This window comes from Oncorhynchus clarkii, chromosome 1, assembly GCF_045791955.1.
Source record: "Oncorhynchus clarkii lewisi isolate Uvic-CL-2024 chromosome 1, UVic_Ocla_1.0, whole genome shotgun sequence".
Lineage (NCBI taxonomy): Eukaryota > Metazoa > Chordata > Actinopteri > Salmoniformes > Salmonidae > Oncorhynchus > Oncorhynchus clarkii.
This window is the reverse complement of record NC_092147.1, coordinates 78404096-78692453: the sequence shown is the minus strand read 5'-3', so window position 1 is coordinate 78692453 and position 288358 is coordinate 78404096. Positions and strand designations below refer to the sequence as shown.

General features: G+C 43.6%; 8 protein-coding genes across 20 annotated transcripts in view; 5 read left to right on the top strand and 3 right to left on the bottom strand.

The window, feature by feature from the left end:
- Positions 1-3088, top strand: part of LOC139412959 (sodium/calcium exchanger 1-like) — a 223289-nt gene extending 220201 nt beyond the window's left edge. The window contains exon 6 of the mRNA XM_071159876.1: positions 2387-3088. Coding sequence (XP_071015977.1) covers positions 2387-2763 — 377 coding nt within the window. The 3' untranslated portion in view covers positions 2764-3088. The remainder of the gene's footprint in view (positions 1-2386) is intronic.
- Positions 3089-34285: 31197 nt separating this feature from the next.
- LOC139417837 (uncharacterized) lies at positions 34286-36428 on the bottom strand. The gene is made up of 2 exons (XM_071166862.1): positions 36373-36428; positions 34286-35858 (listed from the first exon to the last, which is right to left on the bottom strand). The coding sequence occupies exon 2, from the start codon at positions 35784-35786 to the stop codon at positions 34749-34751; it is 1038 nt and encodes a 345-aa protein (XP_071022963.1). The 5' UTR covers positions 35787-35858; positions 36373-36428; the 3' UTR covers positions 34286-34748.
- Positions 36429-51914: 15486 nt separating this feature from the next.
- Positions 51915-57378, top strand: LOC139412945 (THUMP domain containing 2). The gene is made up of 10 exons (XM_071159852.1): positions 51915-52140; positions 52461-52578; positions 52701-53116; positions 53300-53377; positions 55483-55535; positions 55663-55750; positions 55944-56015; positions 56235-56349; positions 56606-56726; positions 56861-57378. The coding sequence occupies exons 1-10, from the start codon at positions 52030-52032 to the stop codon at positions 57177-57179; spliced, it is 1491 nt and encodes a 496-aa protein (XP_071015953.1). The 5' UTR covers positions 51915-52029; the 3' UTR covers positions 57180-57378.
- LOC139412951 (transmembrane protein 178A-like) lies at positions 57362-61597 on the bottom strand. The gene is made up of 4 exons (XM_071159864.1): positions 60791-61597; positions 58591-58704; positions 58322-58459; positions 57362-58209 (listed from the first exon to the last, which is right to left on the bottom strand). The coding sequence occupies exons 1-4, from the start codon at positions 61293-61295 to the stop codon at positions 57962-57964; spliced, it is 1005 nt and encodes a 334-aa protein (XP_071015965.1). The 5' UTR covers positions 61296-61597; the 3' UTR covers positions 57362-57961.
- A 10609-nt stretch (positions 61598-72206) lies between these two features.
- LOC139412890 (mitogen-activated protein kinase kinase kinase kinase 3-like) lies at positions 72207-149796 on the top strand. Of its 11 annotated transcripts, XM_071159728.1 has the most exons (34): positions 72224-72433; positions 104975-105032; positions 117325-117415; positions 117655-117719; positions 118091-118146; positions 118234-118281; positions 118394-118436; positions 118712-118784; positions 119036-119167; positions 119279-119341; positions 121745-121826; positions 121976-122092; positions 122261-122335; positions 126728-126806; positions 127442-127500; positions 134718-134770; positions 135741-135779; positions 137565-137616; positions 137918-138230; positions 140324-140430; positions 140622-140663; positions 140839-140923; positions 141383-141462; positions 141587-141647; positions 141981-142098; positions 142197-142255; positions 142493-142596; positions 142807-142978; positions 143070-143138; positions 143255-143347; positions 143759-143829; positions 143999-144054; positions 144378-144428; positions 144797-144975. In XM_071159728.1, the coding sequence occupies exons 1-34, from the start codon at positions 72338-72340 to the stop codon at positions 144882-144884; spliced, it is 2850 nt and encodes a 949-aa protein (XP_071015829.1). In that variant the 5' UTR covers positions 72224-72337; the 3' UTR covers positions 144885-144975. The 11 variants fall into 11 exon arrangements, with proteins under 11 accessions (XP_071015885.1, XP_071015829.1, XP_071015847.1 ...); XM_071159784.1 differs by lacking the exon at positions 144378-144428 and having other exon boundaries at positions 72207-72433; positions 137918-138089; positions 144797-149796; XM_071159746.1 differs by lacking the exon at positions 144378-144428 and having other exon boundaries at positions 144797-149796.
- Positions 149797-150139: 343 nt separating this feature from the next.
- LOC139412931 (Rho guanine nucleotide exchange factor (GEF) 33) lies at positions 150140-163253 on the bottom strand. 3 transcript variants are annotated; one of them, XM_071159832.1, is made up of 15 exons: positions 163080-163253; positions 162172-162215; positions 157718-157882; positions 157284-157405; positions 157049-157182; positions 156698-156820; positions 156372-156498; positions 154412-154544; positions 153746-153853; positions 153321-153413; positions 152629-152813; positions 152383-152478; positions 151476-152268; positions 151081-151217; positions 150140-150640 (listed from the first exon to the last, which is right to left on the bottom strand). In XM_071159832.1, the coding sequence occupies exons 1-15, from the start codon at positions 163099-163101 to the stop codon at positions 150523-150525; spliced, it is 2400 nt and encodes a 799-aa protein (XP_071015933.1). In that variant the 5' UTR covers positions 163102-163253; the 3' UTR covers positions 150140-150522. The 3 variants fall into 3 exon arrangements, with proteins under 3 accessions (XP_071015933.1, XP_071015941.1, XP_071015924.1); XM_071159840.1 differs by having other exon boundaries at positions 152665-152813; XM_071159823.1 differs by having other exon boundaries at positions 150294-150640; positions 151476-152289.
- Positions 163254-177893: 14640 nt separating this feature from the next.
- On the top strand, positions 177894-189136 carry LOC139412883 (putative ATP-dependent RNA helicase DHX57). Its single transcript, XM_071159705.1, has 21 exons — positions 177894-178122; positions 179058-179249; positions 179437-180526; positions 180776-180897; positions 181126-181321; positions 181852-181976; positions 182084-182217; positions 183641-183695; positions 183801-184012; positions 184700-184816; positions 184998-185094; positions 185241-185414; positions 185660-185860; positions 186141-186417; positions 186693-186788; positions 187057-187140; positions 187243-187380; positions 187503-187577; positions 187665-187799; positions 187917-188117; positions 188306-189136. Exons 1-21 carry the CDS (start codon positions 178010-178012, stop codon positions 188447-188449), a joined length of 3978 nt encoding a protein of 1325 aa, XP_071015806.1. The 5' UTR covers positions 177894-178009; the 3' UTR covers positions 188450-189136.
- Positions 189137-281332: 92196 nt separating this feature from the next.
- LOC139412882 (heterogeneous nuclear ribonucleoprotein L-like) overlaps positions 281333-288358 on the top strand; it is a 61887-nt gene continuing 54861 nt past the window's right edge. The window contains exon 1 of the mRNA XM_071159690.1: positions 281333-281659. Within this exon, the coding sequence (XP_071015791.1) occupies positions 281456-281659 (204 nt within the window). The 5' untranslated portion in view covers positions 281333-281455. The remainder of the gene's footprint in view (positions 281660-288358) is intronic.

Here is a 288358-nt window from a genome sequence, read left to right as displayed (position 1 = left end):
AAGTCACCAGAGCTAGATTCCCATTGAATAGTGCCACCCGGTGCCAATGACCATGTTATCATGTCCAGCTGGCAGAGCCTGGTGCCAGTTTAGTGAATGGAGTCACCCTGAGGAACAGTATGTCTCAACCTTGTAATCCACTCTTCTACTCTTCTCTCTCTGTCTCTCTCTCTCTCCCTTTCTCTCTCTCTCTCACTCTCTCTCTCTCTCTCTCTCTCTCTCTCTCCCTCCCTCTCTCTCCCTCTGTCTCTCTCTCTGTCCCTCTGTCTCTCTCTCTCTACCTCTCTCTCCCTCTGTCTCTCTCTCTGTCCCTCTGTCTCTCTCTCTCTACCTCTCTCTCTCGCTCCCCCTCTCTCCCTCTGTCTCTCTCTCTGTCCCTCTGTCTCTCTCTCTCTGTCTCTCTCTCTCTACCTCTCTCTCTCCCTCTGTCTCTCTCTCTGTCCCTCTGTCTCTCTCTCTCTACCCCTACCTCTCTCTCTCCCTCTGTCTCTCTCTCTCTCTCTCTCTCTCTCTCTCCCTCTGTCTCTCTCTCTCTCTCTCTCTCTCTCTCTCTCTCCCTATGTGTCTCTCTCTCTCCCCCTCTCTCTCCCTCTGTCTCTCTCTCTCTCTCTCTTTCTCCCCTGTCTCTCTCGCTCTTGGTCTCTCTCTCTCTCCCTCTGTCTCTCTCTCTCTTTCTGTCTCTGTCTCTCTCTCTTGCTCTCCCTCTCTTTTGCTCTCCCTCTCTCTCTCTCTCTCTCCCTCTGTCTCTCTCTCCCTCTGTCTCTCTCTCTCTCTCGCTCTCGGTCTCTCTCTCATCTATGTGCTGCCTCTTCTCTTCTCTCCTCCCCTTACCTCCCTCCCCATCTCCTTCCCCCACTTCTCTTATTTTCACCCTGTTTCCCCTGCCCATTTGGCCAGAACTGAAAGAAAGACCAAGTCCTTTCTCTGCTGAAGGTGCCAGGAAAAGGAGAGGGGGGGTGCACAAAGGAAGTGAGGAACGATTGAGGGACAGAAAGGGGAATAAAACAGAGTGCTTTGTCACTTGCCAATGAAAGACATCTTCAAAATTAGGCTAGTTGCCCTGATTCTCTATGGAAGCATTTGCTCCTGGCAAGGTAACAACTTAGCATACACATCTCCACTCCAGAGAGTGGATGGTCTCTTCCTGCTGGGTTGCTGTTATTCCTAGAGCAGACTAGTTAAATCCAGTCACAGAGACGGCCATGTATAAATAGGATTGTGCTTGCATCAGGTATTGAACTGTGTCTGGGAGAAAGACACAGACAGAATAGTTCTGCTGAGATGGAGGTCCTGTCACAGCAATGGTGCCAACTTTGCTCCCTGATTATAGTCTCCAGACAATTCATTAAACAATGTTTTATGAAACAATGCTGTTCAGGGTTCTCTAGTCTGTGAATTAACATTTAGGTTTTTTGTTTTGTCTGTCACCCTTCACCCACATCCCCTTCCCCTTCCCCATACCTCATCAACATTCATTCCTCCCCTCCTCCCCATCTCCCCTTCCCCATACCTCCTCAACATTCATTCCTCCCCTCCTCCCCATCTCCCCTTCCCCATACCTCATCAACATTCATTCCTCCCCTCCTCCCCATCTCCCCTTCCACATACCTCATCAACATTCATTCCTCCCCTCCTCCCCATCTCCCCTTCCCCATACCTCATCAACATTCATTCCTCCCCTCCTCCCCATCTCCCCTTCCCCATACCTCATCAACATTCATTCCTCCCCTCCTCCCCATCTCCCCTTCCACATACCTCATCAACATTCATTCCTCCCCTCCTCCCCATCTCCCCTTCCCCATACCTCATCAACATTCATTCCTCCCCTCCTCCCCATCTCCCCTTCCCCATACCTCATCAACATTCATTCCTCCCCTCCTCCCCATCTCCCCTTCCCCATACCTCATCAACATTCATTCCTCCCCTCCTCCCCATCTCCCCTTCCCCATACCTCATCAACATTCATTCCTCCCCTCCTCCCCATCTCCCCTTCCCCATACCTCATCAACATTCATTCCTCCCCTCCTCCCCATCTCCCCTTCCCCATACCTCATCAACATTCATTCCTCCCCTCCTCCCCATCTCCCCTTCCCCATACCTCATCAACATTCATTCCTCCCCTCCTCCCCATCTCCCCTTCCCCATACCTCATCAACATTCATTCCTCCCCTCCTCCCCATCTCCCCTTCCCCATACCTCATCAACATTCATTCCTCCCATCCAATAACCTTTTCCCAATCCCTATTGAATCACACGCAACATACAACACTAACCTCTTTCCTCCATTCTCCTCCCCTTCTCCCCATCTCCCCTCCTCCCCTTCTCTCCTCCTCCCCTTCTCCCCTCCTCCCCTTCTTCCCTCCTCCCCTTCTCCCCATTCCCCCAGACACCTTTGCCAGTAAGGTGGCAGCCATCCAGGACCAGTATGCTGACGCATCCATCGGCAACGTGACAGGCAGCAACGCGGTCAATGTGTTCCTGGGCATCGGCGTGGCCTGGTCCATCGCTGCCATCTACCACAACTCCAAGGGCAACGACTTCAAGGTAGACCCGGGGAGCCTGGCCTTCTCCGTCACTCTCTTCACCATCTTCGCCTTCATCTGCGTGGGGGTGCTGATGTACCGGAGGCGACCTTCGATCGGCGGCGAGCTGGGAGGTCCGCGGACTCCCAAGATACTGACCACCATGCTGTTTGTCAGCCTGTGGCTGCTGTACATTCTGTTCTCCTCGCTGGAGGTCTACTGCCACTTCAAGGCCTTCTAAACAGCATCAGACTTAAGAAGGCCCAAGAAGAGCTAACCAGAGACAAGGAGGAGGCAACAGCAGTGGTGAAAAACATTTTCCTCTTGTCATTAATAAACCCCCCTTTCCCCCTATCCCCCTTTTAAGAAGTGAAAGATATGCCCCCCCCCCTCCTCTGTCCCCATGGTCTAGTGCTTAATGGATGAAACTGGTTGTTAAGGCGAGGAGAGGCCTGTCAAGGCTAGGACAGACACCCCTCTGAAGTCTGTAAAATGGCAGTTGAGTGTGTGTGTGTGTGTGTGTGTATGTGTGTGTGTGTGTGTGTGTGTGTGTGTGTGTGTGTGTGTGTGTGTGTGTGTGTGTGTGTGTGTGTGTGTGTGTGTGCGTGCGCTTGTGGGTGCATGTGCGTGTGTGTGTTTGTGGGAGCGTGTGCACGTGAGTGTTTGTGGGTGCATGCGCGTGTGTGTTTGTGGGTGTGTGGGTGCGTGTGTGTGTGTTTGTGGGTGTGTGTGGGTAGGTGTGTGTGTGTTTGTGGGTGTGTGTGTGTGTGTGTGTTTGTGGGTGCGTGTGTTTGTGGGTGTGGGTGTGTGTTTGTGGGTGCGTGTGTGTTTGTAGGTGTGTGGGTGCGTGTGTGTATGTTTGTGGGTGCGTGTGTGTTTGTGGGTGTGTGTGTGTTTGTGGGTGTGTGTGTGTTTGTGGGGGTGTGTGGGTGCGTGTGTGTTTGTGGGTGCGTGTGTGTGTGTTTGTGGGTGTGTGTGGGTAGGTGTGTGTGTGTTTGTGGGTGTGTGTGTGTTTGTGTGTGTGTGTGGGTGTGTGCATCCTGAAGGGGGAGCTGTTTAGTATATCTCTTACTACTCAGCAACCTTCCAGAAACAGCATCGTCCACGTCTGATGCTCGTTTCAAACTAAACACTAGACATCTGAGTGAAATCCTTTAATTCCCCTGACCATCATTATTGATATGTATATGCATGAACATCCCCCAAAAATGATTTAGCTGTTAACAAACGTAGTGGTTGGGAGTAACAGCTACTTTTAAAGAAGGTCTCTCCTCTGTATGTGAGTCTTAATAAATCTCAGTTAGGGCCTGGCTGCAAGAGCTGCCCACCACCTTCTGATCCTCGGTTTGATCCCCAGTAGAATATCTGATTAGGGTTCCTCTGTTATTTATCTGGCCGCAGATGTAGTTATGTAAAAGGTGAAAAATCATGGAGTTTAGTATAATTTGACCTTTAAGGCCGTATTGTTTTTGATTGGCCTGCGTTACCATTTTAACTTTCAGATAACTCGTTGTCAACTTAAATGATACTTTTTATAACTAGCCCAAGATGGCTTTTCCAGTTTAGTCAATGGGATTGTCATCACTACCATACTTGATTCAAATTGCAATAGAATGCAGAGAAGCCATACTGTATAAGCTCTATCCATTGGCCACACGCCTTTCAGCAGCTTCCCCAATTGGCTCTTCCTATCCATATGTGTGTCTAAGTTCCTCCCTGACTGGTCTTTCTATCAGTCCCAATCCTCTGTGGGCTCTACAGCCAATTCTTAACCACTAACCCTAACCAGAAACTTTAACCCTATCCTAAACAGAAACCCGCCCCTATCCTAAACCCGCCCCTATCCTAAACCCGCCCCTATCCTAAACCCGCCCCTATCCTAAACCCACCCCTATCCTAAACCCACCCCTATCCTAAACCCACCCCTATCCTAAACCCACCCCTATCCTAAACCCACCCCTATCCTAAACCCACCCCTATCCTTAACCCACCCCTATCCTAAACCCACCCCTATCCTTAACCCACTCCTATCCTAACCCCACCCCTATCCTAAACCCACCCCTATCCTAAACCCATCCCTATCCTAAACCTGCCCTCAACACTAAACCCACCCCTATCCTAAACCCACCCCTATCCTAAACCTGCCCTCAACACTTAACCCACCCCTATCCTAAACCTGCCCTCAACACTTAACCCACCCCTATCCTAAACCTGCCCTCAACACTTAACTCACCCCTATCCTAAACCTGCCCTCAACACTTAACCCTCCCTTATCCTAAACCTGCCCTCAACACTTAACCCACATGCTCTTCTCTCTCCACTGAGCTGCACATCTTCATTTATATTCCATCAAACAATATCTTGAACATAAAAACATCAATTGTAATGGTGGACAGAAGTGTAGATTAAACTGTTTCTATAATGCAGTAGCCCTATCGAGACATTTTACAGAAGTTCAAAGTGAAGCTGGTGAGAAATACATTGGCTGGGTATTTTCTCTTTTCAGAGGTAAAAAGCTTTTGTCTTAATGATGCAATCATTTAAATCCACCTTACTGGCAGTCTCGAGATATAAGGGTTCAGATAAACAGATCAATTCATATGTGGAAGATGAAGGCAGTCCACAATATTTACACCTTCAATCAATTTTTTATGTTAAAGGTATGATGAATACCCTGAGTTTCCTACTGAGTTTGTTTTATACTTGATGTGTAGCGTGATAATGAAGTAGAAGTAATCATAGAGTTGTAGTTTGGTTTAGAAAATTATAAACATAGCAAGATTTTGTATTTTTTTGTCATTTCTCACCCCAGAATTTGCAGCCCCGAGAAGGTTCTAGATTAAAGTACTTACAGTGCGTTTAGAAAGTATTCAGACCCCTTGACTTTTTCCACATTTTGATACGTTACAGGCTTATTCTAAAATGGATTAAATAGTTTTTTTCCTCATCAATCTACACACAATACCCCATATTGACAAAGAAAACAATGTTGTTTATAATTACATTTTTGCAAATGCAATTACAAAAATATATGAAATATCACATTTACATAAGTATGCAAACCCAGTCTGAGGTCCTGAACACTCTTAAGCAGATTTTCATCAAGGATATCTCTGTAATTTGTTCCATTTGTTCCAGTCCCACAATACTTCACTGTAGGGATGGTGCCAGGTTTTCCCCAGACGTTTCGCTTGGCATTTAGGCCAAAGAGTTAAATCTTGGCTTCATCAGACCAGATAATCTGGTTTCTCATGGTTTGAGAGTCCTTTAGGTGCCTTTTGGCAAACTCCAAGTAGGCTGTCGTGCCTTTTATTGAGGAGTGGCTTCCGTCTAGCCAATCTACCATAAAGTCCTGATTGTTGGAGTGCTGCAGAGATGGTTGTCCTTCTGGAAGGTTCTCCCATCTCCACAGAGGATCTCTGGAGTTCTGTCAGAGTGACCATTGGGTTTTTGGTCACCTCCCTGACCCAGGCCCCTCTCCCCCGACTGCTCAGTTTTGCCGGGTGACCAGCTCTAGGAAGAGCCTTGGTGGATCCAAACTTCTTCTATTTAAGAATGGGGAGAATGGAGGCCTGCAGACATGTTTTGGTACCCTTCCCCAGATCTGTGGCTCGACACAATCCTGTCTCGGAGGTCTATGGACAATTCCTTCGACCTCTTGGCTTGGTTTTTGCTCTGCCATACCCTGTCAACTCTGGGAGAATATAGACCTTTCCAAATCATGTCCAATCAATTGAATTTACTACAGGTGGACTCCAATCAAGTTGTAGAAACATCAAGGATGATCAATGGAGACAGGATGCACCAGTTCCATTTCAAGTCTCATAGCAAAGGGTCTGAATAAGGTATTTCCATTTTTTATTTTCAATAAAGTTGCAAAAAATTCCCAAAACCTGTTTTTGCTTTGTCATTATAGGGTATTGTGTGTAGATTGATGAGGATTTAAAAAAACATTATTTTAGAGTAAGGCTGTAACATAACAAAATGTGGAAAAGGTCAAGGGGTCTGAATACTTTCCGGAGGCACTGAATATGGAAGTCAAGTGCAGTTTACTCCTCTTTTGCCAAAGGGAACTATTTCTAATGGAAACTCCAGTAACAGCTTAGCCAGAATAGTAGTGTGTTTTCTAACACACTGACATTTCTTAACAACACCAAAAAGATCCCTCTGCGGTACTAAAAGTCTTGCTGTTGTTTAACCAAAACAGAACATTTCTAATGACAAATTTGTATAAAAGCATTGACATTTCATGGGGATGGGTTAATGCCTGCGTGTCCCCTTGCTTACCTGGTCTAAAGTGAACTTGTTCACGAATGACCAACTGTGGTAAGAGTTTTTAAGGTTCATTCTACTATGGTGGGGTGTGGGGGTTTCTATTACAGTAGCTGTTGGTTAATTATGAAGGTGGTGGCATCAAGCTCTAGAGTAGCTCTATATGTTTTTTGTATGGAGTGGGGTGGGATGTTTCGATGTGAAGGAAAAACATTGCACTGGTTCCCGAGTTTGTAATGAAAAGGATGACAGTGCTTATATGCTGATGGTGACCCTGCTGTTGCGGGATTATATTACATTTCGCTGACCTGAAAACATTACTATGACAATTAAATACTTAAAAAGACCTCAAACCCTAATATCAAGTTATCCAACTACAAATGAAAAGAGGAGGAAGAGGAGAAAGAAGAAGAAGAAATAACATGTGAAGTACAGCCATACCATACATTGTGTACTGGTGCAGTGAAGCACAAGGACTTCTCCTGCCCAGCATGTGTCGCTATGGTGTGTGTCTACACCGTGACTGTGCAGCGCAGCTTCTCTCTGTATCCTCTCTCCCCCCCCCCCATGTCCATATTTTGGAATGTTAATGTGCTACTTGTTCACAATGTGCATGAATGATAACATGTCTGTATATAATAAGCAGTATCCCATTCGTTGATGTTGATGGAGGTTTGAATGTTGTATAGATTTGGACTTGTTGTGTCCCCACTCTTACCCGAGCTTGGTTCCCAACTTTACCAATTGCCTGGGCTGTTCCCGACTGGCTGCCCCATCTGTCTCCAGTATGTGTGGCTTCACCTCCGTGTGGAAGGGGATTGGGGCAGTTGGTTAAACGGGTCTCCCATCCACTATATCCCAGTGGGGACTTGGACGTGATAGGGCTTCGGGTCTCTCACCCGAGCTCGGTTCCCTGCATCTCCATGTCACATGGGTTGTGAGCTGACCGGCTCCCCCCCCACACACACTCATGTAGTAGAATGTTTTATTTGAAGTTAAATATTGCACATTCGGTTAAAAAAGGCAATATCTGCTGTTGTTGAAGGAGGGTGAGAACTTAAAGAGGTATGTATCTTAAGGGAGTTGCATGGGAATTTGTACAAAAGACACTGCTTGCTAATAATGACATGGCTGGTTGTGTTATTTGACAGTGTAAGAGAACTATGTACACCAAAAGCTATTTTGTCATGAAGAGATCATATGTATATACTGTATAGTGTTAACAGAGAGAGGTCTGATACCTCCACATATCTTAGAGAATTCTACATATTTATTTTAAAACCCTGACTAAACTCAAGAATGACAAATATTGCCTTTTTGGAGAAGTAGTTTGCTTAAGTGCTTGTTTTGCTCACTCTCTCTGTTCCTGCTGTGCTGAGCAGTGTTTCGTCTTTGATACCTGAGAAGTGTAATTTCTTCGGGATGGTTTCATTCTTTGTCTCAAGATGGATGTCTGTCTGTCTGTCTGTCTGTCTGTCTGTCTGTCTGTCTGTCTGTCTGTCTGTCTGTCTGTCTTGTCTACCTGGTATGTTCCTGCCTCTCTGTCTCGCTGGCAGGCTGGTACTGTACATGCCTATCTGTCTCTGTCCCTATTGAGTGTCTGTCTGTACTTGATGTGTGTCATCTGATTAGCACCACCCACCCGCCGCCCAGATGGACCTGTAGTTTTCAGGGTTCTAATATCTCTCTCTCTAATTTTCCCTTCTTGCATTCCCTGCCTCTCCCTCTTTAACTTTCTCTCAAGCTCACCCTGTCGATCTGTCATGTTCTTGCTGTCTCTCTTACAGGGTTAAGTTTGCTGTTTGTTTTGTCTTATTGATTATAATTGATAGAATATCATGATTTTGTCTTATTTTTGTTCATGTCTGTGTTTTTTTTCTTTGTGTTGCACACCAACTAATAGGAAGAAGTACACTAACTGTGATTACTCTACATGGTACACTTCTGACACAGAAAATAAAGTTTGGGATACCCTGTTTCAAAGACCACCGACTGGACTTGTTTTGTGGGTCTGCATGTGGAGCGGAGTGTTTTTTAAAAGGTTGAGAGGGTTTACTACTGGGAAGTCTGGGAAAGAGCCACTCAACGACAGAGAGCCACTCAACTGTTAGGCAACCAGAGTGTGAAATTGGGCGTAATACTCTGCCTCGAACTGTGCATGAATGAATGTCTGTATATAATAAGCAGTATCCTATTCGAGGTTTGAATGTTGTATATATTTGGACTTGTTGCCCTCGCCCGAGCTTGATTCCCTAATTTACCAATTTTTTTGTGCACTTCATTCGGTTGAAATGCATCAGAAAAAGGAGTCGCATTAATGCTGCCTAATTGTAGCTAATGGAATCACAACATGTACGACTCATCCATGACATTCTTCGCTCTTGCATTAAAACACAAAAGCACCTGGAATGAAGTGTCACGTTGCAGGTTGTGCAATGTTCAAAAGTGTGTGTGTGTGTGTGTGTGTGTGTGTGTGTGTGTGTGTGTGTGTGTGTGTGTGTGTGTGTGTGTGTGTGTGTGTGTGTGTGTGTGTGTGTGTGTGTGTGTATTTTGTATTTTATTAGGATCCCCATTAGCTGTTGCAAAAGCAGCAGTTACTCTTCCTGGGGTCCACATAAAACATGAAACCTTATACAGAATGACATAATACAGAACATCAATAGACAAGGACAGAACTACATACATTTTTTTTAAAGGCACACGAAGCCTACATATCATGCATACAAACAAACTATCTAGGTCAAATAGGGGAGAGGCGTTGTGCCGTGAGGTGTTGCTTTATCTGTTTTTTTAAACCAGGTTTGCTGTGAAAAGACCCCTGGTGGCATGGCTGGTGGGATAAGTGTTTGTGTGTCTGAGCTGTGTGTAAGTTGACTATGCAAACAATTTGGGATTTTCAACACATTAATCTTTCTTTTAAAAATAAGAAGTGATGCAGTCAGTCTCTCCTCAACTCTTAGCCAAGAGAGACTGGCATGCATAGTATTTATATCAGCCTTCTGATTACAATTAAGAGCAAAAAGTGCCGCTCTGTGCTGGGTCCGCTGCAGCTTAACTAGGTCTTTCCTTGCAGCATTGGACCACACGACTGGACAATAATCAAGATTAGACAAAACTAGAGCCTACAGAACTTGCTTTTTGGAGTGTGGTGTCAAAAAAGCAGAACATCTCTTTATTACGACTAGACCTCTCTCCATCTTTACAACCATTGAATCTATATGTTTTGACCATGACAGTTTAAAATCTAAGGTAACACCAAGTAATTTAGCTTCCTCAACTTGTTCAACAGCCACACCATTCATTGCCAGATTCAGCTGAGGTCTAGAACTTAAGGAAGGATTTGTACCAAATACAATGCTGTTAGTCTTAGAGATGTTCAGGACCAGTTTATTACTGGCCACCCATTCCAAAACAGACTGCAACTCTTTGTTAGGGGTTTCAGTGACTTCACCAGCTGTGGTTGCTGATGCGTATATGGTTGAATCATCAGCATACATGGACACACATGCTTTGTTTAACCTGTTGCGACGACCAAACCCGGATCCGGGATTCTATTTATAGACCTAAGCTCATTACCATAACGCAACGTTAACTATTCATGAAAATCGCAAATGAAATGAAATAAATATGCTATCTCTCAAGCTTAGCCTTTTGTTAACAACACTGTCATCTCAGATTTTCAAAATATGCTTTTCAACCATAGGAAAACAATCATTTGTGTAACAGTAGCTAGCTAGCGTAGCATTTAGCGTTAGCATTAGCGTTAGCATTTAGCAGGCAACTATCACAAAAACAAGTAAAGCCTTCAAATAAAATAACTTACCTTTGAAGAACTTCTGATGTTTTCAATGAGGAGACTCTCAGTTAGATAGCAGATGCTCAGTTTTTCCAAAAAGATTATTTGTGTATTAGAAATAGCTCCGTTTTGTACATCACATTTGGCTACCAAAAAAAAAAAAAAAAAAAAAAAAAAAAAAAGAAAATTCAGCCCTCAAAACGCGAACTTTTTTCCAAATTAACTCCATAATATCGACTGAAACATGGCAAACGTGGTTTAGAATCAATCCTCAAGGTGTTTTTCCACATATCTCTTCAATGATATATCCTTCGTGGAAGCCTGGTTTCTCCTTGCTCTCAAATGGAAAAATAATTGCACCTGGCTTTACGCTCCAATTTCGAGGCAGGGACACCAGGCGGACACTTGGAAAATGTAGTCTCTTATGGTCAATCTTCCAATGATATGCCTACAAATACGTCACAATGCTGCTAACACGTTGGGGGAACGACAGAAAGTGTAGGCTCATTCCTTGCGCAATCACAGCCATATAAGGAGACAATGGAAAACAGAGCTTCAGAAATTCTGCTCATTTCCTGGTTGACGCATCATCTTGGTTTCGCCTGTAGAATGAGTTCTGGGGCACTTACAGACAATATCTTTGCAGATTCTGAAACTTCAGAGTGTTTTCTTTCAAAAACTGTCAAGAATATGCATAGTCGAGCATCTTTTCGTGACAAAATATTGCGCTTAAAACGGGAACGTTTTTTATCCAAAAATGAAATAGCGCCCCTAGAGATCAAAGAGGTTAATGCCAGTGGCCGGTCATTGGGAAAAATAGAAAAGAGTAGAGGGCCTAGAGAGCTGCCCTGTGGTACACCACACTTTACATGTTTGACATTAGAGAAGCTTCCATTGAAGAAACCCCTTTGAGTTCTATTAGAGAGATAGCGCTGAATGCACATTATGGCAGAGGTTAAAAAGCCATAACACATACGTTTTCTCAAAAACAGTTTATGGTCAATAATATCAAAGGCTGCACTGAAATCTAACAGTACAGCTCCCACAATCTTCTTATTATCTCTTTCAACCAATCATCATCATCGTCATTTGTGTCAGTCAGTACATGTTGAGTGCCCTTCTCTATAAGCATGCTGAATGTCTCTTGTTAATTTGTTTACAGAGAAATAGCATTGTATTTGGTCAAACACATTTTTTTCCAAAAGTTTGCTCAGAGCTGGCAACAAGTATATGCTGTTAGAACCAGTAAAGGCCTCTTGACCACTCTTGGGTAGCGGAATTACTTTGGCTTCACTCCAGGCCTGAGGACAAAGACTTTCCTCTAGGCTCAGATTAAAAATATGACAGATAGGAGTGGCTATAGAGTCACCTACCATCCTCAGTAGCTTTCCATCTCAGTTGTCAATGCCAGGAGGTTTGTCATTATTGATCAATAACAATCATTTTTCCACCTCTCCCACACTAACTTTATAAAATTATTTCAGTTTTTTTATGCATGAATACAATTGCTCACTGTTCGTTGTTGGCATTTCCTAACTAAGTCTGCCCACTTTGCCAAAGAAATAAGCATTAAAATAATTGGCAACATCAAATGGTTTTGTAATGAATAAGCCATCTGATTCAATGGAAGATGTAGTTGAATTTGTGTGTGTGTGTGTGTGTGTGTGTGTGTGTGTGTGTGTGTGTGTGTGTGTGTGTGTGTGTGTGTGTGTGTGTGTGTGTCTATGTGTGTGTGTCTATGTGTGTGTGTGTGTGTTTAGGAAACCTTTTCCTCAGCTGAATGAAGGGATTTTTTTTAAGTGGAGAGGGTTTACTGCAGGGAAGTCTGGGACAGAGCCACTCAACGACAGAACTGTTAAGCAACCGGAGTGTGAAATTGGGCGTCACACTCTGCCTCTCCCAGAATACTGTTAATTACTGCAGTAGAGAGAGGGACCTTATCGCCCTCCCTCCCTCATTCTATCTTCTCTCTCCCTCTCTCCATCTCCCTCTTTCTCCCTCTCTCCCTCTCAATGTTGTTTTCTTTAATATACTATTTTGTTTTATGTCTAAGATGGGAAGAGCATTCATTATTTGGAATTATTTACGTCTCATTAACGGACAGTTCCATTTTAATGTTGTTATGTTGGAAAAGGAAAAAAGAATATAACTAATGTGATCCTTTCAACAATGTCTACATTATCTATATACACGAGTCTTGCAGGATACTGTAATACACCATTTGCAGGTTACAGTAATATTTCATTTGTGTAGAAGCTATATTTTCCCTTTCTGCGGATCTTTTCTATCACACTTCAAACTGCATGCTTCTTGTGAGTGTCAGAACGACTGAAGGTGAGTGACACATTGATTGTTTGTATTTTTTTAATAAATACTTTATTTGTATAGCTAGGTGGCTATGAGAAAGAAGATATTCTGTCATATAATCTTATTTGAGTGTTAAGAGTTACACCTTATTGGTACTGCAGCCTTTAACTCACCTTTCTGAGACATGTTCGAGGAAAGAAGCCCTTTCAGAAAACCGGTGTGAATGCACATTACACAGAACGAGCTCAAAAATCTCAGCAAAACGAAAAGTGTTCTATTCAGTTTGTCACACAAGAGAACTTGATGCTGTCAACTTGATGAATACTGTCATTTTTCATTGTCCCCATTTCAAACATGTTTCTGAAGTATTTACTGTTGTATTCATTAGGTGTTCCTTCCCCTGTTCATTTGTGTAAGGGGTGCTCGGCTGTCTGATCTCGCTCGGCTGTCACTTTTCATTTCCAGACAGGCGCTTCAAAGGACGCCCAGGCTTTTATCTACAGGAAGCAGAGACGTCTGTTTGACATGTCAAAATAAATGTAATCTCTGGGAAATAAAAACATGCCCCGTCAGAAATCAGAAATACAAAAGAACCAGTTAGTCAGTGGAAAAATAATCGATCCAGGGGTTATACAGGAAATGTGACAAATTAAGTTCTGCTCCAACTTCTGTTTCAAGTTGTGTTTCAACTTCCATGAGTGACAGTTTCTTTCACTTCTAGTATTGTATCAGTTTGTTCTTATGTGTGGAAAATGTAGTTAGTAAATAGTTCAATCCCAGAAAAGGATGACAGGCCCCCCCCTAAGACAGATTGTCGTGTCACTGGCCAGCCACTATAGCCGAGTGGTGACTGTTTACTAGTCCCTCATATCTCAAGACCCTCGGACCAAATGGCATGTGTGTGATGGAAATTCCAAACATTGCTGAGAAAGCCAGGCCGGGTTTGAGTAAGCGGGTCACGTCTCTCTCTGCTGGTGCTGTTAGACTCTTTAAATGGGTCTTTCTCCCCCACTGCCAGTTTGCTGACCACAACTCTAAGACTGAGACACCCTGAAATACTGCTTCTGGGAAAGGCCAAGGACGGCTCAATGCCTCAGCAGGTGGACACACATTAAAACAGAGAATACTGATGGTTTATCAGGAGAGGTTGGATCCTTTCATCCTGCGGTGCAGAGGCTAGTGCTGTACTCTCTGAGCCACAAAAGCCACAAAGCCCCAGCCCGTGAATGTCAGGTAGTAGTAGAATCAGACACGGTGTGTCACCATAGGCATCTAAACAGTAATGATAATAGATCATGTCAGATCTACAATGTTGCAGTCAAAGTTTGTTAAGAGCTTCGTTTTTATATATGGTGTGTTAATACTTGTTTGTAATGCTGTTATTGGCTCCATTATCTTCTGTAAAGGCTGGAATAATGTTGAACATTGGGGACGGACCTAGTCTGTAGTGCAGCCAGAGAGAGCAATATGTTGCTGGGGAAAGAGTGCTGTAGAGTACATGATCATTCCCCTCTGTATGGCCAGTGTGTGACTGACTGACTGTCTCTCTTACTACCAATGCAATACCAATCTCCTATTCAGTGCCAGGATGCTCCAATCTTTTCCAGGTCACTGGCCTTGACTTTTTGGGATGGCAGATTGCTCTCTGGATGTGAAATGATGATGATGTAGGATGATTTAGCGTCCTCGTCCCATAGCTGTATCCGTGGGATTCTATCATAAAGCAGCGTATAAGCTACAGTTGACTGGATATAGACCAGCGACTCTACACAGCTAGGTTATCAGGCAGAACATCAGGACAGAGAGCTATACATCATACAGCTTCTACAGTTCAGTAACGGGCAGTTATGATACTATAAACATACCGCTGCAATACAGTTACAAAAAAACTGCGATTCAACCGCAAAAGTTATTTTTATGTGCACTACATATTTACGCATAGGCTTTTATCAGCTCAACTTGATGGAAACTCAACTTTGGTGAGGAAATGTGCACATTGTTTTTATGCAGATTTTAGAATACTTGCATGAAAATCTGTAGCCAATTGGATGGAAACCTAGCTATAGACACCCTAAACACTCTGGCACAGGGGCACAACCTTCACTGGGGATAGGGGGGACTTTTGGCATCTACTTTGTGCATCTACTTTGTGCATGACACAAGTCATTTTTACAACAAATGTTTACAGACAGATTATTTCACTTATTATTCACTGTATCACAATTCCAGTGGGTCAGAAGTTTACAAACACTAAGTTGACTGTGCCTTTAAACAGCTTGGAAAATTCCCCAAAAATTATGTCATGGCTTTAGAAGCTTCTGATAGGCTAATTGACATCATTTGAGTCAATTGGAGGTGTACCTGTGGATGTATTTCAAGGTCTACCTTCAAACTCAGTGCTTCTTTGCTTGACATCATGGGGGGAAAAAATAGAAAAATAATTGTAGACCTCCACAAGTCTGTTTCATCCATGGGAGCAATTTCCAAACGCCTGAAGGTACCACGTTCATCTGTACAAACAGTAGTACGCAAGTATAAACACCAGGGGACCACGCAGCCGTCATACCGCTCAGGAAGGAGATGTGTTTCTGTCTCCTAGAGATGAACGTACTTTGGTGCGAAAAGTGCAAATCAATCCCAGAACAACAGCAAAGGACCTTGTGAAGATGCTGGAGGAAACAGGTACAAAAGTATCTATATCCACAGTAAAACAAGTCCTATATCGACATAACCTGAAAGGCCGCTCAGCAAGGAAGAAGCCACTGCTCCAAAACTGCCATAAAAAAGCCAGACTACGGTTTGCAACTGCACATGGTAACAAAGATCATACTTTTTGGAGAAACGTCCTCTGGTCTGACGAAACAAAATATAACTGTTTGGCCATAATGGCCATAGTTATGTTTAGAGGAAAATGGGGAGGCTTGCAAGCGGAAGAACACCATCCCAACCACGAAGCACGAGGGTGGCAGCATCATGTTGTGGGGGTGCTTTGCTGCAGGAGGGACTGGTGCACTTCACAAAATAGATGGCATCATGAGGCAGGAGAATTATGTAGATATATTGAAGCAACATCTCAAGACATCAGTCAGGAAGTTAAAGCTTGGTCGCAAATGGGTCTTCCAAATGGACAATGACCCCAAGCATACTTCCAAAGTTGTGGCAAAACGGCTTAAGGACAACAAAGTCAAGGTACTGGAGTGGCCATCACAAAGCCCTGAACTCAATCCTATAAAAAATTGTGGGCAGAACAGAAAAAGTGTGTGTGAGCAAGGAGGCCTTCAAACCTGACTCAGTTACACCAGCTCTGTCAGGAGGAATGGGCCAAAATTCACCCAACTTATTGTGGGAAGCTTGTGGAAGGCTACCCAAAACGTTTGACCCAAGTTAAACAATTTAAAGGCAATGCTACCAAGTACTAATTGAGTGTATGTAAACTTCTGACCCACTGGGAATGTGATGAAATAGATAAAGCTTAAATAAATCATTCTCTCTACTATTATTCTGACATTTCACATTCTTAAAATAAAGTGGTGATCCTAACTGACCTAAGACAGGGAATTTTTACTAGGATTAAATGTCAGTGTCACACCCTGGTCTTAGTATTTTGTGTTTTCTTTATTATTTTGATCAGGCCAGGGTGTGACATGGGTTATTTTATGTGGTGTGTTTAGTCTAGGGGTTTGTTGTAGGCAATGGGATAGTGGTTAGTGGGGTTGTCTAGAATAGTCTATGGCTGCCTGGAGTGGTTCTCAATCAGAGGCAGGTGTTTATCGTTGTCCATATTTAGGCAGCCATATTCTTTGAGTGTTTCGTGGGTGATTGTTCCTGTCTCTGTTTGCACCAGGTTTTCCACGTTTACTGTTTTGTTGTATTCAGTTGTTCATGTGTACTATTTCGTATTAAAAGAACCATAGACACTTACCACGCCACATATTGGTCCTCCGATCCTTTACTCCTCTCCTCTTCGGAAGAAGAGGAGGAAATCCCTAACAGTCAGGAATTGGGAAAAACTGAGTTTAAATGTATTTGGCCAAGGTGTGTATAAACTGTAGACTTCAACTGTGTAGCTGGCAAGGTAAATGCTGTTTGACAGGGGGGAGGGGAGTATTTTTTTCCCATTGCTGATCTAGTAGTGTAACTGACCCAATATAATGTTTCATCCCCTCTCGACTGAAGTGAATAGACTACTAGCAGCTAGTTAGCTAGCTAGTAGCTACCACAGACAGTTCAGCACTAGCTAGCCTCTAAGCTATCTGTCAAGTAGCAAACATCTGTTTATGGAAATGTTTTGTAGCCTTTTTTTTGTCCTGTTTCAACAAAAGTCAATTTAATGTACCATTAGCTAGAGCTAGCCAAAAGTTAGCTAATGATAGTTAGCAGGTTAACTAACTTTAGCTATTAATTTTGCCTCAATCACACCAGACCTTAATCAAATGATGAAACCAGTGGCCGAACAATTCAAGACCGATATTCAGACATTTTTTTCAGCGCAATGTGAAATTTTACTCATCAGTATGGCACTGTAATGTTATTGTTCTGTCAGTTTCACTAGCTAATTCCATACTTTTCACACTGACACGGTATAAACTGCTCTGTAGGCTTCACTGCCATGATGCACAGTCAGTAGACAACACTATGCTCATCATGTCTGAGCAGGATCAGATGGTGACAGGTGTCCCTGCAAGGTCAGACAGCAACGGAAGACCAGTCTATGGAGCTCAGGGGAATTTTGTAGTTTATTGTAAGAATCAGTGAATAGATACAAAGTTCCATCTTGAGTTGATGGGTACAGTCTGGTATCTCAAATCAAATCAAATGTTATTGGTCACAGACACATGGTTAGCAGATGTTAATGCGAGTGTAGCGAAATGCTTCTAGTTCCGACAGTGCATTAATATCTAACAAGTGATAAAACAATTCCCCAACAACTACCTAATACACACAAATCTAAAGGGGTGAATGAGAATATGTACATTTAAGTATATGGATGAGCAATGGCCAAGTGGCATAGGCAAGGTGCGATAGATGGTATAAAATACAGTATATACGTGATAAAAGTAATGTAAGATATGTAAACATTATTAAAGTGGCATTATTTAAAGTAGTGACTAGTGATCCATTTATTAAAGTGTCCAGTGATTGGGTCTCAATGTAGGCAGCAGCCTCTCTGAGTTACTGGTTGCTGTCTAGCTGTCTGATGGCCTTGAGATAGAAGCTGTTTTTCAATCTCTCGGTCCCAGGTTTGATGCACCTGTACTGACCTCGCCTTCTAGATGATAGCGGTATGAACAGGCAGTGGCCTGAGTGGTTGATGTCCTTGATGATCTTTTTTGACTTTCCTGTGACATTGGGTGCTGTAAGTGTCACAGAGGGCAGGTAGTTTGCCCCCGGTGATGCGTTGTGCAGACCGCACCACCTTCTGGAGAGCCTTGTGGTTGAGGGTGGTGCAGTTGTCGTACCAGGCTGTGATACAGCCCGACAGGATGCTCTCGATTGTGCATATGAAAACGTTTGTCAGGCGCTATTGCACCTTCTTCACCACACTGTCTGTGTGGGTGGACCATTTCAGTTTGTCTGTGATGTGTAAGGCCCAGGAACTTCAAACTTTCCACTTTCTCCACTGCTGTCCCTTTAATGTGGATAGGGGGGTGCTCCCTCTGCTGTTTCCTGAAGTCCACGATCATCTCCTTTGTTTTGGATGTTGAGTGAGAGGTTGTTTTCCTGACACCACACTCCGAGTGCCCTCACCTCCTTCCTGTAGGCTGTCTCGTCGTTGTTGGTGATCAAGCCCACTACTGTTATGTTGTCTGTAAACTTGATGATTGAGGCGTGCATGGCCACACTGTCGTGGGTGAACAGGGAGTACAGGAGAGGGCTGAGCACACACACTTGTGGGGCTCCAGTGTTGAGGGTCAGCAAAGTGGAGATGTTGTTTCCTACTTTCACCACATGGGGGCAACCCGTCAGAAAGTCCAGGACCCGGTTGCACAGGGCAGGGTTGAGACCCAGGTCTTCCAGCTTGATGATGAGCTTGGAGGGTACTATGGTGTTGAGCTGTAGTCAATGAACAGCATTCTTACAAAGGTAATATTTTTGTCCAGGTGGGATAGGGCAGTGTGCAGTGTGATGGCGATTGCGTCATCTGTGGACCTGTTGGGGCGGTATGCAAACTGAAGTGGGTCTAGGGTGGCCGGTAAGGTGGTAGTGATATGATCCTTGACTAGCCTCTCAAAGCACTTCATGATGACAGAAGTGATTGCTACATGGCGGTTGCCATTTAGTTCAGTTAACTGCCTTCAGGAACAGGAACAATGGTAGCCATCTTGAAGCATGTGGGGACAACAGACTGGGATAGGGAGTGATTGAATATGTATGTAAACACACCAGCCAGCTGGTCTACGCATGCTCTGAGGACGCGTCTAGGGATGCCGTCTGGGCCAGCAGCCTAGCGAGGGTTAACATGTTTAAATGTTTTACTCACGTCAGCCATGGAGAAGGGGGGGCAGTCTTTGTTAGTGAGCCGGGACAGTGGCACTGTGTTATCCTCAAGGCGAGCAAAGAAGGTGTTTAGTTTGTCTGGAAGCGTGACGTCGGTGTTCGTGACATGGTTGTTTATGTTTCTGTAGTATGTGATTTCCTGTAAAGCCCTGCCACATACGTCTCGTGTCTGAGCCGTTGAATTGCGACTCCACCTTGTCCCTGTACCAGCATTTCACTTGTTTGATTGCCTTGAGGAGGTAATAACTACACTGTTTATATTCAGCCATATTTCCAGACCTCTTTCCATGGTTAAATGCAGTGGATCGTGCTTTCAGTTTTGCACGAATGCCGCCATCCATCCACAGTTTCTAGTCAGGGTAGGTTTTAATAGTCACAGTGGGTACAATTTCTCCAATTCACTTCTTTATAAATGCACTCACCAAGTCAACATATAGGTCAATGTTGTTCTCTGAGGTTGACCGGAACATATTCTAGTCCGCGTGACCAAAACAATCTTGAAGAGTGGCTTCTGATTGGTCAGACCAGCGTTGAATGGTTCTTGTCTCTGGTACATCCTGTTTGAGTTTCTGCCTATGAAACGGTACGAGCAAGATGGCGTCGTGATCGGATTTGCCGAAGGGAGGGCGGGGGAGGGCTTTGTATGCATCGCGGAAGTTAGAGTAGCAGTGGTCAAGAGTATTAGCCCTGCGTGTCGTGCAATCAATATGCTGATAGAATTTAGGTAGCCTTGTTCTCAAATTTGCTTTGTTAAAATTCCCAGCTACAATAAATGCAGCCTCCGGATATATAGTTTCAAGTTTACATAGAGTCCAGTGAAGTTAATTGAGGGCCATCTTGGTGTTTGAGGGGGAATGTACACAGCTGTGACTATAACTGATGAGAATTATCTTTGTAGGTAAAATGGCTGGCATTTGATTGTAAAGAATTCTAGGTCGGGTGAGCAGATGGACTTGAGTTCCTGTATGTTGTTATGATTACACAATGAGTTGTTAATCATAAAGCATACACCCCCGCCATTCCTCTTCCCAGAGAGGTGTTTATCTCTGTCGACACGATGCATGGATAAGCCCGGTGGCTGAACCGATTCTGACAGCATATCCCGAGAGAGCCATGTTTCTGTGAAACAGAGAATGTTACACCTCTGATGTCTCTCTGGAAGGCAACCCTTGCTCGAATTTTGTCCACCTTGTTGTCAAGAGACTGGACATTGGTACATGAGTAGTATACCCGAGAGCGGTGAGTGATGTGCACATCTACGGAGCCTGACCAGCAGGCCGATCCATCTGCCCCTTCTGCGGAGTCGTTGTTTTGGGTCGGCTACTGGGATTAGATCCATTGTCCTGGGTGGTGGTCCAAACAGAGGATTCGCTTTAGGAAAGTCGTATATCTGGTCATAATGTTGGTAAGTTGACGTTGCTCTTATATCCAATAGTTCTTCCCTGCTGTATGTAATAAGACTTAAGATTTTCTGGGGTAACAATGTAAAAAATAATACATAAACTAAATACTGCATAGTTTCCTAAGAACTCAAAGTGAGGCTACCATCTCTGTCGGCTCCATTTTCAGTATCTGGGAATAATGGTCATTTCAATCATTGAACCATTGATTCTATTCTTGGATAATATAATGTATAAATGTACACCATGATAGTTCTTTGTCATGCCTCATCTGAACAGGATCAGATGGTGAAAGGGGTCTCATCAGGGTCAGTCAGCCAGGGAAGACCAGTCGGTGACAGCGCAGAGGTGAACTTTTGCATACACAACACTTTTTTCTCTCTGTGCAGCAAACACTGGACAAGCAAGCAAAACATGTCAAACAAAAGTGTGAGGAAGACCTGGGAGACACTATCGATGATGATGAATGGATACAGATGTGTTAGAATGCCCAGTCATGTTCATATCATCTCAGACATAAATTACTGCAGTTTAAGACCATCCATAGAACGTACTATATGCCAGGAAAACTGAATATCATGCACTCAGAAATGTATTATTCTGCTGGAGGTGTAAAACACAAAAGGGGGCATATTTGCATATGTTATGGTCTTGTGAAGGCTGGCTGAATTCTGGCAAAGAGTATTTTCTTTTATCTCAGCATGTCTACAGATTCTCCCTTCTCCCTGTTTTTGTTTGCTTGGAAATATTGATACTGGAGACCTATCAGAAGAAACTGTGTAACCTAGCATTTAAAGCAGCTAGTAAATGCATTGCCATTAATTAGAAGGTTGGTTATCCTCCCACAATGGATGGAAGAAATGCCAAGTTATGTATCACTAGATTTTATTTATTAGAGGATTAAGGGTGTACTGTGCAAATTTCATAAGGTCTGGATGAAGACATGCCCACGTCAGGGGTGATACCTATTTAGGCAATACATGGGTCCTGGCCTGCTCAGTCCTGGCCCTGGGGGTCTGCCATACTGTTGGTTGTCACTCTGGCCTTGGCCTAACACACCTGAAACCAATAATGAATGTTTCACTAATATCCTAAAGCTGAGTGGGGTGTTTTGGGTTGGGGCGCTGCAGGGTCGTGGACCCCTAGGGGCAGGACGAGGTGACCCAGCTATATTATGTGCAAGTCAAAGGAGCTCTAAAGTAATATTAAGCCTATGATATGAATTATGTGGAGGATGTACTGTTTCTGTGTGTTAATGTGTAGATTTAAGTGTGTTTTTTATTAAACTCTTGTTTTCAAACCTTTCCCTTGAGACATAAAAAAAATAATAATTGAGTTATTTACTAGACTGGTGGGGGTCGGGCGTGCAGGCGGATCGGGCTGGCTGGGCGGGCTGGCTGGGCAGGCTGGCTGGGTGTGCAGGCGGCTCGGGCTGGCTGGGCGGGCTAGCTGGGCGGGCTGGCTGGGCGGGCTGGCTGGGCGGGCTGGCTGGCTGGGCGGGCTGGCTGGGCGGGCTGGCTGGGCTGGCTGGCTGGGCTGGCTGGCTGGCTGGCTGGCTGGCTGGCTGGCTGGCTGGGCGGGCTGGCTGGGCGGGCTGGGCTGGCTGGCTGGGCTGGCTGGGCTGGCTGGGCGGGCTGGCTGGCTGGCTGGGCTGGCTGGCTGGGCTGGCTGGCTGGGCTGGCTGGGCTGGCTGGCTGGCTGGCTGGGCTGGCTGGGCTGGCTGGCTGGGCTGGCTGGGTGGCTGGCTGGCTGGGCTGGCTGGCTGGCTGGGCTGGCTGGCTGGCTGGCTGGGTGGCTGGGCTGGCTGGGCTGGCTGGGCTGGCTGGGCTGGCTGGCTGGCTGGCTGGCTGAGCAGTCTAGCTGAAATTTGATTTAGAGCATGTCTTAATAAAGACAATCAAAAGTTATGTCTTTGTACTTTATTTGTAAGAGTTGTTCATTTGTTAAGCTATTGGTTAAAGGTGCAACACAACAATTATTATTGAATTATCATGGATCTAGTTCAGTCTTATCAATAACTTCAACATATTTAATCATCTCTTACCTAGCTTGATGACTGTGGGCATTTTTGCTGACTTTTTGTTGTTCTAAATAGAGACGGCTAGAAGGGCCATGGGTCATATTAGATTGTGTAGAAATGCAGGAAAGGAGCTTTAGATGACCCCAAAAATGGGAGGACCCCTCGTCAAGTTATGTCCCCCCCAATTCTAAAACCAAAGTTGCACTCATGCTGTGGAGTGTATTTTCTGTTGGTCAAGATTGACATAGTCTACAGTGCCTTCAGAAAGTTTTCACACCCCTTGACTTTTTCCACATTTTGCAAGTTCAAATCTCATCACGGACAACTTTAGCATTTTAGATCATTAGAAACTTTTCAACTACTTTTGAGATATCTTGCAACTACTTAGCATGTTAGCTAACCCTTCCCTTAACCCTCTTAGCTATCCCTTCCCCTAATCCGAACACTATAAAGTGGAGAAAAAAATATATATATTATATATATACAGTGCCTTGCGAAAGTATTCGGCCCCCTTGAACTTTGCGACCTTTTGCCACATTTCAGGCTTCAAACATAAAGATATAAAACTGTATTTTTTTGTGAAGAATCAACAACAAGTGGGACACAATCATGAAGTGGAACAACATTTATTGGATATTTCAAACCTTTTTAACAAATCAAAAACTGAAAAATTGGGCGTGCAAAATTATTCAGCCCCCTTAAGTTAATACTTTGTAGCGCCACCTTTTGCTGCGATTACAGCTGTAAGTCGCTTGGGGTATGTCTCTATCAGTTTTGCACATCGAGAGACTGAAATTTTTTCCCATTCCTCCTTGCAAAACAGCTCGAGCTCAGTGAGGTTGGATGGAGAGCATTTGTGAACAGCAGTTTTCAGTTCTTTCCACAGATTCTCGATTGGATTCAGGTCTGGACTTTGACTTGGCCATTCTAACACCTGGATATGTTCATTTTTGAACCATTCCATTGTAGATTTTGCTTTATGTTTTGGATCATTGTCTTGTTGGAAGACAAATCTCCGTCCCAGTCTCAGGTCTTTTGCAGACTCCATCAGGTTTTCTTCCAGAATGGTCCTGTATTTGGCTCCATCCATCTTCCCATCAATTTGAACCATCTTCCCTGTCCCTGCTGAAGAAAAGCAGGCCCAAACCATGATGCTGCCACCACCATGTTTGACAGTGGGGATGGTGTGTTCAGCTGTGTTGCTTTTACGCCAAACATAACGTTTTGCATTGTTGCCAAAAAGTTCAATTTTGGTTTCATCTGATCAGAGCACCTTCTTCCACATGTTTGGTGTATCTCCCAGGTGGGTTGTGGCAAACTTTAAACGACACTTTTTATGGATATCTTTAAGAAATGGCTTTCTTCTTGCCACTCTTCCATAAAGGCCAGATTTGTGCAATATACGACTGATTGTTGTCCTATGGTCAGAGTCTCCCACCTCAGCTGTAGATCTCTGCAGTTCATCCAGAGTGATCATGGGTCTCTTGGCTGCATCTCTGATCAGTCTTCTCCTTGTATGAGCTGAAAGTTTAGAGGGACGGCCAGGTTTTGGTAGATTTGCAGTGGTCTGATACTCCTTCCATTTCAATATTATCGCTTGCACAGTGCTCCTTGGGATGTTTAAAGCTTGGGAAATCTTTTTGTATCCAAATCCGGCTTTAAACTTCTTCACAACAGTATCTCGGACCTGCCTGGTGTGTTCCTTGTTCTTCATGATGCTCTCTGCGCTTTTAACGAACCTCTGAGACTATCACAGTGCAGGTGCATTTATACGGAGACTTGATTACACACAGGTGGATTGTATTTATCATCATTAGTCATTTAGGTCAACATTGGATCATTCAGAGATCCTCACTGAACTTCTGGAGAGAGTTTGCTGCACTGAAAGTAAAGGGGCTGAATAATTTTACACGCCCAATTTTTCAGTTTTTGATTTGTTAAAAAAAAATTAAATATCCAATAAATGTCGTTCCACTTCATGATTGTGTCCCACTTGTTGTTGATTCTTCACAAAAAAATACAGTTTTATATCTTTATGTTTGAAGCCTGAAATGTGGCAAAAGTTCGCAAAGTTCAAGGGGGCCGAATACTTTCGCAAGGCACTGTATATATATATATATATATATATATATATATATATATATATATATATATATATATATATATATATATATATATATGTATATATACACACTACCGTTCAAAAGTTTGGGGTCACTTAGAAATGTCCTTGTTTTTGAAAGAAAAGCCATTTTTTTGTCCATTAAAATAACATCAAATTGATCCGAAACACAGTGTAGACATGGTTAATATTGTAAATGACTATTGTAGCTGGAAACGGCAGATTTTTTATGGAATACAGTGGGGCAAAAAAGTATTTAGTCAGCTACCAATTGTGCAAGTTCTCCCACTTAAAAAGATGAGAGAGGCCTGTAATGTTCATCATAGGTACACTTCAACTATGACAGACAAAATGAGGAAAAAAAATCCAGAAAATCACATTGTAGGATTTTTAATGAATTTATTTGCAAATTATGGTGGAAATAAGTATTTGGTCACCTACAAACAAGCAAGATTTCTGGCTCTCACAGACCTGTAACTTCTTCTTTAAGAGGCGCCTCTGTCCCCCACTCGTTACCTGTATTAATGGCACCTGTTTGAACTTGTTATCAGTATAAAAGACACCTGTCCATAACCTCAAACAGTCACACTCCAAACTCCACTATGGCCAAGACCAAAGAGCTGTCAAAGGACATCAGAAACAAAATTGTAGACCTGCACCAGGCTGGGAAGACTGAATCTGCAATAGGTAAGCAGCTTGGTTTGAAGAAATCAACTGTGGGAGCAATTATTAGGAAATGGAAGACATACAAGACCACTGATAATCTCCCTCGATCTGGGGCTCCATGCAAGATCTCACCCCGTGGGGTCAAAATGATCACAAGAACGGTGAGCAAAAATCCCAGAACCACACGGGGGGACCTAGTGAATGACCTGCAGAGAGCTGGGACCAAAGTAACAAAGCCTACCATCAGTAACACACTACGCCGCCAGGGACTCAAATCCTGCAGTGCCAGACGTGTCCCCCTGCTTAAGCCAGTACATGTTCAGGCCCGTCTGAAGTTTGCTAGAGAGCATTTGGATGATCCAGAAGAAGATTGGGAGAATGTCATATGGTCAGAAGAAACCAAAAATATAACTTTTTTGTAAAAACTCAACTCGTCGTGTTTGGAGGACAGAGAATGCGAGTTGCATCCAAAGAACACCATACCTACTGCGAAGCATGGGGGTGGAAACATCATGCTTTGGTGCTGTTTTTCTGCAAAGGGACCAGGACGACTGATCCGTGTAAAGGAAAGCCAGAAATCTTGCTTGTTTGTAGGTGACCAAATAATTATTTTCCACCATAATTTGCAAATAAATTCATTAAAAATCCTACAATGGGATTTTCTGAATTTTTTTTTTCTCATTTTGTCTGTCATAGTTGAAGTGTACCTATGGTGATACAGGCCTCTCTCATTACAGGCCTCTCTCATCATTTTAAGTGGGAGAACTTGCACAATTGGTGGCTGACTAAATACTTTTTTGCCCCACTGTATGTGCATAGGCGTACAGAGGCCCATTATCAGCAGCCATCACTCCTGTGTTCCAATGGCACGTTGTGTTAGCTAATCCAAGTTAATCATTTTAAAAGGCTAATTGCTCATTAGAAAACCCTTTTGCAATTATGTTAGCACAGCTGAAAACTGTTGTTCTGATTAAAGAAGCAATAAAACTGGCCTTATTTACACAATTTGAATATCTAGAGCATCAGCATTTGTGGGTTTGATTACAGGCTCAAAATGGCCAGAAACAAAGAACTTTCTTCTGAAACTCGTCAGTCTATTCTTGTTCTGAGAAATGAAGGCTATTCCATGCGAGAAATTGCCAAGAAACTGAAGATCTCGTACAACACTGTGTACAACTCCCTTCACAGAGCAGCGCAAACTGTCTCTAACCAGAATAGAAAGAGGAGTGGGAGGCCCCGGTGCACAACTGAGCAAGAGGACAAGTGCATTAGAGTGTCTAGTTTGAGAAACAGATGCCTCACAAGTCCTCAACTGGAAGCTTCATTTAATAGTACATCAACAGTGAAGAGGCAACTCCGGGATACTGGCCTTCTTCTTCTTGCAAAGAAAAAGCAATATCTCAGACTGGCCAATAAAAATAAAAGATTAAGATGGGCAAAAGAACACAGACACTGGACAGAGGACCTCTGCCTAGAAGGCCAGCATCCCGGAGTCTCCTCTTCACTGTTGACGCCTCCAACCGGCCTCACAACCGCAGACTACGTGTATAGCTTCATGTGGGCAAGTGGTTTGCTGATGTCAACGTTGTGAACAGAGTGCCCATGGTGGTACTGGGGTTATGGTATGGACAGGCACAGAAATACCGTGACGAGATCCTGAGGCCCATTGTGAGGCCCATTTTTTAAAAGGTATCTGTGACCAACAGATGCATATCTGTATTCTCAGTCATGTGAAATCCATAGATTAGGGCCTAATGAATTCATTTCAACTGACTGATTTCCTCATATGAACTGTAACTCAGTAAAATCTTAGAAATTGTTGCATGTTGCATTTACATTTTTGTTCAGTATAGTTACATTCCATTAGATTGTGTATTTATTCAAATTCAGCAAAAAAAAAACAAATTTGACAAAATCTGGAAACCAGATGTATATATATATATATATATAATATATAATATATATATATATTGTATATAAAAAATAAATGTATACGTCTTAATAACAAAATAAAAAAGACTCTTAGCTTTTATTTGACACCCAATTTACATGGAAATGAATGTAGACAGAGAAAGGGAGAAAGAGAGGGGGAGAGAGAGAGAGAGAGAGAGAGAGAGAGAGAAAAAAAAATGATAGAAAGAGAGAGAGAAATGATAGAAAGAGAGAGAGAAAGAGAGGGAGAGAAATTAGAGTCATACAGTAAAATATACTACCATATGTACCACCACAGTTACCCATAACGTCACTGGAGGGTAAATTATCTCTATGAGAGAGAGAGAGAGAGAGAGAGAGAGAGAGAGAGAGAGATTAAAGGAATGTAATGAGTGACAGTGAACACAGAGCCGGAGGGGAGACTGAGAGGAGGGGAGACAGGGAGGTACATTAGTATGAACCTGGTACAGTTCTAGTAGCAGGTGTGCACTGCAGAGAAAATACCCAATGCTGGTGCAGATAAAATGGCAATGCTGTAGTCGCTATTAATTATTTTCCTTAAATGTTACTCTGGGTATCAGTGGAGGCTCCCCAGGAGAGGAAGGGTGAATTTCAGAAAAATTAAAATAGCTAAACATTTAAAAAGTTATCCTTTTTAAATAACTGACATGTTGTCCACCCAATCAAAGGATCAGAAAAGGAATCTAGTACTGAAAGCATAAGCTACAGCTAGCAAGCACTGCAGTGCATAAAATGTGGTGAGTAACTGACTCAAAGAGAAAGACAATAGTTGAACAGTTTTGAACAAATACATGTTTTAAAAATGAAGGAGAAGTGAGAGAGCGAGAGAGAGAGAGAGAGAGAGCTATATTTTGTATTTTTTCCCCCACTTTTACTTAGTTAGCTAGTGAATGCAGTTAACTAGTTTAGCCTACTCAAACACCAGGCTCAAACAGAGAGGGATGCAATGTTAGCTAGTTGGCTATGGCTATCCAAGACTGGAACACTTCCAAGTCAAGGTTAGCTTTTGGTTTTATTAATTTATTGCCACTGGGGACAGCCGGTGTAACTGCTAAACTAATTGCTGGCTGTACACTGTACTGCATGATTGTAGCGGGTTTACTTACACGTCAGTTCTAGTAGCTATGTTGACTATGACGTTATAATATGGTGGCAACGTTGTAGGCTGTGTGTAGCAGTTATGATATGAAGGTTTGGCTTGGAAATGTTTTTACGCCTGGTCACAGACAGCTGATGTGTTGTGCACTGAAGTACACAAACGAAGGAAAAAGGTAAAAGGAGGAGAGCGTGTAGATGCGAGAAGAAATTATACAACGATCAAAGGGATCATGCTGTTTGTATGTGGATGCTATGAAAGTGTACTGTGTTTGCGTGTGATCAGGGGTGTATTAATTCTGCCAATTCTGTTGAAAAATGTTTCTTCATACAGAAGCTAATGGAACGAAACGTGGATAAACATACCAACTGTTGGATTAATGATTACACCAGCTAGATGCAGGCAAGATTGTGCAAGGTGGTATTGAATGTGTCAATGTCTGTCACCTCGATTACTCAAACTTCATCTTAAACTTTCATTCATAGACTGGGATGTAGCAACCTCATGTTGGGTAATGGGGAAGTTTGAGTATCACGTAGTAGCCTAAACCTAGAAATGTTACAATGAGCTGGGTGAATAGAATATAATGAGAGTCATTCAATATGATGTCATAAAAACAAGGCCACGCTCCAAAATAAATAATCGTTCTCCCCCATCTTAAACGGCACCGACCGCCAATTCTGGGTATACATGATTAGAAATGCAGAGTGAAGGTTGTTCTTGTATGATAAAGGCTCTCAATGTTTGAGTATATGTTTGATGAGGGCTCTCAACATTCAAGTATTTGTGGTTTGCATTGTGGAAAAATAATAGCGTGCTGTCGATCTCATTAAAGGCCCAGTGCAGTCAAAAATGTGATATATCTGTGTTTTACATATATATATTTCCACACTGAGGTTGGAATAATACAGACACTTTATTACTTGATTTCCCCACCGTCGGTTACGTTTTCAATACTAAACCGCAACGGCGCTAGTCCAATGAATTTGTTAATTTCCGAGCGTTTCGCATGGAATTATTACGTTGTCTTAACCTTTGTTATTTTCAACCTCTATGGATCGCAGACATGTTACCACAACAACAGAGCATCATGGCCCTCATGTTAGGGCGCTGGTAAGACTTGCAAAGCTAGTGTCACCCGCTCTGTGTGTGCGTGTGTGTGTGTGTGTGTGTGTGTGTGTGTGTGTGTGTGTGTGTGTGTGTGTGTGTGTGTGTGTGTGTGTGTGTGTGTGTGTGTGTGTGTGTGTGTGTGTGTGTGTGTGTGTGTGAGGCCTTGGTCATTAACCACAACAACACCACAGAGAAAAGAGGAAGGCATGAGGTTAATGAAGAGAAGAAGAGATGAATGGTGTTAATAAAAGAAGAGCACTGCTCTGGAGAAGCTTCAAGACCAAGGACTAACCCAGACACTGCATTAGTAAACATCACAGTCATTACTTTAGCCTCTACAGAGCTGACTGGCCATGAGACCTTAGAGGGCGAAAGAGATAAAAAGACTGAACATCTGTAGAACTTTTAAAAACATAAACATGTATCGTTTTGGGAGGTTATTTCTGCTTGCCTTTCCATTTATTTCTAGTCGTTATCTGTCACTACCTGCAAATCTCTCATCATATACCATCTTCATGGATTATATGATCTGTTAATTGATTATCCGCACTGATCTCATTAGATTTGCAGCACATGACACATCTTCACAGATTGGCAAATCTGTTATGGGGGATTAGATATAAATTCATCCCATTTATCCTGATTAAGATAGTGTGATACATGTGGTGTGGTGCTCTGGCCTGCCTGGTTTCAGGCTTAGAAGCTCCCTTCTTGATGAATAATGACCCTGTTAAAGAAAATGTATGGAATGAAGAGCACTACTGAATGACACAAACACACCTAGAATACACAGGTGCGTATTCCCACACAGTCCTCTCTCTCAGCCTTATTCTAAAATGGATGAAATACATGTTTTTCCTCATCAATCTACACACAATACCCCATAATGACAGGTTTTTAGAAATGTTTGCTAATTTATAAGATATATGAAACAGCAATAACTTACATAAGTATTAGGATTCTTTGCTATGAGACTCGAGACTCAGCATCCTGTTTCCATTGGTCGTCCTTGAGATGTTTCTACAACTTGATCGGAGTCCACCGAGGTAAATTCCATTTATTGGACATGATTTGGAAAGGCACACAGCTGTCTATATAAGGTCCCACAGTTGACAATGCATGTCAGAGCAAAAACCAAGCCATGAGGTTGAAGGAGTTGTCCGTAGAGCTCCGGGACAGAATTGTGTCGAGGCACAGATCTGGGGAAGGGTACCAAAAAATTTCTGCAGCATTGAAGGTCCCCAAAAACACAGTGGCCTCCATCATTCTTAAATGGAAGAAGTTTGGAACCACCAAGAGTCTTCCTAGAGCTGGCTGCCTGGCCAAACTGAGCAATTGGGGAAGAAGGGCCTTGTTCAGGGAGGTGACAAAGGACCCAATGGTCACTCTGACAGAGCTCCAGAGTAACTCTGTTGTGATGGGAGAACCTTCCAGAAGGACAACCATCTCTACAGCACTCCACCAATCAGGCCTTTATGGTAGACTGGCCAGACGGAAGCCACTCCTCAGTAGAAATGCACATGACAGCCCGCTTGGAGTTTGCCAAAAGGCACCTAAAGGACTCTCAGACCATGAGACACAAGATTCTCTGGTCTGATGAAACCAAGATTGAACTCTTTGACCTGAATGCCAAGCATCACGTCTGGAGGAAACCAGGCACCGCTCATCACCTGGCCAATACCATCCCTACGGTGAAGCATGGTGGTGGCAGCATCATGCTGTGTGGATGTTTTTCAGCGGCAGGAACTAGGAGAGTCAAGATCGAGGGAAAGATGAATGGAGCAAAGTGAGAGATCCTTGATGAAAACCTGCTCCAGAGCACTCAGGACCTCAGACTGGGGTGAAGGTTCCCCTTCCAACAGGACAACAACCCTAAGCACACAGCCAAGACAACGTAGGAGTGTCTTCAGGACAAGTCTCTGAATGTCCTTGAGTGGCGCAGCTAAAGCCTGGACCCAATCAAACATCTCTGGAGAGACCTGAAAATAGCTGTGCAGTGATGCTCCCCATTCAACCTGACAGAGCTTGAGAGGATCTGCAGAGAAGAATGGGAGAAACTCCCCAAATACAGGTGTGCCAAACTTGTAGCGTCAAACTCAAGACTCGAGGCTGTAATCACTTCTAAAAAGCTGTTTTTGCTTTGTTATTATGGGATATTGTGTGCAGATTGATGAGTGGGAAAAATATATATATTATCAATTTTAGAATAAGGCTGTAACATAATAAAATGTGGAAAAAGTCAAGGGGTCTGAATACTTTCCGAATGCACTGTACATACCTCCATTCCCATTCTAGATGAATAAATATCATGCATCATGATCTCTGAAGATATCTCATCCTTTCATTGTTTAATCTGCAACATGAACTATCCCCCCAGCAGGGAAAAATAATACTTTAATATCACTTTCATTCCAGAGACAAAAGATCAAACATCAAACAGTCCTCCGACAGGCTACATTGTCAGCCCTGAAAATAACAGCCATAGCCGGCACTAAAATGATTAAGACAGCACATCTAGGACAGAGATCTATGTATCCTGTGTCATAAAGTGAAGGACCAGACCAAGTCAGGAAGGAAGGTGTACTCAACAACACATGTTAATAAACGGTTTTTAAATGCATCTGTTTGAGAAGCTATCTGTCTGGGGTGCTAGAGTGAGGGATGTGATCTTGTGAACCTTTGGCAAAGCCACTTACAACCTTTCTAAAACATCTACAGAGCCATCAGAATGTATTCTCACCCCTTGAATTTTTCCACATTTTGTTGTTTTACAGACAGAATTGTTTGTCTCTGGCCTACACACAATATCTCATAATGTCAAAGTGGAATTATGCTTTAGATTCTTTATTTTTTTACAAATGATTTAAAAATGGAAAAGCTTAAATGTCTTGAGTCAATAAGTATTCAACCCCTTTGTTATGACAAGCCTAAATAAGTTCAGGAGTAAACATTTGCTTAACAAGTCACATAAGTTGCATGGACTTACTCTGTGTGGAATAATAGTGTTTAACATGATTTTTGAATGAATACCTCATCTCTGTATCCCGCACATGCAATGTTCTGTAAGGTCCCTCATTCAAGCAGTGAATTTCAAACATAGATTCAACCACAAGACCAGGGAGGTTTTCCAATGCCTCGCAAAGAAGGCAGCTATTGGCAGATGGCTAAAAAAATATCCCTTTGAGCATGGTGATGTTATTTATTACACTTTGGATGCTGTATCTATACAGCCAATAACTACAAAGATACAGGTGTCCTTCCTAACTCATTTGCCGGAGAGGAAGAATAATGGGCAAATATTGTGCAATCCAGGTGTGGAAAGCTCTTAGAGACTTACACTGAAATAGTCACAAGTGTAATCGCTGCCAAAGGTGCTTCTACAAAGTATTGACTGAGGTGTGAATACTTATGTAAATGAGATATTTCTGTACTTCATTATCAATAGATTTGCAAACATTTCTAAAAACATGTTTCACTGGGGTATTGTGTGTAGATGGGTGAGAATATTTAATCAATTTTGAATTCAGGCTGTAACACAACAAAATGTTGAATAAGTCATGGTTGTATGCCAAAGGTTGTGTGGCTGTGCCTGGAATGAGTCACTCTGTCCACACTGTTGTACACTGTCTGTACAACAGTGTACAACTGTACAACTGTACAAACGGAAACGGCTCTGGATGGTTTTCCTGCACATCAATTTCCAACTAAACCAACCGATTCTTGTATCCGTGTACATGTGTATGTCGGAACATTGTTAATGTAGGAGGCAACCAGTCTGCCTAGGGAGACCAGCAAGGTGCGGCAGAAGGCCCAGTGCCATCTTCTAGTCCACCATCATTACCATGGGGGGGTCAGAATGCTAAGCTAAGGGATAAGCATCCAGCAGGGGTGTGTGGGTGTGAATACCCCGAGGATAGATGGATAACACTACACACACCCCTCTCTGCTAACACTAAGAGAAGACATAGCTACTGCAGTGGAGCGTGACTATCTATAATGACAAAAACACACCCTTTGGCCTTTCAGAAACATTATACATTACATGTGACACCACAGGGTATCTCTGCTGGGTGCTAAGTTTAAAAGTCCGGTAGCTTCCCTCCCCCCTCTAAGTAACTAACTCTGAAAAGGAGGATTTGAGTTACAGTAAGAGTGGCTGAGATGTCAGAGTAGGGTGTTAAAGGTGGCAGGTCTGCGCAGAGTGACATCACAGAGCCCAACTCTGTTCCTCTGGCAGTGTTGGCTCACAGGCCCACCTCACATGGATAGCTAATGCTACGTGACAGAGAGAGGCAGGGAGGAGAGAAAAGAGAGAGAAAGGGATGGAGATCGAGAATAAAAGAGAGAGCTTTAGAAAGTGTAGAAGTGCAGAGTACTAATCACGTAGCATTAGGAGAGCAGCTCCGTCGCTCACTTTGACTTGTAATTGTAGCAATGAAGTGTGACTCAAATGGCATTCAATTTGACAGGCCTCGATAAAGTTTGACACATTCCTACATTACATTCAGCCATGGGAGCAGCAAAACCATTAAGAGTTTATTTTCAAAGAATCAGCTGTTGCTTCCGAGCACTCTACAAAGCTGTAGAAAAGGTTATTGAACTGAATGTGAGGACAAAGTAAGAAAGAACCACTTCCACAAAGCACGAAGAAATCAATTCAAACCTGCAAACTGCACTCAAGCATCCTTTTCAATACCATAGACAATTAAGTACTGTGAACTGTGCTACTTTTGCCATTTGTGTCTGTACAATTAGTTTCTCGCATTATAACAATTGATTTGCGTGGGAAGGAATTATTCATGTGCTTTTATAATATATTTTCTCAGAAATTCATAGGAGAACATTAGCATTGAATAAACCAGATTATTATTCAACATTTGATCATACATACAATACAATAAATGCACATTTAGTCAAGAGTGTTGATTCAGTTCTGTGGATTTTGCATCTTGCCTTTGCCTGTATGAAAGTCAACATGAACATGTGCTATCTTCTGTCTAGGGGTTCTGTTTCCACTATGCTCAGCCTCTCGTTGGGGTCCGTTGGTTCTTGTACCATCAACTTCATGCGTAGACTCTCTCTGCTGTTGAGAAAGTACCTCTCCAGCTCTGCTATGGGGCCTTGTGGAGAGAACAGTCGCTCTAAATAGGCTTGAGCACACATATCTGAAGTGATCAGGACAATGCCAGGGGGAGCGTCCTCAGGTAGGGGTACACTCACACTCTTCCCTAACTCTTTATCCACCACAGTGAACCCAGTCACACTCCCCTCAGTCAGAGGATCCTCCCCGGTCTGCAGCCCTCCCCTACACTTTATCACAGTCACCGTACTGGCTTTGTAGCATCTGTACGCAGGTAGAATCTCTCTGAAGTCCTCTTGGTACTGCTCCATTGCAGCCTGGACGACCAGCGGGTCTCCTCTCTGCTCTAGCCTGGTCAGGTGCAGCAGCATCTGCGTGTGAAAGGCGGCGCCGCTGGCCCAGTGCTTCAGGGCCTTGGAGCTGGGGCCTTCCCTGAGCATGGTGTTCTTCAGCTGGGTCAGCAAGTAGCTCAGCTGGCCCTCCAGACGCTGGGTGTCTTCTCTCAGCTTCTGCTCATCCTTCAAGTGCATCCGGCAGCGCTTGAGGTACTCCTCCATAACGTCCTGGAGCTCCGCTCGCCGTTCCTCGACTTGGCAACCCCTTGACCTCACTGACCCCCTGGACGAGGCGTATGCCGTCTCCATCACCATGGAGACCACCAAGCCCACCAGGCCTGCAACCTTGGGCTCGTCAGAGAAAGCGACCAGGCGGCTGATCAGCTCCTTCAGGTAGGTGGGCGCCCGGTTACCTACGTGCCCCTGCAGCTGGCGGAGGTGGTCCTGTAGGTGGGCCCTGGAGTCTAGGCTCTCTGGATTAGCTAGCAGATAGTGGTCGACGGCAACATCAGGCAGAGCACCGGCCTCCAACATGGCGGAGTAGAGCAGAGAGCCAACAGCAACCTGAGCCTCCGATTGCTCCTGTTCTGAGGCCAACAACTGCCCCATGATGAACGTCAGGATATCTGGGGGTGGGCAGGCGAGTGTGTTGTTGATGTAAATGCACGATGATAAAAAATCCTGTTGAAGACATAGAGAAGAAAGCTTAAACACAGTTGAGTGTTTATCATACAGTGTTTATTACACAGTTCATAAAGTATACATTTGAGACACACTTTCAGTTTCAGTCTAGAATTATACATTAACCTCAGGTTAACCTTTGGTTAGTTATGCCTCTGTACATGCCATATAAACAACTGTCCTCCTTATAGAGTAGCCTAAATTCATTCTAATCCTTAGCCTAGTGTAAGTGGTGAGATGATTTGTATGTGTCTCTTTATAAAGCAATTGGTTACGTGCTAAAACATTGTAAAAGCTTTAAAAACGTTTTTAAAAAGCATTCAATAAAAATAATTATGAACAGGATCACGTACAGTGCACAGAAAGGAAGTTGTCGCCATTCTCTCAGTATGAATAACCATGCCATAAAAAAACGTTACAAATAATCGAACAACACTTCACATATCAACTGCGTTCGTTTAGCTTTGGGCTCTTCCCTTACTGTAAGGCATTTACCGGGGAGTGTGTTCCTTACCGTTGTATACAGCAGCCAGCTAATATGGCAGACAGTGGCCTGATTTTCTACACTGCAGCACTAAATCCAAGACAACAGGGAGAGAAACTAGGGCAGGGGAAAAACTAGAGCTCCCCCTACTGAATACTGCAAGGTCGAGCAACCATTGAGCCTTTTATTCTATAAAATGGGCCAAGGGCTGCCAACACATTTCCCTTCTTTAACTTTATAAAAATGGGACAAGGGCTGCCAACACATTGACCGCCTTTAACTTTCTAAAATGGTCCAAGGGCTTCCAACACATTTCCCTTCTTTAACTTTATAAAAATGGGACAAGGGCTGCCAACACATTGACCGTCTTTAACTTTCTAAAATGGTCCAAGGGCTTCCAACACATTTCCCTTCTTTAACTTTCTAAAATGGTCCAAGGGCTTCCAACACATTTCCCTTCTTTAACTTTATAAACTGGGACAAGGACTTTGAGTCATGTACTCGTGTAATGTGTTTTATTTTACCATGACTTTAGTTTTCATAGTGAATGCAGTCAAACAATCCATTACAGTGTTAGTGTATGCTAAACCAATACTCAACCATTGTTCAGCAGTTTTATGTGGAGATGACCAGGGATGTTATCTTGATAAATGTGTGAATTGGACCATTTTCCTGTCAAAATGTAACGAGCCTTTTAAGCGTGTAAACTATTCAACTAGCTATGCGAGCAACTTTTCATCTACCATATTACCCTCTTGAATAATGCAACAATTCACAAGCATGTACAGACATCTAAATTGTTTATTTAATTGCCCATACACTAATTTAGTTTGAAGACAATAACACAGCCAATGTGGTACAACAGCTAGCAAGCTATAGCTAACGTTAGCTAGCTAATAACATTTGATTCCTCAAGTAACATCAGCATTGTAAAAATGTACCCCTCATACGAATGTAAAAATACAGTACAGTTATCATACAGTGTCATTCATATTATACAGAGCTTGGTAAACAACATGTCTGCATCCTCCTCACATACTAACGTACTAGCTAAGTTAGCTAGCTAGTTAGTTAGCTGAACAATTTACCTTAGAACAAACCAAGCTTAATTTCATCAATATCATGCAAATCATTACATGGGGAAAAGTGTGACTTAAAAAGTTGTAAATTCACTGGCGAGTTGCTACTTGCATTCCTGCCTGTTTTCTTTTAAATAAAATGATGGTGTGTTGAGATTCCCTTAAAGCTACAGCGTCAATTTAACTGGCTCTTACTTTCAGTTAAAAACTCAATAAAAACAAGTTTCTAATATTAGGAAAATGCACATATATTTCAGCGGTTTCAAAAACATTGCTCTGCTATTACAGTGTATTATTGTCCCCCACAATGAAATCGGAGAGGGGACAGTGGATGGTTCTCAGTTTGTCCGTCCACTGACCCGATTTTGACTTAATTTGAGTGAATTATGCGTCTTGCCATAGAGATCCGGTACTTACAAAATTACTCTGATTGTCCCAAGGCGGGAGCTATAGTAAGGAACGTACATTTGTGAGTCACACAAGAGAGGAAGTGGCGAAGCGAGAGGGCTAACTGGGCCAAAAATCTATCTTCTCCAGCAGGTGGCTGGAGAACATCTAAAGAACAATAAATCACCAGGTGTTGATGGAATTACATCAGAATTTTACAAATTATTTTCTGAACAAGTAGCTCCCTTCCTATTTGAAGTCTTTTTAGAGAGTATTAAAAACAATGTTCTCCCTCCTACAACGAGTCAGGGGTTAATAACACTGATACCTAAACCTAAAAAAGAAGTGCTGCTCATCGATAACTGGCGTCCAATTTGTCTTCTTAATAATGACTATAAGATATTAGCCTCACTACTTGCAAAAATAATTAAAGAAGTCCTGGATGCAATCATTGATGAAACACAGTCTGGCTTCATGAGGAACAGACATATTTCTAACAATGTCAGACTAGTATTAGACGTACTTGACTACTCAGACCTAATAACTGAGGATAGCTTCATATTATTTTTAGATTTTTATAAAGCATTTGACACAGTAGAGCATCAATTTCTCTTCCACTCCCTTGAAAGACTTGGCTTTGGGGATTTTTTCTGTGAGGCTATCAAGACTCTCTATGCAAATGGTAACAGCTCTATCAAATTGAAATATGGCACCTCACCTAGATTTGAGTTAAAGAGAGGAATTAGGCAAGGTTGTCCTATCTCTCCGTACCTGTTTTTATTAATCACCCAACTTCTTGCAAATTCTTTAAATAATAGTCCTGTACAAGGTATTTCCATAGCTGGTAAAGAAATTATTATAAGCCAGCTGGCTGACGATACTACACTTTTTCTGAAAGACGCTAACCAAATTCCCATATCGATCAATGTGATATAATCCTTTTCCAAAGCGTCTGGTCTATATCTTAACATTAATAAATGTGAACTCATAGCTGTCAAAGATTGTGTGACACCTTCATATTATGGCATTCCAGTAAAATAAGAACTTACATATTTAGGCATAACCATTACAAAGGATCAGAAGTCTAGGGGCTTTCTAAATTTTAACCCTCTTATTAAAAAAACCCAGAAGAAACTAAATCAATGGCTACAGAGGGACTTATCTTTAAAAGGTAGAGTCCTAATAACCAAGGCTGAAGGTATCTCTAGACTAACATATGGTGCTCTATCTTAATATCTTGACCGTAAAATAAGCAAGGAGATAGACCAGATGCTTTTCAACTTTCTTTGGAGAAACTGTACCCATTACATTAGGAAAACTGTTGTAATGAACACTTATGAGAATGGTGGACTGAATTTTCTGGACTTTACTACTTTAAATAATACTTTTAAGATCAATTGGATAAAACAATTCCTAAGAAGACCCACTTCTATCTGGAATTTTATTCTTCATCATGTCTTCTCTACTTTTGGTGGCCTTAACTTCATGTTGTTTTGTAATTATAATATTGACAAAGTTCCAGTGAAACTTTCTGCTTTTCATCGGCAGGTTTTCTTGTCATGGTCCTTAATTTATAAACACAATTTTTCTCCACACTGTAATGCTCCGGGTGTCGTGGGTGTGGAGTCAAATGCAGGAGACAGAGAGTTCAATGCTGCGCGTCTTTTAATCGCACCAATGCACCACAGGGTGCTCACAAAAACGTTACGTTCCCAAAACACAGGGAATCAAAATGTACAAATGGGAAACAACGTGCCTATACCACAGAGCCGAAGGTTTACATAGAAATAATCCCGCACAACAACCAGGCGGGCCGGCTGTCTAATAAAGACAAACTAATTAAACATTCACAGGTGCTACCACTCAACATACAAGGAGGGGAAGGAAAAACAATCAGTGGCAGCTAATAGGCCGGTGACGACGACCGCCGAGCGCCACCTGCCCGGGAAAGGGAAACACCCTCGGTCGGACTCGTGACAGTACCCCCCCCCCTGACGCGTGGCTCCCGCAGCGCGCCGACACCGGCCTCGAGGTCGCCCCGGAGGACGAGGCGCAGGGCGATCCGGGTGGAGGCGATGGAAATCCCTCAACATGGAGGGATCCAAGATGTCCCCCACCGGTACCCAGCACCTCTCCTCCGGACCGTACCCCTCCCAGTCCACGAGGTACTGCAGGCCCCTCACCCGGCGTCTTGAGTCCAGAATGGCCCGGATCGTGTACGCCGGGGACCCCTCGATGTCCAGCGGGGGGGGAGGGACCTCCGGTACCTCACTGTCCTGCAGGGGACCAGCTACCACCGGCCTGAGGAGAGACACATGAAACGAGGGGTTAATACGATAATAGGAAGGGAGTTGTAATCGATAACACACCTCGTTTATCCTCCTCAGGACTTTAAAGGGACCTACACACTGCGGACCCAGCTTCCGGCAGGGCAAGCGGAGAGGTAGGTTTCGGGTCGAGAGCCAGACCCTGTCCCCCGGTACAAACACGGGGGCCTCACTGCGGTGGCGGTCAGCACTCCTCTTCTGCCGTCCACTCGCTTGTCGTAGAGATTCCTGGACGGCCCTCCAGGTCTCCTTGGAGCGCTGTACCCATTCCTCCACCGCAGGAGCCTCGGTCTGGCTCGGATGCCATGGTGCCAGAACCGGCTGGTACCCCAACACACACTGAAAAGGGGACACGTTAGTAGAGGAGTGGCGTAGTGAGTTCTGAGCCATTTCAGCCCAGGGAATGTATCGTGCCCACTCCCCTGGCCGATCCTGGCAATACGACCGCAGAAACCTACCCACCTCCTGGTTCACTCTCTCCACCTGCCCATTACTCTCGGGGTGATAACCGGAGGTCAGGCTGACAGAGACCCCCAAACGTTCCATGAACGCTCTCCATACCCGGGACGTGAATTGGGGGCCCCGATCAGAAACGATGTCCTCCGGCACCCCGTAGTGCCGGAAGACATGGGTGAATAACGCCTCCGCAGTCTGTAGGGCTGTAGGGATACCGGGCAACGGGAGGAGACGGCAGGACTTAGAGAACCGATCCACAATCACCAGAACCGTGGTGTTCCCCTGAGACGGCGGGAGATCGGTTAGGAAATCTATGGACAGATGTGACCATGGCCGCTGTGGAACAGGGAGGCTCCCCACTGTCCTCGTCACCCCAGGGTGACCCGAGGAGGGTAGGACGTGAGCCCACCGAATCAGTTTGTCCCGAACACCAAGCGGCACGTACCTTCGCCCCGCTGGACACTGAGAAGGCGCGGGTTCAGCCCGTAACGCCCGCTCGATGTCCGAGTCCACCTCCCATACCACTGGGGCTACCAGCTTCGAGGCGGGAAGGATGGGAGTAGGTTCGGTGGACCCATCCTCCGTGTCATAAAGGCGGGACAATGCGTCAGCCTTCACGTTCTGGGAGCCCGGTCTATAAGACAAAGTAAATCGGAACCGGGTGAAGAACATGGCCCACCTTGCCTGACGTGGGTTAAGTCTCCTAGCTGCCCGAATATACTCCAGATTCTGGTGGTCGGTCCAGATGAGAAAGGGGTGTTTAGCCCCCTCAAGCCAGTGTCTCCACACCTTCAGAGCTCTAACCACCGCTAGCAACTCCCGCGCGTCTTTTAATCGCACCAATGCACCACAGGGTGCTCACAAAAACGTTACGTTCCCAAAACACAGGGAATCAAAATGTACAAATGGGAAACAACGTGCCTATACCACAGAGCCGAAGGTTTACATAGAAATAATCCCGCACAACAACCAGGCGGGCCGGCTGTCTAATAAAGACAAACTAATTAAACATTCACAGGTGCTACCACTCAACATACAAGGAGGGGAAGGAAAAACAATCAGTGGCAGCTAATAGGCCGGTGACGACGACCGCCGAGCGCCACCTGCCCGGGAAAGGGAAACACCCTCGGTCGGACTCGTGACACACACAGATATTACATATGGAATAATCGGGATATATTGTATAAAAATACTTCTCTGTTTTTAGAATATTGGTTCTGAAATAATATCCTATTGGTGAGCCAACTGGTAAATGCAGAGGGTCTTTTACTCAGTTATAAGGAATTCTTATCACTTTACAAGGTCCCTGTAACACCTAAAGATTTTGCAATTGTTTTAGATGCCATTCCCTCAGGTGTTGCTATGTTATTCAGGAACATGTCAAGACCTGACCCTCAGAGCCTACCTTCTGTTGACCCTGTTGACTCATCAGTAGGAAAGATTTGTTTCTCTTTTGGTCCATTCAACAACAGAGCGATACAATCCTTGTTTCAGCAGGATGTTGTATCTATACCTTATAATATCTGTTGGAAAAAAGTTTGGATGTTGCCACACACATACCTACTTGTTAACAAAATTAAGGAAGTTTCCTTTAAAATTATTCATAAATATTATCCTGCAAACCACTATATGAAGAAGTTTAAGGAAAACATCAACTCAAATTGCTCCTTTTGTAATGACCACCCAGAAACAGTTGTGCATCTTTTTTGGCATTGTATGCATGTAAAAAAACTGTGGCAAGACATCAGTAGGTTTATAATTGAACACATTTATGAAGATTTTACACTATTGTGGAGAGATGTACTGTTTGGATTCTTTACATACAATAGAAATAAGCGGAATCATTTTTATGTAATTAATTTCATTATTCTTTTGGCCAAATTTCATATACACAAATGTAAATTTACAAACAGAAAACCACATTTTCGTACCCTACAAAAAGAAATTGAACTGTATTTTAAGACGGTTAAATGCTCTACTAACAAAAAAGCTGTTAGAATTGTAAGTATATGCATGTCCCTTAAGGTCCTTGTGTAATTGTAATGTGATATTGTACCCCCTAGCTCGATTGTCTATTATTTGTAATCTATGTATGCTTGTGTTCCCTCATGTGCTTTGTGTATTGATTTGATATTAATAAAAAATAAAAAATACATTAAAAAATTAAAAACATTCAAAAACATTTTGTTTTTGGCACATGACATGGAATACAGGGAATGGATTAGCTAGAGACTGCAGGACTCGACATTAAGGGCTGCCTGCTGGCCCGGCAACATCTGCTGAGCTCACCGGGCCTGGTGGGCCACTTAATCAAGTTTTCATATGACCCACCATATGCAGTGCATTTTCAAACTCCATAACAGAAGGAGAAAAAAATGTAGTCCAATATTTGTATTTAATCCTTCACAATCTTCCTGCTGTCTGACGCGTTATCAACCAGATTTGCCCTCAATCTCGAATGAGCTCCGCCTCAGTAAGGGACGTCCCCCCCCCCCTCCTTTATTGAAAATTTGTGTTATTTTGTTAAATTTCGATTTTTCATGGGGGGGGGGGGGGGGTAATCTAACTGCACTGTCCAATTTACAGTAGCTATTACAGGGAAAGAATACCATGCTATTGTTTGAGGAGAGTGCGCAGTTATGATCTATGTATTAATATTATGTATTAATCTATGTATTAATGTATTAATAAATCAAGTATTAATAAATCAGCCTGGGCTGGCATAATACATTATGTCCTTTCTCTTGCATTTCAAAGATGATGGTACAAAAACATGCAAAAAAATGCATGTTTTTTTCTTTGAATTATCTTTTAGCAGATCTAATGTGTTATATTCTCCTACAACAATTTAACATTTCCACAAACTTCAAAGTGTTTCCTTTCAAATGGTATCAAGAATATGCATATCCTTGCTTCAGGTCCTGAGCTACAGGCAGTTAGATTTGGGTATGTCATTTCAGGTGAAAATTGGAAAAAAGGGGCGGATCTTTAAGAGGTAAAAAAACAGATTAATTTCCGAAGCTGTTCATGAGCTACGTCCTTTATTTATAAACTGAATATCAACTGTTGTTGGCAAGAGAGCCGCAACTCCTCACACAGCTGATTGCTGCACAGAAATAAATGTGTTCTAATCTGTCTATGGTTCTAATAAACCCAGTCACTATGCAACGTTCCTAAATATAATCTCGGGAAAATACAACAGTTTTGATTGCAATTATTGAAAAGAGTGGGATCCCAGCTTGTCAGTGATGTATAATGTATTCCTTAACTCCAATTTTTTTTGTTTACAATCTTGAGTGTCTGACATGAATATCAAATAAGTAACTGTGGGAATCTTGTCGGCCATTGGAATGTATAAACAGCAGGCCTCTATTATAAACACACACAAAAAAATCACATGATTTTTTTAGTGTCAGTGGGAGTTTAAGGACATTAAACAAGCAACATTATCATATTTAGAGTATGTGATCTAGCGAATGATTAGCCCATTGTGGTAAACAATGCAGAAAAGCAACCCTGTGCTTCAGCCATGTAGCAGCAATTCTGCAACAGACAGGTGATCATGCTTCAGCCATGTAGCTACCATGCTGCAACAGACAGGTGATCATGCTTCAACCATGTAGCTACCATGCTGCATCAGACACGTGATCATGCTTCAGCCATGTAGCTACCATGCTGCATCAGACAGGTGATCATGTTTACTGCTGAAATAGCACAACTGCCTGATCATATGGACCATGTACAGGCCCTAAAGATATAGCTTTTTTTATCAATATGTTATTGGGTTCATTTCTGGAGGGAATTTTACGTTGTAAACGGTTTAATATAGGCTATATGTCATCATTGGTGCACTCTGCATCATTCGTGGGGAACAACATGTTTACTGTTGCCTTTTGTTTTTATTGTGGGAGTGTTGTGCTCAATGAGACAATTCTGTTTACACTGCCCTGCTTGGAGGGGGGCAACTGTCGAGTGAGTGTCGTGCTCGACCTCCGGAGGTAGTGGTCGAGAATCAAGACGTGACAAGGTCACATTACAGTAAAAGGTCTAGCCGAGGGTATATTCTAGGAAACTATATATATTCTAGCAATCTCTCATAGTGAGAAGAGCAGCAACAGTAGGAATGGCGTTTTTATCATTGCTATGACATTTCAGAAACAATGGTGGTTAAATACACACCAAACAGCTCTCTCTCTCTCAAATGTTATTGTCTTTTGATGGTTTGGGTCATTTTGGCTCAGTGTTTTTCTTGCTGAAGGGTAAGTACACAAAGAGACATTAGAAGGTTATTATTTTGGAGCCATCTGAAGACATTGGACATTTGTGCGAAAGGCAGACGACTTTGTGGGCTTTAAACAGTATAAAAACACGACAGTAAATCTATTTTTCATACAGGCAAAAAGAGACAGAACATTCTCGTTGAAGAAAGAATATTTCGGTATTTTGTTGATTTTGCCTTGCTTTGAAGTTGGAGCACATTTTCCTTCCATCATTACTTAAGGGAGGCCCTGGTTGTCGGGTCTAAGCCCATTACTGGAGAAGGCTGCCAAACTGTCACATAATAAGGGTTTTGTATGCGACAGACATCAGACCACAGCAGAGGCTCAGATCCATCACAATCAAGAGAACAGACTTGAGCAGGGGCTAATGTTGCTCCCTCAGTGTTATTAAATCCCATTCACTAGATCTCTGATGTCTTGCCGTATCAAATTACCTTTTAATTGCATGATAATTGTGCCTTAATTACCTCCTGGATCCCTGGTGATAAGTGACTAATTGTTGTGTAAGGTTTGTTTGGAAGCACACCAGGTTTGTTGGTGAGGTTCGGGCCTGCTCCTCCTGGCCTCGAACCTTACCAAGGGATACATTACAACCTTTATGGAGGAGGACATTTGTTTATGTGGTGTTAACACTGCAGGAATTTAACCACTTTTCTGCTGGTACCCAGTTCAAAACTAAATATTGGGTGCTGGAAAAACGTTTTGCCAGTGCTGCAGACGGCTATAATGGTCCACTAATACAATAATATTAAAGGCCCAATGCACTACTTTGTGGATAAAATATATAATAACATCAACAGTCCCTTATCTCTGGTATGTCTTGGCATGCATCATTCAAGACTACGTTTAAATTGTGTGCAGCGCAATAGACATATAATGCACAATGTCTCAGGAAAGACTGTTTGGGTTGTCAATACTCAGTATAGAAAACAGTCGGGCCCGTAACCTGGATATACAGGTCATGGTAAAAACATTTGCACACAAAAAATAAGGACTTCAGGAGACAAGGGGAGTCTCTATAGTTGGATATAATTTGATTTAATTTACCTTGAATATTGCAGCCTGTTTCTGTAGGATATTAGCCAGACAAAACCCGTTGAGTTCAACGATAAATAGTGGCTGGATTCAGAGCCGGTCCTCGACATTCTGCCACCATGTGGTAGGCCCACCATTTGTAAAACAGGCCATTGGCTTTACTAGGCCTGATTCCTGTGACTAATCAATTTGGCTATTGAAGCTCTGAGTATCAGCTACCCATCTTTATCAGGAGTTATCGTGAGCCTATTTGAAATATGTTTAGGCTACACAGCGGGAAATGCAGAAGAATTGTATTTTTCGCTATGATCAGCTTGTCAAAAATTGACGGATAGGCTACAAACTTGAAACCACTGATCACGACAATGGTGTTTGAGCAGGGTGTTTAAGTAGGCTAAACTAGCCAGCTGCATTTGCTAGCTAAATAAGTGTGACTGAAACTGAAAAAAAGGATGAAATCTCTCTCTATCTCTCTCTCTCTCTCTTGCTTCTCCTTCATTTTGGAATAATTTAATTTGTACAAAACTGTTCAAATATTGTCTTTCGCTCTCTTTGAGTCAACTACTCACCACACTTTGTGCACTGCAGTGCTAGCTAGCTGTAGCTTATGCTTTCAGTATGTCAGTTCAAGCTGCAAGAGCTCTGATAGGTTGGAGGACTTCTTCCGGAAGTTGTCATAATCACTCATAATCCTCCCCTTCCTTCTCTGAGGAGCCTCCACTGGAGCTAGGGTGAATTCAATTATTTAATGCTAGGACATTGATTGCAATATATTAGTGCTTTGTTCCTTAGCCTCTAATCATTGCATAAAGGTAAACCTAGACACGTGCATTTTATAGTATTATTATGAGTGGTGACGCAAGGCTCGCAACCTTGGCTATACCCACAGGACATGAGTATGGGCCTATAGCATTCACATAGTAATGGAGTCAGATTGATACATGTAGTTTATTATTCTACAATATCATTTTTACACATCTACATAATCGGGTCAGTTGGATCATTTCCATCAAAACAAACTATAAATGGTGACTCATCAAGTTTATGGGAATTGTCTATATTACACTACGTTAGCAGTGGTGGTAATGACAGCAATCTGAATGTGCAAAGGCCAGAGCAATACTAGAGTAAGGAACTTCAAGATGGTAGACACTAGATCAGAGGGTACGATCAGAACAGTAGCAATGATACCATCACTCTGGATGACAATAGTGACATTACAGCAACCTGTTATACAAACATGAACAGCCGCACATGGTTCATTGTGTCTGGTCTCTCTGCAAACACTCCCTTCCCAAATCCTTCTGGTATTGTGCATCGCTGTCACGTCTTCGCTGTCTTCTCTCTCTCTCTCTCTCTCTCGCTCTCTCTCTCTCTCTCTCTCTCTCTCTCTCTCTCTCTCTCTCTCTCTCGGTTCCTACACCAAAGTGAAAGGTCTAATTTCCATGTGAACATGAAGTGGGGAGGCAGTGCAATACAAACGCTGAACAGAGCCGCTTAGCAGGAAGCCGAGCATGGAAATTGGCTCAGACCCTGTAATCAACATGAGTCACTCACCTTCACAATGAATGTGCTCAGTCATTACCCAGATTCTGGGTACACTCACACCTAGCCATTTACTTCCATTTCAACTGATTATGCCTCTTAAGGCCCCCACTTTGAATGTAAATCACCCACTGAGTCAATGTGCACGTTGTTTTGCGGATATACTGTACTGCTCGACAGTTCAAGAGATTTTTAACATTTCAGAAAATGTACCGGCAAACTAAGGAATAAGGGAATTACAGCATTAATAATGCCCATACATTTCACAAATTTGTCACTTATAGTATTATTTTATTTTGTATCCCATTACTGTTCAGTGTAATGAAAGGAAGATAATTGGGTTGTGTTTTTACACTGTAGTGGATCAAAGCTGGCTGCAGACCACTCATGTAGTTAATAACTAAGGTTGAATCAGTAAGGCTGGTCTGAATGCTAGCTGACTTTTAACTTCATTCAGTAAGCACAATATAAATCACATTGTTTTATCTTCTATGGTCATAGTTGGAACGTACACTATTATACAAAACACTAAGAACACCTGCTCTTTCCGTGACATAGACTTGACCAGGTGAATCCAGGTGCAACCTATGATCCCTTATTGATGTCACCTGTTAAATTCACTTCAATCAGTGTAGATAAAGGGGGAGACAGATTGAAAGAGGATTTTTATGCCTTGAGACAATTGAGACATGGATTGTGTATGTGTGCCATTCAGAGGGTGAATGGGCAAGACAACATATTTAAATGCATTTGAACAGGGTATGGTAGTAGGTGCCAGGCATACCAGTTTATGTCAAGAATTGCAGCACTGCTGGGTTTTTCACGCTCAACAGTTTCCCGTGTTTATCAAGAATGGTCCACCACCCAAAGGACATCCAGCCAACTTGACACAACTGTGGGAAGCGTAGGAGTCAACATGGGCCAGCATTCCTATTGGGACACCTTGTAGAGTCTATGCCCTGACAAATTGAGGCTGTTCTGAGGGCAAAAGGGGTGGGGTGGGGGGGTGGGGTGGGGGGGTGGGGGGGGGGGGGAGTGCAACCCAGTATTAACACACTCAAACATGGTCAGATACAGAGAGAGAGAGGGAGAGACTGATTACGTGTCTTGTCTCAGCCAGTCTCTGAGGCTACATTACAGCTTGTAAAGGGCGGGTTAGGACGTGGTTAGTAGAGACGGGATAGACACTGAGATAGCTTGATGAAGTGTAATGTTGGAGAATGAGGCTCAGAGCGAAATAACATTTAATTGGTTTGTATGGCCCTTGGTTTCCCGTCAGACATACAATACAGGCCCCAAAGAGATTAACTCTGCTTATCAAAATGGCGGATTAATTAATCAGTGAAACAATGTCATTATAGTGAAGACATCTCACTCAGAGTTTATTTACCCCTAACAGTGCATAAAGATTTTACAGCTAATATGAAGTAATTAGACGTGGCGATGAAGTTGTATGATTGCCCTGTTGTTTCCTTATAGCTACTCTCCCAGTTAGTCCTCTGTACTCCCCGTTCCCTTCTATGTTTTATGGGGCGTAGAAAATAAAAACAAGTTAATGCAGAGCGATAGATCATGCCAGTTCTAAGGCTGGTCCACCATTTTAAACAATGTAGCATTTAACCAGAAGAGTGAAGCTAATTATTTCAAATGGCAGCTCGTGAAACAGTATTAATGTCTAGTTTCTACATGGATACATCTAATATATCGCACTGATGAAGAGTCTGAAATTAGAATTGAAAAAGAATTAACTAGCAGGAGAAACATGCAGAGATGTAGGCCTAGATGTCAAATTCAAATAGAACATGTTCAAATAGAACATGACTTCATGCCACGATTATTAGAGATTTGTTATTAGAACAATCTGCTCCAGTGATTCTGAAAAAAAAGATTGTTTCCATTCAATAACAACAATATGATAACCCATTGTTACATGGTGGTCCTGTGTTACTCAGTAGATAAAGCATGGCGCTTGCAACACCAAGGTTTGTGGGTTTGATTCCCGCTGGACCCACTTGTAGGTAAAATGCATGCATCACTGAAAGTTGCTTTGGATAAAAGTGTCTGCTAAATGGCGTTATTAATTTACATGGAGTGTACAAAACATTAAGAACATCTTCACCCTGTCAGAACAGTCTCACGAGGTGTCGTTCCAAAGAGATGCTGGCCCATGTTGACTTTAATGCTTCCCACAGTTGTGTCAAGTTGGATGTCCAAGGCTGGAGGTCCTTTGGGTGGTGGACCATTCTTGATACACACGGGAAACTGTTGAGCGTGAAAAACCCAGCAGCATTGCAGTTCTTGACACAAACCAGTGGGCCTGGCACCTACTACCATACCCCGTTCAAAGGCACTTAAATATTTTGTCTTGCACATTCACCCTCTGAATGGCACACATCCACAATCCATGCCTCAAGACTTAATAATCCTCCTTTAACCTGTCTCCTTCCCTTCATCTACACTGATTGAAGTGGATTTAACAAGTGACATCAAGAAGGGATCATAGCTTTCACCTGGTCAGCTCATGGAAAGAGCAGGCATTCTTAATGTTTTGTACAATAAGTGTATATTACATATGGTGCCCAGAGATACACTTTCGAGTCAACTACTCTCTACCAGGAAGAGGGGCCTTCGTCAGACATTTTGAAGAAAATAATAGGTCTATCTCTCAGTCATTAACTTTGACCGAATTGTAACTAATTCTGTCAAATGTTAATCTTACAATAATGTTATACAATGTTACGGTGTTATTAGCCCATAAACTACAGGGAAACGCTTTCTATCAGGGTTGAAGAATTTTTTGCAACAAGGGTCATTCTATTGTAAGACACAATTATTATTTTTTCGTGTTCATTCAATCTAATGTTGTGTTCATTCAATCTAATGCACGTCAGAACTATGGAAGTAGGCCTAGATATTTAAACAAAACAAACACATTTCAGAGAGATGACAACACTTTAATATGCAAGTATGCACATGTCTTCTCAGCATGTCAGAACACCTGGTCTCGAATGTCAGTGGAACATTCTGTGCTGTAGTAAAGACGATCACAGAGGGGAGATTCATGGTGATTGAGAGTTGAAAAGATTAAGAGAAAGTTCCCCCAAATAATCATTGCTTTCAATGCCAGAGACATTATGGAAGCCTGTTTAGGGAATAGTTGGGTAAGTTGAGCCAAAAGGTTAGTTGAGCCAACCCTTGTTTCTAGGAAACCATACACAACATTTATAATTTGACCAAATATTTAGGAAGAGGTCGTCATTTCATGGAGTCTGTAAAGGAAGAAACCACATGGAAAAAATGGTAACAAGTTAGGTCCAAAAAACAGATTTGCATTTATTGTGATAGAGTTTTCATGATTATTGTATCTAAACCAAGTAGATCATTTTAAGATTGTTCTATACCTCAGTTGGGGTCTCTATTAGCTTCAACATGAAGTCCTAAACCCGAGCATGAAAGTGCATCCTTGTAACTGTAGGGGCTAATATAGGTCAAAAATGTACCTTGGGGTAAATTGAGTCAATGGCCACGGGGTAAGTTTAGCCAATGTAAGTGTTTTCTAAAGCAAGAAATTATCGCTGGGATATAAAGTAACACCAGGCCCTGGCCTATGCGAAGTGTTTAAAACAGTACACAAATGTTTTTAGGTGTTACGCCTGTGTTAAAAAATGATGATTAAGAAAATGATTAAAATACAACAAAAAAATGATTGTGATGAATTGTGTTTTGGAAATAAAGATAGACATGGTTTTCAAAAGGTAATATTTAATACAGTACAGAAAAGTGTAGGGCTCTCAACTTACCCAGTCCTTCTTTTCAACTGGCCTCAAATACAAGGTAAGATGTACCAAGATACTTTCAAAAACATTTCTTCACAAGCTATGTTTTGTAAACTGTCATGTTTATTTCCAGGAATACAATACATCCTGAAATCTATGTAGATATCTTTGTTAGAAATAATACTATATTTCCCTTGACGGAGTCATACTGAATGTAAAAAATGGCTCAACTTACAACACTCTCCCAAACAGTTCATCCATTTAAGTATTGATGCATTTTATTTGGATGCCTTCTATGTGATCATGCAAATCTACATGAAAATGTATGAGCAACTCTGGCACATTCAAAGGATGATACACAGAAACATTCGTAAAGTGCTATTTCCTTACATGGCATTATTCACTTTTATAACCCAACTCTCAGGGTTATCACTAGTTACCACAGCCACAGTCAAAGTTGGCTATATCGTTAAAAAAAATATGAAAACACAAATTTGCTTTTTGATCTTAATCTAAGGTTAGTGTTGGGCATAAGGGTAACAGTGTGGTTAAGGTTAGGTTTAAAATAACTTTGAAACATTTTAGAAATAGGCGGGATTTATGACTTTGTGATTGTGGTAACTAGCAATTGTCAGTTTTTTGTAGTGCTAAAGCAACCTCTGCTGGTCATCGCGGAAATAACCAGTTGCCTCTTCGGTATTTCCGTTTCCGTGTAAACAAAACAACATGGCAGCCCACGTAGGTACTGGCATGGAGATTTCGAGTTTTACTTTTATAGCTTAGCATTTCTAAACTCGACAGTATGAACGACTCAAATTGTCAGTGTGCTGCTCTAAAGTTCTATTGCACCGCAGGGAACGGCATGGAGCCTTTCCTGATTCAGGAGGTGAAGACCAAACTTGCAGCCAAAGATGTGAGTAGTCAATACATAAGTTAGTTCCAGGCTACAGTATTCGTGTAGCTAACGGTAGTAATAATGTGCAATGAATTTATATGAAACACTAGCCAATAAAGGAATACCGTTTATATAAAATGGTCTTCCTCTTATCTATCCGGAAGCCAGGCCGCTGACTGCGCATGCATATTGCATAGGTTGGCTGCTTGGAAAAATGCCAATCGTACATCCTGGCTCTCTATTAATATTTTCTTATTAACCACTGTAAAGTTCATGTTGTTGACATGATTATATGTTAGGGAATTCTTAGTTTGCACTAAATAATGTGTATTGTTTAGGTGGATCACATCCCTGGAAAAGTGTTCTTCACCACCTCGTTTGAAATAAAGCAAGTGAGGGAGCTGAAATCTGCAGAGAGGCTGTTTCTACTTCTAAAGCGATTCTCGGCCCCTACAGGTAAGCCTACCAAATATTCTGCATGAATATTTATCCTCCCTGATTAAAAGTATGAAGCTGCAATTAAATGGTTTGCACAGGACTTTATATTTTTACTGTAGTTATTTTTCTGTCACACTCAGCTAAAACACCATCTGGTATCCAGTCAAGGCTCATGGGTGATGGAAGTGACTGGACCAGAGCTGTGTTGTCATGGAGATGCCTGCAGAGAGACCTGATGATAAGAAGCGACTGTACCTTGAGCCTGGCCCTACCAGGGAGGAAGAGGAAGATGGAGGAAGAGAGTGGTGTTGAGGGGTCAACTTGTAACGGGCCAAATGGAACGCAGAAGCTGGGACTAGGGGGAGAGAGACGAGAATTAGGACTAAGCAAGGATCACATTTCATCAACAGAAGACTCTGTAAGTGTAAACTGTGTTGCAGGGGACAAAGATGAAGAGAACCGTATAGAAGGAAGCCGTGACAGAAAGACATCCACAGTGTCTTTCAGAGTGAACTGTCGGTGCAGTGGGGCCCTGTCCAGACTTTTCTCTCCCCAGGTATGCACTTTGGAGGAGAGAAGGTATTTGTCACATCTTTGCTTCTTAATTGAACTTCAACCTATGAAGCAAAATGCATATGAGAACAGGTGTTTAGTCTGGTAGGTTTCAGGTTATTGTGTTTTTTTATGAGGTGATAGAGGAGGATTTGGCTTTGTCCTGTTTGTGATGGTGTCTGTCTAGGATCTGAGTAGGATCATTGGAACAGCAGCGAGCAGACAGCTGGGCTGGAGAGTGGACCTGAGGAAACCAGATCTGGAGGTAATATGAACCATACATGGTCATCGCCCTAACATGGAGGTAATGTTAACCATACATGGTCATCGCCCTAACATGGAGGTAATGTTAACCATACATGGTCATCACCCTAACATGGAGGTAATGTTAACCATACATGGTCATCACCCTAACATGGAGGTAATGTTAACCATACATGGTCATCACCCTAACATGGAGGTAATGTTAACCATACATGGTCATCACCCTAACATGGAGGTAATGTTAACCATACATGGTCATCAACATAACGTGAAAGTAATCTGGAAGTTATATTAATTTTGCCATAACCATAATTGGATGATTACCACAACCTGTGAGGAGATTCTCATATTTCTTTGTCTGACCATGCCAAGTGTCAAAGTCCATTTAAATATTCTGCAGTCAGGCATGTTGACTATACTGTTTATACACTGAACAAAAATAAACACAAAGTTGGAATTGAATGTTAGTTTCTCTGCCCAATGGTAGCCGTGGGGTTATGGTATGGACAGGCATAAGCTATGGACAATAAACAATTGTCGATGGCAATTTGAATGCACAGAGCTGAGATCCTGAGTCCCATTGTCGTGCTATTCATCTGTCACCATCACCTCATGATAATGTATGACCCCATGTCTGTACACAAGGATCTGTACACAATTCCTGGAAGCTGAAAATATCCCAGTAAATATGTTCTTAACTCTATTTTCTTAACTGCATTGTTGGTTAATGGCTTGTAAGTAAGCATTTCACGGTAAGGTGTTGTATTTGACACCTGTGACAAATAAAATTAGATTTTCTTCCATGGCCTGCATACTCACCAGACATGTCACCCATTGAGCATGTTTTGGGATGCTCTGGGGGATGCTCAACAAGTACGACAGCGTGTTCCAGTTCCCGCCAATATCCAGCAACTTTGCACAGCTATTGAAGAGGAGTGGGACAAAATTCCACAGACCACAATCAACAGCCTGATCAACTATATGCGAAGGAGATCGTCTCGTGCTGCTTGAGGTGAACATTCACCCCAGTCTGAGGTCCTGAGCGCTCTGGATCAGGTTTTCATTAAGAATCTCTCTGTAGTTTGCTCCGTTCATCTTTCCCTCGATCCGGACTAGTCTCCCAGTCCCTGCCCCTGAAATGCATCCCAACAGCATGATGCTGCCACCACCATGCTTCACCGTAGGGATGGTGCCAGGTTTCCTCCAGGTGTGACGCTTGGCATTCAGGCCAAAGAGTTCAATCTTGATTTCATCAGACTGGACAATCTTGTTTCTCATGGTCTGAGAGTCTTTAGGTGCCTTTTGGCAAACTCCAAGCAGGCTGTCGTGTGCCTTTTACTGGAGAGTGGCTTCCAGCTGGCCACTCTGCCACAAAGGACTGATTGGTGAACTGCTGCAGAGATTGTTGTCCTTCTGTAAGTTTCTCCCATCACCATAGAGAAACTCTGTAGCTCTTTCAAAGTGACCATCAGGGTTCTTGGTCACCTCCCTGACCAAGGACCTTCTCCCCCGATTGCTCAGTTTGGCCGGGTGGCCAGCTCTAGGAAGAGTCTTGGTGGTTCCAAACTACTTCCATTTAAGAATGATGGAGGCACTGTATTCTTGGGGACCTTCAATACTGCAGAAATGTTTTGGTACCCTTCCCCAGATCCGTTCCTCGACAGAATCCTGTCTCGGAGCTCTATGGACAATTCCTTCGACCTCATGGCTTGGTTTTTGCTCTGACATGCACTGTCAACTGTGGGACCTTATATAGACAGGTTTGTGCCCTTTTGAAATCGTTGTTCGATCAATTGAATTTACCACAGGTGGACTCCAATCAAGTTGTAGAAACATCTCAAGGATGATCAATGGAAACAGGATGCACATGAGCTCAATTTCAAGTCTCATAGCTAAAGGTCTGAATACTTATATAAATAGGTTTTGTTTTGATAAATTTGCAAAAAATGTCTAAAAACCTGTTTTCGCTTTGTCATTGTGGGGTATTGTGTGAAGGTAATTAATTGAATCCATTTAGAATAAGGCTGTAACGTAACAAAATGTGGAAAAAGTCAAGGGGTCAGAATACTTTCCGAATGCATTGTATATCATGTGTTTCCTCTGTAGGTGAATGTGTATATGAGTGATGACCACTGTGTCCTCGGGATACCTCTCCTCAGGTTGGTGACATGATCAGAACCTGTTCTTGCCCTCTGTGTCGACAACTGTATTCAATGTCTATTTCCTTCTGGATATCTCTTCTAGTTGACTATGTCTAATAGTGTATGCTTCCCTCTTTCTCGCCAGGCTTCCTTTAGCCAACCGGAGTTATATGAAGACTACTGGGCTGAGATCCACTATAGCCTGGGCCATGGCCTCTCTGTCAGACATCAAGGTACTGTAGCTTCCTCATGGCATGGAAGGAGTTCCTCTCTCCAGCTCACGTGTTTGGTCTCATCTTCCTCTCTTTGATGTTTGGTTGTGTTCTGAGGTTCTGTGCTAACATCAAAAGGGCCAACTATTTTGTTCTCTTCTCACACCGTCGCTTGGCCTAGTGTGTTCTGAATGTATTCTCTCCTCTCTACCAGCCTGGCTCTTGTGTGATAGACCCGATGTGTGGAGTGGGAACTATTCTACTGGAAGCTGCACATGAATATCAGGTGAGTCTTCTGAGGGAACCTTTTATATTGATCCCATTTTAATGTTATGTCATGTGGGATGCTTGTGTTAGATTTTTGATGTGGATGTAGTTAAGGGATGTAATTGACAGAAAAATGTTGTAAACATGCTGATCCTTTTTTAATTCCATTACATTTGTATAATTCCACTTAAATATGTTGTTTTGTTCAGAAATTCATAGTGTTTTTTTCTCTAAACAGGATGCCTTTTTCCTGGGTCTGGACATTGATGAGTCTCAGTTGGTGAAAGCTGATCAGAATGTGGAGTTTGCAAAGTTTGGGGATAGGGTGCAGCTGCTGCAGGCATCATCCAAGGGTAGGAATGCCAATCCACTACACATGAGTTATTGTGAAGTATGCTGTTTATGACCATTTGTCATGTATGACTTCATAAAAATGTGGTTAATTCTGACGTATGTACTGTAGATGAAATTAGGTGTTTTAATGCATGTAGCAGTTGTCCCTGATATACTGTAGGTATTATGGTATTTGTTTACCCACAATGCAGTAAATTATTCTGCATGATTTCCTGATTTAATTCATTTCTCCTCGTTTTCCTCCTTTCTGTGAAGAGATTCCACTGCCTTCCTGTAGTGTGGATGTCGTTGTCTGTGACGTCCCTTTTGGGAAGAAGTTTGGCACCAAGACTGACATGGCTGCCTCTCTTCCAGTGATTGTGAGAGAGATGGAAAGGTATTGTATTTAGCTAACTGTAGTATCACGTATCCCAATTTCATATTTGCTCAAATAAACAAACATTCAGGATACAGCAAAAGTTGAGAAAGGAATTGCTTATTGATTGATTTATATTAATCATGTTTTTTCAGAGTTCTCCGTGTGGGTGGGACCCTGGTTTTGCTGCTTAGTCCCCAGCTCTCCTGCCTGCTGAAGAAAAGCATGACCCCCAGACCAGTAACCTCACACACCCAGGGAGAGGGGACTGGGGTGGGATTAGGAGGGGATGTGGACCCCTCCCATACCCCAAGCCTTTTCCCCTCACTGCAGCCCCTAAGCTACCACAGAGTGAGCCTGGGAGCTATAGATGCTCTTATTCACAAGTATGTCAAGATACTGACTGCTACTACCACACTCAGTGGACCTCACTGTATACACACACTCAACCCCTGCATAGTGGAGCCCGAGTGAGACTTTTAGGAGATGGATACACTGGATTCAAGAGACATTCACACACACTTCAAAGACAATACCACCTGTGAAACACAGAACATCACTGTATCAATTTGGCATGGTTAGAATTTTACTGACGTGTACTGTACTACCACAAAATGAAGAGAAAAGCTTAAATGTCATAGAATGTCAAACCCAAATGTGTTACTACTTTTATTCTATATTTCCAATTACTTTGTTAATGGTGGAAGGAAATAATGCATAGTTCTTGAGTTTCACTTCTCAGGAGTCTGAAATTCTGCAGCTCTATTTACCCAATCAGACCACGACTCACATCCAACAATTATACACTGTCTGCGATTAGATGACAGAATACATCCACTGAGACTAAGGTAAATACACTCTGCTTTGGTTCCACTGGGAGGATCAGGGGTTGATAACCATTGATGATGGGGGGGGGGGGGGTTGAGCCACATCATTCCAGGATGTTTTGCTCCATGGAGGTAACCTAGATTTAGATGCAGGGTCTAGTAGAAGCACTCAGAAGGGTTTTCACCCTGAAAACATAGGAGTCAATGTTAGTCCCAGGCGCCTGCTGCAGCAGTGTCAGACAGATGTCTGGGGATGGGCTTGGTCAGCAGGCTGTTGATGTGAAAGATGCAGTAAGAGGTGTGTCCGACGCAGTAAAGGGGTGTGTCGGACACAGACATACTAGACTCTTTCTTCCTACAAGCCCTTGCTGCAGCTCAGTGTGTGTGTAACACACAGCAAAGTGTATATCAAACGCAGCAAGGTGTGTGTCAGACACCAGCGTTGGGGGCACCCTTGCCCTGCTGGGCTTTGCTGCTGCTACAGTTGAGGATGGGGAAGGTGGTGCACAGGCATCCAGACGTCACCGTCAGCCCCAGACTGAGCCAGGCACAGAAGCTGGACCAGCTGTAGCCATGCTCCACGTCAGCAGGCAGCCCGTAGATGAAGGGAGGGACCCTGGCCAGGTCGTAGGACACGTTGGCCGCGTAGGTACACAGGGAGATGGTGCTGAAGATACCTAAGAAGGAAGAGGGACCGCAAAGAGAGGAGGAGAATGTGCAAGAAAAATCAGTTGTTTAAGAAAACGGACTATCACAATCAGGTGGGGTTTTTTAGGGGGGTAACAGTACCTGCCATGAGAAAGAGCAGCCCAGAGACGTGCTGAGTGAGAGACTTCTCCCAGGCGAAGCTGACAGACGCCACGATGCAGCCACACAACAGAACGGCTGCCGCCATGCCTAGAAACCCTGCTGTGATCCGCCGCAGGTCTGACATTGGGAAGTAAATGTAAATTAATATATGCCCTCCTGTTGAATGGAAGATAGTGGGAGAGTAATAGGATGTCTGAATGAATCAGGCCCATCAGGGAACCTCCTTCATAATGAGAAAAGGATCTTACGTAAGAGGTGCCACTCGTCCTGCTGGATGGTGCGGGTCAGGTTGAGAGGGATGTTGCGGAGACGTATGGGCTGGGAGAAATGGTACTTGATGATGGTGCATCGCTGGGCTATACCTGCACAGAGACAATAACTTGTGTGAACATAATGTGTATCAGGTTAAGGCCAAAATATAGAAAAGGGCAAGTGTTTCTCAAGGACAGTTGTCTTGAGAAAAGCTGTACTCATTTATTAAGTAGACTCCCCTGTTTTTAGACTTTATAAAGCCCAAGGGGGTCGGGTCTACTTTCACTTTAATGCCATGATTTATTCTAGCATCTTAACTCTATATAATTAGTTGCTATAGTATGGTCACGTACACGATAAGGTTTACTTTGATATTCAGACCTACATGTCATGTGAACAGACTTCATAATAGGGTTTTAGAGGCTGTAAGTTAGAATTTTACCCACAAGATGGCAGATTTTACTTCCTCTAGACTAGTAAAAGCCAAACGTGGAAATGCCGCACCAACCCAAATAGGTCTACTACATCTCTGATAACTAACATGTTTTGGAGTGATGTGTACTGAACAACAATATAAACGCAACATGTAAAGTGTTGGTCCCAGTTTACATGATCTGAAATAACTGATCCCAGAAATGTTCCATACGCACAAAAAGCTTATTTCTCTCAAATTTTGTGCACAAATGTGTTTACATCCCTGTTAGTGAGCATTTCATCTTTGCCAAGATAATTCATCCACCTGACAGGTGTGGCGTATCAAGAAGCTGATTAAACAGCATGATCATTACACAGGTTCACCTTGTGCTGGGGACAATAAAAGGTCACAAAAAATGTGCAGCTTTTGTAACACAACACAATGCCGCCAATGTCTCAAGTTTTGAGAAAAAGTGCTATTGACTTGCTGACTGCAAGATAGTCCACCTGAGCTATTGCCAGAGAATTGAATGCTATTTTCTTTATCATACGCTGCCTCCAACATCATTTTATTGAATTTGGCAGTACGTCCAACCAGACTCACAACCGCAGATCACGTGTAACCACGCCTGCCCTTCTTCACCTGTGGGATCGTCTGAGACAGCTACCCGGACTGCTGATGAAAATTAGGGGTATTTCTGTCTGTAATATATCCCTTTGTGAGAAAGCTATTTCTGATTGGCTGGGCCTGGCTCCCAAGTGGTGAGAGTTTGTGCCCTCCCAGGCCCACCCATGGCTGCACCTTTGCCAAGTCATGTGAAATCCATAGATTAGGGCCTTATTTCAATTGACTGATTTCCTTATATTAACTGTAATTCAGTAGAATTGTGGCATTAAGTATGACAGGGATCTGAACTGCTCCCCTTCCGCAAACTATATACCAATATTACAAAAAGTTGGCCTACTGACATTTCCATTGTCACTATATTAATTGGTATACTCATTTTTTATTTGAGAACCCTAGCTGACCAAACTCAACTCCACGATTTTGAGCTTTTGAGCAAGTTTCCAATTGATTGAGTTCACAGCATGTTATGTACAGAAGGCGCCCATTAATCTATTCACATATATTCATATTGATATCACGTTCTATCCTCATGCAAATGATATGGATCATAGAAATATAATGTATATTGAACACATCCAACGCTTCCTAGAATGGCTTTGGTGTCAGATCAAATGTAATGACCTTGATTTCTGACAGATGCAGTCTGAAGCTGATCAGATCAGAGAGCTTCTCTGAGGTCTGTATGGTGGACACACTCCACCACGCATGCAGCCTGTCTACACACATAGGCCATAGTGGTTATCCAAATTAATAGATTTGTTATGGACACAAATATACACAACCATGGCTTACAGATGGGCTAGACCCACACAGAATCTCAGAGGACAACATGATAGTTTAAAACATGTTTTGAAGCTATACATCGTTTGTTTACAAACACTGAAATAACAAAAACAACTCCATTTTGGGTTATAATGGGTTTAAGTCAGTTGTAACCTACTAAACTCATGAGTTTTTTTCAAGGATCAATGGATATATCATTAATTGAAATGACCATTGAACAGCATTGCATGCATTTACAAAAAGGCCTACTATTTCTTTCAGGAAAGTTATAGGCCTATATATTGGGTCGGATGTTAAGTAATATCTCCAAGGGATGCGGTTTCACTGCACCGCACTGGGCCCCGGGTCAAATTCCCCACAGCATTTCTTACCCTTGGATATGAGGTTGTCGATGTCCTTGTCCTTTCCTAGATAATAACACTTCCTCCAAAGTCCAGAGTAAGTGGAGAAAATGGGGCGCCCGCATTCCGTTTCTAAAATTCCCATTCCCAAAATGGACCTCCAATTTTCCAGGAGCTCCTCTCTACTCCCGACGTGGATCGCCCGGAGCAGCGCCTGGTTCCTCCGAGGATTGCTGCTGTCCATCAGGGGCAGGTGATAGATGGGCATCAACCGGTTCTTGTGTTCGTTGGCGTCCGGACCGAACTGGTCGCAGTTCTGCCTGTGCCGTGTGGTGTCCGTCTCGTACCAGTGGTCAGTCATGATAGCGGTGATGAGAAGCACCAGTGACGCCAGGCTCATGGACAAACTGATAGCTGTCACCAAGGTCTGTTTATCCATCCTTTGGTCATCAACATTTGAAGAGTTGGTCAAGGAAGCATCTGTCACTCCGTCCACTTCACTCCTCCTAATCAACACGGGTGTGCAGGGCTTCATCCTGTCCTACATGATGCCGAAAAGGCTGTAAAGTCCTGGCATCTCCGGCTGGGTGCAGGCACAAGAATAACCTGACTCGTGTTCCTGCTCTCCCACTTCGTCGACTCGCTGACTTCAGTATATCCTATAAATGTGGGATGAGGTGTGTATATCTGTAACCTGTGCGCGGCCGACTCTCTGTGTCCTGTGTTTCGGATTTCCAGTCTTGCGGGATTAAAACAGGTGCGGCGCACAGAGCGCGCGATGAAATGTCAATCATTCTGTCAGCGCAGCAGCGCATCGCTACTAATAAAAGTCCCTGTGGCACGAGAGTCATGATAACACCACTACTACTTATTATAATATAAATATATTATAATTATTTTTAATAGCAACAATGTTTCTTGTCATTATCATAACCTAGATGTGTTTTTCATCATTTCTTTAGTGATATCATAGTTGAAACACAGAACAAACACTTCAACACAGTGCATTAAAATAGTCTATTTAGGCTAATGATTAACATGATGATGCAACATGGTCAGCGACATTGTGCAGAGAAGGCTCCCTTCCCCTCCCAGTCCGCTTCATTAGCAGATACGGGGACATGGACATCTCAGAACATGGTGCACTTATGAAGATTCATTACCACAGGTATATTTGGCTTCTCATTCAGTGGGTGTTGTTGATTTGTTCCTATGCATTCAGCAGAGCCCGATGTATCAAAGGCCTTCTGTAAAGTAAGAGCAAGTACTTTAACAGGAGTGAAACTTCAATAAAGCTTTCTTAGCTGTCTGTCTTTAATCAATATTGACTGAGTTTGACTTTCACCTTTTTACCCCTCCAACTTTTTTTCTCACGGGTGTGTTGACATAGGTGCACGGTTAATCTCTTCCCTACTGTTGAACAACCATCCATGAAATTAAAGGCTGGATTCCCGTCCAGAGTATTCAGCGGAAATAAACCACTCCAGCTATTAGGTATAAAATGAGAGGATATTTATTATTCTGTTTGGTTCAGTGAGGCAGGCAGACGTTAACGTAAAATCAAAGCTTTCCTTGCATTTGTAGACTTGCATAAATAAATGATAATAAACGAATTTAAAAACGTAAAAGCATTTATGGGCTGTGCTGGCAAGCAGCCTCAGTGACAGACAGTCCTACGCAAGGCTATTCCTCTTCCCAACTCAGACTGCATAGTAGGCTACTCTGCCATGTCACCACAGGGTGGAATTGAGAACAAGGGTGCTCTTTAATCAAGTGATAATGCCCGAGAAGCCGGTGTTTTGAGGATATATTGGCACGGGTGTTGTTAGGCCCGAGACCACGTTGTGCCAATATATCCTCCAATCACCGGCTTCAAGGGCATTATCACTTTTTTACAATGGGTTACCAACATTGTATAAAGTGGCCAGTGGCGACCCATCATTTTTTGGGGGGGGGCTTGCCTGTTTTGCATGTTATTTTGTCTTTAATACTTGTCACATATCAGTTTGCAAACAATGGGAAAATATATATATATATCATTGAGTTAATAAAGCCGCATACAAACATGGTTTGTATTCAAGCCCCTTGGGTGCTGCAATATAGTTACATTAGAAGTGCCCATCCAAGAAGCCTCATGTTCATTGACCACAGATAAAATGACCTCAAATCACATTATATAGCTTTGATTGGACTGATCATGTCAACATCATACTTCCTAAATCTTAGCTAGCAGTCATCATCATGAATCAAGTTGACAATCTACTGGCAAATCCTTTTTAATCCTTGTCATATGAAGATAAATAATTAAGATAAATTATAGATAAAACGTATCGGTGCTCATCGGCCATTGGACATAAACATTCCACAACAAGTTGGAAATCGCAAATTCAACAATGAGTGGTTTGGAAGGAATCAGTGGCTAACTGTGAGTTCAAGACAGCTGGGAACTCGAGCTACGAGCTACGACTTCGAAAATACGTTTTGAACTTTCATCCAACTCTGAATTGTAAATCGGGAACTCGGGCCTCTTTCTAAAGTTACGACCAGAAGATCACTGACGTCATCATGATTCAACCTTGATTTTTTTTCTTCGAGTTCCCAGTTGTCTTGAAAGCACCATCAATCCAGAGAATGACAGACTTTGACAACAAAGTTTGATAACAAAATTTGCCCACGGAGGACTGCCACGCCACCTTCCTGTTCAAGTGAGCACAGCACAAGGTGAGCCCATAAATTATGTAATATGCCAGGGAGATATGTATACTATAGCTAAGAAAGTAATACTAAGTGTATATTGTGTAGTAAGCTGTTAGTAGCCCATGTGCCTCACCCTAATAATTTGGTCTATTTTCACCTCTTAATTTCCCCTACTGTTCTGACTTGGTGGTGCACATGTTGCCTATAACCTGTTTCAGAGAAATGTAACCAAGACTAAGGAGATGATTGTGGACTACAGGAAAAGGAGGACCGAGCACACCCCCATTCTCATCGACTGGGCTGTAGTGGAGCAGGTCGAGAGCTTCAATTTCCTCGGTGTCCACATCAACATCAAACTAGAATGGTCCAAACACACCAAGACAGTCGTGAAGAGGGCACGACAAAGCCTATTCCCCCTCAGGAAACTAAAAAGATTTGGCATGGGTCCTGGGATCCTCAAAAGGTTCTACAGCTGCAACATCGAGAGCATCCTGGTTGCACAGAGGGTAGTGCGTACGGCGCCCATTAACATCACTGGGGCTAAGCTGCCTGCCATCCAGGACCTCTACACCAGGCGGTGTCAGAGGGAAGCCCCTAAAAATTGTCAAAGACCCCAGCCACCCCAGTCATAGACTGTTCTCTCTACTACGTGCCAAGTCTAGGTCAAAAAAGGCTTTTCAACAGTTTTTCCCTCAAGCCATAAGGCTCCTGAACAGGTAATCAAATGGCTACCCGGACTATTTGTATTGTCCCCCCCCCTCTTTTTTACGCTGCTGCTACTCTCTGTTTATCATATATGCATAGTCACTTTAGCTATACATGTACATACTACCTCAATTTGGCCAACCAACCAGTGCTCCCGCAGATTGGCTAACTGGGCTATCTGCATTGTGTCCCTCCCACCACCCGCAACCCCCTCTTTTACGCTACTGCTACTCTCTGTTCATCATATATGCATAGTCACTTTAACCACATCTACATGTACAGTGGGGAGAACAAGTATTTAATACACTGCCGATTTTGCAGGTTTTCCTACTTACAAAGTATGTAGAGGTCTGTAATTTTTATCATAGGTACACTTCAACTGTGAGAGGCGGAATCTAAAACAAAAATCCAGAAAAGCCAATCCAGAAAATCACATTGTATGATTTTTAAGTAATTAATTAGCATTTTATTGCATGACATAAGTATTTGATACATCAGAAAAGCAGAACTTAATATTTGGTACAGAAACCTTTGTTAGCAATTACAGAGATCATACGTTTCCTGTAGTTCTTGACCAGGTTTGCACACACTGCAGTGGGGATTTTGGCCCACTCCTCCATACAGACATTCTCCAGATCCTTCAGGTTTCGGGGCTGTCGCTGGGCAATACGGACTTTCAGCTCCCTCCAAAGATTTTCTATTGGGTTCAGGTCTGGAGACTGGCTAGGCCACTCCAGGACCTTGAGATGCTTCTTACGGAGCCACTCCTTAGTTGCCCTGGCTGTGTGTTTCGGGTCGTTGTCATGCTTCCCATATCCAGCCACGACCCATCTTCAATGCTCTTACTGAGGGAAGGAGGTTGTTGGCCAAGATCTCGTGATACATGGCCCCATCCATCCTCCCCTCAATACGGTGCAGTCATCCTGTCCCCTTTGCAGAAAAGCATCCCCAAAGAATGATGTTTGCACCTCCATGCTTCACGGTTAGGATGGTGTTCTTGAGGTTGTACTCATCCTTCTTCTTCCTCCAAACACGGCGAGTGGAGTTTAGACCAAAAAGCTCTATTTTTGTCTCATCAGACCACATGACCTTCTCCCATTCCTCCTCTGAATCATCCAGATGGTCATTGGCAAACTTCAGATGGGCCTGGACATGCGCTGGCTTGAGCAGGGGTACCTTGCGTGCACTGCAGGATTTTAATCGATGACGGCGTAGTGTGTTACTAAAGGTTTTCTTTGAGACTGTGGTCCCAGCTCTCTTCAGGTCATTGACCAGGTCCTGCCGTGTAGTTCTAGGTTGATCCCTCACCTTCCTCATGATCATTGATGCCCCACGAGGTGAGATCTTGCATGGAGCCCCAGACCGAGGGTGATTGACCGTCATCTTGAACTTCTTCCATTTTCTAATAATTGCGCCAACAGTTGTTGCCTTCTCACCAAGCTGCTTGCCTATTGTCCTGTAGCCCATCCCAGCCTTGTGCAGGTCTACAATTTACCCCTGATGTCCTTACACATGTCACGAACCGGCTCAAAGCCCGTAACAAAAGGGAGACAACGTGGAGATAAGGAGTAACAAAACATATATTTATTAAATAAGTAACTAAGTATAATATACAATGGTGTGTGTAATCAGTAGTGTAAGTGAGTGTTGTGCATGCATGCATGAATGTGATAATGCAGGGTGTTGAATGGTGCCAAAGTAAACAACCAAAAGGCTACCAAGAAACACAACAAAATCTAGAAAGGTGTCTGCATGGAGAGAGTCTCTTCCATGAATGTGGAAGAGGTCTATTTATCCTGGGACACACCTGGCCCAGGTGTTTCTCATGTAGCTGACGACCCTCCCAACTCCGCCCACCGGCATCCTAATAAGGAAACAAGAACAAAGAGAGAATACGGCCGACAGAGTGGGAGGGTCGTCACACACAGCTCTCTGGTCTTGGCCATTGTGGAGAGGTTGGAGTCTGATTGAGTGTGTGGACAGGTGTCTTTTATTAAGGTAACGAGTTCAAACAGGTGCAGTTAATACAGGTAATGAGTGGAGAACAGGAGGGCTTCTTAAAGAAAAACTAATAGGTCTGTGAGAGCCGGAATTCTTACTGGTTGGTAGGTGATCAAATACTAATGTCATGCAGTAAAATGCTAATTAATTACTTTAAAAACATACGATGTGATTTTCTGAATTTTTGTTTTAGATTCCGTATCTCACAGTTGAAGTATACCTATGATAAAAAATGGCAGACCTCTACATGCTTTGTAAGTAGGAAAACCTGCAAAATCGTCAGTGTATCAAATACTTGTTCTCCCCACTGTACATACTACCTCAATCAGCCTGACTAACCGGTGTTTGTATGAAGCCTCGCTACTTTTAAAGCCTCGCTACAGTATATAGCCTGTCTTTTTACTGTTTTATTTCTTTACCTACCTATTGTTCACCTAATACCTTTTTTGCGCTATTGGTTAGAGCCTGTGAGTAAGCATTTCACTGTTGTATTCGGCGCACGTGACAAATAAACTTTGATTTCATTTAATTTGTAATCATCAAATATTTTCTGCTTATATGCCCCCTTTATTTATTCTACAGTTCTGACTTGGTGTACAGGGATAACACTGTAAAAATGGCCCATGTTCTGAATTCTGTCGTTGTACATTTCAAAAGTGCTGAACAAATAGTTATATTGACAACATCCGTCGTAGCTCGCTCATTAATGTCTTAATCGAAATTACAGATTGCCTCTTATCCCCTTGTCGTCCCCTTACGCCATAGTTTGTACATCTCAATTGTCAGTAGAAACCCCATTTGTTTAAGCAAGTCATCTATATCAGCTATGTTTTTTTAAAGCAGTAAATGAGGCTGAATGAACTGTTTCGCTGCCAGACAAGGTTCCGCTGATGCCAGGTGGAGCAGTGGTAAGGTGTTGGGACTGATGTTGGGACTCTGCTATTAGGACAGCTTTACAGTATGTAGGCCCTAACAGTTTGTGTGCACCGTTTGTCACCGTTATAGTGCAGTTAATGTATTGTTTAATGTTGTGTTGTGTGGTGGCTTTGCTGGCATACATCCCACATAAAAATTTTTTGCCCCACCAAGATTGACATACTAAAATCGACACTGAAAGTAGCCATGATAGTGGATCCTTAGCTACCACGAGCTTCATGGCCCATTGGATGGATAGTGAAGACGATACCAGGTGCAGATGGAAGGATCCGGACTGCGGAGGTCAAGGATCAAGTCTACTTGCATCCTGTTGCCCTATTGGTGGAGCTTCCCACCGTGTTAGACAACGCAGACTTGCTTTCATTGAAAGGAAGATGGAGGCTTACTAAGTTCGAAGTAGTTACACTAATTCTGGGGCGGCATGATTTGGAAAGGCACACACCTGCATGTCAGAGCAAAAGCCAAGCCATGAGGTTGAAGGAATTGTCCGTAGAGCTCCGAGACAGGATTGTGTCGAGGCACAGATCTAGGAAGGTTACCAAAACATTTCTGCAGCATTGAAGGTCCCCAAGAACACAGTGGCATCCATCATTCTTAAATGGAAGATGTTTGGAACCACCAAGACTCTTCCTAGAGCTGGCCACCTGCCCAAACTGAGCAATCCGGTGAGAAGGGCCTTGGTCAGGGAGGTGACCAAGAACCTGATGGTCACTCTGACAGAGCTCTAAAGTTCCTCTGTGGAGATTGGAGAACCTTCCAGAAGTACAACAATCTCTGCAGCACTCCACCAATCAGGCCTTTATGGTAAGATTAATGCCACTCCTCAGTAAAAGGCACAGAACAGCCCGCTTGGAGTTTGCCAAAAGGCACCTAAAGACTCTCAGACCATGAGAAACAAGATTCTCTTGTCTGATGAAACCAAGATTTAACTATTTTGCCTGAATACCAAGCATCACACGTCTGGAGGAAACCTGGCACCATCCCTACGTTTAAGCATGGTGGTTGGAGCATCAGGCTGTTTTTCAGCGGCAGGGACTGGGAGACTAGTCAGGATCGAGGGAAAGATGAACAGAGCAAACTACAGAGAAATCCTAGATGAAAACCTTCTCCAGAGCGCTCAGGACCTCAGACTGGGTATACTGGTATACTTTTATACACCTTCCAACAAGACAACGACCCTAAGCACAAAGCCAATACAACGTAGGAATGGCTTCGGGGAAAGTCTCGGAATGTCCTTGAGTGGCCCAGCCAGAGCTCGGACTTGAACCCGATCGAACATTTTTTATTTATTTAACTAGGCAAGTCAGTTAAGAACAAATTCTTATTTACACTGACGGCCTACCCCAGCCAAACCCTAACCCGGGGACACTGGGCCAATTGTGCTCCGCCCTATGGGACTCCCAATCACGGCCAGTTGTGATACAGCCTGGCATTGAACCAGGGTCTGTAGTGACGCCTCTAGCACTGAGATGCAGTGCCTTAGACCACTGCGCCACTTGTGAACATCTCTGGAGAGATCTGAAAATAGCTGTGCAGCAATGCTCCCCATCCAACCTGACAGAGCTTGAGAGGATCTGCAGAGAAGAATAGGAGAAACTCCCCAAATACAGGTGTGCCAAGCTTGTAGCATCATACCCAAGAAGACTCGAGGCTGTAATCTCTGCCAATGTGCTTCAACAAAGTATTGAGTAAAGGGTCAGAATACTTATGTAAATGTGATATTTCAGTTTTATATTTGTAATAAATGAGCAAACATTTCTAAAAGCCTGTTTTTGTTTTGTCATTATGGGGTATTGTGTGTAGATTGATGAGGCAAAAAATATATAATTTAATGAATTTTAGAATAGGGCTGTAACATAACAAACTGTGGAAAAAGTCAAGGGGTCTGAATACTTTCCAAAGGCACTGTAGTTTCATTAAAAACATTATTTTGATGAATTTATTCATACTATTTAATTCTTCCTCAAGATTTAGTCCTTGAAACCCAAGCCGGTTGGTCGTTCGTTCTAAACGTTCGATTGCCAGAGACACGACCCAGTCATTTATTATCTTTGTTCTGTATCTATGGACGTCGTTCGTTCTAAACGCTCGATTGCCATACTGGCAGCCAGAATAACAGCAAAGTAGCTGCATTTGTTTAAGCTGTTTTCTAGAGACATTTATTTGGGTACATCCATAACAATGAGCTAATGAGGCTCGTTTTCGCCTGGCATAGAAAATGTGCTCACTCATCAGAACACTGTTGTTCAGAGGAACTAGCCAACAACACAGCCAACAAAATCACTTCAAACTGCAGCTGGAAAGACTGTAAACCAGCTTAATTTCCTTTCGGTTGGACTTTTTTCTGTTGACATTCTTTGTATATATCCATAAAAATGATGCCAGCTGATTCATGATTTCGACTGGTTGAGAAACGTTTCCTGTCTGTGTGTCTCGTACCGACTCCCGACACGTTCATTACTATGGGACAGGTGGAGATCGAATTTGAATATTGAAACATTGTCGCTATGTCGGAGATACAGACAGCAAGGTTTATACAAACCTCAGCTGTTGAATACTAAATGTTAGTCTAAAATTAATGTGAGATAATGTCTAGATGCTTTTTAGAGTGGAGATCAAATTTATAAATTGCTTGTCTGATGAGACAGGGATTGTGCAGTCAAATGGAACAGAGTAAATAGGCATTTTAACGTCATAGATTTGGCCGGTGGTAACTTGAATAGACGCCGGCTGGAATGCTGTTTTAACCAATCAGCATTCAGGATTAGACCCACCCATTGTATAAATACTTGTAACACAATAGCTACAGTGTTCCAATTGGAGCAGTTGACACCTGCGTGGTCTGTCATAATTCTTGCATAGCACTTCATGACAAGACCAAGTTGGCTAGATAGAGGATTCCGCTAGTTACCACAGCCACTAAGTCAAAATGGGCTTTTTGTTCATAATTTAAGGTTAGGCATAAGGTTAGCAGTGTTAAGGTTAGGGTTAGGTTTCAAATCAAATTTTAAGAAGATAAATTGTAGGCGGGGTTTATGACTTTATGGCTTTGATAAGTAGTGACAACCCACACAGACATTCTCTCACTCTTCTGTGTATCAACATGGCTGTCTGACCTCTATATTTACAATACTTTCTAAGTATAAGAACTTATTGAGCGCCACTATAGAGGTCAGTATTGGTAATATTATGTGGTCATTATCTACAGTGCCTAGTGAAAGTCTACACAACCCTTGCACAGTCTTCACATTTTTTATACACCTTTTGAAAAGACATTCTGGTGTGTCTTTGACATGACCGTTTGTGTAATTGTCCAGCTGAAAAATGTAACTATCCCAGGGTAAGGTTTTCAGAAGACAGACTGGGTTTTCCTCTAACTTTTTACCTGGGCTTTGCTCCTTTCTTATTTAATTTGAACCTTAAACTCCCCAGTTCCTGCTGGTGACAAGCAAACCCATAGCATGATGCCACCACAATGCTTGAAAATACAGAGGGTTGTGTTGCATTGGATTTGACTCAAACCTGTAGTTTTAAATTTAGGCCAAAAAGTTTATTTCTTTGCTGTGTTGTCTTGCCATATTACTTAAAGTTCTTGTCGCAAACATAATGGATGATTTGGAGTGAATTTTTAACACAGACTTCCTTCTTTTCCTTTTGTCATGCAGGCCAGTAATGTGGAGTGAAGGCAATGTTGTTGATCCTCTGGATTTTCAAGTATTTATGGTGGCAGCATCATGCTATGAGTATGCTTGTCAACGGCAGGGACTGGCGAGTTTGTCCGGATCAAAATAATATGAAAGGAGCAAAGCCCAGATAAAAGAAGTTAGAGAACCTTGTCTTCATCTTCTGAAAACCCAACCCTGGGACGGAGTTTAATTTGAATCTTTCTTAATAAGATTCTACCAACTTTGCACAACTCTTAGGAAAACATCATGTTTATCCACTGTTTTTGTCAAAATTGCAAAATTGTAAATTTGGTTGGGAATCATTAATGGACAGCAAAATTCAAACCTTGTCACTGATTTTCAAGCAGAATTAAGTCAGGACTGAGACTGGACCATTCAGGAACACCTATTGGAAAGCCATTCTGGTGTCTTTCGCATTAACATATGTGTAATAAAAAGAATAAAACTCCGTCCCAGGGTTGGGTTTTCAGAAGATGAAGACAAGGTTCTCTAACTTATTTCATCTGGGCTTTGCTCCTATCCCAGGTTTTCATTTTGACTATATTAACTCACACAGCTACAAGGATGCACGTTAAGGACCTAATATTGAAGCTTATAGAGACCCCAAAGGATGTATAGAACAATCTCGAAAAATAACCTACTTTGGTTTAGATACAAACATCATGAAACCTCCTATACAAATTTGTTTGACTTGGACACTTTGTCCATGTGGTTTCTTCTTTCACAGACTCCATGAAATGATGTCCCATTCCTAAATATTTGGTCAAATGATTAATTTAGTAAGTTCACCCCACCCTTCCCTAACCCAACACGTGACTGAGCACGGTCTCTGCTGCAACGTGAGACCAGTATAGTGACAACACAGCCTGTACGCACACACATCACCAAGGAATGAATGGCAGCACCCTGTAGTGGACTAACGCTAATTAACATTCCTGCTCATCAACCCTTCACTCCAGGCCTCTTGTCACCAAAACCAATGTATAAACTTTGCTATTATCAATCGTCAATATGGCATAGGAGTAGTGATTGACTTGGCAAAGCCGTTGAACAATACCTTTAAATACACTATCATGGGGGCTCAGAAAAATGCAAACGTGAATTAAAAGCCAAACAGTTTTGTGTACAGATCTTATAGGTCTCCTGTCTAAATCTTTGTTAAACGTTCTGCCATAAAGGCAGTGAGAAATAACTGAGGCTACAGGGTTAACCACATAGCCTACTCCAACGTTTTATTGTTATAGAAGCCAAGTCGTTTGTAGTTTGGGGCCCATATCCTTTCATTCAATCTTTATCTCTCACTTGGTCTTTATTGTCAGCCAGCCATCTGACACCGTTGTAAGCTGCTGCACACTTTCTCCCAGTCTGCTTTTTTTTATAGAGATAATTTAAAACTACACATTGATGCGCATGCCCATTGCGCATTGGAAGCCATGTTGAAGTTTTGGTGGAGGCTTGCTGTTATTTTCTGACGCTGTATGTTTTTTTTCGATTTGTAATATTGGTCTCGTTCAACCATACCATTCGGGAACCATAAATCGGAGTTCTAAAGATGAATTCCAGCGTTGACCTATCCAGGCGCAATCCGCAGGAGGATTTTGAGCTAATTCAGCGGATAGGAAGTGGCACATACGGAGATGTCTACAAGGTAACTGCAGCAATAGTAGCATGTTGTTAATTGCTCTGCTATTTTGATACGTTGTTACATTACAATAAAACACGCGCATTACATTGTAACGACGCAGGATATTCCAATTGACCCAATGATACACTAGAAAGCATACTAGTTTTTTGTTGTTGTTTTTTTTACACTAAAACCTGTCGCTCAAGTGCTGGTGAATACCTTTGCTTGGAGCCGTGGAAGGCACCTGGCCAGAATATCATATCGCGAAATACTTAACAGATAGCTTAATCCCTCTCATGTTCTGTTTTGATAAACATAATTACGCAGTCCGTCACCCTTGGTCATTGGGTGGCTTTGTTACACTGTTGCGTTCCTGTTTGTTAGTGTCCTATTTATGGTGTGGTAGAATATCCCCGAACGATTCAGTCTGGTTCCACACAACAGACAAGGCCCGGCGCAGTCGGTCAGCAAGGGAAAGCAATGAATATTCAAGTTTAATTAGATTTTAGCCCTAAAAACATTTACATTGGATATTATTTAAGGAACTCAATTATACAGTTTTGCTGTTTTGGGACCCTGTAATAGAGTTAATTGTGTTAAGTTGTTAGGGGCGGCAGGTAGCGTAGTTGTTTGCAGCAACCGAAGAGTTGCCAGTTCGAATCCCGGGTCCGACAGGAAAAAATCTTACGGCAGTAAGATGGTAACCAGAAGGTTGCTGTTATCAAATCCTAGATGCCATTTCCTGATGTTTGACCCTTGAGCAAGGCACTTAACCACTCTAAACAATAGCTTCCATGATGCCCAGTGGCAGCCCAGCCACTCCTCCAAAACCTGTATATGTGCATGTGTGTGTCTTTCGCAGGGGTTTGGTTAAAAGCGGTAAAAAAAAAAGAGTACAATTTCGGTTGTACCTAAAGTGATCTTAATCTTCTAGCTATTCAGACCATTACTCTGTTCCAGCTGGCAGATGGGCGTTATTTGATACCACTGGGGTAGCACAGAGAATTTGACCAATCTTAACTTGTCAATACTTCCTCAATTACCGTCTTGGAAGAAAAGCAATGTCTTCTAAACATCCATGTCTAGTTTTAAAGTAAATCAAATGTTTTGCTCCATGCAGTAATCCAACCACGTGTACACCGCCATCTTGACTATTTCAAATATTCTCTCAATGATTGAGACAGGTGGGTGTCCACCCCAAAGGGCCGTATGTCTTCTTCTGTGGAGTTTAACAAAACCTATATCCTAGTACTAGCTAATTTCTTCCATAGCTCCCTCCCCAAGCTCTGGGGCCTTAGGGTATCACTGCTCGTGACAGTGCCTCGTATAACTCCTTCCCTGAGAACTTTTATTCCAAGGAACCGCTCAGCCGCATCCACAATATTGTCCATCTTCCTGGACCTCCCCTACACAGTAGCCGTGCCATTGATCACCATTGCCATACAAATCACAAAGTCCACCTTCTTTACACGTAACATCACTGCATCCTCCTTGAGGGAAGCCAACTCTGCAGCCTGCATTTAAGGACTTGCCAACACCATGGAGTCCTCAAGAGTACCTTTTGTTCCGTCCACTCTTTTGACAGATTCTGTATATGAAATGCACTGGACGGCCCTGACTTTGGCAACCTCAATCTGTTTTGTCCTTGTCGGGCACTCCAAAGATGTACCTACATGCTTTCCACCACAGTTGTAACACTTCATTGCTTCTTCATAACATTCACCATCACCTTTTTTCCACAACTTCTGCATCTCGGCTTCCTCCGCCTGTAGACACTCTCTATGTGTCCAAAAATGTTACACCGTTTACACTGCAATGGCCTGGAAGTAAAAGCTCTTACAGGAAAGTACACACCCCAGCTTCACTGTGGTCGGGAGGGACTCCACATAAAAAAAACACAAGAATAGACAAGCTCTTCTTTTCCTTGCCACTGACCCAACGATTTATCCTCCGTGCATCAACCACTCCAGGAATACTCTTCAGCTCCTCGATGACCACTTCTTCTGAGACTCCAGCAATGACTCCATTGACAGGTGCTCTTCTCCTTAGCTCAAAGCACAATGCAGCATGGTCATTTAATGTCTGGTCATTCGCCCGTGTTCAGCAGAAACACAAAAAGTCAAGACCAGCCCACTCCTCGTGACTCACCGACTCCACTTTACCCACACCTCTCCCCACCATCATCTTGGATACTTCCAATGGATTTCACAATTTGGGCCCCAATTGTCCCAGAAACTGGACTCCTACCAGATATGAGGTATTCTTCACACTAGGCATATTTCTTCCCATCCCAACTTTTGCTTCTTTAACTGTTCTTTTGAACAGAGGTCAATTGTTCCTTAATTCCACCGACATCAGATTTAATATTCCACCATCCTTCCTTCATCTGAGTCTGTGCGCTCATCTTCTCCCGATGTGCTATCAAATTCCATTGTTCCGGTGGCCTCAACAAATTTGTCCTGCCTGCTTAGTCGTAAAGTGTTCTGGCTAGACTTTCCTTTAAATCCTGTCTCTCTTGAAATCTGTCCATTACACTCACCTGTCTCGATCAATGAAAGAAGATTTGAAATAGACAAGATGACGGCATACACATCGATGGATTACTTCATGCAGCATAACATGATTTTAATTTTGATAATGGTTTTCTAAATTTAAACGAGCCCCTTGCAACTAGACCTGGACATTTAAAATACGTTGGTTGTCTTCCAAGTTGGGAATTGAGGAAGTATCGCCAAGTTAAGGTTGGTTAAATTCTCTGTGCTACGCCAAACAGTACCTAACCTTTAACGGCTAATGGAGCATCACATTAGCCTGTTTATAATCTGCTAGCTAGTCTTTCCTTTGTGCACCACAAATAAACCTTTCACTCCTCCTACTTGTTGTTATATATTAACCACAATATTGTGGAATATTATTGTGGGAGGCAGTGGCGACCATTCAAAATTCACTAACATTCAAACAACACGGATTTGATTATGCCTGCTTAGTGTAACCTTGACTTCAACCAGAGTAGGTGACTTAACAATCTTTTTGCCATGCAGTTAGTTGTTTGTCAAAGTATTTAGAGTATAGGATGGCAATTCATTGGATAAAGAGGAATTTGAAGGCCTACAATATGAAGACTTCAAAGTATTTGTTTAGACAGTAACCATTCAGAATATAAGATATGTAGAAGATGACCGTATCAAATGTAGCCCACATCCTGAAATGTTTAGCTTAAGGACATTTGCCGCACTATGCTTTCAGGGATGGAATCATTTTCACCTTGGTCATTGTGAATGAATGTAAAATGTGAGTGGCACAGCTGGGCAGGCATGGTCTGGAATGCAGTGGTCCTGACATCCTGTGTGTGTGTGTGTGTGTGTGTGTGTGTGATCCATTGTTTAAGACTGATCCTGTAAAGGAAGAGGTAGAGGAGAAAGCCTGGTCAGACCTTCAGCTGGATGTGTTCACAATCGGACCTTGCAGAACCGTCTGCAGTGGCCATCCTGTTTGGGCCGGGAATGTTCTGTTTTCCTCTAGTTTCCTTATTAAAACTGTTGGACACAAGCCCCAACTTTGTTTATCTTCAGGGAGGCTCCTTCTACCTATTGAACCAGTGTAATGTACTGTAACAGCCTACAACGTTTACCCTGTGTTTTCTTGATACACACACTAAGCATTTCTTCTACCCTAAGGAAATGAAGTCCCTCATACAGCCTCCGTATTGTTCGCCACTATGCTTGTCATATCATCATTTGCTAACTGTGCAGATTACACCAGTACAATGGGGGAGAGAATCAGAAGGCGTGGCGGGGTGGTGATATCTGCCCGTCCCAATAAGAATGTGTTTGTTGTGGGCTACAGTGCGTCACTGCTGTTATGTCAGCTGTGTCTGTGAGATAGCTGTGCTTCTCTTTCTAAATGATGTCTCCTGCGTGTCACTATCAATGCCATTGGTTAAGGTGTTATAAAACATGCATTAATGAGTGTTTATTCCAAGGAATAGGTTACTCCACATTACAACAGCATTCCTGTATTTGAATAATGAGGCAGTAATCACGCTTGACCGCTGTCTTTTACTGCCCTTGTCCCATGCTTTTTGTTTCAGGAGGTCAGAAGTTCAGTGAGGATATTTGTTGTTTGGATTGGAAGCGGGACTTTAAGGTCTAAATCATTTTATACTGAACAAAAATATGAACGCAACATGTAAAGTGTTGGTTTCATGAGCTGAAATAAGAAATCCCAGGAATTGGTTTTCCCGACATTTTTTTGCACAAATTTGTTTACATCCCTGCTGGTGAGCATTTCTCCTTTTGCCAAAATAATCCATCCAGGGTGGCGCAGTGGTTAAGGGCGCTGTACTGCAGCGCCAGCTGTGCCACCAGAGACTCTGGGTTCACGCCCAGGCTCTGTCGTAACCGGCCGCGACCGGGTGGTCCGTGGGGCGACGCACAATTGGCCTAGCGTCGTCCAGGTTAGGGAGGGGTTGGCCGTAGGGATATCCTTGTCTCATCGCGCACCAGCGACTCCTGTGGCGGGCCGGGCGCAGTGCGCGCTAACCAAGGTTGCCAGGCGCACAGTGTTTCCTCCAACACATTGGTGCGGCTGGCTTCCTGGTTGAATGCGCGCTGTGTTAAGAAGCAGTGCGGCTTGGTTGGGTTGTGTATCAGAGGACGCATGACTTTCAACCTTCGTCTCTCCCGAGCCCGTACGGGAGTTGTAGCGATGAGACAAGATAGTAGCTACTAAAACAATTGGATACCACGAAATTGGGGAGAAAATGGGGTAAAAATTCAAAAAATATATTTAAAAAAATTATATACTCCATCCACCTGACAGATGTGGCATATCAAGAAGCTGATTAAACAGAATGATCATTACACAGGTGCACCTTGTGCTGGGGACAATAGAAAGATGCCTCCAGCGTTGTTTTACAGAATATGGTAGTGCGTCCAACCAGCCTCACAAACGCAGACCATGTGTAACCACGCAAGCCCAGGACCTCCACATCCGGCTTCTTCACCTGCGGGATCGATCGTCTGAGACCAGCCACACGGACAGCTGATGAAACTGAGGAGTATTTCTGGCTGTAATAAAGCCCTTTTGTGGGAAAACAAATTAATTCTGATGCCCTCCCAAGCCCACCCATGGCTGCTCCCCTGACCAGTCATGTGAAATCCATAGGTTTTGGTCTAATAAATGTATTTCAATTGACTGATTTCCTTATAAACTCAGCAAAAAAGGAAAGCCCTTTTTCAGGACCCTGTCTTTCAAAGATAATTCATAAAAATCCAAATAACTTCACAGATCTTCATTGTAAAGCGTTAAACACTGTTTCCCCATGCTTGATCAATGAACCATAAACAATTAAGGAACATGACCCTGTGGATTGGTCATTACGACATTAACAGCTTACAGACGGTAGGCAATTAAGGTCACAGCTATGAAAACCTAGGACACTAAAGAGGCCTTTCTACTGACTCTGAAAAACTCCAAAAGAAAGATGCCCAGGGTCCCTGCTCATCTGCGTGAACGTGCCTTAGACATGCTACAAGGAGGCATGAGGACTGCAGATGTGGCCAGGGCAATAAATAACAATGTCCGTACTGTGAGACTCCTAAGACAGCGCTACAGGGAGACAAGACGGACAGCTGATCGTCCTCGCAGTGGCAGACCACGTGTAACAACATCTGCACAGGATCAGTACATCCGAACATCACACCTGCGGGACAGGTACAGGATGGCAACAACAACTGCCAGAGTTACACCAGGAACGCACAATCCCTCCCTCAGTGGTCAGACTGTCCTCAATAGGCTGAGAGAGGCTGGACTGAGGGCTTGTAGGCCTGTTGTTAAGCAGGTCCTCACCAGACATCACCGGCAAACACGTTGCCTATGGGCACAAACCCAGACAGGACTGGCAAAAAGTGCTCTTCACTGACGAGTCGCGGTTTTGTCTCATCAGGGCTGATGGTCGGATTCGCGTTTTCATTGAAGGAATGAGTGTTACTCCGAGGCCCATACTCTGGAGCGGGATCGATTTGGAGGTGGAGGGTCCGTCATGGTCTGTGGCAGTGTGTCACAGCATCATCGGACTGAGCTTGTTGTCATTCCAGGCAATCTCAACACTGTGCGTTACAGGGAAGACATCCCTCATGTGGTACCCTTCCTGCAGGCTCATCCTGACATGACCCTCCAGTATAACAATACCACCAGCCATACTGCTTATTCTGTGCGTGATTTCCTGCAAGACAGGAATGTTAGTGTTCTGCCATGGGATCTCAATCCCATTGATCACATCTGGGACCTGTTGAATCGGGGGGTGAGGGCCATTCCCCCCAGAAATGTTTGGGAACTTGCAGGTGCTTTGGTGGAAGAGTGGGGTGACATCTCACAGCAAGATCTGGCAAATCTGGTGCAGTCCATGAGGAGGAGGAGATGCACTGCAGTACTTAATGCAGCTGGTGGCCACACCAGATACTGACTGTTACTTTTGATTTTGACCCCCCCCCCCCCCTTCATTCAGGGACACATTATTCAATTTCTGTTAGTCACATGTCTGTGGAACTTGTTCAGTTTATGACTCAGTTGTTGAATCTTATGTTCACACTGCTCAAAAAAAATAGAGGGAACACTTAACCTGTTGCGACGACCAAACCCGGATCCGGGATTCTATTTATAGACCTAAGCTCATTACCATAACGCAACGTTAACTATTCATGAAAATCGCAAATGAAATGAAATAAATATGCTATCTCTCAAGCTTAGCCTTTTGTTAACAACACTGTCATCTCAGATTTTCAAAATATGCTTTTCAACCATAGGAAAACAATCATTTGTGTAACAGTAGCTAGCTAGCGTAGCATTTAGCGTTAGCATTAGCGTTAGCATTTAGCAGGCAACTATCACAAAAACAAGTAAAGCCTTCAAATAAAATAACTTACCTTTGAAGAACTTCTGATGTTTTCAATGAGGAGACTCTCAGTTAGATAGCAGATGCTCAGTTTTTCCAAAAAGATTCTTTGTGTATTAGAAATAGCTCCGTTTTGTACATCACATTTGGCTACCAAAAAAAAAAAAAAAAAAAACGAAAATTCAGCCCTCAAAACGCAAACTTTTTTCCAAATTAACTCCATAATATCGACTGAAACATGGCAAACGTGGTTTAGAATCAATCCTCAAGGTGTTTTTCCACATATCTCTTCAATGATATATCCTTCGTGGAAGCCTGGTTTCTCCTTGCTCTCAAATGGAAAAATAATTGCACCTGGCTTTACGCTCCAATTTCGACGCAGGGACACCAGGCGGACACTTGGAAAATGTAGTCTCTTATGGTCAATCTTCCAATGATATGCCTACAAATACGTCACAATGCTGCTAACGCCTTGGGGGAACGACAGAAAGTGTAGGCTCATTCCTTGCGCAATCACAGCCATATAAGGAGACAATGGAAAACAGAGCTTCAGAAATCTGCTCATTTCCTGGTTGACGCATCATCTTGGTTTCGCCTGTAGAATGAGTTCTGGGGCACTTACAGACAATATCTTTGCAGATTCTGAAACTTCAGAGTGTTTTCTTTCAAAAACTGTCAAGAATATGCATAGTCGAGCATCTTTTCGTGACAAAATATCGCGCTTAAAACGGGAACGTTTTTTATCCAAAAATGAAATAGCGCCCCTAGAGATCAAAGAGGTTAAACAACACAATGTAACTCCAATTCAATCACACTTCTGTGAAATCAAACTGTCCACTTAGGAAGCAACACTGATTGACAATAAATTTCACATGCTGTTGTGCAAATGGAATAGACAACAGGTGGAAATTATAGGCAATTAGCAAGACATCCCCCAATAAAGGAGTGGTTCTGCAGGTGATAACCACAGACCACTTCTCAGTTCCTATGCTTCCTGGCTGATGTTTTGGTCACTTTTGAATGCTGGCGGTGCTTTCACTCTAGTGGTAGCATGAGACGGAGTCTACAACCCACACAAGTGGCTCAGGTAGTGCAGCTCATCCAGGATGGTGCAGCTCATCCAGGATGGCACATCAATGCGAGCTGTGGCAAGAAGGTTTGCTGTGTCTGTCAGTGTGGTGTTCAAAGCATGGACGCGCTACCAGGAGACAGGCCAGTACATCAGGAGACGTGGATGAGGCCGTAGGAGGGCAACAACCCAGCAGCAGGACCGCTACCTCCGCCTTTGTGCAAGGAGGAGTAGGAGGAGCACTGCCAGAGCCCTGCAAAATGACCTCCAGCAGGTCACAAATGTGCATGTGTCTGCTCAAACGGTCAGAAACAGACTCCATGAGGGTGGTATGAGGGCCTGATGTCCACAGGTGGGGGTTGTGCTTACAGCCCAACACCGTGCAGGACGTTTGGCATTTGCCAGAGAACACCAAGATTGGCAAATTCGCCACTGGCGTCCTGTGCTCTTCACAGATGAAAGCAGGTTCACACTGAGCACATGTGACAGACGTGTCAGAGTCTGGAGACGCCGTGGAGAACGCTCTGCTGCCTGCAACATCCTCCAGCCTCCATGACGGGTTTGGCGGTGGGTCAGTCATGGTGTGGGGTGGCATTTCTTTGGGGGCCGCACAGCCCTCCATGTGCTCGCCAGAGGTAGCCTGACTGCCATTAGTTTACCGAGATGAGATCCTCAGACCCATTGTGAGACCATATGCTGGTGCGGTTGGCCCTGGGTTCCTCCTAATGCAAGACAATGCTAGACATCATGTGGCTGGAGTGTGTCAGCAGTTCCTGCAAGAGGAAGGCATTGATGCTATGGACTGGTCCGCCCGTTCCCCAGACCTGAATCCAATTGAGCACATCTGGGACATCATGTCTCGCTCCATCCACCGCAGACTGTCCAGGAGTTGGCGGATGCTTTACTCCAGGTCTGGGAGGAGATCCCTCAGGAGACCATCCGCCACCTCATCAGGAGCATGCCCAGGTGTTGTAGGGTGGTCATACAGGCACGTGGAGGCCACATTACTGAGCCTCATTTTGACTTTTTTTAAGGACATTACATCAAAGTTGGATTAGCCTGTATTGTTGTTTTCCACTTTTAATTTTGAGTGTGACTCCAAATCCAGATCTCTATGGGTTGATAAATTTGATTTCCATTGATAATTTTTGTGTGATTTTGTTGTCAGCACATTCAACTATGTAAAGAAAAAAGTATTTAATAAGAATATTTCATTCATTCAGATCTAGGATGTGTTATTTTAGTGTTCCCTTTATTTTTTTGAGCAGTGTATTTACACTGTTTGCTGAAAATAAATGCAGTTGACAGTGAGAGTATGTTTTTTTGTGTGTTTATGAAGTGTAAACACAGTAAAATCGTAAATTGTTGCATTTGATATTTTTTTGTTCAGTATAGTTCTGAGCAGGTTATGTAGGCCTGTTGTCTGAGTGGCAGGGTAAGCAGATAAGAAACGCAGCAGGTTATGTAGGCCTGTTGTCTGAGTGGCAGGGTAAGCAGATAAGAAACGCAGCAGGTTATGTAGGCATGTTGTCTGAGTGGCAGGGTAAGCAGATAAGAAACTCAGCAGGTTATGTAGGCCTGTTGTCTGAGTGGCAGGGTAAGCAGATAAAAAACGCAGCAGGTTATGTAGGCCTGTTGTCTGAGTGGCAGGGTAAGCAGATAAGAAACACAGCAGGTTATGTAGGCCTGTTGTCTGTGAATGGCAGGGTATGCAGATGAGAAACTCAGCAGGTTATGTAGGCCTGTTGTCTGTGAGTGGCAGGGTACGCAGATGAGAAACTCAGCAGGTTATGTAGGCCTGTTGTCTGTGAGTGGCAGGGTACGCAGATGAGAAACGCAGCAGGTTATGTAGGCCTGTTGTCTGTTAGTGGCAGGGTAAGCAGATGAGAAACGCTGCAGGTTATGTAGGCCTGTTGTCTGTTAGTGGCAGGGTACGCAGATGAGAAACTCAGCAGGTTATGTGGGCCTGTTGTCTGTTAGTGGCAGGGTACGCAGATGAGAAACGCAGCAGGGGATTGGTTTCTTTGGCTTCCTCAGGAGTTTAGCATTTCCTTATTTTCTGAGCGCTGTACCTCTATTCATACACTGTGTTCTAACATAGTGTCTACATGTGAAGTGTTGGTTATGAACCTTCACAGCACTGTGTTCTAACATAGTGTCTACATGTGAAGTGTTGGTTATTAACCTTCACAGCACAGACTGTGAAGGGGGGGGGGTTTGGTAAGGCTATTAATCATGAAGTTAGGTGTTGTCAGAAAGTCTCTGAGCTCTCTGATTGGGGGTGAGTTTGTCCTTTGTCCTATGTTGTCAGAAAGTCTCTGAGCTCTCTGATTGGGGGTGAGTTCGTCCTTTGTCCTATGTTGTCAGAAAGTCTCTGAGCTCTCTGATTGGGGGTGAGTTTGTCCTATGTTGTCAGTCTACTAGCCATACTTGAATAAAGCATGGCTAGGCTTCTTCAGGAGTATAGCATTTCCTTATTAGCCACAGAGCTTGGCTCTGTTTTATTCTTCTGGCCATCCACTAGCTTATTCCACTGGTCTATGTTATAATATGTCATTTAGCAGACACTTTTATCCAAACCGACTTACAGTAATGTGTGCGTACATTTGTATGTATTCTAAGTGCAATTGTGATTCACTAAGTTAAAAGTGCAATTGTTGGGCCCTTTTTATTTATTTCCATTTGGGCTATGTTTATTATTTAGCTCATTTTAGGTTTTTAGGACAATTTTTGTTTTATCTTGATTATTGTTCATTCGTGTGGTCGAGTGCTGCAAGGAAAGACCTAGCTAAGCTGCAGCTGGCCCAGAACAGAGTGGCACGTCTTGCTCTTCATTGTAATCTGAGGGATGATATAAATACTATACATGCCAGTCTCTCTTAGCTAAGAGTTGAGGAGAGACTGACTGTGTCACTTCTTTTCATAAAAAACATGTTCAATCCCAAATGGTTTGCATAGTCAATTTACACACAGCTCTGCCCCCCCCACTTATGCCACCAGGGGTCTTTTCACTGTCCCCAAATCCTGAACAAATTCAAGAAAGCGTACACTATTATATAGAGCCATTATTTCATTGAACTACATTCCATCTCGTATTACTCAAATGAACAGCAAACCTGGTTTAAAAATACAGATCAACACCTCATGGCACAACTCCTCTACTATTTGACCTAGATAGTTTGCGTGTCTGTATTGATATCTAGGCTACATGTGCCTTTTTTTACATGTATATTTTAATTGATGTAGTTCTGTCCTTGAGCTGTTCTTGTCTATTAATGTTCTGTATTAGGTCTTGTTTTGTGTGGACCCCAGGAAGAGTAGCTGCTGCTTTTGCAAAAGCAAATGGGGATCCTAAAAAAATGACCAATGACTGACTGGGTTGTGTGGTCGGTCGGTTTATGTTTCTATGGCCTGGCTCAGAAGCAGTGAGAGAGCGAGGGATAGGGGGAAAGTTCAGTGACCCAGTTTTCCCAGGATAAGCCTAGATTTTAATGCTGGCTGCCTGGGCTGAAAGAGGGAGCCAAACCCGCTGCCCGGGTTTGAACCCTATACGGAATGAGCTCAGACGCTGGGCATAATGGCTCTTAGTCCAATGGTGCCCAGAATCATAAGAGATGTAATAATTTAAGCCTTGGGAAGAGGGATGGGGAGACAAAGGAGCGAAGTGACAGGTAGCCTGGCGGTTAAGAGTGTTGGGCCAGTAACCGAAAGGTCGCTAGTTTGAAATCTACAAGCCAACTAGGTCATAAATCTGTCAGTGTGCCCTTGAGCAAGGCACTTAAACCTAATTGCTCCTGAATGCTGGTCTGGATATGTTGGTCTGTGTTTGCTAAATGACTAAAATGTTAATATAAATGGATTTTAATCCAATAATTTTGCTAGGCCTACTACTACATGCCTGTCCAGCTGACCGTAGGGTGGTGTCAACTTCTCTCCAGCCGACAGTAGGGTGGTGATGTCAACCTCTCAATGGGAATTCTATAATGGAGAGCCACAGTCCACACAGGGCTTGTATAACCTATAGGCCTTATGTGTGTCTGTGTCCTCAAGGGACAAATTAGCCACCAGGGACAGGCCTCTGATGTGCTGGAATATTAGGCCTATGTTTGCCACATAGCTACATATTTGATTAAAGATGACCCACAGACTAAAGTTAATTTCTGTGTTTTCACTCTGCCTTCACTAGAGGGGTGCTTGTCCCTCCTGGTGTAAAGCTGGGAAGTGGGAGCCAATCTATGGAGATTTCTACTGAAATATTGTAAATATATGTTGTGAGTCACAAACAAAGGAGGTGTTGTAAAAATACAGAATACAACTTTCAAATAATCACTGTCTGTAAATATGATCATATACTCTGAACAAAAATATAAATGCAACATATCAAGTTTTGGTCCCATATTTCATGATCTGAAATAAAGATCTCAGATATTTTCCATGCGCACCAAAAGCTTATTTCTCACATTTTTAGAGAATGATGAAACTGTTGGTTTGCACAACTGAAGAATGTCTGCAGAAACCGTCTAAGGGAAGCTCATCTGCGTGCTCGTCGTCCTCACCAGGGTCTTGACCTGACTGCAATTCGGTATTTTAACCGACTTCAGTGGGCAAATGCTCACCTTCAATGGCCACTGGTACGCTATGCTCTTCACGGTTGAATCCCGGTTTCAACTGTATCGGGCAGACGGCCTGTATGGCTTTGTGTGGGCAAGCGGTTTGCTGATGTCAGCGTTGTGAACAGAGTGCCCCATGGTGGTGGGGTTATGGTATGGGCAGGCGTAAGCTACGGACAACGAAGACAACTACATTTTATTGATGGCAAATTGAATGTACAGCGATACCATGACGAGATCCTGAGGCCCATTGTCATGCCATTCATCCTCCTCCATCATCACGTTTCAGCCTGATAATGTACGCCGCCATGTCGCAAGGATAGTACACCATTCCTGGGAGCTGAACATGTCCCAGTTGTTCCATGGCCTGCATACTCACAGACATGTCCCAGATCTTCCATGGCCTGCATACTCACAGACATGTCCCAGATCTTCCATGGCCTGCATACTCACAGACATGTCCCAGATCTTCCATGGCCTGCATACTCACCGACATGTCCCAGTTGTTCCATGGCCTGCATACTCACCGACATGTCTGAGATCTTCCATGGCCTGCATACTCACAGACATGTCCCAGATCTTCCATGGCCTGCATACTCACAGACATGTCCCAGATCTTCCATGGCCTGCATACTCACAGACATGTCCCAGATCTTCCATGGCCTGCATACTCACAGACATGTCCCAGATCTTCCATGGCCTGCATACTCACAGACATGTCCCAGATCTTCCATGGCCTGCATACTCACCGACATGTCCCAGATCTTCCATGGCCTGCATACTCAGACATGTCCCAGATCTTCCATGGCCTGCATACTCACCGACATGTCACCATTGAGCATGTTTTGGATGCTCTGTATTGACGTGTACGACAGGGTGCTCCAGTTCCCGCCAATATCCAACAACTTCGCACAGCCATTGCAGAGGAGTGGGACAGCATTCCACAGGCCACAATCAACAGCCTGATCAACTCTATGTGAAGGAGATGTGTCGTGCTGCATGAGGCAAATGGTGGTCACACCAGATAAAGACTGTTCACATTTTTGTTTATTTTTATTTTTATAAATATCCATGCCCCTACTTTTTTTTAAAGGTGTCTGTGACCACCAGAGGCATATCTGTTTTCCCAGCAATGTGAAATCCATTGATTATGGCCTAATGAATTTATTTAAATTGACTGATTTCCTTATGAACAGCAACTCAGTAAAATCTTTATAATTGTAGTGTTTTATAATTTTGTTCAGTGTAGTTTCACAACCATATGTCATGATCCAAAAGTGAATGAGTCATAATTTAACAAAAACAAATGATTAGCTAATAAATGCAAGACAGGTTTTTTTTCTGGATTAACACAGCATATTTTACAAACATATTTCTTACTCTGCAAACACAAGTGATCAAATATGTTTTTGTGAGTATGACAACATTTGTGACTTCACAGATTACATTTGTGACCTGTGTCATATATATTTGTGACTTGCATTACATTTGTGAGTTGACTCCCATTTGTGTGGCCTCACATATGTTTTACTGATCAGTTTGTGACAATTTAATATACGGAATCCAGATTAGGAAATCCTCAATTCTCATAGAAATAAGATAAAAATGAATATTGTAATTTACTTTTAGAAATGCATCTGTTTGTTGTCCTAGCTTCCTTTCCTCCTTTCCTATAATAATTTCCTCCTTTCCTAGCTTGCTTTCCTTTCTCCCTTTTTACTCTCTTGCTTTCCTAGCTCTTTTCTCCTATCCTTTTCTAATTATTTCCTTTTCTTGCTCCCTTTCCTTCACTAGCTTCCTTTTCTATATCCCTTTCCTAATTTCCTAGCTTTCTTTCCTCTTTTCCTTTTATAATAGCCATTTCTCCCTTTTCCTTGCTGTCCTCCCCTCATTTTATTTTTTAGCTCCCTTTCTGCCTATCCTTTCCTAGCTTCCTTTCTTCCTTTCCTAACTTCCTTTTCTGTCTTTCCCATCTACAATTCCTCCTTCCCTAGCTTCCTTTTCTAGATCCTTTCTTATTTTCCTAGCTTTCTTTCCACATTCCCTTGTTCCCTTTCCCTAATGTCCTGTACTCTTTTTCTTTCCTCCTTTCTTGGCTTCCTTTCCCATCTTCTATTCCTTTTTTTCTGTCCTTTGACAGCTCTTTGGTCTTGGCCATAGTGGAGTTTGGAGTGTGACTGTTTGAGGTTGTGGACAGGTGTCTTTTATACTGATAACAAGTTCAAACAGGTGCCATTAATACAGGTAACGAGTGGAGGACAGAGGAGCCTCTTAAAGAATAAGTTACAGGTCTGTGATAGCCAGAAATCTTGCTTGTTTGTAGGTGACCAAATACTTACTTTCCACAATAATTTGCAAATAAATTAATTAAAAATCCTACAATGTGATTTTCTGGATTTTTTTGCCTTCTCATTTTGTCTGTCATAGTTGAAGTGTACCTATGATGAAAATTACAGGCCTCTCTCATCTTTTTAAGTGGGAGAACTTGCACAATTGGTGGCTGACTAAATACTTTTTTGCCCCACTGTACATACATGCATGCATGTATACATAGCATTTGCATAGCATTTGAAGAGACAATAGAACCTTTAAGTTAGAATACAAGTAAAACACATTTCACGTTTACTTTTAGGAGATACTCGAAGAGTTGATTAAGTGGACACTCAAACAGAGTGAAGTGGCAATTGTAAGGTATGGGTGACTGTATCATTCAGTCCTGGCCTGTGGAATAGAGAGCATGTGTGTACTACGGGTGACCTGCCTTAAACTTGTCCTTGGCAGGCAGGTTAACAGTCTCTGAAGGGGGACTTGGGACACTGCGAAGTCCAGCCATAGGTTATTTTTGCTCATGAAGTGAGGGCAACGATCAGTGTAGTGCACCCATTATCCTTGTATCCAGGTTATGCCGTGCCATGGAAGATTTGGCAAGCACACTTCTGGATGCTCTCAAGCTGGCCACCAATTATTGATTGATTTATTTTGCTGTGGCCCTCCTCCAGATAACACTAGTCTGTTGTAAGTCCTTACCCCCAATCCATCTTCTTAATGCTGAGTGCCAAGCAGAGGGGCATCAGGTCACATTTTGTAGTCAGGGATCAAACCTCCAGCCTTCCAATCTCAGGGTGTCCTTACCCCCAATCCATCTTCTTAATGCTGAGTGCCATCTGTGGAGTCAAATGTCATATTCACAAACATATTTGACCACTTGTGTTTGCAAAGTAGGAAATATGTTTGTAAAATGTGCTGTCTTAAACAGAAAAAACCTTTCTTGCATTTATTTTTTGTTAATGAGGACTCATTTACTTTTGGATATTGACATATGTTTATAAAACTATAATGAACAAAATATAAATGCAACAATTTAAAAGATTTTATTGAGTGACAATTCATATTAAGAAATCAGTCTATTTAAAGAAATTCAATAGGCCCTAATCTATGGATTTCACATGACTGGGCAGGGAGGCAGCCATGGGAGGGCAAAGGTCTACCCACTTGGCAGCCAGGCCCACCCACTGGGACCCAGCCATCCAGAATGAGTTTTTCCCCACAAAAGGGCTTTGTTACAGGCAGAAATACTTCTCAGCACCCTCATCCAGAAGCTGGTTGTGGAGGTCCTGGGCTGGCGTGCTTACATGTGGTCTGTGGTTGTGAGGCCGGTTGGGCGTACTGCCAAATTCTCTTAAATGAAGTTGTAGGCGGCTTATGGTAGAGAAATTAACATTAAATTATCTGGCAACTGCTCTGGTGGACAATCCTGCAGTCAGCATGCTCCCTCAACTTGAGACATCTGTGGCATTGTGTTTGACAACTGCACATTTTATTAGCCTTTTATTTTCCCCAGCACAAGGTGAACCTGTGTAATGATTATGCTGTTTAATCAGCTTCTTAATATGCCACACCTGTCAGGTGGATGGATTGTCTTGGCAAAGGAGAAATGCTCACTAACAGGGATGTGAACAACATTTGAGAGAATTAAGCTTTTTGTGCTTTTCTGGGATCTTTTATTTCAGCCCATGAAACATGGGACCAACACTTGACATGTTGTGTTTATATTTTTGTTCAGTGTACATAACTTTGTCATAACATGTGAGCTTGCATGGATATATCAAATTTGTCATTCATGCTCATGGGATCTATAGATTTAGGTCTAGGCTGTCGGTTAGCTAGCCTGCCAACATGGGCCTCCTCTTTAGCCTCTGTCAGTTCTCTGGCTGTCCAGCTAGGACTAGACCTACGCTGTAACCCACACACAGCTCACTCTGCCTGGAGTGTGCGCCTGATGCTTTCTTTCCTTCACTCCTATTCCATATTGTAAGTAGATGGTTTTCCATGCACAAAGTTCCTAGTTTTCCATGTACCGCATCCCTGCTTTTCCACACATTGTGCTCCTTTTTTCCATACCATGATGTCCCTGTTCTCCACAGGCCTCATGAATATTGCACCTCATATATTGCAATATTGCACCTCATGAATACTGCAGTCCTGGAGCTGGTCCCCAATCGCAGCTAGTCCGTTGTAACGCTCTCCTGCCACCTCCTATATTTAGAATAGACCCCACTGCTGAGGAAGGACATATGGTCTTCTGTAGCCTACATCAGTGTTCTGTGTGTCTAGAGCCCTCTATCTCCGCATCAGTGACCATGTTTACATGCACACCAATATCCCGTTATAATTCGGGATGCTCAAGCATTCTGTTTTTGAGTTAACTCATATAAACATCATATCCCATTTTACAATAACCTGAAAAAGTTTGTATCCCGCTTATGAGAAACCCGGATAAGATGCCTGGGATATGCTGATCTTAGACCAATACTGTGGCATGTAAACATCTTATCCCGTTGACTGATGCTTTTCAAATCAACGCCGAATACAACAGGTGTAGTAGACCTTACCGTGAAATGCTTACAAGCCCTAAATCAACAATGCAGTTCAAGAGTTAAGAAAACATTTACTAAATAAACTAAAGTAAAAAGCAACAATAAAATAACAATAATGAGGCTATATACAGGGGGTACCGGTACCGAGTCAATGTGTGGGGGTACAGATGAGAGGTAATTTGTAGGTAGGGGTAAAGGTAGGGGTGAAGTGACTATGCATAGATAATAAACAGCGAGTAGCAGCAGTGCAAAAACAACGGGGGTGTTGTCAATGTAATAGTACAGTGGCTCTTTGATGAATTGTTCAGCAGTCTTATAGCTTGGGGGTAGAAGCTGTTAAGGAGCCTTCTGGACCTAGACTTGGCGCTCCGGTACCACTTGCCGTGCGGTAGCAGGGAAAAGTCTGACTTGGGTGACTGGAGTCTTTGACCATTTTTTGAGCTTTCCTCTGACTTTCATGGGTATTTTTGCATATCACACTCCCTGCGCAGTTCAATCCACCATAATAATTCAATTTATTTTGCTGATACTCTATAGTTCGATACACGCAGAATCTCTTCTGTCATAACTTGCTGCCCTAGAAGACTAAAGTAGTGCTCACCAGAAAGTCTCACATTCTATTTCAAAACAGTGGAAAGATGAATCCCTTCAAAATGTCATCGGTGTGACTGGTTTTAAGGAAATGAAAAGCTGAGAGAACTATGAAACACGTTTCTGATAAGACTTCAGTTTGTCTTAGGTGCATATTTTATTCCATTTTAATTAGGAAAATGATATTTATTCATGGCTACATTCAGGGATACTCGTGAGTGGGATATCAAAAGTACATGTAAACAGCTTATCCCGAATAAGACCTTAAGCAGAATATGAGCTACTATCTGGAATACTGTGCGCATGTAAACCTGGTCAATGATATGTGGCCTAGAGTAGACCTAGCTTGCTGTTTGGCCACCGTCTGAGTCGACTGAGGTGAGGTTCTCTCATGATAGAAGATGGCGTCTAACCATTGATTATACAGATGACGTATTATGTCCTTGGGACCATTTACACTTGTCGTGAGTCATCAGGCACTTGTCAGTCCCTTGTCTGCTGAAGTACTTCTTTCTTTCCTATTTGTCTTTGTTTTTCTCATTCTGCCTTGTCCTCTGTCTGTTTCTCTCTCTCTCTAGGCTCTCTCTCTCTCTCTCTCTCTCTCTCTCTCTCTCTCTCTCTAGTCTCTCTCTCTCTCTCTTATGCCTCTCTCTCTTTATGCCTCTCTCTCTAGGCCCCTCTTGCTCTCTCTCTCTCTAGGCCTCTCTCTCTAGGCCTCTCTCTCTCTCTAGGCCCCTTTCTCTCTCTCTCTCTCTAGGCCCCTCTCTCTCTCAATTCAATTCAATTCAAGGGCTTTATTGGCATGGGAAACATGTGTTAACATTGCCAAAGCAAGTGAGGTAGATAAAATATAAAGTGAATATATGAAGTGAAATAAACAATAAAAATTAACAGTAAACATTACACATACAGAAGTTTCAAAACAATAAAGACATTACAAATGTCATATTATACAGTGTTTTAACAATGTACAAATGGTGAAGGACACAAGATAAAAAAAAATAAGCATAAATATGGGTTGTATTTACAATGGTGTGTGTTCTTCACTGGTTGCCCTTTTCTCGTGGCAACAGGTCACAAATCTTGCTGCTGTGATGGCACACTGTGGAATTTCACCCAGTAGATATGGGAGTTTTTCAAAATTGGATTTGTTTTCGAATTCTTTGTGTATCTGTGTAATCTGAGGGAAATATGTTTCTCTAATATGGTCATACATTGGGCAGGAGGTTAGGAAGTGCAGCTCAGTTTCCACCTCATTTTGTGGGCAGTGTGCACATAGCCTGTCTTCTCTTGAGAGCCATGTCTGCCTACGGCGGCCTTTCTCAATAGCAAGGCTATGCTCACTGAGTCTGTACATAGTCAAAGCTTTCCTTAATTTTGGGTCAGTCACAGTGGTCAGGTATTCTGCCGCTGTGTACTCTCTGTGTAGGGCCAAATAGCATTCTAGTTTGCTCTGTTTTTTTGATAATTCTTTCCAATGTGTCAAGTAATTATCTTTTTGTTTTCTCATGATTTGGTTGGGTCTAATTGTGCTGCTGTCCTGGGGCTCTGTAGGGTGTGTTTTTGTTTGTGAACAGAGCCCCAGGACCAGCTTGCTTAGGGGACTCTTCTCCAGGTTCATCTCTCTGTAGGTGATGGCTTTGTTGTGGAAGGTTTGGGAATCGCTTCCTTTTAGGTGGTCTAGGCCTCTCTCTCTCTCTCTCTCTCTCTCTCTCTCTCTAGGCCCCTCTCTCTCTCTCTCTAGGCCCCTCTCTCTCTCTCTAGGCCCCTCTCTCTCTCTCTAGGCCCCTCTCTCTCTCTCTAGGCCCCTCTCTCTCTCTCTCTAGGCCTCTCTCTCTCTAGGCCCCTCTCTCTCTCTAGGCCCCTCTCTCTCTCTCTAGGCCCCCCCTCTCTCTAGGCCCCCGTCTCTCTCTCTAGGCCCCTCTCTCTCTCTCTCTCTCTCTCTCCTCTCTCTCTCTCTCTAGGCCCCTCTCTCTCTCTCTCTAGGCCTCTCTCTCTCTCTCTCTCTAGGCCTCTCTCTCTCTCTCTCTCTCTAGGCCCCTCTCTCTCTTTCTCTAGGCCCCTCTCTCTCTCACTCTCTCTCTAGGCCCCTCTCTCTCTCTCTCTCTCTCTAGGCCCCCTCCTCTCTCTCTCTCTCTCTCTCTCTCTAGGCCCCTCTCTCTCTCTCTCTCTCTCTAGGCCCCTCTCTCTCTCTCTCTCTCTCTCTCTCTCTCTCTCTCTCTCTCTCTCTCTCTAGGCCCCCCTCTCCTCTCTCTCTCTCTCTCTCTCTCTCTAGGCCCCTCTCTCTCTCTCTAGGCCCCCCCCTCTCTCTCTAGGCCCCTCTCTCTCTAGGCCCCTCTCTCTCTCTGGGCCCCTCTCTCTCTCTCTCTCTCTCTCTCTCTCTAGGCCCCTCTCTCTCTCTCTCTCTCTAGGTCCCTCTCTCTCTCTCTAGGCCCCCCCCCCCCCCTCTCTCTCTCTCTCTAGGCCCCCCTCTCTCTCTCTCTCTCTAGGCCCCTCTCTCTTTCTCTGGGCCCCTCTCTCTCTCTCTCTCTCTAGGCCCCCCCCTCTCTCTCTCTCTCTCTCTAGGCCCCCCTCTCTCTAGGCCCCTCTCTCTCTAGGCCCCCTCTCTCTCTCTCTCTCTAGGCCCCTCTCCCTCTCTCTCTCTCTAGGCCCCTCTCTCTCTCTCCCTAGGCCCCTCTCTCTCTCTCCCTAGGCCCCTCTCTCTCTCCCTAGGCCCCTCTCTCTCTCTCCCTAGGCCCCTCTCTCTCTCTCCCTAGGCCCCTCTCTCTCTCTCCCTAGGCCCCCTCTCTCTCTCTCTAGGCCCCTCTCTCTCTCTCTAGGCCCCTCTCTCTGTCTCTCTCTCTCTCTCTCTCGGCCCCTCTCCTCTCTGCTTCTCTTTCTGTCATTCCCTTTCTCACTGGTGACATCGGAACTGAAGCCTTTTAAGTCAGCCTGCCAACTATTCTGGGACGGTGGAGTTGTATAGGGCAGTGTTCGTATAGAGAAAAGGGCTTTGTTCATATTGCTCAGTGAGCCCTCAGTGTCTCAGTCTGAAATTGAGGGCTGGTGAAGCTAATAAGGCAGATGCTCCATGACTGGCTGTAGCTCAAAACAAGGGCCTGTATGGGAGGGTGTATATAATGTCACATGGCGTCTGTGGATGTCAATCTTCATCCTGTCTCCCACACGGTCTTATCTGCTCCTAGTAGACTGGGAGTTCTTTTTGGCTTCAGACTGGGTATTACCCATCTGTCTGGATGTTCCAGCTATAGAAGTTCTCTCCAGTTTGACATGGGCTATTCTGTCTGTGTAGTCTGGGAGGTCGATCTGTGCCCAGATGGGGTGTTCCATCCATAGAATTAGAATTGTGGGTCTGTGCCCAGACTTGTTGTTCCATCTGGCTCTAGTCTGAGCCCTGACTCGTGCGTACAGGTGTCTTTTCCAGAAGTGTCTCTCAGCGGTAGAGGCTTTAGGGTTTCAGTCATGAATATTAAATACTGGTGAGATGTAGCTTCTTACTGTACATCGTGGAGACCCAGATAATGTAATATTGAGAGGGACAGCCTGTCAACAACTCAGACTTTCATTTCTTGTAGATATTATATGATGTAGCCTACTCTGATCTCTTTAAATAAAATAAAAAGATTGAGAAATTTGCTCTGAGTTCCTTGGCTGGACAGCAACTGTGGGTGTACCAATGGGAGGGAGGGGGAGGCATGAATCAGCAAAGTCCATCAGTGCTTTTTCACTTCCAAAGTAAGTGCTCTGTAAAATAAATGGCTTATGTACCAAGATTTAAAGTAAATGACCAGTGCTGGCGTGGGTGATGGTGACGCCTCACTCAACTAAGGAGTTGATTCTGTCTGACTCCTGTCTGCAGTTTGTGCAGCCTCCTGTGAAAGCCAGAGCTCCGTGGAAGAGATGCATCCTTTTAAACGCAGCTTTTCGACCCAGCATTCTGAGACCACATTCATGCTTTTCATTTATTATTCCACCACTATTTCTCATCACTAGCCCACTAATACTGTGCATATTTCTAGAAACAGATCTTGCACAAGTCAGTGTCTTTTCCCTTGTCTGACAATGACCATTAGGCCGAGGTTATGTTAACTTTATTTATGGTTATAGTGGTCATTTAAGAACAAGAAGTAGTTGATCTATAATGAATAGCATAAATATGTGTTATTTGTAAGTGAAAATAGGGGTTTCTAGGAGTCCGGTCCCCGTGGTTGGTTGTTCCATTTCTAATCTCTCGTCTGGCCCAGATCTGAGCCATCGTGCTGTGAGCCCCACCTAGGGTGTGTGTGTGTGTGTGTGTGTGTGTGTGTGGCACAGTTTTTCACTGCATCCTCATTATGCTTATTTATAATGTTTTTGAAATCGTACTGCCATAAAATAAAAAGAAGTCTGTCACATATTATTTTCATTCATACTGGCAGTGTATCATACAATTATAATATAGCCTAGACGGTGGGTTTTGATCGTGCTGGTTCATTAAAACTGAAGTCGTTGATGTATCATCATGCAGTTCAGGCTTTGGCTTTGGCTTTGCAACTTACTTTTCTGTAATTAGTCCACTGATCAGTATTCCTGGGTGCTCAGGCTGTTCTCTCCTCTGCTGCTGGGAGATTGCCATGTATGCAGGATGCAAATTATATTTAAATGCTGCCCCCCAGTGTTCGTGCTGGCTGACCTCTGACCCTGCGATTGACTTGCTCAGTGTTCCCATGCGAGGTTAGCAGAACGCTGATAGGGTTTACTGCTTGCCCAATCACGCACTCGGTAATGAGTAGAGTGAAGTGAACACTGTTAAGGAGGAGTAATATGTACAGGAGTCCGCTTGCAGTGGAATCAGCTTCCAGTCCATGTGTGAGGTTTCATAAGACTTGATCTGGATACGTGCTGGCCTTCTGGAGCTATCCTGAGAGGATATGTACAACATCAGAGGATCAAGAGGGAAGGGGAGAGTGAGGAGATGAGGAGAGAGTGAGGAGACTGGTGGAGAGGGGAGAGTGAGGAGACTGGTGGAGAGGGGAGAGTGAGGAGACTGGTGGAGAGGGGAGAGTGAGGAGACTGGTGGAGAGGGGAGAGTGAGGAGACTGGTGGAGAGGGGAGAGTGAGGAGACTGGTGGAGAGGGGAGAGTGAGGAGACTGGTGGGGAGGGGAGAGTGAGGAGACTGGTGGAGTGAGGAGACTGGTGGAGAGGGGAGAGTGAGGAGACTGGTGGAGAGGGGGGAGTGAGGAGACTGGTGGGGAGGGGAGAGTGAGGAGACTGGTGGAGAGGGGAGAGTGAGGAGACTGGTGGAGAGGGGAGAGTGAGGAGACTGGTGGAGAGGGGAGAGTGAGGAGACTGGTGGAGAGGGGAGAGTGAGGAGACTGGTGGAGAGGGGAGAGTGAGGAGACTGGTGGGGAGGGGAGAGTGAGGAGACTGGTGGAGTGAGGGGAGAGTGGAGAGGGGAGAGTGGTGGTGGGGAGGGGAGAGTGAGGAGACTGGTGGGGAGGGGAGAGTGAGGAGACTGGTGGGGAGGGGAGAGTGAGGAGACTGGTGGTGGGGAGGGGAGAGTGAGGAGACTGGTGGTGGGGAGGGGAGAGTGAGGAGACTGGTGGTGGGGAGGGGAGAGTGAGGAGACTGGTGGTGGAGAGGGGAGAGTGAGGAGACTGGTGGTGGAGAGGGGAGAGTGAGGAGACTGGTGGTGGAGAGGGGAGAGTGAGGAGACTGGTGGTGGAGAGGGGAGAGTGAGGAGACTGGTGGTGGAGAGGGGAGAGTGAGGAGACTGGTGGTGGAGAGGGGAGAGTGAGGAGACTGGTGGTGGAGAGGGGAGAGTGAGGAGACTGGTGGTGGAGAGGGGAGAGTGAGGAGACTGGTGGTGGAGAGGGGAGAGTGAGGAGACTGGTGGTGGAGAGGGGAGAGTGAGGAGACTGGTGGTGGAGAGGGGAGAGTGAGGAGACTGGTGGTGGAGAGGGGAGAGTGAGGAGACTGGTGGTGGAGAGGGGAGAGTGAGGAGACTGGTGGTGGAGAGGGGAGAGTGAGGAGACTGGTGGTGGAGAGGGGAGAGTGAGGAGACTGGTGGTGGAGAGGGGAGAGTGAGGAGACTGGTGGTGGAGAGGGGAGAGTGAGGAGACTGGTGGTGGAGAGGGGAGAGTGAGGAGACTGGTGGGGAGGGGAGAGTGAGGAGACTGGTGGGGAGGGGAGAGTGAGGAGACTGGTGTGGGGAGGGGAGAGTGAGGAGACTGGTGGAGGAAGGGGAGAGTGAGGAGACTGGTGGAGTGAGGAGACTGGTGGGGGAAGGAGAGGGGAGAGTGAGGAGACTGGTGGGTGAAGGAGAGGGGAGAGTGAGGAGACTGGTGTGGGAAGGAGAGGGGAGAGTGAGGAGACTGGTGTGGGAAGGAGAGGGGAGAGTGAGGAGACTGGTGGGGGAAGGAGAGGGGAGAGTGAGGAGACTGGTGGGGGAAGGAGAGGGGAGAGTGAGGAGACTGGTGGGGGAAGGAGAGGGGAGAGTGAGGAGACTGGTGGGGGAAGGAGAGGGGAGAGTGAGGAGACTGATGGGGGGAAGTTAAAATGATTGAGTTTAGCTAGCTTGAGTGATGATGACAGAGCTTCTTCAGTATGGCACAATGATGTTTTAATGTTCAGATATATCATGTAGAATAGACATGGCTGTCTGACTTGTAGCCTACATCAGAGGAGTCAGCTCTATTCATGACTGTTATAGTTCAGTATGTGGTACCTTCCAGAATGTGACCTTGATGTTGGAGACTGACACATAAATGGACAATCAGTATCAGAGAGATGGAGAGGATGGGGTTTGAAATGTCAGAGCAGGAGACAGATAAAGGAGATGTTCAACGTATATTTCAGGGTTGATAGGATTGTTTTGTTTGTGTCCAATCTTAAATTCATTAGGCCTAAGCCAGGATATCAATTTTGCTCATCAAACTCTCACAAGATTTCAATCAACTCACTTTTTTAGACAGAATAGACAGACTGAGTTGGGTTTGAAAAGACTTTGACACAGAAAGTGAGTCATTTAGCCTGATGTGGTGTGTTGACGAGTTAGTCCTAGTCAAAGGGACTGTTTTGTGAACTGGCTTAGACCTGTGACATAAGAAGATGGATGAGTTCAAGTCAGTCTCCATGTTAGATTGTACTGAGTAAGAAAATGTTCCTTGAATTTCAGTCTCAAGGAATGCCAATGTTTTCAGTCCAAATCAAATGAAGTTGTATTGGTCACATACAGTGCCTTGCGAAAGTATTCGGCCCCCTTGAACTTTGCGACCTTTTGCCACATTTCAGGCTTCAAACATAAATATATAAAACTGTATTTTTTTGTGAAGAATCAACAACAAGTGGGACACAATCATGAAGTGGAACGACATTTATTGGATATTTCAAACTTTTTTAACAAATCAAAAACTGAAAAATTGGGCGTGCAAAATTATTCAGCCCCCTTAAGTTAATACTTTGTAGCGCCACCTTTTGCTGCGATTACAGCTGTAAGTCGCTTGGGGTATGTCTCTATCAGTTTTGCACATCGAGAGACTGAATTTTTTTCCCATTCCTCCTTGCAAAACAGCTCGAGCTCAGTGAGGTTGGATGGAGAGCATTTGTGAACAGCAGTTTTCAGTTCTTTCACACAGATTCTCGATTGGATTCAGGTCTGGACTGACTTGGCCATTCTAACACCTGGATATGTTTATTTTTGAACCATTCCATTGTAGATTTTGCTTTATGTTTTGGATCATTGTCTTGTTGGAAGACAAATCTCCGTCCCAGTCTCAGGTCTTTTGCAGACTCCATCAGGTTTTCTTCCAGAATGGTCCTGTATTTGGCTCCATCCATCTTCCCATCAATTTTAACCATCTTCCCTGTCCCTGCTGAAGAAAAGCAGGCCCAAACCATGATGCTGCCACCACCATGTTTGACAGTGGGGATGGTGTGTTCAGCTGTGTTGCTTTTACGCCAAACATAACGTTTTGCATTGTTGCCAAAAAGTTCAATTTTGGTTTCATCTGACCAGAGCACCTTCTTCCACATGTTTGGTGTATCTCCCAGGTGGCTTGTGGCAAACTTTAAACAACACTTTTTATGGATATCTTTAAGAAATGGCTTTCTTCTTGCCACTCTTCCATAAAGGCCAGATTTGTGCAATATACGACTGATTGTTGTCCTATGGTCAGAGTCTCCCACCTCAGCTGTAGATCTCTGCAGTTCATCCAGAGTGATCATGGGCCTCTTGGCTGCATCTCTGATCAGTCTTCTCCTTGTATGAGCTGAAAGTTTAGAGGGACGGCCAGGTCTTGGTAGATTTGCAGTGGTCTGATACTCCTTCCATTTCAATATTATCGCTTGCACAGTGCTCCTTGGGATGTTTAAAGCTTGGGAAATATTTTTGTATCCAAATCCGGCTTTAAACTTCTTCACAACAGTATCTCGGACCTGCCTGGTGTGTTCCTTGTTCTTCATGATGCTCTCTGCGCTTTTAACGGACCTCTGAGACTATCACAGTGCAGGCGCATTTATACGGAGACTTGATTACACACAGGTGGATTGTATTTATCATCATTAGTCATTTAGGTCAACATTGGATCATTCAGAGATCCCCACTGAACTTCTGGAGAGAGTTTGCTGCACTGAAAGTAAAGGGGCTGAATAATTTTGCACGCCCAATTTTTCAGTTTTTGATTTGTTAAAAAAGTTTGAAATATCCAATAAATGTCGTTCCACTTCATGATTGTGTCCCACTTGTTGTTGATTCTATAAAAAAAATACAGTTTTATATCTTTATGTTTGAAGCCTGAAATGTGGCAAAAGGTCGCAAAGTTCAAGGGGGCCGAATTATTTCGCAAGGCACTGTACATACACATGGTTAGCAGATGTTAATGCAAGTATAGTGAAATGCTTGTGCTTCTATTTCCAATAGTGCAGCAATATCTAACAAGTAATTTAACAATTCTACAACAACTACCTAATACACACATCGAAGTAAAGGAATGGAATAAGAATATATAAATATATGGATGAGCAGTCCGTTTCCATCGCCATGAGGGTTTATTTGTCATTCTCACGGTCTGATGGTAGGAATGCAATAAACTACTGTTTGAATTGTTAACTGCTCACAGATTAAAGGGATCTTTGTTTTCATTAGTCCACTGCTGATACAGTCGCAAAATGTTTTGCATGTCAGCAGTCAAGTTTTCAAGATATTGGACTTTCAAGATGCAAAGTGTTAACTGCCACTAGGGGTGTAACAGTATGTTTATTCTTACACAACCTTTCGGTATGGAGACCTCGGTTCGGTCCACGCTGTGAACCCGAATGAATAGATAAAAAATATATATATAAACTCAGCAAAAAAAAGGAAACATCCCCTTTTCAGGATCCTGTCTTTCAAAGATAATTTGTAAAAATCCAAATAACTTCACAGATCTTCATTGTAAAGGATTCAAACACTGTTTCCCATGTTTGTTCAATGAACCATAAACAATTAATAAACCTGTGGAACGGTCGTTAAGACACTAACAGATTAAAGACGGTAGTCAAATAAGGTCACAGTTCTGAAAACGTAGGACACTAAAGAGGCCTTTCTGTTGACTCTGAAAAACATCAAAAGAAAGATGCCCAGGGTCGTCCCTGCTCATCTGCATGAACATGCCTTGGGCATGCTGCAAGGAGGCATGAGGACTGCAGATGTGGCCAGGGCAATAAATTACAATGTCCGTACTGTGAGAAGCCTAAGACAGCGCTACAGGGAGACAGGACGGACAGCTGATTGTCCTCGCGGTGGCAGACCACGTGTAACAACACCTGCACAGGATACGTACACCCGAACATCACACCTGTGGGACAGGTACAGGGTTATAACAACAACGGCCCGAGTTACACCAGGAACGCACAATCCCTCCATCAGTGGTCAGACTGTCCGCAATAGGCTGAGAGAGGCTAGACTGAGGGCTTGTAGGCCTGTTGTTAAGCAGGTCCTCACCAGACATCACCGGCAACAACATCACCTATGGGCACAAACCCACCGTCGCTGGACCAGACAGGACTGGCAAAAAGTGCTCTTCACTGACGAGTCGCGGTTTTGTCTCACCAGGGGTGATGGTCAGATTTGCGTTTATCGTTGAAGGAATGAGTGTTACTCCGAGGCCCATACTCTGGAGCGGGATCGATTTGGAGGTGGAGGGTCCGTCATGGTCTGGGGCAGTGTGTCACAGCATCATCGGACTGAGTTTGTTGTCATTGCAGGCAGTCTCAACGCTGTGCGTTACAGGGAAGACATTCTCCTCCCTCATGTGGTACCCTTCCTGCAGGCTCATCCTGACATGACCCTCCAGCATGACAATGCCACCAGCCATACTGCTCGTTCTGTGCAGGATTTCCTGCAAGACAGGAATGTTAGTGTTCTGCCATGGCCAGCGAAGAGCCCGGATCTCAACACCATTGAGCACCTCTGGGACCTGTTGGACCAGAGGGTGAGGGCTAGGGCCATTCCCCCCTCAGAAACTTGCAGGTGCCTTGGTGGAAGAGTGGGGTAACATCTCACAGCAAGAACTGGCAAATCTGGTGCAGTCCAAGAGGAGGAGATGCACTGCAGTACTTAATGCAGCTGGTGGCCACACCAGATACTGACTGTTACTTTTGATTTTGACCCATTTTGATTTTGACTCCCTTTGTTCAGGGACACATTATTCCATTTCTGTTAGTCACATGTCACAGTTGTATTTTGTTATGTTCATACAAATATTTGCCCATGTTAAGTTTGCTGAAAATATAAGCAGTTTCCAGTGAGAAGATGTTTCTTTTGCGTGTGTGTGTGTTTCACACTAGGCCTATAGGCTATGTCTACGCTGTGTTGTAGGCCTGTGCCTCTTAGGTAAATCTGTGCTGGAAAAAAAAAATTCGGACTATTCTGTTAAAACAACTAGAGCCTTTGCGCACTTTGTAATAATTGCCGCATTTCAAGCTGTCTTTTTGTGAGGCACAACCAGGAACTAGTTCTTTACGATTGCGAATGGTGTCGTCGATTAACCAGAATTGGAATATCCTCAATCATTGTTTAAATCTCTAGACACAGCCTACAGGGAGGAGGTGAGGGCACTCAGAGTGTGGTGTCATGTCTCACTCAATGTCAACAAAACATAGGAAATGATCATGGACTTCAGGAAACAACAAAGGGTGCACCCCCCTATCCACATCGACGGGACAGCAGTGGAGAAGGTGGAAAGTTTTAAGTTCCTCTGCGTACACGTCATGGATAACTTGGAATGGTCCACCCACACAGACAGTCTGGTGAGGAAGACGCAACAGCGCCTCTTCAACCTCAGGAGGCTGAATAAATTTGGCTTGTCACCTAAAACCCTCACCAACTTTTACAGATGAGAACATCCTGTCGGGCTGTATCACCGCCTGGTACCGCAACTGCTCTGCACACAACCACAAGACTCTCCAGAGGGTGGTGCAGTCTGCACAACTCATCACTGGGGGCAAACTACCTGCCCTCCAGGACACCGACAGCACCCGATATTGCAGGAAGGCCAAAAATATCATCAAGGACAACAACCACCCGAGCCACTGCCTGTTCACCCCGCTATCATCCAGAAGGTGAGGTCAGTACAGGTGCATCAAAGCTTGGACCGAGAGACTGGAAAACAGTTTCTATGTCAAGGCCATCAGACTGTTAAACAGCCATCACTAACATAGAGAGGCTGCTGCCTACATACAGACTCTAAATCATTGGCCACTTTAATAAATGGATCACTAGTCACTTTAATAATGCCACTTTAGCCTCCCGATTGGTACAGGGGTCTAAGGCACTGCTTCGAAGTGCTAGCTGTGCCGCTAGAGATTCTGGGTTCGAGTCCTGGCTCTGTCGAGGGCCGCCTGCGACCAGGAGACCCATGGGGCGGCACACAATTGGCCCAGCGTTGTCCGGGTTAGGGGAGGCTTTGGCCGGCAGGCATGTTGTTGTCCCATCGCGCACCAGTGACTCCTGTGGCGGGCCGGTGCAGTGCACGCTGACACGGTCGCCAGATGTACGGTGTTTCCTCCGACACATTAGTGTGGCTGGTCAAGAAGCAGTGCGGCTTGGTTGTGTTGAGGACGCATGGCTCTCGACCTTCGCCTCTCCCGAATCCGTACGGGAGTTGCAGCGATGAGACAAGACTGTAACTATCAATTGGATACCACGGAATTGGGGGAAAAAATATAATAATACCAAAAAGATTATGCCACTTTAATAATGTTTACATATCTTGCATTCCTCATCTCATATGTATATACTGAATTCTATACCATCTATTGCATCTTGCCTATGCCACTCTGTCATTGCTCATCCATATAATTCTATGTATATATTCTTATTCCATTCCTTTACTTAGATATGTGTGTATTAGGTAGTTGTTGGGGAATTGTTAGATTACTTGTTAGATATTACTGCACTTTCGGAACTGGAGGCACAAGCTACACTTGTATTAACATCTGCTAACCATGTGTATGTGACCAATAACATTTAATTTGATTTAGTTTGGGAACATTCTGGCTTCCCAGTAGATTACAACGGCGATGGACAAAGTTGTGGATAAAACGTTAACAGTACGTCACCAAGCTCAAGCCTATGCAGCTGCCAACGACTCCAATATGTTGCACCATTTATGGCAGAGCAAGACTGAAACACAGAGACAAACAACACAACATTGCTTCCCTCTGTATTCAAGCAGCACTTGGCTGCTAATTTATAACCAAGCCAAATAAATTAGAAGAGTGATAGGTAGGCTGTGTTTTATATTTTATACTTTAGTTTATAGCTGCAGACATTACGAACTTCCCTCTTGCACCCATTTCAGCAAACCGGTAGTGCCAGCTCTATATAAGCAAACCAAAGCCCAGGTTTTAAATGAATTGGTCAATGCATCCTGTTTTGTGCTTAGTGACATCCCATCACATTACCCTGGAGTGGGAGATGTACGTACGGTGGTACAGACATGGCCCCTTTGAGAGTCACAAGTGCCATCTGGGCTGAAGGAGGCAGTGTCATGATGTGTTCATAACCAAGTGGGAATTTACCACATATGAAAAATCCTCTTGAATGGTAGTGATTACTAGTGGGGAATTCACCTATCATCCTGAGCACCCACTTCTCCAACATGGTGACCTCTGACTTCACCTGCTAAGTAAATGACCTCCAGAACAGCATTTACTGTAGTTAAATGCAACCACAAAACAGTCTTTATAAAAAGCAATCTATTAATGTGGTTTTTGAACTCAAATTTGTTTACAAGCATGATTGCTGTACTTTTTAATTTATGGTTGACACCACTTGTTGGCCATTAGCCAATCCCCGTTTCTCAACAAATTCTGACTTTACAACTGGTAAATTCCCACCTCCTACATGGTTACAAACGCAGCATCAGATTGGAACCTTGAGGCCCAACATACCAGTCCTGTCACAACAGACAATACCAGGAACATTGTGACTGGAATTTAATTTCCCCGCTGTACTGAAAAGTGAACCATGACCCCAAGAATCACAGTACGTACTGAACCGTGGGTTTGGTAAACCGTTACACACCTTCCGGCCACATCATCATAATGATGCACAATGTATTGTTTTTATGATCTTATTTGCTTTTCAAAGGTGAATCAGCCATCTTCAGTAATATCCATCAAATGTATTTGTTTGCAAATATTCCATCCATAACTTCCCATCCATAACTTCAGTACTATTATTATCATCACTTTGGATACATGTGTTAGCCTGTAAGGCCAGTTAGCATTTATTTTTAATTTTTTTAATTTAAGGGCGCTGTACTGCAGCACCAGCTGTGCCACCAGAGACCCTGGGTTCGTGCCCAGGCTCTGTCGTAACCGGCCGCGACCGGGAGGTCCGTGGGGCGACGCACAATTGCCAGTTAGCAGTTAAGCAATTTCTCCCCAATTTAGTAGTATCCAATTGTTTTTAGTAGCTACTACTTGTCTCATCGCTACAACTCCCGTACGGGTTCGGGAGAGACGAAGGTTGAAAGTCATGCGTCCTCCGATACACAACCCAACCAATCCGCACTGCTTCTTAACACAGCGCACATCCAACCCGGAAGCCAGCCGCACCAATGTGTCGGAGGAAACACCGTGCACCTGGCAACCTTGGTTAGCGCGCACTGTGCCCGGCCCGCCACAGGAGTCGCTGGTGCGCGATGAGACAAGGAAATCCATCCTAACCCGGACGACGCTAGGGCAATTGTGCGTCGCCCCACGGACCTCCCGGTCGCGGCCGGTTACGACAGAGCCTGGGCACGAACCCAGGGTCTCTGGTGGCACAGCTGGTGCTGCACAGCGCCCTTAACCACTGCGCCACCCGTGAGGCCATGCCAGTTAGCAGTTAAGCAATGTTATCCTACAGTAGCAGCCAACTGACTGTTCTAGCCTACACTCTCTCAGGCTTAAACACAGTGTTGGTCTGACAGAGGCCAGTCATCTCTAAACTCCAGTATGTTCCCTCCTACAGACAGCTGGCTAATAAATGCTCTCTCTCTCTCTCTCTCCTCCAGGCCCGTAATGTCAACACCGGGGAACTGGCTGCCATTAAAGTTATTAAGCTGGAACCTGGTAAACTCTTTTTTTTTCTCTCTACCATGTGTCATCACTGTTTCCCTCTCCCTCCTCCTCCTCCTTTCCTCCCCTTTGTCCCCTTTCCCTCCTCCTTTCTCTCCTCTCTTATCCCTCTCATCCACCATTTCCCAAGTTTTCTCCAGTCTTTTACAAACCCATTTTACACTAGGCAGTCTCTTGCCTTCTGTTGCAGACATAATCAAATGTTTATTTTGTTAATCGTCCTCTGTCCCCAACAGCTGAATCGAATTATCCCTTAGAAAGACAAGGCCGTGTCTGAATACCCATAATTGCATCCTAAATAGTAGGCCGACTGAGAATGTGAAAAAAATTAAGTTTAAAAGTATGTGACATTTCGAAAATCAAGTATTCTTTAAATGGCCGGATGTCATACTAATTTTGGCTTTCACAACAGCAGATCAATTAGATATGGGGATGTGGTACCGAAATCAACGCAGTCATGCAGGACGCAGTATGCAAAAATAGAATGTTTAATAGTATGTGACATTTTGGAAATGGAGTGGTTTAAATGCCAGGATGATATACTCATCTTTTCTGTAGGCTAGGCGACCTATTTAATGTATGGATCAAGCCATAGCAGTCATTCTGATCTCTTTCCCAGTGATCAGTGCTTTAGTTTATTATGTTGCTCTCCAGCGGTTCTGATTTTTTTTCCAAATCAAATCAAATGTATTTGTCACATACACATGGTTAGCAGATGTTAATGCGAGTGTAACGAAATGCTTGTGCTTCTAGTTCCAACAATGCAGTAATAACCAGCAAGTAATCTAACCTAACAATTCCAAAACTACTACCTTATACACACAAGTGTAAAGGGATAAAGAATATGTACATTAAGATATATGAATGAGTGATGGTACAGAACGGCATAGGCAAGATGTAGTAGATGGTATCGAGTACAGTATATACATATGAGATGAGTAATGTAGGGTATGTAAACAAAGTGGCATAGTTTAAAGTGGCTAGTGATACATGTATTACATAAAGATGCAGTAGATGATAGAGTACAGTATATACATATACATATGAGATGAATAATGTAGGGTATGTAAACATTATATTAAGTAGCATTGTTTAAATTGGCTAGTGATATATATTTTACATCAATTTCCATCGATTCCCATTATTAAAGAAGCTGGAGTTGAGTCAGTGTGTTGGCAGTAGCCACTCAATGTTAGTGTTGGCTGTTTAACAGTCTGATGGCCTTGAGATAGAAGCTGTTTTTCAGCTGAATTTGCGACGCACCTGACTGTCCACGTCCTTTTCATTTGAACATTTTGAAAAGTTTTGGTGTGTACTGTTTTGATTTCTATATGTTACAACATTTAGGTTTTTACTGATACATATGTTGAAATTAAACAAATTATCTGTTTCTGTCTTCAGTCCTTTTTAAATAGGATAGATGGGCTTTATGGTCTACTATAGTATAGGTAGAATGTGATAGTCTGCCTATAACCAACCTGAGCAGGCCTAGAACTCCATTAGGTAGACTGTGATAGTCTGACTATAACCAGCCTGAGTAGGCCTAGAACTCCATTAGGTAGAATGTGATAGTCTGCCTATAACCAACCTGAGTAGGCCTAGAACTCCATTAGGTAGACTGTGATAGTCTGCCTATAACCAACCTGAGCAGGCCTAGAACTCCATTAGGTAGAATGTGATAGTCTGCCTATAACCAACCTGAGCAGGCCTAGCACTCCATTAGGTTGATTGTGATAGTCTGCCTATAACCAACCTGAGCAGGCCTAGAACTCCATTAGGTTGATTGTGATAGTCTGACTATAACCAACCTGAGCAGGCCTAGAACTCCATTCCTATTCAGAGTTTAGAGAAATTAATTACATTGGAAATGAGCTATTATCAGGCTGGTTAATGCGATGCATGTCTTTTGAATTTGGAAAAATCCACCCGCACTCGGCCCCGCCCCACCTATTCAGCCAATCAGGAGCCTCTCCAGCATTGCGGCCGTGGCATACTGCATACTTTTTCCTAAACAGTAAATAGAATAAATAGAATGCGACGATGAGTACATGGTATGCAGTTTAAGTATGTAGTACACTAGTATGGGTATTCGGACACGCCATTGTCTTGTCACCGTCTTCACAATTTAACAGTCCAATTAATGCCTTTTTATGGTTCTCTCTTATCAGTCATGATTTCTGCGTAGATGTTGGTTCACAGTACACTGATTTTAATGATTTAGATGGAACTATAAACAGCTAGTTTGTTTCTGCTTGTGATTTATGAGCATCATCATTCAAACCCCTTGTCTCTCCTCCTAAAGTGTTTATTTTCTGTCTAATTTGAGTTTGAGTGTAATTTTCAGAGCCCTTTAATGGAAGTGAATGCGTGTTGCTAGGCTACATTCCAATCATTCACCAAGTCTGGAGCACAGCTTGCGAGCCAAACAAAATAACATGCAGCACACGCAGTGTCCCAGTTTCCGCTTCCTCCTCCATAGAATGTTCTATCTGCAAACAACCACAGACGCTACCAAGCTGCCACCTAAATGTGTGTTTCTGTGCCCGGGTATGCAGTACACATGCATATCTTTACCACTACAGCTGGAAGTCTTTATTTTTCCTGCACACTGTGAATATCATTTTGTTGCGCACATTAACAATTTCTTGCATCACAAAGAAGATTAGGCTAAATTTACAAGGTGGCATCCTTGTCAGTTTTTCAGTTCAAGTGGAGGAAATCTCCTCGTATTTTGATGGCATCCTCTTAATAGATGCAGCTGACGATTGTTGAGGGAGCAGCCTAGTCTGTCTACTGTACCAAGGTACTTTTAGACTAAAACTGTGCCTCTATTGTCTGTAGGCCTTGTCCCTTGATGTACATCTACCCCAGGGTTTCCCAAACAGTCCTGGAGACATCAAGGCGTGCACGTTTTGCTTTTTGCCCTGGGGAGGGGACTGCAGGAGCGACTTTGGGAAACCCTGGTCTAACCTGACGAAAGCTGTTCACTCAGTTTTTCAATACAGTTGCTATGAATTTAATCTGAAGGATATTAATGTGTTTTTCCTCCTAATGTGTCTGTTAGGGGTGTCCTAATGTCTGTTAGGGGTGTCCTAATGTGTCTGTTAGGGTTGGTAAGGGTGTCCTAATGTGTCAGGGGTGTCCTAATGTGTCTGTTAGGGTTGTTAGGGGTGTCAGGGGTGTCCTAATGTGTCTGCATTCTGCAGGCCTGATGCGGCGCAGTTCGTATCAAGCAGCTCCATAACTGTAATCGCTCCCAGGGTGACCATGTCACGTAAGCCAGATGCTCATAAATCAAAAGCAGAAACAAACAAAATGTTTATAGTTCCATCTAATTCATGAATTCAATGTCAGACCCACTGGCTCCAGGTCATCTACAAGTCCATGCTAGGTAAAGCTCCGCCTTATCTCAGTTCACTGGTCATGATGGCAACACCCACCCGTAGCACGCGCTCCAGCGGGTGTATCTCACTGATCATCCCTAAAGCCAACACCTCATTTGGCCGCCTTTCGTTCCAGTTCTCTGCTGCCTGTGACTGGAACGAATTGCAAAAATCGCTGAAGTTGGAGACTTTTATCTCCCTCACCAACTTTAAACATCTGCTATCTGAGCAGCTAACCGATCGCTGCAGCTGTACATAGTCTATCGGTAAATAGCCCACCCAATTTACCTACCTCATCCCCATACTGTTTTTATTTACTTTTCAGCTCTTTTGCACATCAGTATCTCTACCTGTACATGACCATCTGATCATTTATCACTCCAGTGTTAATCTGCTAAATTGTAATTATTCGCCTACCTCCTCATGTCTTTTGCACACAATGTATATAGACTCTTTTTTCTACTGTGTTATTGACTTGTTTATTGTTTACTCCATGTGTAACTCTGTGTTGTCTGTTCACACTGCTATGCTTTATCTTGGCCAGGTCGCAGTTGTAAATGAGAAGTTCTCAACTAGCCTACCTAAAGGTGTTCTCAGCCTACCTGGTTAAATAAAGGTGTTCTCAACTAGCCTAACTGGTTAAATAAAGGTGTTCTCAACTAGCCTACCTGGTTAAATAAAGGTGTTCTCAACTAGCCTACCTGGTTAAATAAAGGTGTTCTCAACTAGCCTACCTGGTTAAATAAAGGTGTTCTCAACTAGCCTACCTGGTTAAATAAAGGTGTTCTCAACTAGCCTACCTTGTTAAATAAAGGAGAAATAAAAAATAAAATAAAAAACGTACTGTGAACAAAGAATCCAGACTGAAATCCTGACTGATGAGAGAGAAAAGCATAAAAGGTGTTCATTAGACTGTTAAATTGTAAAGACAGAGACAAGACGATGGCCATGTCCGAAATGAAAAGACCATTCCCCATGTTTCAGCATTTTACAAATTAATTTCAATGCCAATAAAAGCAATGTGGGAAGAAATGGAATGCTTCCCAATGTCTTATCTGGTACCTATCATACATTGGTTGCGTTCCAACCCTTCATATTTCTTTATATATTTAAAGTGATGCAGCACAGTTTTTGTATCATTTGAGCCAGTAGTTTCGAAAGTAGCGAGTCAAAACGGCTCAGGCCTGCAGAATGCATTGGGGAAGTGTTGAGTATGCTAAAGCCGCATGCACACCAGTTGTCCCTTCCGCACACTGCATCATTGCTTCCCATCTGAGATATTTTAACTTGACATATTATTCATTTAGCAGACTTACAGGAGCAATTGGGGTTAAGTGCCTTGCTCAAGGGCAGATTTTTCACCTTGTCGGCTCAGGGATTCAAACCGGCGCCCTTCTGGGTACTGGCCCAACGCTCTTACCGCTAGGCTACCTGCCGCCCTAGCAGTCTGTGCTATTTAATACAGTTTGTGCAGCCTGACTGACCACCACATGGGTTATTAGCTCTGACTTTGCTGTAAGCGACTTTGAGGAAAAGTGTACTTACTATGGCTGTGAAACGTGGTTGTCTCACCTAGCTATCTTAAGATGAATGCACTAACTATAAGTCTGCTAAATGACTTGAATGTAAAATGCTCACCTCTCCCTTTAAAACCTGTATGGAAACTCCCACTCACCTGCCCTCAAACGGTTGGAGGATATCTCATTGCTGACTGTATTGTTGTGTGGCATGTGTAGTTGTCTTGCCACGTGGGAAAACCTAGAGCCATAACCTAAATGTGGGTAAAAGAGCTGACAGCCAGCAGTTTTCAATAGCACCTATAACATAACGGGAGGAGATGATCCCTCTTTTTTGCTTTCTCTTACACACATTCACAATGTTGTTAATGTTCAGCTGTTAATGTATTAACATTAACAGAGGGGAACGATTATCTGGGGTTTGTTATTTTTCTCTCTCTCTCTGTGTGTTGTGTCGCTAGGCTAGCTGTCAGGCTGATTGTCCTATAGAAAGGCCAATGTGGACGCACGCTCCATGGAAATGCAGTGGCCACAGTCAGAGGAATGTGTTATTGTTCACTCGAACAAGCACTTTATTTTTAGATTTCTCTTAAGTGTGTTCGAAGCCCTGTACTTATCACATTCTTTCCATTGTCTCTGTTCCCTATTGCTTGTGCGTGCGTGTGTGTGTGTGTTTTCAAATGTCTGTGCTTCTAAGTAGGTGGGGTGTGTGTGTGTGTGTGTGTGTGTGTGTGTGTGTGTGTGTGTGTGTGTGTGTGTGTGTGTGTGTGTGTGGTGTGTGGTGTGTGGTGTGTGGTGTGTGTGCGCGCGCGCTACCCTCTTGTATGTGTTATTCCCCGGCTTTGAGATCTATACACAAAGTGATGACTACAGGACACGCTTATGGAGTCTGGCTTTAGGAGATATGGAAATGTCATGCTTCAGACTTGTGCTTTTGCTTACATGCTTCAAGGTTTTCCTCAAACTTTCCTTCTGTTGACAACTGAGTTGCTTGGCTTTGAGAAAAGGTATTTTAGCTTTGACTTCAGACAGTTCTCAAACAGTAAGCTGGAATAAGCAGATGAAATGGGGTGTTTTTCACATCCACCCTGCAAATGCAACTCCTTACATGCTCCATGATCCAACAAACGCTGCTACCACAACTTTTTATTTAGAAGAAAGTTAGACTTTTTGTTTTGACTACTTCCTCAGGAGGCAAGACCTGTATTACCCAGGGTCTACTACCAGCAGCAGCATTCTGCAGTCAAACTGCTAATGGAATCAGACTAATGAAACACAATACAGTCCCTATGCAACCATCAGGAAATGATATGTTTCGCAGTTTGGACTGGCACACCCTTCAGAACATGTCAGGATTGACTGTCTTAAAGCCTGGGTCATTGAATAACAAACAAAGGTGTGTGTGTGTGTGTGATAAAGATCTATTTGAATCCTTACAGTGAATAGGCTACTATGGATTATAAACCGGGTGGTTCGAGCCCTGAATGCTGATTGGCTGACAGCCGTGGTATATCAGACCATATACCACAAAATGTGAAAAATAGTCAAGGGGTCTGAGTACTTTCCGAAGGCACTGTAGCTTCAGGGTTTATGGGTGTACATAGTGAATGGTATGCTCTAGTAGTGAATGTATGCCAGAACAAGATGTTTTGTACTACTAAGCATCAGTGAGGGATTTGGCTCAGTCTTCACTGATTGGTTGACTGGAATGTGATTTATGCAGTCTGAGCATCTGAACGGCTGGGTCTGGATTTCAGAGGCAAAAACCTTGAGCTTGATTTGATAAGCCATTGCATTGAAGCCTTAAAACACAGCACTGTGTTTACTTCATCTTCAGATTTAGCTGACGTCTCCCAGGGTTGAGTCCTAAGAGTTCTCCGTACACAACTCACAATTTTCATGTCAATACCTTATTGGCACATAAATTCTGATTGAAGCAAAAGTTTGTAAACTGCGCTTGGATGTCATTCAGGATTCGGCCCACAATCCTTCTTTTGCCTCTGCGCTGTAGCCTATGATTTGCCCTTATTTTCCCTTTTGTGTTGCCCTTCGTTATCCTTGAGAGGTGACGTGAGGACCGTAGCGGTGCGTGGGTAAAATCACTGGGGAAACAAAGCCCCCTCCCCCCAAAGCCAAATTACATCCCATGTGTTGTGATAATTGCTTTGTTTGCTCTATAACGTGTTAGTCCATATGCCTTGCGACGTGTTAGTCCATATACCTATATAGACCTAAAAGCAGAGACAATAAGAAGACACAGTGGCAGAATAAATTCAACCACACCTTTGTTTTATCACAAAACCGGATAGCAACCTCTGTCCAGTGAAGTCCACAAAACATATTTCATGTACAGTAACAGACAGTTACTTTACCTACAGCATGGTCAAACAAGTGAATGTTTCCATCACTAAACAACTATTGATTTAGAACCACAGAGAGTTACCGCAAGTCACAAAGATAACAGGAGCTGCCTCCACTATTGTAGCACCATTTACACTTCAACATTTCAACATCATCAAATCAACTCTGCTTAGTCTAATTTAGTGACAACTATAAGATACCAAAAACAAGTTAGTCCAATCAACGTAAGCTAAAGATGTCTCTGTGTGTGTTCGTGCAAGTAGAAAACATGTTAACTCACCCTACTTGTAGAGAAACGCCAATTCCATCCGCCTCTCTTTCATATTGACAAAACAGTCTATGACTGTCATACAGTACCCGCTTTTAGTTTTTGGTATTCTAGGCTACGTGGCTAAAATTATTGCATGCTAGCCTAACTTCCATTCATGGGCAATGTTATCTAGTTAGTATTAGCCTTCTACTTCTAGCTACATATTGAACTTCCATCCTCTCAGGCCAGGGCCACAACAACGTATGAATTAATGGTAGGAGCAGAATCTCCATTATATTCATTGGCCAGTATGGAGAATTAAGTAAAACCACAAGGCCAAATCCCTATCTCCATCCATGGCTAATTAGGAAAGGGACAATTTTAGCTAGTTGGCTAGGAAGACAACAACACAACAAGATGCAACAATTCCTGTTTTTCTGTCAATGACATATGCTCTCAATGGGATTTGATAGGAGGGATGCCAAATCCAAGCTGGCTTCCTTTTGAAACTTGTTTTTTTTGGTGCACCAAGACCATTCACAGTTGAGCTCGCTCAGTTTAGCTCAACACTGATTGCCATTTTTTTAAACTTATTTGGGATAGGGGGCGGTAATTTGACGTCTGGATGAAAAGCTCAGGCCCAGAAGCTAGGATATGCATATAATTGGTAGATTTGGATAGAAAACACTCTGAAGTTTCTACAACTGTTAAAATAATATCTGTGAGTATAACAGAACTGAAATGACAAACCATCCCCCAAAACTTTTTTCACCCTACCACTGATTTCAATGGCTGCCACTTTGATAATAGGGCGAAATCGTGCCTGATTGCAGTTCCTACGGCTTCCACTTGATGTCAACAGTCTTTAGAAAGAGTTTCAGGCTGGTTTTTAGAAAAAAATTGCCAGAAATTGTAGTTTTTCTAGGTGGCTCCCATTTTGGCTGTAGTGTTTTCAAGCTCGTGAATGAGAGCGCGTTCTTTGGTATTTTTCTCCGGTAAAGACAATAACGATTTTTCGTCTTAAATTTGAGCATTTATTTGCGTATTAGGGTACCTAAGGTTTGATTATAAACATTGATTGACTTGTTTGGATACGTTTACTGGTAACGTTTGGGATTCATTTTGTATGCATTTTGAGGGAGGGAAACTGAGTGGATTATTGACTGAAGCGCGCCAGCTAAACTGAGTTTTTATGGATATAAAGAAGGACATTATCGACCAAAAGTACCATTTGTAATGTAACTAGGACCTTTTGGAGTGCCAACAGAAGACGATCTTCAAAAGTAAGGCATATGTTATATAGCTATTTCTGACTTTCGTGTCGCAACTCCCTGGTTGAAAGTTATTTGTTATGCATTTGTGTGCTGGGCGCTGTCCTCAGATAATCGCATGGTTTGCTTTCGCCGTAAAGCCCTTTTGAAATCTGAAACAGCGTCTGGATTAACAACAAGTTAAGCTTTATTTTGATGTAATGCACTTGTGATTTCATGAAAGTTTAATATTTATCGTAATTTAATTTGATGTTGGCGCTCACCGGAAATTGTCGAAACGGTAGCGTCCCACTGATCCACAAGAAGTTAATACTTTTTTTTTGTCAAGGGAGGTCAGTGTCATACAGACGGCAACAGACACAGTGCATTTGGAAAGTATTCAGACCCCTTCACTTTTTCAATATTTAGTTATGTTACAGCCTTATTCTAAAATGTATTGAATTGTTTTTTCCCTCATCAATCTACACACACTACCCCATAATGACAAAGCATTAACAGGTTTTTAGAAATGTTTGCCAATGTATAAAAAACAGATTTACATAAGTTACATAACTTATTTACATAAGTTTTCAGACCCGTTGCTATGAGACTCGAAGTTGAGCCCAGGTGAACCCTGTTTCCATTGATGATCCTTGACTGGAGTCCACCTGTGGTAAATGATTGAACATGATTTGAAGAGACACACACCTGTCTTTATAAGGTCCCACAGTTGACTGCATGTCAAAGCAAAAACCAATCCATGAGGTTGAAGGAATTGTCCGTAGACCTCCGAGTCAGGATTATGTTTTGGTACGCTTCTGGGGAAGGGAAGAACACAGTGGCCAGTGGGAACACAGTGGGAACACAGGTCTGCAAGAACACAGTGGCCTCCATCATTCTTAAATTCCTAGAGCTGGCCAACCGGCCAAACTAAGCAATCGAGGGAGAAGGGCCTTGGTCAGAGTTCCTCTGTGGTTATGGGAGAACCTTCCCTGCAGCACTCCACCAATCAGGCATTTATGGTAGAGTGGCCAGACAGAAGCCACTCCTCAGTAAAAGGCACATGAGTTTGCCAAAAGGCACCTAAAGGACTCTCAGACCATGAGAAACAAGATTATCTGGTCTCATGAAACCAAGATTGAACTCTTTGGCCTGAATGCCAAGCTCCACGTCTGGAGGAAACCTGGCACCATCCCAACGGTGAAGCGTGGTGGCAGCATGCTGGGGAGATGTTTTTCAGTGGCAGGGACTGGGAGACCAGTCAGGATCGAGGGGAAAGATGAACGGAGCAAAGTACAGAGAGATCCTTGAAGAAAACCTGCTCCAGAGCACTCAGGACCTCAGACTGGGCAATGACCTTAAGCACACAGCCAAGACAATGCAGGAGTGGCTTCGGGATAAGTCTCAATGTACTTGAGTGGCCCTGCCAGAGCCAGGACTTGAACCCGATCGAACATCTCTGGAGAGACCTGACAATAGCTGTGCTGCGACGCTCCCCATCCAAGCTGACATAGCTTGAGAGGATCTGCAGAGAAGAATGGGAGAAACTCTCCAAATACAGGTGTGCCTGTAATACAAGCTTGTAGCGTCATACCCAAGAAGACTCGAGGCTGTCATCGCTGCCAAACGTGCTTCAAAGAAGTACTGAGTAAAGGTTCTGAATACTTTTGTAAATGTAATATTTCAGTTTTCTTTATAAATTTGCACAAAATAATTTTTATTTTTATTTCTTTGTCATTATGGGTTATTGTCTAGATTTATGAGGAAAAAACACAATTTTATATATTTTAGAATAAGCCTGTAACGTAACACAATGTGGAAAAAGTGTAGGGGTCTGAAACCTTTCCGAATGCAGATGTAGATGGTCTACACCTAAGGAGACGGGTGCTGTTTCGCCCGTTCGGATGCTTTCTCCTGTGAGATACAATTTAGCCTCTTGCGAATTGAAGGAAAATTATGAAACACTGAGACGAGATTCATTTTTGGTTATTTATTTTTGGTCTATTTTTGGGGGGGAACCCTGACTTCCCTTGGCATCCATGAATACATGCCACTGCGTGAGGAGGACAGTCACCCATCAGGGCCATCTTTGACGCAGAATCAAGCTGTCATGCTGCAGCGTCCAGGTGTAAACACTGGTGTAGCTGGATGATATAGCCTAGCCTACCATGTCCCAGTGACAGTGATAGCACTTAGCAAGCTGTGTGGCTCTATCCCTGCTCAGGGTGCTAGCAGGATATAGGTAGTTGTGCAAGGATGAATCATTTGGCCATTGACCCACATTAATTCATAGCAGGTTTTGGTGACTGGAAAGGGATAAACCTTTATGCATAACTTGTTTTTAAGGCTTACGTGAACGATTGCAGCTGTATGCTTTTTGTCCTCTGTGTTTCTACACTTCCTGTCAAAATAGCTGCCGGGGCCTTGGGTCAGACTCATTACCATAGTAACAGAGATTTGCTTTCGCGGTATGGGTCAGGAAGGGCACTAATTTGTTTCGACAGTCACATATCTGAGGGGCTCGACACCCAGATAAAACCTGAAAGCCACAGCCAGGGTATCCATCAGACGGTAGACCTTCACCTCGGTGTCAGAGCTCGAAGGGTGCAAAGGTCATCTTGATCCATGAACTATGTAAGCCTATGTATGCAGAAGCCAACTCTACAATATTCACCCACAGCCATTCTTAATGTTGTCAAAAGCAATCTGTCAGAGATGGTTCTGAGTGTGGATGGATGCAAGTGTCTCACTGATTTCACTTTTACAGTATAGATGAAGCAACTGAAACAGTCACTTTTACATTTGAATAAGATATATTTTTAAGCTGGCACGCCACTGAAATGATTGTCTTTTTAGCTATTTTATCCATGCTGAGGTGTGCTGTCATTTCATATAAGCCTGGGCTCTTTCAGACGCGTTCCAGTGTTTGAAGGTGTTCTAAAATAGCTGGATTTGATGCAGTTAGCGCTGCTTTCAATTTCTGCATCAATATATTTCCTGTACAGCCTCCACTTGCGCACAGCCTAATGATGATCAAAACAAGTTCTATCATGTTTACCATCTGCTTGAATTTGTAAAGATTTCATGTCTCGGTGTCTGTGTCTTGCGACAAATGCTTTGCTGTGTTGGCCTGGTAGCCGTGTCTGTTTATGCTTAAGCTAACTTCTCTATAGTTGTATGGCATGACAACAACATGTCACGTGGATGTGGCTAAAGCACAAACAGATCTAGCCACCGGGATAGTGCTTTATGGCCAAACCATGATCTAGCCACCAGGCTAGTGCTTTATGGCCTAACCATGACCTAGCCACCGGGCTAGTGCTTTATGGCCTAAACATGATCTAGCTACCAGGCTAGTGCTTTATGGCCTGAACATGATCTAGCCACCAGGCTAGTGCTTTATGACCTGAACATGATCTAGCCACCAGGCTAGTGCTTTGTGGCCTGAACATGATCTAGCCACCAGGCTAATGCTTTGTGGCCTAAACATGTAACTGATCGGATGACTGACTGTTTGATTAACAGGTGAGGACTTTGAGGTGGTGCAGCAGGAGATCATTGTGATGAAGGACTGCAAACACTCCAACATCGTGGCCTACTTCGGCAGCTATCTCCGGTAAGACTGGCATACTGATAGATCCGGTATGGATAGACAGTATTACAACTCTCTGAAGTTGGACTCAAATGATACAGCTATTTCAGGCATGATATTGACTATGTTGTCGTTTTGGATGGAGCCAAATTTAAAGTACAGCTAAAATGTCCGTCTTTGGTCTAATCGAGACTTGTCTGATTGGGACAGCACGACTCACAGCATCAGTCTTGCTATCTTGTGGTCTGTCCCTTCTCCTTCAGGAGAGATAAATTATGGATCAGCATGGAGTACTGCGGAGGAGGATCTCTGCAGGATATTTATCACGGTAGTACACACACACACACACACACACACACACGTGCGCACATAGTCTCTTCAAGCACACACCCGTTCCCACATTCACAAAGTCACTCACACTGTGGTGACCTATGCATTCACCCATGCTCACAGTCACCCTAATAGAATAGCTGTGTTTTCATCTAAAAACAGACCATAAAGCACAATAGATGAAAGCTTGTTACAATCAATATCCACACTCTTTCCACTCTCCCACTTAAGCTGTCATAGCCAGCCAGCCAGCACAGTAAATAGCACTCGTAAGTCAAACATCTGGTGTTGATCTCAAACCTGTGTATGAAATGCTTCAGATACTTTGCCTTGCTCTTAAACTCTGCCCTCTTCCTCCCTCCTGTCCAGTGACTGGGCCTCTGTCCGAGTCTCAGATTGCGTATATGTCACGGGAAACCCTCCAGGTACCTTTTGTTCCCCTGCTGACGTGTGAATCTACGGGTCAGATTGACTAAGAATTAGTGATATGTTGTTTTCTCCATTCCTTACAGGGTTTGTACTATCTCCACAACAAAGGCAAAATGCACAGAGACATTAAGGTAATGCCATGTCAATGATGGCAATAAGCGTGCTTTCAAGTAGAGACAATTGACTTTCAAACCTTGTTTGGTGTGGTTATTTTTTGCCTGAACCTATAACTTTTTCTCATAGGGAGCAAATATTCTATTGACAGACAACGGCTATGTGAAATTAGGTAAGGTCTTTGACAACCATTGCTTTCCCTTCAACCAGATATCAGTTCCCAAAGCCTCACCTTGACTACTTAGGCTGTGTTCACACAGGCAGCCCAATTCAGATATTTTTTTGCCACTAATTGGTCTTTTGGCCAATCACATCAGATCTTTTCAAATCAGATCTGGCTAGAGCCTGTCTAAACACAGCCTAAGTTACCTACTGTATTAGAATAAGATCTCACAATACCTCTTATCTTTTGCTAATTTTCTCTCAATTTCCCCTCTTTCTCCTTAGCTGACTTTGGTGTATCAGCACAGATCACTGCCACGCTGGCTAAGAGGAAGTCTTTCATTGGAACTCCATACTGGTGAGCTTCACCCCTGGTCCCTCCCCTTGGTGTCACACTGGGTGGGCTCTGACATGATGGTGTGGTTCATTTACTTATTGATCTTAGGATGTGACAGACCATTCATATTGCTCTGGACAGTGTTATGATTAGTGTTATGGCTGGAATTGATTGACTCACAATCATTTAACATGACTCTCCACTTAACATGACTGATGTTAAGTACTCTTTTATTTTTGGATCCCTATTTTTTTCCCTCTCCCTCCTCTCAGGATGGCTCCAGAGGTGGCAGCAGTGGAGAGGAAGGGAGGCTACAACCAGCTGTGTGATATCTGGGCCGTGGGCATCACTGCCATTGAGCTGGCCGAGCTGCAGCCTCCTATGTTTGACCTGCACCCCATGAGGTAGTATGTGTGCTGGGGGATGTGTGAATGAAGCCTTGACAATGTGATGTGATGCTGGATATTTCTTGTACTTTTTGTTCTACCAACCAAGTCTATTTTCTTACTTTCCAGGGCCCTTTTCTTGATGACAAAGAGTAATTTCCAGCCGCCCAAATTGAAAGACAAAGTGAAGTGGTAAGCGTTCATGTTCTCCTCTGTGAATAGCAGGGATTGGAAACTGTTCAGGGAACAGAACCGAAAACCGGAAAAGAACAAACGTTTTCAAGGAACGGAACAAAAGTGATCAGTACTGGAATGGAACCATTATTTAAAATGCTGGGAACTGGTTAATTTACATTTTAGTCATTTAGCAGAAGCTCTTATCCATAGCAACTTATCGTAGTGCATGCATACATTTTCATGCTTTCCCCCCCGTACTAGTCCCCCGTGGGAATCGAACCCACAACTCCATGCTCTACCAACTGAGACACACAGGAACGTTCTTTTACGTTCCAGGCATTTTTCTAGTCCCACAAAAAAATGCAACAAAGCGCCTATGCAAAGTCCTCACTCTGTCACTTAGAAACATATTCCAGTGTCTGCCTGCAAGCTGAAAATGTTTGTCAGTGTATGTGCATGTTTAGGCTACTGTAGCCCCTCCCCTCTCCGAAGCATAGGCTACTGTAGCCCCCCCCCCTCTGAAGCATAGGCTACTGTAGCCCCTCCCCCCTCTGAAGCATAGGCTACTGTAGCCCCTCCCCCCTCTGAAGCGTAGGCTACTGTGGCCCCTCCCCCCTCTGAAGCATAGGCTACTGTACTGACATTGCAATCGTGACTCAGAAGATAGGGAGAGAGATTTTCTTTATTAACTAGAGAAGAATGAATTCACTTTTTCAATGCTAGTTAAGGATATTATAGGCCATGGCTCTCCAACCCTGTTCCTGGAGAGCTACTGTCCTGTAGGTTTTCACTCCAACCCTAATCTATCACACCTGATTCTAATAATTAGCTGGTTGATAAGCTGAACCAGGTTAGTTACAACTGGGGCTGGATTGAAAACCTACAGGGTAGCTCTCCAGGAACTGGGTTCCTGCTATAGGCCTAGTTATCACGGTTCATGTTGGATTTATAAACTTCAAGAAGGCAAGATGTTTTATTAATTCTGGTGCCACTCTGCACACACAATCTTGTTAGCTAGCTAGCTCAAAGGACATTCAATGTCACATGTATAAATCTGTGACTCTAATTCAGATAATGCATGTCTGAAGATACCAAGTAGAGTTCGACACAGGAACAGGACTCCGGAGGGTCTTGCGGGATTCTGTCAGGAGTGAAGTTCGGGACAGGACAGGATCAACAGTCTACAGGAACAGGCAGTACAGGAATAGTTTTTTGGGCATAAATATGTCATTTGTGGAGCATTTTGTAAAAACACCAACTCTGTTGGCTTGGCCTAATATAGTTTACTTAATAAAAATAAATACAAAATAAATTGTAGATTTCCCCCTTCTGTCTGCTCAATCTCGCACCTTGATCCAGTAATACATGTCTTGTAAGAAATGCTGCTGTTTAAACAAATAGGCTATCAACTGGAGAGTGGGACAAGCAGCCTCAAGCAGTATACCTGCTCTACTCACTTTACCGTCAAGCCCAATTCTTTGTGTATTTAACTAAACCCGTGCCTTCTGCTGTGAAGAGGGAAATGAAAAATCAGTTTTTGTCAGTGTATGTGCATGTTTAGGCTACTGTAGCCACTTCCCAATCCGACTTGTGCAGTACTGCCGCTGTTCATATATGGGCAGTGCTCAGCTGGAGGCTACAGATTTATGCCGATGCTGTTATATGCAGACCGTCCTGCTGGGGTCTCTGTCCTCATCCTCCAGCCTTAATCGATATACATTTAGGTCCTTTAGAATATGCTCTTATCCAGAGAGACTTAGGCCTACAGTCAGTGCATTTAACTGAAATAGGGACGACAACCTCATCTCAGTTGCATATTGCATGACTGAAATTATTTTCAATACTTCCTAATTCTGCATCCACATGAGCACGGGACGGGAGTGATTTTTATCGGGACGGGACAGGAAAGTTCTGGGGTTATAGAACTGTTGCGGGATCAGGACCGTACAGGGAAAAACATTTAGGGACAAGCATTGCCCACATATTAATACATTTTCACTCCCATATCAATCTCTAATTCCCAGTGCTTCAAGCCTCCTCCTCAAACCTCTCTCGCTCTCTCCCCACGGCGCTTCTTGCGCCAAAAACTACACTTGTCTGTCCATCACGCATGTTAACAACCAGCTTGCCTGCTCTATGTGCGCTGATTGGTGAAGTCATTTAATGAGCTAATTGTAAACTGTTGGATTTCACAGGTTACAAAAGGACCAGAAAGGAACAATATAAACCCCAACTTTTTGGGGGTTCCAACTTTATTTTGCTGGTCGAAACAGTGGAACAGAACCCCTCAAAAATAGTGATTCTGTTCAGAATGAAACAATTAGAAAATAATTTAGGTTCCAACCCCTGATTTTTCAATTCATATTACAATCAAATGCTCTAACATGTATCTGTTTGTTCTGTCTCCTCCTATGAAAGGGGAAATAATTTCCATCATTTTGTCAAATTGTCCCTGACGAAAAATCCCAAGAAGAGGCCAACAGCAGAGAAACTATTACAGGTACCCCCAGTCTAAATGGAAACACTAGATTTCAGTGTCTGTCAAGAAAACATGTTAACCAGCCAATCATTGATTACCAGTTTAGAGAAGTGGAAATGTAATGGCCATCCTGTAGGCTGTGACCTCACATCCTCTTCCTGTGTCCACAGCACCCATTTGTGTCACAGCCTCTCAGTCGAACCCTGGCCATCGAGCTGCTGGACAAAGCCAACAACCCAGACCACACCACATACAATGACTTTGATGATGACGACCCTGAACCAGAGGTACAGTCACCACCCCAACCTTTACAGCTCCAGGTTTATCCAATCAAATGGCAGGATGAAGACTGACACCTCTCCTCATTGGTCTTACCATCTTTCTGATCTCTTTACTGTCAGAGTTCTACATATTTTCTCTCTCCTCCATTATCCCTCTCTCTGCTCCTTCCTCAGTTTAAGTATAGGGGCCACTTCCTTCCCATCACCCCTGGTGCTCGGCGAGCTCCTCGCTTTGCCATCCGCAAGAAGGTACCAGTGTGGCCTGCATTAGAACTGCACCAGTACCTTGGTGATCAGTACCTGTAGTAACAGAGCACTAACTAACACCAATCTGTGTGTGCTCAGGTAGACTGGACCTTGTCAATGAACCCTGCTCATGGAGTTGATGTTACTTACTTTGTTCAATTTATCTGCATGTGGGATTTTGAAGATTGTGTTTTAGGCGTGAATAGGCTATTTTTTATTTTACCAGGTAAGTTGACTGAGAACACATTCTCATTTACAGCAACGACCTGGGGAATAGTTACAGGGGAGAGGAATGAGCCAATTGTAAACTGGTGACAGTATGAGGGCTAGATTGGGGAATTTAGCCAGGACACCAGGGTTAACACCCCTACTCTTACAATAAGTGCCATGGGATCTTTAGTGACCACAGAGAGTCAGGACACCCATTTAACGTCCCATCCAAAATATAGCACCCTACACAGGGGAAATGTCCCCAATCACTGCACTGGGGAAAGAGTGCCTCCTTCTGGCCCTCCAACACCACTTCCAGCAGCGTCTGGTCTCCCATCCAGGGACTAACTCTGCTTGGCTTCAGAAGCAAGTCAGCAGTGGTATGCTGCTGCTGGCGCAGGGTGATATGCTGCTGGCGCATGGTGGTATGCTGGTGCAGGGTGGTATGCTGCTGCTGGCGCAGTGTGGTATGCTACTGTGGTATGCTGCTGGCGCAGGGTGGTATGCTGCTGGCACAGGGTGGCATGCTGCTGGCGCAGGGTGGTATGCTCCTGCTGGCGCAGGGTGGTATGCTCCTGCTGGCGCAGGGTGGTATGCTACTGCTGGCGCAGGGTGGTATGCTACTGCTGGCGCATGGTGGTATGCTACTGCTGGCACAGGGTGGTAATGCTACTGCTGGCGCAGGGTGGTAATGCTACTGCTGGCGCAGGGTGGTATGCTGCTGCTAGTGCAGGGTGGTATGCTGCTGCTGGCGCAGGGTGGTATGCTGCTGTGGTATGCTGCTGGCGCAGGGTGGTTTGCTGCTGGCGCAGGGTTGCATGCTGCTGGCGCAGGGTTGCATGCTGCTGGCGCAGGGTGCCATGCTGCTGGCACAGGGTGGTATGCTGCTGCTGGCGCAGGGTGGTATGCTGCTGCTGGCGCAGGGTGGTATGCTGCTGCTGGCACAGGGTGGTATGCTACTGCTGGCGCAGGGTGGTATGCTACTGCTGGCATGCTACTGCTGGCGCAGGGTGGTATGCTGCTGGCGCAGGGTGGCATGCTGCTGGCGCAGGGTGGCATGCTGCTGGCGCAGGGTGGCATGCTGCTGGCGCAGGGTGGCATGCTGCTGGCGCAGGGTGGCATGCTGCTGGCGCAGGGTGGTATGCTGCTGCTGGCGCAGGGTGGTATGCTGCTGCTGGCGCAGGGTGGTATGCTGCTGCTGGCGCAGGGTGGTATGCTACTGCTGGCGCAGGGTGGTATGCTACTGCTGGCGCAGGGTGGTATGCTGCTGGCGCATGGTGGTATGCTGCTGCTAGTGCATGGTGGTATGCTGCTGCTGGCGCAGGGTGGTATGCTACTGCTGGCGCAGGGTGGTATGCTACTGCTGGCGCAGGGTGGTATGCTGCTGGCGCAGGGTGGCATGCTGCTGGCGCAGGGTGGCATGCTGCTGGCGCAGGGTGGTATGCTGCTGCTGGCGCAGGGTGGTATGCTGCTGCTGGCGCAGGGTGGTATGCTGCTGCTGGCTCAGGGTGTATGTATGCTATGCTGCTGGCGCATGGTGGTATGCTGCTGCTAGTGCAGGGTGGTATGCTGCTGCTGGCGCAGGGTGGTATGCTACTGCTGGCACAGGGTGGTATGCTGCTGGCGCATGGTGGTATGCTGCTGGCGCAGGGTGGTATGCTGCTGGCGCAGGGTGGTATGCTACTGCTGGCGCATGGTGGTATGCTGCTGGCACAGGGTGGTATGCTGCTGGCTACATGCAGTTAAACTGAGAATAAGTTACTACAGCTCAAACATTCCTTCTATTGTTTTTGTACATTGGTTTGTTAAAGCTAATCTTAACAGGCTTGTGATTTGTCTGGCTATGTGCTAGGCCAAGGGTGGGTGTAGTGCATGAACATTCATATAGTAATTAGAACTTGTTAGGTATGCTGAGGTGAGGTCGAGCTGCGGGGTTCTATCTATATGTAGTGTGTATATATCAGTATGTGTTTGGTCTCACAAGAAGACTGGTAAAGGAAACTTCCACCAAAGTCAATGGATGATGTGTGAATTTGAGCTCCTTGATCTGCATCTTTTGTTTTTGTTGAGACATCTCCTGCTGCCTTGCGTTGCCATGGTTTAATTGCCTGTTTGCAGTGTGGTCTGTCTTTGCTGTGTTCTGTTGCTGCCGTGGAGGCGGAGAGGTTGTTGTGACTGACTGGGCCATTGTTCTAATTTTCCCTGACTCATAGGTCAGAGATCAGAACAGTTTCAGTCCCTTCAAATATACACATCTTAGTGACAGTAGATTCTCTTGGATGCTCAGCACTATCATTTTCCCTCGGAGAGAGGTTGAATTATGTATTTGTTAGATGATGAAGTTTGCACAGGATTTAATAGTACTACTGTACAGTTATTGGACTGAGGAATGACACTAATTTAAGCATTATTGTAATTTTAAGCATTATGAGTTGGGTTATGTGTGCGTGATGATGATGTGTGTATATGTACAGTTGAAGTTGGAAGTTTACATATACCGTAGCCAAATATATTCAAACTCAGTTTTTCACAATTCCTGATATTTAATCAGAGTAAATATTCCCTGTCTAAGGTCATGTCATAATGTGAATTGTCAGAATAATAGTAGAGAGAATGATTTCTTTCAGATTTGATTTCTGTCATCACATTCCCAGTGGGTCAGAAGTTTACATACACTCAATTAGTATTTGCTAGCATTGCCTTTAAATTGTTTAACTTGGGTCAAACGTTTCAGGTAGCCTTCCACAAGCTTCCCACAGTAAATTGGGTGAATTTTGGCCCATTCCTCCTGACAGAGCTGGTGTAACTGAGTCAGGTCTGTAGCCTCCTTGCTTGCACACACTTTTTCAGTTCTGCCCACACATTTTCTATTGGATTGAGGTCAGGGCTTTGTAATGGCCACTCCAGTACCTTGATTTTGTTGTCCTTACGCCATTTTGCCACAACTTTGGAAGTATGCTTGGGGTCATTGTCCATTTGGAAGACCCATTTGTGGCCAAGCTTTAACTTTCTGACTGATGTCTTGAGATGGTGCTTCAATATATCCACTTATTTTTCGTTCCTCATGATGCCATTTATTTTGTGAAGTGCACCAGTCCCTCCGGTTGCTTCACGGTTGGGATGGTGTTCTTCGGCTTGCAAGCCTCCCCTTGTTTCCTCTAAACATAACGATGGTCATTATTGCCAAACAGTTCTAATTTTGTTTCATCAGACCAGAGGACATTTCTCCAAAATGTATGATCTTTGTCCCCATGTGCAGCTATAAACTGTAGTCTGGCTTTTTTATGCCGGTTTTGGAGCAGTGGCTTCTTCCTTGCTGAGCGGCCTTTCAGGTTATGTCGATATAGGACTCGTTTTACTGTGGCTATAGATACTTTTGTACCTGTTTCCTCCAGCATCTTCACAAGGTCCTTTGCTGTTGTTCTGGGACTGATTTGAACTTTTCGCACCAAAGTACGTTCATCTCTAGGAGACAGAACGCGTCTCCTTCCTGAGCGGTATGATGGCTGCGTGATCCCATGGTGTTTATACTTGTGTACCTTTGTTTGTACAGATGAACGTGGTAACTTCAGGTGTTTGGAAATTGCTCACAGACTTGAACCAGACTTGTGGAGGTCTACAATTTTTTCCCTGTGGTCTTGGCTGATTTATTTTGATTTTCCCATGATGTCAAGCAAAGAGGCACTGCGTTTGAAGGTAGGCCTTGAAATGCATCTACAGGTACACCTCCAATTGACTCAAATGATGTCAAGCAAAGAGGCACTGCGTTTGAAGGTAAGCCTTGAAATGCAACTACAAGTACACCTCCAATTGACTCAATTTATGTCAATTAGCCTATCAGAATCTTCTAAAGCCATGACATAATTTTCTGGAATTTTCCAAGCTATTTAAAGGCACAGTCAATTTAGTGTATGTAAACTTCTGACCTACTGGAATTGTGATACAGTGAATTATAAGTGAAATAATCTGTCTGCAAACAATTGCTGGAAAAATTACTTGTCATGCACTAAGTAGATGTCCTAACCAACTTGTCAAAACTACAGTTTTTGACAAGACATTTGTGGAGTGGTTGAAGAACGCGTTTTAATGACTCCAACCTAAGTGTATGTAAACTTCTGACTTCAACTGTATGTAATGTATGTGTGTTGAATATTTAGGTCTTCTATTCTGTTTTCTTCCTGACAGTCTCCTGTGTCTGTTCCCCATCGGATTCGCTCCACCAGCAGGAGCACCAGGGAAGGGAAGACGCTGTCTGAGATCACCTGTAAGTGTCTGTGTGACTGGACCAGTTTCCCGGACCCAGATTGAGCCGACTCCTGGACTACAAAGCATGCTTAGTGGAGAATCACCATTGAATGTGCTTTTTAGTCCAGGACTAGGCTGACTCTGTGTGGCTGTGGTGGATTCAGTTTTATCAGTCTGTGGTTATTGGCAGTGTGTTTAATCTGTGGTGTGGAGTGACTGACACATTCATTTCTTTGTGAGTTCATGGTAATCACAGTTTAGTGAACCTCTGTCTGTCAGGATTAACGTTGGCAGATGAACGGCTCCTCAAACCATGCAGTGAAGGAGCGCACACACACACACACACACACACAGACTCCTCTGTTAAAGTACCTCAACACACTCACTCATCTATCTCTACCTGCAGCTGTACAGTTAAACTTCTCTTGCTCTCTCTCTCTCTCTCTCTCTTGCTTTCTCTCTCTCTCTTGCTTTCTCTCTCTCTCTCTTGCTTTCTCTCTCTCTCTCTTGCTTTCTCTCTCTCTCTCTTGCTTTCGCTCTCTCTCTCTTGCTTTCGCTCTCTCTCTATTGCTTTCGCTCTCTCTCTCTATTGCTTTCGCTCTCTCTCTCTATTGCTTTCGCTCTCTCTCTCTATTGCTCGCTCTCTCTCCCTAGTTGGCCAGGTGAAGTTTGACCCCCCGTTGAGGAAGGAGACAGAGCCCCATCATGAGCTGGTGAGTAGCCTGGTCCTGCAGTGTCCCCTGATACAACTGTGGCTGAACCCTGTGTGTCGGTGCCGTAACAGGAAAAATAAACATAGATAGGCCCCATTAGCTGAGACTCTGCTGAAGTTTAAATCCCAATTAACGCATTTCTGATCTCAAGTCTTCCATATTATAAATCTCCCAGTGTAGCATATTCCCTGTCCTTTTTTCTCCCAAATTTGTCTGAATGAGCCCCTGGCTGAGGTTTCAGTGCAGGGTTCATACGGCATGCATGGCCACCCCTCTTCTCTCCCCTCACTCTCATCCCTCACTCCCTACCTCTCTTATCCATCCTCTCCCCTGCTTTAATCCCTTTCTCTGATTGGATGGCATTAACTTTGAATTAACGGGTCTTTCTCACTCTGCCTGTTGAACAGCCTGACTCTGACCCTGTTTTGGACTGTGCAGAAGAGCTGTACTACACGGCGAGATCTAATCTGGTATTTTACTCATCTCTCCATTTCTTCTTCTGGGTCGTCTCTCTTCTTCTTAACGCTTAAATGTCCTCTTTCAGTTTGCCTTGTCTCTTTCGTGGTTCTTTTGAGTGTCTAAGTTTGATGGGTGTCAGTAACTGTTTGTTAATTTGTGTCTGTGAAGCCGTCTTCGCCTCATTTGCTGTTTCTGTTGTTATTCTGGTCTTATGTTGGTTGTTATTTGAACTGGATGGTCTTCAACCACACAACCTGTTAGACCTCACCAGCATATCTAAGGCTCTTGAGAGAGAGGGATGGGGGAAAACTGTTTAGAGGGAGAGGAATGGGGGGGATGGGGGAAAAAACTGTATAGAGGGAGGAATGGAGAGATGGGGGAAAACTGTAATGAGGGAGGAATGGAGGGATGGGGGAAAAACTGTATAGAGGGAGGAATGGAGGGATGGGGGAAAAACTGTATAGAGGGAGAGGAATGGAGGGATGGGGGAAAAACTGTATAGAGGGAGGAATGGAGGGATGGGGAAAAACTGTAATAAGGGAGAGGAATGGAGGGATGGGGGAAAAACTGTATAGAGGGAGGAATGGAGGGATGGGGGAAAAACTGTATAGAGGGAGGAATGGAGGGATGGGGGAAAAACTGTATAGAGGGAGAGGAATGGAGGGATGGGGAAAAACTGTATAGAGGGAGAGGAATGGAGGGATGGGGGAAAAACTGTATAGAGGGAGGAATGGAGGGATGGGGAAAAACTGTAATAAGGGAGAGGAATGGAGGGATGGGGGAAAACTGTATAGAGGGAGTCGGATGGGGGAAAAACTGTATAGAGGGAGAGGAATGGAGGGATGGGGGAAAAACTGTATAGAGGGAGAGGACTGGGGGGATGGGGGAAAAACTGTATAGAGGGAGAGGAATGGAGGGATGGGGGAAAAACTGTATAGAGGGAGAGGAATGGAGGGATGGGGGAAAAACTGTATAGAGGGAGTCGGATGGGGGAAAAACTGTATAGAGGGAGAGGAATGGAGGGATGGAGGAAAAACTGTATAGAGGGAGGAATGGAGGGATGGGGGAAAAACTGTATAGAGGGGGAGGAATGGAGGGATGGGGGAAAAACTGTATAGAGGGAGAGGAATGGAGGGATGGGGGAAAAACTGTATAGAGGGAGAGGAATGGAGGGATGGGGGAAAAACTGTATAGAGGGAGAGGAATGGAGGGATGGGGGAAAAACTGTATAGAGGGAGAGGAATGGGGGGATGGGGGAAAACTGTATAGAGGGAGTCGGATGGAGGAAAAACTGTATATAGAGAGAGGCATCATTGTTCTTCCTCTGTCATCCATGGTTACCTGCAAGGAAACACGTGCCGTCATCATTGCTTTGCACAAAAAGGGCTTCACAGGCAAGGATATTGCTGCCAGATATTGCACCTAAATAAACCATTTATCGGATCATCAAGAACTTCAAGGAGAGCGGTTCAATTCTTGTGAAGAAGGCTTCAGGGCGCCCAAGAAAGTCCAGCAAGCACCAACACCGTCTCCTAAAGTTGATTCAGCTGCGGGATCGGGGCACCACCAGTACAGAGCTTGCTCAGGAATGGCAGCAGGCAGGTGTGAGTGCATCTGCACGCACAGTGAGGTGAAGACTTTTGGAGGCTGGCCTGGTGTCAAGAAGGGCAGCAAAGAAGCCACTTCTCTCCGGGAAAAACATCAGGGACAGACTGATATTCTGCAAAAGGTACAGGGATTGGACTGCTGAGGACTGGGGTAAAGTATTTTTCTCTGATATATTCCCTTTCCGATTGTTTGGGGCATCCGGAAAAAAGCTTGTCCGGAGAAGACAAGGTGAGCACTACCATCAGTCCTGTGTCATGCCAACAGTAAAGCATCCTGAGACCATTCATGTGTGGGGTTGCTTCTCAGCCAAGGGAGTGGGCTCACTCACAATTTTGCCAAAGAACACAGCCATGAATAAAGAATGGTACCAACACATCCTCCGAGAGCAACTTCTCCCAACCATCCAGGAACAGTTTGGTGACGAACAATGCTTTTTCTAGCATGATGGAGCACCTTGCCATAAGGCAAAAGTGATAACTAAGTGGCTCGGGGAAGAAAACATCGATATTTTGGGTCCATGGCCAGGAAACTCCCCAGACCTTAATCCCATTGAGAACTTGTGGTCAATCCTCAAGAGGCAGGTGGACAAACAAAAACCAACAAACTCCAAGCAATAATTATGCAAGAATGGGCTGCCATCAGTCAGGATGTGGCCCAGAAGTTAACTGACAGCATGCCAGGGCAGATTGCAGAGGTCTTGAAAAAGAAGGGTCAACACTGCAAATATTGACTCTTTGCATCAACTTCATGTAATTGTCAATAAAAGCCTTTGACACTTATGACATGATTGTTATTATACTTCAGTATTCCATAGTAACATCTGACAAAATATCTAAAGACACTGAAGCAGCAAACATTGTGGAAATTAATATTTGTGTCATTCTCAACTTTTGGCCACGACTGTACTGTAGGGAGAGGGATGTCTCTGTAGAGAGATGAGATGGATAGAGAGAGATGGGGGAAGAGAGATGGATAGAGAGAGCTGGGGGAAGAGAGATGGGGGAACCTCCTCATAGGGAAAACCTGTGTGACTGACTTAGACCCCTGAGGCCATGGCCTATTAGGGCGGCAGGGTAGCCTAGTGGTTAGAGCGTTGGACTAGTAACCGGAAGGTTGCGAGTTCAAACCCCCGAGCTGACAAGGTACAAATCTGTCGTTCTGCCCCTGAACAGGCAGTTAACCCACTGTTCCCAGGCCGTCATTGAAAATAAGAATTTGTTCTTAACTGACTTGCCTGGTTAAATAAAGGTAAAATAAAAATAAATAAATTAGAGCGGGAACAGATCAAGCCCTACGTTGCCATTACCAGTCCCCCCTGTCTCCTTCTGCCAAATATTACTGCTGACTCAGACCACGGACTCCACAGTCACAGTTTAACTCGTTAGACCTCATTTCTTTCCCTCATATGAATACTGGGGGATTTGTTGATGTGACTGAGGCAGCAGGATATGGCAGTTTGTTAGCATGAGTAAGAATATGTTAGCTGAGCTCTCTTTGGCTTAATGTAGTATGGCTGTCAGTTTGTGGTGTGTTGGTCCGTAGGAGTCACAGTCTGTCACTTAGCTGTGAAGGGGGAATACCGGTAATATCGATATGTCCTCTGATCTGAGGGACCCGCATTTAGGGTTGCGAAGGGTCGGAAACTTTCTGGTAAACTTCCAGATTTCTTCCGGACATTTTCCATGGGAAGTTGAGCCCTGGAATTTGGGGAATTTTGCTTAAATTCATCAAAAACGTTATGTTATAACAGTGAACCTTTTTTGTGGGATACACATAAGGCAATTCTAGGTCTTGTGGCATATTTTGGTTAAACTATCCCCAATTCAATAGAATTGTAACCCTCTGCATGAACAGTGCATTCTTCCATCACATGAGCAGTGCACTCTTCCATCACATGTACAGCTGATTCTCAAGATCTTGCACACTAATGAGATGCTATTGAGCCCACACTACTACACTGTCTGAGCCAAGGACTATGTGCTTTCTGGTAAATTTTGATTACAATACTGGTTGGGGTGAAAATATTTTATATGACATACATTACATGATTTTTTGTTAACTAGTAAATAGTAGCCTACAGCAAATTGTGTTTTAAATCATTTCTAACTTGTTACCAGTTTCTGCTAGTTAGTTTTTGCTACCATGTGGAATTTTAGCTTGCTTGAGCCTGCTAACTGAGGAGTGTTAATTAACCTGTTTCCATATATGTTTAATTACATAATTTTTTTTATCTTACAAAGGAGTTGTTTAATCTAACTGCTTAACTATTTATCTGAACATGGAATTGTCTTTGGTTTTTATTTACTTAATCTTTACAGGAAAATGCCACGGGCACTATCTGATGTGTGGAGACATTTCACTGCAGCTAATGTAGAAGGAAAAGCTGTGTACGTTTGCAAATATTGTGCCAAATCATATGTGAAGAATGCAACAAAGATGCAGAATCATCTGGCCAAGTTCATAAAGTTCCCTCAGCGCTCACAACAAACAATCTCTGACAAAAGTCCCTCTACTTCTATTCGAGGTGAAAATTATGAATCCAACACCTTTATCGATAGCAACAGCTCATGGTCCTCCTGGAATCAGACGTTTTTTTGACTCAATGGAGGAACGTAGTCAGAGAAAGGCTGATGAATGTCTTGATCGAGCTGTTTATGCAACTGGTTCACCTCTGATGCTCACAGGCAATGTGAAATGGAAGAGATTACTGCTGTATGCTTTGCCCAGCATACACCCCTCCAACCAGACATGCTTTATCTACTATTTTGCTGGATGCAGAGTTCAAGTGAAGGTCAAGCAAATCATAGAGAAAGCAGACTGTATTGCAATCATCTCTGATTGGTGGTCGAATGTTTGTGGGCAAGGAATAATTAACCACATCATCTCCACCCCTCAACCAGTATTATACAAGAGCACAGACACAAGGGACAACAGACACACCGGTCTCTGCAATTGCAGATGAGCTGAAGGCAGTCATCAATGACCTTGGACCACAGAAGGTATTTGCACTGGTGAAAGACAATGCTGCGAACATGAAGGTTGCTTGGTCTGTGGAGGAGTCCTACCCTCACATCACACCCATTGGCTGTGCTGCTCATGCATTGAATCTGCTCATCAAGGACATTATGGCACTGAAAACAATAGATACACTCTACAAGAGAGCCACGGAAATGGTTAGGTATATGAAAGGTCATGAAGTTATAGCAGCAATCTACCTCACCAAGCAAAGTGAGAAGAATAAGAGCACCACATTGAAGCTACCCAGCAATACCCGTTGGGGTGGTGTCATCATCATTTTTGACAGTCTCCTGGAGGGGAAGGTGTCTCTCCAAGCAATGGCCATATCACAGTCTGCTGATATGGACAGCCTCATCAAGAGGATCCTCCTGGATGATGTATTTTGGGAGAGAGTGGTAAGCAGTCCGAAACTCCTCAAACCTATAACAGTAGCCATTACACGGATTGAGGGAGACAATGCCATCCTGTCTGATGTTCAGACTCTGCTTGCAGATGTAAGAGAAGAAATCCGTAGTGCCCTGCCCACTTCACTGTTGCTCCAAGCAGAGGAAACTGCAGTTCTGAAATACATCAAAAAGCATGAAGACTTCTGCCTGAAGCCCATACATGCCGCAGTGTACATGTTGGACCCCAAGTATGCTGGCAAGAGCATCCTGTCTGGTGCAGAGATCAACAAGGCCTATGGTGTCATCACTACCGTGTCTCGCCACCTTGGCCTGGATGAGGGCAAGGTTCTTGGCAGTCTGGCGCAGTACACTTCCAAGCAAGGGCTTTGGGATGGAGATGCAATATGGCAGTCGTGCCAACATATCAGCCACCTGGTGGAAGGGACTTTGTGGATCTGAGTCTCTTTCCCCTGTTGCCTCCATCATCCTCCAAATCCCACCAACATCAGCCCCCTCTGGTCCTTGTTTGGAAACACACACACACCGAAGCACACAACAGGCTGACCAATACAAGGGTTGAAATATTGGTGGCCGTCCGCGCAAATTTGAGACATGGCCTGACAACAAGCCATCCTCAACAAGGTTGGAAAGTGACCGTGAAGATGAGACCTCAGAGTCTGATGTTCAAGAGGTGGACATTGAGGAGGTCCAGGGAGAAGACATGGAAGTCTGAGAGGAGGACAACCAAAGCTTTAGTTTCTAGACTATCATTTTACAGATGTATGTTGAAAACATTTTTGGGAGATGTGATGGATCATTGGGGATCATTCAATATTGCCTTTCTTTTGTTGTTCAGTGAAATCCTCCCATGTGAAGAGTCAACTCATTTAATGGTCAATTCGTTTTTTGTTTTTTTCTATTGGAAGGATTTAATCATTTGCAATTATGTCTACTTATTACAAGGTTTATGTTTCTGTCTCCATATGAAATGATAAATATATCCAATGTAAAAAACATCTTCATTTAAATGATATTAATATTAATTTGCGTTAATTCCCATATATTCCCATTAATTCCCACGGAAAGTTTCCACCTCTGAATATGTCCCAAAATGTGCAACCCTACCCGTAATGATACTGTTCAGTATAGTCAATCACATTGATGCAGTACACACACACACACACACACACACACACACGTCACCATTCGCCCATACCGTTGCAGCTAATTCTGCTGAGATACCTCTATACAGTATATTTTCCATTCATATCACTCACATAACATACTCATCTGTGTGTGTGTGTTCCATAGTGCAAAATGCTGTCATATCCCTTAACTTATATCGCACATGCACATTAGAACGATCTTTCATAATTAGAAACTATCATATTTCAGTGTTTTTTCTCTAAGCACCACTGCAGTGGTGACCTCTGACCTATAGTGTCATCAGCCTTGCCAGCCCCTGAGGTTATTCTCACAGAGTCAAGGTCCTGTAACGTCCTGGATGGCCTGTTCATTAGTGTCATCAGTGTGACCAGGGAGTCATTGAGGTTACACCACACTCAGCCTCGTCTCTCTCCACACGATCTCTAAGTGGTTGTAGGTGTTGTGTGTATGCATGTGTCTCAGCTCTTAATATAGTTGATGCTGTACAGTAGGTAACCTCAGCCATGGTGCCTTTCCACATTGACTGTGTGTCGTCGTGTTTCAGAAACAGTCCTGTAATTGTGATATGCCTCCTTCTAGGATCTTCAACGGGACTATGGACAGGAATCTCCAAGCCTGGTGGGAGGGAACAAGTAAGTCACTCTTTCTGGGTTTCTACTCCTCTTCCTCCACCTTTCATCCTCTGTTCTTCCTGTCCCTTCCCTAAGCTCGTCTTTCCTCCCTATCTCTCCTTTATCTCTTCTCCTTGCCTCTCCAGCTCTCCTCTCTTCTTCACCTTCTCTTGTCCTCACCTCCCCCGCTCTCCCTTCCTCCCCCGCTCCTGTCCTCCTGTTTTATCTGTGTAGAGATTAGCCCGAGCAGATGGTGGTGTGGTACTGAGAGGTGACTTCCTGTAGAGAGGAAGGCATCTGATGCGTCTGATCATTTATTCATGACACCTTTCCTGGAACTCGGCTCAGAAGAAGTGCCCTGTAAGGGGGGGGGGGGTGTAGTAACATAGACAGACTCGCTGCTGCTTAAACCTAGAATGATCTGCTCCATAGCAGGATGGGATGGATTGATAGGTGGTGTGTTTTCAGTGTATAGGATAAATCAGACAAGGATTATTGAAAAAGCCACTCCTTCCAGATCTGAGGCACTCTGAATCTTATTCTGTTATCTGATTACTGAACAATTGATGTCCACATTCCTTCTCCCACTGGACAGCTTCATAGGATTCATATTCAAATTTTCTCTCATGCACACCCACGTGCATACACAAACACACTGTTGCTTACACATAGCTGACCTGACAGCTTCACACATCCCAGGTGAGTGTGCAACTTTGAGTGGCTAAGGTAAATATTCAATGGGTTATGATGTCATCTCAGCTGGGATGAAACTCACACACTATCACACTCAAGTACGCTGAATTAATCTTCTCTGCGGTTTCCATGGGTTTTTGCCCTGTAGCATAAAAAAATGTTGTGTTAAATTAGGTCAGAACCCCCCTCTGAGAAATAACACCTTTACTCATGTAATGTGCGATTCTGTCACTGAGTTGACACTTTTTGTCCTCCATTTTTAACTTCTCCTTCGTTCGTTTCACTCGTTACTTGACAGGAGTCTTCTCAAATCAGTGGAGGAGGAGCTTAAGCAGAGGTGAGTTAGGCCACGCCCCACAGGACTCCACCTGCAACTGCTCTGGTTTTTGATTTGCTGACGCGCCCTAACCGCGCCCACCCCAGCAGCCAATCAGTGTTAACGCAGGAATAATCCAGCCAATCAGTGTCAAGCTAAATGTATCTGCTCTGACTGCTGCGTTATGGCTTGATTATGTTGTGTCCGTTGTTGTACAATGCTTAGTCAGTGCAGGCTGCCCTGTGAGATCACCTGACACCGTGAGCTTCAACAAAGCATGACTTATACACTGACTTAATTACTTAGTATAAGCCTTATCTAGTTACATAGTCTATATTGAAATCCCCCAGCCCTACATGTAAAATTAGCTAAATATAGTATTAAGGTTTAGTAAGACATATATTCCTATTTGGTTTAATTATATAGCACTGTAGTTCTTTAGTTATGCTGTACCTTTATGTAGTTTAAGTGTCATTATGTTACCCTAGTTGTGTAGTTGAGTTAATTTCCCCTTGTCTCAGTGCCTCCCCCCAGTGGGTGAAAGGAGAGCAGCTTCATTTTGCCTCTTGGCCTCTTTGCCTTGCTATGAGTTCCCCCCCCCCCCAATCTATCTACATCTCCTCAGGGGTCATATGGACTCTTTGCCTTGCTGTGAGTCTCTACCCCCCCCCCCCCCCCCCAATCTCCTCAGGTCACATTTAGAGACTGATTATGATGAAACTCAACTGGAAGTCCTTCTCGTGTTGAAGGAGGCTACCTCTTCCAGTTTCATTCACACATCTTCATGCTGCATTCCACTACACGCCCGTGCTGTGCCTTTAGTGCCCTCCTGTGCTCCCTCCCTGGCCAAAAATCCCTCCCCGTCCATCTCTGCGCCTCCAGTATCCCTTTTTCCTCCCACAGTGGAGTTTGATCTTCGGACTCAGACTTGGGTCTTGTTCATTAACGCAGTAGAGCAGAACTATCTAAAAGTTTCTGACACGTTTCATGTTGTTTCCTCTAAGCAGTCTAGCTGACTGTGCATCGTCTTCCATCTGTGAGATAATGAATATGATTGTTGTCATGTTTAGGTTCTATGGTCAGACTGTGCGTTGCCGTAACCCCTAACCCCTGCCGTTCCTTATCTGTTTCTTCGTGTGTGTTCATCATTCTGTGACACCTGCTTCCATGCTTGCTGATCTCAGTGTGTGTTCATACCGCCTGTTTTGCGTCTGTTTCCAATGTGGGTTCTCGCTGCTTGTATCCTTACTGTTGACATGGTTGTCTTGGGGTCCATCCAATCCCCAACCCTCTGGTTTAACCCAGTGCTACTTGGTTTGTGTTCTCTCATGGTGACGTTGATCTTGTGACTCATTTTGATTGGTGTCATGTCTGTGTCTGTCATGATTGAGGGGTTGATAGTGTTCTCTGATTGATGCCATGTCTATGTCCGTCATGATTGAGTGGTATCTGATTGGATCATACTGTACATGCACATTACATTGACTGGGCTTTTGGGATATCCTGTTCAAGGGAATGCTAACATCGTGTGTGTCAGTTGTCTTATGGTGTTTTCGGGGGTTGACAGACCTTTGTTGTCTTTACCCACAACTGCCCTGTTGTCTAAAACTACGTTGTGTTACTTAGTTGTCTAACACTGTGTTGTGATAGGAGACCATGTTGTTAGTGATAGTCTGTCACTGTGTCTGTCATTCTGTGTTAACACTTATTGTGACAACATTGTTTTATAACTGTCAGTATGTGGAACCTTCTGAATCTTGTCACTGTCTTACAAAACTAACCCTACCTCAATCTCTTTCCCTCTAGCAAACACAGTACCATCATGAGGCCGAAAGTTCCACCCCCACTTCCCCCCAAGGTAGGACCACCAGCATATATCATACAGCATGCATCATTTTGGAGCACGATCAAACAACCAAGACTACTATTTAGTGGAAAGGACCCTCGAGCAAAAATCAGTGTTGCATACATCAATATTTTCTCTCAAAGCTAATTCAAACTATTGACATTACATTTGTAAGATGGGCAGCAGAGACAAATTAGGAATAAAAGGGCAAGCATTAATCAACCTCTAGAGATTGTCTACCTTTCTGCTGTCTTTGTCTCTCTTACTCTCTGTCTCTGTGTCTCCTCTCCATTTTCTCCCACTCTCCCTCCAGCCCAAATCTATCTGTCCGCCCCAGGAGAGCCCGTCCCAGGGAGAGGATGATGTAGGCGGAGGGGGGACCATCAAGCGCTGCCCCGTACCCGAGAGCCCCGCCCGACCCGCCTCAAATGTACCCCCCCGCCCTCCACCCCCACGCCTGCCCCCCCACAGACGCAGTAGCCTAGGTAACGAGAGTACACAGAGCCAGGCTGGCTCAGAGCCCGAGGGGAATGATGCTGGGAGCTTTAGGCATTTCTGGGAGTGGCTTCATGCCCCACACACGGAAGAGGAGTTGGAAGATGTGTTGGAGGAGGAGGAAGAAGAGAGTAAGGCCGGCCGATTGGTAGCCCCGTAGACGTCACTCCTCCCTGATTGGTTGTTAGTCCCATCAATCAGCGTCTGTAGTGTCTCGCACCTTCTCTCTCTCCCTCCCTCCCCCTTTCCTCTGTCTGTCTGTCTCTCTGTCTGTGGATGTATACAGTTCCTTCGGAAAGTATTCAGACCCCTTGTCCTTTTCCACATTTTGTTACGTTACAGACTGTATTAAATTGATTAAATTAAATAAAAATCCTCAGCAGGCTACACACAATACCCCATAATGACAAAGGGAAAACAGGTTTTTAGAAATGTTTGCAAATTTGTTAAAAAGATACCTTATTTAAGTATTCAGACCCTTTGCTATGAGACTTGAAATTGAGCTCAGGTGCATCCTGCTTCCATTGATCATCCTTGATGTTTCTACAACTTGATTGGAGTCCACCTGCGGTAAATTCAATTGATTGGACATGATTTGTAAAGGCACACACCTGTCTATATAAAGGCCCCATAGTTGACAGTGCATGTCAGAGCAGAAACCAAGCCATGTCCATAGAGCTCCTAGACAGGATTGTGCCGAGGCACAGATCTGGGGAAGGGTACCAAAAAATGTCTGCACCATTGAAGGACCCCAAGAACACAGTGGCCTCCATCATTCTTAAATTGAAGAAGTTTGGAACCACCAAGACTATTCCTAGAGCTGGCCACCGGTCAAACTGAGCAATCAAGGGAGAAGGCCCTTGGTCAGGAGGTGACCAAGAACCCGATGGACACTCTGACAGAGCTCCAGAGTTTCTCTGTAGAGATGGTTGTCCTTCTGGAAGGTTATTCTATCTCTGCAGCAGTTCACCAATCAGGCCTTTGTGGCAGAGTGGCCAGACGGAAGCCACTCCTCAGTAAAAGGCACATGACAGCCCGCTTTGAGTTTGCCTAAAAGCCAAGCGTCACGTCTGGAGGTAACCAGGCACCATCCCTACGGTGTAGTATGGTGGTGGCAGCATCATGCTGTGGGGATGTTTTTCAGTGGCAGGGACTGGGAAACTAATAACGATCGAGGCAAAGATGAACGGAGCAAAGTACAGAGAAAACCTGCTCCAGAGCGCTCAGGACATCAGACTGCGATGAAGATTCACCTTCCAATAGGACAACGACCCAAAGCACACAGCCAAGACAACGCAGGAGTGGCTTCGGGACAAGTCTCTGAATGTCCTTGAGTGGCCCAGCCAGAGCCCAGACTTGAACCCGATCGAACATCTCTGGCGAGACCTGAAAATATCTGTGTAGCAACACTCTCCATCCAACCTGACAGACCTCCCCAAATATAGGTGTGCCAAGTTTGTAGCGTCATACCCAAGAAGACTCGAGGCTGTAATCGCTGCCAAACGTGCTTCAACAAAGTACTGAGTAAGGGTCTGAATACTTATGTACATTTTATGTGATTTTTCAGTTTATTTTTACAAATTTGCACAAAAAAAATACAAAAATAAAGTTTTTGCTTTGTCATTATAGGGTATTCTGTGTAGATTGAGGAGGGGGGGAAACAATTTAATACATTTTAGAATATGGCTGTAACGTAAAAGAATGTGGAAAAAGTCAAGAGCTCTGAATACTTTCTGAGTGCAGTGTTGTGTTGCTGCAGTCATGTGACTTTGTCTGTAACCAATCTCCTGCCTCCTCTCTCCCATTGTTGATATCACATGTTGTCCATGATCAATCCAAATGTAATGGAACTCTCAGCTCAGTGTGTTAGCATGATCGAATCATTTAGTTTGAGAGATGTCCCACTCTTGTAATCCTAACCAAATATATTCCATTAATACTGACTAGTAGTAATTTGATTTTAGCATATGTGTGTACGTCTCAGTAGAACACTCACACCATTGAGCTACTGTCTTCAGGCAGCCCAATTCTGAGCTTTTTCCACTCATTTGTCTTTTGACCTCAGACTGCTCTTTTGCTTATAATTGGGCTAAAGATCCGAATTAGACTGCCTGTGTAAATGCCGCTTTAATCTAATGCGTGTGAAATACCACACACACACACACACACAGAGGCATACACACACTCACCGAGGTAAGTGTAATAAACATGTCTCCTGCTGCAGGTAATGGATTGAGCTCTCACCAGAATGGAGAGAAGGACAGTGCTGCAGAGAGGCAGTCCACCATGCCCCCTAGTGTCCCCATACGGAAAGACAAGAAGGACATTCCCGTAATGCCACCAGATCCCACACACTCTCCTTATTAACACTGACATTTCAATACATTCCTTTCACACTCGGGCATCACCATACTGATTATTATTATTAAAGCCGGTAAACCATTTATCTAAATCGAATGTGGACCAGTGATCATTGACCTTATCTGTGTCTCTCTGTATGCATCTCCTCCCCCTCTTTTCAGAAGCCAATCAGTAATGGTCTCCCACCCACACCCAAGGTCCATGTGAGTATGATGCCGCCTTTACAGACACGCCTACTTACTGAAACATTATGAATCCAAGTCAACTATGGTGTTGACCTCTAAAATGGAGCTTTCAAAACAAGACATTTCAAGAAAAGATTACTATTGTGTTTGGCTTCCCTCTAACTGTCCAACCGCCATCGTTCTTGCTCCTCAGATGGGGGCCTGTTTCTCCAAGGTGTTCAACGGCTGCCCGTTGAAAATCCACTGTGCCACATCCTGGATCAACCCAGACACCAGAGGTAGGACACTGGGAAAACAACGTAGCCTATCAGTGACTTGGGTGTCACTTTGTACAGCTTTATTGTTATGACTTATTGGATGAATCATCGCCATGATGATGATTTTGATTAAAGGGATACTTCAGGATTTGGGCAGTGAAGTACTTTATCTACTTCCCCAGAGTCAGATGGGTACCAACTCATGGATACGGTTTTTATTTCTGCATCCAGTATGAAGGAAGTTAGAGGTACTTCTGCGAGTCAATGCTAAGTAACATTAGCACAATGACTGGAAGTCTCTAGTACCTACTAGCATGCTAGCAGTTGCCATGGGCTTCTTCCTTTGAGCTGCCCGCAGAGACATGTTTTTATCCACGAGTTCATCTATGTCTGGGAAAGTAGATAAAGGGCTTCATTGTCAAAATCCTGAAGTATCCCGTTAACACGACTAATTGGCTCTTTGTTTTGTCTTTGTTTCAGACCAATATTTGATATTTGGTGCTGAGGAGGGGATCTACACTTTGAACCTGAATGAACTGCACGAGACGTCAATGGAGCAGGTTTGTTCTTTTCTCTTCTGGTTGAAGAAACATCTTGCTCACAATGCTTTTTTTTCCTCAATGGAGGATTCTGAATGTTGTATTCAAATCTTCATTGGCTCTCTCCATCTCTTTCTGTCCCCAGCTCTTTCCCCGGCGTTGCACTTGGCTTTATGTTATGAACAACTGCTTGCTCTCTATATCTGGTAAGACTATCTTGGGCCTATAGTGTCTTACTTTGATGTTTGTTCTGTATTTATGAATGGTTTTGCAGTAGTAGGGGTAATGTGCTGCTCTGACATTTTGACATTTCTCTGCCATAAAGGTACACATTTAAGAGGCACTTCAAAACTTTTACTCTGGAAAATTGAGGCAGGAATTTCTCTGTTTAAATGATGTCTGCCCTTTCCCCAAAAATATAATCTTGCCCTGTAAGATGTGTTTTGGAAGCAGACCTTTTATTTTATTTTTGGGGTCATAAATTGCCTTTTTAAAGGTTTAGAACTCCAGCTGAAAATCATATTTTGTTATTGCTTCAGGAAAAGCCTCCCAGCTCTACTCTCATAACGTAGCTGGTCTGTTCGAGCATGCCCGGCAAATGCAGAAGTTACCCATGGCCATTCCTACACACAAACTCCCGGACAAGATGATTCCACGGTAGGATATGTGAAGTATTTTCATTCATTTGGGTTTGAACTTGGGGTGTTTATCGGGATACTTATAAAACCGAGTTCTGTCCCTTATGATCCTTGTAGGAAGTTTGCCGTATCTAATAAGATTCCAGACACAAAAGGTTGCCAAAAGTGCTGTGTAGGTGAGTGCTCAGGAAGGTGGATCACCCTTACGAATCTGTGCACACACTACCAGAAGTCGCTTTGGATAAACACGTCTGCTAAATGGCATATATTATCAACATTCTTGACTTACATGTACAATTAAATAAGAGAAGTTGAGGATAGTTCAGAATAATGCACAAGACACATTGATAGAGTATAGCTCAGAGTTCAAAGACCGATTGTGAGAGACCTTGAATGTGTTTGTTTGTGTGCAGTGAGGAACCCATACAGCGGTCACAAGTACCTGTGTGGAGCGTTCCAGTCCAGTGTGGTTCTGCTGGAGTGGGTGGAGCCCATGCAGAAGTTCATGCTCATCAAGGTCAGTCAGTGTTTGGGTCAGTTCAGGTCATTCTGGGGCAGATTGACTGAGGATGACTAATGGGATATAATGGACCCTATCTGGCTTGGATAACCAAATGCAGTCCTATTCAGGCTGCTTATTAGATTGGCTAAAGTAGCGTGAGAACATTGCTTGTCTTTCTGGTGTGTAACGGCATGCTAAATCTATCTCCTTTGGTCTCTCCTGTAGAACATCGACTTCCCCCTGCCCTGTCCTCTGGAGGTGTTTGAGATGCTGGTGGTACCAGAGCAGCAGTACCCTCTCATCTGTGTGGCTGTCAGCAAGGGCACCGAGCTCAGCCAAGTGGTCCGCTTCGGAACGGTCAACCCCAACTCAACATCCTCCTGGTTCACAGAGGCTGGTCAGTGGAAGGTGGTCGTCGCAGCGATGATGATGATGGTCTTCATTAGGGCGATGATTGTTTCTAATGAGTTGTTTTTCTGTCCCCTCAGATACGCCCCAGACGTGTGTCATCCACGTCACCCAGTTGGAGAGGGACACCATATTAGTTTGTCTCGACAGTCAGTTTTAACTCCCGGCAACAACTTGACTAACCCAAATAATCATTTTATTCTCAAATGAGACATTCCAGCTTCTGCATAAGTAAATGAAACCATTAACTACTTTCTCTGCTCAGGGTGTATAAAGATCGTGAACCTACAGGGACGGTTGAAGTCAAGCAGGAAGTTGTCTGCTGAGCTGACGTTTAACTTCCAGATCGAGGCGATAGGTACGTTTCCATAACCACGGCATTCACACTTCTCTAGACGCTAGAGACAGACAGACGGAAGCTAGAGACAGACACACTATAGACTCAGGCAGACACACTATAGACTCAGGCAGACACACTATAGACTCAGGCAGACACACTATAGACTCAGGCAGACACACTATAGACTCAGGCAGACACACTATAGACTCAGGCAGACACACTATAGACACACACTGTACTATAGACTGCACTATACCCAAAGACACCAAAGACTGGGTCCTGTGGTGCTGAAGACATATTTTTCCATCTGTGTGTACGTCTCTACGCAGAAAGATAATTCGATGTCCTAAGAATGTTTTTTATGTGAAGCATTTCTCAGCTCGTGTCTGTGCTTTTTGTGGTCAGTGTAACATCCACGCGTCTTTGCAGTGTGTCTCCAAGATAGTGTTCTGGCGTTTTGGAGGCATGGTATGCAAGGGCGGAGTTTCAAGACCAATGAGGTAAGTGGAGGACGTGTAGGTGGGTGGCTGTCTGAGAGGAGTGGTTTGTTTGTGTACACTAGAGGATGACTTTCCTCTGTCATGTCCCGGTCCTGTTTATAACAACAATGATCCTGTTGTATGTGTTTCAATATGATCTTAAATGATACTTTGTCTTTCGGCACCCCAGATCACCCAGGAGATCTCTGATAACACACGGATCTTCAGACTTCTGGGATCTGACAGGTGAGTACTGTAAGAAGGTCCAAGATGCTCAAGGTCACCTTACCTGACACACACACACACACAGACTTACATACTTTGACCCCTTTCACTTTTACACTCGCAATGATATTTTTTAGAATTTTTTTCTCTTTTAGATATTTCACTTTTACATTGGCGATAACATTAACATGGATGTCGTCATGATGCCCAGTTTGTTTTCAAATGACCTGCTTCAGTAGTATAGAACACTGATCGCCTGAAGTCTTTGGTGTTGGTTGTGTTAGTTGTTGTTTGTATGCATGCTTGCTTGTCTCTTAATTGCTTGTTTGATTTTGTGAATGAAGAAACTCTCAGCACGACAGTTCAGGGCAGGAGGGAGCCGCCAGTCTGCCCAGGTATACTCACTTCTCCCTGGGTCACACCAGGTCTCGTCTAGCCTACAGACTCTCTGATCTATGGATGTCCCCTGTGGGGACCCTTGTTTTCATTCTGCCTGTATGAGTGTGTGGGTTGGTTTTCTGTTTTCTTGGGTCAGTAACTACTTTGTTACAGCACGTTGACCCTATTCACATGATGGAATTTGTCTATGGGGCTTGAGTATGCTATAAGTAGGATCTGGTGTGTGTTGGGGGGGTGTGGGGTCTGTTGGTGTGAAATAGTTTTTTCTGTGTGTGAGGCTTACATCCTTAACCCCCGGTCCCCTCTAGGACCATATACTTTCACAGTGTGAGTCTGATCTGAACTTGCCCCCACTGTGTTTCAGAGTGGTGGTGCTGGAAAGCAGGCCGACAGACAACCCCACAGCACCGAGCAACCTCTACATCCTGGCTGGACACGAGAACAGCTACTGATCAAACCGCACAGCATCCTGGGAACACAAGTCACTACAGACACAGACACTACAGACACAGACACTAGAGACATACAGACACTAGAGACATACAGACAGACAGACACTAGAGACACTAGAGACAGACACTAGAGACAGACAGACAGACAGACAGACACTAGAGACACTAGAGACAGACACTAGAGACAGACAGACAGACAGACAGACACTAGAGACAGACAGACAGACACTAGAGACAGACACTAGAGACACAGACAGACGCTAGAGACAGACAGACAGACGCTAGAGACAGACAGACAGACGCTAGAGACAGACAGACAGACGCTAGAGACAGACAGACAGACGCTAGAGACAGACGCTAGAGACAGACAGACAGACACTAGAGGCAGACACTCAGACAGACAGACACTAGAGGCAGACACTCAGACAGACACTAGAGACACTAGAGACAGACACTAGAAGACAGACAGACAGACACTAGAGACAGACACTAGAGACAGACAGACAGACGCTAGAGACACTAGAGACAGACACTAGAGACACTAGAGACAGACAGACACTAGAGACAGACAGACACTAGAGACAGACAGACACTAGAGACAGACAGACACTAGAGACAGACAGACAGACAGACAGACGCTAGAGACAGACAGACAGACGCTAGAGACAGACAGACAGACGCTAGAGACAGACAGACGCTAGAGACAGACACTCAGACAGACAGACACTAGAGGCAGACACTCAGACAGACACTAGAGACACTAGAGACAGAAACTAGAGACAGACAGACAGACACTAGAGACAGACACTAGAGACAGACAGACAGACACTAGAGACAGACAGACAGACAGACGTAGAGACAGACAGACAGACGCTAGAGACAGACCTAGAGGCAGAACGACGTTAGAGACAGACAGACGCTAGAGACAGACAGACAGAGAGACACTAGAGACACTAGAGACAGACACTAGAGACAGACAGACAGACACTAGAGACAGACACTAGAGACAGACAGACAGACAGACACTAGAGACAGACAGACACTAGAGACAGACAGACGCTAGAGACAGACAGACAGACAGACGCTAGAGACAGACAGACACTAGAGACAGACAGACGATAGAGACAGACAGACAGACAGACATACGCTAGAGACAGACAGAGCGACAGACAGACACTAGAGATAGACAGACAGACAGACACTAGAGACAGACAGACAGACACTAGAGACAGACAGACAGACACTAAAGACAGACACACTAGAGACAGACAGACACTAGAGACAGACAGACACTCAGACAGACAGACACTCAGACAGACAGACAGACAGACACTAGAGACAGACAGACACTAGAGACAGACAGACAGACACTAGAGACAGACAAACACTAGAGACAGACAGACGCTAGAGACAGACAGACAGACATACGCTAGAGACAGACACTAGAGACAGACAGACGCTAGAGACAGACAGACGCTAGAGACAGACAGACACGCTAGAGACAGACAGACAGACACTAGAGACAGACAGATAGACACTAGAGACAGACAGACAGACACTAGAGACAGACAGACAGACACTAGAGACAGACAGACAGACACTAGAGACAGACAGACCGACACTAGAGACAGACAGACCTAGAGGCAGATACTAGAGACAGACAGACGCTAGAGACAGACAGACAGACACTAGAGACAGACAAACGCTAGAGACAGACAGACAGACGCTAGAGACAGACAGACAGACGCTAGAGACAGACAGACAGACGCTAGAGACAGACAGACAGACGCTAGAGACAGACAGACAGACACTAGAGACAGACAGACCGACGCTAGAGACAGACAGACCGACGCTAGAGACAGACAGACCGACGCTAGAGACAGACAGACCGACGCTAGAGACAGACAGACGCTAGAGACAGACAGACAGACGCTAGAGACAGACAGACAGACGCTAGAGACAGACAGACAGACGCTAGAGACAGACAGACAGACGCTAGAGACAGACAGACAGACGCTAGAGACAGACAGACAGACACTAGAGACAGACAGACAGACGCTAGAGACAGACAGACAGACGCTAGAGACAGACAGACAGACGCTAGAGACAGACAGACGCTAGAGACAGACAAACGCTAGAGACAGACAGACACGCTAGAGACAGACAGACAGACAGACACACTAGAGACACAGACAGACAGACGCTAGAGACAGACAGACGCTAGAGACAGACAGACGCTAGAGACAGACAGACAGACGCTAGAGACAGACAGACAGACGCTAGAGACAGACAGACAGACGCTAGAGACAGACAGACAGACACTAGAGACAGACAGACAGATACTAGAGACAGACACTAGAGACAGACAGACACTAGAGACAGACAGACACTAGAGACAGACAGACAGACACTAGAGACAGACACTAGAGACAGACACTAGAGACAGACACTAGAGACAGACAGACAGACGCTAGAGACAGACAGACGCTAGAGACAGACAGACGCTAGAGACAGACATACGCTAGAGACAGACAGACACTAGAGACAGACAGACACGCTAGAGACAGACAGACAGACAGACACACTAGAGACACAGACAGACAGACGCTAGAGACAGACAGACAGACGCTAGAGACAGACAGACAGACGCTAGAGACATACAGACACTAGAGACATACAGACACTAGAGACAGACACTAGATACAGACACTAGAGACAGACACTAGAGACAGACAGACAGACGCTAGAGACAGACAGACAGACAGACACTAGAGACAGATACTAGAGACAGATACTAGAGACAGACACTAGAGACAGACAGACACTAGAGACAGACAGACACTAGAGACAGACAGACAGACAGGCGCTAGAGGCAGACGCTAGAGACAGACAGACAGACGCTAGAGACAGACAGACAGACGCTAGAGACAGACAGACAGACGCTAGAGACAGACAGACAGACGCTAGAGACAGACAGACAGACACTAGAGACAGACAGACAGACACTAGAGACAGACAGACACTAGAGACAGACAGACAGACAGACACTAGAGACAGATACTAGAGACAGATACTAGAGACAGATACTAGAGACAGACAGATACTAGAGACAGACAGACACTAGAGACAGACAGACAGACAGGCGCTAGAGACAGACGCTAGAGACAGACAGACACACCCACTATAGACAGACACACCCACTATAGACAGACACACCCACTATAGACAGACACACACACACCCACGATCAGCAGACACACACACACTACTATAGACAGTCACACACACACTACTATAGACAGACATATACACACACATTACTATAGACAGACAGATACACACACACTACTATAGACAGACAGACACACACACACACACTACTATAGACAGACACACACACACACTACTATAGACAGACACACACTATACTATAGACAGACAGACACACATACACACTATAGACAGACAGACACACATACACACTATAGACATACAGACTATAGACAGACAGACGCACTATAGACACAGACAGACAGAATATAGATGGACTATAGACACACTATAGACAGACAGACAGACTATAGACAGACTATAGACAGACTATAGACAGACAGACTATAGACATTACTGCTTTAGCTTCACAGAAGACAGATCCTTGAAGCGTCCGCTTCCAAATGGCCTTTTACTTCCTTGAACACCTTTATTTATTGTGGCAGGTAACAAACACCTGGATGACTTCTATATGATTTCAACCACTGCTAGCATCTCAGCTCACACCACACAAGTGCTTAATTGACCTGTATTTAATTGTTGTAAATATAAATGTAGTATTTTTTTGCAGAAAGGTACCCTGGCTACTCTGGGGTTGTACACTAAAGACTGGTCATGTAGATACGTGTGCATAGGTATTCTGTACAGTTATAAAGATTTTAAGGGGTGGTGCGGGGGGAGACAGTTTGAGCACTAAAAATAACTTCCTGTTTTTTGATCATGTGATCAGGGACAGGGTTTGAAGCCCCCTCTCTGAGGTTTGGCTAAGTCTGAGCAACAAGGAAGTACCACTATACTGGTAATGTCATTCTGCACGCATCGTCAGCCCAAATGTGGGAACTTCCTTTCTGGTTTGCTTTGAGAAATGTCTAATGGGAGATCTACAGTTTCATTCTTAGCTTCCACTTGTAACTCTATGAGGTGAACATTCATTTCAAACGGTTTTAATTGCAGGCTTACTTCCCAGCTTAGTTGTATGCTTTTTTAATACTGTGGAATCACTGGTGTTAAAATCCGCACAAAAAGATATTTAAAAAAAGAAATGTGACGTTGTATGTAACTGTATGTGTGTGTGTAAACTTAAACATGCATATGTTCTCACAAGCTGTGACACAGGGGTTACATTAGATAAGTCAAGTTATTCTAGAACACTCACTGAACTTGTTTTGAAATACTTTGAGATCGTGGAGGGTGAAATGTCAAAGGTGAAATACCAAAACAGGCTCCAGTGATGCTGTTGTTTTAATCACCAGGGTTTCATCATGCTGTAATTCTCAATGTCAATATCGATCATATACACTATAGTCAAATGGCCAGAACTAAACATTCCTTACTGTAGGGCTCAGTGAAGATGTTTAAAAAATATGAATGTTACATGTTTTTATGTAATGCCAAAATATGTTCTCAATTTATGGCCAAAATTTGTTGGGTGTCTCTACCTCGTGTTAGAACAAAAGGAAACGAGTTGTGTAGAAGGAAACAAGTTAAAACACTACAAAATTCATGTTGGTTTTAATTTACACAGTAAACATGTGTAATGATTATGGACAAACTAACTTCCTTTATGCTGCATTATCATTTTCATATTGCAATGCACATTATTACATGTATATACTGTAAAATAAAATCGTTTGGTTTTACATACTGTATAATTGCCTATATTTTGTTTCCAATGTGTAACAGATTTATGAAACTGGTTAACACATTAAAAGAAGGAACTGAAGGCTGTTGTCTGTCGTACAGAAATATGATGGAAATGTTGAATCTGTTTCACATTTTATGGTTTGCAAGCATTGTAGATAAGTACCTATATTTTTCAAAGGGAAGTAATTGCTAAGCAGGCAATATGATTTGTGAGTTTTCAGAAATACGTTATTGGTTGGCGACTATTGATTACAACGTGGACTTTTCTTATGTTGTTTAATTGTCTTGTCACAATTTCATTTATAAAAAATACAAAAATAACTTCACATTAAACATCAACATTTTATTTTGATTTGAGGGGGAGATATTTATTCCAATCATCTTGATGGAAAATTATAGATCTTTACCTACATTATTGCAGTTCATGAGTATACAGTATTATACAAAATATATTATCTCCATGGATATTGAGGAGACCTCTAAAATGGAAAAACTAGTACTAATTCAAAAACAAATACTTAACCTATACAGTATTTTTACAGTAGTTATATAGGAAAGGAGTATGTCAGTCTGATTTGCTCAATATTCCAGTTTCATATTGCATTGCAGTGTATGTGTGTCTATATAGCCTATCATTTTGCTTAGAAGTGTGTGTGCGTTATCAAGGCACCTATTTGAAGCCTTTCTCAGACCACTTAATTTGTAGTGCGGTTCTAGTCACACTTCACACAGCAGTCCCACGGTCGATGCCTAGGTGGGCGACTCCTGGGGTATTGCCTGCCTCACTGGAGTTCTGGCTTTCTGGCTTCTCTTTGTCCTTGTCTTTCTCTCCTCCCCCCGACCTAGAGGACACAGTATATATATATGAGGTTACTGCACTGCTACTGGATACACCGTACAGCATTACTGGAGTAATTCCAGCAGGTATTTGACAAGTATTGTTTCTTCCTAGCTCCTGTAAATGAATGGTGCTGTAAAGTGCCCTTGATACAAGAGGAGAGATGTTCACAGCACGACCTGTCAGACGAACATTGTCTCTATCGAAACTTCAAAAATTCTATTAAAGCTTTCAAACCTTATTTGTGGCATACAAATACATTTTTCTACGTAAACACCAAATGGAAATTGGTTTAGTGGTGAGTGGACGGTTTGTTAGTCGTTTTTTAAAAAAAAAATTTTTTTTACTGACATTGTCAAATAAAGTGTAGGATGATGTTGGCTTTCTGAATTTGATACTGCCAATACTGTTCTGTTTTTGGTCAGCATTTCCAGCATATATTACTTTTTCTTGAAGAGCTTCTTGAAGGAGCTCCTGAATCCTCCCTTCTCCTGTTTCCGGCTCCTCTCACTGAAGGGGGTGTGGTTATTCCCCTCAGCCTTCCATCTTGGCTCCTCCCCCCAGGGTAGGCTCCCAGAGTCCTACGTAAAGGAGTAACATTTGTTGTAAATACACTCAGTGGTCTGTAATAATATCACACATATAGTACATAGTCACAAATGGCCCCCAAACTGAAACAATCAAACCTCCTAGCAGGCCAAGGTACTCTCACATTCTAGTCTATAGCTGATCAGCCCTCTTCCATCTAAAAAAATAAACAATAACCATCGGGCGCCTCATAAACTCAACCTCATTGCTTGATAACTGTGGCCTTCATCTATCCACTCCCTGATGCGCACCTTGTTGTGGTGGTTATGTAGCTCCTCTTCAGTGACTCCTATCTGTCTCTCTGGCTCTGCCTTTTGCTGCGGGGGGCTGATGGGGCTGTTGTTGCTGCTCTGGCTCTTGCTGCTGCGTGGGTGATATTTATTACTGGACTGCCTCTCCAGCTTGGTGTGTTGGTGGGCCCCGTTGCCCCTTAGGTGGTCAGAGAGATGTCCGGGGCCACTATCCCCACTCACAGTGCTGTCCAGCTGCAACCCGTTCAGGGACTTGCTCTTACGCTGATCGGCCTGCAGGGGGCGGTGGTGGGGAACTCGCATCATTCCGGCCTCGTCTGGAGACACGCACCCCCGACCAGGCAGCTGCTTGTACCCACTCTCCCGGCTGCCCCTGTTGTAGACCTCACGGACGGCCTGGTGGCTCTTGGGGTAGCGCACAAAGGCAATGTCGATGCTAGAGTCAGAGGAAGCGCTGGAGCATTGGTCAAACATGGACATGTTGTGAAGAGATGAGTTTGTGTCCTCATACAGCCCCTCCAAGCCCGGGGCATCCCCAGGGAGAAGGAACTCCCCCAGGGCATCGGCCATGGCTGAGCCTGGGGGCAGCCGTTTGCCGGGCAGCCGCTCTGATGACCCGATCTCAGGAATGCTCTGCAGGCATGGGGGTTTGAGGCGAGGGTCGGTGTCAGGGGAGAAAAACGGGATGGCAGAGTCAGAGTGGTGGGCCTCGCTCTCCCAGTCCTGAAAGCGTCTAGACTGGATCTGCTCCAGGAGCCTCTGCTTGCTGCGTTTCACCTGGTTGGCATGCTCTCTGTGAGGGGAGAGGGGGAGGCTGTCAGTGGGACAGACAGAGTTAGTGCATGAAGAAATGCATGAAGGACTGACTGATAATATGAATGTCTGAGTGTAGTCAGAACGAATTTACAGTATTGCATTGCTGCTGGGGTAAGGAGAACCCATCTCATTGGCTTGCATAACGTTACCACAGTCCACGTTTTTGAAGAACTGCTTCATAGTTGACCTGCAACAAGAAAATAACTATATTTAGCCCCGTAAGGAGCTTCTTCTTTATATGGTCACATTCACAGCAGAATGTCTGAAATATACCATCACAGTTCACTGTCCTCAGACCCGTTAATCTGTACCCTGTTCCCCATGTGCACATGCTTACCAAAACACAAAATCTGAGCCTGGATCAGATGCTGACCTCTTGAGCTCCTTGCGATTGTGCAGGAGCAGCTCTTGGTTGTGCTGCATTAGGTGGGCGTACTGGGCAGTGAAGGCACTGAACTGCTGGATGCACAGCAGCAGCAGGTAGTAGTCAGGGTGCTCTGCATCCGTCTGCTTCAACAGGGTCTGAAACCAAACCAGACCACACAGGGACGCTACGGACTCATGTGAACCAAGCACTAACCAGTCACCGCTCTAATCTCAGTTAACACAGAACTAAAGTCTTGCGTAATTGGTGAGATGTTTGATGAAGTTCTGGGTCCATGCATGTTAAGAGAAGAAATGAAGAGCTGCTAGAATGAGAAGTAGAAGTGGAACAAGGACCTCCAGCCTCTCTCTTTGCAAGTCTATGGGCTGAATGCTAACTCCTGTAAAATTGTAATTTGTCTAAATAACCAGTGGCGAAAAACCTAAGCACCAGAACTGTTGCTGCTCGTTAACTATCGGTGCCCAATAGTATAAAGACAGATCTACGGTACCATTTAAGTTTACGTAGTTTGCCCACAAGACATTATCACCACTCTGATTTAAGATACTCTGATGGTGAAGTCCGCTCTTTTATAAATACCTATGTTGGGTTGGTGGTGTTCTGGATGTATGTATCAGAGTGTCATGGAGGGGAAAGAGCCTAACCTGCAGCAGCAGAAGGTACTCAGGGATCCTCTGTACTGGCTGGAGGAGCAGAGTGTGGAGAGAGGGGTGTGTCTCGTCCCCCATGATGTCACCCTGGAACATCAGACAGTCAATCAGAGAAGAGACAGTCAGTTGACTTAAGTCTCCACAGAAATCATGTGAAATCAATTGTCCGGAAAGGTTATCCTGTAATAAAGGCTGTGTGAGTATAATGTCATAAAACTAAGTCATAATAAACTTCACTCCGGTCTACTTGTCATGTGCTCTTTGTTAATTGAAAGAGATTTACTCAACAATTTCCTGAAGTAACCCTTTCCTTCTGGATAACTGCACTATTGAGACTACTCTGCGGGTAGCTCTGTGCGGGTAGCTCTCTGCGGTGGTTGTGGTCAACACTGCCTGGTTGTTCAGTGTTCCTAATTTACCTCAAACAGGCCGGCAGCTTTTAGTGAGGTGGTGGTCAACATGCTGACCACAGACAGACATTCAGGCAGCTCCTTAAGATACGACACGTAGAAATCCAGGAAATCACTCTAGAAGACCGGCAAGATGGAGAATTAGAGACAGACAGACAGACAGTCAGACAGACAGTCAGTCATTGAAACTCAGTAGATAGTGTTACAGTCTAGAGTCTAGACAGAGAGAGAAATGACCAGGAACATAAACAGAAACAATATCCCCCCCCCCCCCCCAAAATCCCCACATCTCTCCCGAGTATCACATGTGGTCTTGTGATAAATTTGAAGTGCTCCACATGTGACACTGTGACTGGTGAGAAGAGGCACTGAGACACAGCCTTCCCCCTGGAGAGTCTCATCTGGGGCCCCTAACTCCTAATCCAACCATTTAACTAATTTCCATCTTTCAATCAGTCCCACCCACTTAAACACACATTGGTCCTAATACAATGATCACCTAATAGGCTGGATACTGTATGTTAGGGGTTATGTAGTTATGTGAGGGGTTGTGTAGTTGGCAGGCAGCCTGTGACACCATAACTATAGCCCTGAGTTTCTCCGGGTCAGGTTAGGAAAACTCAGGGCCCCTTGCCATGACTTCATGGGTAATTTGTGTCTATGAAAGGTTTGTACCTCTTTGCTGGTGAGCCTCATGAATACATCTCCCATGATGCCCTGCCACTGGCACTTGAGGACCCTCTCCTGCAGGGTGTGGAGCAGCTCCAGGTGTTGCTGGATGAGGAAGCGTAGAGAACTGGGGAACGGCCTGGAGAGAGAAAGAGGAGATCGATATAACACACATCACATTACACTGCAAGGAGAGCGGTTGAGAACAGAGCAACATATAGCTAGCTATCTAGGGAGCGGTTTAAAAGACAGGAGGCCAGTTATATTCTATGGTAACGGAGAGAGTGTTGAGAAGGAGAGAGGTCAACATTGATGTGGGAAAACAGAGTGGAAATACACACAGTCCAGGAAGTGGTGGTGGTTGACAAAGGCACAAACAGAACTGGAGAATGAGAATGGATGGATGAAAGAGAGGGAAAAATATATGGATAACTACACAAAGAGACAAAGGAGAGGACAGAGTTGAAATTATGGAATTGAAAGATGCATTCAAATATTATGGTGTTAGTAGACAGATTACTGAGGTAAATGGACCAATGTTTTTGTTGTAATAGCAGTGGTAGTAACAGTCATAGCATGCTAATAGTAGCAGTAATTTATATTTTGTTGTATTCATGGTTGAACTGTGAGTGACAGACTCCCTGCCACCGGACACTCCCCCAATACTTACAAACAAATACATGAACTCACACACATCAGTGAGCAGAAAGACAACAGTTTCACCAAAAAAACGTTATGACTCATTGCTCTTACTGGTGTTAATTGAGATTAACCAGATGAAGAGACACACTCCAAAGGTCAGAGGTTATTAATGAGGGAAAGGGAAAAAGTTGAGTATACAGTAACTAGGGGAGAGCTCTCTGAAAGTTGAAAATGTAGTGCTCAGATGTCTCTGTGAACTCCAGATAAAGAGGGATTACATTAAGTCAGATCTCTGTGGAGTCCTTTAAAAAGCCTCTGCTTGCCTGAATGGCTGTGTTATTCAATAGATTAATTTCCTTTCCTCGCTTTTATAATGTCCTCCTTCTGACTGTAATTAGATCGGTATCTCCTGTTTAAGCCCCTGTGTCAATGAGTGCTTGTCTGTGTGCCAAAGACGAGGGTAATCTTTGTTATATTTATGAACCGAACCAAGGTCAATGTTGAGAAAACAGTTATAACTTCCTCTGCTTTCATGAGTCATAGTGAACTATTAAACCCTAACCCCCAAATCTGAATTCATAGTGCACTATTAAAACCTCTTAAGGATCAAACGCTTTTTTCAATTTTCACCTAAAATGACACCCAAATCGAACTGCCTGTATCTCAGGACCTGAAGCAAGGATATGCATATTCTTGATACCATTTGAAAGGAAACATTTTGAAGTTTGTGGAAATGTGAAATTAATGTAGGAGAATATAACACATTAGATCTGGTAAAATACAATACAAAGATACATCATCTTTGAAATGCAAGAGAAAGGCCACAATGTATTATTCCAGTTTAGACACAAATTAGATTTAGACTGATCCAATGAACCATTGCAATGAACCATTCAAAATGTTGTATCAAGTCTGCCCAAATGTGCCTAATTGGTTTATTGATACATTTTCAAGTTCATATCTGTGCACTCTCCTCAAACAATAGCATGGTATTCCTTCACTGTAATAGCTACTGTAAATTGGACAGTTAGATTGGTGCAGCTGGATAAACAAGAAGTTAAGCTTTCTGCCCATATCAGATATGTCCTGGGAAATGTTCTTGTTACTTACAAACTCATGCTAATTACATTAGCGCACGTTAGCTCAACCGTCCCGTGGGGGCGGTGGCGATCCCGTAGAGGTTAATTGGCTCTCATGAAGCTCGAACATATGTAAAACCGGTCTGGTGGCTCTGCTGTTTTGAACTTGAACAAAACAGTTCAGACAGTGTTGCTACCTGATCTTATGTAAAATGTGTAAATAATACCCATCAGTGGTACAGTACCGTTTGTCTTTGGTGTGGAGGGCCTCTGAGCTGTTGAAGGTGATGTTGGCTTTCAGCAGCAGAGACAGGTATGACACATAGACCCTTTCTGACTCCAACAGCTCCAGGGCAGCAACCTGCCTCTTACCTGACGCACAAACACACACAAACACACACACACAAAGTGAAAAAGAAGCACCACACTCACATACTTTTTACACCGCTGTGACCTACAGTATTAAATGGGAATTTGTCTATTGACTGCTAAATAATTTAACGTAGGGCTCCCTAAAATAACAAGGGAATAAGTCACTGACATGTGTAACGGCATCGGTGACGTCACTCACCGTTCTCTGGGACGCTCTGTGCATCCGTATCGTCTCGGCTCTCTTTCCTTTCTCTCCACACTGGAGACTTAGACTGAGCTCTCTGGGGCTGGCCACTGGCTGCGTCCTGCTCTGAGTTAGAGGCTGCACCACACAGTACACACATGGAGCAAACACAAGCATTTGCCAGTCGATTCCACTGTCTTTCATGTGCTGTAAACATCCCTATACAGCCCCCAGGTATTTGAGTCAGTTGAGGCAAGTACGTTCAATGACTTTCATGAACAGGTCTTTAAGGACCAGCTAGTCAGTATAATCAATGACACATACAGGACCGGTTATGAATGTCTGTCCCTCAGAGGCATAACTCACTCTGTGTGGAGGCTGTGCTCATCTGTGGAGAGCAGCTGGGCAGGCTGGCAAAGTAATGCTGGATGACATTGAGCTCTGTCTGGTTGGAGAGACACCCATGGCCCTCCCCAATGCAGTCCCCTTTGGAGCTTTTCCTGACAAAACCAAGGGGAAGTAACAGAGAGCGGTGAGTTCACGTCAGGTGATGATGCAGTGTGTGTCTGTGAATGTTCATGCATGTAATGTGTGTCAGTACCTCTGTTGAACGGACAGGAACTCTCTGCCGGTCTCTGATTGGAGGAGCTCCAGGCCTTTCTGTAGCTCTTTCTGTCTGCTGGTAACCTCTTTGATCTGGGATAAAGCACCGCTCAGGTCCTCCTGAACACAACCACGACACACAGCACAATCCCATCACTACAATATCGAGCTACGTTCACAATACATGTGCCACAGAGTAACATACTGTAATACTTAGGCATCCTGCTAGAATTGCTAGAGACGGGTACTGGTTTGACTGTAGTCCACCGTAGACGACTTTACAAGCGTTTCGCCACACCAGCAATAAAATATGCTAAATATGTGTGTGAACAATAAAATTAGATTTGATAGTATGAGAAGAATGACAAACAGGCACATATTTCGTATCAGATATCAGTGAGGTTTGTTCAAGTCATGTGGGAAGTGGGGTACCTTAAATGTGTTGAGGGAGTTCCTGATTCCCATGATCCTGTCATCCACTTCACTCTGCTGGCCCTGAGCCCTTTCCTCCAGACCTCTGCCCCTCTGCTGCAGCACAGACACGTCCTGTAACACTCCCTGCAGCCCCGTACGCAGCTCCACCACCAAGGCCTGCAGCTGGAACACCAGAGGTTAAGGGTCAGAGGTTAGGGGTTAGGATGTAACAACAGTTACTACATCGATGGTTGTTTGTGACCTTACTAATGTCTCCAGAATGTTCAGAACACACTGTAACTACATTGGTTCTGTATGTGGGGGTGAATAAATTACTTGGAGAAATGAGCAGCTGTTTTGACAAGGAAAAGATAGAGGGGAAAAGGAAGGTTAAGAGAAGGAAGATGGGGAAAGAAGAGAAAAACAGATGGGTGAAGGTGAGAGTGCTGGGGTATAAGATGTCAGAGAACCAGGACAGAAAAGGAGAATAGAAACGGGAGTTGAGAGTTAACGGAGACTGACGGTGAGCCTATTTGAACATTTCTGTGTCATTTGAACATCCTGGAGATCGCTGCTCTCCCCATGCAGTCCTCACCAGCAGCTTCCTGTCCTGTAGTGTACTGTCTGTGAATCTCTCCCTGCAGCCATGTGTGGCCCAGCAGTTACCCTTCCAGAGGTCAGCGAGGTCACAGCTCATTTTGGCACAGGGTTTGTTTCCAACTGAGTCACATTATTCTTTTTATCTTCATTATTCTGCTGTTGTTTGGAGAGTGTCCCAATTTCTCCTTTTTGCCCTCCCGTTAGAGGCAAGCTTTTTTCTGTCTCTAGTGTAGCGGCCGTTCTTAGGATGTGGAGATTTATTGAATTTAGTCTGCAGAGATAAGTGAATCAGCTCATGTGAACAGACAGGGATTCAGACTGCTGCCTGCCCCTCTCAGTTCCTCTCCTTCCGTCCTCTCTCCTCTTCTCTCCTCTCCACTTTAGTCCTCTTCACTCCTCCCCCTTTACGCCTCTCCTCTACTCTCCTCTCCTTTCCTTTCCTCTTCACTCCTCTCATCTACTCTCCTCTCATCTCCTCTTCACTCCTCTCCTCCTCTCTCCTTCACCCCTCTCATGTACTCTCCTCTCCTCTCCCCTCCTCTCTTCTAGTCTGTGGATCAATCATGTGAAAGTCATCAGGCTGCAGATTCAAGACGGCTGCTGCCCTTCTTTACAGATGTACAGATCTTATAAGTGTACAATACCTTGTCTCTGCTCACTACACTACTAGACTGCGTAGCAGTACATACATAACACATACAGTTGAAGTCGGAAGTTTACACTTAGGGTGGAGTCATTAAAACTTGTTTTTCAACCACTCCACAAAGTTCTTGTTAACATTAGGACATCTACTTTGTGCATGACACAAGTAATTTTTCAAACAATTGTTTATAGACAGATTATTTCACTTATTATTCACTGTAACACAATTCCAGTGGGTCAGAAGTTTACATACACTAAGTTGACTGTGACTTTAAACAGCCTGGAAAATTCCAGAAAATGATGTCATTGCTTTAGAAGCTTCTGATAGGCTAATTGACATAATTTGAGTCAATTGGAGGTGTACCTGTGGATGTATTTCAAGGCCTACGTTCAAACTCAGTGTCTTTTTGCTTGACATCATGGGAAAATCAAAAGAAATCAGCCAAGACCTCAGGAAAGAAATTGTAGACCTCCACAAGTCTGGTTCATCCTTGATAACAATTTCCAAATGCCTGAAGGTACCACGTTCATCTGTACAAACAATAGTACGCAAGCATAAACACCATGGGACCAAGCAGCCGTCATACCGCTCAGGAAGGAGACGTGTTCTGTCCTAGAGATGAATGTACTTTGGTGCGAAAAGTACAAATCAATCCCAAAACAACAGCAAAGGACCTTGTGAAGATGCTGGAGGAAACAGGTACAAAAGTGTCTATATCCACAGTAAAACGAGTCCTATATTGACATAATCTGAAAGGCCGCTCAGCAAGGAAGAAGCCCAAAACTGCCATAAAAAAAGCCAGACTACGGTTTGCAACTGCACATGAGGACAAAGATCATACTTTTTGGAGAAATGTCCTCTGGTCTGATGAAACAAAAATAGAACTGTTTGGCTATAATGACCATCGTTATGTTTGGAGGAAAAATGTGGAGGCTTGCAAGCCGAAGAACACCATCCCAACCGTGAAGCATGGGGGTGACAGCATCATGTTGTGGGGGTGCTTTGCTGCAGGAGGGTCTGGTTCACTTCACAAAAAAGATGGCATCATGAGGAACTAAAATTCTGTGGATATATCGAAGCAACATCTCAAGACCTCAGTTAGGAAGTTAAAGCTTGGTCGCAAATGGGTCTTCCAAATGGACAATAACCCCAAGCACACTTCCACAGTTGTGGCAAAATGGCTTAAGGACAACAAAGTCAAGGTATTGGAGTGGCCATCACAAAGCCCTGACCTCAATCATTTAGAAAATTTGTGGGCAGAACTGAAAAAGTGTGTGCAAGCAAGGAGGCCTTCAAACCTGACTCAGTTACACCAGCTCTGTCAGGAGGAATGGGCCAAAATTCCCCCAACTTATTGTGGGAAGCTTGTGGAAGGCTAACTGAAACATTTGACCCAAGTTAAACAATTTAAAGGCAATGCTACCAAATACTAATTGAGTGTATGAAAACTTCTGACCCACTGGGAATGTGATGAAAGAAATAAAAGCTGAAATAAATCAATCTCTCTACTATTATTCTAATATTTCACATTCTTAAAATAAAGTGGTGATCCTAACTGACCTAAAACAGGGAATCTTTACTGGGATTAAATGTCAGGAATTGTGAAAAACTGAGTTTAAATGTATTTAGCTAAGGTGTTTGTAAACTTCCGACTTCAACTGTACCTAATAGCAATGCAACACTGTCAGTGTTTGTATTGTACTTTACAGCTTTCCCGTACTGTTACGATATTTGATATCTATGTAGCACGGTGTTAGAACATACTGTATACTAGTCCATTGATATATAGTACAAGTCAACATTTTGGACTCACCTACTCATTCAAGGGTTTTTCTTTATTTTTACTATTTTCTACATTGTAGAATAATAGTGTAGACATCAAAACTATGAAAGGACACATATGGAATCATGTAGTAACCAAAAAAGTGTTAAACAAATCAAAATATATTTTAGGTTCTTCAAAGTAGACACCCTTTGCCTTAATGACAGCTTTGTACACTCTTGGCATTCTCTCAACCAGCTTTATGAGGAATTATTTTCCAACAGTCTTGAAGGAGTTCCCACATGTGCTGAACACGTTTTAGTTGCTTTTCCTTCACTCTGTGGTCCAACTTATCTCAAACCATCTCAATTGGGTTGAGATCGGGTGATTATGAACTCATCAGACCAAAGGGCATATTTCCACCGTCTAATATCCGTTGCTCGTGTTTCTTGGCCTAAACAAGTCTGTTTTTCTTACTGGTGTCCTTTAGTAGTGGTTTCTTTGCAGCATCTCCTCTGAACAGTTGATGTTGGGAAGCATTTATTTGGGCTGCAATCTGAGGTGTAGTTAACTCTAATGAGCTTATCTTCTGCAGCAACTCTGGGTCTTCCTCTCTTGTGGCGGTCCTCATGAGGGCCAGTTTCATCACAGTGCTTGATGTTTTTTGCAACTGCACTTGAAGAAACTTACTTTAAGATGTCTTAAAGTCATTTTCCGGATTGACTGACCTTCACGTGTTAAAGTAATGATGGACTGTCATTTATCTTTGCTAATTTGAGCTGTTCTTGCCATAATATGGACTTGGTATGTTACCAAATAGGGCTATCTTCTGTATACCACCCCTTCCTTGTCACAACACAACTGATTGGCTGAAACACATTAAAAAGGAAAGACATTTCACAAATTAACTTTTAACAAGGCATACGTGTTAATTAAAATGCATTCCAGGTGACTACCTCATTAAGCTGGTTGAGAGAATGCCAAGAGTGTGCAAGCTGTCATCAAGGCAAAGGGTGGCTATTTGATGAATCTCAAATATAAAATAACACTTATTTGGGTACTACATGATTCCACACGTGTTATTTCCTAGTTTTGATGTCTTCACTATTATTCTACCATATAGAAAATAGTAAAAATAAAGAACAACTCTTGAATGAGTAGGTGTGTCCAAACTTTGGACTGGTACTGTACATATAAAGATTAGAGACAGGCCATAGTCAAAGCTATTTCTGTTTCTCTGGCAGTGTTTATTCATATCCCCATTAGCTTTTGCAGAAGCAGCAGCTACTCTTCCTGGGGTCCACAGAAAACACAAAACATAACAAGTAACAGAATACTGATAGACAAGGGCAGTCACACAAAAATGAAATACACCCATATGCAAACAATACAATGTAGTGTTGATCCTACATACTCTTCATAGGCAGCAGTGTCTCTTGCAAGGGGGGTGACTATAGAGCGGGTTACCTGAGCAATCTCCAGGTTGGCCTCCTCCATTTCTTGGTCTTGTTCTAGGAGTCAAGAACATCAGTTAATCACACATCGTTATGGACTTACAGTAGCTCCCTGTCACTCACACATCACTATGGAGATCATCCTCAGTTACTCAGACACAAACCATTCTTTGGGGATACATATGAGAATAGACTGTGACAAAGGCAAATAATGTAGTCATGTGGGATGTTCAACACAACGTCTCTCTATTCAGCCTATGCACAGTAAATCATGTTCCAGTAAAACCACTATAAGTTACCCAAACACTGAAATACTACATGAATTGGTAAGGTAGAAAAGGCTCTGTGTCATGAGACAATAAAACATTTGTGCCATAATGGAAATACCCTACTGTATTAAGAGTCTGTTTCTGTTCAAATACCAAATGTCCAAACTACGAGCAGCATCACGAAGGTCATTTTAAATGTCTGCTTGTCATGCATTATGCATTTGAGCTTGTGCTGGAATGACATATTCTGAGCAGTAATACTGCAAAGCTCCTGAAAGAAGAACACTGTAGATAAAAATTCACGACAACCAATGTACAAGTAAAATGTAAGTCTTTCCAATGGTTGTATCATACTTAAGAGTCAGTACCCAGATAGCATGTTCTGAGAACCATATGGTACCAACTGTTGCAATAACTGTCCATCAACAACTTGCTTCATAAAAACTGTTAAGTTGGCCAAGTAACTAGTTCAAAAGACATACAACAATAATTGTTACTCACAGCACACCAAAGATATTTATCAACAACAGTGTTTTACTGTAGCCTCTCTCTGAACTTTGTGACTACCGCCAAATCAGAAAAACAGAACCATCAACCATATTGGTGATACCTGTAACGTAGGTGACATCTTGGTTATAGAAGCAGAATTTACCATCTGACTTGCCGTTTTCCATGGTTCCTGTGCCCACTTGCCTAGTCAACAAACAGGGTTGTGTAGTATTTTCTGTCCTCCTCCTGAACACTGGCCTGCGATCCGTCGCTCTAAACCATGAGTCTGATGATCCTCCACACAAAAAGGGCCCTTGTGGAATGATGGCTGGAGAGGTCCAACAGAGAGAGAGAGAGAGAGAGAGAGAGAGAGAGAAGAAAGAGAGGGATAGAGCTAGAGGGCTTTTGACAGTCCTTCATGAGGAGAAAATTGGACAGCTGATTCGATTTCCCCTTACCCTGAAAGTCACATTTTGTAGGAAAGATAACTAAAACAGAGCTGTGACAAGATTTGGTCTGCTCAGGACAGTGACATGCAATAGGTAGTCAGGATATTGCTCTGTAATTCCATACAATGATTTGGCCAAGTTTATTTAAAGACTGTGTATATGTTGTTGTTTGAAACAATGATACATGATGTGCTTCAATGTGTGTTGTGTGTTATGCTTGCAATTGAGTAGGCCTACTGCATGTGATGTTGTACTGTATTTGCACATATATTTGTTTGTGTGTATGTGTTTATGAGTCACTCATACACGCACACAAGGATTCCCATTTCCCCAACGTTGTGTAAATCATGAGTGTGTCATTGGTGTCAGTCTTACTAGTTGGGTGAACGTTTCTACTGTAGCTGGTAAGGTTATTATTCGTCAGTGTTATGTGAGTCACTGTGACTATGTGATGCCAGCGGGCACAGTTTCTCAGATCTCACACTCCCATTTCTCTGAATGTTGAGTTCATGGTGGGTCACGCTTGGCTGATGTTATCTTACTCTGAAGAGAACACCATGCCAAGGTAGGAGCACATGCCACTCTTGGCCATTGCAACAATGCATTCCACATTCGGTCATATTCAAGTGAGCCTGTGACTTGCTGGAGGCCCACATGAGGGGTGATCTTGGACGAATACATTTACATCCATATTTGGTCTCTTACAGTACATGTATCCTTTAGCTGTCATTTCAGATATACAAGTACATTAATATGGCTCCTGTGCTACTGTCCAGGAGTTGACACCAATCATTCCAATCTCAGCTGGCTGCCCAGCTAGCACATAACGTTCTGAGAACCATATGTTTCTTAGAGCTTGGTGAGGTCGTGCATACAACCTTCCCACAACTTTCAGTGAATGCAGGATAGTTGCGTGGCTTTCGCACATTCTCAGCACATTTAAGGAACTTGACAAAAAAAAAAAGCTTGGTATTTCATTACTTTAACAGAATGTTTTCCAAAACATTTCCCACAAAATTTAATTTTAGTAATGTTCTAGGAACATTCTTCAACTGGTTTGACATTGGGAATGTTCTCAAATAGTTCAGAGAACGTTAAGAAACACCTATCTTCTGTGGGAATTTCAGTACTTCAGGATAACTGCACTGTTGGTTAAGGGATTGTAAGTAAGCGTGTCACGGTAAAGTCTACACTTGTTGTTGTCACGCCCTGACCTTAGAGATCCTTATTATTCTCTATGTTTGGGTAGGTCAGGGTGTGACATGGTGGGAAAGTCTATGTTTTCTATTCCTTTGTTTTTTGGCCAGTGTGGTTCCCAATCAAAGGCAGCTGTCTATCGTTGTCTCTGATTGGGGATCATATATAAGTTGTCATTTTCCTTTTGGGTTTTGTGGGATCTTGTTTTCGGTTTAGTGTTTCTGCCTGACATAACTGTGCGCTTTTGTTTTTTGTGTTTGTTATTTTGCTTGGTGTCGTCAATAAAAATACGATGTATGCCTACCACGCTGTGCCTAGGTCTCCTTCTCCCAACAAGAGCTGTTACAGTTGTATTCAGTGCATGTGGCAAATAAGGTTTGATTTGATTTGAGAACGTTTCCTTCAGGTTTCCTCATGGTTTTATTTAAAGTCATGTTCTCAAATTGTTCAGAGAACGTTAATCTTTGGGATAGGTGTGCCGCTAGCGCCCCACCACGACAACATCTGGTGAAATTGTAGAGCGCGAAATTCAAAATACAAAATTCGTAATATTAAACATTCATGAAAACACAAGTGTCTTACATTGTTTAAAAGCGTAACTTCTTGTTAGCAGCAGTCACTTTGTGAGATTTCAAAAAGACTTTACGGTGAAAGCACACCATTTTCCAACCAAGCAGAGGCGTCACGAAAGTCAGAAATAGCGATAAAATAAATCACTTACCTTTGAAGATCTTCCTCTGGTTGCACTCACAAGGGTCCCAGCTACATAATTTGTTTGATAAAGTCCCTCTTTACATCCCAAAAAAGTCAGTTTAGTTGGCGCGCTTGACTCAGTAATCCACCGGTTTCCCTCGTTCAAAATGCATACAAAAGAATCCCGAAAGTTACCAATAAACTTTGTCCAAACAAGTCAAACTGTCACGAATTCTGCCGAAGTCAGTCCCTCTCCTTGTTCGGGCGGCGTTTGGCAGTCGACGTCACCGGTTTTCTAACCATCGCTGATCCACCTTTAATTTTCCATTTGTTTTGTCTTGTCTTCCCACACATCTGGTTTCAATTCCATCATTACATGTTGTGTATTTAACCCTCTGTTTCCCCCCATGTCCTTGTCCGGAATTGTTTATTGTAGTGCTTGTGCACGTTATGCTGGTGTGTACCGGGTTTTGTTTACCCATTGATTTATTGTTCTGTGTACGGTGGTCAGTTTTTGCTCTCCTGCGCCTGACTTCTCTGCCACCAGTATGCACCCCCTACACAAACAACGTTTCTAATCAATCCTCGGGTACCCTAATATTTAAATAAACAATCAAATTTAAGACTGAGAATAGTATGTTCATTACCGGAGATAAGTAATAATTTTTCAGAAAAACAAGGCTGAAACTCTTTCTAAAGACTGTTGACATTTACTGGAAGCCCTAGGAACTGCAATCTGGGAGGTATTCCATTGATATTCCCATAGACAGCCATTATAATGAGTGGTGAGCTCAACAACAACAAAAAAATCCCGGATGGATTCTCCTCGGGTTTTCGCCTGCTATATCAGCTCTGTTGTACTCACAGACATTATTTTAACCGCTTTGGAAACTAGAGTGTTTTCTATCCAATACTACCAATTATATGCATATCTTAGCTTCTGGGCCTGAGTAACAGGCAGTTTACTTTGGGCACCTCATTCATCCAAACTTCAGAATACTGCCCCCTATCCATAAGAAGTTTTTAAGAAAACGTTCCATAAAAACCACAAGAAATGTTTAATAATGTTCAGAGAACGTTTAACGAATGTTATTTAAAAGCATATACGTTGAACAAAAATATAAATGCAACATGAAACAATTTCAAAGATTTCACTGAGTTTACAGTTCATATAGGGAAATCAGTCAATTGAAATAAATTCATTAGGCCCTAATCCAGGGTTTACCAAACTTGGTCCTTGGGACCCCAAGGGGTGAACGTTTTGGTTTTTGCCCTAGCACTACACAGCTGATTCAAATAATCAACTAATCATCAAGCTTTGATCATTTGAATCGGCTGTGTAGTGGTAGGACAAAAAACAAAAAGTGCACCCCTTGGGGTCCCAAGGACCGAGTTTGAGAAACGCTGCCCTGATCTATGGATGTCACATCACTGGGAAAACAGATATGCATCTGTTGGTCACAGATACACTATATATACAAAAGTGTGTGGACACCCCTTCAAAATAGTGGATTCGGCAATTTCAGCCACACCAGTTGCTGACAGGTGTATACAATCGAGCACCAAGCCATGCAATCTCCATAGACAAACATTTGCAGTAGAATGGCCTTGCTGAAGATCTCAATGCCTCTCAATGTGGCACCGTCATAGGATGCCGTCATAGGATGCCACCTTTCCAACATGACAGTTCATAACATTTCTGCCCTGCTAGAGCTTTCCCGGCCACCTGTTTTGAGTCCAACATTTTTAGCAAGAAAATACATATAAATTGCCTGTATTGCATGTTATTTTGGCATTAATACGTGTCTCATATCAGTTTGCAAACAATGTAAAAAATAAATATTTTTGAGTTAATAAAGCTGCATACAAACATGGTCTCTTTTTTGCTTTCTTGAGTAAGGCAGCTCCAAAATACAAGTGTTTCAGCCTAGCTCAGTGCTTTCTGTGGTGGTGGGGCAGCCAGCGAAAAATGCGCAGGGGTTGGTAATGTTCTCTAGTTGCACCGTGATTGGCTCAGTGTTCTTTCACTCATGGGGACACTTCGTCACCTCCAAATCTAAGGGTAGAGCTCCATAGAGTTACATTAGAAGTACCCATCCATGGACTGATCATGTCATCATCATGAATCAAGTTGACAATCTACTGGCAAATTCTTTTTAATCCTTGTCATATGAAGAGAAATAATGAAGAGAAATTATAGATAAAACGTATCGGTGCTCATTTGCCATTGGACATAAACATTCCACAACAAGTTGGAAATCGCAAATTCAACAATGAGTGGTTTGGAAGGAATCAGTGGCTAACTGTAAGCATTGCAAAGCCATCATGAATAGCCTGCTATTCCGTGGAGTGGGTGTGTGGTCTCTATTATGGGTTTAAGGGTCTCTTTTCCAAGCTTAAAATGATGAACATTGGCCACGCTGTCAATCCAGCCTGCATGATTTCTGCTGAGCTCAAAATAACTGTTAACTCGGAACTGGGATATCTGACTTCAGTGATTTCAAGACAACTGAGAACTCTGGGAAAAAAACTAACTCCAACTGGAAAAATAAGTTTTGAACGGTCATCAAACTCAGAATTGTAGGCCAGGAACTCGGGCCTCTTTCTAGAGCTACGACCTGAAGATCACTGACGTCATCATGATTCAACCTCGTTTTTTTCTTAGTTTCCAGTTGTCTTGAAAGCACCATAAATCCAGAGAATACCAGAATTTGATGACTAAATTTGCCCACGAAGGATCGCCGCGCCACCTTCCTGTTCAAGTGAGCACAGCACAAGGTGAGACCATAAATGTCTTGTATACTGCTGCATAAATGATGTAATATGCCAGGGAGATATGTATACTGTAGCTAAGAAAGTAATACTAAGTGTATGTATGTTGTGTAGGAAGCTGCCTCACCATAATAATTTGGTATATTTCCCCTCTTACATGTAGCCTATAACCTGTTTAAGAAAAATGTAATAATCAAATATTGAAAAAGCTTTCATTGTCTACTTATATGCCCCCTTTATTTATCCTACGGTTCTGACTTGGTGTACAGGGAGAACACTGTAAGAACGGCCCATGTTCTGAATTCTGTCGCTGTACATTTCAAAAGTGCTGAACAAATAGTTATATTGACTACGTCCGTCCTAGCTCTCTCATTAATGTCCTAATCAAAATTACGGATTGCCTCTTATCCGCTTGTCGTCTCCTTGTCATAACTACATCTCAATTGTCAGTAGAAACCACATTTGTTTAAGCAAGTCAGCCATATCAGCTATGTTTTTTTAAAAGGCAGTAAATGAGGCTGATTTAACTGTTATGCTGGAAGACAAGGCTCCGCTGATAGCCAGGTGTAGCAGTGGTAATCTGCTGTTGGGACAGCTTTATGTAGGCCCTAACAGTTTCTGGGCACCGTTTGTCACCGTTATAGTGCAATTAATGTATTGTTTAGTGTTGTGTAGTGGCTTTGCTGGCATGCATCCCCCAATTGTTTTTGTTTGTTTGCCACACCAAGACTTACATGCAAAAATTGCCACTGGGTAGGCCACACAAGTTCACAAAACAGAACCGCCGAGTGCTGAAGTGTATAACCGTCTGTAAACGTTTGCTACACTACCAAGTTCCAAATTGCCTCTGGAAGCACTGGAAGCAATGTTAGCACAAGAACTGTTCATCGGGAGCTTCATGAAATGGGTTTCCATTGACAAGCTGCCGCACACAAACCTAAGATCGCCATGCTCAATGCCAAGTGTCGGCTGAAGTGGTGTAAAGCTGGACTCTGGAACAGTGGAAACGCATTCTTTGCAGTGATGAATCGCACTTCCCCATCTGGCAGTCCAACAGACGAATCTGGGTTTGGCGGATGCCAGGAGAACGCTACCTGCCCAAATGCATAGTGCCAACTGTAAAGTTTGGTGGAGGTAGGAATAATGGCCTGGAGCTAGGCCCCTTAGTTGAAGTGAAGGGAAATCTTAACGCTACAGCATACAATGACATTCTAGACGATCCTGTGCTTCCAACTTTGTGGCAAAAGTCTGGGAAAGGTTCCTTTCCTGTTTCAGCATGACAATGCCTCCGTGCACAAAGCGAGGTCCATACAGAAATGGTTTGTCGAGATTGGTGTGGAAGAACTTGACTGGCTTGAACAGAGCCCTGACCTCAACCCCATCGAACACCTTTGGGATGAATTGGAATGCAGATCTTCCAACATCTAGTGGAAAGCCTTCCCAGAAGAGTGGAGGCTGTTGTAGCAGCAAAGAGGGGAAACATCTCTATATTAATGCCCATGATTTTGGAATGAGATGTTCGACAAGGTGGTGTCCACATACTTTTGGTCATGTAGTGTACCTTAAAAAAAAGTTAAAGGCATGGATTAGACAACCAGTCAGTATCTGGTGTGACCACCATTTGCATTATGCAGCGCGACACATCTCCTTCGCATGGAGTTGATCAGGCTGTTGATTGTGGCCTGTGGAATGTTGTCCCACTCATCTTCAATGGCTGTGCGTAGTTGCTGGATATTGGCAGGAACTGGAAAATGCTGTTGTCCACGTCGATCCAGAGCATCCAAAACACGCTCTATGGGTGACATGTCTGGTGAGTATGCAGGCCGTGGAAGATCTGGGATATTTACAATTTCCAGGATATCAATAAAATGCAATTGTGTGAAACCAAAAACATACGTTCCCACAACTTCCAAGGAACCAAATGTGCTAGCTGGTTGTTTTCCAAGAAATCAGGGAGTTGTGTGTGTTGCCCCTCCTTATGTAACATAGCCTTGTTACCAGTGTCACAAGTTCTTGCCTTGTGCTTGGAAGGCTGCAGCACAGGACCACTGGGGATGAAAAGCTAGTTCAGACACTCAACAAGAGATGCGTGTTTCAATGAAGGTCACACTATTCCCACAAATCAAGGCCTTCCTGTGAACAATGTTCTCATTCTTTGTGTGTTTGTGGAGTGCTGTTCTCGCTCACCCTGATAAGCGTATGGAGGTATGGGCATGTTCTCCTCCGATCTGATACGATGGATGGGTGATGCAGTACATGTGCCATGCTACCTCCCACCCCTCCAACCACAAACCACCCCCGGCCCTCCCCTCCACACCCATATCAACAGTCCCGGGCACTCCAAGCTAGCTGAAAGGGGGAAGGACCAACATCGGTGAACTAAAGCGTAGGCAAAGTCATGTCCAGTCCTCTTTCTCTGAGAAAGGCCCAGCCTGCCTTATATCATTAGGCTATAGCCTGGAACAGCAAATTGACAAGGGGCAGTTCTGCTCTGACATATGCTTGCTTTGTCAGAGGGGTAAACAATTTAACTCCAAACTCCAAAATAAAAGGAAACAAAGTTATCTATGCTCTCTCAGCAGATGTTTGGTGATTTACTGAAGACACTTATAGGCATAACCTTACTTACTTACATAACCTTAATCTTACCGATCCTCGACTTCGGCGATGTAATTTACAAAATAGCCTCCAACACCCTACTCAACAAATTGGATGCAGTCTATCACAGTGCCATCTGTTTTGTCACCAAAGACCCATATACTATCCACCACTGCGACCTGTACGCTCTCATTGGCTGGCCCTCGCTTCATACTCGTCGCCAAACCCACTGGCTCCAGGTCATCTACAAGACCCTGCTAGGTAAAGTCCCATCTTATCTCTGCTCGCTGGTCACCATAGCAGCACCCACCTGTAGCACGCGTTCCAGCAGGTATATCTCACTTGTCACCCCCAAAGCCAATTCCCCCTTTGGCCGCCTCTCCTTCCAGTTCTCTGCTGCCAATGACTGGAACGAACTACAAAAATCTCTGAAACTGGAAACACTTATCTCCCTCAGTAGCTTTAAGCACCAGCTGTCAGAGCAGCTCACAGATCACTGCACCTGTACATAGCCCATCTATAAATAGCCCAAACAACTCCCTCTTCCCCTACTGTATTTACAGTGCCTTGCGAAAGTATTCGGCCCCCTTGAACTTTGCGACCTTTTGCCACATTTCAGGCTTCAAACATAAAGATATAAAACTGTATTTTTTGTGAAGAATCAACAACAAGTGGGACACAATCATGAAGTGGAACGACATTTATTGGATATTTCAAACTTTTTTAACAAATCAAAAACTGAAAAATTGGGCGTGCAAAATTATTCAGCCCCCTTAAGTTAATACTTTGTAGCGCCACCTTTTGCTGCGATTACAGCTGTAAGTCGCTTGGGGTATGTCTCTAGCAGTTTTGCACATCGAGAGACTGACATTTTTTCGCATTCCTCCTTGCAAAACAGCTCGAGCTCAGTGAGGTTGGATGGAGAGCATTTGTGAACAGCAGTTTTCAGTTCTTTCCACAGATTCTCAATTGGATTCAGGTCTGGACTTTGACTTGGCCATTCTAACACCTGAATATGTTTATTTTTGAACCATTCCATTGTAGATTTTGCTTTATGTTTTGGATCATTGTCTTGTTGGAAGACAAATCTCCGTCCCAGTCTCAGGTCTTTTGCAGACTCCATCAGGTTTTCTTCCAGAATGGTCCTGTATTTGGCTCCATCCATTTTCCCATCAATTTTAACCATCTTCCCTGTCCCTGCTGAAGAAAAGCAGGCCCAAACCATGATGCTGCCACCACCATGTTTGACAGTGGGGATGGTGTGTTCAGCTGTGTTGCTTTTACGCCAAACATAACGTTTTGCATTGTTGCCAAAAAGTTCAATTTTGGTTTCATCTGACCAGAGCACCTTCTTCCACATGTTTGGTGTGTCTCCCAGGTGGCTTGTGGCAAACTTTAAACGACACTTTTTATGGATATCTTTAAGAAATGGCTTTCTTCTTGCCACTCTTCCATAAAGGCCAGATTTGTGCAATATACGACTGATTGTTGTCCTATGGACAGAGTCTCCCACCTCAGCTGTAGATCTCTGCAGTTCATCCAGAGTGATCATGGGCATCTTGGCTGCATCTCTGATCAGTCTTCTCCTTGTATGAGCTGAAAGTTTAGAGGGACGACCAGGTCTTGGTAGATTTGCAGTGGTCTGATACTCCTTCCATTTCAATATTATCGCTTGCACAGTGCTCCTTGGGATGTTTAAAGCTTGGGAAATATTTTTGTATCCAAATCCGGCTTTAAACTTCTTCACAACAGTATCTCGGACCTGCCTGGTGTGTTCCTTGTTCTTCATGATGCTCTCTGCGCTTTTAACGGACCTCTGAGACTATCACAGTGCAGGTGCATTTATACGGAGACTTGATTACACACAGGTGGATTGTATTTATCATCATTAGTCATTTAGGTCAACATTGGATCATTCAGAGATCCTCACTGAACTTCTGGAGAGTTTGCTGCACTGAAAGTAAAGGGGCTGAATAATTTTGCACGCCTAATTTTTCAGTTTTTGATTTGTTAAAAAAGTTTGAAATATCCAATAAATGTCGTTCCACTTCATGATTGTGTCCCACTTGTTGTTGATTCTTCACAAAAAAAATACAGTTTTATATCTTTATGTTTGAAGCCTGAAATGTGGCAAAAGGTCGCAAAGTTCAAGGGGGCCGAATATTTTCGCAAGGCACTGTATTTATTTAGCTCCTACTGCACCCCAGTATTTCTACTTTGCACACTCATCTACTGTCAAATCTACCATTCCAGTGTTTTAATTGCTATATTGTATTTACTTCGCCACCATGGCCTATTTATTGACTTTACCTCCCTTATCTCACCTCATTTGCTCACATTGTATATAGACTTATTTATCTACTGTATTATTGACTGTATGTTTGTTTTACTCCATGTGTAACTATGTGTTGTTATATGTGTCGAACTGCTTTGCTTTATCTTGGCCAGGTCGCAATTGTAAATGAGAACTTCTTCTCAACTTGCCTACCTGGTTAAATAAAGGTGAAATAAAAAAAATTAAAGATCCAATGCCACGTATCGTAAGAGTAGTGGTGTTAACCCTGGTGTCCTGGCTAAAATCCCAATCTGGACCTCAAACCATCACGGTCACCTAATAATCCCCAGTTTACAATTGGCTCATTCATCCCCCTCCTCTCCCCTGTAACTATTCCCCAGGTCAATGCTGTAAATGAGAATGTGTTCTCAGTCAATTTACCTGTTAAAATAACGGATAAATAAATAAAAAATAACCAACACACGTGTTATTGAGAAATTCATCACATAACTGAATTAGGCGAACAAAGTTAACACCAGATGCAGACATTAAGCATAGACACTGTATACCCTGGTATACATTCTACCACACACTTTACTGTGTCATGGTAAATGGTGGGAGTAAAAATACATTCTTGTTGGCATTCCAGAAACAGAACATTCATTGATGGATTCCTCCACTGATGTAGATTACTATGCTGATTATAAACAGTTAAAGCTGCAATATATAACTTTTTGGGCGACCTGACCAAATTCACATAGAAATATGAGTTATAGAGCTGTCATTCGCACTGAAAGCAAGTCTGAGAAGTGGTAGATCTGTTCTGTGTGCACTATTTCTAAGCTTCCCGTTCTTAAGTTTAGTATTTGCTTCTTTTACTTTCGGTTTCGTACACCAGTTTCAAACAGCTGAAAATACAATATATTTGGTTATGGAAAAGTTATTTCACAGCGGTTTAGAAGGCACAATGATTCTCTACACAATGACTGCTTGTTTTGTCACATAAACTGAAACTAGGCGAACTATTAGAATTTGAGCAACCAGGAAATGGAGAAGTTATGTATGCATAGTGCATCATTAAAAGATTGCAGTAGTGGAAAAAGTTCTATATACTGTAGCATTGGTTAACTGAGGCTTACACAGACACACTGACTGTGTTTCATCACCTCTACTGAGGACTTTTGGCTGAGTGACTCAAAGTAAGAGAAATATCTCATTCATTGCATGGTGCCATGAGGAGTTTACCACACTGTCATATACTCACTGACTACTTCAGTCTTTGCTACAGGCAGAAATCTTGAAGAGACCATGAAGAGACTCATTGCAGGAGTTTTATGGGAATAACAAGGACATTGTATGTGCCGTTTTATTAGGTGCCTTTAAAATCTCCCTCTCAATGGAGACTAACTTTGTTATTTTGAATATGTGTTATGTACAGTTGAAGTTGGAAGTTTATATACACCTTAGCCAAATACATTTAAACTCAGTTTTTCACAATTCCTGACATTTAATCCTAGTAAAAATTCCCTGTCTTAAGTCAGTTAGGATCACCACTTTATTTTAAGAATGTGAAATGTCAGAATAATAGTAGAGAGAATCATTTATTTCAGCTTTATTTCTTTCATCACATTCCCAGTGGGTCAGAAGTTTACATACACGCAATTAGTATTCGGAAGCATTGCCTTTAAATTGTTTGTTTTCCTGAGGTCTTGGCTGATTTCTTTTGATTTTCCCATGATGTCAAGCAAAGAGGCACTGAGATTGGAGGTAGGCCTTGAAATACATCCACAGGTACACCTCCAATTGACTCAAATGATGTCAATTAGCATATCAAAATCTTCTAAAGCCATGACATAATTTTCTGGAATTTTCCAAGCTGTTTAAAGGCACAGTCAACTTAGTGTATGTAAACATCTGACCCACTGAAATTATGATAGTGAATTTTAAGTGAAATAATCTGTCTGTTAACAATTGTTGGAAAAATGTATGGTGTCATGCACAAAGTAGATGTCCCAACCGACTTGACAAAACTATAGTTTGTTAACAAGAAATTTGTGGAGTGGTTGAAAAACAAGGTTTAATGACTACAACCTAAGTGTATGTAAACTTCCAACTAACTGTATATTCAATAAATGCTCATAAAATGTAAGAAATAAATGACGAATTAGAGTTATGTTATCTCACATCATGTCATGGGTACATGTGGAGTTTAAGTTTCAAGCCAGGAGCTGCCTTGTTGTGAATGCCTCCAGTCCAAACAAGTCCCAGAGAATCTGTGAACTTCCCATCACCCTCCAACCTAGTCAAAAACAACAAATAGAGCTATAGTTAGCCATAGGCCTAGCCTAACATTCACTACTAGCCTAAATCTACATATGACAGGAAAAAGTGAACATGCTAAAGTCATGGGTTTACCTGTTCTTGCTGTTGCAATATTTGGTCCCATCAGGGAATCTGTATATCCCAGTGCCGTGGTACATGTTGTCTTTAAAGTCCCCTTCATACATTGCCCCAGAGGGATGCTCCAGAGTCCCTCTGCCTTCCATATGGAATAGAGGGAGCACTGTCCACTCACAGCAGAGTACTCACCCTGAAATCATGTTTGCCTATGCCACTCCTCACCACAAATTCCTCTGTGGACCTGCAGCACTCACCTTCTGGTGATGACATCCCACAATGTAGCTGGTTATAACATGTGGTTCTAACAGTTCAAATCAAAAATATAATGTTACTCTGTCAATATGATATGAGGATTTCCCATATCTGTCACCATTCTGGAAAATATAGGATACTTTCAAACTGCGTTCCTCTGAAATGAAATATATGAGTGTAGTTCAAAACATAAGCTGATACATAGGATAATAGTTAGCCTAAAGCACAAAAATGTACAATATTTAGGATATACATAGGATGGTCTGTGAAGTCTGGTCTGTACCTTTGCTTTCTGTGGCCTTTCATGTCTTCTCTGCAGGAAAAACACTTCATTAATAATGACATTATAAGGAACAGAGTGAATGGAATGGCATCAAACCATGTGGTTGATGTATTTGATACCATTCCACTTATTCTGCTATACGATCCCATCCTCCCCAATTAAGGTGCCACCAACCTCCTGTGGTAGCTAGATAGCTAACTAGCCAGTAAAACCTAACTCCACGATGTACTTCACATCAACTGACCGTCAAGTACACCGTGGAGTTTTACTTGGCTAGCAACTCACCTGACATTTTTGTGATGCTTTGACAATTTACTTAATGTTGAGTCATTAGCTGGCTTGCTAACTTTAGCTGGCTGTCTGGCTGTCAAGACAGTCAACACATTTGGGATGTGTTGCTCGTTCAAACATGACTATATCTTGCACTCTTTTTTCGTGCTGGTCCAGCTGATTTTGTTGCACTCTGCACTTCCCTAAACGTTATGTTACCATGGCAACTCTAAAGTTATACAACTTTCAACGGAAAAGAAACTTTGACCTCTGATTCATTAACCAATGAGAGAGAAGCTGAATTTGCCGGTGGACCGATCAGCTTTGTGTCAGGTTTGTACATGTTCTTCGGTCTCTGGCTAAATAAACTGTTATTTATCTCTCTTATGTGTTTTTTTCCTCGACCGTTCGTAAATTGTACCTTTTTTTTAAGCAAAAGCTTTCACTAAATGTCCTCTTGCCCATAAAGAAATAAACAATGTTTTCTACCAACCTGCCGGTAGCTAGGCTAACTATTTAGCTAGCTAACGGTAGCTAGCATGGCTACTGACTAGCCATCTTCAGTACAAGCTGACTGTTAAGTGTACTGTTGAGTCATTCTATTCAATTATCTCGTTTGCCCACAACCCATTGCGTTTTATGAACTAAACACGATGTAAACGTGTTTTGTCAGCCAGAAAGTACAACTTTAGCTACCCAGTTCTCCCGTTTAAGGCACCGTCACCGTGCCTTGTATAATTATGGACACCGTTGCCGTATGTGTCATTGAACTAAAAACTGAAGCCCAGAGTAGGAAGTGAAGTCAGCAACTGCAAAACAACCGAGTGCTACAGTAATGCAAGAAGTATGTCCGGCGCATAATAACATAGTTACCTGGCAATGTGTTATGCTATTGAATAGTCAAAGGCTCGTTGCAAACTACATCTGGTATTAGACTGCATCTCTCTCTCTCTACAGGTCGACAACTGTATCTTCCTCTCATCCAGCACAGGTCAGAAGCAGGTGTCAAATGCCATTGCATTGAAGGTATGTGTGATGACTATGCACTTAGTTTTGTGTAGACCTTATTCATGAAATAGACACACATTTTAACTCTAGATGCTTTCCAACCCTGAGTAGGGTTGACACCACAGCACTAATAATGTACCTCTTGATTTATCTGCTTTTGTTCTCTTCAGGTGTGATTGTACTTTGGATTACAGAAAGAGACTTGAAATGAGTGGAAGAAGGAGGGGGCAGCCCAACAGAGGTGGAGGGCGATTTAACAAGCCCAGAGGAGGAGGAGGAAGAGGGAGGGGGGGAGGAGGAGGAGGAGGTGGGGGAGGAGGTGGAAAGGCAGCTAGTGGTGGTTGGGATGACGGTGATGATTTCAGTCTTGATTTTGGACCCAGTCGCTCAAACAGGTACAGTGTAATTACATTTACATTTTAGTAATTTAGCCAACGCTCTTAGCTTCTACACCTGCATTGCTTGCTGTTTGGGGTTTTAGGCTGGGTTTCTGTACAGCACTTTGAGATATCAGCTGATGTACGAAGGGCTATATAAATACATTTGATTTGATTTGAGCATTTGTCTTAAGATAATTAGTTAGCTACTAGAGTAGTCATGCTTGCTCTGATCCTTTGAAATGTGGAATAAACCTGAATAATTAACTTATTTCTCATCTCTCTTTCTCTATCCACAGGCCCACCTCGGGCAGAGGAAGGGGTGGGGGCAGCCGGGGCAGCGGGGGTAGCAGCAGAGGTAGAGGAGGAAGGGGAAGGAGCTCTGGTGGAGGGAGGGGTAGAGGTGGCGGAGATAGGGGTAGGGGAAAGGTTAATGGTAGGGGTTTACCCAAATCCCTAATTAGCGAGAGACCTCGGCCTAGGCTGCTGGATGGAGACAGTCCTCGCCTCAGGCCTGAGATGATGGGCAACATGCCCATGCAGAAGATCTTCATGACCAATGAGAACCAGGAGCAGGTGAAAGAGCTGCTGAGAGAGCTGCAGACCCAGGACTACGACGACGAGCCATATGAGTGAGTGTTCTCAAAACATACTGTGAGAGACTGTCCACTGGAGTGCCTTTAGAACACTGGGGTGCCTTTAGAGCACTCCTTTAGAACACTGGGGTGCCTTTAGAACTCTCATTTAGAACACTGGGGTGCCTTTAGAACACTCCTTTAGAACAATCCTTTAGGACACTGGGGTGCCTTTAGAACACTCCTTTAGAACACTGGGGTGCCTTTAGAACACTCCTTTAGAACACTGGGGTGCCTTTAGAACACTGGGGTGCCTTTAGAACACTCCTTTAGAACACTGGGGTGCCTTTAGAACACTCCTTTAGAACAATCCTTTAGGACACTGGGGTGCCTTTAGAACACTCCTTTAGAACACTGGGGTGCCTTTAGAACACTCCTTTAGAACACTGGGGTGCCTTTAGAACACTCCTTTAGGACACTGGGGTGCCTTTAGAACACTCCTTTAGAACACTGGGGTGCCTTTAGGACACTGGGGTGCCTTTAGAACACTCCTTTAGAACACTGGGGTGCCTTTAGAACACTCCTTTAGAACACTCCTTTAGAACACTGGGGTGCCTTTAGAACACTCCTTCAGAACACTGGGGTGCCTTTAGAACACTCCTTTAGAACACTGGGGTGCCTTTAGAACACTCCTTTAGAACACTGGGGTGCCTTTAGGACACTGGGGTGCCTTTAGGACACTGGGGTGCCTTTAGGACACTGGGGTGCCTTTAGAATACTGGGGTGCCTTTAGAACACTCCTTTAGGACACTAGGGTGCCTTTAGAACGCTGGGGGACTGTATAATATTAGAATCATTGGTTTGTTTTCAGGGATGGTGTTTTCTTCTCGGTAGAGATTTGTTTAGTTGCACTGGGATGTATCAGGTGTCACCTTGTTGACCCGAATAGACTAATAACATCACGTGATCTTATCCCACCTTTCCTTTCTCAGTGAAGAAGAGGAGTATGAGGAAGAGGAGGAGTATGATGAGCTGGATTACCGGGAGGAAGGGCAGTTCTGGAACACCCATGATGAGCCTGTTGAGAGTGCAGAGAGCCCCGTCTTTGATCCTGACTCTGAGGATGAACGGCGGCCCACTCCCGAGCCAGTCATAGGACTGTTTGCCATAGGAAAGCTCTGCAGGTATCAACACCACTTAGATTCAGACTTAACCTTCTGTACCCATCTCAGCTGTAATGATATGTCAGGGTGGGATATTTAGTGACACTTTTTAAATAGTTTAGGAAGGGGGTTGCTTCCAGTCATTTTGATGAATGTGTCATGTCTTGATGTGTCGTTTCTAACATCCCTCCCTCGGCGTTGTGTGTAGGTATGGTTTCGACCGGGAGCGCAGCAAGCAGGCCCTGGAGGCAGGTGTTGGGGAGGTGGGAGCCACCATGGAACAGCTGCTCCTCCAGGTCTTCTCCGAGCGCTACGGCCCCAAAGCTGTCTCCCCCGATGGCCTCCAAGGGGCGCCCATGGACGAGTGCCTCACCCAGAGACAGGAGGAGGCCTTGGCCCTCACCGCCATCTACGGCGACCGCTTCACCGAGCGCATCGCCAACAGCGTTTGGACTGTCACTTTGGACCCCGACTTCCTGGCTGACATTGCAGGAGGAAAACAGAACACATCTGCTCGTACCGACAACTCCGTTCAAATTAGGGACGTCTGCAGCTTCTACCTAAAGGGTGCCGGCTGCAGGTTTGGAGCTAAGTGCAAGTATAAGCACCAGATGCCCACCAAGGGAACAGCTTCGGGCCCTCAAGACCCCGTGGGAGCCAGCCAACCTGGGTTCAGCAGCTACTCCTCTCCGGAGTACGTGCTGGAGGTCCGCTTCCCTAAAGGGAACCGCTACCCCTTCCAGGCCCCTGTCGTGGCCTTCAGCACTAACGATGAGACCATAGGGTCCGCAGCCAGGCTGAGTGTCACAGAGCATCTGTTCGGGGAGGCCTTGGCTGCAGCGAAGGAGGGGGAGCCCGTGGTCTACACCCTGATCACTTGCTGCGAGGACGAGGCCACCATGAAGGAGCTGCTGTCAGTCACGCATCATAAATACAGCTCCCTGCCCCCTGTGGTAGTGGCTCCACCCCCTGCTGCTGTTGCCATGATGAAGAGCAAGAGTGGGAGGAGCAACACGGCATCACATGTGGAGAGCAAGAGTAGTACGAACATCAACAGAACTACCCCAACTAACAGCACCGCCAACAGCAGCACTGCCCCAACTAACAGAACAAGCAGCCACAGGATACAACAGGCCACAGAAGACTTGGAGGAGGAGGAGGATGAGGAAGGAGTGGTGGTTCCTCAGACTGAGAGCTATGTCAACCTGAGAAAGAAGATGGTGAAGAGACATGAAGAGAGGACAGGGAGCCAGCAAAAGGAGAACGCCAAACTGTGTCGAGAGTTCAGGACAAAACAGGTAGAGTAGAGAACGTACTTCATTCTGGGCTGTTACTACAGTACATGAGGGACATGTAAACATCCTGTCTTATGCTATTTAGCTCCATCTATTGGTGGTATGGGAGACTTGCGATTGATCAGTCCTGTCCATTACTAGTCAAGGCCATATCCGTAGTCATGAAAAAGCTCACTCCCTAAGGATGATATGTGAATGTCTGTTCTTTTTTTTCTCCATCTAATCCCCTCTTACTGTTCCTTTCTCTGCCAGTCATCCAGGCGCTTCACCTCCATGTTGCAGCAGAGACAGAAGCTGCCTGCTTGGAATGAGAAGGAGAACATCCTGGACCTGTTGGACAACTGCCAGGTGCTAGTGGTCAGTGGCATGACTGGGTGAGTCAGTGACAGGCCTGAGTCCACTGCAGCATAGCACACTGTGGCCAATATGGTATATTTCTAGGACCATTTTCTATATTTGCATCAATCTGGAAAGTAAAATCTAGTAATTAGTTACAGACAATTGTTTGTGTGAAATGCCACAGATGTTACTAGGGATGTTGCATTTTGCAGTGTTCTGTTTTTGGTGTTAATATATGGTGTCTTTATGGTGGTCTTGTACAGGTGTGGTAAGACCACCCAGATCCCTCAGTTCATTCTGGATGCATCTCTGAGTGGCCCTACTGACCAGGTGGCTAACATCATCTGCACCCAGCCCCGCCGAATCTCTGCCATCTCCGTGGCTGAGAGGGTGGCACAGGAGCGGGCAGAACGCCTCGGTAACTCAGTGGGTTACCAGATCCGCCTGGAGACTGTCAGGGTCAGTGGAACTCATAACCTTGCATTCTGGTTAAAACTGTTTAATAAAAACTTGAATTACACTTGCTTCCTCTCTCCCATCTCCCATATGAGAGAGAGAGAGAGGAATATGAGAGAGAGAGGAATATGAGAGAGAGAGGAATATGAGAGAGAGAGGAATATGAGAGAGAGAGGAATATGAGAGAGAGGAATATGAGAGAGAGAGAGGGGAATATGAGAGAGAGGGAGAGTGGAATATGAGAGAGAGGAGAGAGAGAGGAATATGAGAGGAGAGAGAGAGGAATATGAGAGGAGAGAGAGAGGAATATGAGAGAGAGAGGAGAGCGAGAGAGAGGAATATGAGAGAGAGAGGAGAGAGAAATATGAGAGAGAGAGGAATATGAGAGAGAGAGAAATATGAGAGAGAGGGGGGATATGACGGCGAGAGAGGGGGATGTGAGAGAGGAATATGAGAGAGAGAGAGGAATATGAATTTCTCTCTCTCTTTCCCCCCCCCCCGTATGTGTGTGTGTGTCTCTCTCTCTCCCTCAGTCTGCGGCCACCAGGCTGCTGTACTGCACCACAGGAGTTCTACTGAGGAGGCTGGAGGGGGAGGCAGACCTCACAGGGATCTCTCATGTCATAGTGGATGAGGTGCATGAGCGCACAGAGGAGAGGTGAGATATCAAACACAGACTCGCTCATTATCGTGCTAGTAGCCTCCCCGTGCTTTTGACCACTGTCTCTTTCGCTCTCTCGCTCACCCTCCGTCCCTCTCCCTCAGTGATTTCCTCCTGTTGGTGTTGAAGGATCTGATGGTACAGCGACCAGATCTGAAGATCATCCTGATGAGTGCCACCCTCAACGCTGACCTCTTCTCCCAGTACTACAACAACTGTAACACCATCCACATACCAGGTACGGATACACACCCTCTATCCCAGCACACACACTGTCCACATACCAGGTACTGATACACACCCTCTACCCCAGCACACACCGTCCACATACCAGGTACTGATACACACCCTCTACCCCAGCACACACTGTCCACATACCAGGTACTGATACACACCCTCTACCCCAGCACACACCGTCCACATACCAGGTACTGATACACACCCTCTACCCCAGCACACACCGTCCACATACCAGGTACTGATACACACCCTCTATCCCAGCACACACCGTCCACATACCAGGTACTGATACACACCCTCTACCCCAGCACACACCGTCCACATACCAGGTACTGATACACGCCCTCTACCCCAGCACACACCGTCCACATACCAGGTACTGATACACACCCTCTACCCCAGCACACACCGTCCACAGGTACGCACCCTTGTGGGGCCCCAGTGTTGAGGATCAGCGGGGTGGAGATGTTACCTACCCTCACCACCTGGGGGCGGCCCGTCAGGAAGTCCAGGACCAAGTTGTACAGGGCGGGGTCGAGACCCAGGGTCTCGAACTTGATGACGAGTTTGGAGGGTACTATGGTGTTAAATGCTGAGCTGTTGTCGATGAACAGCATTCTCACATAGGTATTCCTCTTGTCCAGATGGGTTAGGGCAGTGTGATTTGCGATTGTGTCGTCTGTGGACCTATTTGGGCGGTAAGCAAATTGGAGTAGTTCTAGGGTGTCAGGTAGGGTGGAGGTGATATGGTCCTTGACTAGTCTCTCAAAGCACTTCATGATGACGGAATTGAGTACTACGGGGCGGTAGTCATTTAGCTCAGTTACCTTAGCTTTCTTGGGAACAGGAACAATGGTGGCCCTCTTGAAGCATGTGGGAACAGCAGACTGGGATAAGGATTGATTGAATATGTCCGTAAACACACCAGCCAGCTGGTCTGCGCATGCTCTGAGGACGCGGCTGGGGATGCCGTCTGGGCCTGCAGCCTTGCGAGGGTTAACACGTTTAACTGTTTTGTTCACGTCGGCTGCGGTGAAGGAGAGTCCGCAGGTTTTGGTAGCGGTCCATGTCAGTGGCACTGTGTTGTCCTCAAAGCGAGCAAAGAAGTTGTTTAGTTTGTCTGGGAGCAAGACATCCTGGTCCGTGACGTGGCTAGTTTTCCTTTTATAGTCCGTGATTGACTGTAGACCCTGCCATATACCTCTCGTGTCTGAGCCGTTTTAATAGACGCTGTGGGTACAACATCGCCGATGCACTTGCTAATAAACCCTCTCACTGAATCGGCGTATTCATCAATGTTGTTCGCCGCAATGCGGAAAATATCCCAGTCCACGTCTCTTAGCGTATTTAGGGCAAGGTGTATAACAAAGTGTATAGTTAGACCAGTCAGTAGTTACGTCACGATCTCTTGTGTTTCCCAGGACGCACTTTCCCTGTCGACCAGTTTTTCCTGGAAGATGCAGTTGCCAAAACCCGGTAAATATGGCACTCCCAAACCTGAAATATTGTACCATAAACACAACAAGGTGTTGTTTCTGTTCTTCAGGTTTGTTTGACCTGTACATTCTACTCTCCTCCCAGGTATGTGATTGAGGATGGCAGTCCGTTCATGCGCTCGGGCGGGGGGAAGTCCTCATCAGGCAGTAAGGGAGGCAGAGGGGGGGCCAAAGACCCCGTGGACCAGCTGGGAGACGACATGTGGTCCTTCATGAACCTCCAGAATAAAGACTTCATTAAAGACTCCATCCCTGACCAGCAGCTCAGCCTGCAGGAACTCACTGTCCGATACAAAGGTTTCTGATCTCCCCTCTGCTAAATACACCACACTGTCTGAAATGGAACCCTATTCCCCTCTGCTAAATACACCACACTGTCTGAAATGGAACCCTATTCCCCTCTGCTAAATACACCACACTGTCTGAAATGGAACTCAATTCCCTTCTGCTAAATACACCACACTGTCTGAAATGGAACCCTATTCCCCTCTGCTAAATACACCACACTGTCTGAAATGGAACCCTATTCCCCTCTGCTAAATACACCACACTGTCTGAAATGGAATCCTATTCCCCTCTGCTAAATACACCACACTGTCTGGAATGGAACCCTATTCCCCTCTGCTAAATACACCACACTGTCTGAAATGGAACCCTATTCCCCTCTGCTAAATACACCACACTGTCTGAAATGGAACCCTATTCCCCTCTGCTAAATATACCACACTGTCTGAAATGGAACCCTATTCCCCTCTGCTAAATACACCACACTGTCTGAAATGGAACCCTATTCCCCTCTGCTAAATACACCACACTGTCTGAAATGGAACCCTATTCCCCTCTGCTAAATACACCACACTGTCTGAAATGGAACCCTATTCCCCTCTGCTAAATACACCACACTGTCTGAAATGGAACCCTATTCCCCACGGCTACTTTGTCTGGGAGGAGAATGTTAATCAGGATGTTTTTGTTTGTTTAAAGACACCAAGAAGTCTGTCTTGAAGACCATATCTGCCATGGACCTGGATAAGATCAACATGGACCTAGTGGAGAGTGTGCTGGAGTATATTGTGGACGGGGACCATAGCTACCCTCCAGGTGAGCGAGCACTACAGACAGAATTATTACTAGGAATGACAGATGGATAGATGCACAGTAAAGGTGTAGCAATATGATTTCAATTGAGTTAACATTTGATCATGAAGTTATGCAGTACCTGTGTGTTAATACTCCTGTAACAATATTAACAACACAACCTTCCCTGTCCTGCTCTGTCCAGGTGCTGTGTTGGTATTCATGCCGGGCCTGGCTGAGATTAAGACTCTTTATGAGCAGCTCCAGTCCAATAGGATGTTCAACAACCGGAACAGAGCCAGGTACGGAAATACGTGGACCACTGTACTGGATGAGATTCTGATTTGTGTGTGATTGTGATGGGTTGAGGTTTTCTACCGGTGTGTTTGTGGTACAGCTGTAGATGGGTTATGTTTGTTGTGGATATAGTTGTGTGTGTGTGTCCCAGGTGTGTGGTGTACCCGCTCCACTCGTCCCTGTCTAACGAGGAGCAACAGGCTGTGTTCAAGCGGCCACCAGAGGGCGTCACCAAGATCATCATCTCCACCAACATCGCTGAGACCTCCGTTACCATCGACGACGTGGTCTACGTGGTGGACTCAGGCAAGATGAAGGAGAAGAGGTACTAAAACCTCTGACCTCTAAACCCTCTGATGTCTTTGCTCAACTGGTTTCCTTTACAGTCAAATTCTGATGAGAGCACATTGGATAAGTTCAAACTCTGTTAATTGGTACAACTCGTATATTCTCTATACTAACCTCTTGTAAGGAGGGGACCAAGTCCTTGATAACTGTGCCTGTGAGGATGCTTATAAAACACCAGATGGTATGTGAGTGTTATTTCGCTGACTCAGTCTGTCCCCTCAGTTACGACGCCTCTAAGAGCATGGAGAGCCTGGAGGAGTCGTGGGTGTCCCGTGCCAACGCCCTGCAGAGGAGAGGGCGAGCTGGACGCGTGGCCTCAGGGGTGTGCTTCCATCTCTTCACCAGCCACTGCTTCCAACACCAACTGGCAGAGCAGCAGCTGCCAGAGATCCAGAGAGTCCCCTTGGAGCAGCTCTGCCTCAGGTAATCAGAGCAGAACAGGATTCATGTCCCCTAACTACAGCACTGTGCCTCTCGTGGCGCTCTCAACTGACCAATTAGGTATTATTTACTAATGTACTGGGTACTGTCTCATGTAGATCCTTATTTAACCACTGACAGTCATTCATTTGAACCTTCCCTGCATTTTCGATGTAGGAACTCATGATGTGTTGTCACCAATGTAAACATTTTCACTTGGAGATTTCCCAACTCCCCTCTTTCTCCAACTCCATCTGTCTTTATCCCCACTTCCACCTCTCAGGATTAAGATCCTGGATGTGTTTGCGGAGCGGCCATTGGATTCTGTGTTCTCCCGGCTCATTGAGCCCCCGGCCATGGGCAGTCTGGATGCGGCCAAGCAGCGTTTGCAGGACCTGGGGGCTCTGACGGCCGACGAGAAGCTCACCCCTCTGGGCTATCACCTGGCCTGTCTGCCTGTGGACGTGCGCATTGGCAAACTCATGCTGTTTGGTGCCATCTTTCGCTGCCTGGACCCTGCCCTCACCATCGCTGCCAGCCTGGCCTTCAAGTCCCCCTTCGTAAGCCACCTCTAACTACCATTTGGGGCTCTGAGCCTACCAATGGTCTTGGGAATGAGTATAAACGTTAACTGAAAAGAAAGGAGCAATAATTAAGAATTGTCACTGTGAAGTGTGAACTCCTGTGATTCACTCTGTGAATGTTGAAAAGGGGGAAAAAACATTTCCGTTTTTCACAGTCGCAAGTCTCTCTCCTGTGTTCTCACCCCTCTCCTGTGTCCTCTCCTGCTTTCTCCTTTCTTTCCTCTCCTGCGGTGTGTTCTTCCTGTGGCCAGGTGTCTCCTTGGGATAAGAGGGAGGAGGCCAATGAGAAGAAGCTGAATTATGCCCTGGCCAACAGTGACCATCTGGCCCTGCTGCAGGCATACAAGGTGCTGTGCTGTACATATTGGATAGACCTGAACCACTCCACTGTGTATCCTCTAACCATGTCATCCATATTGACATGCCGTAACACTCACTCAATACTGAAATGTTAGCTGAACCAGCTATGAAAATTTGCATTTGCCTTGAGAAACAGATGAACAGGTTCTGAGTGGTAATGCAATATGTAGAACCATCTAAAACACAGAGTAGCTATACATACGATTTGCAGTGGATATGTGACTGTCTAAGGTAATCTGTGTTGCCGTTGCGCAGGGCTGGTGTGGTGCAGCCAGAAACGGGAATCAGGCCGGGTTTCAGTACTGCAGAGAGAACTTCCTGTCTAGCCGGGGCTTACAGGTGAGATACTCTTCTGTGGCATCGTCTCCTGACAGGTGGCATTATTACCATGTTTTGTACAGTACTTGATGTGCTTTCTGAGGTGTGCTTTTTGGTGTGCAGGAGATAGCCAGTCTGAAGAGGCAGTTTACAGAGCTGCTGTCTGATATTGGCTTCGTCAAGGAGGGACTGAAGGCTAGAGTCATTGAGAGAATGGCTGCCAAAGGGACTGATGGTATAATGGAGGCTACGGGCTGTGAGGTAGGATGTTTTATTGAGAAATATATATCTAAGAAATCTCCATTATATAAATCCTGCATTGCTATATAAAATCTGTTCTTAAATCATTAAGTGAATCATTTCACCCTTTAACTCTTGGACAGGCCAACCTCAACTCTGACAACATCAGGTTGATGTCTGCCATGCTCTGTGCTGCCCTATATCCCAATGTAGTACAGGTGAGCCTTCCTCCATCCAGCATGATCAACAGCTCAGTCCTTGTATAATGTGTATACCTGAGCTAAGCCAGTGTTTCCCTGTGCTAGGTGAGGTCTCCTCATGAGAAGTTCAAGCAGACCAGTAAAGGAGCGGTGAAGATGCAGCCCAAAGCAGACGAGTTGCGCTACATGACCAAGAATGACGGCTGTGTCCACGTACACCCCTCCTCCGTCAACTACACGGTAACACACAGCCCCACGAATAAAGTATAGAGACAACCACTACTTTTTCACAGTAACTAAACAACCACACAATAGATACCAGGTTAGTTTGTGTGTGCCTGTGTGTGGTGGTTTCAGGTGCGCCACTACGACAGCCCCTACCTGGTGTACCATGAGAAGGTGAAGACGAGCCGTGTGTTCATCAGAGACTGCAGCATGGTGTCGGTGTACCCCTTGGTGCTGTTTGGGGGGGGACAGGTCAACGTGGAGCTGCAGAAGAGCGAGTTCGTCATCTCCCTGGACGACGGCTGGATCCGGTTCGCCGCAGCATCGCACCAGGTCAGCCGATTGGCTGTCATTCTCAGAATGACGATTTAAGATCCTGACCTGGCTACCTGGCCCCTAGTTATAGCCTGGTCAGTTCACGTGTTCAGGGCAGGGGGAACTGGGCCATTATAATGAGTAATAAGCTCTTCGTCAATCAGCTCTTTGTTCCTGACTGCAGTATCTTCTGTGTGTGACTGCAGGTGGCAGAGCTGGTGAAGGAGCTGCGCTGGGAGTTGGACCAGCTCCTCGAAGATAAGATCAGAAACCCCAGCATGGACCTGTGTACTTGCCCGAGAGGCTCCCGTATCATCCACATGATCGTCAAGCTCATCACCACCCAGTAAACCACCCCGCTCCCCTCCATTACACACCCAGCACTTGTCTTTAGATGAATACTTTGCTCCACCTCCCAGTCTTACAGTACATTGGATCAAGTCTTATTGGTGGTAGCATTGCAATGATACAAGTGCTGCTGAACAAGCATACTGAAATCACTGTTTTTGCTGTCAGGAAGTGCAATAGATTTGGCAGAGTTGATTGTTAAATTTGAACTGAATTGCTAAAAAGGATATTTAACTGAAATGGTAATTTGCCATTGTTTGTGTATATATATATTTTGGCCACATTTCCTGTATATATGGGAAACTCAAGTTGCGTTTTATTATAGGTTGTGCCTTTCTTGCACACAACTAAAAATAGCATTTGAGTCCATATTGGATTCCCGTACTGAAAATGGTTGCACATTTATGCTTTTGTGTGTATTTAGATATAACTAATGCATGATTGACTGAAATGTGAATAAAGCTCTAAGAGCTTCTGCATTTTTGTCTTTCTGTACATTTATATAGATAAAATGAACACGCTGATGTAAAAATCATGCCATCACTATTTAAAGGGCTCATTGAAATGTAGACAATTTGGTAAAAAGCTGCCAAAGAATTTATAAACAATGTCTCATCAGCTTCAGTGACTAACTTTAGTCTGATGAATATTACAACGGAAAATAAACCAAAATAAGTTGTGTGGGTGAATTTATGTAGTCCTTTTTAGTTGTTCAATTGTTTAAGCACAATCACGTTGTAGACATTGAAGTCTTCCACTTAATATCTACATTTTGCTGTATTAAAAATTGACACATTTTTAAAGGCACAATGCAGTCAAACTTGATTTTCCCTGTGTTTTTATATATTTTCACACTGAGTTTGGAAGAACCATCTAAGACACAGCTTATTGATGGCCAAGGCTCTGATACCGCCAACCTCCGCTATTGACTCCTTTTGTGCTGAATGTCAAAAAGGCGATGACTGCAGCTATAGATAGTCAACCAAACCGTTTGAGTCAGCGATCCATTTCTGTCTCCCGGACACCATCCACTGTACATGTTGCTGCTTCAGTTCCAGACCTAAAACATGCATTTAGAGAGAGGTGAGGAGTCTCCTCTAAAAGGGCTGGATGGGAGTTTCACAGATGACCAGCTTATTGATTCAATTGTGAACATTATCTACCCAAATGCCGCATTCACGTGCTAGTTGGAACTAGGAAACTGAAATTTCCAACTTGCTAACTGGTTGTAGTTAGTTATGCGTGTGCCGCTTTCAACGAATCAGCAAGTCAGAGATTCCTAGTTCTCACTAGCATATGAACTCTGCATTAGATGCATAGCAAAATCAGCTGCTGCCTCAGCCCGTCTGAAGTTGAGCTTGAAGTGGTTCTCCAAGAGTTCTGAGATCGACTCTCAATCTGAATTGTGTGTGTGTGTGCTGAAGTCTATGGAGCCACATAACCAGAGGAAGTCCACTCCTGAGCCAGGAAAGCTTGAGTCACATTCCTTTGTCAGTGGGAGAACGTCTGTGCTTTTAGAGTGGTGCTGGTGAGATCCCAGACCACTCTATAACCACCTGCTTGAGTGTGTGGTTAAGAAACTGTTGAGAAAAATGCTCCTCCAATGCCTTTCCATTCCAGAGTTAACTGAAACAATGAAGCTGCCTCTTTTAGTTAAGCTCATGAAATATGGAACTAACACTTTACATATTGCATTTCTATATAATGCATTCGGACAGTGTTAACCCCTTGACTTGTTTTGTTATGTTACAGCCTTATTCCGAAATGGATTACATTTTAAAATCCTCATCAATCTACACACAATACCACAATCTCAAAGCAAAAACATATATTCTTACAAAAACAGATGTCTTATATACAAAAGTATTCAGACCCTTTGCTATGAGACTTGAAATTGAGATCAGGTGCATCCTGTTTTCATTGACCATCCTTGAGATGTTTCTACAAATTGATTGTAGTCCACCTGTGGTAAATTCAATTGAATGGACATGATTTGGAAAGACGCATATCTGTCTATATTAGGTCTCACAGTTGACAGCTACGAGACAGGATTGTGTCGAGGCACATATCTATGAAAAACATTCTGCAGCATTGAAGGTCCCCAAGAACACACTGGCCTCCAACATTCTTAAATGGAAGAAATTTGGAGCCCCCAAGACTCTTCCTAAAGGTAGCCGCAAGGCCAAATTGAGCAATCGGGGGAGAAGGGCCTTGGTCAGGGAGGTGACCAAGAACCCGATGGTCACTCTGAATGAGCTCTAGAGTTCATCTGTGGAGATGGGAGAACCTTCCAGAATGACAATCATCTCTGCAGCACTCCACCAATCAGGCCTTTATGGTAGAGTGGGCTGATGGAAGCCACTCCTCAGTAAAAGTTTGCCAAAAGGCACCTAAAGACTCTCAGACCATGAGAAACAAGATTCTCTGGTCTGAATAAACCAAGGTTGAACTCTTTGGCCTGAATGCCAAGCGTCACATCTGGAGGAAACCTGGCACCGTCTCTATGGTGAAGCATGTTGGTGGCAGCATCATGTTGTGGGGATGTTTTTCAGTGGAAGGGACTGGGAGACTAGTCAGGATTGAGGCAAAGTACAGAGAGATCCTTGATGAAAACCAGGACCTCAGACTGGGGCGAATGTTCACCTTCCAACAGGACAACGACCCAAAGCACACAGCCAAGACAACGCAGGAGTGGCTTCAGGACAAGTCTCTGAATGTCCTTGAGTGGCCCAGCCAGAGCCCGGACTTGAGACCTGAAAATAGCTGTGCAGCAAAGCTCTCCATCCAACCTGACAGAGCTTGAGAGGATCTGCAGAGAAGAATGGGATAAACTCCCCAAATAATGACGTGCCAAGCTTGTAGCGTCATACCCAAGAAGACTCGAGGCTGTAATCGTGCCAAAGGTGCTTCAGCAAAGTACTGAGTCTGAATACTTGTGAATGTGATATTTCAGGGTTTATTTCAGGGTTTAAAAAATACATAAATTAGCAAACATTTATTTTTAAACTATTTTTGCTTTGTAATTCTGGGACATTGTGTGTAGATTTATGAGGGGAAAAATAATATATTCTGGAATAAGGCTGTAACGTAACACATTTTGGAAAAAGTCAAGGGGTCTGAATACTTTCTGAAGGCACTGTATTTGTTCAGTGTACATTGGACTTGGAAAAAAAGTCATCAACGTAAATTGTTGAGGGTGAAATTTAAACTACAATATTGTCATCATTGTAACCAATTTTCACAAACCTTGTATAAAATATGTTGAATTTGTAACTTTGAAACAACATCAGATCTTCAATGTTATATCTACTAGAAAGAAAATACTATATGCTGGGCAGCACCTCTTACAGGAGAGTTGATCTATCTACAGCTATCCCTTTGGTCTCCCACCCAGCGTTTTAACCAAGCCCATCTTTTATATTTGTTACTGACTACTACCAATGTGCTATAGTGAGAATTATTATTGAGAAACAATGATTTCAAATGGAATCTTCAAGTGTATCAATATATTGATTCAAGTCTCCATCTCAACCAAAATAATCCAAGTTAAAGAATAGGACTAAATCAAATCAAAGTTTATTTAAAGTGCGTTTAAAGTTTGATTAGGTTTTGTCCAATTCTTTAACTTGTATTTTTGGTTGAGATGGAGATGTGAATCTAGCATATCAATTATACATTTGTAGACAAACTGGAATTTGTTGACAACTGAGCACAATGCAATATCACTTTTGCAAAACAGCCAATAGCCTATTAACTTATCGACAAGTTAACAAATGATATGTTGGATTCGTCTCCAACTAAACCAAATATAAAAACTCAAGAATAGGATTAACGTAATTGAATATTGGTTAATAGATGTTGATATTTGGTTGCGTTGTCAACCAAACACAATTCAATCATATTTTTGTAATAACGTAAATAGCTGAAAGTTAAGTCTATCTTATAAACTAATGTAACAGTAGTTATTCAACCTTAAAGTGCGTAACTCTTCCACGGCCACATTTTGAGGTTAGCCTCCTGTAACTATAAATGTCTTCTTATGTAATCATGTTCAAGATAGCATGCAAAGGTCACAGGTCTGTGGAGAGCTTCACAGTTGCTCTAATAATCTGCTCAGAATCTCCAACAGCATGCATCACTTGCACCATGTACTTTAACGTAATCTCAACAGCACTCCAGGTCATTTGGTTGTGCTATTAGATGAAGCACAGTGACCACATATTAAGTTTTAAGTTCCTCGGCGTACACATCACGGACAAACTGAAATGGTCCACCCACACAGACAGCGTGATGATGAAGGAGCAGCAGCGCCTCTTCAACCTCAGGAGGCTGAAGAAATTCGACGTGTCACCAAAAACACTCACAAACTTTTACAGATGCACAATCAAGAGCATCCTGTCACGCTGTATCACAGCCTGGTACGGCAACTGCTCCGCCCACAACCATAAGGCTCTCCAGAAGGACAAAAAGAAGGACAAAAAGATCATCAAGGACAACAACCACCCGAGCCACTGCATGTTAACCCCGCTATCATCCAGAAGGCAAGGTCAGTACAGGTGCATCAAAGCAGGGACCGAGAGACTGAAAAACAGCTTCTATCTCAAGGCCATCAGACTGTTAAACAGCCACCACTAACATTGAGGGCTGCTGCCAACATACTGATATTATACTGATATTACTGCATTGTCAGAACTAGAAGCACAAGCATTGCGCTACACTCGCATTAATATCTGCTAACCATGTGTATGTGACAAATAAAATTAGGATTTGATTTGAAGTGTTAATGTTCAAAATATCTGACATTGTATTCCCATTTAAACTTTGTTGTGCATTTAAATGGTTAAAAGCACAGTGATAACACATTTAGAAGACAACTAAGCCAAAAATCTGATAGTTTTCCCATTGGAATTTGTTTGTGCTTTAGGATGGTTGAAAGCATAGTGATAACACATTGGGAATTCAACAAACTTCTGGCGGTCTTTTTGACTGGGGTGAAAAAAGCTTGACATTTCATTCATCAACCAAATATTACCCACATTGAAATGGCATGGTGTGCCCAGTGTGTTGCCACTATCGCCAAATGACAACACTGAGGTTTGTGACATCCAAGAGACACCAAAGCCAAAGGTGTCCATAGTTGACACCCTTTTCTGCACAGAAGTCAAAGCTGACCAGCCACAACCGACTTTCTGTCCCATGGCATCGATGAAATGGAGGACAAACCACATGAGCATCTCTGTGTTCAAACAAGTATACAGTTTAATATTCACAACCATTTACAGTTCAATCAGCTTTTTATATGATTAAGATAATTTCAAGACCAGTATAATCAAATGATTAAACGCAACAAAATATTTTTGAGGTTTTACGTGAGCGTAGCTCTTTCTTACAAACCAGAGGTGGACACGGCTGTGGATCCCCTCACAATGAGTGAGTATTCCGGAAGAAATGTGCTTAGGTGTGTATTGATTACGCCAATTCTGTTGCAAAATGTTTTGTCTGTTACAAAACGTTTAACAACAGAAACCGTTTACTACAAACGGAAAAATATTTTCAACGAATAAGAGATATTTTATTGGACAAATTCAGGTAGGTCCCTCCCTGTTTCGTTCCTATTGCTCTGTTTGCTTCCGTTTGGTTCTTAAACGGTAAACGGTTTCCGTTGTGAGACGTAATAAATACACCCCAGGAGGGAGATGTGCAAAAATATGTTTCAGTCAGACAGTATAGTGAAGATGGATCTCCAGGCAAGTCCAGATGACATAAATGTACTAACACACCACATGTTGTATTAAAAACACTTTATTTTTGTACTTATTAGGCCAAGATCAGAAGTCTCGTAAGAGGGGTATGCGTCACCTGCGGCTGTGTGGCCTCCAGACAGGAGAAAGAGGAAGAGGAGAAGAATCCCACCATTTCCCGTCCTTTAAACATTTTTTTCCCTATTAATTCTATTTTTGCTGTTGATTTTTTATGAATCATGAATCACTCATTTATTATATTAATAGTTTTTTGAAATTATAAAAAAAAAAAAATCTTGCATTCCAAAGTTTGTCTTTGAGTTGTCATTTTCCTAAAAATATAAGAGGTAAGATAAGAGCTCAGATATGAGCATGTGCACTCCATGACATCTGCTCATTGGACATGAAAACAGAATGTGAACTTGATCGCCCATGGCAAAACCCCCATGTCGTGAACACATCCTATCAACAGATGGCGCCATTGACCTAAACTCTGTGGTAGCTTTTATTTACCCCTGAACTGTACTACTGGAGCATTTAGTTAGTTATTCGTTTACAAGTGAATGCATTTCCATTGAAATAAATATTATGACCAAAACATGCAAAAACATTTTTTTCCCCATGGTAATGTAAAACCGCTTCAACATACACTGTAAGAGATCTGTGTACTGATGAATAAATAAATACATCCTTCATGCTGTAATAACCTTTCCCCTGACAGTCCATTCAAAACCACACATAGTCTAGACTTCAACCTCTGGGGAACATGTGTTTTAATGAAGGCACATATTTTGATAATGGAACTGTTGGCAGTCCTGTATGTATGAAGTTATTTGAAACAAGCTTACTGCTATGTATCAGATACCTATATGAAAGAGACTCTGCAGTCTTCTGAGTGCACACCAGATTCCTATGCTGCCTGTGTTTTCTAAAGGGCACTCCTTTTTCTGTCATATAATTCCATTGCCAGAGGCTCTAATTGGTTTCTCTGAAGCGGTGATTCAGACTCCTTTTTCCCTGTTGATAAGTATAGCTGAATCACAACACATTAGTATTCTCCATCCATGTGATGAAGTGAAAATGAAGGTGTCCCTGCTCCCCTGAGTCTGCCAGTGAGTGGTGGATTAGCAGGCTGCATCATGGCAGGGGCTGCAGCTCAGACTCTGAGACTGTGATTCAGCTGATAGCTCCATTTAAAAAAATAGTTTTCTCTTTGATGGTTCGCATACAGATATCTGTAGTTACAGACACACATCCGACAGAGAAAGGCAGACAGACACACAGACACACACCAGACTTATTATGACAGCTATGATTGTGTCTTCCCGGATTTTACGCTCAGGCTAAAATGTTTATTCTATTCTACTGAGCTATTTACTTGATGTTCATATTCTTATCTTGCATTATTTCGTAGTTGCATTGTCCAGAAGGAAAAGGACTGTGTATAGTGTACCATGCGTATCCCGTGTAGCTCAGTTGGTAAAGGGTGGCACTTGCGTAGCTAAGGGCGCCGGTTCAATTCCCACAGGGGACCCGTATGAAAATGTATGTACATGTGTCCAGTACATGTAATAAACGAAAGTTGAATTTGAAACACACATTGTTCTTTGATGGGAGAATGTAGGTTATCAGCACAATGCCTAGAGAATCATTGGATTTGTCATACTTCTAAATTACCATCAGTTAGTAGCTGCTGTTCAATAAGAGACAGTGCTCTATCTGACAGTCTGATGCTTAGGCTCAGACATAAGTCTTCCCTTTCTCTCTGACTGAAGGTTGTTTTTCTCTTCCCCAGTCTCAGGAAGAAGGCTGTCTGACAGGAGTGTGTTCTGTATGAGTGGTTTGCTACCTGATTCAAATAATGATTATCTTAATTGAACCCGTTTGGACTCTCCATCACAACACCACTGCTGCTGAGAGGAAGGGAGTAGAGGTTTAACACCACTTACCCTGCTCCACTCTCAGAATGTCTCCATGTGCTGTTGAATGGTAGAAATGCACATGTCTGTTTTGTCACGTGGGCAGGAAAAAAGGCCCTCAGGCATGACATCTGATTCTCCATTAAAGTGGATGTGGAGATGTCCAAACCCATTGTTGTTCACGGCACTTCAACACCTTGTCTGTTTGTCTATGTAAATGTCTTGTGGAGAGATGACTGAAGGCATGGCCGAGCGACAGGGAAAGTAGATCAAGCAGATGCAGCGGACCATGGGATTAGATCCTGCGAGAGCACAGCTGCCTAAAACATGTGCTCCCATAATGGCCATCAGAAAAGAGCATCTGGGACTCACCCCAACAGACGCACATGCAGGCGCACACACACACATACACGCACACACTAAAAACGACTGATGAGGTAATTTACAGGAACAGATAATTTGGTAAACAGATTAAATCAAATCAAATCAAACTTGATTTGTCACATGCGCTGAATACAAGAAGTGTAGACCTTACAGTGAAATACTTACTTACAAGCCCTTAACCAATAGTGCAGTTCAAGAAGAGTTAAGAAAATATTTACCAAATAAACTAAAGTAAAAAATCTAAAAGAATAAAAAGTAACACAATTGAGGTAATTTGTACATGTAGGTAGGGGTGAAGTGACTATGCATAGATAATAAACAGTGAGTATCAGCAGTGTACAAAACAAATGGAGGGGGGGTCAATGTAATAGTCCGGTGGCCATTTGATTAATTGTTCAGCAGTCTTATGGCTTGGGGTTGAAGCTGTTTAGGAGCCTTTTGGACCTAGACTTGGCTCTCCGGTACCACTTGCCGTGTGGTAGCAGAGAAAACAGTCTATGACTTGGTTGACTGCAGTCTCTGACAAATTGATGGGCTTTCCTCTGACACTGCCTATTATATAGGTCCTGGATTGCAGGAAGTTTGGCCCCAGTGATGTACTGGGCCGTACGCACTACGCTCTGTAGCGCCTTACGGTCAGTTGCCGAGAAGTTGCCATACCAGGCGGTGATGCAACCGGTCAGCATGCTCTCAATGGTTCAGCTGTAGAACTTTGTGAGGATCTCAGGACCCATGTCAAATCTTTTCAGTCTCCTGATGGGGAATGGTTTTGTTGTCCCCTCTTCACGACTGTCTTGGTGTGTTTGGACCATGATAGTTTGTTGGTGATGTGGACACCAAGGAACTTGAAACTCTCGACCCGCTCCACTACAGCCCTGTTGATGTTAATGGGGGCCTGTTCGGCCCGCCTTTTCCTGTAGTCCACTATCAGCTCCTTTGTCTTGCTCACATTGAGGTAGAGGTTGTTGTCCTGGCACCACACTGCCAGTTCTCTGACCTCCTCCCTATAGGCTGTCTCATCATTGTCAGTGATCAGGCTGATCACACTGTTGTGTCATCAGCAAACTTAATGATACTGTTGGAGTCGGGTTTGACCATGCAGTCGTGGGTGAACAGGAAGTACAGGAGGGGACTCAGTACACACCCCTAAGGGGCCCCAGTGTTGAGGATCAGCGTGACAAATGTGTTGTTGCCTACCCTTACCACCTGGGGACGGCTGTCAGGAAGTCCAGGATCCAGTTGCAGAGGGAAGTGTTAAGTCCCAGGGTCCTTAGTGTAACAGTTGTGAAAGTACTTTGTGAATTTCACCAGGTTCATATATTAATACAGCAGGTTTATTTGTTATTATGCATGCCTGCATCCTGGGAATAGGGGAGTGTGTACTTACGTTTTGCCCTGCGTGCTCGTGCTCAAATCATTCTGATGCACTATGAGAGGTAGGCACGCTTTTTCTTCAGAAAAGTTTGATTCCTTTAAGCACAAAGTCGTACACAGTGTTTTGTTCATGAATAATGTTGTATATTTAGAGGTTACTCATAAGTGGATGGCATTGTTAAGATGCAATTGTAATTGTACTTTTTAGGATGATATTAACATTCTGAATTTAACATGTGGACGATGGCTAGCTCCTCGAATGATCCCAGTCCCTTGTATTGTGTGTCTGTTGTAGAAAGAGACAACGATTCGCAGAACATATTTGTGCTCTACAAATGTTTTGTCTTTTCTTTTGGATGCAGGTATGTGGTTTTATCTATGTAAAATATATGTTATTTGTTGATACATAATAAGGAGGGGCCATATTAATGTTTGTACTCCAGCAAATCATTTTGATGCACTATGAGAGAAAGAGGCGACGATTTGCAGATTTTTTTGTGGTCTACAAATGTTTTGTGTTTTCTTTTGGATGCAGAGAGTGAATTCTGATTAATTAAAACAACCTGATCTCCGAAGTCCACGTCTACAGTCTCAATCAACCACACACAACGCAGAGCTACAGCGGTGCAGCACAGCACTGGTTACACTAGCTTAATGATGAGCTCTGTGGGCACTATGGTGTTGAACACTGAGCTGTAGTCAATGAACAGCATTATCACATAGGTGTTCCTTTTGTCCAGGTGGGAAAGGACAGTGTGGAGTGCGATTTAGATTGCATCATCTGTGGATCTGTTGCGGCGGTATGCGAATTGGAGTGGGTCGAGGGTATCCGGGAGGATGCTGTTGATGTGAGCCATGACCAGCCTTTCAAAGCACTTCATGGCTACCGACATGAGTGCTACAGGGCGGTAATCATTTAGGCAGGTTACCTTCGCTTCCTTGGGCACAGGGACTATGGTGGTCTGCTTGAAACATGTAGGTATTACAGACTCAGAGGTTGAAAATGTCAGTGAAGACACTTGCCATTTGGTCCGCGCATGCTTTGAGTACACGTCCTGGTAATCCATCTGGCCCCGCGGCTTTGTGAATGTTGACCCGTTTAAAGGTCTTGCTCACATCGGCTACCGAGAGCGTTATCACACAGTCATCCAGAACAGCTGGTGCTCTCGTGCATGCTTCAGTGTTGCTTACCTCAAAGCGAGCATAAAAGGCATGGGTACTTTTGATACTTCTTGCTTTAGTTTTTGCTTGTAAGCAGGAATCAGGAGGATATAATTATGGTCAGATTTGCCAAATAGAATGCGGGGGAGAGCTTTGTATGCATCTTTGTGTGTGGAGTAAAGGTGGTCTAGAGGTTTTTTTCCTCTTGTAAAAAGTTGTAAAACTGATTTAAGTTTGCCTGCATTAAAGTCCCCGGCCACAAGGAGAGCCGCTTCTGGGTGAGCATTTTCTTGTTTGCTTATGGCCTTATAGAGTTGGTTGAGTGCGGTCATAGTGCCAGCATCGGTCTGTGGTGGTAAATAGACGGCTACGAATAATATAGATGAGAACTCTCTTGATAGATAGTGGAGTCTACAGATTATCATAAAGTACTCTGCCTCAGGCGAGCAATAGCTCGCACCAGCTGTTATGGACAAAAAGACACATACCCCCTCCCCTCGTTTTACCAGACGTAGATTAGATGGATTAATTTCTGTGTTCTGTCAGTTTAATCTCTGAATAAGATTTATATTATTCAATTGACAGTGGGTCTACTTAATCGTGTGAAAATGCATTTAAGTTTACTTATAAATGAATATACTGATATGTAGGCCTACTACTCTAACCTCATGCTCCTGTTAAATTCATGTAAAAAAACAACTAATATTCTGTAATGTTCTGATGACGTCAATAAATACATCATACAACAAGGACTCAAAGAGCAATAAAAACAGAACAATTAGAAGGCTACGCACGTGTTTTCATTTGGAACTTGCAACAATGTTTCTCGTTACTAACATATGTTTTTTTTGTAGTCCATTGTCTCTTGGATGATAATTAACCAGTTCCGTGTGGGAATTTTTCAAATCTGAAGCACTACGGCACTGGGTACTATCAACTCATTTGGTGAGGTACAGCTAGTCTGATTAATCATGCTGTAATACACAATTAATTGGTATATAAAGCCTGAGAAATGTGTGTGCAAAATCGTTTAAAATGTACCTTACAAGCCAGAATGTTGAATACAATCACATTTAAACTTACTCTACCGGTTGTCTGGGCGGTTTGTCCTTCAGCTGCTCGAAATTTGAAAACAAAATATCCACAAGAAAGTATTGTTTACCTGACTTTTTAGAGAGCCGGTAGGTATATAGTTAGGTTCAGCACAAAGGTCAAATGTGTTTCATATTGGATATTCGGTTTCCTCTTATCAATAGCAATTGAATCAAGCATGCCGTGACACATTATATACTCTGAATCAGGGGAGGATGGAGAACAAGCCACACCTTATTTACATCAAATAAAAATATATACGCAGCATGCAACAATTTCAAAGATTTGACTGAGTTACAGTTTATATAAGCAAATCAGTTAATAGAAATTAATTAATTAGTCCCTAATCTATCGATTTCATATGACTAGGCAGGGGCGCAGCCATGGGTGGGCATGGGAGGGCATAGGCCTACCCACTTGGGAGCCAGGCCCTGGAAATCATAATGAGTTTTTCCCCACAAAAGGGCTTTATTACAGACATAAATACTCCTCTGCACCCTCTCCCCCCTTGGATGATCCCGCAGGTGAAGATGTAGAGGTCCTGAGGTGGCGTGGTTACACGTGGTCTGCAGTTGTGAGACCGGTTGGACGTACTGTCAAATTCTCTAAAACGACGTTGGACCATTCTTACAACCATTCTTGCAATCAATATGCCAATTGCACACTCTCAAAACTTCAGATATCTGTGGCATTGTGTTGTGTGGCAAACTGCACATTTTTAGTGGCCTTTTATTGTCCCCTACACAAGGTGCACCTGTGTAATGATCATGCTGTTTAATCAGTTTCTTGATATGCCACACCTGTCAGGCGGATTGATTATCTTGGCAACCCGTGTTTTTTTAAAATAAGCTTTTTGTGCGTATGGAACATTTCTGGGATCTTTAATTTCAGTTTAAGAAACATGGGACCAACACTTTACATATTACGTTTCAATTTTTGTGTGTTCATATTTTTGTTCGGTATATTTTATTCGATTGAACATTGAAATCCAAATAAATTAGTTATGATAAGAGTTTTAAAGTATTAATGTGCAGCAGGAGTGCCACGGTCGTTGTATGGAGGAGACCAAGGCGCAGCGTACATACTTTTTTAATGAAAGAACAAACACTGAACTGAACAAAACAAAACGCTATTATGGCTAGTGCAGACAGGCAACTAAACATAGACTAAGAACCCACAAACTACCCAAGGAATATGGCTACCTAAAAATGGTCCCCAATCAGAGACAACGATAAACAGCTGCCTCTGATTGAGAACCAATCCAGGCAACCACAGACAAATAAACACCTAGACTTACAAAAACCTCTAGACATACAAAAAACCCTAAACAATACAAAACTAAACAAACCACCCTCGTCACACTGACCTAACCAAAAGGGCGTGACAAGGAGACACAAATGACTTCACTTTTTTGTCATCTGAAAATGACAAATGGATGATTGCATCTACACTGAAAGGTGGGAAGAAGTGATAACAGGATGATGAAATGATATAGCAACTAAAAATGAACAAGCCTGCACCAACCGTGTGTGTGTGTGTGTGTGTGTGTGTGTGTGAGAGAGAGAGAGACAGAGAGAGATTGTTCATTTCACTTTTGTTTTATCTATTTCACTTGCTTTGGCAATGTAAACATATGTTTCCCATGCCAATAAAACCCTTTGAATTGAGAGAGAGAGAGAGAGAGAGAGAGAGAGAGAGTGCGCAAAGGAGAGGTGAGAGTGAAAGTGTGCTTGTGAATGTGTAAGGTGTGTGGCTGGAGCTTTTTCTGATCATTACTTGAGTTTCATTACAAATATTTTATAGCATAGTGTTTTATGAATGTGCATGGTAAACACTGAGTCAAGGAGGCCGTTTTATGTGTGATATCTGTTTGACTGTTAAATGAGAAACAATGACACGACTCAACTGTTTTATGGCAGGCCATCTGGCCAACCCCTGTACTTTCGCGCTGTTGTCGGCAGGGTAGCGAATAGGATCGCCAAAGGTAGATTAATGGTCAAGGTGTCACGGCCTGACCTGAGTATTCTTTGTTTTCTTTATTGTTTTGGTTAGGTCAGGGTGTGACATGGGTGATGTATGTGTTTTTTGTACTGTCTAGGGGTTTTGTAGGGTTTTGGGGTTGTTTACTGTCTAGGTGTTTATATATGTCTATGGTTGCCTAGATTGGTTCTCAATTAGAGGCAGGTGTGTATCGTTGTCTCTGATTGGGAACCATATTTAGGCAGCCATCTTCTGTGGGTATTTTGTGGGTTATTGTCTATGTCTAGTTGCCTGCACATTTGTAGTATAGCGGCATGGTTGGTTTGGGTAGTTTGTTTAGTGGCCGTCTTCATTAAATATATAACATGTATTCATACTGTGCTTTGGTCTCCTCTTTACGATGAAGGAGTATCAGCTGGCCATCAGTAATGGACCCAACGCTCTCCATAGAGGCCCGGGGACGCTTCAGATAGGTAAAAACAACCACAAAAAATATTGAAACACAGACTATCTCAGTATATGTAAATATATGTACATAGATTAATGAATAAAGACAGTATGTGAACTAGACCCTGTAAAATCAAGTTTTATTGGTCACATACATACACATGGTTAGCAGATGTTAATGCGAGTGTGGAACTAGAAACAGGCATTTCTTCGACAGTGCAGCAATATCTAACAGTTCCACAACAACTACCTTATAAACACAAATGTAAAGGGATGGAATAGGATTTTATATATATATATGGATGAGCGGCATAGGCAAGATGCAATATATGGTATAAAATACAGTTTAAACATGAGATGAGTAACGCAAGATATGTAAACATTATTAAAGTGACTAGTGATCCATTTATTAAAGTGGCCAATGAGTTCAAGTCTGCATGTCGGCAGCAGCCTCTCTGTGTTTGTTTGTGCTGTTGCACCTTCTTCACCAGTTTGTTCTTGATGTGTACGCCAAGGAACTTATAACTTTCCCTATGCTCTGTCCTGAAGTCCACGATCATGTTCTTTGTTTTGTTGACCTTGAGTGAGAGGTTGTTTTCCTGACACCACACTCCGAGTGCCCTCACATCCTCCCTTTAGGCTGTGTCGTCGTTGTTGGTGATCAAGCCCACTACTGTTGTCATCTGCAACTTGATGATTGAGTTGGAGGCATGTATGGCCATGCAGTCCTGAGTGAACAAGGAGTACAGGAGGGGGCTGAGCACGCACCCTTGTGGGGTTCCAGAGTTGAGGATCAACGAAGTGGAGATGTTCTTTCCAACCTTCACCACCTGGGGGCGTCTCATCAGGAAGTCCAGGACCCAATTGCACAGGGCGGGGTTGAGATGCTCTGAGGATGCGGCTAGGGATGCCGTCGGGGCCGGCAGCCTTGCGATGGTTAACACGTTTAAATGTCTTACTCACGACGGCCACGGAGAAGGAGAGGGGGGCCCATAGTCCTTGGTAGTGGGCCGTGGCAGTGTAGTAACCTCAAAGTGGGCAAAGAAGCTGTTTAGTTTGTCTGGAAGCAAGTCGTCGGTGTCCGTGACGTGGCTGGTTTTCTTTTTGCAGTCCGTGATTGCCTGTAGACCCTGCCATATGTGTCTTGTGTCTGAGCTGTTGACTTGCCAAGCCACTTTGTCCCTATACCGATATTTTGTTTGTTTGATTGCCTTGCGGAGGGAATAACTACACTTTGTATTTGGCCATATTACAAGTCATATTTCCATGTTAAATGCGGTGGTTCGCACTTTCAGTTTTGCGCGAATCCCGCCATCTATCCAGTTTCTGGTTAGGGTAGATTTTAATAGTCACAGTGGGTACAACATCTCCAATGCACTTCCTTATAAACTCACTCAACGAATCAGCGTATAAATCTAGATTATTCTCTGAGGCCACCCGGAACGTTTCCCAGTCCGCATGATTAAAACAATCTTGAAGTGTGGATTCCGATTGGTCAGACCAGCGTTGACTGGTTCTAGTCATAGGTACATCCGGTTTTAGTTCCTCCTGGTTGGCGCAAAAAGGACGGAAGGAGCAAAATGGAGTCGTGTTCAGAGATTTGCCAAAGGGAGGGCAGGGGAGGGCCTTGTATGTATCAAATTGTTGTTCTCAAATTTGCTTTGTTAAAATGCCCAGCTACAATAAATGCAGCCTCAGGATATATGGTTTGCATAGAGTCCAGTGCAGTTCTTTGTGGGCTGTCGTGGTATCGGCTTGAAGGGGGATATACACTGCTGTGACAATAACCAACAAGAATTCTCTTGGGAGACAATATGGTCGGCATTTGATTGTGAGGAATTCTAGGTCGGTTGAACAAAAGGACTTGAGTTCCTGTATCTTACGATTACACCATGAGTCGTTAATCATGAAGCATACACCCTTGCCCTTCTTCCCAGAGATGTTTATTTCTGTTATTTCTGTTATAAAGAATCCGGAATCCGAGAGAGCCATGTTTCCATGAAACAGAGTATGTTACAATCCCTGATGTCTCTCTGGAAAGCAACCCTTGCCCCAATTTCGTCTACCTTGTTACTTAGACTGGACATTGGCGAGTAAAATACTCAGAATTCTGACCAGGAGGCCGCTCCGTCTACCTCTTCTGCAGCAACAATGCTTTGGGTCAGCCTCTTGAATTGGATCCAATGATGTCGCTCTGATATCCAATAGTTCTTCCTGGCTGTATGTAATAAGATTTTCTGGGCTAACAATGTAAGAAATAATACAATTGAAGTCAGAAGTTCACATACACCTTAGCCAAATACATTTAACCCCTCTGCGCACGGAACCCGCTAGCGGGCTGAAATGCCACAACATACGGTGATCGCTACATAAATAGTCATACTAAACATTCATGAAAATACAAGCGTCTCACATGTATCGAAAGCCTAGAATCTTGCTAATCCAAATGCATTGTCAGATTTAAAAAAGGATTTACTGCGAAAGAATATGATGCGATTATCTGAGCATAGAGCCCCATAAAAATACAAATAAATTAACCAGCACAGGCCTAACATAATCACAAACTGCATTAAAATAAATAGTTTACCTTTGACGATCTTCATCTGTTTGCAATTGTTACACAATGTTTGATAAAATCAGTTTTTATAGCCTAACACGAAACATTTTGTGAACCGCTTGTGTCGTGAATTCCGTCTCATTCCATTTTCGACGACACATTCCAGGTAAATAACCCAGACAGAACGTGACTTTTCCAGTCATGTTTGGTTTCGCTGCAATCAACTGGTTTGTTTGTAACACAATCAAACCTGATGGGCCATTTCGCGGGACGTATTGACTGAAAGAAACCAATTTGAAGACAACAAGTCATGACATCATTGTGCACCAATGATTTGCCCGCTGTTTTGTTGATTGACTGTCTTTTAACCCAATGACCACTGATTGTCTTGAAATCTAGCTGGGTAGATAGCCAATGTGCTGTGCTAAACGGCAATATGCCATGTTTAAGTGTTGCAAGACCAACCCATGTAGTAAGCTTCAGCGTAAAGGGAGTCATTCGCTATTGAAGTTTCATACCGGAAGGAGCTACGCATATTACGCACTGCATTGTTTGGTGAACGCGCAGATTCAGCTGTTTCTATATCAATCATTATGGCGACTAAGTCAGGGAAAGCTAAATCTAAGTCTAGATATACAGATGTACACACAATTTTAGAATAAATTGATTGGGAAGGTGAGAGATTGTTGTAGGACGCTTCATTTAGCGATTGTGGAGGAATATTTTTTTGAACGGGAGAGGACATCGTTTTGGACTGGTAAGTTCTTATCATGCTAATGCCCTTGTTTGAAATTAATAATATAAAATATTATTTGTGATTTTTATTTTATTTAGAAGCAATATATAAACATGTAATGTCATGAAATGTGAGATGCATGTGTCTGCCGCCCCACCCCAACCCACATGAAATAGCCTATTTGAGGCTGTTGAGGAGAGGACCACATCAATGGCCAAAGTGAAATGGAGACAGTAGATACAGCTGGTCTGTCATAATATAATAGAGACGGTAGATCTAGCTGAAATGTCATAATATAAAAGACAGTAGATCTAGCTGAAATGTCATAATATAAGAGACAGTAGATCTAGCAGGTAATAATAATATATTCAACCTAATATATTCAACCTTCCACTCTCTATATATATCTGTTTATTATACCTGTTGATACAGGGCTCATATGTGAAACTATTCTAACATAACATTTTCTTTCACAGTGACACTGACTCCGAATGGAAGTCTTATCCGGTGTCCTGTGTGAATTTAAGTATGCTCTCTCTAATTCTCTCTTTCTCTCTCGGAGGAGGCCCTGAGCCCTAGGACCATGCGTCAGGACTACCTGGCATGATGACTCCTTGCTGTCCCCAGTCCACCTGGCCTTGCGCTGTTCCAGTTTCAACTGTTCTGCCTTCGGCTATGAAACCCTAAACTGTTCATTTTTACTCTTGAGGTACTGTCCTGTTGCACTCTCTACAGCTACTGTGATCTCCACCCGGCACAGCCAGAAGAGGACTGGCCACCCCTCATAGCCTGGTTTCTTCCTAGGTTTTTGCCTTTCTATGTAGTTTTTCGTAGCCACCGTGCTTCTACACCTGCATTGCTTGCTGTTTGGGGTTTTAGACTGGGGCTATATAAATTGATTTGATTTGATAGAGGACTGAGGGTCTTCCAAATATTGAAAGTGTAAATAGTTACCCATGTCATTTTGTAAGTGTGTATATATTTTTTAATCAATAATTATTTTTTCCATTTATTTTTCTACATTTTTGGGGGGGGTGTGTTAGAATACCATTTTGGTATTTTGTATATAGTTATTTGTTTCAAAATGTATACCTTCACCAATTTGGCCACTTGGGTACATTTGGGCTACTTGTGTGGGACACCTGGGTGACTTAGCACACTCATTTTAGAAGTTATCATTCTGAAACTTTGCACAAGTACTGTTGCCCTCTTATATTTTTCACTGAAATTGTCCCCATCATCCTATCTGAATGTTTGTTTTATCTTGTTCATATATTGTAATTAATATCTTGTAATTAATATTCTAGCCCAATATTGCCATAATTGGGCCCTGGCAGTAAATAAAAAAAAATTATCATGATTTTCCCCCCCAAAAACATGTCAGAAACAAATATAAATTCACCCTGAACAACACCATAATTGAACACACAAAAAATTACACATACCTTGGTCTGACCATATCTGCATCGGGAAACTTTAATATGGCAGTGAATGCACTCAAAGAAAAAGCCCGCAGAGCAATGTATGCAATAAATGAAATTATTCAAAATCAACATCCCAATTAGAATTTGGACAAATATTTGACAGTGTAATCCTACCAATAGCTCTTTACGGAACTGAGGTTTGGGGGCCATTCAATAAACTGGACTTTAATATGTGGGACAAACATCCAATTGAAGCCCTACATGCAGAATTCGGTCGGAAAATTCTACAAATCCAGAGAAATACACCAACTAATGCATGTAGGGCAGAATGGGGCCGCTCTCCAGTAATGAAAATATAATTAAACTTTTGGCTACATCTAAATTCAAGTCTGCAATTTAAAGCACTTCAAACCCAAGAGCTGAGCCCAGAAACAAGCCCTCTCAGTCAGCTGGTGTTGGACCTCACCAACCAAGCTTAGCCCAGAAACGAGCCCTCTCAGTCAGCTGGTGTTGGACCTCACCAACCAAGCTGAGCCCAGGAACGAGCCCTCTCAGTCAGCTGGTGTTGGACCTCACCAACCAAGCTGAGCCCAGAAACGAGCCCTCTCAGTCAGCTGGTGTTGGACCTCATCAACCAAGCTGAGCCCAGGAACGAGCCCTCTCAGTCAGCTGGTGTTGGACCTCACCAACCAAGCTGACATCAGCACTGCTTCAACCATTTTTTATTCCAATAAACAAAATCATGAACCAATCATAGGACTCATATTTACAACATTGGAAAAACAAAACAAAATCCCAAAGCTGACTAAATTGCTATCTGACCCTAAACAGAGAATATGAATTGGCTGATTATCTCTAATCTGTCAGAGATACGAAGCAGACAAGTGCAGGCGGAGTGACCACCAATTGGCAATAGAAACCGGCAGACATAAAAAGACATGGCTACCCAAAGAGGAGTGTGTATGTGGTCACTGCATGACAGGGGAGGTAAAAACAGATGCACTTTCTCCTTTACTGTGTGAAATATTCCTCACCAAGTGATTCATTATTCACAGAAATGACTACATTTTTTCTAATTTTTTACTTATTAAACCCAGAGTAAAAACTGAAATACACATGGGCGAAGGAGCAATGGCTCCTCTTGCAGCCAAATATGTATTTGCCTGCTATAGCCTGAGGGACACTGAATAATAACAACTGCATAGTAAATAGTAACCTACTTATTATTAGTATTATTACTATTATTGTTATTGCTACTATTGTTATTTCTATTATTGTTGTTCATCATTCCAAATAGTAGTGGAATGGGTGATGGTAATGATAGCAGTTTAATGATGATGGTAGTAGTAGTAGTAGTAATGATGATGGCAGTTATAGTACTGATGTAATGGTGAAGATGACAGTTATTTAGTTATAAGTTATAGTTTAATTTTCCATGTTTAGCTTTTCATATTACATTCCTACTATATTGTTATTTAAATTGGTATTTAAATTTGTATTATTATTTACTACCATTTTTTATTATTATTTGTTATTGTTTATGATTTTGTTACAATGTATATTGTATACATTGTTGCTTTGGCAATATTGACACAATGTTTTTCATGCCAATAAAGCAGCTTGAATTTGAGAAGCAGAGAGACAGAGAGAAATAAAGACAGTGATAGAGAGAGGCAGGGAGAGAGAAACAGAGAGAAATAGAGAAAAAAAGAGAGAGAGAAACAGAGACCGTGATAGAGGCAGAGAGAGAGCGAGGCAGAGAGAGAGAAACAGAGAGAAACAGAGACAGAGATAAATAGAGACAGAAACAGAGAGAAACAGAGAGACAGAAAAAGAGAGAGAGAAACAGAGAGAAATAGAGACAGCGAGAGATGTAGGGAGAAATAGATAGAGAGAGAGAAACAAAGAGACAGCGATAGAGAGAGGGAAACAGAGACATATGTAGAGAGAAATAGAGTCAGATAGAGAGAGACATAGAGACTGAAATAGAGGGAAATAGAAATAGATACACAGAGAGAGAAATAGAGACAGTGATAGAGAGAGGCAGAGAGAGAGAGAGAAACAGAGAGAAACAGAGACAGAGATGTAGGGAGAAATAGATACAGAGAGAACTAGAGAGAGAATTAGAGACAGCGATAGAGTGAGGGAAACAGAGAGACATATGTAGAGAGTAATAGAGGCAGAGATAGAGAGAGACATAGAGACTGAAATAGAGAGGGAAATAGACATAGATAGAAATAGATACACAGAGAGAGAGAGAAACAGAGATAGAGATACATAGAGGAAACAGAGACAGCGATATAGAGAGAGAAACATTGGCATAAAGAGCAGGAACCTGGACTTCAAAGAAATCAGAAATACAGACATTTATTGTCATCCTACAAGAAACCTTGTATAGAGGAGATGGACCCACTGGTTGCCCTCTAGGTTACAGAGAGCTGGTAGTCCCATCCACCAAACTATAAGGTGTGAAACAGGGAAGGGACTCAGGGGGTCTGCGAATTTGATATAGAGCAGACCAAATTCACTCCATTAAATTCATCAGAACATGAGCATTTTACATTTGGCTAGATTTTTTTTTATTAATCTTAACGGAGAAACATGTCCTCCTGTGTGCTACCTATATCCAGCCACTAGAACATCCATCCTGGAGGGTTCTAGTCTGTGTGCTCCCTAAATCCCCCCATTAGAATACCCATCCTGGAGGGTTCTAGTCTGTGTGCTACCTATATCCCCCCAGTAGAATACCCATACTTTAATGAAGACAGCTTCTCCATCCTGGAGGGGGAAATCAATCATTTCCAGGCCCAGGGACATGTTCTAGTCTGTGTGCTACCTATATCCCCCCACTAGAAGCTCCATCCTGGAGGGGGAAATCAATCATTTCCAGGCCCAGGGACAAGTTCTAGTATGTGGCGACCTAAATGCCAGAACCGGACAAGATCCTGACACCCTCAGCACACAGGGGGACAAACACCTGGCTGAAGGTGACAGCATTCCCTTCCCCAGATGCCCCCCTAGGCACAACTATGACAACGTAACCAACAAAAATGGGCCACAACTCCAGCAGCTCTATCATCCGCTGGGTATGTACATAGTCAATGGTAGGCTTCGAGGGGACTCCTATGGTAGGTACACATGTAGCTCATGTCTTGGCAGTAGTACTGCAGTCTACGTTATCACTGACCTCAACCCTGAGTCTCTCAGAGCGTTCACAGTCAGCCCACTGACACCCCTATCAGACCACAGCAAAATCACAGTCTACTTGAACAGAGCAATACTCAATCATGAAGCATCAAAGCCAAAGGAACTGAATAATATTAAGAAATGCTATAGATGGAAGGAATGTAGTTTGGAAACCTACCAAAAACAATTAAGCAACAAATTCAATCCCTTTTAGACAACTTCCTGGATAAAACGTTCCGCTGTAATATGTGTAGGTGTAAACTTGGCAGTAGAAAATCTTAACAGTATATTTGACCTCTCAGCTTCCCTATCAAATCTAAAAATCTCAAATAGAAACCGAAGAAAATGAACAACAATGACAAATGGTTTGATGAAGAATGCAAAAATCTAAGCAAGAAAACCTGAGTCTACGCCTTCACCATGGTGAATCACAAAACAGTACAGAAATACGCTACGGAAAAAGAAGGAACAGCACGTCAGAAATCACTTCAATGTAATTGAAGAATCCATAGACTCTAACCACTTCTGGGAAAATTGGAACACACTAAACAAACACAAAGAATTATCTATCCAAAATGGAGATGTCTGGGTAAACCACCTCTCCAATCTTTTTGGCTCCGTAACAAAGACCAAACAGCAAAAACATATATGATCAAATACAAGAATCAACTATTAAAGACTACCAGAACCAAAAGTGGAAACAAATTTGACCCCAATAACTACCGTGGGATATGCATAAACAGCTACGTTGGGAAAATCCTTTGCATTATCATTAACAGCAGACTCATACATTTCCTCAGTGAAAACAATGTACTGATCAAATATCAAATTGTCTTTTAACGAAATTATCGTATACAGACCACTCCTTCACCCTGCACACCCTAATTGACAAACAAACAAACCAAAACAAAAGGTGAAGTCTTCTCATGCTTTGTTGATTTAAAAAAAGCCTTTCACTCAATTTGGCATGAGGGTCTGCAATACAAGTGGATGGAAAGTGGTGTTGGGGAAAAATATACGACATTATAAAATCCATGTAAACAAACAACAAGGGTGCGGTTAAAATAGACAAAACACACATTTCTTCCCACAGGGCCGTGGGGTGAGACAGGGATACAGCTCAAGCGCAACCCTCTTTAACGTATACAGTGCCTTGCGAAAGTATTCGGCCCCCTTGAACTTTGCGACCTTTTGCCACATTTCAGGCTTCAAACATAAAGATATAAAACTGTATTTTTTTGTGAAGAATCAACAACAAGTGGGACACAATCATGAAGTGGAACGACATTTATTGGATATTTCAAACTTTTTTAACAATTCAAAAACTGAAAGATTGGGCGTGCAAAATTATTCAGCCCCTTTACTTTCAGTGCAGCAAACTCTCTCCAGAAGTTCAGTGAGGATCTCTGAATGATCCAATGTTGACCTAAATGACTGATGATGATAAATACAATCCACCTGTGTGTAATCAAGTCTCTGTATAAATGCACCTGCACTGTGATAGTCTCAGAGGTCCGTTAAAAGCGCAGAGAGCATCATGAAGAACAAGGAACACACCAGGCAGGTCCGAGATACTGTTGTGAAGAAGTTTAAAGCCGGATTTGGATACAAAAATATTTCCCAAGCTTTAAACATCCCAAGGAGCACTGTGCAAGCGATAATATTGAAATGGAAGGAGTATCAGACCACTGCAAATCTACCAAGAACTGGCCGTCCCTCTAAACTTTCAGCTCATACAAGGAGAAGACTGATCAGAGATGCAGCCAAGAGGCCCATGATCACTCTGGATGAACTGCAGAGATCTACAGCTGAGGTGGGAGACTCTGTCCATAGGACAACAATCAGTCGTATATTGCACAAATCTGGCCTTTATGGAAGAGTGGCACGAAGAAAGCCATTTCTTAAAGATATCCATAAAAAGTGTCGTTTAAAGTTTGCCACAAGCCACCTGGGAGACACACCAAACATGTGGAAGAAGGTGCTCTGGTCAGATGAAACCAAAATGGAACTTTTTGGCAACAATGCAAAACATTATGTTTGGCGTAAAAGCAACACAGCTGAACACACCATCCCCACTGTCAAACATGGTGGTGGCAGCATCATGGTTTGGGCCTGCTTTTCTTCAGCAGGGACAGGGAAGATGGTTAAAATTGATGGGAAGATGGATGGAGCCAAATACAGGACCATTCTGGAAGAAAACCTGATGGAGTCTGCAAAAGACCTGAGACTGGGACGGAGATTTGTCTTCCAACAAGACAATGATCCAAAACATAAAGCAAAATCTACAATGGAATGGTTCAAAAATAAACATATCCAGGTGTTAGAATGGCCAAGTCAAAGTCCAGACCTGAATCCAATCGAGAATCTGTGGAAAGAACTGAAAACTGCTGTTCACAAATGCTCTCCATCCAACCTCACTGAGCTCGAGCTGTTTTGCAAGGAGGAATGGGAAAGAATTTCAGTCTCTCGATGTGCAAAACTGATAGAGACATACCCCAAGCGACTTACAGCTGTAATCGCAGCAAAAGGTGGCGCTACAAAGTATTAACTTAAGGGGGCTGAATAATTTTGCACGCCCAATTTTTCAGTTTTTGATTTGTTAAAAAAGTTTGAAATATCCAATAAATGTCGTTCCACTTCATGATTGTGTCCCACTTGTTGTTGATTCTTCACAAAAAAATACAGTTTTATATCTTTATGTTTGAAGCCTGAAATGTGGCAAAAGGTCGCAAAGTTCAAGGGGGCCGAATACTTTCGCAAGGCACTGTATATCAACAAATTGGCGAGGGCACAAGAAAAGTCTGCAGCACCCGGCCTCACCCTACTAGAATCTGAAGTCAAATGTTTACTGTTTGCTGATGATCTGGTGCTTTTGTCACCAACGGAGGGCCTACAGCAGCACATATATGTTCTGCACAGATTCTGCCAGACCTGGGCCCTGACAGTAAATCTCATTAAGACCAAAATAGTGGTGTTCCAAAAAAGGTCCAGTCACCAGGACCACAAATACAAATTCCATCTAGACACCATTGCCCTAGAGCACACAAAAAACTATACATACCTTGGCCTAAACATCAGCACCATAGGTAACTTCCACAAAGCTGTGAACGATCTGAGAGACAAGGCAAGAAGGGCATTCTATGCCATCAAAAGGAACATAACATTTGTCATACCAATTAGGATCTGGCAAAAAAAATAAAATTGAATCAATTATAGAACCCATTGCCCTTTAGGGTTGTGAGGTCTGGGGTCCGCTCACCAACCAAGATTTCACAAAATGGGACAAAGACCAAATTGAGGCCCTGCATGCAGATTTCTGCAAAAATATATTCTGCGTACAACGTAGAACACCAAATAATTTGAAAACAATACCGATTTTGATAAACTTCCATATCTACTGGGTGAAATACCACAGTGTGTCATCACAGCAGCAAGATTTGTGACCTGTTGCCACAAGAAAAGGGCAACCAGTGAAGAAGAAAAAACATTGTAAATATAACCCATATTTATGCTCATTTATTTTCTCTTTTGTACTTTAACCATTTGTACATTGTTGCAACACTATATATATACAGTGGGGCAAAAAAGGAGTTCTCCCACTTAAAAAGATGAGAGAGGCCTGTAATTTTCATCATAGGTACACTTCAACTATGACAGACAAAATGAGAAGAAAACAATCCAGAAAATCACATTGTAGGATTTTAAATTAATTTATTTGCAAATTATGGTGGAAAATAAATATTTGGTCACCTACAAACAAGCAAGATTTCTGGCTCTCACAGACCTGTAACTTCTTCTTTAAGAGGCTCCTCTGTCCTCCACTCGTTACCTGTATTAATGGCACCTGTTTGAACTTATTATCAGTATAAAAGACACCTGTCCACAACCTCAAACAGTCACACTCCAAACTCCACTATGGCCAAGACCAAAGACACCAGAAACAAAATTGTAGACCTGCACCAGGCTGGGAAGACTGAATCTGCAATAGGTAAGCAGCTTGGTTTGAAGAAATCAACTGTGGGAGCAATTATTAGGAAATGGAAGACATACAAGACCACTGATAATCTCCCTCGATCTGGGGCTCCACGCAAGATCTCACCCCGTGGGGTCAAAATGATCACAAGAACGGTGAGCAAAAATCCCAGAACCACACGGGGGGACCTAGTGAATGACCTGCAGAGAGCTGGGACCAAAGTAACAAAGCCTACCATCAGTAACACACTACGCCGCCAGGGACTCAAATCCTGCAGTGCCAGACGTGTCCCCCTGCTTAAGCCAGTACATGTCCAGGCCCGTCTGAAGTTTGCTAGAGAGCATTTGGATGATCCAGAAGAAGATTGGGAGAATGTCATATGGTCAGATGAAACCAAAATATAACTTTTTGGTAAAAACTCAACTCGTCGTGTTTGGTGGACAAAGAATGCTGAGTTGCATCCAAAGAACGCCATACCTACTGTGAAGCATGGGGGTGGAAACATCATGCTTTGGGGCTGTTTTTCTGCAAAGGGACCAGGACGACTGATCCGTGTAAAGGAAAGAATGAATGGGGCCATGTATCGTGAGATTTTGAGTGAAAACCTCCTTCCATCAACAAGGGCATTGCAGATGAAACGTGGCTGGGTCTTTCAGCATGACAATGATCCCAAACACACCGCCCGGGCAACGAAGGAGTGGCTTCGTAAGAAGCATTTCAAGGTCCTGGAGTGGCCTAGCCAGTCTCCAGATCTCAACCCCATAGAAAATCTTTGGAGGGAGTTGAAAGTCCGTTTTGCCCAGCAAACAGCCCCAAAACATCACTGCTCTAGAGGAGATCTGCATGGAGGAATGGGCCAAAATACCAACAACAGTGTGAAAACCTTGTGAAGACTTAGAGAAAATGTTTGACCTCTGTCATTGCCAACAAAGGGTATATAACAAAGTCTTGAGATTGTGACGACCCTCCCACTCTGTCTGCCGTATTCTCTCTTTGTTCTTGTTTCCTTATTAGGATGCCGGTGGGCGGAGTTGGGAGGGTCGTCAGCTACATGGGAAACACCTGGGCCAGGTATGTCCCAGGATAAATAGACCTCTTCCACATTCATGGAAGAGACTCTCTCCATGCAGACACTTTGATAGTTTTTGTTGTGTTTCTTGGTGGTTTTTGGTTGTTTGCTTTGGCATCTTTCAACACCCTGCATTATCACATTCATGCATGCAAAACACTCACTTACATTACTGATTACTGATTACACACACCATTGTATATTGTACTTAGTTTACTTTATTTAATAAATATATGTTTTGTTACTCCTTATCTCCACATTGTCTCCCTTTTGTTACGGGCTTTGAGCCGGTTCGTGACAAGATAATCTTTTGTTATTGACCAAATACTTATTTTCCACCATAATTTGCAAATAAATTAATTAAAAATCCTACAATGTGATTTTCTGGATTTTTTTTTCTCATTTTGTCTGTCATAGTTGTAGTGTACCTATGATGAAAATTACAGGCCTCTCTCATCTTTTTAAGTGGGAGAACTTGCACAATTGGTGGCTGACTAAATACTTTTTTGCCCCACTGTACATATGACATTTGTAATGTCTTTATTCATTTGGAACTTCCGTGAGAGTAATGTTTACTGTTCATTTTTATTGTTTATTTCACTTTTGTATATTATCTGCTTCACTTGCTTTGGCAATGTTAACGTACGTTTCCCATGCCAATAAAGCCCTTTGACTTGGATTGAAACAGAGGCCATTCAATTGAAATTTATAGAGAAAGAAGAGACAACTCCTGTATTTAGGAGAAGAAAACTGTCTGTCGGCCACCCTGCTATGATGGCCATCATCCCGCCTACAGACAAACCAAAAAAGACTTGTCCTCAATACCCCTGGTATTACCATTCAAACAAACCTGGCAACATTAACCAGTAGCCCATAGGCCTAACTGACTTATATTCTATCCGTTCCTAGAGAAAATGACTGATCTGTGCTAATTATTTTTTTTAAATTGCTGACTGCTTTTGTGTAATTTTGGCACAAATCATTAGGGAATCATGGAAGATCATTATTTTACCCATGTGGCTCAAACACATCAGTTTTTCTGTGGTGTAACGTCACGCAGACATTGCTAATGGAGCAACACTTGGACTCCCTACTAAATTATTGCTCAGTCGTTCTGCTCGCCCCAGCTGCTCTCGCTCTGCTGATTAATCCTAATAGAAGATTACAGCCTGAATCCCACCAATCTACTTCCATAATGTTGCACTGTCTTAAATCTTTCACATCCAGTTAACAATCTATAGTGTTATTCATGCTCTCTAGTATTGTCTAGACTCACTGTGACCTAAGTCAGAGAGGAAGAGAGAGAGGAAGAGAGAGAGATAGAGGGAGAGAGGAACATACCACATTATGAAATCCATGTACACAAACAACAAGTGTGCGGTTAAAATTGGCAAAAAACACAAATGTCTTCCCACAGGGCCGTGGGGTGAGACAGGGATGCAGCTTAAGCCCCACCCTCTTCAACATATCAACAAATTGGCACGGGCAGCACCCGGCCTCACCCTACTAGAATCTGAAGTCAAATGTTTACTGTTTGCTGATGATCTGGTGCTTTTGTCACTAACGGAGGGCCTACAGCAGCACATATATGTTCTGCACAGATTCTGCCAGACATGGGCCCTGACAGTAAATCTCAGTAAGACCAAAATAATGGTGTTCCAAAAAAGGTCCAGTCACCAGGACCACAAATACAAATTCCATCTAGACACCATTGCCCTAGAGCACACAAAAAACTATACATACCTTGGCCTAAACATCAGCGCCACAGGTAACTTCCACAAAGCTGTGAATGATCTGAGAGACAAGGCAAGAAGGGCATTCTATGCCATCAAAAGGAACAAAACATTTGGCATACCAATTAGGATCTGGCTAATAATACTTGAATCAATTATAGAACCCATTGCCCTTGATGGTTGTGAGGGCTGGGGTCCGCTCACCAACCAAGACTTCACAAAAATGGGACAAACACCAAATTGAGACTCTGCATGCAGAATTCTGCAAAAATATCCTCTGTGTACAACGTAGAACACCAAGTAATGCATGCAGAGCAGATTTAGGCCGATACCCACTAATTATCAAAATCCAGAAAAGAGCCGTTAAATTCTACAACCACCTAAAAGGAAGTGATTCCCAAACCTTCCATAACAAAGCCATCACCTACAGAGAGATTAACCTGGAAAAAAGTCCCCTAGGCAAGCTGGTCCTGGGTCTCTGTTCACAAACACAAACAGACCCCACAGAGCCCCAGGACAGCAGCACAATTAGACCCAAGCAAATCATGAGAAAACAAAAAGATAATTACTTGACACATTAGAAAGAATTAACATAAAAACAGAGCAAACTAGAATGCTATTTGTCCATAAACAGAGTACACAGTGGCAGAATACCTGACCACTGTGACTGACCCAAACTTAAGGAAAGCTTTGACTATGTACAGACTCAGTAAGCATAGCCTTGCGATTGAGAAAGGCCGCCGTAGGCAGACCTGGCTCTCAAGAGAAGATATGCACACTGCCCACAAAATGAGGTGGAAACTGAGCTGCACTTCCTAACCTCCTTCCCAATGTATGACCATATTAGAGACACATATTTCCCTCAGATTACACAGATCCACAAAGAATTTGAAAACAAACCCAATTTTGATCAACTTCCATATCTACTGGGTGAAATTCCACAGTGGGCCATCACAGCAGCAAGATTTGTGACCTGTTGTCACAAGAAAAGGGCAACCAGTGAAGAACAAACACCATTGTAAATACAACCCAACTAATAATGTAGGTGGTTCTTATCAGTGTGTTGATGCTGACTTAAGGCCATAACCTAAAAAAGGCTTTGCCAACTAGTTGTTTTTTTACATATTAAAATGTGTAAGAAAGAAACAGTGATGTCTGAAGATAAAAAAAAATTCTGCCATCTGATGCATCGGGTTCTATGGCTGCGTTTGGCCAGGCAGCCCAATTCGGATATTTTTTCACTATTTAGTCTTTTGACCAATCAGCTTTGAAAAATATCTGATGTGAAAAGATCTGATGTAATTGGTCAAAATACCAATTTGTGGAATAAAGAGCAGATTTGCACTGCCTGTGTAAATGCAGCCTAACATACATTATTAGAGCAGTATTTCAGAAGTAGACCAGAGCCCATGGGTTTGGTCTGTCTGTGAGAGAAGACAACCACAGCTTCTTGACAGCGCTGTGTGAAGGTCACAATTGATTCATTTAGCAGACACTCAAAAGCGACTTAGTGAGTGAATGCATGTTTGTACTTGTACCCCGTGGGATTCGAAACCACAACGCTGGTGTTGCAAGCACCATGCTCTACCAACTGAGGCACATGGTCACACACACACACGCACGTGCATACGCATGCACACACACACACATACATGCCAACACCTCAGGGTGTTGACATGGGTAGAGACGAAGCAGGGTAGAGATGAAACACAAAGGTTAACGTGACCAGTGTAAACATTATCTCACAGAGTAAAGGTTAACTTGGACAGTGTAAACATTATCACACAGAGTAAAGGCTAACTTGGACAGTGTAAACATTATCACACAGAGTAAAGGCTAACTTGGAGGCTAACTTGGACAGTGTAAACATTATCACACAGAGTAAAGGCTAACTTGGAGGTTAACTTGGACAGTGTAAACATTATCACACAGAGTAAAGGCTAACTTGGACAGTGTAAACATTATCACACAGAGTAAAGGCTAACTTGGAGGCTAACTTGGACAGTGTAAACATTATCACACAGAGTAAATGCAAACTTGGACAGTGTAAACATTATCACACAGAGTAAAGGCTAACTTGGAGGCTAACTTGGACAGTGTAAACATTATCACACAGAGTAAAGGCTAACTTGGACAATGTAAACATTACCACACAAATGGTTGCTTCTGAGAGGTAGGGTTAGGATAGTGCAAGAACTAGTCTAACCATGTCATTATCCTACCTACAACATCAATATGTTCCTTTAATGAGTGTTGCCCCTTTACTACTTTTTTAGTGATAAAAATTATAATTTCTATAAAGATGGAGACATCCACAGGCAGATGTAGTGTGTTAGAGTGCTGATGAAAACTTCATGGTTGTATATGTCAGCTGAGGCCTGCAGGCACACACACAAACAATTAACACACAGCCTGGAGATACACTACATGACCAAACGTATGTGGACACCTGCTCATTGAACATCTCATTCCAAAATAATGGGCATTAGTATGGAGTTGGTCCACCCACTTTGCTGCTATAACAGCCTCCACTCTTCAGGGAAGGCTTTCAACTATATTTTTGAACTTTTCTGCATGGACTAGCTTCCATTCAGCCACAAGAGCATTAGCGAGGTAGGGCACCACTACAGCCGACGCTTGGCATTGAGCATGGTGATCTTAGGCTTGTGCGTCCACATACTTTTGTATATACAGTGTATGTGCCTTGTTACCATAACATCAAACAAAGCACAGGTAGGGTCACACTAAAAAGTAACTCAATCTCAGCCTCCATGCATGCCCTGAGACCCTATAACTCAGAACGTTCAGTCTAAAAACACTATCTTTCAATAGCCCTGTTACCTCTCTGTTGACAGAAGAGATCAGGAGATACTGAGTAGGAGATACTGATCAGGAGATACTGATCAGGAGATACGGATCAGGAGATACGGATCAGGAGATACTGATCAGGAGATACTGAGTAGGAGATACGGATCAGGAGATACTGATCAGGAGATCAGCCTCCTGGGCCATATACAGCGTTCCTCATTGAGTTCCCTAAACGTTCAGTCTAAAAACACTATCTTTCAATAGCCCTGTTACCTCTCTGTTGACAGAAGAGATCAGGAGATACTGAGTAGGAGATACTGATCAGGAGATACTGATCAGGAGATACGGATCAGGAGATACGGATCAGGAGATACTGAGTAGGAGATACGGATCAGGAGATACGGATCAGGAGATACTGATCAGGAGATCAGCCTCCTGGGCCATATACAGCGTTCCTCATTGAGTTCCCTGAATTCCTATCGGACCTTGTATTCATAGCAGATAATATTCTAATTTTTGGTGACTTTTTAATATTCACATGGAAAAGTCCACAGACCCACTCCAAAAGGCTTTCATCGACTCAGTGGGTTTTGTCCAACATGTCTCTGGACCTACTCACTGTCACAGTCATACTCTGGACCTAGTTTTGTCCCATGGAATAAATGTTGTGGATCTTAATGTTTTTCCTCATAATCCTGGACTATCGGACCACCATTTTATTACATTTGCAATTGCAACAAATAATCTGCTCAGACCCCAACCAAGGAACATCAAAAGTCGTGTTATAAATTCACAGACAACACAAAGATTCCTTGATGTCCTTCCAGACTCCCTCTGTCTACCCGAGGACGCCAGAGGACAAAAATCAGTTAACCACCTAACTGAGGAATTCAATTTAACCTTGCGCAATACCCTAGATGCAGTTGCACCTTTAAAAACTAAAAACATTTCTCATAAGAAACTAGCTCCCTGGTATACAGAAAATACCCGAGCTCTGAAGCAAGCTTCCAGAAAATTGGAACGGAAATGGCGCCACACCAAACTGGAAGTCTTCCGACTAGCTTGGAAAGACATTACCGTGCAGTATCGAAGAGCCCTTACTGCTGCTCGATCATCCTATTTTTCTAACTTAATTGAGGAAAATAAGAACAATCCGAAATTCCTTTTTGATACTGTCGCAAAGCTAACTAAAAAGCAGCATTCCCCAAGAGAGGATGGCTTTCACTTCAGCAGTAATAAATTCATGAACTTCTTTGAGGAAAAGATCATGATTATTAGAAAGGAAATTACTGACTCCTCTTTAAATCTGCGTATTCCTTCAAAGCTCAGTTGTCCTGAGTCTCCACAACTCTGCCAGGACCTAGGATCAAGAGAGACACTCAAGTGTTTTAGTACTATAGCTCTTGACACAATGCTGAAAATAATCATGGCCTCTAAACCTTCAAGCTGCATACTGGAACCTATTCCAACTAAACTGCTGAAAGAGCTGCTTCCTGTGCTTGGCCCTCCGATGTTGAACATAATAAACGGCTCTCTATCCACCGGATGTGTACCAAACTCACTAAAAGTGACCGTAATAAAGCCTCTTGAAAAAGCCAAACCTTGACCCAGAAAATATCAAAAACTATCAGCCTATATCGAATCTTACATTCCTCTCAAAAATTTTAGAAAAGGCTGTTGCGTAGCAACTCACTGCCTTCCTGAAGACAAACAATGTATACGAAATGCTGCAGTCTGGTTTTAGACCCCATCATAGCACTAAGACTGCACTTGTGAAGGTGGTATATGACCTTTTAATGGCATCAGACGGAGGAGCTGCATCTGTCCTCGTGCTACTTAGTGCTGCTTTTGATACCATCGATCACCACATTCTTTTGGAGAGATTGGAAACCCAAATTGGTCTACACGGACAAGTTCTGGCCTGGTTTAGAGCTTATCTGTCGGAAAGATATCAGTTTGTCTCTGAATGGTTTGTCCCCTGACAAATCAACTGTAAATTTCGGTGTTCCTCAAGGTTCCGTTTTAGGACCACTATTGTTTTCACTATATATTTTACCTCTTGGGGATGTCATTCGAAAACATAATGTTAACTTTCACTGCTATGCGGTTGATACACAGCTGTACATTTCAATGAAACATGGTGAAGCCCCAAAATTGCCCTCGCTAGAAGCATATGTTTCAGACATAAGGAAGTGGATGGCTGCAAACTTTCTACTTTTAAACCCGGACAAAACAGAGATGCTTGTTCTAGGTCCCAAGAAACAAAGAAATCTTCTGTTGAATCTGACAATTAATCTTAATGGTTGTACTGTCGTCTCAAATAAAACTGTGAAGGACCTCGGCGTTACTCTGGACCCTAATCTCTCTTTTGAAGAACATATCAAGACTGTTTCAAGGACAGCTTTTTTCCATCTACGTAACATTGCAAAAATCTGAAACTTTCTGTCCAAAAATGATGCAGAAAAATTAATCCATGCTTTTGTCACTTCTAGGTTAGACTACTGCAATGCTCTACTTTCCGGCTACCCGGATAAAGCACTAAATAAACTTCAGTTAGTGCTAAATACGGCTGCTAGAAACCTGACTAGAACCCCAAAAATGTTATCATATTACTCCAGTGCTAGCCTCTCTACACTGGCTTCCTGTCAAAGCAAGGGCTGATTTCAAGGTTTTACTGCTAACCTACAAAGCATTACATGGGCTTGCTAATACCTATCTCTCTGATTTGGTCCTGCCGTACATACCTACACGTACGCTACGGTCACAAGACGCAGGCCTCCTAATTGTCCCTAGAATTTCTAAGCAAACAGCTGGAGGCAGGGCTTTCTACTATAGAGCTAAATTTTTATGGAATGGTCTGCCTACCCATGTGAGAGACGAAACTCGGTCTCAACCTTTAAGTCTTTACTGAAGACTCATCTCTTCAGTAGGTCATAAGATTCAGTGTAGTCTGGCCCAGGAGTGTGAAGGTGAACTGAAAGGCTCTGGAGCAACAAACCGCCCTTGCTGTCTCTGCCTGGCCGGTTCCCCTCTTTCCCCTGGGATTCTCTGCCTCTAATCCTATTACAGGGGCTGAGTCACTGGCTTACTAGGGCTCTTTCAGACCGTCTTTAGGAGGGGTGCGTCACTTGAGTGGGTTGAGTCACTGATGTGATCTTCCTGTCTGGGTTGGCACCCCCCCTTGGGTTGTGCCGTGGCGGAGATCTTTGTGGGCTATACTCGGCCTTGTCTCAGGATGGTAAGTTGGTGGTTGAAGATATCCCTCTAGTGGTGTGGGGGCTGTGCTTTGGCAAAGTGGGTGGGGTTATATCCTTCCTGTTTGGCCCTGTCCAGGGGTGTCATCGGATGGGGCCACAGTGTCTCCTGACCCCTCCTGTTTCAGCCTCCAGTATTTATGCTGCAGTAGTTTATGTGTCGGGGGGCTAGGGTCAGTTTGTTATATCTGGAGTACTTCTCCTGTCCTATTCGGTGTCCTGTGTGAATTTAAGTATGCTCTCTCTAATTCTCTCTTTCTTTCTCTCTCTCGGAGGACCTGAGCCCTAGGACCATGCCTCAGGACTACCGTGCATGATGACTCCTTGCTGTCCCCAGTCCACCTGGCCGTGCTGCTGCTCCAGTTTCAACTGTTCTGCCTGTGATTATTATTATTTGACCATGCTGGTCATTTATGAACATTTGAACAGCTTGGCCATGTTCTGTTATAATCTCCACCCGGCACAGCCAGAAGAGGACTGGCCACCCCACATAGCCTGTTTCCTCTCTAGGTTTCTTCCTAGGTTTTGGCCTTTCTAGGGAGTTCTTCCTAGCCACCGTGCTTCTACACCTGCATTGCTTGCTGTTTGGGGTTTTAGGCATGGTTTCTGTACAGCACTTTGAGATATCAGCTGATGTACGAAGGGCTATATAAATACATTTGATTTGATTTTGATTTGATTTGAGTAGGAGATACTGATCAGGAGATAGAGTAGGAAATGTGAATCTGTATTACACAACATAATGCCTGTGAAGGATTAAGGCAATAACCAATCACTCTGTAATCCCACTACGATGTCTGATATGAAATACTGACATAGAATAATAGTTAACAATATATAAATAGTCTACTTCACACTGCCACCTTTACACTGCCTGGTAGCCTTACATTGATTGGCTGGTTCTGTCCATACATCTTGAACATGATTTCTCTACATGTCACTGCACATTACAGTACATTGGACATAGTACTACATGTATCATAACACATTGAGACATATTTTCTAATCTACAGTGGCGTGAGAAAGTATTTGCCCCCTTTCTGATTCTCTAATTGTGCATATTTTTGATACTGAATGATCTTCAACCAAAACCTAATATTAGATAAAGGGAACCAGAGTTTACAAATAACCCAAAAAATGGATACTTGTTTTATTTATTTATTTAATAAAGTTATGCAACACCCAATTCTCCTATTTGAAAAAGTAATTGCCCCTTTACACTCAATAACTGGTTGTACCACCTTTATCTGAAGTGACTGTGACCAAATGCTTCCTGTAGTTGTTGATCAGTCTCTAACATCGCTGTGGAGGAATTCTGGTCCAGTCTTCCATGCAGAACTGCTTTTACTCAGCAACATTTGTTGGTTTTCAAACATGAACTGCTCGTTTCAAGTCCTGCCACAACATCTCAATTGGGATTAGGTCTGGACTTTGACTAGGCCATTCCAAAACTTTACATTAGTTGCTTTTTAGCCATTTTCATGTAGAGTTGACTAAGTGTTTTGGATCATGGTCTTGCTGCATGACTCAGCTGCACTTCAGCTTCAGCTCACAGATGGACGGCCTGACGTTGTCCTGTAGAATTCTCTGATACGGAGCAGAATTCATGGTTCCTTCTATAAAGGCAAGGTCCCAAGGTCCTGAAGCAGCAAAGCATCCGAAAAGCATCAGCCTACTACCACCATGCATGACTGTAGGTATGGGATTCTTACTGTGGAGTGCAGTGTTTGGTTACCGCAAGGCATAATGCGACCCATGTCAATGATAAAGTTGACTCAAGTTTCCAAAAGCACCTGGTTGATCATCAATACCCTTATAAGAATGTTCTATGGACAGATGATTCAAAAGCAGAACTTTTTGGATGACATGGGTCCCATTGTGCCGGGTGAAAACCAAACACTGTCACGTTCCTCCATCAGCGCTTCTAAAAATACGTGTTTGCGCCAATGACAGCAGCCAATGTCAAACACTGTCTACAGTTAGTGGCATCTTTTGTTCCAGCCTCTTTCTCATCCATGTCATCTCCATCGTGGTGCTACCGGTGCTATCTGCTATTTACAACTAGCAGCCCATCAGTCTGATATCTGTTGGTATATATCATGGCGCGACACATGTGGCTTGGCAAGATGCTAAGGACTCAAAAGAACAACAGTGGCCTCTGCAGCCGTCTGTAAACAAATCTCTCCACGCTGATTACCTCGACTAACCAGTACCCCTGCATATTGACTCGGTACCGGTACCTCCTGTATATAACCTCATTATTGTTATGTACATGTATTGTGTTACTATTTGATTGATTAGATTTTTTAAACTTTAGTTTATTTAGTACATATTTTATTATTTCTTGAACTGCATTGTTGGGGAAAGGGGAAGGGGGTACTTGTAAGCAAGCATTTCACAGTAAGGTCTACACCTGTTGTATTAAGGGGCATGTGACAATTGTATTAAGTGGGCAACAGTCCACTACAACTAATAGACTGTTGTAGTTGTAGTAGACTGTAATCTAAACTAGATCAAGAGCCAAGAATCTTTACACAAGAAACATAGACTTGAAAGCTCTTGAATTATAGTAAAGAAACTATAACATAAGACCCCAGTTTCATCGTTGTGCGGCCTTGGGTTATGTCTACTACAGAATGAGATCAATTTGTGATCCAAGACAACCCCCCACTGACAAAGAAGCTGGTGTGGATACAGGATTTTTTTGTGCTTTTGAGGAATCCACTTGACCTGAAGAAACATCGGGGCACTTCTATGGGTGTATGAATAAAAAAAGCCTGGATGAGACATGATATGAATAATTCATGATGTCACTGCTTGTATCCTTGATGATCGGAACAAGAATGATGGCAAAGGGCGTTGTTCTGTGGGACATGTTCCACAACCATTATTTGTCTTCAGACTGACTGCACGCCACCGCATGTGATTGTCAAAGCATCTGTAAAATGTTTGCCCTTATTACCACATTAACACTTAAATAAAAATGCCTGGAATATTTCCATTTTGGAGAATCTCTTATAGAATGGATTAAAGTTATGTATAGTAACCCCAGGTGTAAAATAGTAAATAATGGCTGCTTCTCAGAAAGTATTTAACTGTCAAGAGGAGTAAAACAAGGTTGTCCACCATCAGCATATGTATTTATTATGGCCATTGAAATGTTAGTTATTAAAATCAGATCCAACAATAATATCAAGGGGTTAGAAATCCAGCGCTTAAAAACAAAGGTGTCATTGTAAGATGATGAATCATGGTTTCTTTCAAATCCACAATTTGGATTCCCCCACAGCCTCATATAGTATCTAGATAATGTTTATAACCTTTCTGGATTACAACCAAATTATGATAAGTGTGCTATATTATGTATTGTATCACAAAAAATTTTAACTTTTACATGACTGTGTAGTTTACCAATTAAATGGTCTGATGGTGAAGTGGACATACTCTGTATTCATATCCCAAAAAAAAGCAATGATCTGTCACGTTCTGACCTTAGATCTTTTGTTATGTCTTTGTTTTAGTATGGTCAGTGCGTGAGTTGGGTGGGTTGTCTGTTCCTTTTTCTATGTGGTGTTTTTGTGTTTGGCCTGGTATGGTTCTCAATCAGAGGCAGGTGTCTTTAGTTGTCTCTGAGAATCATACTTAGGTAGCCTTTTCCCACCTGTGTGGTGTGGGTGATTATTTTCTGTTCAGTGTTTTTTCAGCACCATACAGGACTGTGCGTTTGTCGTTTTATTTGTTTTGTTCAGTGTTCATTACATTATTAAAAAATATGAACACTTACCACGCTGCGCATTGGTCCTCCTCTTCTTCCACCTACGACAACCGTTACAATCTCACTACATACATTTTAATAAAAAGTTATCAAAAATAGATAAGATCTTAATGCCATGGAAAGGAAAATACCTGTCCATTTGTGGAAAAATCACCCTGATTAACTCTTTAGTCATATCCCAGATTACATATTTGCTTATGATCTTGCCTACACCTAGCAACTTGTTTTATAAATTATATGAGCAAAAAAATATTCATTTTATTTGGAACAGCAAGCCAGACAAAATTAAACGGGCCTATTTATAGAATGAATATGAATTCAGATGGCAGAAATTCTTAAATATTAAAGCATTAGACCTCTCAGGCTTCAAAGGTTATTCTTAAATCCAAACTGGTTATCTAGCAGATTAGTAAGAATGTCTCCCCCAATGATCAAGAATGGACTTTTCCCCTTTATTCAGCTTACAACCTTTCACGTTTGATTTTTAAAATGAAATCTCCAAAATATCGCTATTTTTAAAACAAGCCATATAAAGTTGGTTGCAATTTCAGTTTAATCTAACAGAAAAGACTAAACAAATATTATGGTCAAACTCAAAAATGTGACTTGTTTCTGGAAACTAGGCGTAAGTCATGTGTTACTACTTTCTTTTTGGCAGAAATGCATTCTGGAACATGTGAACTTTCATGTGCCTAAATAACAAACTTGTATGCCATCTGTAAATATGAATACAATTGTTAAATTACGAGCCTAGTTGGTTTAGCCACAGAAAAAGTAAGCAACTTTCCAGCTAGCCATGATTGGCTGAGATAATGAGTGGGCTGGACATGCTGAGATGAGTTTGGATTGGCCATGTACCACGCTACTGTCTATAACATGAGCTAGTCAGTATGTGTAGGTAATCCTTCTAGCGCTGTTTTTTCGAATGAGATCACATAGTAGAACTGCATAAGTTTTGCTCTCCACTTTCTGGAGGACAGAGTTTTGAAATCAGTGGAATTAAAGTATGATAGCTAAGGAGATGGAGAAAATTCTGCGTTTGATTGCAAATATGCAGAAGCAGTCAAAAAGAGAACACACAGAAGACTGTTGTACAAAACACCTGTCTCCGGATTACATCTTCAAACTAAGGTCAACCATGGCATCCGTGACAGAGAGGGAGAAGCGTCCATCCATGTACAGTTGAAGTCGGAAGTTTACCTTATACACCTTAGCCAAATACATACAGGGTAGCCTAGTGGTTAGAGTGTTGGACTAGTAACCAGAAGGTTGCAAGTTCAAACTCCCGAGCTGACAAGGTACAAATCTGTCGTTCTGCCACTGAACAGGCAGTTAACCCACTGTTCCTAGGCCGTCATTGAAAATAAGAATTTGTTCTTAACTGACTTGCCTGGTTAAATAAAGGTAAAATATATATATTTTTTTACTTCTTTGGGATAGGGGGCTGTATTTTGACGCCCGGATGAAAAGCATGCCCAAAGTAAACTGCCTGCTACTTAGGCCCAGAAGCTAGGATATGCTTATTACTAGTAGATTTGGATGGAAAACACTCTGAAGTTTCTAAAACTGTTTGAATAATGTATGTGAGTATAACAGAACTGATTTGGCAGGCGAAAACCCGAGCACAATCCATCTAGGGGAATTTTTTTTTAGCTCAATCTGTTTTCCATTAGTTTATGGCAATCCCTTTTTAATATAAATATCCTTGCAGTTCCTATGGCTTCCACTAGATGTCAACAGTCTTAAGAAATTCGTTGATGTTTTTCCTTTGAGAAATGAAGAAGTGCTGCTATTCAGAATGAGTGTCAAGCCAAGTGAACTCGTTTGTTTGAGGCGCGTGACCTGGATCTGGCTCCACATTGATTTTATCCGCTATTGAACACAGTATTCCTTCTTAAATGTTATAGATTATTTACATTTTAGGATACCTAAGGATGGATTAGGAAATGTTTGGACCAAGTTTACAGGTAACTTTAGATAATTTGTAGTCATGTTGGCCGAGTTGGAACCGGTGTTTTTCTGAATCAAACGCGCCAAATAAATTTACATTTTGGGGATATTAAAAGGTAGTTTATCGAACAAAAGGAACATTTGTAATGTTTCTGGGACATATTGGAGTGCCAACAGAAGAAGATCTTCAAAGGTAAGGCATGAATTATATAGTTATTTCGGACTTTCATGTCGCACCTCCCTGGTTGAAAAATGTTTGTCATGCATTTGGATGCGGAGTGCTATCTTCAGATAATCGCATGGTTTGTTTACGCCGTAAAGCCTTTTTGAAATCTGACATGGTGGCTGGATTAACAAAAAGTTAAGCTTTATTTTTTATGTGTTACACTTGTGATTTCACGAAAGTTAAATATTTATAGATGTTGTCAAATCGACCCCGCTAACGGGATTTGATCCACTCAGTTTCACAATTCCTGACTCTTAATCCTAGAAAAATTCCCCGTCTTGGGTCAGTTAGGATCACCACTTTATTTTTAGAATGTGAAATGTCAGAATAATAGTAGAGAGAATACTTTATTTCAGCTTTTATTTCTTTCATCACATTCCCAGTGGTTCAGAAGTTTACATACATTCAAATAGTATTTGGTAGCATTGCCTTTAAATTGTTTAACTTGGGTAAAATGTTTCAGGTAGCCTTCCACAAGCTTCCCACAATTAGTTGGGTGAATTTTGGCCCATTCCTCCTGACAGAGCGGGTGTAACTGAGTCAGGTTTGTAGGCCTCCTTGCTCGCACACTCTTTGTCAGTTTTGCCCACAAATCGTCTATTGGATTGAGGTCAAGGCTTTGTGATGGCCACTCCAATACCTTGACTTTGTCCTTAAACCATTTTGCCACAACATTGTCACAAGTATGCTTGGGGTCATTGTCCATTTGCGACCAAGCTTTAACTTCCTGACTGATGTCTTGAGACGTTGCTTCAATATATCCACATCGTTTTCCTCCCTCATGATGCCATATATTTTGTGAAGTGCACCAGTCCCTCCTGCAGCAAAGCACCACCACATGATGCTGCCACCGTGCTTCACGGTTGGGATGGGTTTCTTTGGCTTGCAAGCCTCACCCTTTTTCCTCCAAACATAACGATGGCCATTATGGCCAAACAGTTCTATTTTTGTTTCATCAGACCAGAGGACATTTCTCAAAAAAGTACGATCTTTGTCCCCATGTGCAATTGCAAACTGTAGTCTGGCTTTTTTATGGCTGTTTTGGAGCAGTGGCTTCTTCCTTGCTGAGCAGCCTTTCTGGTTATGTCGATATAGGACTCGTTTTACTGTGGATATAGATACTTCTGTACCTGTTTCCTCTAGCATCTTCACTAGATCCTTTGTTGTTGTTCTGGGATTGATTTGCAGTTTTGCACATTTCTAGGAGACAGAACACATCTCCTTCCTGAGTGGTATGACGACTGCGTGGTCCCATGGTGTTTATACTTGCTTACTATTGTTTGTACAGATGAACGTGGTACCTTCAGGCATTTGGAAATTGCTCCCAAGGATGAACCAGACTTGTGGAGGTTAACCATTTATTTTCTGAGGTCTTGTCTGACTTCTTTTGATTTTCCCATAATGTCAAGCAAAGAGGCACTGAGTTTGAAGGTAGGCCTTGAAATACATCCACAGGTACACCTCCAATTGACTCAAATGGTGTCAGTTAGCCTATCAGAAGCTTCTAAAGCTTCTAAAATAACATTTTCTGGAATTTTCCAAGCGGTTTAAAGGCACAGTCAACTTAGTGTATGTACACTTTTGACCCATTGGAATTGTGATACAGTGACCTATAAGTGAAATAATCTGTCTGTAAACAATTGTTGGAAAAATGACTTGTGTCATGCACAAAGTAGATGTCCTAACTGACTTGCCAAAACTATAGTTTGCTAACAAGGATTTTGTGGAGTGTTTGAAAAACAAGTTTTAATGACTCCAACCTAAGTGTGTGTAAACTTCCAACTTCAACTGTATGTGTGTGTGTGTGTGTGTGTGTGTGTGTGTGTGTGTGTGTGTGTGTGTGTGTGTGTGTGTGTGTGTGTGTGTGTGTGTGTGTGTGTGTGTGTGTGTGTGTGTGTGTGTGTGTGTGTGTGTGTGTGTGTGTGTGTGTGTGTGTGTGTGTGTGTGTGCGCATGTGTGAGTGAGTGTGCATGTGGTTGTCTTCCTTTGAAACATGCATGATGTGATGCAATTTGTTGTGATGATGTCAATTGTAATTTATATCATGCAATTGCAGTGTTCTTGCAGGAAAACAGTCTGGCGCCAAATGGGTTATAGAGTCAGACCCCCGAGGTGGAAAAGGAATGATGAATATGACTGATTACAACTCTGAGCTCTATAATATCAAACATGACAGATCTTCTCCAAGAAAAAGAAACATTAAACAAAACATATTGTTTTAAAACTTGTAGATAGAAAACTAGGATGTCTTTTGACTTGACCAATCTTTCTGTTGTTAAATATTTGCTGCAGGGCCTCCCGGGTGGCGCAGTGGTCTAAGGCACTGCATCACAGTGCTAGCTGTGCCACCAGAGACACATTGTGTCTGACACATTGGTGCGTCCGGGTTGGATGCGCGCTGTGTTAAGAAGCAGTGCGGCTTGGTTGGGTTGTGTTTCAGATGACCCATGGCTCTAAACCTTCGCCTGTCCTGAGTCCGTGCGGGAGTTGTAGCGATGAGATGAGACAGTAACTACTAACAATTGGGGAGAAAAAGGGAGTAACAAATCAATATTCGCTGCAGAATTCAAGGGCACTAATGTCTTATTAAATCTGTGCAAGACAGAGCTGAATATGCTAAAAGACTAACCACAGACATCTGACAAATCTGGACAGAACTATAGAAAGGCTTTTGGGTCGGTACTCTTTCTAGCGGCATCTGTTCAGAAGAACGTAATCATTTACTGGTTACTGAAATTATTCACATTCAAAAACTCTTATTCTTTTCATTTAAAAAAGGTTTTAAATGAAAAAAAAGGCACTTATGACCCAACAGGGCTCTCAGCGGAAGACTGATTACACCCTGGTGCTCTACAGAAAGGTTAAGAAAATGTCTCCCGCCCACGTCCATGCCTACAGACATTCAGGCTTTTATCAACAGGTCATCATGGCACAAATACATTGATCACACACTACCACCGGAGTTGCTCTTTTGAACACTAGTCCAGTACTGTACTTTTTACTTGTCTATGTATAACCTTACGTCCCTTTGGGGATTAATAAAGTTTCATCTCAACTCATCTGAGTGAAATAGTTGGTTATACTGCAGTCATGTTGATATCTACACTACTATACTGAACAGAAATTTAAACGCAACATGTAACAATTTCTACGTTTTTACTGAGTATAAGGAAATAAATAAATGAGGCTGTAATCTGGGCAAGGGTGCAGCCATGGGTGGGCCTTAGAGGGCATAGGCCCACCCACTTGGCAGCCAAGCCCACCCATTGGGGAGACAGGCCCAGAGAGCGGGAGAGAGAGAGAGACTGCCAGTTCCTTAATGTAGCCATTGGCTACAGCCAAAACACTAAGGAACAGGCAGTCTCTCTCTCCTTCTCTCTCTCACTGTTTTCTTCTTTTGAAACATATGTAGCCTAATATTTAAACACTTATCTAAAGTGGGCAAAGGGGAACACTTGGAAGGCACTAATTTGAAATATGTAGTTAGGCTGTATATAAGGTATTATATATGCCAAGATATTTATTCACTGATTTTCTTCTGATGGGTAACACCTTATTTTAAGGGTCCGTAATAAACCATTTATTAATAATGTACTAATCATTAGTAGAGTATCTTGCAGTCCCTAATCTAAAGTGGGTGCTATTTATTTGGGAGACCAGTGCAATTTTCAGAAAAAGATGGGCATGCCATGGGTAGACATTCCTGCTGTACCTGGTAAAATAACAAGCACACAACATAGGATGTTAAAGGAAATATATATATACACCAGTGGAGGCTCCTCAGAGGAAAAAGTGGAGGACCATCCTCCTCAGTGAATTTCATTTTAAAAAACAGCTAGCTGTCCTCCTCTGGGTACATTGACTTCAATACAAAACCTAGGAGAATCATGGTTCTCACCCCTTCCATAGACTTACACAATAATTATGACAACTTCCGGAGGACATCCAACCTATCAGAGTTCTTGCAGCATGAGCTGACAAAGGATCAGAATGAATCTAGTATTGAAAGCATAAGCTACAGCTAGCTAGCACTGCATAAAATGTGGTGAGTAGTAGACTTAAAGAGAGAGAAAAAAGGTGGGTTAAACAGTTTAACAAATGTATTTATTTAAAAAATGGAGGAGTAAGCGAGCTAGCTGTATTTCGTCAAAAAAACGTACTTAGCTAGCAAATGCAGCCTACTCAAACACCCAGCTCAAACAGAGGGATGCTATGTTAGCTTGCTGGCTATGACTATCCAACACTTTAACTCTTCCAAGTCAAGGTAAGCTTTTGGTTTTTATTAATTTATTGCCCCTGGGGCCTGCTGATGTAACTGCTAAACTGCTTACTGACTGTACACCACTGCATGATTGTAGCAGGTTTACTAACACGTTACTTGATCTAATATGGTGACAACGATGTTGGCTGTGTGTAGAGGTTATGATATGAAGGTTTGGCTTGGAAAGGTTTTGTTGCCTGGTCACAGACAGCTGATGTGTTGTGCATTGAAGTCCACAAGCGAAGGGAAAGGGTGAGAGGAGGAGAGCGCATAGATGCAAGAAGGAATACAACAAGCTGTCTGTATGTGGCAATTAAAGTGAACTGTTTGCTGGGATCAGGGGTGTATTAATTCCACTGATTCTGTTCTTTAATGGAAGCAAACAGAATAAAATGGGGATAAACATACCTGATTTTGTCCAATAGAAACTCTTGTTTGTAACTGTTGGACAAATGTTTACATCCTAGATCAGCTAGATGCAAGCAAGAGTGTGCAAGGAGGTATTGAATGTGTCACTGTCTGTCCATGTGTCACTGTTGCCTCAAATCTTTCTCTCGACCTGTGTGAACCTACGTTGTAAACTTTCATTCATAAACTATTTGAGTATCATGTAGTAGCCTAAACACATCAATGTTACACTGAACTGGGTGAATGAACATGAATGACGGTCATCTAATATGCTGTAATATAACTAAGGCCATCCTCGTAATCTGCGTCCTCCCGCATCTTAAACGACACCGACTGCCACTGATATACATGTGTAAATAACTAGCTTACTAACATATATACTAACATATATATGTGGGAGTAAGGATTAATAGTGCTAGTGAGCAAACAGTTTGTAAATGCCTTATAAATAGTTTACTAAGTACCCTTGAAATGAAGTGTTACCCTAGGATGTTGCTGGGTCCAGCACAAGCAGTGTGGTCCCCTGGTCCCAGTGATGCTAGGCATAGCACAGACATCTCAGCTGTAAGGATGTAGGGAGAAAACAGAGAGAGGGGGGGAGACACTGACACATGTACTGCCAGTTTTATAATATTTTGGCTCTATATTATATACGTAATAGTAATTTACCCTTAGGATATACCCTTAGCATGACACCTAGGCACATGTATTTGCAATTTAAGTAGTTAGGCTTTCATAGGGTATTATGTGCCAATGGTCATCTATTAGCCATTTATTCAGTGATCTTTTTAAATGTGTTTATTCGTTCACAACTAGGATGTTGCTGGGCCCAGCACAGGCAGTGTGGTCCCCTGGTTCTGGTACCATTGCTGTGGGAAAGAATGTTAGGCTTATCAGAGACAGCTCAGAGGTGAGTGCAGTGGAGGGAGGAAGAAAACAGAGAGACACAGATGTACTGCCAGTCTGTCTGTATGTCTGTGATTCTCCTTGTTCTCTTCTGTTGTCACTCTGTCTATCTGGCTCACGAGGACGCAGTTCAGGAGCCTCATTCATGCCAGTGTTACGCTACTGCAACATTATGAAACCAGTCACAATCCAGAGCGACTCCAGCCAAAGTGGACTTGGATGCTGCCTCATGCAGGAAGGCCAGCGCGTTGCATTTGCCTCAAGAGCTCTCACCCCCACTGAACAAAACTATTGGCAAATTGAAAAAGAGTGCCTCAGCATCCTCTTCTCCTGCCAGCTCTTCCATCACTACTTGTATAGTCATGAGCTGATCACCATTGAAACCGATCACAAACCACTAATTTCCATTTCCAGTAAACCTCTCTTCAATGCTCCCAAGAGGCGTCAAAGCACACTCCTGACTCAAAGCTACAGCCTGGTGACACACTGAGCAGGGCAACAGCACAATGTATAGGCGGAGGCATGGCCTATCAGCGACATGCCATCTGTTCCCTACAGCAGGAACCAAGACATTTTAAACACATCAATCAGGCAGACTACATCACAGATTGCCGCCTAGCCCAGATCAGGCAATATACAGACAAGGATGAACACCTACAGTCACTGAAGCCCATTCTTCTCACAGGTTGACCTGAAAGAGGAAACAGTGAGAGAATACTGGACCTTTTGAGACGAGATCAGCATTCAAAATGGCATCTTGTTCAGAGGTCATAAGGTGATTACCCCCAAACCACTACATCCAGAGATGCTTACCCGCATACACTCCAGTCACGTTGGAGGTGATGCATGCTACCGCCAAGCACGCAAAACATTATACTGGCCAAACATGCAGGCAGAAATTAAAGACTATTTCAGCAGCTGTATAACATGCAACAAGTACATTTATGAACAACAAAAGGAAACCATGATGTCTCACAAAGGCCTGGCAGATTGTTAGAATGGATTTATTCAGCCACAGACAGAAAGACTATCTTCTCATCGTTAAACACTACTCTGACTTTTGGGAAATTGAACTGCTCCCTGACTTGTCTGCAGAGACGGTCATAAAGTGCTGCAAGGCACAGTTCGAAAGGTAAGGCCAGCCTGACAAGGTCATCACGGACAATGACCCACAATTCACCACACAGTTCAAGCATTTTGCCTCAGAATGGGAGTTTAACTACGTGACCTCCTCTCCAAGGCACCCAAAGGCAAATGGCAAGGCAGAGTCAGCTGTCTAGATGGCAAAACACCTGTTAAGGCCTTGCATGACAGACACGACCCCTGATAAAAACCTGTTACACAAGGCCTTGCATGACAAAAACAACCCCTGATAAAAACCTGTTACATAAGGCATTGCATGCCAGAAACAACCCCTGATAAAAATGGACAATGACCCCAAGCATACTTCCAAAGTTGTGGCAAAATTGCTTAAGGACAAGAAAGTCAAGGTATTGGAGTGGCCATCACAAAGCCCTAACCTCAATCCAATTGAGGGCAGAACTGTGGGCAGAACTGAAAAAGCGTGTGCGAGCAAGGAGGCCTACAAAGCTGACTCAGTTACAACAGCTCTGTCAGGAGGAATGGGCCAAAATGGAAGGCAACCCGGAACGTTTATCCCAAGTTAAACAATTTAAAGGCAATGTTACCAAATACTAATTGAGTAAACTTCTGACCCACTGGGAATGTGATGAAATAAATTAAAGCTGAAATTAAGTATTCTCTCTACTATTATTCTGACATTTCACAGTCTTAAAATACAGTGGTTATCCTAACTTTTTACTGCAATTGAATGTCAGGAATTGTGAAAAACTGAGTTTAAGGTACTGTTGAAGACCTTCTTTGGTTGGTAATAGAAGTACGAAGTCATCAGCATATAGCATATATTTTACCTCTGTGTCAAATAGTGTGAGTCTCTGTTTCTATTTCTCTCTCTCTCTCTCTCTCTCTCTATTTATCTCTTTCACTGTCTCTGTTTCTCTCTCTATCACTGTCTATTTTCCTCTCTTTATCTCTACTTCTTTCTCAATATCTGTCTTTATTTCTCTGTCTCTCTATTTCTCTCCATCTCTCTCTCTGTTTCTCTCTGTATATCCCTCTCTCTGTCTCGCTCTATCACTCTCTATTTCTCTCTGTTTCTCTCTGTCTATCCCTCTCTATTTCTCTATATCTCTCTCTGTTTCTCTCTCTCTGTCAGTCTCTATTTCTCTCTGTTTCTTTCTCTCTGTTTCTCTCCCTGTCTCTATTTCTCTCTCTCTCTCTGTTTCTTTCTCTCTATCACTGTCTCTATTTCTCTCTGCTTCTCTCTCTTTGTCTCTCCCTGTTTCTCTCTTCATCTCTGTCTCTTTTTCTCTCTGTCTCCATTTCTCTATCTCTCCCTCTGTTTCTCTCTCCCTCTATTTCTCTCTCTCTCTCTCCGTATCTTTTTTTTTATCTCTATCTCTGTTTCTATTTCTCTCTATCATTGTCTATATTTCTCTCTCTCTGTCTCTATCTCTGTTTCTGCCTCTGTATGTATTTCTCTATCGCTGTCTTTTTTCTCTACATATCTCTCTGTTTCTCTCTCTATATATATATTTCTTCTCTGCTAAAGGTGAGAAACTGTCACTGTGTTGAGTTTTAGAATAATCATTAACTGTCACACCCTGGTCAAAGTATTTTGTGTTTATCTTTATTTATTTGGTCAGGCCAGGGTGTGGCATGGGTTTTTGTATGTGGTGTGTATGTATGGGGATTGTAGCTAGTGGGGTGTTCTAGCTAAGTCTATGGCTGTCTGAAGTGGTTCTCAATCAGAGGCAGGTGTTTATCGTTGTCTCTGATTGGGAACCATATTTAGGCAGCCATATTCTTTGAGTTTGGTGTGGGTGATTGTCCTTAGTGTCCTTAGTGTTAGTTTGCACCAGTTTAGGCTGTTTCGGTTTTCATTACGTTTATTATTTTGTAGTGTTTGTATTTTTGATTCGTGTTTTACGTTTGTTTAATAAACATGGATCGCAATCTACACGCCGCATTTTGGTCCGACTCTCCTTCGCATCAAGAAAACCGTTACATTAACGTACTTCAGATTAACCTATCCGAGCTCTCGTAGACCTTTAGATAAACACATTCATTGTAGTTCAATTACCAGTCCGTCCCATGGGACGGCCTAATGGTCCAGACAACATAGTTAATGACTGTTTATTTTTACAGTTGGTTTGGAGACAGTAAATTGGGCTTCAGAGTAAATATTAGTCCAGAGTCTAGATGTATTTTCAGCTTGGTCCAAATCAAATTTTATTCGTCACATACAAATGGTTAGCAGATGTTAATGTGAGTGTAGCGAAATGCTTGTGCTTCTAGTTCCACCAATGCAGTAATATCTAACAAGTAATCTAACAATTTCACAACAACTTCCTCATACACACAAGTGTAAAGGAATGAATAAGAATATGTACATAAAAATATGGATGAGCGATGGCCGAACAGCATAGGCAAGATGCAGTAGATGGTATAGAGTACAGTATATACATTTGAGATAAGTAGTGTAGTGTATGTAGACATTATATAAAGTGGCATAGTTTAAAGTGACTAGTGATACATTTATTAGATCCAATTTTTAATTATTAAAGTGGCTAGAGATTTGAGTCAGTACGTTGGCAGCAGCCACTCAATGTTAGTGGTGGCTGTTTAACAGTCTGATGGCCTTGAGATAGAAGCTGTTTTTCAGTCTCTCGGTCCCTGCTTTGATGCACCTGTACTGACCTCACCTTCTGGATGATAGCGGGGTGAACAGGCAGTGGCTCGGGTGGTTGTTGTCCTTGATGATCTTTATGGCCTTCCTGTGACATCGGGTGGTGTAGGTGTCCTGGAGAGCAGGTAGTTTGCCCCTGGTGATGCGTTGTGCAGACCTCACTACCCTCTGGAGAGCCTTATGGTTGTGGGTGGAGCAGTTGCCGTACCAGGCGGTGATACAGCCCGTCCAGCTGACGCCTCTGTGTTTGTTTATTTGAGATGGAGAGAGATCAGCTATTGTTGGGGGTTAACTGCACCCGGGGAGCAGTTCTTGTTGGGGGTTAACAGCCTTGCTCAATGGCAGAATAGATTTGAACCAGCAACATTTCAGTTACTGGCCCAAAGCATGTAAATTAAAGCAAATCAAATTGTATTAGTCACATGCGCCGAATACAACAGGTGTAGGTAGACCTTACAGTGAAATGCTTACTTATGAGCCCCTAACCAACAATTCAGTTTTTTTAAACTACGAGTAAGAATTAGAAATAAAAGTAACAAGTAATTAAAGAGTAGCAGTAAAATAGCAATAGCGAGACTATACACAGAGAGGTACCGCTACAGAGTCAATGTGCGGGGGAACTGGTCAGTTGAGGTAATATGTACATGTAGGTAAAGTTATTAAAGTGACTATGCATAGATGATAACAACAAAGAGTAGCAGCGGTGTAAAAGGGGCAATGCAAATAGTCTGGGTAGCCATTTGATGAGATGTTCAGGAGTCTTATGGCTTGGGGGTAGAAGTTGTTTAGAACCTTAGACTTGGTGCTCCGGAACCGCTTGCCGTGCGGTAGCGGAGAGAACAGTCTATGACTAGGTGGCTGGAGTCTTTTACAATTTTTAGGGCCTTCCTCTGACACCGCCTAGTATAGAGGTCCTGGATGGCAGGCAGCTTAGCCCCAGTGATGTACTGGGCCGTACGCACTACCCTCTGTAGTGCCTTACAGACGGAGGCCGAGCAGTTGCCATACCAGGCAGTGATGAACCAGTCAGGATGCTCTCGATGGTGCAGCTGTAGAACCTTTTGAGGATCTGAGGACCCATGCCAAATCTTTTCAGTCTCCTGAGGGGGAATAGGTTTTGTCGTGCCCTCTTCACGACTGTCTTGGTGTGTTTGGACCATGTTAGTTTGTTGGTGATTTGGACACCAAGGAACTTGAAGTGCTCAACCTGCTCCACTACAGCCCCGTTGATGAGAATGGTGGCATGCTCGGTCCTCTTTTCCTGTAGTCCACAATCATCTCCTTTGTCTTGATCATGTTGAGGGAGAGGTTGTTGTCCTGCCAACCACATGGCCAGGTCTCTGACCTCATCCCTATAGGCTGTCTCGCCTTTGTCGGTGATCACGCCTACCACAGTTGTGTCATCGGCAAACTTAATGATGGCGTTGGAGTCATATATGGTCATGCAGTCATGAGTGAACAGGGAGTACAGGAGGGGACTCAGCATGCACCCCTGAGGGGCCCCTGTGTTGAGGATCAGCATGGCGGATGTATTTTTACCTGCCCTTACCACCTGTGGGGGGGTCAGTCAGGACGTCCAGGATCCAGTTGCAGAGGGAGGTGTTTAGTCCTAGGGTCCTTAGCTTATTTATGAGCTTTGAGGGCACTATGGTGTTGAACTCTGAGCTGCAGTCAATGAATAGCATTCTCACATAGGTGTTCCTTTTGTCCAGGTGGGAAAGGGCAGTGTGGAGTGCAATAGAGATTGCATCATCTGTGGATCTGTTAGGGTGGTATACAAATTGGAGTGGGTCTAGGGTTTCTGAGATAATGGTTTTGATGTTAGCCATGACCAACCTTTCAAAGTTCTTCATGGCTACAGACGTATGTGCAACGGGTCGGTAGTCATTTAGGCAGGTTACCTTAGTGTTTTTGGGCACAGGGACTATGGTGTTCTGCTTGAAACATGTTTGTATTACAGACTCGGACAAGGAGAGGTTGAAAATGTCAGTGAAGACACTTGCCAGTTGGTCAGCGCATGCTCGCAGTACACGTCCTGGTAATCCGTCTGGATACTTTGACTGCGGAGAGTATGATCACACAGGCTACCGGAACAGCTGGTGCCCTCATGCATGTTTCAGTGTTGTTTGCCTCGAAGCGAGCATAGAATTACTTTAGCTCGTCTAGTAGGCTTGCGTCACTGGCCTACTAGAAGCCCCCGGCTTTGCTTCCCTTTGTAGTCTGTAATGGTCCCTTTGTAGTCTGCCACATCCGACGAGCGTCAGAGCCGGTGTAGTATGATTCGATCTTAGTCCTGTATTGATGCTTTGCCTGTTTGATGGTTCATCGGAGAGCATAGCGGGATTTCTTTTTAGCTTCCTGGTTAGAGTCCCGCTCCTTGAAAGTGGCAGCTCTAGCCTTTAGCTCAGTGCGGATGTTGCCTGTAATCCATTGCTTCTGGTTGTGGTATGTATGTCCGGTTACCGTGTGGACAATGTCATCCATTGATGAAGCTAGTGGCTGATGTGGTGTACTCCTCAATGCCATCGGAGGAATCCCAGAACATATTCCAGTCTGTGCTAGCAAAACTGTCATGTAGCTTAGCATCTGCTTCATCTGACCACTTCTTTATTGATCGAGTCATGGGTGCTTCCTGCTTTAATTTTTGCTTGTAAGCAGGAATCAGGGGGATAGAGTTGTGGTCGGATTTACCGAATTGAGGGTGAGGTAGAGCTCAAATCAAATCAAATCAAATCAAATTTTATTTGTCACATACACATGGTTAGCAGATGTTAATGCGAGTGTAGCGAAATGCTTGTGCTTCTAGTTCCGACAATGCAGTAATAACAAGTAATCTAACTAACAATTCCAAAACTACTGTCTTGTACACAGTGTAAGGGGATAAAGAATATGTATGAATCAGGGGAATAGAGTTGTGGTCGGATTTACCAAATTGAGGGTGAGGTAGAGCTTTGTACATGTTTCTGCGTGTGGAGTAAAGGTGGTCCAGAGTTTTTTTTCCCTCTGGTTGCGCATTTAACATGCTGATAGGAATTTGGTAAGACGGATTTAACTTTTCCTGCATTAAAGTACCCGGCTACTAGGAGCCCTGCCTCTCATGCTTATGGTGGAATACAGCTCATTCAGTGCGGTCTTAGTGCCAGCATCAGTCTGTAGTGGTATGTAGACAGCTAAGAAAAATAGGTAGATAGTGTGGACTACAGCTTATTATGAGATACTCTACCTCAGGAGAGCAAAACCTCGAGACTTCCTTAGATATCGTGCACCAGCTGTTATTTAGAAAAATACGTAGGTCGCCGCCCCTTGTCTTACCAGACGCAGCTGTTCTATCCTGCAGATACAGCGTATAACCAGCCAGCTGTATGTTGATAATGTTGTCGTTCAGCCACGACTCAGTGAAGCCTAATATATTACAGTTTTGAATAGTTTATAGTTGGTAGTTTAATCTTCCGCGTAAGTTATCGATTTTACCTTTGCCCCACTACTCTGGATTACCAACCTCTGCCTGACCTGACCCTGGGCCTGCCTGCCGTCCTGTACCTTGGCCCCACTACTATCGACCCCTGCCTGCCTTGACCTGTCGTTTGCCTGCCCTGATGTTGCAATAAACATTGTTACTTCAACACGTTCTGCAGTTGGATCTTATCTGAAACCTGATAAATTAAGTAATCAATTTAGATTTGTTTCTTCTCTGCGCTGTCTGAATGGATTGTGTTTTTGCGTGAAAAGCCCTCTGTATCATGTTACTGGTTTCATTTCCTGACTCTGGATTAATAAGGAAGCCATCTTCGTCATGGTGATATTTTTGGCCTGTGAAATTGTAAGGGGTTTGTCGAGGAGGTGGTTTGGGAGGCTGTCTGAGAAGCCTTGGAGTTGCTAAGAGTTTAAAAAGACAGAGAAGGGGATTTGACATTAGTTACGCTGTCAGGGAGAAAGAGACTGTTTGTCCTTCATACCATCTCCCAATATCACTCTCTGTTAAACAGTGGTATGTTACTAATAAGGTATTTCCTGAAGGGAAAATTGGAGCCAAATTATGTTTTTTTTTAGATGATTTGAGAATCCAATATAAATACTGATTAAATAGAGTGAGGATGTCTCTACCACACCACGTAGCAGAGGAGGCTGCTGGGAGGAGCTATAGGAGGATGGGCTCATTGGAATGGCTGGAATGGAATCAATGGAACGGAGTAAAAAAATGTGGTTTCAATGTGTTTGCTGTGTTTGACTCCGTTCCATTGATTCCATTCCAGCCATTCCAATGAGCCCATCCTCCCATAGCTCCTTCCACCAGTCTCCTCTGTTGTACTCAACCTGGTCTGTGTGTCTAGTTCTCAGTCTATTTTCTATCTAAATAATTGTAAAGCCTGTTGGTGTTGAATATTTGCCAGTTAATTAAGGGGATGTGTCCAGGTCAGTTGGAAATCGCGCTCATCCCTCATGGAGTGGTGCTCTGAAGCTCCATGTACCTTCCAACCGCTCCTCAAAAGCTCTCCTAGCTCACAGGAAGAAAAAAGTTGCTCCATTCATTAGTCACAATTTAACAGTGTTGGAAAAACTTCTCAATTGTAATACTTGAGTAAAAGTAAAGATACCTTAACAGAAAATGACTCAAGTAAAAGTGAAAGTCACCTAGTAAAATACTACTTGAGTAAAAGTCTAAAATATTCGGTTTTAAATATACTTAAGTATCAAAAGTAAATGGAATTACTAAAATGTATTTAAGTATCAAAAGTAAAAGTAGAAACTAAGCATATTCATGGATACCCAGGGGCACACTCCAACACTCATAATATACAAACAAAGGATTTGTGTTTAGTAAGTCCGCTAGATCAGAGGCAGTAGAGATGACCAGGGAAGTTCTCTTGATAAGTGTGAATTGGACCATTTTCCTTTCAAAATGAGCCTTTTGGGTGTCAGGAAAAATGTATGGAGTAAAAAGTACATTATTTTCTTTAGGGATGTATTGAAGTAAAAGTAAAAGTTGGCAAAAATATAAATAGTAACATAAAGTGGTGTTGTGTGTGCCCCGGTCTTTGATTAAGGGTGCATAACTTAACTATTCCTCCCCCACTTTTCCTCTTCAAATTGACCCTCAGAATGCAGACCTCATCATCAACTAATCATTAGATAACTATGGTATTACATAGCCTTTATTGTACATCGACAGACATTTAACTCAGCGTCCACATGTGTATTTAGTCTTTCATTGAAAGATGTAGTAAAGTAAATGTTGGCAAAAATATAAATAGTAAAGTACAGATACCCCAAAAAAGTAGTACTTTAAAGTATTTTTACTGAAGTACTTTACACCTCTGCAATTAACCAACATCAATCTATTTTATGACTAAAGAGCCTGAACCTACCATTTGGTATTGAAACTTAACCATATGGATTTGAATGAAAATTATTTTAATAAACATGAAAACGTGAAATTAAGAAGCACACATTATTTCAAATAGTCTACATGTCACATTAAACAGCATTTAAACACTCTAAATAGGTCAGGAGCCAGACAGGGAGCATGAGAAGGAACAAAAATGAATTATTTAGGCTATATTATTTCAATTATTTCAAGGCTATAGACTACAAACCAATACATTGTGAAGCTTTTGCAAGTGCGACACATTAGGCTGGCAGGAACATTAAGCTCTCAGCATTTAAACAACATTTCGTTGTATTAAATCATTACATTTAAATGAAATCATTATAGTCTATAAATTGTGCATATAGGATGTGACTTACTTAGAATTAAATATAAATTAAACGAATAATGACTTATTAGTGCCTTTTAAATTAATTTTTAGAAATGGCCAGTCTGTGGTTTCAGGCTCATGTGATGATGCCTGGAGAGCAGGCCAGTAGCGGAGAATACCCTCTCAGTGCTTCCAGAGCCACTGGGGATGCCGAACACCCTTTTGGCCACTCTTGCCACTCTTGCCAGGCTGGGCAGAGTTTTTCTTTTCTTCTATTGTTAGGACTAAATGTTTTTAGGCAAAATAACCCAATCTAAATGGAAATCTCCTTGAACGTGGGAATATGCCAGACCTATTGGGCCAAAATCAATTAAGGCCTATTGTATAGATAATAGAAGAAACATAACAGAAATTAACCGTTTAAGAGATCTGATTTGTGGTTTATAAATACTTTGCTACAATAACACACTTGTCTACCCATCTTGTTCCTTTTGGTTAGCATGTACATGTAGTAAGTACAGTGGCGAGTACACCTGTTTTGAGCCCCACCTTTTTAGCTAAAAAAAACAAATACAAATAAATTGAGGGGGTTTGCCTGTTTTGCCTGTTATTTTGACATTAATACGTGTCACATATCAATTTGCAAACAATGTAAAAAAAAAAAAAGATTTGAATAATTTGAGTTAATAAAGCCGCAAACAAACTTGGTCTCTTTTTTGCTTTATTGAGTAAGGAAGCTCCAAACTGCAGGTGTTTCAGCCTAGCTCATTGCTTTCTGTGGTGGTGGGGCAGCCAGCAGAAAATACAGAGTATAGGGGTTGGTAATGTTCTCTAGTTGCGCCGTGATTGAGTAATGTTCTCTATTTGTGCCGTGATTGTTCTGTCACTCATAGGGACTAAGTCACTGCCAAATCAAAGGGCAGAGCTCGACAATTCAAGCCCCTTGGGTGCTGCCATAGAGTTACATTAGAAGTGCCCATCTAAGAAGGCTCAAGGCCATTGGCCAAAGATAAAATTATGACAAATCACGTTATAATTACAGTAGCTTTGGTTGGACTGATCATGTCAACATCAAACTTTCAAAATCTTAGCTAGAAGTCATCATGAATCAAGTTGACAATCTACTGGAAAATCCAGTAAAAATTTAAATTTTAATCCTTGTCATCGGAAGAGAAATAATAAATTATAGATAAAAACATATTGGTGCTCATCGGCCATTGGACATAAACATTAATCAATAAGTTGGACATCGCAAATTCAACAATGAGTAACGGCTGTTGGTGGAAGAAGGTGAGGACCAAGGTGCAGCGTGGTAAGTGTTCATCATTTTAATGGTAAAACTGAACACTATCAAAGAAGCAACAAAAGAACAACCGAAACAGCTCCGTCAGGTGCAAAACACACTAAACAGAAAATAACTACCCACACCACACAGGTGGGAAAAGGCTACCTAAGTATGGTTCTCAATCAGAGACAGAGAACCATACCCGGCCAAACACAGAAATCAAAAACATAGAAAATGAACAGAATGCCCACCCTAGTCACACCCTGGCCTAACCAAAATAGAGAATAAAAACCTCTATGACCAGGGCGTGACAGTACCCCCTCCGGCCGCAAAACCTGACTCTAAAGGAGAGGGTCCGGGTGGGCCTTCTTTACGGTAGCGGCTCTGGTGCGGGACGTGGACTCTCGCAGCGGGCCCCGAACAGGCGGGCGACTCTGGCAGCGCCGGGCTGGAGGGAGACTCTGGCAGCTCAGGACAGGAGGGAGACTCTGGCAGCTCCGGACAGGAGGGAGACGCTGGAGGGAGGAGACAGAGAGACAGCCTGGTCCTTGGAGGAGGCACCAGATAGACCGGGCCGTGGGGGCACACTGGAAGTCTCGAACTAAGGGCCTGCACAACCCGTCCTGGCTGGATGGTGATTTTAGCCCGGCACGTGCGGGGTGCAGTCACAGGACGCACTGGGCTGTGCAGACACACGGGAGCCACAGTGCGCAGCGCCGACACAGGATATCCTGGCCCGAGGAGACCCACTGGCTGTCTGGAGAGCAGGGCTGGCACCATTCGCCCTGGCTGGATCCTCAGCCTAGCCCGGCAGATGCGGGGAGCTGGGATGTAGCGCACCGGGCTAAGAACGCGTACTGGAGATACCGTGCGCTCCACCGCATAACACGGTGCCTGACCAGTACGATGCCCGCCATGGTAAACACGTCTTGGAGAGCTGTAGCGCCGAGCTGGCACAGGACGTGCAGGGCTAGGGAGGCGCACAGGAGGCCTGGTGCGTTGGGCTGGCACAGTCTTCACCAGACGGCTAGCACGCACCTCAGGACGAGTATGGAGAGCTGACTCAGGTGACATCAAATCCCAGACACGCTCCGTCGGGCGGATGTCGTGCCTCATGCGTCAACACAGCAGCTCCCTCATTACTCTCTCCTCCAATCGCCCCATTAACTCCTTAACTGTCTCTGCTTTCGTCGCTCACCTCCAATTTCGCCCTGACCGGCTCTGGTTCCATTCTTGGCTCCTTACGATAAGCACAGGGAGTTGGCTCAGGTCTGAATCCTGACTCTGCCACACTCCCCGTGTCCCTCCCCCCAAGAAATGTTTGGGACTGCCTCTCAGGCTTCCTTGCCAGCCGTGCCAACTCCTCGTAGTGTTTCCCCTCAGCCTTAGCTGCCTCCAGTTCCTCCTGTGGACGGCGATACTCCCCAGCCTGTGCCCAGGGTCCCTTGCCTTCCAGTATCTCCTCCTATGTCCATTTCTCCAGATTGCGCTGCGGCTCCTCACCACGCTGCTTGGTCCTTTGGTGGTGGGTAGTTCTGTAACGGCCTTTGGTGGAAGAAGGTGAGGACCAAGGTGCAGCGTTGGAAGTGTTCATCATTTTAATGGTAAAACTGAACACTATCAAAGAAGCAACAAAAGAACAACCGAAACAGCTCCGTCAGGTGCAAAACGCACTAAACAGAAAATAACTACCCACACCACACAGGTGGGAAAAGGCTACCTAAGTATGGTTCTCAATCAGAGACAACGATAGACAGCTGCCTCTGATTGAGATCCACACCCGGCCAAACACATAAATCAAAAGCATAAAAAATGAACATAGAATGCCCACCCTAGTTACACACTGGCCTAACAAAAATACAGAATAAAAACCTCTCTATGGCCAGGGCGTGACAATGAGTGGATGGGAAGGAATCAGTGGCTAATTGCAAGCATTGCAAAGCAATCACTAGCCTGCTATTCAGTGGAGTGGGGATTGTGGTTCCAAGTCTGGGTTTAAGGGTCTCTTTTCTCAGCTTAAAAGGATAAACATTCAACATTTGCCATGCTGTCAAGCCAGTTTGACTTCTGCCGCGCTCAGCAGTGAGTTCCAGATAACTGGGAACTCTGAAAAAATGAGCTCTGACTGGAGAAATATGTTTTGAACAGTCATCCAACTCAGAATTGCAGGTTGGGAACTCAGACCTCTTTCTAGAGCTCCAACCTGAAGATCACTGACGTCATGATGATTTAACTTTGTTTTTTCCAAGTTCCCAGTTGTCTTGAAGACACCATAAATCCAGAGAATGCCAGACTTTGATGACAGAATTTGCCCACGAAGGACCGCCACACCACCTTCCTGTTCAAGTGAGTACAGCACAACAAGTCTAAAACTGTATTGTACTGTATGCTGCATAAATTACGTCATATGCAAGGGAAATATGTATACTGTAGCTAAGAAAGTAATACTAAATGTATGTTGTGTTAGTAGCCCACATGCCTCAGCCTAATAATTTGGTCCCTATTTTGCCTACTGTTCTGACTTGGTGGTGCACGTGTAGCCTATAGCCTGTTTTAGACACATGTAATCACCAAATATTGTAAGGGCTTTCATTGTCTGCTTATATGCCCCCTTTATATGCCCCCTTTATTTATCCTACGTTTTTGACTTGGTGTACAGGGAGAATATGAGAATGGCCCATGTTCTGAATTCTGTCATTGTACATTTCAAAAGTGCTGAACAAATAGTTATAATGACTACGTCCGTCGTCGCTCGCTCATTAATGTCTTAATCAAAATTACAGATTGCCTCTTATCTGCTCGTCGTCCCCTTATGCCATAGTTTGTACATCTCAATTTTCAGTAGAAACCACATTTGTTTAAGCAAGTCTGCCATATCGGCTATGTTTCTTAAAAGATAGTAAATGAGGCTGAATTAACTGTTTCTCTGCCAGACAAGGCTCCGCTGATAGCCAGGTGTTGGGACAGCTTTATGTAGGCCTTAACAGTTTGTGGGCACCGTCTGTCACCGTTATAGTGCAATTAATGTATTGTTAAGTGTTGTGTAGTGGCTTTGCTGGCATGTATCTAAAAAAAAATGGGTTTGTTTGCCCCACCAAGATTTACATGCTAAAATCACCACTGAGTAAGTACACCATCATGCTTTCAGGATATCTGTCTTTTCAGATTCCACCATGATTCTTTAGTTGTGGACACTAGATCACTGCACTCCCTCTCTTGCTCTTGGTCCTCATCTTTGTAAGTCACCTGGATTTTATCAGTTTCTTTATGAAAATGTTATGTGAACTCCATGACAGTAGCTAAAGCAAGGGGCAATAGCAGTACACAAGTAGACTACAAATGCATCTGCTCCTCACTCCGCTCCAGCTCTGCTCACATACTCTGGTCCAGGTCCACAGCCCTTGTCATGTGAAAATGAACATACTCAGCTCTAACCCTGCTCGGCCTATAGGAGAGATCCGACCTGTGGAGCTCACACCCCTTGACCATGGAAGCATGTTCTGATTGGCCTAAGGCCTGTCATCACCTGGAGATGTGTGAGGCCGCAGCGCACTCTCAATGCTCACTGGCTATGTTGGGCTATATAGTTGCTGTTTAACTTGCTGTTTCTCTATGAATCATCAGTAGGGGTCCTGCAGATCAACATTGAACATGCATGATCACTGCACAGTGCCCCAGATACAACTTCAGATAAGTGAGTGACTGTGTCTCTCTCCTACCCTATCCTCATCTCTGCCCTCTGTCTGTGTCTCCTAAGGGAGCGGGCGTGTTCTGGAGGTCAACACCAATCAGCCTGGCATCCAGTTCTACACAGCCAACTTCCTGGATGGCTCTTTCAAAGGAAAGGCCGGGACTTCCTACCTCAAACACAACATCTTCTGCCTGGTGTCCTATAAGGTAGGCGGAGTAGATCAGTGGTAGAGGAGAGAGCCAGATCATTTGAAAAGTCAGTTAAGAAAAAATCTTATTCACAATGACGGCCTACCCCGGACCAATTGTGCACCACCCTATGGGACTCCCAATCAAAGCCAGATGTGATCCAGCCTGGATTTGAACCAGGGACTGTAGTGTCACCTCTTGCACTGAGATGCAGTGCCTTAGACCACTGCCCCACTCCAGAGCCCAAATAGAAGTCTGTTGGTGCTTTTCCATGTAGACTTACCCCCAGGCCAGTGTGTCCCCAGTGTTTTATGTGAATGTGAACTCTTGGTGCAATTGTGTCTCCATCAGGAGTGTGACATTAAAGACTTGGAGCAAGCAGAATCAACAACCTCTGCACCATCAAGACAGTTGCTTTGTGATAAGGTGTTAAATGTTCACAGCCATTGTTATGTAAATGACAGCTGAAAAGTATGCAGGAACCTGGCTCCAAGTCAGAGCAGGTCTGCCGGAGCCATGGCCCAGTGAGACACCGGTGCCGGCCCACATAGATGGAAACAGAAAAGTCTGAGTCTTTTGCGTAAAACACTGGTGTATATCTTCAGTGGAAAAGCACCATGTGTGGACTGTAACCACGGAAATCAACTACGGAAATGTTTAGTCACAGTCGCAGTGAATTGGTTTGCAAATGGCCCATGGGCTAAACTACTGCTGATGTTGACTTTCTATCTATGAGGAACATTACACACTGTCAGTACCTCTCTTCTATTTATGATGGGCGGTCTGGTGGGTCCACATGCATTTTATAAACTGCAAGGCAGGCTGCTAACACACACACACACACACACACACACACACACACTCACATTTTAATTGTCCCTGAGCTTTTTCCTCACAGCCCATTATCTCTAATAAGACTGACTTACTAATTAACCTCGCTACTATTGTTTTGTCACTACTGTTAAGGTACGACGTTAATGATGTGCCCATTAACTAAATGATTAATGAGACTGCTACTGGGAAATGAAGCCTCGAAGACCATTCGATTCTCTTTGATCTAACATTGTAAATGCTCAGCCATTTAGTTGCATACAAATCTTCAAAGAAGTAAAATCAAAGGGTTTTATACTGACCAATATTAAAGACCTTCATATGTTGAATCATACTCACTTGTTTTGCAATTATGTGTAATACTTTACTTTGGAGTTACAGTAAAACTAAACTAAACTGTGATGTGTGTCAGTACGTGTTATACATGAGAGCATAGATGTTTAATGACTAGAATTTACGTAACTAGATTGTAGTAGGTGAATATACAGTAAAAGCATAATGGTGAGATTGTGTGTCGGTGCAGAGAGGTGATTAAAGTACATGGTGCAGGTAGTGTTGGTGTAAAGACGGGGGGTTTAGAGAGATTGTCTAAGAGCAGAGGACAAGTTCTGGGGGTTTAGAGAGATTGTCTAAGAGCAGAGGACAGGTTCTGGGGGTTTAGAGAGATTGTCTAAGAGCAGAGGACAGGTTCTGGGGGTTTAGAGAGATTGTCTAAGAGCAGAGGACAAGTTCTGGGGGTTTAGAGAGATTGTCTAAGAGCAGAGGACAGGTTCTGGGGGTTTAGAGAGAAGAGGACAGGTTCTGGGGGTTTAGGGAGATTGTCTAAAAGCAGAGGACCGGTTCTGGGGGTTAGAGAGATTGTCTAAGAGCATAGGACAGGTTCTGGGGGTTATAGAGATTGTCTAAGAGCAGAGGACAGGTTCTGGGGGTTAGAGAGATTGTCTAGGAGCAGAGGACAGGTTCTGGGGGTTTAGAGAGATTGTCTAAGAGCAGAGGACAGGTTCTGGGGGTTTAGAGAGATTGTCTAAGTGCAGAGGACAGGTTCTGGGGGTTTAGAGAGATTGTCTAAGAGCAGAGGACAGGTTCTGGGGGTTTAGAGAGATTTTGTAAAAGCACAGTTTCATGAGGCCAACAGTGGAATCATGGGAAATCAATTGTTGTCAGAGGTGTGGGAGAAGAAGAGAACACTTTACAGATGGAAGGAGAGGAAGAGAGGGAATAGAAAGACAGTGGAAGGTGTGTGTGTGTGTGTGTGTGTGTGTGTGTGTGTGTGTGTGTGTGTGTACTATGTTCCGGTCTTTGATTAAGGGTGCATAACTTAACTAATCCTCCCCCACTTTTCCTCTTCAAATTGACCCTCAGAATGCAGACCTCATCATCAACTAATCATTAGATAACTATGGTATTACATAGCCTTTATTGTACATCGCCAGACATTTAACTCAGTGTCCACATGTGTATTTAGTCTTTAGTCAGAAAGCAATGTAACAACAACAACAAGTACTTTCCCTGAGTATTGAGTTTTCTCATTGACTGTCGCCAGAGCCCCTAACCCCTGTAGCATGCAATGTAATAAAGTGCTTTGACATCTTGTGCTCTTGATTCATCGGGCTCCATCAGCTTATCAGTGAGCTGGCTTCCCTTGGCTAGAGTTACAGTACTGCATGGCTGAGCTGTGCAGCAGCCCACTATACATTATCACACAACACACAGTACAGAGACTGTCTCATGGACTGCATGAAAATAGGTTTTATTGAAACATTTCCCCGTCCTCTGTACACGCACACCTTCGCCCCAGTAATCATTCATTTTAAAGAACCAGATTTAGTTTAATTTAAACAGCTTTAAATCTGATGGGGTTTTGTTGTGAGTGTGAGAAGGCTGCGTGAGCAGGAGAAGGCTGCGTGAGGTTGTTGATTTCCATAAATCCGGTTGCTCCTTTCCTCTTGCTGTGCTAGAGTTGTGCAGATTAGTTTCACAGCCTCTCTTGCCCACAGTGTCATATTCAGAGTGAATATGAGCAGGGGAAGGTTCCAGTACACTGTACAGGTCTATGAGCCCCATTTCTGTGATTCCAAATGTTTATGTACAGTTGAAGTCGGAAGTTTACATACACCTTAGCCAAATACCTTTAAACTCAGTTTTTCACAATTCCTGACATTTAATCACGGTAAAAAATCCCTGTCTAAGGTCAGTAAGGATCACCACTATATTTTTAGAATGTTAAATGTCAGAATAATAGTAGAGAGAATTATTTATTTCAGTAATCATTCATTTTAAAGAACCAGATTTAATTTAATTTAAAAAGCTTTAAATCTGATGGGGTTTTGTTGTGAGTGTGCTGCAGACAGCAGCAAATCACATATACTGCAAATATAGACGGCATGAGGATATATTCCAGACATGGACACAGGACACATACAAGGAGCATGGACACGTGTAAGGTTGACATGGTGCACTGAGAAATATTGTATAACACACACACACACTGTCCAGTTCTCCTCTGTAGTTATAATGCACTTTGGCCCTCTCTCTGCTGGCCCCCTGTGCTTCCATTAGATTTATGGCAGTAATTGTTGCTTGAGTAATCACAGCATCAACGTATAATGGGACTTCAGGGAGTACCCGCTATGAGATTTACTGAGAACTGTATACTCCTCTCCTCTCCTCCTCTCTTCTCCTCTCCTCCTCTCTCCGCTCCTCCTCTCCTCTCCCTTTCTCACCTCTCTCCCCTCCTCTCCTCTATTCTCCTCTCCTCCTCTCTCCTCTCCTCTTCTCTCCTACTCTCTCCTCTCCTCTTCACTCCTTTCCTCTCCTTCTCTCTCCTCTCCTCTTCCCTCCTTTCCTCTCCTCTTCCTCTCCTCTCTCCTCTCCTCACTGTATACTCCTCTCCCCTCTCCACCTCTCCTGCTCTTTCCTCTCCTCCTCTCTGCTCTCTCCTCTCCCCTCCTCTCTTCACTCCTCTCCTTTCTTCTCCTCTCCTCCTCTCTTCTCCTCTCCTCCTCTCTCCGCTCCTCCTCTCCTCTCCCTTTTTCACCTCTCTCCTCTCCTCTCCTCTATTCTCCTCTCCTCTTCTCTTCTCTCCTACTCTCTCCTCTCCTCTTCACTCCTTTCCTCTCCTTCCCTCTCCTCTCCTCTTCCCTCCTTTCCTCTCCTCTTCCTCTCCTCTCTCCTCTCCTCACTGTACACTCCTCTCCCCTCTCCACCTCTCATGCTCTTTCCTCTCCTCCTCTCTGCTCTCTCCTCTCCCCTCTTCTCCTCTCTCCTCTCTCCTCCTCTCCTCTCCTTTCTTCTACTCTCCTTCTCTCCCCTCTCTCCTCTCCTTACCTCTCCTCTCCTCTCCGCCTCTCCTCTTCCTCTCCTCTCTCCTCTCCTCACTGTATACTCCTCTCCCCTCTCCGCCTCTCCTGCTCTTTCCTCTCCTGCTCTCCTCTCCCTCCTCTCCTCTCCCTCCTCCTCTCCTCCTCTCCCTCCTCTCTCCTCGCCTCATCTCTCTACCTCTCGCTCTCCTCTCCTCCTCTCTCTCTCCTCTCCTCTTCTCGCTCTCCTCTCCTCCTCTCTCTCTCCTCCTCTCCTCCTCTCCCTCCTCTCTCTCTCTCTTCTCTCCTCTCCTCTTCCCTCCTTTCCTCTCACTCTCCTCTCTCCTCTCCTCACTGTATACTCCTCTCCCCTCTCCACCTCTCCTGCTCTTTCCTCTCTTCCTCTCTGCTCTCTCCTCTCCCCTCCTCTCTTCACTCCTCTCCTCTCCTCCTCTCTTCTCCTCTCCTCCTCTCTCCGCTCCTCCTCTCCTCTCCCTTTCTCACCTCTCTCCTCTCCTCTCCTCTATTCTCCTCTCCTCCTCTCTCCTCTTCTCTTCTCTCCTACTCTCTCCTCTCCTCTTCACTCCTTTCCTCTCCTTCCCTCTCCTCTCCTCTTCCCTCCTTTCCTCTCCTCTTCCTCTCCTCTCTCCTCTCCTCACTGTATACTCCTCTCCCCTCTCCACCTCTCCTGCTCTTTCCTCTCCTCCTCTCTGCCCTCTCCTCTCCTCCTCTCTGCTCTCCTCTCCTTTCTTCTACTCTCCTCCTCTCCTTTCCTCTCCTCTCCTCTCCGCCTCTCCTCTTCCTCTCCTCTCTCCTCTCCTCACTGTATACTCCTCTCCCCTCTCCACCTCTCCTGCTCTTTCCTCTCCTCCTCTCCTCTCCTCCTCTCCCTCCTCTCTCCTCCCCTCCTCCTCTCCCTCCTCTCTCTCCTCTCCCTCCTCCTCTCCTCCTCTCTCTCTCCTCTCATCCTCTCTACCTCTCTCTCCTCTCTACCTCTCGCTCTCCTCTCCTCCTCTCTCTCTCCTCTCCTCCTCTCTCTCTCCTCTCTTCCTCTCTCTCTCCTCCTCTCCTCCTCTCCCTCCTCTCTCTCTCCTCTCTCCTCTATCCTCTCTCTCCTCTCCTTCCTCTCTCTCTCCTCTCCTCCTCTCCCTCCTCCTCTCTCTCTCCTCTCTTCCTCGCTCTCCTCTCCTCCTCTCCCTCCTCTCTCTCTCCTCCTCTCCTTCCTCTCTCTCTCCTCTCCTCTCCTCCTCTCCCTCCTCCTCTCTCTCTCCTCTCCTCCTCTCTCTCCTCTCCTCTCCTCTCCTCTCATCTCCTCTCCTCTCCTCTCCACTCCTCTCCTCTCCTCTTCTCTCCTCCTCTCTCTCCTCTCCCTCTCTCCTCTCTCTCCTCTCCTCCTCTCTCTCTCCTCTCCTCTCCTACTCTCTCTCTCCTCTCCTCCTCTCCCTCATCTCCCCCTATCCTCACTGTAACGCATTCTCCTGTCTAGACTCTCTTATCTCTCCTCCCATCTCTCTCTTTCTCTTCCTCTTTCTCTTTCATCACTGTTTCTCCCTTCCTCTCTGTTCTTCTTTCTCGACTGCCCTGCACGGTATTGGGGGCTGCAGAGTATCAGGGTGGCAGGTAGCCTAGCGTTGTGCCAGTAAACGAAAGGTCGCTGGTTCGAATAACCGACAAGTTGAAAAATCTGATGTGCCCTACTACGGCTGACCCTGTAAAACAACACATTTCACTGCACATACACAGTGTATGTGACAATACATATATTTGTTTGTATTGCCTCACCTCTCTCCATCTTTCTCTCTAGGCTCCCTTTGTCTTTCCATCTATCTATATCATCACACTGAGAAATGTAATTATGGGCTGGGAGACTTTTTAAGCAGGAGAAGGCTGCGTGAGGTTGTTGATTTCCATAAATCCGGTTGCTCCTTTCCTCTTGCTGTGCTAGAGTTGTGCAGATTAGTTTCACAGCCTCTCTTGCCCACAGTGTCATTAGAGTGAATATGAGCAGGGGAAGGTTCCAGTACACTGTACAGGTCTATGAGCCCCATTTCTGTGATTCCAAATGTTTATGTACAGTTGAAGTCAGAAGTTTAAATATGTAACAGTACAAGTTTAGACCGTCCCCTCGCCCATACCCGGGCGCGAACCAGGGACCTTCTGCACACATCAACAACTGCCACCTACGAAGCGTCGTTACCCATCGCTCCACAAAAGCCGCGGCCCTTGCAGAGCAAGGGGAACTACTACTTCAAGGTCTCAGAGCAAGTGACGTCACTGATTGAAACGCTATTTAGCGCCCACGCTAACTAAGCTAGCCGTTTCACATTCGTTACACTCACCACCCTTTTGACCTTCCTCCTTTTTCCGCAGCAACCCGGGTCAACAGCATCAATGTAACAGTACAAGTTTAGACCGTCCCCTCGCCCATACCCGGGCGCGAACCAGGGACCTTCTGCACACATCAACAACTGACACCTACGAAGCTCCACAAAAGCCACGGCCCTTGCAGAGCAAGGGGAACTACTACTTCAAGGTCTCAGAGCAAGTGACGTCACTGATTGAAACGCTATTTAGCGCCCACGCTAACTAAGCTAGCCGTTTCACATCCGTTACACATACACCTTAGCCAAATACCTTTAAACTCAGTTTTTCACAATTCCTGACATTTAATCACGGTAAAAAATCCCTGTCTGGTCAGTAAGGATCACCACTATATTTTTAGAATGTTAAATGTCAGAATAATAGTAGAGAGAATTATTTATTTCAGCTTTTATTTCTTTCATCACATTCCCAGTGGGTCAGAAGATTACATACACTCAATTAGTATTTGGTAGCATTGCATTTAAGCCTTTAAATTGTTTAACTTTGGTCAAACGTTTTGGGTAGCCTTCCACACGCTTTCCACAATAAGTTGGGTGAATGTTGGCACATTCCTCCTGACAGAGCTGGTGTAACTGAGTCAGGTTTGTAGGCCTCCTTGCTCGCACACACTTTTTCAGTTCTGCCCACAAATGTTCTATAGGATTGAGGTCAGGGCTTTGTGATGGCCACTCCAATACCTTGACTTTGTTGTTCTTAAGCCATTTTGCCACAACTTTGGAAGTGTGCTTGGGGTCATTGTTCATTTGGAAGACCCATTTGCGACCAAGCTTTAACTTGGTGTCTTGAGATGTTGTTTCAATATATCCACAGAATTTTTGTTCCCCATGATGCCATCTATTTTGTGAAGTGCACCAGTCCATCCTGCAGCAAAGCACCCCCACAACATGATGCTGCCAAAGAAATTTGTGGAGTGGTTGAAAAACAAGTTTTAATGACTCCAACCTAAGTGTATGTAATCTTCTGACTTCAACTGTATGTGTGTATTTGAATTGGCAAGAAGAGTTTTTGAAACATGGCTAATAAGGCTGTCTTGAACAGAGAAAATTACAAGCACTCATGTAGGCCTGCACACACATCCATAAATACACTAGAATTACCTCATCACAGAATCTCTAACCACTGCACCACCGCACCAGTCAATAACACCAAGAGTCTCAGACATGCCTGCATTTAAAGACTAGCTATGAGAAAGCAGCTTATGAGAGACAATGAGCAATATGACTCAGGGTTCTTTCAGACATTGTTTTATTAGTCTTCCATTATTTACTGCATGCTGTGGCCAAAATGTTTATTTAGAGCTATAACAATGTGACACATTATGGAATGTGACTAATTTCATTATATTTTTTGTACAGTAATAAAGAAGGTTAAATATTTAGTGTAGATGTTTCTAAAACTGATTGGACATTAAAATATGAAAATGTTCATTCACATTTTATGGATTTACATATAATGTTATCGTATTTGTATATATGTGTTATACTTTTATTGTGTACTAGATCTTATGGAGGGAAAAGTGTTTCTTCTCAGACATAAATTGGATTTCTGAATTTATTTATTTACACAATTCCAGATGAAAGCCAATATCCAAACCTTTCTGGTGGGGGATACTACTACATTATTCAATAAATTGCCACCTTGGTAGATTGATGAATACAGCTATAGCAAAAACAGTGCAAAAGTGCTCTCAGCTTGAGAGTTTAATGGCTGCTGGTGGGTGGGCTGCCTGGTAATTACAGCCCTTTGTGTTGCCACTACGTGGGTCACATCCAGAGTGTTGGCTAGCGCCAGCTCTGGCCCCTGCTCCTCCTCTTCTGTACTGTAGGAGAGGCAGAGACCCACACAGAGAGACAGCCATTTGCATTGGATTGAGCTCAAGAACAAAGTGTACAGGCAAATGACAGATTGAGAAGCACTTCTATTTGCATACATATCAAACTGCCGCCCATATGGGAGCAAGAGAACACAGCAGTCAGATCAAGCAGGGGGAGGGAAGGAATGGAGAGGGAGGGTGGGAAGACTGGGTAGAATGTGTCAAAACAGGAGATTTGGAGAGAATGGTACACACACACACACACACACACGCACACACGCACACACACACACACACACTTGGAGAGATTTGAACTGAACTCTGCCTCTTGTCTTTTTCAGACTTAACAAGGCCAGCCAGTCCATGTTTAAACTTCTCTTTTCTTCTGTTTGGATGGTTCTTCTCCAGTTCCTTAAACCTGACCTCGACATGTGATGGGAAACACAAACACTGTGTGTCTGTGAACGCTTGTTCGTGTGTGTTTGTTCATTCAGCACAATCACTGAACCTCACATTGAGATACTCAATGCAGCTGTCTGTCGTGTGACACTTTGGGCCAACAGAGACCTCCTCCGAATTCACTCCTAACCACCTAGCAACCACATCTACAGCTGCATGCCCATAGCAACCAGTTTTAGCCTGTCCACAGTTCTCCCAAAAGCCTTCACACCTTTCTTCTGTCTTCAAGGTGAGCCTCTTGTGTCCTGTCCTTCAGGTGTGTTTATCAGTCTCTCATGTGATCCTATGTTTCTGAACAGGCCTCATTCCCCGACGCCCTGCTGAGAGGAGTACTGTCATGACACTTGCTTCACCTTTTTCACCGCCTGATGGAGAGACAGGGGGTTCAGGGATCAGCATCAAGCACCGAGTAACCAATCAGGATCCCAGCCACTGATCAGAGCTGATTCTTTGCTGAAAGGAGGGATGGAGTGACACGGACCAGGAGATGTTAACACTCAAATCAGAGGGATGATATTGCAATATACAAGGACCAATCTGAGATGGACAGGTAATGATTTTGGAATGAAAATTATGAAGATGATTGGCAGCATATTCATGGAAGGCGACGTATATGATTAGAGGCATAAACACGGGGACCAATTTGACTCTTTCAACTTCCTCCACATTGCTTTGTTCCCCTATTTTTACAGCTGAAATTTATACCGCATGAAACATTGTGATATCATATGAAGTTGGCTCTGAGCCATGTTGAAATGAAGCTTTTAACTTTAATAAACTCAGCCATAAAAGAAACGTCCTCTCACTGTCAACTGCGATTTTCAACAAATTTAACATGTGTAAATATTTGTATGAACATAAGATTCAACAACTGAGACATGAACTAAAACAGTTCCACAGACATGTGACTAACAGACATGGAAAAATGTGTCCCTGAACAAAGGGGGGGGGTCAAAATCAAAAGCAACAGTCTGGATCTGGTCTGGCCACCAGCTGCATTAACTACTGCAGTGCATCTCCTCCTCATGGACTGCACCAGATTTGCCAGTTCTTGCTGTGAGATGTTACCCCACTCTTCCACCAAGGTACCTGCAAGTTCCTGGACTTTTCTGGGGGGAAAGGCCCTAGCCCTCACCCTCCGATCCAACAGGTCCCAGACGTGCTCACTGGTGATTGAGATCCTGTCTTGCAGGAAATCACACACAGAACGAGCAGTATGGCTGGTGGCATTGTCATGCTGGAGGGTCATGTCAGGATGAGCCTGCAGGAAGGGTACCACGTGAGGGAGGAGGATGTCTTCCCTGTAACGCACAGCATTATGACACTCACCTGGACTCCATCACCTCCTTGATTACCTGCCCTATATAAAGTTTACATACACTTAGGTTGGAGTCATTAACTCGTTTTTCAACCACTCCACAAATGTCTTGTTGACAAACTATAGTTTTGGCAAGTCCGTTAGGACATGACTAGTCATTTTTCCAACAACTGTTTACAGACAGATTATTTCACTTATAATTCACTGTATCACAATTCCAGTGGGTCACAAGTTTACATACACTTAGTTGACTGTGCCTTTAAACAGCTTGGAAAATTCCAGATAATGATGTCATGGCTTTAAAAGCTTCTGATAGGCTGGGATGGTAGAATGGTCCAACATTCACCCAACTTATTGTGGGAAGCTTGTGGAAGGCTACCCAACATGTTTGACCTAAGTTAAACAATTTAAAGGCAATGCTACCAAATACTAATTGAGTGTATGTAAACTTCTGACCCACTGGGATGTGATGAAAGAAATAAATGCTGAAGTAAACCATTCATGAAGAACTGAGGTTAAATGTATTTGGCTAAAGTGTATGTAAACTTCTGACTTCAACTGTACATATAAAATGAGTAAAGCAGTATGGAAATATTATTAAAGTGACCAGTGATTCCATGTCTATGTGTATAGGGCAGCAGCCTCTAAGGTGCAGGGTTGAGTAACTGGGTGGTAGCCGGCTAGTGGTGGCTATTTAACAGTCTGATGGCCTTGAGATAGATGTTTATCAGTCTCTCTGTCCCACCTTTGATACACCTGTACTGTCCTTGCCTTCTGGATGAAAGCAGGCCTTGGCTCGGGTATTTTTTTTTTTGCCTTCCTGTGACATCGGGTGCTGTAGGTGTCCTGGAGGGCAGACAGTGTGCCCCCGGTGATGCGCTTGACAGACCACACCACCCTCTGGAGAGCCCTGCGGTTGCGGGCAGTGTAGTTGGCGTACCAGACCATACAGGATGCTCTCAATTGTGCATCTGTAAAAGTTTGTGAGGGGCCAAGACAAAAAAATTCAGCCACCTGAGGTTGAAGAGATGTTGTTGCGCCTTCTTCACCACACTGTCTGGCACATGTGTCAAATTCATGAATTAGCTGGCATAATTTTTATGGATTTATACAAAGAAATGTCAAATGAAAAAAGCTTAAACAAATGCAAATGCAGAGACTGTTGTTATTCTGGCTCCACTGTTTGACGTGACTGTAAGTTAGTCGTAGTTGGCTAGCTAGCAACAAGGGATAAGAACGCTGCCAGCCAGTATGGCAATGGAACATTTTGAACGAACGACTGGGTCTCGTCCATAGATACAGAACAAAAAGACTGAACGACTGGGTCTCGTCCATAGATACAGAACAAAAAGACTGAACGACTGGGTCTCGTCCATAGATACAGAACAAAAAGACTGAACGACTGGGTCTCGTCCATAGATACAGAACAAAAAGACTGAACGACTGGGTCTCGTCCATAGATACAGAACAAAAAGACTGAACGACTGGGTCTCGTCCATAGATACAGAACAAAAAGACTGAACGACTGGGTCTCGTCCATAGATACAGAACAAAAAGACTGAACGACTGGGTCTCGTCCATAGATACAGAACAAAAAGACTGAACGACTGGGTCTCGTCCATAGATACAGAACAATAAGACTGAACGACTGGGTCGCGTCCATAGATACAGAACAAAAAGACTGAACGACTGGGTCTCGTCCATAGATACAGAACAAAAAGACTGAACGACTGGGTCTCGTCCATAGATACAGAACAAAAAGACTGAACGACTGGGTCTCGTCCATAGATACAGAACAAAAAGACTGAACGACTGGGTCTCGTCCATAGATACAGAACAAAAAGACTGAACGACTGGGTCTCGTCCATAGATACAGAACAAAAAGACTGAACGACTGGGTCTCGTCCATAGATACAGAACAATAAGACTGAACGACTGGGTCGCGTCCATAGATACAGAACAAAAAGACTGAACGACTGGGTCTCGTCCATAGATACAGAACAAAAAGACTGAACGACTGGGTCGCGTCTCTGACAATCGAACCGATAGAACGAACGACCAGCCGCTTTGGGTAGCAACCCTATATTTGTGTCAGGACTATGTCTTATGGAAGGATTAAATAGTATGAATAAATTAATCAAATTTAACGTTTTTAATGAAAATATGTCAATAATTATTTGAATATGTTGGTAACCTGGTGTGTAAAAGTGATAATGCCCTTGAAGCCGGTGTTTGGTGCGGTTTCGACTTTGTCTCGGGCCTAACAACACCCGTGCCAATGTATCCTCCGAACACCGGCTTCGAGGGCATTATCACTTAATTATACTCTATAAATTGACTCCTTCAAATAATTTACTCTGGCAAGTTTGCTACTGGCGTGCTGCAGTAGGGAAGTAAAGCGGAAGTCGAATCCATCACTTCTGTTGTTTGGCTGTGCCCATAGCAACGTTCGAAAACGAGTTGGATAGGGTGGAGTGTTTCATTGTGCCATCATAGGCACAATGGTAAGAGTGGTATCCCAAATAAGTTGCCTGTCAAACTAACTTTCTTCAGCACACCATTGAATGCTAATGAAATCCCAATAGTGTTGTTTCTGTCTGCGCCTGTCACACTTTTGGATTCATCTCACATGTGAACTATTTCGATTCATTCTCATCTGAACAAAGTGAGTACTACTCTTTTCGTAAAATCTGCTCAGATACTCAGCAGCAGCGTTGCTATAGTAACTCCTTCCGTTCAACCTTCAAAAACTTCAAATTCAGATGTTGGCCCAAAGCCTTTTTCTCTCTTGGAGAGATGAGGTGTTGAGTTTAACAGGTTGCTAAATGTCCTTTTGCTTTACTGTTCATCTTTCTAGCATGGAGGAAGAAGAGGTGTGTATGGTGTATGGTTGGGCTGGATTTAATTGGATTAGATGAACCTTCTTGTTCTTTTTTATTGCATCAGTCCAGTTGCAGGATTTGGGGATTTGTAGAGTATATTATTCATTCGGGTGGCCGGTTGCGCTGAATGGTTGAATCTAAAGAATGTGACCTGTAGATTTTATGTTTGTCTATAATAACTTTATGAAAGTAAATGTGATTGCCTTACTTCAGCACAGAACAGTGTTCAACGTCACAGTTAAAAGTGTCATTACAGTCTAAACTCATTTCACATAAAGAATCACCATGTGAGTGTTATACCACTTTTGTCTGTCACAGCTGAGGCGACATTATCTGGTCATGAACAATGAGAAAATCATGCCAATCAGGAATTGTTTATATAAATGAAAGTTAAGACAGGATTCGTTGAGGAGAGAAAAAACATTTTCCCAGTTAGAGAAATGGCACCATGCCAACTCTTCAGAATGCAGATGAGTGGGTGGGTGGGTGGAAGTGTGAAAATGACTGCTGTTACTATAGAAACCAAAACAACACACTGGTGGTGCTGTGTACGGTATTAGAAAAAGAGCTTGTCACTGAATATGTTGTGTGTAAAATCACATCATTAAAAAAACGTAACTTTAAAATGGTTGCACAAATAAATCTGGTTGATGACCCAGGTATAGAGTCGTGAATACAGTATATGAAATATGGCATATTATCACAAACATTACCCAGATACCTTAACAACTCAAATATAAAGAATTCTAAGGGAATTATTGTTTATTGTCAAATCAAAAATAGACAATAATCATTTTCTCCACTGTGTAAGTATCCTAAGTATACTAATATTAAGTCTTGGTCATCATGTCAGCACTCTGCACTCTAACCTTAAACCACAGGACTATGAAGATAAATACACCTCAACTAGTTTCTGTTTTGGAGCTGACAGTTAACCTTATAGGTCATAGGCACTCATTTCTAAAAGAAGATTCCAAATTCTCCCATGCTACTCATAGATCGACCTCGCAGTCAAAATATATGAGGAAATGTTTGGTGGCCAGAAATGATGTCACACTTATTAAAATACTAACTGCTCTCTTTTGACTTGTTCCCCATTTGTCAGGGATATGTAAGACACTCTGGCCAACCGCTGCTGTTGGCAATATAAACAAGGGACGATTGTGTCCAGCGGGCCATAATGTGCATGTCACATGTATAATACAGTATATAGAATACAGTATGTATAGAAGGTCATTCACTCCATTTACATTATAAGCGCGGTATAATAATGCACATGACTCACACTTGCTGTTTAACCTAAGGGCTCACTTGCAATTATCACCTTTCTCTCTCCCTACCAATGGGCATAAATGTTGGGATGCAAACTCAGCAAAAAAAAGAAACAGCATTTTTTCAGTACCCTGTCTTTCAAAGATATTTGTAAAAACCCAAATAACTTCACAGATCTTCATTGTAAAGGGTTTAAACACTATTTCCCATGCTTGTTCAATGAACCATAAACCATTAATAAACATGCCCCTGCGGAACGGTCGTTAAGACACTAACAGCTTACAGACAGTAGGCAATTAAGGTCACAGTTGTGAAAACTTAGGACACTAAAGAGGCCTTTCTACTGACTCTGAAAAACATCAAAAGAAAGATGCCCAGGGTCCCTGCTCATCTGTGTGAACGTGTCTTAGGCATGCTGCAAGGAGGCATGAGGACTGCAGATGTGGCCAGGGCAATAAATTGCAATGTTCGTACTGTGAGCCTAAGACAGCGCTACAGGGAGACAGGACAGACAGCTGTTCCTCCTTGCAGTGGCAGACCACGTGTAACAACACCTGCACAGGAGCGATACATCCGAACATCACATCTGTGGGACAGGTACAGGATGGCAACAACAACTGTCCGAGTTACACCAGGAATGCACAATCAGTGGTCAGACTGTCCTCAATAGGCTGAGAGAGGCTGGACTGAGGGCTTGTAGGCCTGTTGTAGGCAGTTCCTCACCAGACATCACCGGCAACAACGTCGTCTATGGGCACAAACTGACCGTCGCTGGACCAGACAGGACTGGCAAAAAGTACTGACGAGTCGTGATTTTGTCTCACCAGGGGTGATGGTCGGACTCGCGTTTATCATCGAAGGAATGAGTGTTACACCGAGGCCTGTACTGTGGAGCGGGATCGATTTTGGAGGTGGATCATGGTCTGGGGCGGTGTGTCACAGCATCATCGGACTGAGATTGTTGTCATTGCAGGCAATCTCAACGCAGTGTGTTACAGGGAAGACATCCTCCTCCCTCATGTGGTATCCTTCCTGCAGGCTGATCCTTACATGACCCTCCAGCGTGACAATGCCACCAGCCATACTGCTCGTTCTGTGCGTGATTTCCTGCAAGACAATAATGTCAGTGTTCTGCCTTGGCCAGTGAAGAGCCCAGATCTCAATCCCATTGAGCACGTCTGGGACCTGTTGGATCGGAGGGTGAGGGCTAGGGCTAATTTCCCCCCCAGAAATGTCCGGAAACTTGCAGGTGCCTTGGTGGAAGAGGGGGGTAACATCTCACAGCAAGAACTGGCAAATCTGGTGCAGTCCATGAGGAGGAGATGCACTGCAGTAGTTGATGCAGCTGGTGGCCACACCAGATACTGACTGTTACTTTTGATTTTGATCCCCGCTTTGTTCAGGGACACATTATTTCATTTCTGTTAGTCACATGTCTTTGGAACTTGTTCAGTTGTTGAATCTTGCTATGTTCTTACAAACATTTAGACATGTTACGTTTGCTGAAAATAAACAGTTGACAGTGAGAGAACAGTTATTTTTTTGCTGAGTTTATTTATATGTCAACTTAACTTTGTTCTCTTTTGCTGTTTTTAGCAACCGTTTTTGACGACCACCCACCTCCCCACCAGCTATAATAACTTTAAGGCACGTCATTGGAACACCTTTCTCCCAGTAGGGGGGAGTTTCGATGCCATCAGTCCCGAATAGGGCTACCCGTGATCACATCCTCTGGCTCTGAGGATCTTCCCTCGGAGATGAAGACATTCCACAAACTGTTTAATAAAATGTCATGTTGCATTCTGTCTTTGTTGTTCATTCAGTTATGCCTTTACTGGAATTAAGTAAAGGATTGAGTGGCCAACGAGTGACGCGAATATTCATACTCCAAGGGGCATTTGCACTCCAACATTTCCATGCAGTGACTATGGTCACTAGGTACAGTGTCACAGACAACAATGCTAATAGAATGATCATTGCTGCTCATGCACTATTAATTAAGCCATAATGTTAAAATGTTTTTTTGTTGTTAATAAATAGGCTATTTAGCTAAGTTTCAAAATAAACATTTTCCTGAAATAATAAACAATAACTACTACAAACAGAAAGTTGTTGTGAAATCTCTCTAAAACTCAATATACCCATAATAGCAATAAGAATAATAAAGATTTGATCTGATTTGAATTAATAGGCTACAACCTTTATCATCTGAGTTGGACTCTTCTGGCAGTCATGCATTTGAACCAACCCTCAAGCTCAGAGCACTGTTGTGGCATGCCTCTTTCACACTGTTATGGCATGCCTCTTTCACACTGTTGTGGCATGCCTCTTTCACACTGTTGTGGCATGCCTCTTTCACACTGTTGTGGCATGCCTCTTTCACACTGTTTAGGCGAGGGGGTAGGAAATGGGAATGAAGTCTCCTCTCCCTCTCTGCTGTTTTTCCTTTTTATTTATTTTTATTTCACCTTTATTTAACCAGGTAGGCAAGTTGAGAACAAGTTCTCATTTACAACTGCGACCTGGCCAAGATAAAGCAAAGCAGTGCAACAAAAACAACAGCACAGAGTTACACATGGGATAAACAAATGCACAGTCAATAACATAATTGAAAATCTGTATACAGTGTGTGCAAATTAAGATAGGAGGTAAGGCAATAAATAGGCCATAGTGGTGACGTAAATACAATTTAGCAATTAACACTGGAGGGATAGATGTGCAGATTAGGATGTGCAAGTAGAAATACTGGTGTGCAAAAGCGGCAGAAATACAAATACATATATATATATGGGGATGAGGTAGGTAGTTGGTTTGGAGGAGCTATTTACAGATAGGCTGTGTAGCGATCGATAAGCTGCTCTGACAGCTGACGCTTAAAGTTAGTGAGGGAGATATGAGTCTCCAACTTCAGTTATTTTTGCAATTCGTTCCAGTCATTAGCAGCAGAGAACTGGAAGGAAAGGCAGCCAAAGGAGGTGTTGGCTTTGGGGATGACCAGTGAAATATACCTGCTGGAGCGCGTGCTACGAGTGGCTGTTGCTATGGTGACCAGTGAGCTGAGAAGGCGGGGCTTTACCTAGCATAGACTTATAGATGACTTGGAGCCAGTGGGTTTAGCGACGAATATGTAACAAGGATCAGCCAACGAGAGCATACAGGTCGCATTGGTGGGTAGTACAGTGCCTTGCGAAAGTATTCGGCCCCCTTGAACTTTGCGACCTTTTGCCACATTTCAGGCTTCAAACATAAAGATATAAAACTGTATTTTTTTGTGAAGAATCAACAACAAGTGGGACACAATCATGAAGTGGAACGACATTTATTGGATATTTCAAACTTTTTTAACAAATCAAAAACTGAAAAATTGGGCGTGCAAAATTATTCAGCCCCCTTAAGTTAATACTTTGTAGCGCCACCTTTTGCTCCGATTACAGCTGTAAGTCGCTTGGGGTATGTCTCTATCAGTTTTGCACATCGAGAGACTGACATTTTTTCCCATTCCTCCTTGCAAAACAGCTCGAGCTCAGTGAGGTTGGATGGAGAGCATTTGTGAACAGCAGTTTTCAGTTCTTTCCACAGATTCTCGATTGGATGCAGGTCTGGACTTTGACTTGGCCATTCTAACACCTGGATATGTTTATTTTTGAATCATTCCATTGTAGATTTTGCTTTATGTTTTGGATCATTGTCTCGTTGGAAGACAAATCTCCGTCCCAGTCTCAGGTCTTTTGCAGACTCCATCAGGTTTTCTTCCAGAATGGCCCTGTATTTGGCTCCATCCATCTTCCCATCAATTTAACCATCTTCCCTGTCCCTGCTGAAGAAAAGCAGGCCCAAACCATGATGCTGCCACCACCATGTTTGACAGTGGGGATGGTGTGTTCAGGGTGATGAGCTGTGTTGCTTTTACGCCAAACATAACGTTTTGCATTGTTGCCAAAAAGTTCAATTTTGGTTTCATCTGACCAGATCACCTTCTTCCACATGTTTGGTGTGTCTCCCAGGTGGCTTGTGGCAAACTTTAAATGACACTTTTTATGGATATCTTTAAGAAATGGCTTTCTTCTTGCCACTCTTCCATAAAGGCCAGATTTGTGCAATATACGACTGATTGTTGTCCTATGGACAGAGTCTCCCACCTCAGCTGTAGATCTCTGCAGTTCATCCAGAGTGATCATGGGCCTCTTGGCTGCATCTCTGATCAGTCTTCTCCTTGTATGAGCTGAAAGTTTAGAGGGACGGCCAGGTCTTGGTAGATTTGCAGTGGTCTGATACTCCATCCATTTCAATATTATCGCTTGCACAGTGCTCCTTGGGATGTTTAAAGCTTGGGAAATCTTTTTGTATCCAAATCCGGCTTTAAACTTCTTCACAACAGTATCTCGGACCTGCCTGGTGTGTTCCTTGTTCTTCATGATGCTCTCTGCGCTTTTAACGGACCTCTGAGACTATCACAGTGCAGGTGCATTTATACGGAGACTTGATTACACACAGGTGGATTGCACTTATCATCATTAGTCATTTAGGTCAACATTGGATCATTCAGAGATCCTCATTGAACTTCTGGAGAGAGTTTGCTGCACTGAAAGTAAAGGGGCTGAATAATTTTGCACTCCCAATTTTTCAGTTTTTGATTTGTTAAAAAAGTTTGAAATATCCAATAAATGTCGTTCCACTTCATGATTGTGTCCCACTTGTTGTTGATTCTTCACAAAAAAATACAGTTTTATATCTTTATGTTTGAAGCCTGAAATGTGGCAAAAGGTCTCAAAGTTCAAGGGGGCCGAATACTTTCGCAAGGCACTGTATATGGGGTTTTGATGACAGAACGGATGGCACTGTGATAGACTGCATCCAATTTGCTGAGTAGAGTGTTGGAGGCTATTTTGTAAATGGCATCGCTGAAGTCAAGGATCGGTAGGACAGTCTACTTTACAAGGGTATGTTTGGCAGCGTGAGTGAAGGAGGCTGTTGCAAAATAGGAAGCCGATTCTAGATTTAATTTTGGATTGGATATGATTGATATGTGTCTGGATAGAGAGTTTACAGTCTAGCCAGACACCTAGGTATTTATAGTTGTCCACATATTCTAAGTCAGAACCATCTAGAGTAATGACGCTAGACAGGCAGCGATCGGTTGAAGAGCATGCATTTAGTTTTACTTGCGTTTAAGAGCAGTTGGAGGCCACGGAAGGAGTGTTTTATGGCATTGAAGCTCGTTTGGTGTCCAAAGAAGGGCCAGATGTATACAGAATGGTGTTGTTTGCGTAGAAGTGGATCAGAGAATCACCAGCAGCAAGAGCTACATCATTGATATTTACAGAGAAAAGAGTCCCGGGAATTGAACCCTGTGGCACCCCCATAGAGACTGCCAGAGGTCCGGACAACAGGCCCTGACATGGTTTAGGACCTTGAGCGTGGATGAGGTGCACCTATGACCAGCTTGGAAACCGGATTGCATAGCGGAGAAGGTACGGTGAGATTCGAGATGGTCGGTGATGTCACGCCCTGACCGTAGAGATCTTTTTATTCTCTATCTTTGGTTGGTCAGGGTGTGACTCGGGTGGGAAACTCTATGTTCTTTGTTTCTATGTTTTGGCTGGGTATGGTTCTCAATCAGGGACAGCTGTCTATCGTTGTCTCTGATTGGGAATCATACATAGGCAGCTTTTTTTCCCTTTTGTATTTGTGGGTAGTTGTCTTCGTTTGATGCAGGTATAGCCTTCGTTTTTGTTGTTTATTGTTTTGTTGGCGACATTTAAAGAAATAAAGAAAAATGTACGCTCACCACACTGCACCCTGGTCCGGTCATTTTCAAGACAGCAATCGTGACAGAACTACCCACCACAAACGGACCCAGCGGCATGGCTGGGAGGAGCAGACAGAATGGACATGGGAAGGCATTCTGGAAGGAAAGGGATCCTGGACTTGGGAGGAGATCCTGGCTGGAAGGGATCGCCTGCTATGGAACAGGTGGAAGCAGCGAGGAAGGCGGAGGCAGCTAGTAAAGGGGCCCAGTGTTACACAGGGTCATGGCTGGCAAGGAAGACCGGGAGGCCACTCCAAAAAATGTATTTGGGGAGGCACACGGGGAGGTTGGCGGAGCTAACTCCCCGTGCTCACGTTAGGGAGCATGGTACTGGTCAGGCACCGTGTTATGCGGTGAAACGCACAGTGTCTCCAGTGCGCTTTCACAGCCCGGTGCGCTACATTCCAGCTCCCCGCATTGGACGGGCTAGAGTGGGCATCCAGCCAGGACGGATGGTGCCGGCTCAGCGCTCCTGGCCTCCTTTGCATATCTTCAGCCTAGGATATCCTGCGCCGGCTCTGTGCACTGTGTCTCCGGTGCGTCTGCACAGCCCATGCGTCCTGTGCTAGCGCCCCGCATTTGCCGGGCGAAAGTAACCATCCAGCAGGACGGGTTGTGCCGGCTCTATGCTTGAGACCTCCAGTGCGCCTCCACGGCCCAGTGTATCCGGTGCCTGCTCCACACACCAGGCTTCCAGTGCATCTCCCCTGCCTGGTAAGCCCTGTGGCAGCTCCACGCACCAGGCTTCCAGTACGTCTCCTCAGTCCGGTGAGACCTGTTTCGACTCCACGTTCGAAGCCTCCAGTGATGATCCATGGCCCGAAGCCTTCAGTGATGATCCATGGCACGAAGCCTCCAGTGAAGATCCATGGCACGAAGCCTCCAGTGACGATCCATGGAATGAAGCCTCCAGAGACGATCCCCGGTCCGTAGCCTCCAGCGACGATCCCCGGTCCGGAGCCTCCAGCGACGGTCCCCGGTCCGGAGCCTCCAGCAACGGTCTCTGGTCCAGAGCCTCCAGCGACGGTCTCCGGTCTGGAGCCTCCAGCGACGGTCCCCTGTCCAGAGCCTCCAGCGACGGTCGACTGTCATACTTAGGCAGGCTTTTTTCCTTTTGTATTTGTGGGTAGTTGTCTTTGTTTGATGCAGGTATAACCTCACAGAGCTTCACGTTCATTTTTTGTTGTTAATGTTTTGTTGGCGACATTTACAGAAATAAAGAAAAATGTACGCTAACCACACTGCACCTTGGTCCGGTCATTTTCAAGACAGCGATCGTGACAGGTGATCTGTTTGTTCACTTGGCTTTCGAAGACTTTAGAAAGGCAGGGCAGGACGGAAATAGGTCTATAACAGTTTGGGTCTAGAGTATCTCCCCCTTTGAAGAAGGGGATGACTGCGGCCGCTTTCCAATCTTCAGGAATCTCAGACGATAAGAAAAAGTGGTTGAACAGACTAGTAGTAGGGGTTGCAACAATGGGGGCAGATAATTTTTAGGAAGAGAGGGTCCAGATTGTCTAGCCCAGCTGATTTGTAGGGATCCAGATTCTTCAGCTCTTTCAGGACATCAGCTGTCTGGAATTGGGTAAGGAGAAGCGGAAGCGGGGGGGGGGGGGGGGGGGGGGGGGGGGCTTGGACCAGTTGCTGTGGGGGGTGCAGAGCTGTTGACCGGGGTAGTGGTAGCCAGGTGGAAAGCATGGCCAGCTGTAGAAAAATGCTTATTGAAATTCTCAATTATCGTGGATTTATCGGTGGTAACAGTGTTTCCTAGCCTCAGTGCAGTGGGCAGCTGAGAGGAGGTGCTCTTATTCTCCATGGACTTCACAGTGTCCCAAAAGTTTTTGGAATTAGTGCTGCAGGATGCACATTTCTGTTCGAAAAAGCTAGCCTTTGCTTTCCTAACTGACTGTGTATATTGGTTCCTGACTTCCCTGAAAAGTTGCATATCGCGGGGACTATTCGAAGCTAGTGCAGTGCACCACAGGATATTTTTGTGCTGGTCAAGGGCAGTCAAGTCTGGATTGAACCAAGGGCCATATCTGTTCTTAGTTCTACATTTTTTTAAAGGGGCGTGCTTATTTAAGATGGTGAGGAAGGCACTTTTGAAGAACAACCAGGCATCCTCTACTGATGGGATGAGGTCAATATCCTTCCAGGATACCCAGTCCAGTGTTTTAGGGAGCGTTTGACAGAGATGAGGGGTGGTCATTTGACCGCGGACCCTTAACGGATGCAGGCAATGAGGCAGTGATTGCTGAGATCCTGGTTGAAAACAGCAGAGGTGTATTTAGATGGCAAGTTGGTCAGGATAATAAGTCAGGGTGTTAAGCATATCCCAGTTTAGATCACCTAACAGTACGAACTCTGAAGATAGACGGGGGGCAATCAATTCACATATGGTGTCCAGGGCACAGCTGGGAGCTGAGGGGGGTCAATAACAAGCGACAACAGTGAGAGAATTATTTCTGGAGAGGTGGATTTTTAAAAGTAGTACCTCGAATTGTTTGGGCATAGACCTGAATAGTAGGACAGAACTCTGCAGGCTATCTCTACAATAGAGTGCAACTCCTCCCCCTTTAGCAGTTGTATCTTGACAGAAAATGTTGTAATTGGGGGATGGACATTTCTGAATTTTTGGTGGCCTTCCTAACCCAGGATTCAGACATGGTTAGGACATCAGGGTTGGTGGAGTGTGCTAAAGCAGTGAATAAAGCAAACTTAGGGAGGAGGCTTCTGATGTTAACATGCATGAAACCAAGGCTTTTCCGGTTACAGAAGTCAACAAATGAGAGCACCTGGGGACACACAGGGCCTGGGTTAACCTCTACATCACCAGAGGAACAGAGGAGAAGTAGGATAAGAGTACAGCTAAAGGCTATAAGAACTGGTTGTCTAGTGCGTTTGGAACAGAGAGTAAAAGGAGCAGACTTCTGGGTGTGGTAGGATAGATTCAGGGCATAATGCACAGACAAGGGCATGGTAGGGTGCGAGTACAGTGGAGGTAAACCTAGGCATTGAGTGATGATGAGAGAGGCTGCATCACTGGAAACAACAGTTAAGCTAGGTGCAGTCTCCGCATGTGTTGGGGATGGGGCAAGGGAGCTAACAGAGGCATGTAGAGCGGGACTAGGGGCTCCGCAGTAAAACAAAACAATGAAAGCTGACCTAAACAACCGTATACAAGGCATATTGACATTGGAGGGAGGCACAAAGCAATCACAGGTGTTGATTGGGAAGGCTATGACAATAATGGGTAAACAGCTAAGACAACAACAACGGGTAAATGGCGATGAATGGGCAGAGAGGGTCAGTTAGCTCCACAGAGGGCCTGAGTTCGAGGCTGGGGCCGACAGATAAACAAAATGAACAGTGTTAATGAACAGTCCAGTAGGCATCAGCTGTGTAGCCGAGTGATCATAGGGTCCAATGAGCAGCAATGGATGAAACAGGGAGCCGTTCGGTAGTCATTACTACGCTTGGCGAGCGGGAGATACAGCGTTCAGAGAGCTAGCAGCTGGGTCTTCACCGACATCAACAATGCCGAATTACGTTAGCAGACCAGTCGTGATGGATCGGCAGGGCGCCGTGTCGACAAAGTGTCCAGGCCAATTGGCATGAGAGGTATTGTAGTTGGTGTACTTCGTTTGCTAGCTGGGGGAATGGGCCTAGTACTTCATTTGCCAGCAGGGGGAATTTGTTTTACCTTTATTTAACTAGGCAAGTCAGTTAAGAACAAATTCTTATTTTTAATGACGGTCTAGGAACAGTGGGTTAACTGCCTGTTCAGGGGCAGAAAGACAGATTTGTACCTTGTCAGCAATCTACTGGACAGGGGGTCAGAAGGTAGTGATCTACTGGACAGTGGGGTCAGAAGGTATTTGAACTTGCAACCTTTCGGTTACCAGTCCAACGCTCTAACCACTAGGCTAACCTGCCGCCCCAAATGGGCCTAGTACATGGGCCTAGTACTTCATTTGCTAGCAGGGGGAATGGGCCTAGCTCGATCCTAGGGTCCCTATGGGTTTCCTTCGTCTTGTGTCATCAACTGCCCTCTGAGACTCACTGCCAAAGCCACACCTCATTCATCTTGATATTAGATGCTGTAGACTACCAGAGGGAATATCCGTCAGAGTGTTGCATTAGTCAAACTGATCATGATTAAAATCCTAAACATGTAATGAATACGAGGGGAGACAGAGAGCTGGTTTCAAGCGCAGGGCGCAGCAGGTGTTTATTTGTAAAGTACCACAGGAGGCAGGTAGCTGGATCCAGGGGCAGGCAGAAGGTCATACACAGGGGATCCAAAAAGGCAACAGTAAAGGCAGAGAAAAGGCTAGTAATGTAGTTCGGGAGATCAGGAAGAGGTTGATGACAGGAAATCCGATAGGCAAAAGTACAGGCAGGGAATAGGCAAAAAGGCATTGTTAGTGAGGGTGGCCAAAACTATGATACACAGGAGGACTAATACTGGAAAAAAACAGAGCTCCGAATAGAAATGTGTATCAATGATGGGGTGCAAAGAACTGAACTAAATAGAGTGTGTAAATGACATACACGTGTGTGAACAGGTGATCAGAATTCAGGTGATTGGGATCTGGAGAGTGAACTGCATTCAGTGGATCTATGTGTTTGAGAGTGTACGCTGGAAAGTGGGCTGGAAAGTGAGCTGTGTTCAAGGGATCTACATGTTTGAGAGTGTGAGTTGGAAGCAGACGTTACATCAAGTTGCACTGTTGTCCAAAACCGTTTTGACTCATAATGGGGTACTGATCTACTGAACAGGGGGATCAGATTGTTGTGATCTACTGGACAGGGGGATCATATTGTAGTGATCTACTGGACAGCGGGGTCAGAAAGTAGTGATCTACTGGACAGGGGGGTCAGAGAGGTGTGATCTACTGGACAGGCGGGTCAGAGGGTAGTGATCTACTGGACAGGGGGGTCAAAGGGTGGTGATCTACTGGACGGGGGGTCAATAAAAAGGTGGTTTGCCACCTGTTGGTCTGTTGTAGGAATAATATCAATCTTGTTGCTTGCATGTACACGTGTACACACACACACACCTCCACACCCTTCTTTATCCACATCCACACAGACAAATCTAATTTCCAACCCGATAAGACATTCAACAGGCGGATTGGGAAGGAATGTCTTGTTGGTGAGTGGAGACTGAGATTGTGTAAGGAAAAGGCCCACAGAGTACACAACATAATAACTGGTGGTTGGAGTAAGTGACACATGAGCATGGATTAAAGCTACTACTCATGCACAATCACCCCCAACAAGTAGGACTTCATGCTTGATTGCCTTCGTTTAGGACTCAGATATCAAAACAAGTCTCATGAACATGAGGGGAGAAAGAGAGCTGGTTTCAAGCACAGGGCGCAGCAGGTGTTTATTGCAAAGGACCACAGGAGGAGGCAGGTAGCTGGGTCCAGGGGCAGGCAGAAGGTCATACACAGGAGGAGGCAGGTAGCTGAGTCCAGGGGCAGGCAGAAGGTCATACACAGGAGGAGGCAGGTAGCTGGGTCCAGGGGCAGGCAGAAGGTCATACACAGGAGGAGGCAGGTAGCTGAGTCCAGGGGCAGGCAGAAGGTCATACACAGGAGGAGGCAGGTAGCTGGGTCCAGGGGCAGGCAGAAGGTCATACACATGAGGAGGCAGGTAGCTGGGTCCAGGAGCAGGCAGAAGGTCATACACAGGGGGTCCAAAAGAGCAACAGTACAGGCAGGGAAAAGGCTAGTAACGTAGTCCGGGAGATCAGGCAATAGGTTGATAACAGGAAATCCGATAAAGTACAGACAGGGAATAAGCAAAAAGGCATTGTCATTGAGGCAGGCAAAAACTATCATACACGGGAGGCGTAAATCACAGGAAACCCAGCGCTCTGAAAGACGTGTCACAAAACAAACAATACCTCACAATGATGGGGTGCAAAGAACTGAACTAAATAGTGTGTGATAATGACATACAGGAGGAGTGTGAACAGGTGATTAGAATTCAGGTGATTGGGATCTGGAGAGTGAGCTGCGTTGAGGAGATCTAGGTGTTTGAGGGTGTTGAGGGAGTTGGAAGCAGATGTTACAACAAGTGTGTGAAACATGCTAGTTACACTTCCTGAGATTGCAATGCCAGGGTTGTGGGTTTGATTCCCATGGGGTACCAGTACGAAAATGTATGTGCTCATTACCTACTGTAAATTGCTTTGGATTTAGCGTCTGCTAAATTACGTAAATGTAAAATGCTATTGAAGGCTCTTGAGATATGCAAATCTCCCATTGGCATAAACTCATATAAGTTATGCAAGTTAAGCACGCACATATTAAGATTCACTCGTAATGTTTAAGCCGTTCAAATGAGGAACTGCAACTGGGAGAAAAAAAACACCTAGCACTGAAGAGGAAGTGAGGCAATAGATGTCCTCACCCTGTGTATCTGAGAGTGTGTGTGTGTGTTTGCGATCTTGTTCTTCTATCCTCATGAGGACATGAAACCCCCAAATGTCCCCACAAGGATAGTAAAATAAGAAAAATTCTCCCTCGTGGGGAACTTCCTCACGTCCCCATGAAGAGAAAGGCTATTTTAAGGTTAAGGGTTAGAGTTACAATTAGGGATTTAGAATACCTTTTAGGTCCCCACGAGGATAGTGTGTGTGTGTGTCCTTGAGCAAGGCACTTAACCCTAATTCCTCCTGTAAGTCACTCTGGATAAGAGTGTCTGCTAAATTACTAACGTGTGTGTGTGTATTGTAGCACATTGTGATTACACAAAGGAACTCAAGGCCCTAAGGTCCTGGAGTACTCTGGACGGGGTTTGTAAAGGTTTACCAAAAACAGTAACTGTGTTACATTACCAGCAAAAATATTGTGATCAGATTGCAGATACTAGATGATTACTTCAAGGATTACATTCAAATTCAGAAACAATGTTTGCGAAAAAAAATAAAATCTTTGACACTTATTGTTTTCTCAATAACATTCAAATCAGCATTGAAAAAAGGAGCACATTTAAGTTTGTTCCAACTGAGCGAGTCACCACAAGTCAGACACCCCTATGATGACACACCAATGTGTTTGGGAAAAGCGCAGGAATAGACTTTTGTAGGCTACAGTCCAATGTATGTCTTGCAATGGTGCAATGGGTTAGTCTACGGCGATACGGATATCACCTATTATTGACATCTACATAGCGCATTGATGTGACTCAGTGCTGCTCTCTCATTTAGCTATTTGTGCCTCATGGATTGTGGTTGTTGTGGATGGCTGTCACAAATCTAAATATGTATTTGAACCCAATAATGGTTGCATTTAAGATGTTTAAACTGCCTTTCAATCATTGTTTTTGAAACCAGTGGACAGCCATTGAAAAATACGCTCTTGCGAAAGCTGCCTAGTGCAGATCTCAGCCTATGGAATAAAAATGGGGATTTTATTGCTCAATCTAATTCATGCTGATAAAAAAAAATCCATAGACAACTGGACTATTTTTTTTTTTACCCCAATTGGTAGTAGTTACAGTCTTGTTTCATTGCTGCAACTCCCAAACGGAGAGGCGAAGGTCAAGAGCCATGCATCCTCCGAAACATAACCCAACCAAGCTGCTTCTTGACACATCCAACCCAAAAGCCAGCCACACCATTGTGTCTAAGGAAACACCGTACACCCGGTCAGCATGCACTGTGCCCGCCACAGGAGTCACTAGTGCATGATGAGACAAGGATATCCTTGCCAGCCAAACCCTCCCTAACCCGGACGACGCTGGGCCAATTGTGCGCCGCCCCATGGGCCTCCCGGTCAGCTGCGACAGAGCCTGGGCTCAAACCCAGAGTCTCTGGTGGCACAGCTAGACCACTGCGCCTTAGACCACTGCGCCACCTGGGCCACTTTCGATAGACTTAAAGGGCGGCAGATAGCCTAGTGGTTAGAGCATTGGACTAGTAACTGAAAGGTTGCAAGATCGAATCTCCGAGCTGACAAGGTTGTTCTGTCGTTCTGCCCCTGAACCCACTGTTCCTAGGCTGTCATTGAAAATAAGAATTTGTTAAAAAAAGGGGCAATCTGTAGCTCCTACATCTATTTTTATATATATATATATATATCCATTGATTCTTGAAGAATATAACTGATAAATGCCTCATGAGCTTAGTTCAACTGTCACACTCCATGAGAACCCCAAATATAAACTTGTTTTTCTCCAATGTTTGTAAACATTGCAAATGTAAACAAACATGTATAGCCTCATAACATATTTAAAATAATATGTTTGATATCATGGATGGTCAATCCTTGTATCCATAGCTCTGTCTATTAATCTGAGAGTAGTTATATTTCTCCTGGCCCATCCCTCAGCTTTTTATCAAAACTGAGGCAGGGTTTCCATTTTGTTATTGTTTCATCTGTGGATGTGCCCTTTAAACAGCTGCATATTATCAATATATCAAAGTGTCACCAACAAAAAGGTAAACAATAGGCCCATAGCAAATGCATCATATGATATTCATTTTTCACATTTAAATAGCACTTTTCAGTAGTGCTCAAAGCATGCCATACCATGAGCGCAACATTTATTTTTCAACTCAAATCAATGAGCCCAATCAGTCCTCCATGACAACAAAATCATAAACAACAGAGTACGGCTGGCTAATAAGTCCTCTGTTTTTGGGTTATACTCAGGTAAAACAATTTGGCTAATCTATACTTCCATATTTCCAAGTCCTATTCTTGAAGATCAAGGGGCATAACATTTATTGGAATGAATGGAATTCTGATAGACTTTGGTTTTTAATGTAAATATATAATTTGATCATATTATATGTAGTAGTAAGGAACGACGAAGCAAGTCCTTGAATATCCTTTCAACGCCTCCTACATCAATGAGAAGAAATGAATTGTACAGACCTCATACAACATTTATATGGTAGCTCCTCTGGCCTCCACTCTGCTGCCCCTACAATTTAGGCAGTGCCATCAAAACCGTGTCATACAAACCGTGTCATACAAAACAGTGTCATACAAACTGTGTCATACAAAACCGTGCCATACAAAACAGTGTCATACAAAACAGTGTCATACAAACTGTGTCATACAAAACCGTGTCATACAAAACAGTGCCATCCAAACCGTGCCATACAAAACAGTGTCATACAAAACAGTGTCATACAAACAGTGTCATACAAAACAGTGTCATACAAAACAGTGCCATCCAAACCGTGCCATACAAAACAGTGTCATACAAAACAGTGTCATACAAACTGTGTCATACAAAACCGTGTCATACAAAACAGTGTCATACAAAACCGTGTCATACAAAACAGTGCCATCCAAACCGTGTCATACAAAACAGTGTCATACAAAACAGTGCCATACAAACCGTGTCATACAAAACAGTGCCATACAAAACAGCACCATACAAAATAGCGTCATACAAAACAGTGCCATACAAAACAGCACCATACAAAATAACGTCATACAAAACAGTGCCATACAAAACAGTGTCATACAAAACAGTGTCATACAAAACAATGCCACACAAAACAGTGGCATACAAAACAATGCCACACAAAACAGTGCCATACAAAACAGTGCCATACAAAACAGTGCCACACAAAACAGTGCCATACAAAACAGTGCCATACAAAACAGTGCCATCCAAACCGTGTCATACAAAACAGTGTCATACAAAACAGCACCATACAAAACAGTGCCATCCAAACCGTGTCATACAAAACAGTGTCATACAAAACAGCACCATACAAAATAGCGTCATAAAAAACAGTGTCATACAAAACAGCACCATACAAAACAGTGCCATCCAAACCGTGTCATACAAAACAGTGTCATACAAAACAGCACCATACAAAATAGCGTCATACAAAACAGTGTCATACAAAACAGTGCCATCCAAACCGTGTCATACAAAACAGTGCCATACAAAACAGCACCATACAAAATAGCGTCATACAAAACAGTGCCATACAAAACAGTGTCATACAAAACAGTGTCATACAAAACAGTGTCATACAAAACAGTGCCATACAAAACAGCGCCATACAAAACAGCGTCATACAAAACAGTGTCATACAAAACAATGACATACAAAACATTTAAGTGCAACGCATGCTTCCCTTTGTGCTGGGGTGTAACCTGACTCTCAGGTCATGATGAGGAGATGAAGGAAACACCCAGTTGTTTGGTTCCTCTGTGTGTAGGGTCAGAGGAAGATGATGATGAGGTATCTCTTGCTTTAACAGGGTCTATAGGGGAGTGTCTCAGGGGTTTCAACAACAGGAGATTGGTGGCAACTTAATTGGGGAGGACGAGCTTGTGGTAATGGCTGGAGCGCAAAAAATGGAATGGTATCAAATGCATGGTTTCTGGTTCCAGACATTATTATTAGCAGTCCTCCCCTCAGCAGCCTCCCGTGGCTTTAACACAGCCCCAATTATGAGACGGAGGCCTCCGTTTGAAGCTTTAACAAACACAGCTACCATGTCATCCAGGGACAGCCAGGCTTTCTCTGTGAAGAAGAGAGTTGGACGTTGAATAAACATTAGGCATGGATTGTCATTTTAAGCTAGTGCGTTTAGCCTACCGGTATTACTTAGGTGGGCAAAGAATCTAGAGCGCACAAGGACAGCATATAAAACTGAGAAGGTAAGGAAATATTGGGGTTTTGTACATGTGAAACTGACACACCCAAGCCTGAAGTATAGAGAGTCTGAATCCAGAACCTTTTGTTTAGAGCTATTGATTAAGCAGAGGACACTGGGTATTGTGTGTTTCATCTGAGCATAATGCAGAATCAGGAAGCCCAACGGCCAATTTACAACCTTGGTTAGATAGATAAACATATTTCAGTCACATCTACTAGTCTAGTACCGTGGGAAGGCTTTCTCTTGACTGTAGTTATGATTCTCAACAATATACCACTGGCTGTAAGAATATGGAGCGGACAGCTGTTCCACTGAGCTGGAGGATCTTCTCAGCTCTTGGATGCACTCAAGTCTAGCATCTTAGTGGGAACTTTAGAGAACCCGACAATAGACTAAAGTATGCATATATCAGGTGCAAATATGGAAATTAAACTAGCCCAAAGCTAGTACTTTTCAGACAACGTTTCGATCCGAACCGGATCTTTGTCAGCTCTGTCCAGTTTCCCAAATTCTTAAATTCCATCCCTGACCAGGTGCAACACAAATATGTGCACCAACTATCAGGTGCTGTGGCAACACTTCTGGAAGTGTTGAAAAGGGGTCCCAGGATGGTGCCCTTGGCTCTGTGGGAGATTGGTTTGGTAGAAGGCCTATGCTCTACCAAAGGAGGTGGATGGTGTTGTGATTGTTATCTCCCCAACTGGGGGAAAATGGCTTCTTCTGCACTTTTAGGAGATTCTCATATCTGCAGCTATAACTTGGGGCAGGAGAGTTGTTTCAGGACTTCAGATATTTTCTCCCATCTTTAAAAGGCCCAAAGAATCATCAGGGATGTCAGCAACATTTAGCTAGGAATAAAATTGCAATGGTATCACAATTATGTTGCAATTTTCGAATTCAAACATTATTTCTGTCGCAGGAGATATGACAGCTCGAGCAGCAGCAATCATTTCTGCGTACTTCTTTACTGCATAATGTGGAAACTGGAGAGCGAAGGATTTCTCTGTTGACACACAAAGACTGACCAATCGGTAGATGTATTCCTAAGTAGCAAGCACAGACTGTCCAATGACGGACGTGCTGGGTGGGTTCTCTCCACTCACCTTCTCTGGGCAGCTCTCTGGTACAGAACCGCGGAGGAGGGCGCGTTACAGAAGGACATTCAGGTTTCATTGATGCACGCTACGCCAGAGACATTTACAAAAAAGAACGAGAGGGAACTTTCGACGCACCACTAGTCTGTCTTCACGCTCTATCTCCAGATTAAGAAGGGTTCAATCGCTGTCCATCTGAAGAGCCATGTCACTTGTTGAAGAATACGAGGAAGGGGAGTATGGGAGAGCGCCGAAGCGACTGAAGACGGCAGAGGTGGAGGAGGGCGAGGAACTGGAGGAGGGAGAGGACTCAGACTCGGAGTCTGCAGGGCTGCTCGGAGATGTAGAGAATGTAGGAGCCGAGAAAAAAGCCCTGTGGACCACAACGAAATACGGACCTGTAAGACGGGTAGGGAAGCGCGGCCATCGAATATATATCTGAATCTGATCTGTTACAATGTTTCGTAACATTACTAGGATTGTTTGGCAATGGTGACACAGTGGTGACAGTGTTGCTACTGAAATATTAGCCTAGCCTATATATAGGCTATTCATTCATTGTGTTCGTCAGCGTTTGATAACCTGTCTGCCCTTTGCAGTCAAGATGTCTATTGACAGGCTGTTTCACATGTAGGGTACCCTCACCAGGTAAACATCGTACAATGTATGGGCAGCCTATAGTTATTTTCTACTCTGACAAGGTGTAAATCGTGTTCAGACTAGATGCCCACGTGTTGAAGTTAAACGGGATTGTAATATGATCCAAATTACATGGATTATAACTGATTTATTGGACAATTGATGCATAACATCAAACTGCAGAAAAAGCAAGTGCTTTACAGAGGAGTTGAAACATACTGAACCCTCATTGACTACTGTAGTTTTAGGCCTACTATGATAGTGACATGTCACGAATATTGAATGACATTTGTGAAGTTAGTGATGTCACTTGGCCTAATATCACTGTTATTAGCAATTCATTTAGGAAATGTCCTCTACCCACTGCTTTTTGTAAAAGTACATATTGACATGATGACGTGATTTGCCATGCTTACATAGTCAGTAGACTGTGCTACACTGTCAGAGTATAGTCTAGTCTTTGGGGTTGCTTACTTTGGATAGGCTACAGATGCGAATGGGAACATCTTCACTTCTGTTGTCTAATGTCTGGAATTAAGTTATGTGAAGACCTGCTCATGCCCTGCAACAGACTTGACCATGACATGACTAGTTTAGTATAATTAAAAGTAAACAGTCTACAAACGTATAATAAGTCTACAGAAACACGTTTAACCCTGCAGAAGAGAAGTGGACCCCGGTGTGTAAAAGAGGGAACTGAGTCTTTGGATTGTAAACCAGTCTACTGAGTTGTCCAGTGAAACTGAGAATCCTGATGTTTTAGATCTGATTTATCTCACTTCAACCTCCGCGGGGTGCAGAATACAGCCCAGCATGCCTTGCTTTGAGATCAACAACAAACAGCAATGTGGGAAGCGAAACCAGCTCCCTGCTCTGTGTCCGTATCTCTGCTACATTTTCTCCGCAGATTATAATAAACCGGTCCTGGCCTGGGGAGGCATTGAACGCATTATCTAGATTAGCTATGCAGTGTTTTGGTCTTTGCTACCTCAGGCAGTGCAGATCTTTAGTCCGTTGATCGGCTTTTCCCCTTATCACCATGGAAAAGCTACGAGTCTGCCACCGGCAAGACAGATTCAGCTGCCTGATGTCACAACCTGCGGTGGAGCACGCACCTTATCTGCGCTCTCTCCCAAATAATGTTTCTACATCAAATGGACGAGCAACAACAACATCCACAGTGGTCCACACATCCACCTGTAGCTAAGAACGTGAACAATGAACACCTGACAATAGGCTAATGTGATTCCACATTTCAATTAGATGCTGTTTGACAAATATGCTTCATAGGTAATGTTTTTATTTTTAGGCATATCAGATTCATCCCAATTCAACCTGGACTCAGAACATTTTGTATTATTCTATACGGAAATCTGAGACACTCCATTTAGTATAATATGTTATGTTTCGTATGGTATGTATTCATTTGTGGATGTCCATCATCCATTTTGTATGATATGTTACGAATTTGCAAAGTGTATGATCAAATCAAATCAAATGTATTTGTCACATACACATGGTTAGCAGATGTTAAAGCGAGTGTAGCGAAACGCTTGTGCTTCTAGTTCCGACAATGCAGTAATAACCAACGAGTAATCTAACCTAACAATTCCAAAACTACTACCTTATACACACAAGTGTAAAGGGATAAAGAATATGTACATAAAGATATGAATGGGTGATGGTACAGAACAGCATAGGCAAGATGCAGTAGATGGTATCGAGTACAGTATATACATATGAGATGAGTAATGTAGGGTATGTAAACATTATATTAAGTAGCATTGTTTTAAGTGGCTAGTGATATATTTTACATCAATTTCCATCAATTTCCATTATTAAAGTGGCTGTAGTTGAGTCAGTGTGTTGGCAGCAGCCACTCAATGTTAGTGGTGGCTGTTTAACAGTCTGATGGCCTTGAGATAGAAGCTGTTTTTCAGTCTCTCGGTCCCTGCTTTCATGCACCTGTACTGACCTCGCCTTCTGGATGATAGCGGGGTGAACAGGCAGTGGCTCGGGTGGTTGTTGTCCTTGATGATCTTTATGGCCTTCCTGTGACATCGGGTGGTGTAGGTGTCCTGGAGGGCAGGTAGTTTGCCCCCGGTGATGCGTTGTGCAGACCTCACTACCCTCTGGAGAGCCTTACGGTTGTGGGCGGAGCAGTTGCCGTACCAGGCGGTGATACAGCCCGACAGGATGCTCTCAATTGTGCATCTGTAGAAGTTTGTGAGTGCTTTTGGTGACAAGCCAAATTTCTTCAGCCTCCTGAAGTTGAAGAGGCGCTGCTGCGCCTTCTTCACAACGCTGTCTGTGTGGGTGGACCAATTCAGTTTGTCCGTGATGTGTACGCCGAGGAACTTAAAACTTACTACCCTCTCCACTACTGTCCCGTCGATGTGGATAGGGGGGTGCTCCCTCTGCTGTTTCCTGAAGTCCACAATCATCTCCTTTGTTTTGTTGACGTTGAGTGTGAGGTTATTTTCCTGACACCACACTCCGAGGGCCCTCACCTCCTCCCTGTAGGCCGTCTCGTCGTTGTTGGTAAATAAGCCTACCACTGTAGTGTTGTCTGCAAACTTGATGATTGAGTTGGAGGCGTGCATGGCCACACAGTCGTGGGTGAACAGGGAGTACAGGAGAGGGCTCAGAATGCACCCTTGTGGGGCCCCAGTGTTGAGGATCAGCGGGGTGGAGATGTTGTTACCTACCCTCACCACCTGGGGGCGGCCCGTCAGGAAGTCCAGTACCCAGTTGCACAGGGTGGGGTCGAGACCCAGGGGCTTGAGCTTGATGACGAGTTTGGAGGGTACTATAGTGTTAAATGCTGAGCTGTAGTCGATGAACAGCATTCTCACATAGGTATTCCTCTTGTCCAGATGGGTTAGGGCAGTGTGCAGTGTGGTTGCGATTGCGTCGTCTGTGGACCTATTTGGGCGGTAAGCAAATTGGAGTGGGTCTAGGGTGTCAGGTAGGGTGGTGATATGGTCCTTGACTAGTCTATCAAAGCACTTCATGATGACGGAAGTGAGTGCTACAGAGCGGTAGTCATTTAGCTCAGTTACCTTAGCTTTCTTGGGAACAGGGACAAAGGTGGCCCTCTTGAAGCATGTGGGAACAGCAGACTGGGATAAGGATTGATTGAGTATGTCCGTAAACACACCAGCCACCTGGTCTGCGCATGCTCTGAGGACGCGGCTGGGGATGCCGTCTGGTCCTGCAGCCTGCAGCCTTTATACACGTTTAAATGTTTTACTCACATCGGCTGCAGTGAAGGAGAGTCCGCAGGTTTTGGTTGCGGGCCGTGTCAGTGGCACTGTATTGTCCTCAAAGCGGGCAAAAAAGTTATTTAGTCTGTCTCGGAGCAAGAGATCCTGGTCCGCGTCGGGGCTGGTTTTCTTTTTGTAATCTGTGATTGACTGTAGACCCTGCCACATACCTCTTGTGTCTGAGCCGTTGAATTGCGACTCTACTTTGACTCTATACTGGCGCTTAGCCACAATTTGTGGCGTTAGCTAGGCTAGGGGTTAGAGTTAAGGGTAGGAGTTAGGTTATTAAAGGGTTATGGTTATGGTTAGGAGAAGGGTTAGCTAAAAAGTTAGGTTTAGGGTTGGCTTACATGCTAAATAGTTGCAAAATAGCTAAAAAAGTAGTAAGTAGTTGCAAAGTTGCTAATTAGCTAAAATTCTAAAGTTGTCCTTGATGAAATTCGAACACGCAACCTCTGGGTTGCTAGACATTCGCGTTATTGGTTGTCCGGGATGAGATTCGAACGAGTAACCTTTGGGTTGCTAGATGTTGTCATTAAACGTAACATATCATACTAATTTGACCTAGGAGGATTTACATTTACTATTTTACGTCTAGTCTATGAGACCAGGCTGCCCAATTAGGTAGCATATAGGCCTACCTGATATCTGAGTGCTGGATGCTGATGCTGAGTTTGTGCATGGTTAACACCTGGAATTCGACATGATGACAATTTATTTTTCTCCGTCCTGCCATGCGCTTTAATGGGATTGGTCCCACCATAAACAGTTATGTGGATATCTAAGAAATTGCATATTGATTTAAATGTTCTAATCTGGTATGCAGGCAGTGGATAGTGCTGGGACCTCTCCTCATTGCTGATGTGTTTGGTTGTGTGTGTGAGTGTGTTTGTATGTGCGTGTGCCTGCATGCGTGCGCATGTGTTTGTGAGAGCGACCTTGCAGGCAGCATGGACTGCAGACAGACCAGGTTTGTGTGTGTGTGTGGACTGGGTGCTGCTGTGTGATGCAGGGTGACAGGATAAAATGGACTGAGGCTGGGGGTGACCTCCTGAGAGGGCAGAGTGTCTTCTGAATCATCACTACTGGTAATATGACAGCTGGGACTGCTACTGAAAACCAGCCATGGGCTGGAGAGAGAGAGATAAAGACATAGAGGGAGAGAGACAGAGAGTGATAAAGAGGTAGAGAGAGACAGCGAGAGATAAAGAAAGAGAGAGAGAGGTTTTAGAGAGAGGGGGCTATAAAACATTTTTGTATACAGTAAGTCAATGGTTTCCCCATCGGCATAGTGACAGAGACAGACAAGTCCATGACGAAATGTCACACCTAAACGATTAGAAAAATACGTTTAAAAATGGTGTTTGAGCCTGTGGCATAGAATGTATTTATATATTAAACCGTCTTTGAAGACGATGGAAAAGAGAGACTCCTGACGAAGGGAGAGATTAAGCTACAAACAAACAGAAATTGAGACTAGGGATGGGAGGTTTAAAATAATTTCACTATTCAAATACTATCATGAATTTTTGTCGGATATCCGGTTATTCGAAATGCATATGTTTTTTTTTTAACTTAAGTTTTAACATGAGCACTGCTGCACGAGGGATAGAGGCTGCCGCTCTATTGCTGCAGCTGCGGAGGGGCCAGCGTGTGATCGTATGGGAGCGAACAGAAGGAGGGGGAGAGAGAGATGCAGCCAAGGCAACTCGGCTACAGCCAAGACGAGCTAACTTGTAGCAACCACAATGTTATTTATCATCCCATATAACAGTGCCTGTGTTGTCTGGAGAAGCCTAGAGAAGCTAGCTAGCCAGCTATAGCTAGCTAGGCTAATTGAGGCCCATATGCTGCGCTTTCTCTCCAACCCCATTCAGATAAAACAACAGCCTACTGTTGGTTGATCATTGTATCCTACTCCTTCTAATTTCGCTAACCTTTAATTCACAAATTGTATTTATTCTTGCATTGCATTACTGACGCCACTCCACTTGCTACACATTGAGCCTCTTTGGCGCATCGATTGGCCAACATAAACAACAAGCTACATACGTGAAGGCTACCGGTCTTTTAATGGGGCACACGTCATAAAATCTGCATTGAAAAGTTTGTCGTTTTATTAAATTAATAATTTGAAATGTCATGGTATATCCTTGTATGTAACATTGTCAAATTTATATTTTAATTTAATTTAGAAAAAATCTTATTCAGTGTTAAAATAGGCCAATATTTTATTTGTCAGACAATTCGAATTCTAATACCGGTCAGATATTGGAATATTGGAATAACCGTGCACATCCCTAGTTGAGACACTCTGCACCCAGTAGAGAAGAGAGAAGACAAGCACAGCACCTCTTCAAGTTGTCTGAAAGTCTGTGGAAGAGACAACTAGACTGTTCCAAATCAAAACCCGATTTCTGAGATAAAACAATATTATTTCAAGACATCATTAAAGCACATTTGAACTTATGCAGTTGGATGTCTTGTTTGATTTCCACTGTAAGCACTGTTTTGATGACGGCTGAGCACGAGTGCATGGTTTTGTAGTGTGAATGTGGTTATGTGTGTATGGTTTGTTCAGTGGTGTAGTTTTGTGTATTTGTTTAGTTTGTGTGTAAAAGGTAAGTGACCTAATGACCTTAACTCAATAGCCTATTTACCAGTGTAAACATTGTAGCCTACCTCGTGTGCCAGAATATATTAAACATGTTAAGTCATATCCAAGGCACAACAAAGGGTCAAAGGTTGAAGGAAAAAAACATAAAGGTAAAGATATCAATTTCAAGTTGTTCTTTTTAAGCTGAGGTTATTTTGATAAAGGCGCTCCAAACTTTCTGTGGCGCAAAAGCATGATCTGCCTTAGGTAATTCTAGCAGTGCTGACAGAGTGTGTTTGTGTGTGTGAAGCCTCCTGACCACTCTGTAGAAATCCTCCCATTACAACCTCCTCCCAAGGAATTTACTCAGTGACAGACTCCAGCTTTCTAGCTTCCATTCCTCCCTTCTTCCTCCCTCTCTCTCCTCTTCTCCCCCAACTGTTAGGTTAGAGAGAATGTGAGAGGGAACTTTGTTCTCATATGTCTCCAGTTTTCCTCCTTTAGGCTGTGAAATGACCTTCTGACTTCTCCTGCAGCATCTCAAGTCTTCCACTGTTGCCAGAAGAACAGTGCAAATATGTGTTCGATTTCCCACTGGCTCTTTTGG

Coding starts and splice junctions, on each gene's coding strand:
- LOC139412945 (XM_071159852.1), top strand. CDS start 52,030: ATGAACGACTCAAATTGTCAGTGTGCTGCTCTAAAGTTCTATTGCACC. Junction 55,751..55,943: donor CCTCTCTGTCAGACATCAAG/GTACTGTAGCTT, acceptor CCTCTCTACCAG/CCTGGCTCTTGTGTGATAGA. Junction 56,016..56,234: donor AAGCTGCACATGAATATCAG/GTGAGTCTTCTG, acceptor TTCTCTAAACAG/GATGCCTTTTTCCTGGGTCT.
- LOC139412951 (XM_071159864.1), bottom strand. CDS start 61,295: ATGAAGCCCTGCACACCCGTGTTGATTAGGAGGAGTGAAGTGGACGGA. Junction 58,705..60,790: donor CGACAACCTCATATCCAAGG/GTAAGAAATGCT, acceptor GTCTCTGTGCAG/GTATAGCCCAGCGATGCACC. Junction 58,210..58,321: donor GCTGCTCTTTCTCATGGCAG/GTACTGTTACCC, acceptor CTTCCTTCTTAG/GTATCTTCAGCACCATCTCC.
- LOC139412890 (XM_071159720.1), top strand. CDS start 72,338: ATGAATTCCAGCGTTGACCTATCCAGGCGCAATCCGCAGGAGGATTTT. Junction 140,664..140,838: donor CACCCACACCCAAGGTCCAT/GTGAGTATGATG, acceptor CTTGCTCCTCAG/ATGGGGGCCTGTTTCTCCAA. Junction 141,648..141,980: donor CTGCTTGCTCTCTATATCTG/GTAAGACTATCT, acceptor TTATTGCTTCAG/GAAAAGCCTCCCAGCTCTAC.
- LOC139412931 (XM_071159823.1), bottom strand. CDS start 163,101: ATGGAAAACGGCAAGTCAGATG. Junction 154,545..156,371: donor CTCCACACCAAAGACAAACG/GTACTGTACCAC, acceptor TTCTCTCTCCAG/GCCGTTCCCCAGTTCTCTAC. Junction 152,479..152,628: donor GGCTCAGATTTTGTGTTTTG/GTAAGCATGTGC, acceptor TTCTTGTTGCAG/GTCAACTATGAAGCAGTTCT.
- LOC139417837 (XM_071166862.1), bottom strand. CDS start 35,786: ATGGGGCAGTTGTTGGCCTCAGAACAGGAGCAATCGGAGGCTCAGGTT.
- LOC139412883 (XM_071159705.1), top strand. CDS start 178,010: ATGATGGGCAACATGCCCATGCAGAAGATCTTCATGACCAATGAGAAC. Junction 179,250..179,436: donor GCCATAGGAAAGCTCTGCAG/GTATCAACACCA, acceptor CGTTGTGTGTAG/GTATGGTTTCGACCGGGAGC. Junction 185,415..185,659: donor GGCAAGATGAAGGAGAAGAG/GTACTAAAACCT, acceptor CTGTCCCCTCAG/TTACGACGCCTCTAAGAGCA.